The sequence below is a fragment of the Garra rufa genome, chromosome 21 (assembly GCF_049309525.1).
Source record: "Garra rufa chromosome 21, GarRuf1.0, whole genome shotgun sequence".
Lineage (NCBI taxonomy): Eukaryota > Metazoa > Chordata > Actinopteri > Cypriniformes > Cyprinidae > Garra > Garra rufa.
Genome location: NC_133381.1, coordinates 40,068,755 through 40,357,112, shown reverse-complemented (window position 1 = coordinate 40,357,112; position 288,358 = coordinate 40,068,755). Strand labels below are relative to the sequence as shown.

The 288,358-nt window shown below is 34.4% G+C and overlaps 4 protein-coding genes across 7 annotated transcripts; 2 read left to right on the top strand and 2 right to left on the bottom strand.

The window, feature by feature from the left end:
- The first annotated feature begins 95,369 nt into the window (after positions 1 to 95,369).
- On the top strand, positions 95,370 to 165,860 carry myt1lb (myelin transcription factor 1-like, b). Its single transcript, XM_073826621.1, is given in 21 exon segments — positions 95,370 to 95,823; positions 99,889 to 99,906; positions 102,514 to 103,124; positions 104,031 to 104,037; positions 105,386 to 105,844; positions 114,927 to 115,061; positions 127,964 to 128,054; positions 130,861 to 130,968; positions 131,148 to 131,365; positions 136,901 to 137,166; positions 145,426 to 145,547; positions 147,673 to 147,735; positions 148,048 to 148,116; positions 150,185 to 150,247; positions 152,382 to 152,465; positions 155,025 to 155,246; positions 158,031 to 158,122; positions 158,293 to 158,390; positions 160,880 to 161,023; positions 163,140 to 163,193; positions 165,100 to 165,860. Coding segments are annotated over 21 exon segments (3,519 nt in total). The 3' UTR covers positions 165,241 to 165,860.
- Positions 165,861 to 171,873: 6,013 nt separating this feature from the next.
- Positions 171,874 to 255,541, bottom strand: LOC141295717 (connector enhancer of kinase suppressor of ras 3-like). Of its 4 annotated transcripts, XM_073826981.1 has the most exons (25): positions 255,287 to 255,541; positions 216,917 to 217,080; positions 209,596 to 209,798; positions 207,634 to 207,721; positions 204,397 to 204,438; positions 201,315 to 201,434; positions 199,767 to 199,826; positions 196,742 to 196,810; positions 196,281 to 196,427; positions 195,444 to 195,565; positions 193,699 to 193,880; positions 193,461 to 193,547; positions 190,849 to 191,102; positions 187,723 to 187,760; positions 186,276 to 186,321; positions 179,637 to 179,690; positions 179,480 to 179,519; positions 179,204 to 179,373; positions 178,991 to 179,064; positions 178,824 to 178,895; positions 178,113 to 178,174; positions 177,903 to 178,021; positions 175,385 to 175,736; positions 175,049 to 175,245; positions 171,874 to 172,491 (listed from the first exon to the last, which is right to left on the bottom strand). In XM_073826981.1, the coding sequence occupies exons 1-25, from the start codon at positions 255,336 to 255,338 to the stop codon at positions 172,309 to 172,311; spliced, it is 2,997 nt and encodes a 998-aa protein (XP_073683082.1). In that variant the 5' UTR covers positions 255,339 to 255,541; the 3' UTR covers positions 171,874 to 172,308. The 4 variants fall into 4 exon arrangements, with proteins under 4 accessions (XP_073683082.1, XP_073683085.1, XP_073683083.1 ...); XM_073826982.1 differs by lacking the exon at positions 175,049 to 175,245 and having other exon boundaries at positions 172,353 to 172,491; XM_073826983.1 differs by lacking the exons at positions 171,874 to 172,491; positions 175,049 to 175,245; positions 175,385 to 175,736; ... (7 more) ...; positions 186,276 to 186,321; positions 187,723 to 187,760 and having other exon boundaries at positions 189,416 to 191,102.
- Positions 255,542 to 258,341: 2,800 nt separating this feature from the next.
- qpct (glutaminyl-peptide cyclotransferase) lies at positions 258,342 to 268,762 on the bottom strand. Its single transcript, XM_073826620.1, has 7 exons — positions 268,613 to 268,762; positions 266,607 to 266,753; positions 266,245 to 266,526; positions 264,848 to 265,015; positions 263,616 to 263,715; positions 258,965 to 259,081; positions 258,342 to 258,882 (listed from the first exon to the last, which is right to left on the bottom strand). Exons 1-7 carry the CDS (start codon positions 268,760 to 268,762, stop codon positions 258,707 to 258,709), a joined length of 1,140 nt encoding a protein of 379 aa, XP_073682721.1. The 3' UTR covers positions 258,342 to 258,706.
- A 1,358-nt stretch (positions 268,763 to 270,120) lies between these two features.
- Positions 270,121 to 286,243, top strand: mocs3 (molybdenum cofactor synthesis 3). Its single transcript, XM_073827427.1, has 13 exons — positions 270,121 to 270,222; positions 271,170 to 271,302; positions 271,394 to 271,486; positions 272,841 to 272,961; positions 273,034 to 273,108; positions 273,213 to 273,330; positions 277,442 to 277,550; positions 277,885 to 277,947; positions 278,063 to 278,226; positions 281,140 to 281,187; positions 281,434 to 281,530; positions 284,713 to 284,820; positions 286,024 to 286,243. Exons 1-13 carry the CDS (start codon positions 270,121 to 270,123, stop codon positions 286,179 to 286,181), a joined length of 1,389 nt encoding a protein of 462 aa, XP_073683528.1. The 3' UTR covers positions 286,182 to 286,243.
- The last annotated feature ends 2,115 nt before the right edge of the window (positions 286,244 to 288,358 follow it).

Sequence of the window (288,358 nt, the reverse complement as noted above, 5' to 3'; positions counted from 1 at the left end):
AATACGTGCCAGACTTTATGCATGCAAATGGTTAAATGTCTGGCTTGTGAGATAATGGGATATAACCCTAGAAGTCTTGTGGATTACTGCTGTACTTTACTGCTATCTTTATAAACTGTAGTTGCAACAGTGTGTTTCAAAACAAAAATATTGGAAATCTTACAAAGATTTGAGGCCACAAACCACACAAACTTTGGTAAATCCAACAACTATTTGTTCCTTGGAACTGTTCTTTTCCACAACCAGGAAGCTTGTTAAAGAGATCATCCCCCCAAAATGACAATTCTGTCACCATTTACTCACCATCATTGTGTTCTAAGCCTATATGGCTTTATTTCCTCTGCAGAACACAAAGGTATTTTAAAGAAAGTTTTGGGTCTTATCAACTTCTACAGTATCTTTTTTTTAAACTAAACTAAAGTAACATCATTGGGACAGGAGGGCTTTTAATCAATAAAAGTAACTGGCGTTACTTATTTGAAAAAGTAACTCTTGTCAATTAAAAAGTAATGTGTTACTTTACTAGTTACTTGGAAAAAGTAATATTATTATGTAACTTACATTACTTGTAATGCAATAACCCCAACACTGGTTCTTTTAGGAACTGTTCACTGAATGGTTCTTTGTAGAACCAAAAAATAACTTAACGTCATCCCGTCAAACCTTCCTCTGGGAGCCTTTATTTTCAAGAGCCAACCTTCATCTGCTGGTGTTCCTAAGAATAACATTCCCAACGTTAAAAATATATGTGAATGCTATTTCTTTCATAAGGAGGAATGTAAGTTATCTGTCTTTCAGCCGGAGGGGACAGCTGGTAGCTCATGTAGACAAAGAGCAGAAGCGATTTGATAACAGAGTACAAGACAAACTAATCAGGATGAATCTACACGTTATTACAGAAGTCTAAAGGGCCGTTCTGTCTCAATCGAGACTCCTGCTGCTCATAAGACTCTCCAGCTCTCTCCCCCTCCAAATTGTACCATCTATCACCCTGTATATTGTTTCTTTCATATTCCCGTCTCCTCCACTCTCTGCATTTCTTCAGCGGGGAGGCAGAAAGGCGAATTATCACGGGACTCGGCATGCAGGCTTCTTTCTTCAAGATGCTAATAACCAGCCCTTCTTTTTCTTCACCCTCCCTCCCATGTTTCTCGTCTTCCTTCCTTCTTTCTTTTTCTCTCTTTCCGTCTGTCCTTTACTGTTTCTACAGTTTCTCTTTCATCCTGCTGGTAGTGGACGCGTGCTGCGCTCTCATTATAGCGGGTGATAATTACGTGAGAGACAAAGAAATCTGATTGAGCCGCCCACTCAGAGCTGCAGAGCGAGAGAGAGAGTTAATTTCACACTTACAGCATGCTTTAATTAAAGAAAAAAAGAAAGGTAAACACACCCCTGTCATTGTGTGTGCATGCATTCCTGTCATAGTCCGGATGGTGCATCACGCGCCAGGTTTGCGCTTGGGTACGTTTGAATCCTGCTTTATTTTTAAAGCTCGATAATTGATTTGATTGTGATGCACATTAACAGAGTGCTTATATATTTTCTGTGGCAGCTCTTTGTGGTTAAAAGCGAAAACTCAACATATCAGTAGGCCTAAAATCTAGTTTACAAACCAAGCTATAGGCTATGATTCTCTGTTGCATAGATGTGTTTTGAAAATTTTTAAAAGTCAGTAATTTTTTTTTTTTTTTAATGATTAAAAGTCAGTTACTGCTGGTTTGTTAATTAGGGCTAGACACATTATTTATTTTTCTATTTGTAAATAAAAATTTAGCAGCTAAAGTTCTCCTGAAAAATTAAATGTGTCAAAAATATATGAAAAATATTATTATTGATAATAATCAGAAATGTTTCTTGAAAATCAAATCAGCATATTATATTATAATAATGATGCTAAACTTCAGCTTTGAAATCTGAAAATTACATTTTAAAATATTCAAATAGATGATAGTTATTTAAATATTTCAAAATTTGACTGTTTTTGCTGTACTTTGGATCAAATAATAAAAATAAAAAAAACATTAAAAAACTTCTGAATGTTAACTTTTTTCTGCATCAGTTCAATGCATAACCACTAAGTGGTTCTAAACATCTCAAGATATGTTTTTATTTTTTTTATTAATATATTAGTGGCTCAGTGTTTGGTGCAGTGCAAAGACACAGTACTTTGCAAAAGGGCTGTAAGTTAACAGTAGAATGGATTGTTTTAAGTTTAAGTGAATTAATTTACATTGGAAACTTTTTGCAAATGAATGAAAGTTAATAAATATTTTTCTAAAGCAATCTGAGTGTTTGGTGACAACTTTATTGCATTAATTTACATCAAAGTAAATGTAAAAATTAAGCTTGAATAAATATTTTTATTTGCAGGTAACTCAATAATACGATTAGGGGAAATTAATACATCCAGGTTTAATGAGAAATTAAATTTAATTTATGAATGCAGTTAAATTGACTTAGGAATATTAAGTTGATAAAATGTAAATTGAGAAAAAAACTAACATTGGTAAAAAACTAAGTTGATCCAACTGTTCACTAAAGCAGTTAAATTAAGTTAGTCTAATGTAAATATTAGGATGTTAGGAATTAACTAAAATTATGTAAGTGTGACCTAGGAAAACTAAGTTGATAAAATGTATTAAATAGTGTTGAAAAAACATAAAATTTTTAGGAGTTACCAATTGAAGTAATCAAAAAAGTTGATCCAACTCTTCACTTTTTACAGTGAATGATTTCTGAAGAATAATGTGACACTAAATACCGGAGTAGTGATGCTGAAAATACAGCTTTTATCACAGCGATAAAATATATTTTAAAACATATTCACATAGAAAATAAGAGCTTAAAAGTTTAAATTGCAATAATATTTACTGTTTTCCTGTATTTTTCTTATCAAACAACTGCAGCCTTGGTGAGCATCAAATATATAAAAAAAAAAAAAAGATTTCAACTGTGATAAAACTGTGCAAATGTAAAATTAAAAGTAAGGTCCCAGATCACAAGACTTACACCTTCAGTCATCCTTATCACAAATCGTACTTTAAAGACATCAGTGCTTCTTTCTGCATGAGCTGCTTTTGTTCTGCAATTATAAAGGGAAATAAAAATAGCAGAATCAATTTCACACCACTGAGACAGACAATGAGATTTTCTGCTAAATGTTTCTTCTCTGATTAAGATGCAGGTGTCTTTAGTTGAACATGAAAGGGCTTATCTTATCATGTGGTAATTACATATAATGTTTACTGATGATATATCACATCAGATATCAAGAATAATTTGTGTTCATTTATATATTTGTGCCTCTAGCTAAAAGGTAAGAGTTAGAAAAAGGCCAGAACACGTCTCTCCTGTTAAAAAATGATGGGATGTTACATATGTTTCTTTAGATTTTAGGGGTTTTAAGTCATTATATCTGTTCATTTGCAACTCTTAAAGGACCACTGTTTTTCCACCAAGAGAAAGAAAGAATATGATTTATATATATATGTATATACACACAATGTATTATGTATAGATAATGCTTTATGCCATGCTATAGTGATTTCAATAAACTTTAGCTTTAGAAGAAATAGTTCTCCCTAAAATTAAAATTGGCTGAAAGTGTACTCACGCATAGGCCATTCAAGATGTAGATAAGTTTGTTTCTTCATGGTAATAGATTGATAAATGTGTCATTCCATCTCTTTTTCAATAATGGATCCTCTGCAGTGAATGGGTGCCGTCAGAATGAGAGTCCAAACAGCGGATTAAAACATCAAAATAATCCACACCACTCCAGTCCATCAGTTAACATCTTGACAAGACCAAGGCTGCTTTTTTGTATGAAACAAATCCATCATCAAGACATTTTAACTTTAAAACCATAATAACGCTTCTTTTCTGAATCAGGAGAGAAATCTGCACAAATCAAGCACTGGTTACAAGCCAAAACAATCCAAAACAGCTCTGTAGGTGGATTTTGATGTAAAACAACAACAGAGATGGACTTTTTCACTGGAGGAAGATTTATTATAGATTATGGACTCCCATTTTAGTCGTAAGTAATGTTTTGAAGTTAAAATGTCTTTATGGATTTGTGATGTTTTAATCAACTGTTTGGACTCTACTGCCGGCACCCATTCACTGTATGAGGATTATTTATACAAGTTATACAAGATTAAGATATATGTAAGTTTCAGCAATTTTTTTTAAGTCAGTTTAGTATAACAAGTTAAAATGAAGTTGCAGGTAGCCACTGACTTTTATAGTATGGAAAAAAATACAGTGGAAGTCAATGGCTACCAGACACTGGTTACCAACATTCTTCACAATATCTTCTTTTGTGCACAGTAGAAGAAATAAACTCATACAGGTTTGGAACAACATGAAGGTTAGTAAATGACTGCAAATTGTTCATTTTCTTACATTTAAACTGTAATACATTTTTATTTAATTGCATGCAATTAAGTGTTCAAAACATTACATTCAGTTCACACTTGAGTATATTTTTTTCATCAGTAGTCATATAGTCTTAAAAATAAAGATGCTTCACAATTCCATAGATTTTTTTTTTTTTTTTTTTTTAAATGGTTCTAGAACCTTTAACATCTGAATAACCTTTCTGTTTCACAAAAGGTTCTTTGTGGAGAAGGAAGGTTCTTCAGATTATAAAAGGCTAAGAAACTTTGACTGAATGGTTCTTCTATGGCATTGCTGTGTGGCCTTTTAAAGCACCTTTATTTTTAAGAGTGTATAATTCATTTTTAAGTTTGTCATGTTTGTTAATGTCTGTCAGATTCAGAACTTTCATACTGTATGTTCCTCCACAATCCGTTGTAAAATGTATGATTTGGCACTTTCTTTGCAAGGTCAAACTTTGCTGAAACACGGAATATATTTCATCATAATGTAATGCATAATGTTTTGTTCTGGAAAGTGTCAAGTGTGTATGCCCTGCTAGCTGAAACTGATACATTTTATATAGGTAACCAGAATAATATTTTATGCTGTGCCTACAACCAGAAAGATACATAGGTACAATAGAGTTCGCCTGCCTGAGAGAAAATACATTTACATTTTCTTTTTTCTTTTTTAGCAAACGCCTTTATTGAAAGTGACAAAGTATGATATCGTAACATGCTACCTTTGCTTCAAGTTATATTTGATAAATGTTGGCAAATGCATCACAAAATTCTTTGACAGGAGGCATTTGTCATTTCACTCCTCAATATCATAGAGGAACCAGACTTTTTGTGCTGCATATCTAACCTTACATATTATACAATACAATATACCATATGCAACAAGAAATGTGCTGTGCATTTATAATAACATATATTAGGCTTAAATTGAAATGCTCTTCTCTGTTGAAAACACAGTTCATCTTTATCATAAAATAAACATTCTGCTGTTTACATTAGAACGTATGATGATTATAAAGCGAAATGACTCAATATCCAGGACAGTTCAGGTTGTGTTTCTATGCGAATTTATGTTTTCTGAAGGTGTGTAGCTGGTGTTGGGATGGTGATGTGCACTAGCATGGACTGATAGGTGAAACAGCATGCTGAGATGTAGCAGGAGCACATTGATGTAGCGTGGGAGGAGGCAAGAAACCGCAGTATTGCCTGAGATGCAAAAGGCCAAAGGGTCGCTGCCGACAGAATTAATTTTTAAAGACCTGAGATGGAGGGAGAGATGGAGAGAGCGGATAGTAGAGGAGATCTGAGAGGGTCAGAAACGACAGCATGAATTCAGCGGACACCTAATCAATCGTGTTTTTAAAAAAATTTTTATATTATATGTGCATATTTTTTTTAAAAAGTTGAATTGGAATTCTTTTCAACAAGGTTGTTATCATTAAGTAAGTTCTTACTTAGATGTTTTGTCTTGTTTCCAGCCAAAATATTTAAAAAATCTAAACAAGTAAATATTATTTTCTTGTTTTCAGAAAAAAACAGGTCAAAATTAAGTGTGTTTTTGCTTGAAACAAGCAAACTAATTTGCCAATGGGGTAAGAAAAATAATCTTGTTGTCAGTTTGAAGATACTTTGGCTGGAAACAAGACAAAAATGTTTTTTTTTTTTTGCAGTGTTAAACTAAAACATTAATAAGAATAAAATGAGAAGCACAAATGAACTGCAACCAGAATATATATATATATACTTATGTGTGTTATTTGTCGATTCTTCGCCTTTTTTGTGTTCTGAAATTTTTTACTTTTTTTCAGTGTAGGAAAAATGCAGTGTTTAGACATTTTATATCCACTGTACAGTATGTTGGACTTTCTCACATTCTTCTAGCCTTAGAAATGCAGCCAGTCTGATTTGTTCATGGCGTCTCCCTTAGGCAAAAAGTTTACAGCTCATGAGATGACCGCTTACCTGCGCTGACAGTGAGAATATGTGCACGTGTTTGTAGTTTCAAAGAGTCTGATTTACCAATTAGCACAAAATCTCCCTGGGTTTCCTACAAGAATATCTAGAGGAAAACACTTTCATCCATGCTACATCAAAGTCCCTTCACAAAACAGTCAGGTTTATTTGTTACTAAGTTACACAAGCAAAGTTTCTTTGCACATTCAGAAGTCATGTGATTTAACAGGAGTTTAAAACAAGACAACTGTACCTGCCAAACTGAATGATGATCTCTAAGCTTGATATTCCAACAGTTGTAAGAAAGATATACTGTAATTGTTTTTAAGTAGTCCTTAAAACACCTTGTTTGATGAACTATACATGCTTACAATAATGCACAAATATCAGGTTAAAACTCATAAAGTAATTTAAAGCAACTACTATGTCAAAAGATTTAGATGGCATACCTTAGTATTGTTACATAACAGTTGTATATGGATGATGATGATGAACATGAAGTGTTTGTGACATACAGTCCATCTTTCATTCGTTTTTTACTTGTTAATAACTGAAATTAGCATAAGCAATAGTTTTGAGTATGATAGACTCTTGAGTAGATTATCACCTCCTTTCAAAAAGAAATATCTTTTGTCATCATCGATTTTCATCTTAATCTACACCTTCCTCACCATCATTGTCATAATTATCACTGTCATAATCATAGTCATTTAAGAGCGGGTGCATGAAGAGATTTCAAAGTTTGTACCAAACAGTTTTTTGTTCCTCAGTTCTAGATTCTCAATTTTAAGTTAGGTTTATTTTTATAGCACTTTTCACAATATTCATTGTTTCAAAACAGCTTTACATAAAATCATGATGTTGACATTTATAATATCTTAATATCTTCATGACTTAGTCAAATTTATTACATTAGAGCTGGATGATAATGTACAGTAAGTACATGATGATACATACAAACAGTCTGTTGAGATTTTCTATGTATCACCTTACACAAATATATGCAACTTCATATTTAGAGCTGTGTGATAACATAGTTTGATTATATACATACAGTACATCCAACTTGATCTAAAGAACTGTGTGATAATATGGATTTTACCTTTGCTATTATATACATCAAGTTATTTCGATTTTCTGGACCATATTCATTTATTGCATCGTCATTTATTGGGTACTTTCAGTTGGGAGGTAGTTGTCCCGAACCCTAACCCCTAAATTTCAATTTATGAAAATTATATTGAAATAGTTCCAAAAATCCAAAAATTTGATTCAAAATACAGCAAATCTTATAAATCACAATTACAATATTTTTCGATTTCAATTTAATTTATTTTTCAATTTAATTTTTTAAAACATTAAAAGGAAGATGTAAGCAAAATCTTAATAGGTCAATCTAACCCTTCTTATTAAATGATATATTACTGTGTTTTGGTAGTGACAATTTGGGGAGAGGACAAATTCCAAAACTTTCTGAAAATACAATATGAGAATTAACTGCTCAATTACTAGAAATATGTACCTTGGATTTTTAGCAATTTACCTACAAAATTTGTGGAAACAGATTTTTTTTTCAAGATGTTTCAATTCTGTAGAATAGCCCATAAACAACTAGACTCATAAAAATAAAGGTGCTTTGAAGGGTTCTTCAAGCGATGCAATAGAAGAACCATTTTTGGTTCCACAAAGAACCATCTCTTTCTTACCTTTTTATAATCTGAAGAACCTTCTTTCTCACAAAGAACCCTTTGTGAAACAGAAAGGTTCTTCAGATGTTAAAGGTTCTTTATGGAACCATTTAGGCAAAAAAGGTTCTTCTATGGCATTGTGAAGCACCTTTATTTTTAAAGGGGTCATTGGATGCAAAACAAAATTTTACATGTTGTTTGAACATTAATGTGTGTTGGCAGTTTGTGTACAGTACACAACCACCCTACAATGATAAAAATTCACCCAGTGGTATTTTTTTAATCTTTAAAAGTAATATCGTCTTCTTATAATCAGGTCATTCTCAGCTTCTTGTGGGTGTGACGACACACAGACAGAGGCCCCTCCCACGATAGTTGATTGACATGAGTGCCTTACCTTAGCCCCGCCCTCACCGAGCTGAAACAGTCCGACTCCGATCGCCATTGTGTGACTCAGGTGCAGAGGAAGACAAGAATGTCTCTGATTGAGCGATTCAGGTGTTCTGTTGTTGGATTTAATAATGAACATAGCAGTAGTCATTTACTCCCGACATCTGAGCCGCTGAAGACGCAGAGGATTAACGTTACTTTCGTTTTTAAAAAGGCAGTGCAGATCCCAATCTACATATACATCTATGTTCGTGCGAATCGTTCCTGATGCAGCTTCATCCACAGCAGAAGTGAGTATAAGGGTTTTTTATGCATCTTTGCAAACGGCCTTTCTTAATAATGTGCTTGTTGGCAAGTTTCGCAACTAAACGCAGCTAAACGCAGCTTAAGTAAACATTACGGCTCATCATCCCAGGCAGAGAGGGACGGGGTGAGCAGAATTCATTTGCATATATTATATAGGGCCATGCAATAAAATGAGTTGATTTTTTGCAGAGCTGATTTTGACAAGTGTTTTTTTTTTACACTACTATTGAGAATTTTTAACAAAAGTATATTACAGACTTTTCATTAAGACCCTAAAGAATCATATGAACTTGTGGAAAATGGGCATCCGATGACCCCTTTAAGAGTGTAGGCAATAATATAGTTACATTTTGCGATGATGTGGTCAACATACTTTGTATTTGCTGCCAAATCCTATCATTTGTTTTTGCTGTGCAGTGTGACTACATGGGCTCTCTCCACATGAGGAGGTTTTGTCCAGGACGGGCAGCACCCCTGGCTGGCAGTAAATGAGGGGCTCTGGAAGAAGCTGGCCTATCTTTGCCTGCCCTTGTGAGTGTGAGTGAGTGAGTGTGTGTGTGAAGCTGTAGGTTCATTAGAGGGCTGCTTTCAGCAGATGCTGCGACCTGCTGTGAGGCAGGGGTCAGTGAGGCGTGCCACACATCCCAGCGCTGCCACCGCTTTAAGGACACACTGGGGGTTCTGGGTCGTCTACCATTGAGTGACAACATCAGGCCACAGCACATTTATCAGGGGTCGAATAGGGCTGATTATTTGTTTTCTCCGAATCATGTTTTGAATGTGAGAGTGGGACAAAACGCAATCCTTCATAAGATAAAAGTGTCTGCGTCCATGGAAAAGCCCGGCTGTTACACCCCTCTACTGCAACCATCCATTTTCCTGTTCTGGCTGATGAAACGCTTTAATTGGACGATGCTGAGAGCCTGCGAAATGCTGTTTGTTTACTCAGCTGCATCAGAGCAAACAAACAAACATGGGCCAACCAAAGAACATGGCAATCTAAAACAGACAGATTTATTTTGCACAACCTTTCTACACATGCTATGTTACTGACTTTCTGATGTCTTCTGATTTATCAACTTGCTTGGCGTTTATAATGATCAGCTAGTTTTTAGAAAGCATTAGATCATGCAGTTTGTGGTCAGTATGATTCGTTGTTGTTGTTTTTTAAAGATACATTATAGAATGCATTAACTGATCAAAAGTGTCAGTTAAGATATTTATACTGTAACAAAGAAATATATTTCATATAATCGCTGCTCTGTTCAACTTTATCAAAGAAACCTGAAAAATCCAAGTTTCCACAAAAATATTCAGCAGCACAACTATTTTTAACATTGATAGCACTGCAAAAAATGATTTGGCAGATTATTTTGCTTGTTCTAAGCAAAAAAACTCACTTAATTTTGACTTTTTTTTTCTGAAAACAAGACAATAATTTTTACTTGTCTAGAAAATCCTTCTTGATTTAAGAATTTTTAGATATTTTGGCTGGAAACAAGACCAAAAATGTAAGTAGGAAAAGCTTTTTTTTTTTTTTTTTGCAGTAAATAAATGTTTCAAAATGCAAATCAGCATATTAGAATGATTTCTGCAAAAAAAAAAATGCTATTCTTACGTAGAATTTTTGTCCTGTTTCCAGCCAAAATATCAAAAAATTCTTTAATCAAGAAAGATTTTCTAGATAAGTACAAATTATTATTATTATTATTATTATTTTATATATATATATATATATATATATATATATATATATATATATATATATATATATATTTAGAAAGAACAAGTCGAAATTAAGTGAGTTTTTGCTTAGAGAAGCAAAATAATCTGCCAATGGGGTAAGCAAAATAATCTTATTTCAAACAGAAAACAAGATTATTTTGCTTACCCCATTGACATAATTTTAATTTTGACTTGTTTTTCTGAAAACAAGACAATTTCTTTACATGTCTAGAAAATACTTCTTGATTTAAGATTTACAAGACAAAAATTCTAAGAAAAGCATTTTTTTGCAGTGTGAAGAATCATGTGATACTGAAGACTAGAATAATGATGCTGAAAATTCAGCCTAAATTAAATTTTAAATTGTAATACCTCACAATATTGCTATTTTTACTGTATTTTTTTATTTAAAAAATGCAGTGAGTATAAGCGACTTTGAGTTGAAAAATTTTCTTACATGTATGTATTGATGATTTTCCTCTCCCCCCCCCCCCCTCTAACACTTAATAGTAATTTTGTTTTGTCTCATAGTGTTTGATGTCAATACTCTCTATTGTTGGACTGCTTTATCTACTCTCTTCAATTATTTGTTCACTGAGACGTGTCATTCAGGTTTCCATATCAGGTGTGCCACATTTTGTAGTTTCAATTTTGATTCACTGCAGCCTTTTAGTAAGCTCACACACTGAAGTCATATACATCAGTTCCAAGCTTTTTAAATTGAATTGCAATGAAGAAAGTTCTTTTTTCTTTTCTCACTTTTGCTTGTGTAAAAAATTCCTAGTAGCCAGTTTGTTTCATCTTCTTTCTAATTCGGCTACGATGTTGGGTTTGTAAACAGCTGCCGTTCTGCCCTCTTCTCCTGATGTGATCTTCCCAAAAAAGCTCAGGAAGACATCCATCTCGTATCCCCCAGGGCTAGTCAGCCAGTGTTGAGGAATGTTGAATCTTCTCCTCCAGCTGATGCTCACCTACCTGCAATCAAGCTAAAAGACTTACAATGCACTGAATCACTGCACAAAGATTACTTAAGCACTCCGTCCACCTGAGCCCGCGTCAGCTACAGCGCCAGTCATATCTGATGCATGGAATCTGATCTCACTAAATAAACATAATTAAAAATTGCATAAAGAAATTAATTTGAGTATGGAACATACAGATGATGCAGACAGAACTAAAACGATATGTACATGTTATAAATAGTCCCTTGTGAAAAATACATATACACTCTTAAAATAAAGGTGCTTTAAAAGGTTCTCACAGCAATGCCATAGAAGTACCATTTTTGGTTCCACAAAGAACCATTCAGTCAAAGGTTCATCTCTTTATTACCTTTTTATGATCTGAAGATCATTCTTTTGCCACAAAGAACCTTTTGTAAAACAGAAAGCACCTTTACTTTTTGAGAGTGTACTAAAATGTATTTCAAATACATTTGGTACTTAATAAAAAATACCCTGCAATTGTACTTTTAGTGTTCTAAACTGGTATATTTAAAGCCTCCTAAATTGTGTACTTAATGCACTTTAATTGTGTGGAAGTCCAACTAAAGATACTTAAAGAAGCATATTTGATTGTTCTAAAGTTGATCTATTGCAAGTATTCTTTAGGTACACTTTAAATATTTTGCATTTAAAGACCGATATTATTAAAAGATCATACAATCCTCATCAATAGTGACATTAAAACATATTTCAGGCTTAATATAAAGAAATGCATTGTGCACAAGTAGTACTCCAAATAGTTAAATTGCTATTTTTATATCAGTAAGTCTCAAGCGATATGTCAGTAAATGTGTTAATAGACTTGAACTATACTTAGTATAAAATGAATGCATTTTAAATCTATTACTTTTTTACTAGGGCTTGTATAAAAAAGTTAAATTGTATATTCTTCATATCATAAAATTATGCAAATACATACATAGACATACACTGTCCATTATTTAGCATGCAGAAGGAATGTTGGCCATCTTACCAACCAATGACTTGAAAAGAGAGATCTGGTAGAGGAAAAGAAAGATTATGATGGAAAATTAATTCTAAAAAATAAACACATATGTGACCCTGGACCACAAAACCAGTCTTAAGTCGCTGGGGTATATTTGTAGCAATAGCCAAAAATACATTGCATGGGTCAACATTTTTGATTTTTCTTTTATGCCAAAAATCATTAAGAAATTAAGTGAAGTTCATGTTCCATGAAGATTTTTTGTAAAATTCATACTGTAAACATATCAAAATGTAATTTTTGATTTGTAATATGCATTGTTAAGAACCTAATTTGGACAACTTTAAAGGTGATTTTCTCAGTCTTTTTGAGTTTTTTGCATCCTCAGATTTCTGATTTCAAATAGATGTATCTCAGTCAAATATTGTCCTATCCTAACAAACCATACATCAATAGAAAGCTTATTTATTGAACTTTCATATGATGTATAAATCTCAGTTTTGTCAAATTTAACCTTATGACTGGTTTTGTGGTCCAGGGTCACATATGTGGCTGTTTTACATTTCAAACACCCCCTTTTCCCCTCTTTCTTTCATTATATCTCATATTTTTCTCTATGACAGTGTTTTCTCCCTCCTTTTCATATAAATGTCATACAGACTTGTACTGTATGCAGCTGTAATTCAGCATTGGGTGTAAGGTTCCAGTTGAAGAGCATCCTCTCATCTGTGCTGGCAGACACATCAGGGAGCTCTGCATTATGGGTATTTATCCCTCTCTTTATTTTCCCCTCAGTCGAAGAGAAAATGCATTACTTACAGGATCGGTTAAAGTAGGACACAGAAGCCTTCATGATGGCCATCCGGGAGCTGCTGTTTCTCACACATCTCACACGCTCTGTCATTTACCAGCATTCCCAGCTCACCTGCTATTGATGTATGGAATATAATTGCTGGCTCTGGGAAGGATAGAGAAAACAGAGAGAGAAAGAGAGAGAGACCATGATCTACACAGTATAATATATAATAACAAAGTCATAGAAGAGGAGCAGCACCAGATGTCCAATATCAAAACACCAAGTTAGTCTGGTGCGTAGATCCAAAAAACAAAAAAAAAAACAAAACAAAACACAGAGCTAGCAAAAAATTAAGATTCCCACAAGATTAGAGTGCCTTGCAAAAGTATTCATTTTTTCACATTTTGTTTTGTTGCAGCATTATGTTAAACTGCTTTAAATTAGTTTTTCCCCACATCAATTTACACTCCATACACCATAATAATGACAAAGCAAAAACCAGATTTGCAAATATTACAGATTTATTAAAAATAAAACACTGAAATAAGTACATTGCATAAGTATTCATACCCTTAACTCAGTACATAGTTGAAGCACCTTTACAGCCTCAAGTCTTCTTGGGTCTGATGTGACAAGCTTTGCACATCTGCATTTGGCAATTATCTGCCATTCTTTGCCTCACCTTTTCACCTCTCCATCTCTGTCAGCTTGGATGGGGGCTGGCAGACATTTTCTAGAGTCCTAGTTGTTCCAGTCGTCTTCCATTATGGATCATAATGCATCTGTGAACCTTCAATGCAGCAGATTTGTTTCAGAAATCTTCCCTAGATCATCGCCTTAACACAAGTCTGTCACTGAGCTCTACAGGCAGTTATCTTGACCATAGGCAGTTATTTTGTGGAACCAAAAATGGTTCTTTTATGACCTCTGATGATGCATTAAATAAAAGATTTATCTATCTACCTGTCCATCCATCATCCATTTTGCATAAAGGAAATGATTATAAATCAGAAAAGGAATCCTTCATTGTATGCAATATTTTTGTGTGCAAAGAAACCAGACATCTCAACAATTTCTTCCTTGTCTCCAGTGAGTCCTTGTGTGGTTTGTATCTGTACAATTATTCAGTCTTTCTCTCATCACTGTTCTAAATCATTTGTATTTCCTCAACCCTGACTGTCATCCCCATCCCTCTACATCTCACAGTAAATCAGTTCTTCCGCCCTTCATTGGCGCTCTGTGCCAGTGTCTAATGGTGCGGTTGAGTGGAGGTTAGCGGCCAGCGCTGAGCTAACGCAAGCAGCCAGACTGGCAGACACATGCGTCACTCCATCAGCCTCATCAGCAAATCGCTGACTCATCTCACAGGAAGTGCTATGAGGACTGGCCACAACAGGAAGCGCATGAGCAGGTAGGGGGCAGCAGGGTCTTGCTTATTGCATTAATTCTGTGTCTGAGAGGAAGAACTGAGGGGAATGATGAATGTTTTGGGGAAATTATGGGCATAGACATTTCAGTTTCCTCAAAGCAGAGGTTTTTTATTTGTTTTCACTTTTACAAGCATTAACAAAAAGAAAAAAGAAAATGTGGACACCAAACACAGCATAACCAAGACCTTACAACAAGAATTTACTTTAGACATGTAGAAAAACAATGCAAATGTGTGCAAAAGTTCTAAACAGAGCATAAGCTGAGGGCAGGTGTTGAAGGTTATTGTTGTCAGAAATGGTAATAGTGATTTGCATGAAAGGTGTTATTTTTTTTGTTCTCTTAAGGAAGGAAAACAAAAGAATAAAAAATTAACTGCATCTGAAATTGTATTTTAATTACTTAGAACATTAAGTACAGTTCCACGTTAAATGCACAAATACTTTGAAAGTTTGACCAAAGACATTATTATTATTTCCATTCAAAATACTGTCGAAGTTTCTTGCAATATGGTGAATAATAATAATAACTATAGCTGCAAGCAGCGATTACCGTGGTTCAAGAGCTTTAAGGCATTTAAGCACATATTAATTTTTTTTTTCCATTTACCATAGAAACATTATGTTTATTAACATTTATGACTGTTATAGAGCCAGCTGTGGTCCGATCTTCTTAAAACTGTTGCATGTGCTCAGCAGGTTTCGGGAAGTTTTGAGTTTTCCTTTAGGCTTCATAGGATTTTTATAGGATTATAAGTAAATTTAGCCACGGGACTTTTTCTTAACGACCCTGTTATAGCTTCCCAAAGGGTACATTTAAACAATTATTGACCTAGAGAGTGCAGAAAATTGTACTGCAGTGGTTTTCTCCAGTTTGAGCGAAAAACCTAGAACTAGTTAGCAAAAGTTTTTTTTTTTTTTTACATTTTTTCAATCATTTAACAAATGATTTGATTGGCAGCAGTGGTTCTAGAGGCAAAGTTGTACAGAATGAGGAGTTCTATCATATCATATGAATATCGCATGTATGTGCGGAAAAAAAAACGCACAATGTACAATAATTTATGCCCTTGACAATGCTTTAGGGCTGTGAGTCAAAGAGGTCCACCAAATTTAATTCCAATTGGCCTCTGTTAACCTTGTCTAATAGGTGCTCAAAATTTATCAGTCAATGCCAGCTATGTTTTTTTTTTTTTGAGATACGCAAATGTCCTTATAGGCACTTGTGGTACTTTGGACCAAGACAGAGCACACCAATTTTCATGTTGATAGGACAAATGGTTGTGCGGGTATAGCTATTTTTATGTTTTTCCCCTCTTAAAGGACCACCAAGTGGCCAAGCTCAGATTTTTTCCCATGTGACCTCAGATTGAGCTCATAGGCATTACTAAAAGTGGTCCTGCCCCTTTCAAACCTTTTGGCGTTACGATTTGGATTGGGGGCGAAAAATCCAAATTTTGCCAGGCTCATGATCGAATCTGAGATTCGAGATTCTGAGATTGGTGATGTTGTTGGCAGTGTAAGTACTACCATCCCTCCAAGTTTCAAGTCTCCACAACTTACAGTTTGGTGTGCACAATCAGTTTTACGTAGAGATTGCTGATCCTCGGCCATTCTAACAATTAGAATAGGGTTTCAGCGCTACTCTATCCCCTAAAAACAATGGTTTCCACAGCTGTATACTTTGAATAAAAGAGAAGCATCAGAAGAATCCGTGGTAAACTTGCAAGGGTTTCCCCGACTTAGTTTTGATTCGCAGGACTGACAACCTTATTATGCGCCGTGCTTGTTATTGATATTACTCTGGGCTCCGTTGCCATGACCACCGCACAAGAGACATTTAATTTTCTCTCCTCCATCATCATTATCTATGAGACCATCTGTTGTGCAAAATGAATTCAGCCTCATTTGCATGACTGATAAGCGCATTCTTTATCTATTTAACAGAAGGTCATATGCCATGGGTTTGGAGGCAGCAAAGGAGAGAGACAGAGAGGTTGTGCATATGTGTGTGTGTGTTTGTTTAGGGGGTTGGACGAGTAGGAGTGTGAAACATTATTAGCACAGATGTTTATTTTGGTGAGTTGACTGTAGTCGCTGTGCTTTGGAACAGTTCGCATGCTTTATTATACCAGCACCCGACAACGATTAGCGAGAGGGCTAAATAGGGGCCTCCATTGCATTTCACTATAGTAAAACACTGCTGTCTGATTCTCATGATTCTCGTTCCTGGTGCATTAATGGAACTCCTACTCTGTATCAAATCAGCCATGCTTGCACAAAAAGCATATAGGAATTTTAATAAATTTGCATTATTCATTCAAACCCACAATAGGATGCTGAAGCGAACGCTCGCACGCCCTCTTGTCACGCCGAAGCTGAAATGTAGGAATTATTCAGGTTTTCTGATTGCCAGTCTTGAAATGAACTGCTTGTTATTTCAGTACTTTGCGTTCCCCAGTTACTGTGAGCATGAAATCATTTAATCGTCTTTGCTATGGTAAATTTACGTTCTGAATCCGGTAATGTTCGATTCGCTAATCTTTAGCAGTCGTATTTGATTTCAGCTGTAAGCGGCACGAATGTCATGTGAACTAAATGTCTATTTTTGCTCGCTGTCTGTTGTGTGGCAGGCTATAAAACCTGACCTAGTTCCTAAAATACATGTGTGCTGTAGCTGTGCAGCCTCCTCATATCAAAGCCAGAATGCCCCACTCCTTTAAAACACAACCTATTTACACTCATCTCCTGTGTTTCTCAAACAACCTCCACTTCCAGCTGTGTTTCAGCTATTTTTCAGCATAATATTGGTGAATGTGGGCTGATGTTCCTTTACCCAGGGCTCCTCCTCTGACTGTCTTGCCTATTAGCATCACAGCTCTGAGGTTGCAGCTTTCAGCACCAGGAGCTGTCCACTCCATGGACAATCAGAAACCTCTGGCGTCAGTCCACCAAGCAAAAGGCTATGATAAAAATGAAGGTGCCACCATAGCCAGATTTTAACCAGTAAACAATGAAATGTAAATAATGACATTTTTTCCCCTCAGAACTTTGGCCACTGTTCTGGTAAGGTTCTCTCAAAGTAATAAACAAAGATGTTTAAAAAAATAAATAAATAAAAAAATAAATTATTATTTAAACATCAATCAAGGAATGTTATTTTTTTAAATGTTGTTATTTATATGTTTATTTAATATTTTTAGACTACTAACATTAAGAGGACATTCAAAAATAATGTTCCTATAATGTTTGCAAAATTATGAAATAGAATGTTCTCTTAATGTTTTCGCTGCCCATAAAAAAGGAAAAACCTATTAAGCATTTTAAAAAAGTTTTAGTAAGTTTATGGGAATGTTATTAAAACATTGTTTTAACAAATTTAATGAAAGTGACAACATTGCCATTTATAAACCAGTAATGAAATTACAATTAATGACGTCATATTTCAGAATGGTTCATTTTAAGACACCGTTTCTGATTAATGGGGAAAATAACAAATGAAATGGATGGATTTTTACCACAATAATGGAATCTCATTAAGTGAGTGATTTGCTAATTTAGCTGTTTATTTTACAAAATGTAAAATTATTCAAAGAGGCCACTCCTGGGGCAAGAAGCACCCCTGGGTAAACGTTTTCAGAATGTATAAATTATATAGTTCTTATAAATATTCATATCATATTTAAGTGTCAGTAATGTAAAATGCTAAATCAACTATTCTTTTAAAAATTCTGTTTTGACAATTTAGTTGAATAATTAAATGACAAAGCAGAATCCCAGTAAAAGAGATGCTTAAAGGTTTATGTTATGACTTATATACAGGAATATGAATATTTACATATTTAATTGGCCATATTTTAATTGAAGATACTGTATGCCAATTAAAAGCAGCATTATGAATTTAAATTGAACATATTCACTTAATTAACCTATATGTTTTAATGAAAGATGTCTGAAATGTACATGAAATTCATGGAAATACTGAATAATAACCCCACTAATTACAATAATTGTTAATTGAAAAAATATAGTAACACATGCCACTCTAAATGTCTTAATTTTGAATCTTAATTTTTTAAAAATGTATTTTAAAATAATGATTCTATATACACTACCAGTCACAAGTTTTTGAACAGAAGTCTCTAAAGAAGTCTCTTTTGCTCACCAAGCCTGCATTTATTTGACCCAAAGTACAGCATAAACAGTACAATTTTGAAATATTTTTATTATTTAAAATAATGTTTTCTATTTAAATATATTGTAAAATGTAATTTATTCCTGTGATCAAATCTACATTTTTCAGCCTCATTACTCCAGTCTTCAGTGTCACATGATCCTTCGGAAATCATTCTGATATGCTGATTTTCTGTTAAAAAAAACATTTTTTATTATTATTTATTAATAGTATTATTATTAATATTTAAAACTGTTGAATATATATTTTCAGGATTCTTTGATGAATAAAAAGATGCAAAGCTCAGCATTTATCTGAAATAAAAAGCTTTCATAATGTAAAAAGAATTCAAAAGCTTGCAGTGAGTATGCATTTATTTTATTTTATTTATTTATTTATTTTTGGGGAAAGAAATTATAGTAATTAATACTTTTATTTATCAAGGATGTATTAAATTGATCAAAAGTGATGATAAATACATTTATAATGTTACAAAAGATTTCTCTTTCCGATAAATGCTGTTCTTCTGAATTTTCTATTCATCAAAAAAAAAAAAAAAAAAAATCTACTTAGCTGTTTTCAACATAATAATAATAATAATAAATGTTTTAGAGTGGCAAATCAGAATATTAGAATGATTTCTGAAGGATCATGTGACTGGAGTAATGATACTAAAAATTCAGCTTTGAAATCATAGGAATAAATTACATTTTAAAATATATTAATATAGACAGCAGTTATTTTAAAAAGTTAAAATATTTCAAAATTTTACTGTTTTTGCTGTACTTTGGATCAAATAAATGCAGACGTGGTGAGCAGAAGAGCCTTCTTTAAAAAACATTAAAAATCTTACTGTTAAATAACCTTTAACTGGTAGTATATATATATATATATATATATATATATATATATATATATATATATATATTTTTTTTTTTTTTTTTTTTTTTTTTTACTCAAAATTAACTTAAATTTACTTAAATCTTAAAAACATTGATGCTTCTACAAATCCCTCGTTAAGAAACACACTTACAAAAAATGTGAAAATTGACATAACACAATGTTATAAATCACATTTTCCAGGTACACACAATTACATTATTTAACCTCAAAATAGTTTTGACTGACTAAATCTCACAAATGTTAATATTTAGATAAAACAACAAAATGAAAAAAGAGCTGTGAAGGTGTTCTTGTGTCAGTATGTGTCTACTGGCTGAGGCAGAGCTCCTGTACGCGTCTTTCACAGTTACCACACAACTTAGTGTCAGGATAATGAACAGCCCACTGATCACATCCACGCACAATCACTGCATCTCACGCAAAACCAAGCACTTTATCTGTAATCACTTCTCTGTCAGTTATTTGATGTCATGTGTTCACGGATATCATGTTTTCTAATCACCTTCTAATCTCATTTAATCATTTTTCTTTTCAGCATCGGTGGATTAAACATAAATAAACTGGATTGTCAGAAGAAAAAATGAAATCTTGAGTTGAATAATAGCATATAAAGCAGTAATGAATGAAACGCATAATCACTTAAAACAAATGACAATTGAGCTGACAATAGAATAGCAATTTAGCCACAAAATTAAAACTGAAACATGCTGAAATGGAATATCTGAGTGATTTGGAACATTCTACTGTACACAGATAAAAGATTAAAGTGCACACAGGAACCACATACAACTGATTCCAAATGAAAGCAGACATTATTGATCTGGTAAGCATGAAAATACAAAGCAAGCTTAAATATTAGGTTTAATAGTCAATTTTGATTAAAATGTCAATATTTAAAGAATTACACTGCTGTTTCTTAGTAATTTTCTGTTTGTTACTATATTAGTAAAGTCACTTCTTCTTACCAAAAAAAAAAAAGCAGTAAAAACAGTAATATTGTGAAATATTGACTTTTTTGTAATATGCTGATTTGCTGCTAAAAAAACATTTCTGATTATTATCAGGTTTGATAACAGTTGTGCTGCTAAATATTTGGTTTTTTTTTGGGAAACTGGTCCATTTTTTTTTTTTCAATTATTTGATGACTAGACACCAAACAAACAGCATTTATTTTGAATATATATTTTATGTGACAATGTGACATATTTTATGTGTTATGTATTTTTTTTTTGCGTAAAATACATGCACTTCTATTGTTTTACTGTTTGTAACTGTATCATTCCTTTTGCGGTACGTCTTACAGCGAGTGTCATGGCAGGCGCCCAAAATCCATTATAATTTAAAAAAATACTACTGTTTTTGTGTCATGGAATGTAATTTTAAGAACTTTTCAGGTGAGAATGTACTTGTTTATAGTTCAAATATGCAGTTTGTTAATAAAGATAACATCATGGACCCACCAAAAGCAGCCTTGCTTTGGCTAGATCTTCTGACATTTACCGCTGGCTCTGATGTCTCTATAGTGGTTAAACAAGAGATATTATTTGTTTTGGGTAAATCTAATGAGCAGTCTTTGGTCTCATTAATTTATATTTGCTCCAAAGCAAATAGTTTTGGCAAAATCTCATCATGTTTATGTAAATTCAATGCTGTATATCAGAGCGCTCCCTGTGTACTTTTGACTGAATTGCCTAGCATGATGGCTGTTGTTGTTTATTAAATATTATTAATTAATAGTAGTATTTATTAATAGTGTTTTAGTATTGAAAAAAAGTGCATGTGTTTGTGATGGTGATTGTTCCGCCATTACAGGCCGACAAAAGACTGTTTTTATGATTCAATTTACTCACTTAATTTACTCACCCCCTTGTCATCCAAGATGTTCATATCTTTTTTTTGTTTAGTCGTAAAGAAATTATGTTTTTTGAGGGAAACATTTCAGGATTTCCATCCATATAGTGGACTTGAATCAAGTTTGAATTTCCAAAATGCAGTTTAAATGCAGCTTCAAAGCTTCAAAAAACATAATTTCTTTACGACTGAAGAAAGAAATGCATGAACATCTTGCATGACAAGAGGGTGAATAAATTATCTGTAATTTTTTGTTTTGGAAGTGTTTTCCTTTAACAGATAAAAGGATATTAACATTACTACAAAGATAATGTTTTCCTTACCGGATATTCAAACTAATGTTTTATTGTGAATATGAGACTGAGCTGAAGAATGAATGAAATCTGTAAAGTGAGCTTTTAATGAAACATGGAAACAACATCAGTCAAGAAACATTAATACAATGTTTGTTTAAAATTATCCTGTCTTTAATAACGTTCCCAAAACGTTAGCACATATGCATTTCTAACTACTTGTTTTAAAACATTCAGAGACATTTTAACGTCTAGAGTGCATTCACATAACTTAGTGGGAACGTTATCAAAACACTCTTAAAACATATTTTTTTGCTAGCTGGGATATCACTTACCAGCCCAACACATGGACTGTGTGGATGTGTTTGGAGCGGATATATGGATAGCATCGCTTTTGTCTGGGAGGAGACAGATCTATCTGCCGGAGCAGGGGAAGTTGGCTGGCGGTGTGAATTGGCTGCTTCTTAAGCCAGTTATCTTACCGCTCCACGCTGCTGGTGCTCTGCCAGCGCTCACAGCCCTGACTCTGAGTGAGGACGACATTAATGAGTCGAGCGAGACCCTCTCTCTTCTGCAGGCAAATGATGGACGTATGCATGAGATTTCCTGATACTAGCCCAAATAAAGCACGAACGCACACACGCACACACAGACACAGGCAACCATCAGACCGCAAGGCCTATGGGAGGCAGTGATGCTGCGAGCAGACAGTCTGCAGCTACACACGCGAACACGCCACACACAGCGAGGAAGAGAGATAGAGAAAATGTAGCCCATGATACAGAGATGGCAAAAGCATCCTAATCATTCGCCCAACCTCACACGCGCGCACATACATATGCGCGCGTGCCGTGGCACCAGGAGGCTCGATGCTTTATTGTTTCTCCGGATGGGTGGAGGTCTGGGCGCTAAGCTGAGGATGCAGGCATCACGCTGAGGGTAAGCGCCTCACATTTCGGCTCTGACTCACGTACAGCTGTTTTTTTTCTTCTCTCTCTCTCTCTCTCTCTCTCTCTCTCTCTCTCTCTCTCTCTGTGGCGGCCGCGTCCTCGCATCCTTTTGCTCCGCCTCATTGGTGCTTCCCCCATTCCTTGCTTTCTCTCTCTCGCTCCCTCTCTCAGAGCTCCAGGCCAATTGGTTGCCTGCCTTCAACCGTTATCTGCTCTCTTCCTTCTCCGGCTGTCTCCGCGTCTCTCCTCTTCCTCTGTCTTCTTGCACTTCTTACACTCGTGAAGAATGATTAGCATACGGAAGGCGAGAGGAACTTTCCAGCGCGAGTAAACAGGAGAACAAGTGCGCAAAACGAAGGACGCTGGAAAATACAATCAGCAGCGATTGGAAAGTTTGAGCGAAGACAACATTTCCACACTGGTGGGTCACTCGTGATTTTATTTCTGGCTGGATTGCTTTGCAGACATTGCTCTGATTGAAGAATTGAGTTTGTGCATTGTGTGTTTTATTAGTAGTTACAGTGCAGTTGTTACCTTACTTGATCTGACTCTTAGAAATGGGCTTTGTGACAGTGACCTACTGTAATCAGGTTGAGTTAAATAAAGTAGTTACTAAAAAAACTAGATTAACATTTTCACTGGACAATTTTATTTACAGTAGCCTATAATAAAAAATAAAAAAAGCTTAGTATTTTTTCTTGTTTTCCAGTACAAATAAACATTCCTAAACTAATATGCGTTTACTTGAGAATGAAAATAACTTAAGTATTCTTGTTTTCTGAAGAATTTATCAAAGTTAAGTGCGTTTATGAAAAATTTGATTAACATTTTTCACTGGACAAATTTATTTACAGTAGCCTATAATAAAAATAAAAAAAATTGCTTAGTATTTGTGTTGTTTTCCATTACAAATAAACATTCCTAAATCAATATGCATTTACTTGAGAAGGAAAATAATTCTTGTTTTCTGAAGAGTTTATCAAATTAAGTGCGTTTATGCTAGAAAAAGAGAAAAATCTGCCAGTAGACTAAGAAAAAAATTAATTTTTCCCTTGTGAATAAAGTTTACTTTTAGCCCCTCATTGAGAGATATTTTCTTGTTTTAAGCATAAACTCTTTATTTTGATATGTATTATAGTAAGAGTTATTAATAAGTAACAAGAGTTAATGTCTGAAGTAATTTTGCTAAATGCATCTTGATTGTTTAGACATTTGCAAAACAAGACATAATACTATGATTCTTTTATTATTATTATTTTTTTGCATTGAAAGTATTGTGGGATAATTGAATGAGCATATTGAATGAGTGAAGTTCAGTTGTTCAGAAGATTATTCTTGCATCTATAGTTTGGTTTTCTCTGATCCTATATTTTTTCAACTTATTTAACTTCACAACATTACAGCATTTTTTGTTGTACAGCAAGCAGACATATACTTTGCATTGGCATGCCGCTCAAATCTCATGATGGTGTGGATGTTTAAGAGGCAAACATGTCTCTCAGGTCACGAGCTGTTGGACTTGATCTCCAGAAGCTTCTGTGGGCTTGATTTGTTGTGTGAAATGGCACAGCACTACAGTCCAAATTGTTCTGGGTTGGTCTTACTGTACAAAGGCTGTACTATTTGAAACCTTCATTGTTATCTAAGCACTGCTGGTAAACTTGTTTTCTTGAGATGCCTGTAAATGATATAAGAAAGTGCTTTCATATGCAGTGACCATTTGTTTAGACAATTATATATCAGATAGTTTCCTTCAGTTGTCTACTAAGTGATGTGAAGCAAACACTCTTTTACGCTGCATGATGTAACTCAATCCAGCACTGTACTGTAGTCTGGAACTGAGACAGAGTGCACTTTGCTTTGTCTTCATGATCTACATTGTAAGACTCACACACTTTACACTGCGAGTGAAAGGACATTGTATGTCATGCTAATATCAAAATTGTGGAAACATACAGTACTTTCATTTATATACATGCAGATATTGATATACATACTGAAAAATAGATGTGTTCTATTATATACTGAGCCATTTCTCAATGAAATTGTTTGGAGAACTAGCATGCAACTGTGAGTTTACTGTGTTGTATATGCAATATCTTTGATGAATATATGATTTTAACTATGTGTTACATTATATGGTATTATTATATACAACAGTTCTTTTGGTCCTCAAATCTGATTGGATAAGAGGTATTTCCAATAATGAGATATTTCACCACACAAACCATTTCACAGTTCACTCCGCTTGCAGCATTTCTCACACCGACTGTCATGGAGGACGTCCAAATCCACTATAATCTCAGAATTACTACTATTGTTGTTAATAATGATAACGTCTTTGAAAATTTACATTTTGGACCATTCAGCACTCATGAAACCACAGAGAACAGCCTTACCTTGGCCAGGTCTTCCAGAATTTGCCACTGGCTCTGATTCGTTTTTGGTCAAATCTAACAGGCAGGTCTTTGGTCTTATTAATCTATTATTTGTTCCAGAGCAAATCGTTTTGGCTGAGGGCAAAATCTCATAGCTTTATATTTTTATATAACTTTAATGCTGCAGCACTTCTTTTGTACTTTAGACTGCCTACAGCTATACACTCTTAAAAATAAAGGTGCTTCACGATGCCATAGAAGAACCTTTCTTGTCTAAATAGCTAATCTTAAACATCTGAACAACTATTTCGTTTCACAGAAGGTTCTTTGTGGCGAAAGAAGGTTCTTCAGATTATAAAAAGGTAAGAAATAGATGGTTCTTCAAAGAACCTTTGACTGAATGGTTCTTTGAGGAACCAAAAATGGCTCTTCTATGGCTTTGCTTGATGAACCTTTTAAAGCACCTTTATTTTTAAAAGTGTAGCCATGCTGATATAGATTGATATTACACGGCTGCTCGTGTGATATTGCATATAAATAGACCAAATTCTTGCAAAGGGTCATGTTTTTAGCTAATGTTCAAAAAAGTGGTAATTTCTCCTGTTACAATTAAGCTTTACGCTTTAATTTATGAGTCATAATGCTTTTGCTTGTCTTTTGCAATATTAAAAGGATTGCAGTCATTTGTGTTAATGGAAATGCTGATATAAATAACATTGATGATTTATAAATGACCAGAACATGTTTGTCAGTTGTGCTGTAGCCTATAGACTGTAAAGAAGTCTTGTGTTTACTTGATCTGATGAGAGTCATTGCTCAAAACTGTGATGATTGAAAACACCCCTTATGTCTTTTGCATGCCTCTGATAAAGATTATTATAAAAATAGCACGTCCTGTATATCACAGGAGCTTGTTGTGTTTGTCAGGGAGACCATGAGCTTGACACAAAACTCAGTGTGGCAATCTGTGATTAAATTCATTCATGCACTCACAGTGACCTGAGCTCCAGGAAAGCCTGTCCACTGACAGAAACAACTGAGACACCAACAGCCGTGAAGATCTGATATCCATGATGCTGTTATATAAATGTACTGTTTTAATTGCTGCAAATGATCAATACAGTGAGATACATGGTTGAGGTTGAGGGTGAGTACAGGAATAGTTCACTTATAGTCCTTATAGTCCTTATTTGCACATCCTCTTTCTCACCCGTTTCTAACCAATATGCATTTTGATATATATATATATATATATATATATATATATATATATATATATATATTTTTTTTTTTTTTTTTTTTTGTAGTACATGCATATTTAAAAAAAGACATAATACATATTAAGGTCTTTCAAGTCTTTGTTTAGTAAGTAAACTTAATTGACAACAAATTGGTTAATACACAATGTTTTTCATTTTATCTTTTATATTTTAACTTATTTAGCTTTTATTTATGGTGAAATTAAGTTGTAAAAAAAACTAAAAATATTAGATCGACCTACATTAAGTAACATTTTGGTTTACGTCTAAAGAAAATATATAGATTACATGTAATTTACTTTGTTAAATGGAAAATAAATATTTTTGATTGATTTTCAATAACATTTTAAAGGGATGGTTCATCAAAAAATGAAAATTCTGTCATTAATTACTCACCATGTCGTTCCAAACCCAAAAAAACTTCATAAAATTACGATTGGATTTCATCAAAAATATCTTAATTTGTGTTCCAAAGATGAGCAAAGGTCTTACAGGTTAGGAACGACTTGAGGGTAAGTAATGACAGAATTTTGTCTGAACTATGCCTTTAAGGTTTAAACCAAACGATTTGAGAAAAAACAATAAATGTGCAACAAATTAGTGTTTTTTTTTTTTCATTTATTTATTTATTTTTTTAAGTTGGATGTATGGAAAGACCTTTAGGAAGGTTCTTCAGAGTTTCTCCATAAAACAGCATGGTTTGTAATGACAGAGGGTTAGAAAAAAAACGTTTAAGCATACCAACATTTTATGAGCAATGGTTTGGCCGTGTGTAAGAAATAGTGAAAGTGTGTTGGATGTTTCCATAGATATTTTCTCTGACCAAAACAACTTAGCAACCTCAGCTATTCATCTAGAGCATCTAATTATGTACTGAGTAATACATGTATTCATTCAATTATATTCTGTACATGATACAGCTCATGGATTTCATCAAAAAGTGGAATATTTCTGGGGAACTATATGAATTTGGGAGTGACTTCAGAACCATATTTTGCTGTATTTAACTATCACTGTAACTCAGAAAGTACATTTTTATTAGTACATGCATATTTTAAAAAGACACCATAATAAAAATTAAGGTCTTTCAAGTCTTTATTTAGTAAGTAAACACAATGTTTTTAATTTTATATTTCATATTTTAAATTTTTTTTTTTACTTTGATTTATGGTGAAATTAAGTTGTAAAAATGCCAAAAATATTACATTAACTACATTAAGTAAAATTCTGGCACACATCTAAAGAAAATATATAGATTACATGTATTTTACGTTGTATAAATGGAAAATAAATATTTTTGATTGATTTTCAAATTTAGTAAATTACATATTTATTCAGTTCTATTCTGTATCTGTATATATCTGGGGAACTATGTGAATTTGGGAGTGACTTCAGAACCACATTTTGCCGTATTTAACTAACATTTTAACTTAAGAAGTACATAAAGGTGGTCCCTTTTTTTGTTAGTACATGCATATTTGAAAAAGGCACCATAATTAAAGTCTTTCAAGTCTTCATTTAGTAAATAAACTTAATTGACTAACAAACTAGTTAATAAACACAATGTTTTTATTTTGATCCTTTATACTGTAACAAATTTTTAACTCATTTACTTTTGTTTTTGGTGAAATTAAGTTCACATTGACCTACAGTAAGTAAAATGTTGGCATATGTCTAAAGAAAATATATAGATTACAAGTAATTTACTTTGTATAAATGGAAAATAAATATTTTTGATTGATTTTTTAAATTGAGTAAATTATGTAAATTACGTATTCTGTATCTGTATATTTATGTGAATTAAATTGTATTTAACTATCACATCAACTTAGAAGTACATAAAGGTGGTCTCTTTTCTTTATTAGTACATGTATATTTAAAAAAAATAAATAAATAATATGGTCTTTTGAGTCTTTATTTAGTAAGTAAACTAAATAGACTAACAAATTAGTTAATAAACACAATGTTTTTAATTTTATCCTTTATATTTTAACAAATTTTGAACTCATATACAATTGCTTTTGGTGAAATTAAGTTTTTATCACTTTAACTTAGAAGTACATAAAGTTGGTCCCAAAGTACATAAAGTATTTTGCTGTTCAAATTAATCAAATTAAATAAATCAGTGACTCAATTACTCAAACATTGCTGTGAATGGATGACGGACGGATAGCTGATGTTTATTAGGCGTGAAGGCCACATAGGTAATTGCGATCAAGATTTCTATGCATGGCGTTCATCCATTCATTCATTCTGTGTGAGAGCGGCTTCCCCATCATAATCCATATCAAAACACGATCTATATCTGAATAGCTCAGCCAATTAAAAATCAATCTTGACTTTGGTGCAGGGCTGTAAAGGAGAGTGTGGAGTATGAAGTAGACGGGTGATTAATACCAGCGCTCACCTACTGGCACAACACGCACCCGGGGGCGTTCATCTCGCCGGGCCGCTCACCTGATCACACGACAGTCACGCGTGTCAGAAACTCTGGGATTTGCATGAGTTATGTGCTCTGCAGGCATGTGACAGGACAGCGGTTGGGGGCGAGCCGTACTGCCAGCACTAGAGCCACCGGCGGTTAGTCATCGCTGTGTGGCGTCACATTCGGCGGAAGAGGAGGAGGATTACCACTGCTTTTCTTTGAGGGCTCAGGCTTCCTTTGACCAGGCTTCTGGTGCGCTGCTTTAAGAGAGGATGCTTTCAGTGCATCCTGATGTTATGCTCTTCTTTAAAGTGCGCTGAGAAATGTGTCTGAAAGCTTTGTGGCTCAATGCCAGCGGATGTAGGAATGGGACGTCATTTGGTTTGATTTCACTTGACTGATCAACTTGACCTCAAAGCAGTCCTCACTTAGTCATGCACTAAATACTGTGTTATAAGGTGACGTTATTACAATGTAACTACACACATAAGTACTGAATAATTTTAATTAGCTACATGCAGTGACGGTACTCTAAAATATACTTTTTGAAGTTGCAAATAAAACAAAGATTACTGCAGTGCATTTTGCAATGCAGGTATATATATAGCAATAGCCAAATATACATTGTATGTTTGTTTTATGCCACAAAATCATTAGGATATTAAGTAAATGTCATGTGCCATGAGGATATTTTATACATTTCCAACTGTAAATATATCAAAACCTAATTTTTTGATTAGCAATATGTATTGCTAAGAACTTCATTTAGACAACTTTAAGGGCGATTTTCTCAGTATTTTGATTTATTTATTTTTTTTGCATCCTCAGATTCCAGATTTTCAAATACTCATATCTTTGCCAAATATTGTCCTATCCTAACAAACCATACATCAATGCAAAACGTATTTATTCATATAGTAATGATGTATAAATCTCAATTAAAAAAAAAAAAACACTTTTATGACAGGGTCACAAGGTCACATATATTAATTCATACCAAAATATATTACTTTAAACAAAACCATTTTATGTCATATGAAAGCTGAATAAATAAGCTTTCCATTAATGTATGGTTTGTTAGGATAATACAGTATTTGGCTGAACTACACTTTTAAAAATAAAAGTGCTTCACAATGCCATAGAAGAACATTTTTGCAAAAAATAAAGGAACTTTATTTTTACGAGTGTATTTGAATCTGAGGGTGCAAAAAAATCAAAACACTGAGAAAATTCCCTTTTAAGTTGTCCAAATGAAGTTCTTAGCAATGCATATTACTAATCAAAAAATATGTTTTGGTAGGAAATGTACAAAATATCTATATGGAACATGATCTTTACTTAATATCCTAATGATTTTTAGGCATAAAACAATTTTGACCCATTTTTGGCTATTGCTACAAATATACCTGTGCTACTTAAGACTGGTTTTCTGGTCCAGGGTCACATATAGTTAGCCACCACATGTGACGTTTTTTTTTCTTTTTATTGTTTTTTTTGTTTTGTTTATAAATAGTAGGGCTAACTGGCCTATTAATCACTAAACCAAAGCTCTGCAATGAACACATAATCTTATTCATTTGAAAGCCATGTTCTAGTATCATTAAAATAAGACTGACTCTACTGTTTTACACTTTTATTGAGTTTGTTTGTGGTCTGTAGTATTGTGAATCTGTTATTTATTGCTTGCGTTTTTTTTTTTTACTATGTTTATGTCACTTTGATATGCTAATAATGATATGTGACCACTTTTTGATGTTTGCTACTGACCATTGATAATCAAACAGTGAGCGAGAATCACTTCACCATTTTTTTCCCGAAAGATTTTGCTTGCCAATTACTTTTAATGTATAGCAAGCCTTTGAGCTCATTAGCAGTAGCTGATTGTTTACAATTTGTTGGCAGTCAAAACCATAAGTCTCACAATATGTCACAGGCTATATGATTACGATGGATATTTGGCCACTAAGGCTTTGGCTCAGTTTAAATGAACTGCTTGTGCAGGGTTTGAGCTATAAAGATGTTGGCAGCATGTGAACTCATGTGAAAAATCATGTGACCGCGAATATCACCAACATCATGAGGGTGTCATTCTGTCAACAACTCTCTTACTGCTGGCATGGCACTCTGTGACAGCTCCCATAAATATCCAGGTTAGATATTTTGGATATAATGTACATGCTTTCATGTTTGGGAACATTTAACCCATCCATCAGCCATTCTGTGTGGATGTAAGATTGGAAAGGCAGTGAGAAAATCCCTGGAAATGCTAATTCAAGACTTCCCGCTGGATTTTTAACCTCTGTCTTTGAATGTTAATGGCATTCGGTGCATGTCTGCCAATGGAGAGAAAGCATCTGAGATGAAACGTTATAAAGGCAAAAATAGTCCTCCCCACACAGGGCTAAGAAGAGCAGAGCGATATTGGAAAATGATTACAAAACAGCCATCCATAATTCATCAAGCATATTGGTGAGGGCGCAGGACTCTTATTATGGCTGCTCTTTAAATCAGATTTGTCGGTTTTGATCACTGTAAAGTGTTCTAGTCACACGACTGAAATATTGGGCAAATATTACCCTGTCTAATGGGTAATTGATTAAGACAAGTGATACCACTGGGACTGAATGTGAAATAGCTGAAGAGAACAATCATGATTTGATGGTCTTTTCACAGCGGATTTTCTCACCTCATTCTTGCACACATTGTTGGATTTGACTTTGATCAAATGCACAGAGCAAATTGTAATCAGAGATGGCGAAGATATTAGATGTTATTATGATTAGAGTTCAACAAATGGGTTTCCTAATATTAACCAAATTAACCTAAGTCTAAATGTGTGGTTACTAAAAGCTACCAAAAGCCAATTGTGATTACAAATCCCAAGCCAAATCATAAAGTGCATTGTTTTAAACCCCAGAAACACAAACTTAACATTTAAATAGTTAAGCGAATGCGTTCTGGTATTATCACTTATTTTCAGTGCACATTATAATTGAAATAAATATTAATAACCCATGACTTTTCTCTTTCATTTTTCTTTTTTGCCTGTCTTGTTGCAGTAAAAACATTATGGAGTTTAACAATTGCTTAAGTAGCAAATGTCATTGCATCACCCTACATTAGACTCAACATTTGTGTTCTTTGCCTAGAAAAGTAGATTGTTTTAATTTACCAATGACAGCTCAACTCTCTGTGGTGAACTAAAATATGCTGATAAAAAATAAAAAATAACCTGTTTGTCAAACAATGATGATACTTTAAATCTAAACTATTATTTTTTAAAAGAGAAAATGTCAAAGCATAAGCAGATGCAAGTGCAGTCTGATATTATAGTTTCTGACGATGAAAAACTGAAATCGTTTTAAAAAGATCTAAATGCAAAGAATCTGGTGATCTGTGAGCAAACCCACTCACTTGGTTGGTCAAAGACTTGTTAAACTTTTGGATTTCAATGAAACATGTTGAAATACTGATCTTTGTATAAAAATGTGAGAGCATCACAAAACTCCATGGCAGACCGATATTTTTTAAGTAAAGCTGTCAGAGAAAAACCCTCACATAGTTTTGACTGTTCGGGAGAATGAAAAGATAAAACGGTGAGATCTGTCAGCCAACAAATGAAGCTCACTTATTGTTGATTGCATCTCTTTTCATCGTACAAAAACTTTTTTACGCAATGAAATTACTCACCTAGCTACGAGCGCAATTACTTTGAGCTATTGATTTCTATCGCCTCTGCTCTTTAGGCTTTCAGAACACCTTGATAGCTCATTTTGACATTCGTAAAATCAATCAACTGCACCGTCTGTACTGTTCGCAGGAGAGCGTGAGGTTGGGCCCCAAATAAAACTTGTTTGACTTTCAGAAAAGCTCTGAAAAGAAGACAGCCATCTCAAAACATGTAGACCAATATAGAAGAGTCGGTAACACTTTATTTTACGGTTTCTTAACTAGTTGCTTATTAGTAGAATATTAGCCATTTATTAGTACTAATTAAGCACATATTAATGCATCATTCTACATGACCTTATTCTACATCCCTAATCCTACCCAATACCTAAACTTAACAACTACCTAACTAAATATTAATAAGCAGCAAATTAGGAATTTATTGAGGAAAAAGACATAGTTAATAGTGAATAAGTGTTTCCTATTCTAAAGTGTTACCTGTTGTGGAATAAAACATCTATATCTTGAGCTTGTGTTGAACAGCCCTTATTTCAGGCATTTAACCAAAAACCTGTTTAAAAAAGCAGCTCAAAAGTTTGGGATCTGCAAGATTTTTAAAGACTTTTCTGCTCATTAAGGCTACATTTATTTGATTAAAATACAGAAAAAAAACTGTAATATTGTGAAATGTTAATGCAATTTAAAATAGTGGTTTTCAATTTAATATACTTTAAAATATAATTTATTTCTGTCATGCAAAGCTGAATTTTCAGCATCATTACTTCAGAATTCAGTGTCACATGATTCTTCAGAAGTCATTCTAGCTTATTATTATAATTATTACTATTTTTCTTTGATAAATAAAATGTTAAAAAGAACATTTATTTAAAATGTAAAAAAAATCTTTTGTAACAATAAACACCTCGTTCAAAGTTTGGGGTCAGTAATTTTTTCTTTCTTTCTTTCTCTCTTTGAAAGAAATGAATACTTTTATTCAACCAGGATGTGTTGAACTGATATTAAAAAGTTATAGTAAAGACTTATATTGTTAGAAAAGATTTCTATTTTGAATAAATGCTGTTCTCATTAACGTTTTATTTATTAAAGAATCGTTTAAAAAGTATCACAGGTTCAAAAAAATATTAAGCAGCACAATTGTTTCCAATACTGATAATAAAAGTAATAAATTAGTTTATTAGTTTGATTGATTTCTGAAGGATCATATGACACTAAAGACTGGAGTACATTTTAAATTAATTTTATATTAAAATAAAATAAAAATAAAAACATTTTTTTTGAACTGCAATAATATTTAATAATATTACTGTTTTATGTATTTTTGATCAAATAAATGGAACTTTGATGAGCATAAGAGACTTTTAAAAAAAAAAATCTTACTGATCCCAAACTTTTGAACAGTAGTTATATCGCTTATTCTGTCCAAATGGACAATAAACATTATAGATGTCTACAGTAACAATTAAAAACATACTTAAAATGGAATATATGCTGTCTGAATATATATGTCTGAATGATATGCTGGTCATTGTAGCTCAGAGTATCAGCTGACAGTCATTTTTGCCCTCTGGTGGTTGGGCTATTAAGGCCAATATTATGAAACAATGACATTCTCAGAACCTGTTTGCATGCACAAACCATAGTCATACATTTATCAAATACTAAAGCAAGTGTGTATAGAGAAGTGTGGAGAGAATTCTAAGACCTAGAGACAAAAGTGAGTCCCAGGGGCACTTTTGTCAGCAGTTTTGTGAAGAGGCAAGTGAGACCCCCAGCTGCATGCTGGAATTGCCCTACTTCCAAAAGCTACCTCTTATTGTTCATCCTGGATTTACTAAACACTGAGACAACAACATTCACAAACCACCCAATATTTTACCCAGTTTTCTTTATTATGTGGGTGTACTATGTGGTATACTTTTGTAAGGTCTTTTTGTTTGAATAAAAACAAGCATGAGGCTTTGGAAAACACAAATAACATCGCCTGGTTTAACAGAGTCTGTTTGAAAGCAGAGGAAGGTGCTGTCCGCGTCTTGCTCTGACCTATTTTTTACAGCCCTGCCCAACACTTGCTGTATGGAGCTCCAAAATAGCTCAGTAAGAAAAGTGGTGCAAGCATTTCCATCTTGCATAACAGGCTGATCATACTTTTGGCCAGGCAAGGCACTGAGAATCAGTGCAGTGTACACTGAGAGTAACACAAGCAGGCGGATAATTGCGTCAGGGCGTTTTCAGACTGTTGTAGTGCCACATTTTCACTGAGTGGTGTGAGGCTGCGAGGGGATTCGGCAAACCTTCTTTTTTTGACATTCCAAGCAATGCTAGCATGCAAGAGCTTATTGCATTCACACTACATTTGTGTGACATCCAACAGCACTGTTTAAAGGACAAGCAGACTACTGTAGCTTTCTGTAGAGTGTAACAAAGAATGTTAAATGGGAGACACTGCAGGCAAAAACACTGTTTTTTCATGCCCCTATCAATTTGGAGATTTTGGGCTTTTTGTTTTTTTATGAGATTAGTGGAAAGAAAACATCCAAAAAAACACTGTTAAGTGTTTTTTTTATAGCACTTTATCTATTTGTGTCAATAGATTTCAGTTACAATGCATATTTTTACAGGCCGTCTTCTCAAAATGAGTTTTTTCTTCTACACACTTCAGCAGCACTTACACACCAAACTTTACAGTTTTATTCCTGACTATATCCCAAAGGTTTTTACAGAGAGATTTGTTCATATATAATTTGCTTTATTTTCTATAACATATTATCCCCCCCCCCCCCCCCCAAATGCTAAAAAATATAGTTTCCTATCTGTTCTAAGTTTTTTTGTGACAAAATGAGATACCCAAAATTCCCTCTGTAAAAACGGTTGACTCTAATATGTCCAAAAAAATGAACGTTAAAAGTGCTTAGATTTTTGTACTAGAAATGTATGCAAATTAGCTAATATTGTCAGGGGTGCGTGCAGGAGTAGACGAGACGATAGACAATATTTACAAAGTACAATATATTTAATATAAATCTCCGAGTGGAACAAGGCAGGAACATACACACACACATCTAAATACACAGAAGGACCGACAGGGAACTGAAATCACAGACAGACTTTTAAGGACAGACTAATAATCAAACACAGGTGACACAGATGACTAATAATTACAAGGACAGGTGCAGGGAATCACAATGACAAAGGGCTAAACCAAATGACAGATCAACGGGGGGGAAGACAAATGGGAAAAACCAAAGACAAAACAGACATAACTCTGACATTATGCCCCCCTCCGGAAAGGCGCGTCCTCGCGCCGTGGAAAAAAGAAAAAACGAGAGGGGCGGAAAAACCAGGAAACCAGAGTCAATGAAGGAGGGGGTTCCGGCGGAGGACGCAACCCCCGGAGGAGGACCAGAACAAAAGTCCAAAGGGCAAAAAAGACAGTCCATGGGGGCGACAACGGAGGGAGGAGCCAGGGAAGACACAGGAGGGACCTGAAGCAGGAGAGCAGGACCCAGATCGCAGCCAGGATGACAGCCCATGGAGGAGCCGACGGAGGGAGGAGCCATGGTGGAGGGAGGACCGCCGACTCCAGGGGTCCGACCGACAGAGGCAGAGCAGCTGGCAGAGGAACCCGAGGCGGAGGTGGAGAGCCGACGGACCAGGGCGACACCGAGGAACCAGAGGGCCAAGGTGGAACAGGAGGCTCTGGCGGCCGAGGCGGAGGCGGAGATCCGGAGGTCCGCGGCGGAGCCGGAGCGACAGAGGACGAAGGCGACGCTGACGGGAAGGAGGAGCCTGACAGAGCCGGAGGGACAGAGGGACGAGGCGAAGCCAGAGGAGTGGAGTCCCGAGGCGGCGGATGGTCGACGACTGACCAAGGCTGAGCCGGAGGGATGATGGAGCCCGGTGGAGCTGGTGGGCCGACGGGCGACGGTGGAGCTGAGGGCGTAGAGAGCCGTGGTGGAACCGCAGGGTCGGAGGGCCGAGGTGGAGATCTGGGCTCAGAGGCTGGAGGCGGAGCTGAGGGAACCTCCAGCCATGCCACCGATGTGAGTTGGCATCCCTGCGGCGAGCCCACTGCATAGATGGTGGGCTGAGGGTGAGCAAGGGGACTGGCAGATGAATTCCGGGACTCTGGACAGCTGGACGGAACCAGCGGGGACTCAGGACGGCTGGGCGGAACCAGCGGGGACTCGGGACGGCTGGGCGGAACCAGCGGGGACTCAGGACGGCTGGGCGGAACCAGCGGGGACTCGGGACGGCTGGGCGGAACCAGCGGGGACCAGGCAGATTCAGATAGAAGAGGGCGGGTGGGAGGGAAGTTCATGCCAGTCAGTGGCTCAGTGACAAAGTCTATTAAGTCAAACGATTTATAATCCAAAACTTCGGAAAAGTCAATAAGGTCCCCAGAGTTGTCCAGCTCACCCCCAGCAGAGTTGCAGTGGGCAGGGCTCTCCATTTCCCTCATCTGCTCCACGTCGCAATCCACCGTCGCAGATGTAGAATCCGGCTCACGCACCTGGTCAGCCGGAGAGGGCTCTGGCTCTGTCGCTCGCGGCTCTAGTCCCTCATCCGCGGTGCGCTCGGGTTCCTGCTCTGCGTGTCGGGGTGATGGTAGGCTGCTCTCTGGGTCATGAGTGGGGCTGACGTCCTCCTCGACGAAACCGACAGTCCAGGAAGATCCACAGGACGCCAGCACCCACTCGATAAATCCGGCAAGGCTCTCTCGAGGACCCTCCCCGGACAGCTGCGTCTTGATGTTATCATTTAATCCATTGCGGAAGAACGTGCACAAGCAGCTGTCCGGGTAGTGTGTTGATGGCACGAGGAACAAAAAGTCTCTGATGTGGTCCTCGAGAGAGCAGTTCCCCTGCTTCAGGAGGATAATGAACACGTTGGGGTCATCCATGAGGGAAAAAAAATAATAAAACACTGATACAAAAAACGGAAAATAAACGCAGGGAGAGGTGCCGGGTAAACTGTTGTAGGTCGGTCCTTATGTCAGGGGTGCGTGCAGGAGTAGACGAGACGATAGACAATATTTACAAAGTACAATATATTTAATATAAATCTCCGAGTGGAACAAGGCTGGAACAAGGCAGGAACATACACACACACATCTAAATACACAGAAGGACCGACAGGGAACTGAAATCACAGACAGACTTTTAAGGACAGACTAATAATCAAACACAGGTGACACAGATGACTAATAATTACAAGGACAGGTGCAGGGAATCACAATGACGAAGGGCTAAACCAAATGACAGATCAACGGGGGGAAGACAAATGGGAAAAACCAAAGACAAAACAGACATAACTCTGACAAATATCTCCTTAAATAATGCCTCATTTACATATTTAAACATTTGAGAAAACTTGTAATACAAAATAATGTTTGCAATTGTCCAAGTAATCAATCAACTGGGTAAGTAAGGTGATAACTAATTTTTTTTACCCTATTCACCTGCAGTGTCTCGACATTTTTTTCTTGTCATTTCAGAGGATTCTGTAAAGTTGGTAATCATTAAACATGGTTTCTGTCGATTTCATATTTTTATTATGTTATCTTGCTATATTCTGCCATGTACTCTATCAAACAAATTATGTAAACCATTCAGAGTTTAAAATATCTCCACTTAATACAATTCTAGATATTCTGCATAATTTTACACTACCATTCAGAAGTTTTTTGAACAAAATATTTATCTGCTCACCAAGGCTGCATTTATTTGACAAAAAATACAGTAAAAACTGTAAAATTGTGAAATATTATCATAATGTAAAGTAGCTGTTTTCTATGTAAATATCAGTTAAAATGTAATTTATTGCTGTAATCAAAGTTGAATTTTCAGCATAATTACTCCAGTCTTCAGTGCCGCATGATCCTTTAGAAATCATGTACTTATTTATATTTGTTTGTATTTTTTACAAAACCAATTTCACAATAAAAAAGCTATAACATGAAAACAAAAAATATTTTGTTAGCCAGTGTTTCTTTTTTTTCCAAATATGCATCATATTTTATGTTGAGAAAATGAATAAAATGCACAATAATTAACAAAAGCTACACATTAACTGCACGTTGGCACTATTCAACAATATAGTTTCTTTTAATCTTTTTTTTTGGGGAGTGTTATTTATAGAAAAAACTAACAAAACAGTTATAAACCTGGAAACCATGATTTCCAATTAGACCAATATAAAAATGCTCTTTAAATAAATGACACATTGTTTCACTTTTTCTTATGTGAAGGTCAAAATAAATGGGAACTTATATGAAAAAAGAAAGTGCCACAACTGCAGATATTGCCTTAAAGATGGATTTCTAATTTCAATTGATCACCAACGAGTAGGTAATACAGTGTTTACAAATGTTTTGTAAAAGGAAAAAAAATAATGAGGTTAATGTGATAAAATACATCTTCAAAATGCAAATATACCTCACTTCAGTCCTTTCTGAATAGGTCTTGTTTGATACGTGGTCTTACTGTGCATGTGTCTGTGCATTAGCTCTTTACTGTTGGTTTTGGTATTGTTTGGCTCACTGGTTTGTGGTTGAAGGGTTTGTTTTAAGCGTGAAGGGCACTAGAATCTGTCATGCCTGGCAGGCGGTCCTCTCTGGATACATCTGTCTGAGTGCTGCAGATCCTCTCAGGATGTGTGGCGTGCTGCTGTGGGCTATATCATCTCAATGAGTCAGTGTGGATGTGTTTGAGACTCCATTGTGACTACAGAACAGGCGACACCAGGGGATTTCATTTCCAAATCTCTGACATTCATATAAGCTCGCTAACTGCTAATTCACATCTGTGCAATGCAACCCATCATCCAGCTGCTGAGCAGGGTATTGTGGGAACTGAAAAAAATTCAGCATCTAAAAATATGTGAGGTGTATTTTAAGCCATTTTAAAATAGTTGAATAAAACAGTATGATCACTTAAAGATCACAGTAAAGTAACAGAACACCTCTCCTCAAGATTTGAAGAGTCATTCATGTCTGAAGCACAAACTAGTTATACACTAATACTTAATACTAAAGCAGTATTAAATACGCATGAGAGTGTATTTTAGACAACAGTTCAACAAACAAGAGGTTAATATTGAGTTTACACTTGCATTTTGAACACAGTATTACCAGTATTTCATCTGTTACAGCTCTGTCAACAAATAATAGTTCCAAACAAAGCTGTTGCAACACCAAGCAACGCACAGTGGTGGTGTTTTGTTGTTTACAGATTCAGCATTTTGGAAAAAACTGTTGTGTGAATGATTCAGTGACTCATTTACAAACAATGGTGTTTTGTTCCTTAACTATTCAACGTTTTGAATACACCTATTGAGGAAATGATTCAATGACTTATTTGCATAGACAGCCACTTGTTTTATTCACAAATGCGCCAGTGTTTTTTAGCAAATCAGCAAAGTGCATGATTCACTGACATAACACATCATAGTTAATTGTTTGTATTTCTTATCCTTATTTCATAAGGGGGCAATTTCATATGAACTTAAATGCTTTTTAGAAAAAACAAGAGCAACATGAAGGTCCAAACTTAACCCATCTCTACATCACTGGATTGTACAAGACCATATGAAGTAGACCACATGAGTATATACAAATTAGCCACCAGCTCGCCAATATTTTAAATGTTTTAATGTCTCAGAGCATCTTGGTTGAAGGTTAATATGATTCTGCATGAACTCTCTGAATTTATGTGACTTGTAACAAGAATTTGAAAACGTCACATGCACTAAACATCTAACCAAATTAATGAGAATTGTATAAACATTTGTTGTCAACAAAAGACAAGTTTTAAGGACTCCCTGAATTAGGAAACAAAACTTGCCTGTGCCTCAGACCTGATAAAAGACAAGAAATCTCTCTGCAAATGTTAGAATTCCCAGTGATGTTGTTCTGGTAGATCTGCACTGTTGGAACATTGCTCAACCAATGAGGTCCAAGTACCTGTCGTAAAAATACCTAGTTCTGACATGAAACTCTAGATGGCGCAGGCCGGTGGTCTGTTAATGTAGCTGACTTGGCACAAGCTGATTGGTTCATGTTGCGTATGCAACCAATGAGCTTGCATCTTGCAGCAATTTAAATGGCTGGACTTGGGCTTTTCGCATTGCGCTTTCAGAGTTCTTCTGAAACCTTCCCCCTTCCCCAGCTCCACCTGTATAGGTCTGCTACGGAATATTTTATGCTATTTGTGCAGCAGCAGCATGTCTTAAATACTTACAGCACCGTATCGCCATATGCTTTGGTAATAGTTCTGTACTTGCAGCAGCAGCAATAACCAACAGCAGCAGCAGCGTAGCAGATCTATTCCACCAAGACCAAATACATTAACATTGTCATATCCATTACCATGCTAAACTTTTCAGAGAGTCGTGACAGAAATAGTGTTAAAAGGATAGTTCACCCCAAATGATAATTTGTTCATGTTGTTCCAAACCGGCATGATTTTAAGAATGTTGGTAACCAAAAAGTTGACTGTAACCACTGAATAGTATTTTTTTCATGCTATGGAAGTAAATGGCTACTAGCAGCTGTTTGGTTACCAACATTATTCAAAATATCTTTTTTTTTTTTGCATTTAGCTAAAGAGATTTTGGTAACACTTTACAATAAGGTTCATTAGTTAAACATTAGTTAATGTATTAACTAACATGAACTAACCATGAACAATACATTTATTACTGTATTTAGTAATCTTTATTAACATTAGTTAACGGAAATACAGTTGTTCATTGTTTGTTCATGTTAGTTCACACTGCATTAACTAATGTTAACAAAATTTTAATAATGTATTAGTAAATGATTAATAAATGCTGTATAAGTGCAGTTCATTATTAGTTCATATTAACTAATGTAGTTAATTAATGTTAACTAATGAACCTTATTGTAAAGTGTTACCGAGATTTTGAACAACTTAACTTAAATGTTAACTTAATATTAACATTTAATATGATAAACAAACAAAAATAACATCCAGTGTCAGCTTGTTGAGAATGTGAAGTATGAGAAGCTTATTTGTGTTCATGTGCAGGTCATAAATGATGGTTCCTGTAGTGTGGAGGCATGTCATGTATTCTCTCTCCTGCACAAATGCATTAACATGGCTGGCTGCTCCCGCTGTGGCGGGGTGATGGTTGCTGTGGCCCCGCCCCCTGTGCTGCTGGTGTTGGCTGGCTCTGGCCGTCAGTCAAACGGCAGGATGGTGTAGGGCTCTGGTTGCGTGACTGCTGGGCAACACCTGTCACACAGAGTGTTCCTGTCTGAGATAGATATGAACTGACAGCTCCAAGACTCGCTCTCTCTTGCACTTCCTCTCAAGCTTTGATTGCCATCTTAAGGTTTACTTTATAAGAGGAAGAAAGGGAGAAATTTGACTTATGCACACACATATATACAGTATGTATATATAGGCTAAGTATACCCGGATCATAGTATTTTCATAATAATGTAAGTTATCAGGAGGCCAAAGCTTTGTTTGTTTTTGTAACCGCAGCTGTATGCTTTTTGCATAGTGTGACCATTTTGTGGCTTTTTAAGATCAAAAGTAATGCCAAATGAATGATCATTGAGATTTTTCAGTGAACTGGGCAAATGTTTTTGCAAAACACTTGAATTTTGAATTTTGTAATTTTTGATTCAGTTCGATTTTTTCAGATGGCTTACTGCATTTTTCAGTCAGTATATGGTAAAACAGCAGTAAATATATGCCTACAATCAACTGAAACCACTTTTTGAGAGTTGACTTTGAGAAATTAGTCCTGAGTCATGTGAGTAAAGAGTCATTCACTTTGAAAATTGCATTTATTCTGCTCTGCGTGTTGTTTTTAACAAAAGTATATTAAACTAGTGCAATAAACCAATTGCACATTTTTAAAAATGCTTCTCTCAAATTTGAATTAAACATAAAATTGTATTTATTTGTTAAAAACTATAACAAAAAATAATAATTATTTTTGTTTAAACCAATTACTTTTGTGATTTTATGTTGTTTTTGTTGTATTTTATCGTTAACAGCATAAGCCTATATACTAAAAACATGTTTTGTGTCCCGGAGGAAACAAAATAAATATTACATGATAAATAACAGTTAAAAAATTACATAAATGAAAAGCTGTGTTTAGTAAATGTGTTTCAAAACAATATCATTGATTTGACATACAAGCAAATACAAGCAAAAATACAAAAAACACATTTGTACATCTGTGAAGTCGTTCATAGATAAATAAATGACGTTTTTAGATGATGTCAATATGTCAGTATTGTATATTTCAGTGTTTATGCAAGCATAAATGTATATGCAGTAAAACCACACTTTATATAGTGAATACTTATATCGGGTTATAAGTGCATATGTTTGGTTTTTGAAGAGAGGACACACATATGTCTGAGTCTCTCAAGTGCCTCTAACAACCTCACACTCAATCACATGTGAATGAGCCGCATGGCATGCATGCTGTTATTAGCGTTATTCTGGGATATAATGATAACACAATGTTTCAAACGGAGTTGCCTAAAGAATTGTGAAAACTGGACAAAGTGAAATTATTCTGTCAGTCATTCTGAAGGAAGAGAATAAGGATGCCATTTATCCTTGTTGATTGACAACATTAGTTCTGTTCCAAAACATTGTCAGCTGCCTTCCTAGATAACGTTTCCAAACAGCCTTCTAACATAAAGTATATTGGCCAAATTATGTTAATTCAAGATTAGCAGACAGAGTCAGGAGAAATGAATCATGTATAAATGTACTGATGAAATGTGGTTTATTGTACCATTAGGAATAGGGATAGGGATTTTTATTTGTTTAACATATATTAATATTAGTAAGCAAGCATCAGCATTGGTCATACTTAGTTTGACCAATAGTTTACCCACAAATGAAAATTCTGTCATTTATTCACCTTCATGTCTTTCCAATGCCATGTTTTTTATTCATCTTCAAAAACATTTTTCTTTTATTTTTTTAATGTTCTATATCACTTTTCTCCATCCACTGAAAGTCCATGCTAAGCTTTAAAGTACATAAGGACATCATAAAAGTAATCCAAATGAAAAGAAAATCAAATACATCTGAATACATGACTTATGAAGAAACATATTCACTTTACATGTTGGACAGATTTGTTTTATGCTTTTATTTATATATAAACATTGATTAACCCTCAAACATAGAGCACTTCAAATATGGTACACCGAAGCTCAAATGTGCATTAAGCATGAAAACCAAGTTTGTTTTTCAAATCAGGTTTTATTCTCGCATATCAAGCAGTTGTAGTCGAGTTTTTATGCACTTTTTGAAGGTTTTTGATTAAAGTTTGAATGCATGGACATTCAGTGGATTAAAACTATGAGAGAATATTAAAGAATATGAGAGAATATTAATAAATATTGATTTATGTTTTGGGTTTGATATGCTGACAGAATTTTTTTTTTGGGAGGGGGAGGGGGGGGTGAACTATCCCTTTAAGAACCTTTTAATAAAAAAAAGATTATGTTCGGGTTTATTTATTTATTTATTTTTTTTCATCATTTTATATCTATATGTATTTTTCAGTGATTTCACATAGGATTTTTAATTTAAATTAAATTAAAAACAAATACTCTTGATGCATTAGTAATTCACAATTTAAATATTTTATATTGTTTTTTGCATTATGATGAAAATAAATTGCAATAGAAATAATAATCAAGTAATGTCAAAATGCAAAAGAAAGAGAAAGCCCAACATCTGCCCAGAATCATGTAATAAAAAAAAAAGGCTTCTTTCTATCTTTTAATTTCTGTGTGACAGATTTGGATGCTTCTTGAAGACTGCCACAGTAATTTGAGCTGCTGTTGTGAGCGTTTGTTGATTTCAGGACCTTGGACAGCAGCTCAGAGAGACCCAGTGACAAAAGCTCACAGTATGTGTCAGCGCCCTGAACAAACGCTGCATGGATCATACTGCATTAGCTTCAGTACTAATCACCCTCACCTTTAGGGAGCTCCTAAAGGCCTATCAGTGTTATTACCCTAACATTAGCAGTCATGTTGTTTTGTTCCCTCTGAATGAGAATATCAGTATAACCTGAGACTGATGATGTTTAGTCTCCCATGAGCATGGTTTCTCTCAGGTGATGAGGCCGTTGGCAATCTCCTTGTTTACCCTTGTGTGGCTCCAGCTCAAAAGGTATCCCCTGAATTTTTTTTTCTTTTTTCTAAAGCTTCATAATTGGAGGTTGCCAGCATAATCCTGGACTGAAAATAAAGTGGAAGACAGATGTGCATATGTGATAATTAACTCCTTCCCAATGGAGAGTGATTGGCCCGTGAGGCACGATATATCGCACTGCCAGCCCACTAAAGGGCATGTTTTGGGGATCTGACAGTGGCCAGCAGCATGCTAGTGTCACACTTTTGATGAGGAGACACACCTCCAGAGTGTGACAACAGCTTCACCCTTGGAGAAAGCAGAGAGTGTGAGCGAACAGATCAAGAGACAAAGAGGCAAACAAACAAAGAGCGACACAGATTGCATCTTTTAATAGCACACTCATGAGAAGGATGCGTCATTGAAACGAATAAGACCTCAATGCAAGAGCAGAATTTCTCTGAAACTGGGTGACTTTCTTCAGTGTTGGGAGCATCATGCACATAGATAATTATTACAGTAGAAAACCTCTTAAAAAGGAAAACTGGGCTGCATCTGCATTTAAAATACAAGCACACTGGAGGATTTGTAATTCTCATCATCCAAATATCTTTGGTGAATTGTGCAGTTTTACTAAGAGCTATAGATATGCAATGTTTAATTCTCTAGTTAATACAGTGTTTGTGCAAAACCAGTACTTTATCTTTAAAAAATAGCTTTAAATAATTGGAATGGCTTGTTTCCCCTAATAAGAAAGTAATATGTTTAAAATGCTTAAATCTATTTTATACTAAGTATAGTTCAAGTCTATTACCCTATTTGTATTTACTGACATATTGGTATAAAAATTGTAATTGTGACTTAATTTGGAGTACTACTTGTGCACAATGCACGTTTCTTAAGTTTAAGCCTAAAATGTTTTAATGTCAGTACTGATGAGGATTGAATGATCTTTAAATAATATCTTTAAATGCAAAATATTTAACAATTAAATATACATAAGTATATCTTAAGTTGGACTTCAGCACTACCTCTGCACGATTAAAGTGCAATAAGTACAAAATATAAATATACTTTTAATATACTAGTTTAGTATACTGAAAGTACAATTGCAGGGTAATATTATTGAGTACATAATATGTAAATGTATTTGTAGTATACTTAGCATGAAATATAAAAAACATTTTAGTATATTTATTTTTGACTAGGGTCCACAAAAGCATATACCATTGATCACCAAGCTCACAAGTCTTTAAAGGTTATAATTTGTCGTTAATAGTTAAAAGTTTTTGCTTTGGAAACTGACTGTTTAGATAAACACTCTCCCTCACTTAGATTAGTCCAGATTCATCAGCATTAGATGGAGAATAAGAACAAATTCATGTGCATGCACACCGATTGTGAAACCTTTTCTGTGCACATATGTCAGAGCAAATGCATGCAGTTATTGGTGTGTGACATACAATGTTGAATCTATTGAGAAAACTGCAAAATTGGAAGAAAGGCTGTCCTTGGAGAGTGGCAGCCAAATATGAACCATTGCCATTCTGTCATGCTTTGTTATGCATAATGCATAATTTGATGAATCCTCTCCTTAAATACAATACAGTGTGCATATGTCTCTCTGGCCCGGCATGCCACGGGTCTTTTGTCCTGTAGCAATTAAAATGTCTTTGACAGGAGCTGTTTGTTCAAGCAACGGCTTGAAACAGACCCCGCTCTTTGACACGAGAAAGGAAAAACGAAGGATATTTCCTCTTTTTCCACAGCACCATGGTGAGAAGGAACAAAAAAGGAAAATAGAGCAGGAAGAGATCAGTGGAGGAAAGACAAGAACTAGTGAGGAATATCTTTAACTGTACGATGACAAAAATAATACAGTAGGAACGTAGGCACAAATAACAACATGTCAACACTCCCTTCAGCCTGCATGACAGTGTATGTGGGGGGCGGATAAAGAGACAGTAGCAGACAGTAGTGTGACTGAGATGAGACGTAACAGGAGCTGAGGGTGTTTAGATGGGGCAGGGTAGTCATCCTCAGGGCACTCCGAAAAGAGTGCTTTTGCTATTGCTAAAACCATGAAATTAAAATAAATATATAAGAGCAATTTACACAATTAAAAAAACCTAGAGTGCAAAAAGCTGAAAAAGTACAATGGAACTAAAAACTAAGGAGTATAAAAGAGAAATTGAAGACAATAATGTCATATTCTCAAATAAGATCATGAATCATGGAAGTGTTGAAGACAATGTTGAGCAGAGCTGAGTCATGATTGACTAGATGTCTAGTAGGGACTGATTAGTTGATTAGTGAGATTGTCTAGATTTTCTTGTTTATGTACTTATTTTTAGAGTGCTTTCATTCTGACATTGTGCTGTGTGAAATACAAATTTTTATATCCCTTAAAACACCATCCATTACCACTCTTCTAAAGAAAACATCAAAACAAATGACTATAATTAGCAATCTCGTCTACGCTGGGTGCGGTGCAGTGCGTCACATTTCCGACAATAAATGGACATCCTGTTCTATTTCTGACATACTCTACATGCTTGCACTACTGCTGACAACAGGATAAATGGATTTGCAAAGTTAGCTTTGGCACATCAAGTTGAGATCGTAGGTGTGTCTCAATTTGTGTACTTGTGCACTAATCTATAACATTTTCTAGTATAAGTAGTGTAAGTATTGTTTTCACACAAAATCATCCATGAGGAAAAAGTGTGTGCTAATTACCTAGATGATGCACTTCAATAACTGAAAAAATTAGGTGGTGAATGCTGGACACTAAATGCAATCTGTTGAAGCGGAGTGGCATAATGATAAAATAACCTTATATAATTCATATACTACCAGTGCGCAGACATAGAGTGCCGTTGCACTACAGGCGTCCCAAGTTCCAATCCTGGCTCAAGGACCTTTCCCAATCTTTCACTTTGCTTCCCATCATCCCTACACTGTCCGATCATAATAAAGGTATTTAATCCCATTTTATTAACTGATGTCTTTGCTGCCGACCTTTGATGATCTAATTCATCCATACTAATAAGCAAAAATAACTCAAGATAATCTAACATTGGTTTTCCTTTTTTTATTGCGGAAATTTTTTCTTCTGCGGTCTACTGTACAGACGTGAATTTACTTTTCTCTAAGCCTGAAGCTTTTAGTGCAAAAAGGCTTTTACATTTGCCAAAAACAGAACTTTTTATATTAAAAACAAACAAGCCCTGCCTAGATTTAAAAAGTAACGCTAAATAAATAAATAAATAACGTAACACATTACTTTCCATAAAAAAGTAACTAAGTAATATAATTCATTACTTTTTTAGGGAGTAACTCAATATTGTAATACATTACTTTTAAAAGTAACTTTCCCAAACACTCTACCAATGTATGAAGTGCAACTCACACAGAAGTCCTTTTTGAAACAAGCAGCATTTTGTTGGTCAGTGTGGCAACCTTCGCAAATTCTTCATGCGGAAATCTCTCAGGCAAAATTCTAGATCCAGCTCCACTCCAGTAGATGTCACTGTGTCTTTGTTTGCCTCTACATACGAATCACTGCAGTTTTCAGTTGAAATGAACACTAGAGGCAGTAAAACTTTTATTCCTTTTCACACAAAGAATGCAGAATATTATATTATGGCTTAAAAACTATTTTAACATCCTGTGCGATTTGAAAATTGATACTTTTTAACATCACCATCACATATACAGCTTCACTTGCATGAATATTTCTTATGCAGTCAGTTTGCTCAAAAGCTTACACAATACCGCATTGCACTAACTAGATGAAGAGCTCTGGTACAAACCCTGTGAAATGACGGTTTGACAGAACAGCTCAAATCTGAATGAGGAAGTGAAAATAGCACAGCTGTATCAAAAAAAATGTTTTTTTTTTTTTTTTAAATCACTTTTGCATTTGTTAACACTATTGGTTAGGTTTAGGGTTTTGTGTAGGAGATATTTCCAACACAATAGAGCATTAACCTTTAGTCACACCCAAGATATTTGATTTTTGAACAGCTGAAACATGTATCTCAAGTTGCTTAGTAAAAACACAGCAATAAATGCCTGTACCAACGTAATAAAAATGTGCCAATGTTACGTATTGAACACTTTGAAAGTGCCACGAAACGGGCTCATTTTCAATTGAGTTGGATAACTTAGTAACTAATCTGTTTTTTGGTGGACTGATCTATGAACAGTTCCAGAAGCTATGTAATAATAAGCCAATTATATGGAAAAGATGAAATTTACCAGCTGAAGGCAGTGTGCAATTCAGTATGCATTCAGTGGCCTGTGAACTAAAGGATCAGGAGAACAACAATGATCTGGTCCTGTTTTAACAGTATAAACAAAGGCTTATTTTGTACACTTTAGCATTGGTTAAGCTTGCATGTAACTTGATAGACAGTGTGTTACCGTTTGCATGGTAAATCACATTTTTTTTTAATTTAGCCCCTTTACACAGGCACTTTTAGTGGCTAGTTGTTGAGGAAATCCACTGACTTGTCAGTTTTATAAAATATGCAGTTTTGTACATCCCTAGTGTAAAAAAAAGACAAGTTCAAGAAGCATATCCAAGGTAGGTAAGTGACACAATGACATGAATAAGAATATAATATTATTTCAACGACTGAATAACAACAAGGAATACGAACTTGATTCACTCCAGGTAATGTTTGACATGTTTGAGATTTTGAACACAGATGACTAAATCATTTCCATATAATGTATAAAGTGTCAGCACCAGGATCTTCTATTGTTTGCTAATTTTAGTGAGCTCTTGCTGGAAGTTACTCAGAGAACAGTGCTATTGATCACAGTCATGCTGCACTAAAAAGTTTACATTTATGATTTTGGCCAACACTTTTACCCAAAATGACTTACACACTTTTTTATCAGTTCTTGCTTTCTCTGGGGATCGAAACCAAGACCATGCACGGCTTGTTGAGCTACTGTTAGACAAAAGAGAGATGTTGAAAGGGCAGGACCATTTGCTTTGCACATACAACAGGGACCATAAGAGGCATGCTGACATTTCTCAAGATTATTTTATCCATTTAGTATGCAAGTAGACAATAAAATAGTTAAATACAGTATGTGAAAAACATGACTAAACATACTGGATACAAACCTTGTTCTGAGTTACAATGCACTTATGTTAAAATGCAATATAATGAGGAAAACTGCAGTCATAAAATGTGGCTTTAATATATTTTATTGATATTTGATTTATCAATAATTAAAAATTATATAAATGTGGCCTAAATCAGATGCAAATGTATAAACTGATTATAGTGAATGGTTACAGATGCTACAAAGTGGTGGTATGATTATCACAGATTATTGTAGAAATTAAATTAAACATTTTTAGTCTACTTTCTTTTTTTTTTTACTTCTAATTAAATTTAATATATATATATATAAAGTGAAATAGTCTGTCCAGGCTGATAAAAAGGAAGATACAATGAAATGCAACCATGCATTAAAAGCAGCTATACAGTATATTGCTACTGTTTCAAAACAAAGCAACTTCGAGTACTGATAAAACTTGTGTGAATTTCATATAATAAAATTGTTTCATTTAGCTACTTAAATGTTTAATTTCACTGTTTGATGTGCTTTTTCATTCAGAGAAGTCTCAGAATTTGATTCACAAATGTTAGATGCATCCTTATTCACTGAATCATTTGTAAAGGATATCATGCCACTTATTAAATTAGTTCAAAAGTTTGGACTCATGATCAATATGAGGTATCTTCATGAAGACTGAGATTAAACTGCTGATGTAAAGATGTTAGAATAACATGTTCAATAACAGGCAAATGGTGATATGGCCTTGCAGGGATGGATGCTCTAGCATTCCTCTTTCACTGCCCATTTGAACCATCTGTAATCTGCCCTGAGGGTTTTGCCCTTCAATGCGCTTATGCAGCAGTTGCTTTGTTTCCTTGATGTACAAGTCAGGGCATTCTTCATAGCATGCACTGAACTGTATATACAATATTGCTTTGTGTTTTGGTGTTAGATCCTCTGGGTGCAATAGTTCTAGTGTGCTGAAAGGTTTGAAATATATGGGGACATTGTGTTTGTTGAAAATCCTCTAGAGGCTTTCAGATTCTCCAATCATATGCTGTAGAGACAGATGATGCTGTGTTTGTTTTGTTGGTCTTTTCTAGTGTTTCCAGCAGCGTCTTCTGTGTGTCCACTGTTCATCATATAGGATTCTGGTCTAACTTGGGTATTTTCTCAAAATCCCTGAGAACTTGAGTAAATGGAGCAGGAGGAAATTTGTTGAGTAAATGGAGGAGGCAGTACAATGAGACAGAACTTCCAAATACACTCTTAAAAATAAAGGTGCTTTAAAAGGTTCTTCACAGTGATGCCATAGAAGAACCATTTTTTGGTTCTTTAAAGAACCATCTCTTTCTAACCTTTTTATAATCTGAAGAACCTTCTTTTGCCACAAAGAACCTTTTGTGAAACGTAAAAGGTTCTCTATGGAACCATTTAAACAAAAAAAGTTCTTCTATGGCATCGTGCAGCATCTATATTTTAAAGGGTGTAGTGTGCAGTAATCCTTGTCTTGTCAACATTAGCATAAAGAATAAACACTTTATTTCTAGATTATACAAGACGCCTCATTGTACCACCGCAGAGAGGCATGAAATCACTTTCCAGAACATTCTCGTTCAACGTTCCTGCCTGGTGGAATGATCTTCCCACCCCTATCCGGTATGCAGACTCCTTAACAGCTTTCAAACGACTGCTGAAAACCCATCTTTTTCGACACTATTTGACTCAATAATATTATAAAAAAAAAAAAAAAAACTTTGCTCTCCTCTTTTTCTTAATCTTCCCTTTCTAGCCTGTACTCATCTAACAATGCCTGATATATGGTATTTTTGAACACGTCCTATGTTGATCTGGCTCCTTAGAATGAATCACTTGTTGTATTCCCAATTTGTAAGTCGCTTTGGATAAAAGCATCTGCTAAATGAATAAATGTAAATGTAAATGTAAATACAACTTACTGCCGGTGTTTCAGAGTATATTTGTACTGGAATCTTTGTTTCTCAGTGGACTGATCTGAGATTTCCGTTCTAGATGTGGTGCAAAAGTTAACAAATTAGACTGGAAATCATGGATTTAGCTTCTTTCTTAATCATCGCCACTCCTTCATCCCAATTGAACAGGTAAAGAAGGTGCACAGAAGGCAGCTTGAAGGTGTCAAAATGTTGAAGGTCTACATGAAGGTCTTGTACAGTTACATTCCAATAGTCTACAGAAAGCCGTGTGGAAACTTGGCAGCCTTAGAGCTTTTGGTCCTCCTCCAAGTCCACATTTTGGTGACGTAATGCCACATAGAGTGTTGGGTAGGAGTTCAACAATGCATGTTTTGCAAAATGGTACACTGGGGGCACATCACAGATGCAAATGAGGCCCTTCAAAATGTTCTTCTGTGGCATCACTCTGAAAACCTCCTTGTGGAACCTTTATTTCTTAGAGTGTAGAACAAAACAGACCAAAATTTGTATCTTCTAACAGAACAAAACCAAGCAACATTGAAATCGCTTAAAAATTGCAAAACCAGCCAACATTTTAATCTCTAAAAAGAATTAAACCGAGCAACATTTAAACCTCTAATCGAACAAAACTGACCAATATTTAAATCTCTTAGTAGAACAAATCTGGCCAACATTCTAATCTTTTTACAAAACTAACCGACATTTAAATCTCTTGACTCAACAAAACTGACAAACGTTTAAATATCCGAATGAAAGAAAACCAACCAACATGTAAAGCTCTTAATTTGCATTAAACCAGCCATAATGGTACATGTTTGGGAAATTATAAATTATACAGATAATCTGAAAACTGAATAAATAAGCTTTTCTATGGATGTATGGTTTGTTAGGATTGGCCGAGAGACAACTATTTGAAAATCTGGAATCTAAGGGTGCAAAAAAAAATATATAATTTTTTTTAAAAAGTTGTCCAAATTAAGTTCTTAGCAATGCATATTATTACACAAAAATTAAGTTTTGATATATTTACGGTAGGAAATTTACGGTAGCTACTGATAATTCTGACCCATACAATGCTACAAATTGCTACAAATCCAGGGTCACAATGGATAAGAGATAACATTCTGGCATTTTGATTAAATTATGTGCTTTGTAAAAATACCTATGCCATTGTTTTTGACTTGACTTCACAGTGAATTATATTCTCCTGGATTTATAAGCATAAGTCTACATCAAGTGTGTAATTTGAGAAATGGCCACACAGTTATTGGTGTAATTTCAGTAGTGGTTGCTGCTGTTTTTTCTGAAAGTGTGTGCAGCAGCATCCAGAAAAGGGATGCCAAAAGACTCTGTCCCACAGCTCAGCCTCGACCTCTTCGAGGCTGTGGCTGGGAAGAGAATATTGGCAACGCTCTCGACCATCATTGACAACACCTGCCATCTGCTCCATTGGACTGTTATTACACAGAGGAATGCGTTTAGCATTTGGCTGCTCCCTTCACAGTGTACTTTCATAAGTCCTGTTTCACTGCTGCTGTCAAGCGTGACATGATTCTTTTCTGCTGCACTTTCTACCAGAAATATTTGCTGCAGTAATATTTGTGCACGTTTGATTTCATACATCTGCATGAAGTTTTTTTATGAACTTTGTTGCTAAAAGACATGCATTATGTTTATCTAACATTATCTGGAGTTTGTATTATTCATTGTGGAGTTTGGTATTTGACTCTATGGGAGAGAGATTTTCTCAGTATCTTCAAGTGGGTTTGAAAATGTAGTCAAATGTGGCTGTTTTTGGCTTTTAGCAAAATGCATGATTTGTAAACTACTGCATTTAGACATTTGCATTACATAACCAGCTCAATATGTTTGTCTTTCCTGAAATAGTAAACTTGCTCAGTAGCGCACCTGGTATAGCATTGCACTTGCAAAGCAAAGCGTTCAGGTGCGAGTTCACTGAAATGCGAGTCATAATAAAAGAGATGTAAGACTTGTAGAAGCAAGATAAAATGGCATACACTCTTAAAAATAAAGGTGCTTTAAAAGGGTTCTTCACAGCGATGCAATAGAAGAATCATTTTTGGTTCCACAAAGAACAATTCAGCCAACGGTTCTTTAAAGAACCATCTCTTTCTTACCTTTTTTATAATCTGAAGAACCTTCTGTCGCCACAAAGAACCTTTTGTGAAACAGAAAGGTTCTTTAGATGTTAAAGGTACTTTATGGAACCATTTAAACAAAAAAGGTTTTTCTATGGCATCGTGAAGCACCTTTATTTTTAAGAATGTAGTTGCTTCAGCAAATGTTTTCTTTTGTCTCAAATGTACTTTTGTTACCACAAGAGGTTAGGTTTCGTGTAGGTGGTTTGTGATACGTGCAACAACAACGTAATAATATGTTGCCACAGTTTTGAGAGAAAAACTTAACATGCTATTTAGTGCTGCTCAGTAGACATTTCACTTCGAAATTTGCTAGAAGTAATGCAATATCACTTTGCAAAAATGCACCTCGAGCCATGATTATTCAAGACAGTGTCTGGTTTAATAAACTTGCATCTGAAATGGAGAAATTATATTGCTTTAGGCACCTTTGACACGTCACTCAAAAAGTGCTGGAATTGTATCTGGATCACTGTATTTTTTGTAGAAAAGTAACCAGAGTCATATATTGTTTTAATTGTATTGTTTTGTTGTTTCGATGTAAATTCAGTTTGCATGTGCTGTTTTTTGGGGATCTTACATTTGTATACATTTAGTACAGAAAGGTGAACAAAAGAGAAGTGGCTCTGTTTGTTCATTCGACACATGAACAGCTCGAACACTCTGGTTTCAGCTCTAATGAATAGAGCGCCACTGAGGAGATAAGGTGTTGCGAGTGTGTGTTTGAGAGCCGCGGGCTCCCCGGGGAGACAGAAAACTATAGAGACGTGATCCAGGACTGCCACCGTCTGAGTGTCTGGCTGCTGATCCAGTCGAGCCTGGCAGAGTCCGTCCCTCTAGAGTCAGAGAGAAGATAGATTTAAATATACTGTTGAGCAAGGGAAGGATGGTGCCAGTCTCGCTGCAGTATGAAGATATCAGGAAAAATGTTGAAAGGGGTCACATGAGAAATCACATTTTCTTTGATCTTTTGAGATAAAAGCTGCAGAAATGGCTTGTTTTGAAATCCTCAAATGACGTCAGATACATTAACAGGTTCCCAAACGAAGGGGGCGTTTCTTAAAGGCACAGGAGCAAAAGTGTCCTGTTTACGAATGTGGCTCATGGAAACAAACTAACAGAGAAACACTGACCTCTGGGATTTAACTGCATGGGTGAAAATATAAAATGCTAAAAACAATCATGCACATTGAAACATAAACAAAAAGCTTAATATTTTTGCATAACATGATCATCTTTTTTTCTTGCGCAACAAAAAATATATTAGAATGATTTCTGAAGGATCATGTGACACTGAAGACTGGAGTAATGATGCTGAAAATTCAGCTTTAATTACGGGAATAAATTGCATTTTAACATATATTCAAATAGAAAACAGTTATTTCAATTTGTAATAAATGCTGCCTTGGTGCTTCTTAATTTACATTAAAAATTAACATTTTTGACTGGTAGTGCAGTAGTAAATACACTCTTAAAAATAAATGTGCTTTAAAAGGTTCTTTAAGCGATGCCATAGAAGAACTATTTTTGGTTCCACTAAGAACTAAATTCAGTCTAGAGCATTACTTAATCTAAGGTAATGTTAGTTTTAACATGACGAAAATTACCTGTGGGAACTTTTTCACAAGTTGCGAAATATGTACATACTGTATCAATGCAGTTTTTATCAGAAATGAACACTATAGGTACCTCCATATTTTTCGCTTTCCAAACTTAACAAGCTTGCTCGATAGTTCACCTGTACAAAACTGGACTTAGGATGCAGAATCCTTGGTTACAAATCCTGTTAAAAATATGAATCGTCTTATCTAGTGAAACAATTGTTTTTTTTCCAAAATATTTTTGTTTGTTCAAAATTGTCCTACATTGCTGCTGAAGTACTGACCCGGTGTTTACAAAGCCAACGTGCAAAGAAGGTAAAATGGCCTTTATAAAAAAAAAAAAAAAAAGGTAAAACAGCAATGTAGGACAATTTTGAAGTTGGAGGAGAAAATAAGATGGAACCAATCGTTTCACTAGATAAGGCCCCTCTTCCTTGGCTGGGATTGTTTAGAGCCCTTTAAAGCTGCATTTAAACTACATTTTAGAAGTTCAAACTCTTGGGCACCATAGAAGTGCACTATATGGAGAACATTCCTGAAACGATTTCCTTAAAAATCATAATTTCTTCATGACTTAAGAAAGAAAGGCATGATCATCTTGGATGACAAGGGCGTGAGTAAATTATCTGTAAATGTTTGTTCTGGAAGTGAACTTCTCCATTAATAGGACCTTATTGTAAACTTTTACCCAATAAATGATCTAATTGACCTTCTGCCTCCATGTTCTGGTCAAAAAGCCCAAAAGTGATTGCTATAAAATGCCTACTTCTGATGATCCAGTCAGTTCCCAATGGATAAAATGACAGCCATATATTCTTCTTTCATTTTGTTTTACTTGGAAATGCATCAAGTAAAATAGCCTTTTTATTGCATGCCTGACCTTCTTTTCTTATTGATCTAAGTTAAAAATGTGGATTCAGTTTTCATGTGAGAAGTCTTAGATTTTCAAACCTAGTGCATGCAGGCCACGTCTTTCCGAGGGTCAGTTCAGGTGAAGGCTGAGGATGTGTGTCTCACACGCGTGTGTTCGTCCGTGTGGGAGGCTAATGCTGCAGGCGCCGAGCTTCTCCAAACCTCCATCTGTTTACTTCAAACTGTCTGCATCCCATCTATGCCCAGACTACTGCGCACACACATACACACACAATAACAGATCTACAGCCATTAAAAGCTCACACACTATACAAGAGAGACATTACATTATGTATACTGATTATTGAATACAGTTAACTATGTATTAATATGACTAATAATAATCTTAACATATTGAAACAAAGACTAATTTATTGTCTATATGCAACCAAGTGTGGTAATTTAGTATATGTGAGATAATTACTTACAGTAATATATTGCAAATTATTTTCCTTTGGTAAGGGATTATTGTTGTTATTCTTATGACATCCCCATTATTAATGAATCTGCTCTTGTGTAGAACCAGTAATCGTCAGATATCAGGACGTGATGTTGTAGTCAGCGAGGTGCCCGTTTAATGGAGTCAGCCGGACAGGCAGGACGCCAGCGGGGCAAGCTCTGTCTGTGGAAACTCAGGCCATTATAGCAGCAGCAGCCTCTAAATGCCTGCTCATATTTAGCACCTACACAAATGTGAGCTGTGGAAAGTCTCTGGACATTTGCTTTTGTCTTTGAAATTATTTGGCAAGGCTCATATTGATCCTCACCCCCCAAATGTCTTGCACTAAAGGCTTTTGAATGATTTTCTTTTTCATATTATTTTATAGCTGAAGACATTAAATTCAAATAGACTAATTAATATTTAAACAAGTAAATGAAAAGACACTTTAGACATTTAGGGTACATAGTAGTACCTGAAACTTAGCAGTGTTATTTTTGTGTTATTATAAATATATATAGGAAATATATAGGGGAAAAAAAATGATATATGATATATATAATTTTAATTTTTTTACATTTACATTTTAATTTAAATTTTAGTAATTTTGTCATTTCTATTTTCTTAAAAGTATATAATAACTCTATATAGTTATTATTATTTTATTTTAGTTATTTTAGTACATCTGGTTAAACTGAATGAAAGTATGCCTAAATAAACCGGAAATAAAATACGTTTTATCATTATTATTATTATTTTGCTATTTTTTATGTTTTTGATTTAGTTAACTATAATTACCCCAATAAATAGATTTGTAACTATATAAAATAAATAAATAAAATAAAATTAAATAAAATTAAATTACATTATATTAAAACAATAATAAAACAGTCGTTAATGAAATTGTGTTTAACCAACAAACTACATTGAGTTTGAGCAACTTTATTGATTAAAATAATTTGATTTGCCATTTAAATTTAAAACCAAATTAGTTTTAGGAATTTATAGCATAAACACATTTTTAACACTATAATAGTTCTTTCTCTTTACTACTACTACTACTAATAATCCACTGCCCAATTACTTAAAGTCAGTTGCCAAATTTTTGCCCTAAAGTTATCAAGACAATTTCAGTAAGTTACTATAACTTATTAAAAAAAAAAAAAAAAAAGAGGTGTAGCGTTATTTTGTCAATACAACTCATAAAAATCATGTTTGCTACTTAAAAGGTTTTTAATAAACCAATAAATTATAATTTTAAACTTGCCACCATGCATTTATTTAATTTGGTAACGGGTCTTCTGAACTGATTTTTATATCTGATCAAATTAAGACAATACTGAAATTGAGTCATGTTCCATGTTCTTAACAGCTATTCCCTCCAAAAGTTGATGCATATACAGTACACAGTCTGAGTCTGCATCTGAGCCGTTTGGTGTTTGAGCGAGATCTGATTTCAGGGGAATACGACGGACCCTCTGTGTGTTTCACTAGCAGACATAAATCACCCTCACCTCAGTCAAGCCTCTCTCTCTCTGTTATGACTCTCTCTTTGTTATGGTTCAAGCCTCCGTTTGCTCTATTCTCTGAGGATTATCAGAACAAAACTGAATTGAACGCAGCTCAGCGGAATAATAAGGCATTCAGCTGGCCGGCCTGACACTTGGCGTGTAATTAAGGGCCTGGTGCTGCCGTTTGATGCCAAATGAAAGAAAATGGCCTCGCTCTCTCCCGCTGATTGCTGCCTGGCATCTTTCACCTGAATTTCCCGGCCGTCCCGGCATTGTGCAGCCTATTGCGAGCGTGTGGGTAATTGCACTGCGAGTGAATGACGGCTCCCGTGGACTGCGTGGCACCGCGTCGCTGCTCAGGAAAAGTACCACAGCACACACAGACGCCATGGTGTGCAACTTTTACAGTCAAAATAAGATTGGCTTTAGCAGAATCAACACTGAGGCGGCTGATTATATGTGCTGTTTAGGAACAATTTGCAAGAACGGGATGTGATGCAAATGTGATCCAATGGAAATATTCTGGAGTTTAAAGCATCATTGGCTCTGTTCTGGGGTGTGTTTCTCAAAAGCATTGATAGTCAACTATGGTCGTTACCAACAGGATTCACTGATTCAGTGTTTCTCAAAACTATAGAGTGCAGTTGGATTCTGAAAATAAAAACTCCATTCATTTTCTCCATAGGGAAACTTATTTTTTTAACCATAGCTCATAAACCTTTAACCTCTTAAACTCTTTGGCATATTTTGGATTTTTTTACTGATTTTGGCATACCTGAATTTAAAACAGTGCTCTACTCACATACATTGGAGTAACTGGATAAAAAAAAGAAAATACCCTACATTTTAACACATGGGTAGAATAATAGAATAGAATAATTTTATGATAAACACAAATACAAAATCAAATTCTGTTATTTTTTTTTAAAGTTTTTATTTGAAAGTCTGTTTTTTAAGATCTGTTTGGCCCATCCTCCTGTAGAAAGTTTCTTTAGATTTCACTAGGTGCCAGTAAACGGGAAAAAAATAATTTTCTTTGTAACATTTTGTTTTTAAAAGTTATTGAGATTTATTTGAATTGAGGAAATATGTGACCCTGGACCACAAAACCAGTCATAAGGTTAAATTTTACAAAACTGAGATGTATACATCATGTGAAAGCTCACTAAATAAGCTTTCTATTGATGTATGGGTTGTTAGGATAGGACAATATTTGGTCGAGATACATCTATTTGAAAATGAGGAATCTGAGGGTGCAAAAAAAATCAAAATACTGAGAAAATCACCTTTAAAGTTGTCCAAATTAGGTTCTTAACAATGCATATTACTAATCAAAAATTACATTTTGATACATTTACAGTAGGAATTTTACAAAAAATCTTCATGGAACATGATCTTTACTTAATTTCCTAATGATTTTTGGCATAAAAAAAATCAATAATTTTGACCTATGCAATGTAATTTTGGCTATTGCTACAAATATACCCCAGCGACTTAAGACTGGTTTTGTGGTCCAGGGTCACATATGTGCTTTAGGTGTCTCCATTTTGCAAGGTACAGTAAGGTACCTGAATTCAAACGTCTTCCATTCCCACATACATTGGGCTAAATGAATAAAAATGGTCTAATTTTACACAAAACACCTTAGATTTTAACACATGGGTGGAATAATTCTTAATTATTATTGTATTCATTCACAATCCATAGCTTCCCAACTCTGCATGTTCGGCTGCTAGTGCACTAGGAGGGCGGTGTGCATTTTGAGTTCTGAGCGCACCCCTTCCACGTGTTTGGAAAGGCTTATATCAAAAACGGATTGGTCTAGGAGTTTGATCAATGTCTCTTTGGACAGATCTGATTGGAAGCTTTTCAGACATATGACACATTTTGAATGACATAATCGCCCGTCAATACAAACGTGTTAAGGCAAAACTAGAAAAAAAGGCAAAATTAGTATCAACTCCATTGCACACATTGATAGTTCCATCTGTAATATATTGTAATACCGTGTAGCCGTACAAGCTGACAGAAAAGTGAGCATAGTCTCATTTTAAAGAAAACAACCTAATCTAAGTGCTGATATAAAGTGGCCACTTTTAGCACAGCGAAGTAGTAATCGGAGCAGGAATGTGCCGTAAATGTTTATTCGTTTACATACGTTTTTTGAAATAATCATGTTTAACTGTAGAATCCCTGGTGAAGTACTACATTACCCATGAAGCTGTACAGAAAATCCAACCAATTGGCGAGTCAGAGTGAGCAAATCATGCCAAAACAACTTTGCAGCTTCCTTGAAGCACCTTACATAACTTTCTACAAGTGTATTTGAGCAAAAGCTGAGCATAACTAGAGTGACAAAAAGATTAAATAGTCTCAATACTGTACATTGTAAAATGTAACAACTTGCTGTTGATACCTTAAATAGCCAGATTTGGCCAGATTCAGCCCATAAAAATGTATTCTGTTGGTATAAATTGATGTATGTCGGTTGATTCAGTGATGCAGTATATATATATATATATATATATATATATATATATATATATATATATATATATATCCAATTATTTAAATGTTTACATTTTGTTTAGTGTGGAATTTCCATTACATTTTTAAGATTTCATCAATTTCCTTGACTTTTTTAGTTCTGGAAATCATCATTTTAAAATTCTCTGAACTTTCCAGGCTTTGATAACTGCGGGAACCCTGTTTAAAGCAATGTTTTAGGCGTTCAGAAGAAAATCAAACCTAGAATGTGCGATGCATTCCAGCAAAGGGATTCCCGAAATATTATTGGAAAACAGCTTCTAATTAAGACAATCTCTACACATCCTGTACACATGCTATGATTTAGACAGACAATGCTTCCTTACATCCTCACATGAAAGAACCTCAGATGTCTTCACAAATAAAACCTCTCAAATGCTGTTTCATTAAACAGTTTACTCCCAGATAAAATGTGTGCTTGTTATTTTGTGTGTGCATGTGTGTATGGGCATGAGTGTATTTTAATTGGGCTGTGATCAACATGTACATACAGGTCACAAGGCATATACACAAAATATTCAGAGAAAAATAGCTTGGAACAAAGTTCTGTAGCCATAGTTTGGCATGTTTATGTGGCTTCCATTATTTTATGCTATTGATGTCCTTTACTGTATTAGAACTTGGACAAGTGAATGAAACAAATTCATGCACAAAATAGTCTTCTAAAACACTTTACAGTACAGCATGCAGTGCATAGTTTAAGTACTGTACATCATTTGGGATACACATTTAGTCTCACATTTGTGTAGATCATCTAAAATTCTGTCATTTACCCTCATGACATTGCAACTGAATTGAAAAGTTGGGCAGATATCAAGACTGTTTTTTTATAGTGAAAGGTGGCTATGAATGTCAAGCAGCATTCAAATATCAGCTGAGTATGTTTCAAGTCATCTGAAGTAATATGATAACTGAAGACTGCAGCTGGTTGACTGATAATCATCTCATCTGTGATGCTTAGCTTGTTTTGTCTTATATTTTTGCTGTTTGCTGGTGGTCTCTATGGCCAGATAGCATCATATTCTTCTTTTTTGTCATAAAGTGGTCATGTTTCATTATGTGGTAATTTTCTTCATTTGGATTACTTTGGGATTAGGAGCACACCAGTTTCTTTGATTAACACTAATATTGCAATGCTGTTTCTTCACCTTTTTAGATTTTGCATGCAACCGGTTTGTTCACTTACAATGAATATTAGCCTGATTCTGAATCTGGTGGTTTTCTAGTTTATTTTAGATATTTCCCATTAGCCAAATTCTTGATTAGTTAGTGGACCCCACACCTCACTGGAATAAATGACATTTGGCTCATTAACTCCTCCTAATATGTTCAGTCAAATTCTAATTGGAATCCCTAAAGGCGTTTGTTTTTTAGCATAGAAATTGTGCAGTTGTGCTCTCTGTTTATTAAGGTTGTCTGAAAAATTGATTATGAGGCCAAAATGATTGTATCTTGATGAATATGTAGTATGATTGCTTATTAATATAAATATATGTTTTTATTGAATGAATGTGTTTACATTTTAAGGTGAAACTATTTTATTTAATTTTTATACATTTATTTGTGCATTTGTTTGTTATTTTACAAGATGTATTTAAAAAAAAAAGTGGTTTTAAAGAAATGAATACTTTTATTCAGTAAGGGTGCATTCAATTAATCACAGGTTCATTAAAAACAGTAAATAAATGCTGTTCATTTGAACTTACCTTCATCATAAAATCTGGAAAAATGTAAAACTGTTTCCAGCATTGCTTATAATCAGAAATGTTTCTTTGGCAGCAAATCAGCATATTAGTATAATTTCTGAAGGATCATGTGACACTTAAGACTGGAGTAATGATGCTGAAAATGCAGCTTCGATCACAGCAATAAATTATATTTTTAATGCATATTCACATAGAAAACAGTTATTTTAAATTATAATAATATTTCACAATATTTGCATTTTTTATTGTATTTTTCATTTTAAAAAAAATGCAATGTTGGTGAGCAGAAGAGACTCCATCCACCTCCCCTTTGGTTGAGTCTGGAGCAACATTTTGCTACATTGTTGCATCTTATTAAAAATCATCCTATTTCCCCCTGAAATATAAAAAATAAGATTTTTTTGATGCATTATTTTGATTGAGAAATGTTTTTAAATCAGAAGTTGAAATTCTTGGATAAAATCCTGTTTTTAGAGGGTTTTGACAGAGGAGCACTGGCAGAGAGCCCTGCAGCTCTGATATTAAGCATGCTATCAGGCTCCCGGAGGGGCCCTTCATTGTCCCACCACCCTCCACTGCAGCACCACTAACACATCATTTGTTACCGCCCGCTTCACTGGTTTTAATTAGTGTCTCTGAATGCGGCCGCACAACAGAAGCTCGAAAAAATCAAACGCCACTGCTCCAAATTTGTTTGTATCTGCTCCAGTTTCACCACACAAGTTCCTCCCTTCACACAGCCAAACACTGTTTGAGTTTCTCATCTTCCTTCGAAATATTTTCTCTGTCAATATCATACTGTCTGCTTCGCAACCTGGCAAACGATATGTTTTGTGGCAAACACAATGAAAAAGTTATATTTAATGTGCCTAAACCTACTGGTATGGAAAATTTAACGCAAGACAGCAATCGCGTGTGATTTGTGAAGTAATGAGGTTTCATTACCTCATGTGGTCTATAATCATTTCCATTTATGTTGTGAACAAAAATGTGAAGCATATGGAAAATCTTAATTTTTTTCAATGGTTATTTCTTTAAATAAATCCTATTAAAAACTGTAAACAGCCCTGATTGGAAAAGCAGCATGAATGTGAAATAAAAGCAGTTCCTCCCTCTCAACTGCAGTTTCTTTCTTTTTGAAATAAAGCTGATTTATTGGAATTAGCCCAATCTGTCGTATTTTATATGAAGTGGGGAAATATAGTTAATGAGCTGAGGAAAAGTCCAAATTTACCATTGATTTTTCATCTATTTATGGTAACTGGAAGCATAGAGTAAGGAATGTATGCGGGGAAGATATTAAAACTGCTACGCCGCTGCACGCTTCCCAGGGTAAATGTGATTTGCATGCTCATTTATGTCTATAATTACAAGTTTATATCTTTTTCATGTTTCAGAAAATGAAATTGGAGGAGGCGTAGTGACCTCTTATCAGTCGTCTAACATAGAGGGCCGTGGGGCAAACAGAGGTCTGAACCAAAGAGCAATTAAACGGGCAATTACATCAGGTACCACTTCACGCTATGTCTATCTGTCTGTTGACACAGAAACGTCTTCAGTGCTTGATTTCATAGAATGCATAATAAATAATCAAGAGTGTATTTTCTGCTACTTGCAGACTTGAACATGCCCCTCATCTGCCATTGGCTGGGCAAACAAATAGTCCCGCCCTAAAACTCACACCATTGGTTGAGCAACTGCTGTTGTTTTGAGCTGGAATACAACTTACCAATGACTTATTTTACACATTAAGCTCTCCACCTTTGCCATTTGTAACTTGAATAATTAAGTCTTCTGGTGTCATTGGATTCTATTTATTTTACTCGTACAAAAATAGTCTGTGCTGCTTCTTGATGGGTGCAGACTGGTATTTATTATCATATTATTTGAATTTATTATCATAATCACAAATGCTCTGGTTTGTAACACAAATAGTTTTACTATTTATTACGCTTTGTTATTCTTCTAGTTATTTATCTGTCTATAAGCAGCATTCACCGAAAATAGTGAAGCCAAATAAAGTAGACATGAGTATTTCACTTTAAAGCGATGGTTCATCCAAAAATGAAAATTTGCTAAACATGTTTTCACCCCCAGACTCAAGATGTGGATGAGTTTGATCACTTGCTCACCAAGTAAATGGTGCCGTCAGAATGATAAAATCATCACAATAATCTACAAATAATCCACATCACTCCAGTCCATCCTTAACATATTGTGAAGCAAAGTCTGCGTGTTTGTAAGAAATAAATATATCAGTTTAAGTTCAGAGGAGTCCATAATAATGGTTTCTCCAATGGAATGTGGTCTGGTCTGAATCACACTCTTAAAAATAAAGGTGCTTTAAAAGGTTCTTCACAGCGATGCTATAGAAGAACCATTTTTGGTTCCACAAAGAACCATTCAGTCAAAGGTTTTTAAAGAACCATCTCTTTCTTACCTTTTTAAAATCTGAAGGACCTTCTTTTGCCACAAAGAACCTTTTGTGAAACAAAAGGGTTCTTGAGATTTTGAAGGTTCTTTATGAAACCATTTAGACAAAAAAAAAAAGGTTCTTCTTTGGCATTGTGAAGCACCTATATTTTTAATAGTGCAGGAGATCTGCACAGATCAAGTTAGTAAAAACAGTCTAAAACAACTCTAACAAATGTGTGGATGGATTTTGATCCAAGAGGATGACAGGAAATTGACTTTTTCATTGGAGGAAGCATTATTATGGATTATGGATTCGTATTTTGGCCAGAAGTGATGGTTTAAAGTTTAAACGTCTTAATGATAGATTTGTTCTATCAAGTCACAAGAAGTTAATTAACTTTTTTGTGATGTTTTTATTAGCTATTTGTACTCTCATTCTGACGGCACCCATTCACTGCAGAGGATCCATTAGTGAGCAAATGATGGAATGCTAAATGTCTCCAAACCTTGTGAAGAAACAAATTCATCTAAATCTCAGACATTATCAGCAAACTTTCATTTTTGAATGAACTATAAAAAGTATTTTACCATAAAAAACACACTTCACTGTCATTAATACACTCTTAAGAATAAAGGTGCTTTAAAAGGTTCTTCACAGTGATGCCATAGAAGAACCATTTTGGGTTCCACAAAAAAACATTCAGTCAAAGGTGTTTTATTAAAGAACCATCTCTTTCTTACCTTTTTATAATCTGAAGAACCTTCAGTGAAACAGAAAGGTTCCTCGGATGTTAAAGGTTCTTTATGGAACCGTTTAGACAAAAAAGCTTCTTCTATGGCATTGTGAAGCACCTTTATTTTTAAGAGTGCAAAAGAAAATCTGCACAGATCAAGTACCATTAGTCAAAACAGTCTAAAACAACTCTAACAAATGTGTGGATGGATTTTGATTCAAGAGGATGACAGGAAATTGACTTTTTCATTGGAGGAAGTATTATATGGAATATGGATTTGTAGTTTGGCCAGAAGTGATGGTTTAAAGTTGAAACATCTTAACGATGGTTTTGTCTTGAGTCACAAGACGTTAATTAATGGAATGGAATGGTGGGGATTACTTGTGGATTTTTGTGATGTTTTTATTAGCTATTTGTACTTTCATTCTGACGGCACCCATTCACTGCAGAGGATCAATTAGTGAGCAAGTGATTGAATGCTAAATTTCTCCAAATCTGATGAAGAAACAAATTAATCAACATCTTGGACATTATCAGCAAGCTTTCATTTTTGAATGAACTATAAAAAAGTATTTTAACATAAAAAACACACTTCACTGTCATTAATACACTCTTAAAAACAAAGGTGCTTTAAAAGCAATGCCATAGAGAAGCCATTTTTGGTTTCACAAAGAACCATTCACTCAAAGGTGTTTTAAAGAATTATCGCTTTCTTATCTTTTTATAATCTGAAGAACCTTCTTTCACCACAAAGAACCTTTTGTGAAACAGCAAGGTTCCTCAGATGTTAAAGGTTCTTTATGGAACCGTTTAGACAAAAAACATTCTTCTATGGCATTGTGAAGCACGTTCATTTTTAAGAGTGTATATGGGCTTAGACTAAAAATAAAAGTGTTTATTAAAACATTGATTGCATTTGCGTCTCTCCGCAGATGGAGGTGGATGTAGCAGATGAGAAGCGCCATTGCACACGCTCAAAAGGTATTCTCCTTTTTATCACTTACACATAACACACAGATGTAATGTGGTGATATGGTCAGACCGGCCTTTTGTTTGAGTGATAATCTAATCTTTCTCTGCCCTTTCAACTGACCTCTCACGTCCTCTATCTTCTGTCTCTGTGCTTCTTCACAGTTCCCCTGGAGCCAGCCATACAAGAGTTGTTCAGGTCAGTGTTTTTACAGACTAAATCACACACACACACACACACACACACACACACACACACACACACACACACACACACACACACACACATACTCGAGCCCACAGGCTGGCAAAGAGGTCTTTACCTGGATAATGTTGTGATCACGCTTTCCTGTTCTCCTATTTTCCTTCCATCTGTCATATCCATTTGTGTGATGATAAAATAGTGCCACTTTACTAAGCTGCAACTATTTCTCCGTACAATGACATATGGCCAGTTTCTTTCGGAGCCAAGTAATACAACAATTTACAGTACACCACACTTTTTTTTCCAAACTTGAAGGTTATTCTAGACTGATGTGACACTCTACAGCATTTCCCCAAAATGATGTGAGAATGTTACACCCCTGTTTAGCATAAATTAACATGAATAAATATATTGGGTGCATTTTGCCTACTGTTGTTTCTTTATTGAGTGGAAAAGGCTGGAATTTGGCAGCATATTTTTGCAATAAATCATGAGTCGGTCTTCTTTATAAGATCAGAAGTTTTACACACACTTGGCATCCTAAAAAACAATACGGTTCAACCTCAGTGTTTGGATCAGGAGATGCTTGCAGACATGCTTTCAACACGTCTCAAGTGACTTGTGAACACTCGTCTTTGACCAGTTCATTTGTTCCAGTTATAGTAGTTCAAAAAGAGTAGAGCACTGATAATAGCAACACTAGGGTCATGTCTTTGATTTCAAGAGATTGCATAAACTAAAAGAATTAAATTGAATGAGTTGCTTTAGATAAAAGTGTCTGTCAAATGCATCAACGTAAAACACCATATAATTGATTTAATATGTATTTTCATATTGGTCCAATTGATCCCATTTAAAACCAGTTTTGTTTAGGTTGTCTAAAAGCAAACATCACTCCCAATAGAAAAAAATAAATAAAAGAAAGAATATTGTTTAAATACTATTATGGCTTGACACCAGAGTGTTGATGTGCAATATAGTGGAATATTTAAATTAAACGGTTTTATTCAAATAAAAGCATCACTGAATCAACCTAAATTAATTAATTTGGTTAAATCAGGCCAACAAATTGCTGTTTAAGGTGACAATTGCAGGTTACCACTATTTACAGTGCAGCTTTTCTGACTGCAGTGTAGTCTATGAAATCTCTCGATTAATGTAAGCTCATAAAACCTATGCAAATACTCTTTCGGTTCTATGTCAGCTACCATTTATGGTTGGCATAAATGTGTGTTTCTATTAGTAAATACTATTTTAGCGACACAAGTGCATTTCACAGGAACCTTCTAGGTATTTAGGAAGCATATTCTGTACATTTCAGGCCTGCATACATAATGCTTTTCTGGCCCATAATTTACCAGTTGGCCTGTCCAACATTTCAAGATGAGTATTTGTGTCTTAATGCCAAATGCATGTATGGCCAGCAAACAATCTCCATCTCTAAATGGACATCTGTTGATGCATTTATGTCTGACAGCTTTATATTTTGGCCTAAAAATTCTAAAAACCATTCAGAACACCATGGCAAAAACTAATGGTAGAGAGTTTCCAGTGTATAAAAAAAAAGCTTCTAAATGGCAAAAAAGCAAAACTTTTTGTACAATATTTTCAATGGCCCTTGTCTGAATCACTCCTGTCTTCAACATATGACAGCTAGTTTGATTGTCACTGGACATTTGATGGACAGCTGGCTTCTCTGCTGTATTGATTGGCATATCGGAGAAGAAAGCCTGGGAATGAAAGGTGGCAAAAAAGATGGAGGTGAAGATTGCATTACTGTGCACCTGCTCCCTCTCTTTGATGCTGCCTCCACCAGAAGCTTAAACCAGATAATTAAAGATAAATAAAACAACGGTTCAATCATTACTATCAGCCTCTCTCACTCACTCTCTCTCTCTCTCTCTCTCTCTCTGTGCCTCTATCTTTCTCTTTCACGCTTCAGATAATTTCTTCTTGAGCTGGTGGCTTCTCATTTGCATGCTTATCAAAGTGTTTTGACTATCCAACGGGAGCTGCAGTGCTAAGGTGGGATCATTAATATGTTAATTAGTCCTTTTGACACTTTGCTTAAGCATGTGTACAATGTGCTTCTCATCCGTGACTTCAGTCCCATACTCACTGGATGTGCACACACTCCCTCAATCTATTCGCCTCTGTTTTATAGGCAATGCAAATACTTAAAACAGGAAAAAAGCAACTTGTTCAATCAAGTGGCCACTTGTGGGCTAATGTTCCAGTCTATGAAAAAATATTGTAAATAGTCTAAGTATTGCTTATGTATTTAGGATGTCTTTTTGTTGGAGAATAGTTTATTGAATGCAGTGACACAAAGATCATCTTAAAATTAAATGAGCTGTTAATCTGCTGTTCAAAAGAAAAATTCATTCGTGAACCAGACTTTACTTGGGATCATTTGCCTGAGGCTCTGGATTTCAGGCAATAATGTTGTAAATAATGTTCGGTTTCTTGCACAGAGCGATCGTTTCACTTTATAAGACTTCAATATATTGTCAGGAGCCAAGGGTATTAATTTTGTGTTGCCTGTGTATCCTTTTTTCACTCTCAAAGTGACGTAGCCATTGACCTGTATTTTATGAATCACCAAGGACCACAGTTCCAGCTAAAAATCTTCTTTACTGTTCTACCGAAGAAAAAAGTCACCATCTTGGATAACAATTGCAGGATATCACTTTTAACAGTGTATTACTTTCAGTAGAGTGAGTAACTGCAGTTAAGTAAACTTAAACTTGGAGTTATGGCCAGTAGGGGTAAGATGAGCCAGTGGGTAAGTTGACCCAACCCCTGTATGTTGTCAACTGTACACTTTTACGGTCATTTGACCATCCTTTCTGCCAGACTGTAAAAGGATAACACATTTTGAGGAGTGAAAGGCACACATTACCTTACCATAACTGTTACTGGTTTGTCAAAGTAAAATTTTTGCTTTACAGATATAATGGTTGTTACATCAAAGCAAATTTATCCAGGTGTAAAAATACGTATGCTGCATAAAGGTGATTAAGCAGCACATAAACCCATCAATCATTTAGCTAAATATTAGCCTGAATAGGCAAACAAGTCTTTTTTTTTTTCTAAAATGGCAGCTGTTGTATTAGGCAAAGTAAGCCAAATGCTGGGGGGTAAGTTGAGCCAGCATTTTAACATACCTCACCATACAGCATAGAAGTGAAGTCAAATATCTAAAGCATAAACTAGTATACACACACACATATTAGTTGTAATTTATTTGATAGAGGCAGTACACCAAATGCTTTTCTAATAAGAATCAAAAGATGCTTTTCACCACATTATAATCATGTATGTGACCCTGGACAACAAAACCAGTCTTAAGTAGCACGGGTATACTGTATTTGTAGCAATAGCCAAAAACACATGGGTCAAAATGATCTATGTTTCTTTTATGCCGAAAATCATTAGGATGTTAATTAAAGATCCTGTTCCATGAAGATATTTTGTAACTTTCTTAGCGTAAATATATAAAAATGTAATTTTTTGTTAATAATATGCATTGCTGACTTTGAAAGTCGCTTTTTTCAGTATGTAATTTTTTTGCATCCTCAATGTAAAACAATGGACCCTTATATATCTTATCACCATTGTATACATTTTAGTTTGTTTTAGTGAAGGTTACAATTTTGGTGTTTAATATAGTGTTTCAGAAATGCAAACAATTAAAAAATATTGCAATTTAAACATTTTGTCGGTTTAAGTACGCTTTAAAAAATAAATATGACTGTTTGTAAGAGTTAAATTATCTTTAAAATTTCATATGCTGTGTCTTAACCACTTTTTGGATCAACTTACCCCTAACCCAGGGCAAATTGAGCCACGGGAACACTATTTATAAGAGGCTGTATTTTATAGAACCCTTTGTTATAGATACATTTTGATCATTTGAATGAATAGAAACTATCCTAAAGACAGTTTTATTGTACTTCTGTCTCATTTCCTTTATCTTGAGCTCAAATGTGCTCATCTAGTTATATGTGATTTATACATAAATATATTCAATTATGTACAAATACTACAGATAGTACACTCTTAAAAATACATTTTCTTTATTGGAACCTTTCAAAGGCAGAACAGGTTCTTTAGATTTTTAAAAGGATCTGTTCAAATGGTTCTTCTATGGCATCGCTGCAAAAACACCCTTATGGAACCTTTATTTTTAAGAGTGTATTGTAGTTGTTGGTCAAATGTTGAACAATTTACGAAAGTGTCTACATGTAGTTTACAGTTCATGCATATCTTAGGAACAGCTACTACAGTGTGAGAATGCCAGACTTGGAAATCTGGACAGTAACTGCAGCAGTGTTTGCTGTATCCAGCAACAACCAGAATGCACTGCACAGATTACTGTAGCCTATCTCACAATGCATTGCAATGTGCTGGACTTCACCTTTCATTTGAGATGTGCAGTGATCAATAAATTATGCAACATAGAGAGGTCATGTGAAGCACATTATAGTCTCTGAGACATTTATAGCTGCATACTGTTTCATATGTATATAGTGTGCAGTATATATGGTACATTATGCAGACAGCAGTATGCTGGTATTCAATTCCTAAAACAGATTATAGGCTGAAATGATGAAACACATTATTTATCCTGTATCCTTGAGAGCTCCTGTAGAGCTTATCGTCATTATATATCTCATGGCCCAGGATTGAATATTAATCGACATTGAGATAACGGATGCTTTGATTAATTTTAATAATTATTATGAGTTTTCTATTTTATTACTAGAAAACATGATTACCTCCCAGCTGTTCTTAATAGATTTGATTTTTGTAATTTTGCTTAGAAGAATGTCAGTATATTAATACTGTATCTAAATACAATGTCAAGGAACCATTTCTGTGACTAAACTTTTTGAGTATTTAGGAGTGTGCATTATTTAATTAAAAATACAGCAAAAACAAAAAACAGTAATATTGTGAAATGTTATTGCAATTTAAAATAGTGGTTTTCTGTTTTAATATACTTTAAAATAAAATGTATTTCTGTGCTGCAAAGTTGAATTTTCAGTAGCCTTTACTCCAGTCGTCAGTGTCACATGATCCTTCAGAAATCATTCTAATATGCTGATTACTTATCAATGTTGAAACTATTGTGCTGCTTAGTAATTTTTTTTTTTTTTGTAACCTGTTTGGAATTTGGAACCTGGAACCTTTTTTCAGGATTCTTAGATGAATGAAAGGTTAGAAAGAACAGCATTCTGCAGAAGCAACACCACATTTATACAGCTTGCATTCATAGGTGGATTTCATTAAATGTCTGGGTAATATTTCACGCCAAAAATCAAGAGAAGAAATTTATTTTTATACCTATTTTTACTTTGCATTGCAGTTTTACTGCGATATAATACAAATTACTGTATTACACAATGAAAATATAAAATATAGTGGTAATTACAAAATAAAAAAATACAAAATAAATAAATAAAACTGGGTGCATTAATGCCTAATTGTCATGAAAATAATATTACAATTTTAATGGTGCTAAAATAGACATTATTTTCTTTATGTGCATTTTTATTATTTTTATTTTTATTTTTATTTATTTTTATTTTTTGGATGAAATGTGTTTATATTTCATTGGGAGAAGGCTAGGGATTGATATTAGGTCTGGGATTTGAACTGTCCAGTTAATATTTCAATAATATTTTAAATATTATTAAACATAATGTAATTATAGCCTGTTTTGATATACTGTATTTGTAGCATTGCATTGGTACCAAAAAGCAAAAAATAAAATAAGTAAATAAAATAAGTAATTTAACACATCCTTGCTGAATAAAAGAGATAATTTCTTTCAAATAAAGAAATAAAGAAAAAATTCACTGACTCCAAACTTTGAACGGTAGTGTATATTGTTACAAAATGTTTCTGTTTTAAATAAATGCTGTTCTTTTTAACATTTTATTCATCAAAGAATCTTGAAAAAAATATTACAGGTTATTATATAAACAAATTAGCATATTAGAATGATTTCTGAAAGATGATGTGATTCTGAAGTAATAATGTAGAAAATTCAGATTTGCATCACAGGAATAAATTCTATTTTAAAGTGTATTGAAATAGAAAACCACTATTTTAAATTTTAATAACATTTCACAATATTACAGACTTTTTCTGCATTTTTAATAAAATAACTGCAGCCTTGACGTGCAGAAAAACATCTTTTACTGGCAAAATATCTCAATTGTGATCAGGTTGTCAAACTATATGGTAATTTGGCAGGTCATTAGGGATCGTTCATTAGAACAACCAGACAGCAGGATTGGCGAGCAGCAACCAACACAACAATCACAGTTTAACACTGAGTATCTTACACATTTATGCTGTACTTCCATTGGTGGCAATCAGCTAAAAAAGGATCCATTAGAAACATGTAGCACACATTTGACAAAAGCTTGCAGGTCTCCACTCAGACGCACAAGCCGCCTACTCAGGTTCTAGATTACTAGTTTTTCTTCCCCCACACTCAGTTTACTCTCGGCTGAATGACTGACACGGCTTTGCTCTTGTAGCAGGCAATCAGCGCAGCCATTTGAGGCGGCTGTGGAATTACAGGAGCCTGCAGACGAACGGCTCGTCTAGCAGACCTTTGGCTCTGTGAGAAGATGAATGAGGAACCGATCTAAACTGAGAGGTGGGGGTGGTGACAGGAACAGGTAGTGATCATGAGGGAGATTAGTTACACCCTCCTGCCTGCCCCGACCCCAAAACCCACCTCATGTACCTCACGAGATCAGACATGCAATTATACAGGCGGCGCGTAACCATGGCGACACGAAAATATCCAATAATTGTGTGCAGAGTGATTGGCTTTCCTTCTCAACTAGATTCAAAAATGCATGCACGTATAGATTCTGCAGAAGCAACACAAGATTTATACAAAGCATGCATTCATAGATGAATTTCATGAAAAATGTCATACTTCACGCCAAAATCAAGAGAAGAAATTATATTAGATTAATTTTATATTTATTTTTATACCTATAATCATCGCATTGCTGTCATAAAACAAAAGTGTAAGCATTTTTACTGCAATATAGTAAAAATGACTGTATTACACAATGAAAATAGAGTGGTAATAAAAAAAAATGGGTGCATTCACAATTTATTTTATTTTATTTTATTTTATTTATTTTATTTTTTTTTTTAGGAGAAAACACGCTTAATTGTCATGAAAATAATGTCACATTCTTGATGGACAATTTTCTTTGTGCGGTTTTTTTTTTTTTTTTTGTTCTTTTTTAGGTATGAAATGTGTCCTTGTTGTATTTATATTTCACTGGAAGAAGGACGGGGATTGATTTTTGAGATTGATTATTTTTTATTAAACTTAATATAGCCTATTTGTATATATTTGTAGCATTGCATTGGTGACAAAAAGCAAAAATAAATAAATAAATAAAATATATTTTAAAAATACAATAAAATTTAAATGTATGAATAAATAAAAAAATGCATGTATTTTTAGTTCAATACAGTAAAAATATAGTATAAAAAGCATTGGTGCCAAAAAGCTATATTTTATTTTGTTTGCACTGCATTAATTGCTTCATTGTAATTAAAATAATATCACAATCCTAATGGTGCTAAAATGGACAATTTTCTTTGAGCTGTTTTTTTTTTTTCTTTCTTTTTTTAGGGATGAAATGTGACCTTGATAGTAGGTCTGGGATTTTAACTGTTCACTTAATATTTCACATGAAAATCAAGATAAAATATATATTTTTTATTAAACATAATATAGCCTTTCTGTATATATTTGTAGCATTGCATTGGTACCAAAAAGCAAAAATAAATAAATAATATATATTAAAAAATACAATAAAATAAAAATTAATGAATAAATTAATTTATTCATTATTTGTTTTAACTGCATTAATTGCTTAATTGTAATTAAAATAATATCACTATCCTAATGTTGCTAAAATAGACCATTTTCTTTGTGCTTTTTTTATTATTAAATAAATAACTATATAAAATATATTTCTTAAAATACAATAAAACAAAAATGTATGAATAAATAAAAAACGCATTGGTACCAACAAAAGCAAAATTTTACTTTATTTTTGCTGCAGCATAAAACATCATGAAGTATTACAATAATGAGAATATAGTGATAATTGAAAAAAAACAATTAAATAAATAATACAGAAGAAGGACAGAGATTTGGATTAGGTTTAGGATTTGAAGCATCTGAAATGACAGGAATCACAATTCTCCTTTCTGGAGTTTCTGATGAAGACAGGGCAAGATGATATGTGCACCAACACACAAGACTGACACCCATTATTCAGCGTTGATGCACTCACACACACATGCAAATGACTACAGCAGTGTGTGACATCAATGTTTGGAGTGGCATTTAGTATCTGGGTTGCACAAGATGCTCCATAAAAGAGTCATGAGCAAATCTGTGAAAGCTGAATAATTCATAGGGCGAGAGGTAAAAACAAAGCACCGTTGTTATTATTTGTTAATAAGATACGGCGGCTAATGAGGGAGCCGCTGTTTACAGCCTGCCTTCACTTTTTTAGGCATTCTGTCAGAGAGCCAGAGTCGACTTTACGAGATTAATTTAGCTTTATAAACACTGTTCCAAACCCTAGAGAGATGTCTACCTAGACAGTATTTTAAGGCATCATGGGCAGTTCGATATGAGGCATTTCTATCTACTAAATATCCCTGAATATTAATCAAAATTCTGCCACTTCCTGATGATTGGAAGATGACACCATCCAAGTGAAATCTTTCAAATATATAGCACTTGTGTACACTTCATTAGCATTACAATTAGTACTTATTACAAAATAATATACTTTAAGTGCAAATTGAAACTTTAGGTTTAGTTTAAGAACAAAGAATAAATATTACAGTTAAATCCAATTATTAGGGCCCGAGCACTACAGTGCGAGGACCCTATTGGAATTGCTCCGTTTATTAGGGCCCGAGCCCAAAAGGGCGAAGGCCCTATTGTTCTTCTAAGGGTTCTTATTTTTTTTTTTTTTTTTTTATTTTTTTTCAACCGTTTGGGCACTTTTGGGGGCCTTAACATACTCAAAAACTCTTGAAAATTTGCACACACGTCGGAATCTGCCGTCGTCCGGACGCCACAGAGGCTGGGACCCGGGCGTGGTTCAGGGCCTCTACAGCGCCCCCTGGAACACAGTTTGAAAACTTGATGTACTGCGCACACATACTTGCGCGTATTGATATGAAACTCGGTACACATATAGAACTCACCGAGCTGAACAACTTTTGTACTCTATGTCATAGGCTCCACGCAACAGGAAGTGAGATATTTAGGGCTGTTTAAAAAGCGCATGCTCTGGAATTTAACGTACTCCTCCCAGGAATTCCATGGGATTGTCACCAAACTCGGTCAGCATGATCTCAAGACATTGGGGACGCTAAATTGCGAGGAGATTTTTGATATCTCGAACGGTTTGGCCGTGGCAAGGCGACAAAGTTATGGCGAGAAATGAGAAACAGGAAGTGTCTAATAACTGTTGCACACATTGCCTGATTCTGATGAAACTTCACCAGTTTGTTCGTTGTATGATGCCGATTCCATAAATGTGACTATTATGAGTCAAAGTTATAGCGCCACCAACTGGCAGCAGGAAGCGTGTCATTTTCAAAATGCTTTGAAATCAGCCTCTTAATTTGACTCGATTTTCTTTAAACTTCATCAAAATCATGTCAAAACACGGCCGATAAGAATATGTAAAGGGGTCGATGATAAATCAAATGCTGTTGCCATGGCAACGTGTCAAACTTTAAAATTACATTCCTGTCTTTTCGAGGCAGATAACATGCTTAGAATTTCATGAAACTCAACACACACGTCAATATTAATGATAGTTAGACACTGGCAAAAGGTCATAAATGGGCGAGGAGCAGGCACTCTATAGCGCCATCTTTTGACAAAAGTTGGGGGGTTAGTTTTTCCTACAGTCACCAAACTCTGTACTTATATTGTTCTCATCAATCTGGACAACTTTCTAAATCAAACTCATTAGCTAAGACCAACAGAAAGCCGGCTATTTTGATTTGAAGGTGGATTTTTTGAAAAATCAGGTAGTAAACAAATTCACACTACTCCTAAGAACAACCAGCTGTTCACACCAAACTTTTTTAACATGAAGAGAAGATTCTGAAGATGTTAAATTGCGAGCGGATTTTGGATATCTCGAACGGTGTTGACGTGGTGATTTTTTAAAGATGTAGTAAAAAACATAACCCTAATTTTTTATATCTTTAAAGTGCAGCATCCAAACTCTTTAAAACTTTTTTCACACAGAGATCTAATCATTCTGAGCAAGTGCTGGAAATATAAATTTTATACAAGCTTCAATGAATTAAAGAAAATTAAAAAGATAACTCAGAAACCTGCTGTCACTCTGGTGAATGTCTCTACAGTATGTGTGTGCGTTCAGTCAGGCACAGAGAAGCTCATTATTGCAGGGGGGAGGGGTGAGAGGCAGAGAGGGTGACAGAGTAGAGAGCCATTCTACAGACCATCTTTGAACAAAATGCACATACTGTATGTAGTGTAATTACATAAATATGTCTGATCTTTGAGAGTCTGATATTTTGAGAAAATATAAAGGGTCACTAAGTCTTTCATTGTTCGTATTTTGCAGTTGTTGTTTTTTATTTATTTTTTACTGAACTATACCATGAACTTGTCCTATTCAGTCACATAGCAAAAGATTAAAAAAATACAACTTTTTAGCATGATCAATTTATCTTCATTGATAGACAATATTTACATAGTGTTATTTATTGAATATAAAATCATAATAATAAAAAATTAAGACAAACTTTGACAACAAAACAAACGTTACTGTTATCTCTTCAAAACATCTGAAAACCATAATTTTAAGATCAGTTATATATATGTATCACCCAGTTAAAATACTCAACTTGATTTTTAAAGATATTTTGAAAGAATGAAGCGTTTATAGAGCACTTTATTGTGTATTGCTGTACACCCACATGAACTGTGTTCATGTTCATGTTAATTCACAGTACATAAACTTTATATGAATACTTTTTTTAGCTTAATATTAATTAACATTAATAAATGCTATTTATTTATTGGTCATGTTAACTAATATAGTTAATTTTAACAAATGAAACTGGATGGCAACATTTTATATTTTGTGTGTATGTGTCTGTGTGTTGATTTTAAAGTGTAACCCTTTCAATTCTGTAAACTTAAAATCCAAACTAGCAGAGGGTTACTGTGAATGCATGTGCCAACTGGGCACCGTCTTCCTTATTGATTCTTAGTTATGTAGCACTTAAGAGTGATGTCTTATAACAGGAGTCACCAGCAAAGCAATACCCACACAAAAATTGTACAGATAGGTAACAATGACATTTAAGCAGAAGTGGTGGACGTAAAGCAAGCAATAGTAACATTTTGCTATCATCATGAATCATGTTCTTATCATCTTCATCAGAAAATAGGGAATTTGTAGCATACTGGTTCACAGTTGGCATTTATCTGAAGTCCTTGCATTGATTGCATTTAGTTAAATCAACATTATATTTGGTCAGTCTTATCTTGAGGCCTTAGAGATGTTAAATTGTGAAGATCTTGAGTTTTCATTAAAGGGCATGTCCGTGGTGGCCTGACAAAGTTTGATGTTTCTGCATAGACATAGAAGTGGTTATAACTTAGCCTGAAAATGTCTGATCTGCCACAAACTTCACAGGTTTGGTAAGAGTCCTGGCCTGAAGACACCTAAAGACCAATATTCAGATATTATCATAGTGCCACCTGTTGGCAGCAGGATATATCATATATTTCACTAACTCAAACATACCAAGGTCAATCTGCACCAAACTTCATATGTTTGATAATAGTGCTGGCCTGAACACATCTACATGCCAATAATCAGTTATAGGCATAGCACCACCAGCTGGCAGCGGCAAGTTTGGCACATTTAAGTGACTTTGACATATTTCTCCTACATTTACTGTATTAAAAGCATACTGCCCACCGTTTGCTGTTTTCCTGAAGCCACCGGTCGGCGGTGAGCCCGGGTGCGAGGGCCCGTTCATCGCTGCTCGCAGCTTTAATTATTCTTCTTCTTCTTCTCCAAAATGAAAAGTCTTTTTGAGGGCCTAAACATGCCCGAAAACTCACGAAACTTTGCACATGCATCAGACCTGGCGAAAATTTACATCTGATATGGTTTTCAAAAGTGGGTGTGGCAAAATGGCTCGATAGCGCCACCTATAAAATTTCAACGGAGTGCGCCTCGAGCTACGTTTCACGTACATGTACGAAACTCGGTACACATATGTAACACACCAATACCTACAAAAAAGTCTCCTGGTGCAACATCCGAAACCCAACAGGAAGTCCGTTATATTGAATTTCCTGTACGATTTTTGTGCAGTTTTTGCCATTTTCAGGCCTCGTACTTTAACGAACTCCTCCTACAGTTTTTATCCGATCATCTTCAAATTTGCTGAGTGTCATCATAAGGCCTTTGCGATGTTAAATTGCGAAGCTTTAGAGTTTTCGTCGATGGGCGTGTCCGTGGCGGCCTGACAAACTTTGATGTTTCGCCATGAAAAAGGAAGTTGCTATAACTCAGGCATACGATGTCCGATCTGCCTCAAACTTCACATGTTTGATGACAGTCTGGTCCTGAACACATGTCAGTGCCCAAATTCAGTTATAGTCATAGCGCCACCTGCTGACAACAGGAAATGACATGTTTAACACTGTTACGGACTCTTAGCAACATATTGAAAAGCGTTAACAAGTCGTAAATAGGCTAGCAACATGCTACAAACATGCTAAAACATGCTAGCAACACTTAGCTAAGAGCTAAAGCATGCTATTAATAAAAATACAAAAGGAAATTGCTGTAACTCATGTATATACTGTTGAATCTGACCCAAACTTAATATTCAACATGCTACAAAAATAATAAAGCATGCTAGCAACACTTAGCTAATATGCTAAAGCATGCTAATAATACAATTAAACAGGAAGTTACTCTAACTCAGGCATACAATGTCCAATCAGCCCCAAACTTAACATGTTTGATAAGAATCCTGGCCTAAACACACGCCCATGCCCGTATTCAGTTATAGTCATAGCGCCACCAGCTGGTAACAGGAAGCCACATGTTTAATACTGTTGTGGATGCCTAGCAACATTTAAAAAAAAAATCAACAACTGTTAAACAGGGTAGCAACATGCTATAAACATGCTATAACATGTTAGCAACATTTAGCTAAGTGCTAAAGCATACTCTTAATGCAATGAAACAGGAAGTTACTGTAACTCAGGCATGCAATGTCCAATCAGCCCCAAACTTCACATGTTTGATAACAGTCCTGGCCTGAATATATATACATGCCAATATTCAGTTATAGTTATAGCGCCACCTACTGTCAACAGGAAGTGACATGTTTAACACTGTGACACACTATTAGCAACACACTAAAAAAGCCATTGAGTGCTAAACCAGTTTAAAACGTACTCAAACATGCTAGCAACACTGACTTAGTGCTAAAGCATGTTGTTAAAGACATAAAACAGGAAGTTACTGTAACTCAGACATGCAATGTCCAATCAGCCCCAAACTTCACGTTTGATAAGAGTCCTGGCCTGAAGAGATATACATGCCCATATTCAGTTATAGTCACAGCGCCACCTGCTGACAACAGGAAGTGATGTTTAATGGTGTTACGGACTCCTAGCAACATATTAAAAAGCGTTAGCAAGTTTTAAATAGGCTAGCATCATGCTAGAATCATGTTAAAACATGCTAGCAACACTTAGCTAAGAGCTAAAGCATGATATTAATACAAAGAAAAATAAGTGTAACTCATGCATACAATGTCCAATCTGACCCAAGCTTAATATGTTTGATAAGAGTCCTGGTCTGAACACAAGCCCATGCCCATATTCAGTTATAGTGATAGTGCCACCTGCTGGCAACAGGAAGTCACATGTTTAATACTGTTGTGGATGCCAAGCAACATTTTAAAAATATCAACAATTGTTAAATAGGGTAGCAACATGCTAGAAACATGCTATAACATGTTAGCAACATTTAGCTAAGTGCTAAAGCATACTCTTAATGCAATGAAACAGGAAGTTACTGTAACTCAGGCATGCAATGTCCAATCAGCCCCAAACTTAATATGTTTGATAAGAGTCCTGGCCTGAATACATTTACATGCCAATATTTAGTTATAGTCATAGCGCCACCAGCTGGCAACAGCAAATTACTTGTTTTACACTAACTTAAGCATGCAATGTACAATTTGCACCAAACTTGACATGTTTGCCAATAGTCCTGGCCTGAAGACATCTAAAAGCCAATATTTTGTAATAGCGCCACCTGTTGGCAGCAGGATATGTCATGACTTACACTCAAGCATGCCATGTTCAAGCTTCACCAAACTTCATATGTTTGATAAAAGCACTGGCCTGAACACATCTGCATGCCAATATTCAGTTATAGGCATAGCGCCACCAGCTGGCAGAAGGAAGATTGGCACATATCAATGACTTTGACATATTCCTCCTACATTTTCTGTGTTAATAGCATAGTGCCCACCATTCGCCAACGATCGGCGGTGAGCCCGAGTGCGAGGGCCCTACCATCGCTGCTTGCAGCTTTAATTTGAATTGAAATTGCTTTCTCTGACCTGCTTTAGGACTTAAGTATCTTTATTGTGTTTAAATATGGCTATCACATTTAGGATTTATGGGATACGAAATTATACTTTAATGCAATTTTTTACTGAAACCTGCATGTCATGTATTTACATATATAGTTGTAATTACACATTTGCAATGAAGCTGCAATTTATATATTATAACTTTATGTAATATATTAACTAATATATTAATAGCAAATTTTTCATTTTGGGGTGGAGTAATCCTTTTAAAAGACAGTCAAGTACTTGTGCTTTAGTATGTTAGTCAAAAGGTCAAAATAAGTGTTTTCCTTTGATACATCAGCATTTTAGTGCCGCGTTGAAAAGAAAAAAAAATATGAGATTAGTCATAATATTCTGAAATTAAATTCAAAATATTTCTAGATTAAGTAAAAAATGAAGTCAAAATATTTATAATACTAATGTTTTGGAAATAAATTCGAAATTCGAAATTAAATTGTAGCAATTAAAGTTATAATATTTTGAGAGTATAGCCTGTGCATGCAAATTACCCATATTGGGAGCACCAGGAGAAGTTGCAACGCCAATATATGTGGGATTTTTATCAGAAATCATAACAATTTCTATGCGCAAAAGGCTAGAATATACTCTCAAAATATTATAACTTTAATCTTGTAATTGGTACCAATTTATTCTCGTTATTTTGACTTTATTCTTAAAATATTTTCACTTTATTCTCAAAACATTTAGACTTTATTCTTGAAAAAATGTTGACGTTATTCTCGTAATTTCAACTTTATTCTCAAAATATTATATATATAATATAATATCTCGTGATCTTAGATTTTTTTTTTTTTTTTTACGTGGCACTGAAATGCATCATGCATGACAAAAAAAAAAAAAAAAAAAAATTTGCCATTATTACAAAGTGGACTTAATTAATTTATTTTTTTTTATTATTGTGTGAATGTGTTTATAAAAGTGTCTCTCTTTAAGTGCACTTAAGTTGCCATTTAAAAAAAAAATACTTTAAGATTTAAAGTAAACCACAAGTACACATTCAATGCAAATAAGCACTTTTTTTATCTTTTTTTTTAACTGGGAAGTTTGATTGTCAACCAAGAAACTGAAGAATAAATGCAATAAATAAATGCAAAAAAGATCCTTAATTTAACACACCTGTCTGTGCAAATCATCTACTGTTAAAACGGTCACTTACTGATGCATTTTATGTGCTTAAAATTTTAAGTTTACCAAATAAATATGAACATCTATCTGGGCGACGCCATGTTAATGTGACAAACAGATTCTGGTGAAATCACAAGCTTACAAGTTGCACCTACAACATCAAGTGGCTTTTTGTTGCACTTCTTTATATCTACACAGTGTAAGACGACTTTGACAGACCGCAAAACATGGCAAAATCACATTTTGTAACAGATTTCAGGTTTTACTTGAGCTGATGCCTCATAAGGTAGCAGTCTATGTAGCAGTCTATGTAGACAGCAGAGCAGCTGGAGTGCTTTCTTACCAAACCAGAACCAATCTCATCTTTACATTTACATCTTATATTTAGCCGTGGCTCTTTGAATAACGGAGTGTCACCCCAAATTACAAACATCCCACTATACTGTCATTTATGGCTCATCTGCTGTTATATAAACTCATACGCAAACTAGCCAATGATGGATTGATACTCTACCCAACTGCCTGAACGCAAAGTAATTATGGGAACAGTAAATAGATTATCGATATTACTTATATAGTGTGCGCTAGCAAAGCGCTGGTGAAGGGGATAAGCAGAGCAAAACCAGATTAGGGCTGAATAATGTGTGTAGCTGAAGAACTGCATAAATACTTGGTTGCAGTATTGATGTAAAGCAGATGTGGTGTGAGAAATCAGGTTCCTTATGCACAGACATAGCTTTCTGTGCAGGTTGTATTGGTTGAGGTATCGACTGTTGTTGGAAAGGTCACTCGCATTGTGTATAACACTAGTCACAATGGATATTTGGACATGATGCAGTGCTAATATCATGCGTTTTGGACATATATCAAAGTAGTACCCTTGTATGCAAAGAACATTGGAGGACAATGCAAAAAGCATATAAGTAATTTGATAGATTTATTGCTTTAAGACTTTATTTTACAATCCAGAATCTGCATGTAGACTAAATGCTTTTCTTATTTAGATTGTTTGTGTTGTTTCAAGCCAAAATATCTAAAAATTCTTAAATCAAGAAGGACTTTCTAGATGAGCAAAAATATTGTCTTGTTTTCAGAAAAAAAAAAAACAAGTCAAAATTAAGTGCATTTTTGCTTGAAACAAGCATAATAATCTGACAATGGGGTACACTGCAAAAAATGCTTTTCTAGCTTAGATTTTTTTTGTCTTGTTTCCAGCCAAAATATCTAAAAATTCTTAAATCAAGAAGAATTAATTTTGACTTTTTTTTTCTGAATACAAAACAATAATTTTTACTCATCTAGAAAATCCTTTTTGATTTAAGAATTTGATATTTTGGCTGGAAACAAGACAAAAAAATCTAAGCTAGATAAGCATTTTTTTGCATTGTAAGAAGAATACAGTAAATAAAATAATGTTTGAAATAAGATTTTTTTGCTTACCCCATTGGCAGATTAGTTTGCTTTTTCTAAGCAAAAACTCACTTAATTTTGACTTGTTTTTTTCTGAAAACAAGAAAATAATTTATACTTGTCTAGAAAATCCTTCTCGGTTTAAGAATTTTTAGATATTTTGGCTGGAAACAAGACAAAACATCTAAGTAAGAAAAGCATTTCACTAAAAAAAAAATGCTTTTCTTACTTAGGATTGTTGTCTTGTTTCCAGCCAAAATATCTAAAAATTCTTAAATCAAGATGGATTTTCTAGACGGGTAAAAACGGCAATCAAAAGTATGAAATCGCTCATAACTCCTAAACTGTCAGTCACAGGCTCAAGTGTCTTTTGTCGTTGGAATCCTTGACTCACACCAGACACAACACAGATTTAATCGTGAGACAAATTTTTTTAGGTATTCTTTTAGTTCTTTTGCAAACTAGTCCTAGGTTTTTCGACCGATTAGAATCAAACTAGTGCAAACCACTGTTTGACTCATGGACCCAAACGTCTGTGAAAAATTTGAAAGAAAGTTTTTGTCAAGGCTGTAAATGATTGTACATTGTGCAGTTTTACGCACATGCATGCAATATTCATATCATATGACAGAATTCCTCATTCCGGACAACTTTGACTCTAGAACCATTGCTGCCAGTTAAATTGTTTGTTAAATGATTGAGCAGATGTATCAAAAAATACTTTTGCGAACTATTCTTAGGTATTTCGCCCAACTTGGAAAAGAACACTGCAGTACAATTCTCTCTCTGTAAGTCAATAATTCTAAAAAAAAAAAAAAAAAAAAAAGTTCCCTTTGGAAACCTATAACAGGGCTGTTTAGAAAAGGGGCCTGTCCAAACTAACCCAAAACCCTATAAAGCCTAAATGAAAACTCAAAAATTCACAAACCCTGCGGAGCACATGCACCAGGTGAAAGTTTTGAGATCGAACCACATCTATAACAATAAAAAAATTACAAATTACAAAATACAAAAAAAAAAAAAACATGCTTTTTGAAATCACTGATTTAGGTGGTTACAGGCTTGATAAATAATGTATTTTTTTAATGTGCTTAAATGCCTTAAAGCGCTTGAACCCCCGTAATCGCTGCTTGCAGCTATGTTTCTCACTGGTTTTTGTTTGTCCATATATATTAATTTTATTGAAAAGTTTTAGTTCTTTTAGTATGTCAAGCAGTGTTGTTTTTGACAACCATCTTAGATTTAGTCTTAGTCTTAGTCTTTTGGACTAAAATGCTTATTAGTTTTAGTCAAATTTTAGTCACTTCTATATGTGATAGTTTTAGTCTAAATTTAGTCGACGAAAAGTCAAAAAGGTTTTAGTCTAGTTTTAGTCAAAAAAGGGGAAAAAGTAGTCTTTTAACAAATTAATGTAGGTCAGTAAGTATTTTGCTGTTGGGTAGTGTCACTTGTAAGTTCTGAAAATAGCAGATCTATAGTTCAACACAATGTGAGCTTCCGGATCGACTATTTTCACCAATAATTACAATAATGAAGGAATGTTTTAAAACATAAAAGACAAATAAGGATGGAATGCTAAAACGGCTTGCCATACTAGTATGGCAAAGAGTATTTAATGCTAAAACGGCTTGCCATAGCGTCAGATACTTTTTAAGTTTTGATTGGCATGCACAATAAGCGGAAATGTCATGCATTTTAAACGTCTGACGGACCACCCACTAACATTTTCGTCTATTCTCGTCTCGTCAACGAAAACTCACACACGTCTCGTCATGTTTTAGTCATCAACGAGCCATTTTGATCTCCTCATCGTCTCGTTATCGTCATGAAAAAAAGTGACGTCAACGAAATGATTTCGTCATCGTCATCGTTGACGAAAACAACACTGATTTCAAGTTAAACTAAATGAAAATTACATTTTTTTCCCCTTGAGAACTAAGGTGAAATCATATGGTCAATTTTTATTTCAGCTGTTTTATGTTAAGTAACGATTTTTATGATTTTTTTTTTTATTTGTTTTTATTTTTGTATTTTAAATTTTCATTTACATTTTAGTTAAAGTTTGAGTAACTTTTTGTTATTTTTAGTTTTTGTTTAATTTCTCTCTATATAATAACCCTAAATGGAAGTCAGTAATGTGGCCCGGCATGTGCACTGTTTGCTTTCTGCTCATGGGGGCTGATTGAGCTTAAGTCTAGTGGCTAATCGTATTTCTAATGACCATTAGTGGTTGTTTTATTGCAGGTCATTCCTTTTGAGCTGTTATTTAATTGTAGGTGTTGCTTTTTGTTATTTCCTTCTTTATTTACACAATTGTTCTTTTTTTCCTAGAGAGCATGAATACAACTCCTTCTCATTTCCATAGCTGCAGCTGGGCTTGAATAATTGCCTTTTCTTGGCATGATTGTGTTGTGGAGCTGAAGTAAAGCGTTTTCCTCCTCATTTGGATTCCGCGGATGGTCTCGGGGTTGTATTATTCATACCTTGACAGATAGCGCTCGCTAAAAGCATTGGCACACGGCCAGGCTGGCAGGGCGGGATTTCAGGTGGACGGGTGAACAAACTGGCACGATAGGACCTTTCTAGCTGTGGCAGAAAGTAAGAATAAGAGTGAAAGAGAGAGACAGGACTTCCAAATGAACGCTGGGAGCAAGTTGGACTGACAAGCTGGCGCATCGTCACCCAAGCCCTCAGTCTTAGCACTCTATCAATAGAGCTAGTCAAGCAGCACTGCCTGGCGAGGTACATTAATCACTCGCTGCCCCTCCTGTGCTATCACAGCCCACCACTGCAAACCACATTTCCATATTTAATGGAGGCTTAATTTGATTGAATGACTGCATAGAGGAAACCAAATTGCATAGGGAGGTCTACTAACAATAGGCAGTGTGCGCCGTCTAATCAAGTGCTATTGTCGGATACCTGTAATGGGGTCCACTACACATGATGCTGAAATATTCCATACTTTCAAGAAAAAGGCCACGTTGTACCTTTCTAAATTTGATGGTGGTTTTGTGTTCTGGGTTCATTTTTGAAGTCTATCAATTTATCTGAAATGTTCCTGCATTTTTACTGTTAGCTCTGTTCCAAAAACTAGTGAGCTGCATTATATTTTTTACAGGTGCACTAACCATGCAATATATATATATATATATATATATATATATATTGCATGGTTAGTAGTTAATCTTAAATTTAGGCCTTTTTTCTATATATATATATATATATATATATATATATATATATATATATATATATATTGAAAAAAGGCCTAAGTTTAAGATTTATGTATTTGAATTGCATATAAAATATTCATATGTTTGGATAAGACAATTTTAACATAGACAAGTTAATAAACATAATGTAATGCATATTTGTCATTTACGTTAATGAAATGGGTAAGATTGTATATATTTGATATATATAATGGCATAGTTTATTATTAACTATTTAGACCTATTTGTTTTAATTAAATAGTCATATTTTCTAAATTGTTCAAAACCAGCATTAACCTGTTTATAACTACTCTGGTAAAAAATATAAATATGGTTAAAATATGACTGTGGAACAAGCAATATTCAGACACTGAAACAAATTGGATTTCTTGGATAAATATATAAACCTAGTTATGTTGTATTTAAAATAAAGTCAGTTTATTAGTAGAAATGCCTGCTGCAATTACCTATTTCATTTATATATCATGACAAATATGCATCACATTGTAACGTGCATGGGGTTTGAGTTTTGTTTCACGTTCATGTTTTCCTGTCTTTTATTTTGGAGGTTTGCCTTCTTGTATTCCTTCTACTGGTTCTTTAGTTTGTGTGTCATGTTGTCATTGGTTATTGTCTCATCATGTGATCAATTCTGTTTGCTCATTGGTTGCTTTAGTCATGTGCCTTGTTTTACATTGGGTGGTTTGTGTCATTTGACCCGTATTGTTTGATATATATATATAGCCCTAATGTTGCCATTGTTTCTTGATGAGTGTTGATGTTGTAACCCTGCTGTTGGTAAGTTAAGTCAAGTATGTTCATACCAAGTCAAGTCTTTGTTTATTGTTTTTGTCACATTTTAGATTTAATAAAAGCTGCACTTGGGTTCTCATCACAACTTGCCTTCAGTGACTCCTCGTTACATACGTTAAGTCACTTTGTGAAGTTTATTGTGTTTAATACTGTATAATCCCAATGGTTGGACATTGTATATGCATTTCAAACACACAAATCTTAAATTTAGGTATAAATATTAACTGGGGTTCATGAAACCCAGAGATGCATCAGTTGACGAAATGCTAATTATTATTTAAATCATAAAATTTCTACATTAAAATAAATAATTAAACAAATCCAAACACATACTAAAATGTGAAATATTTTATATGTTTACTTGCATGTCATGTATTTGTATATATATATATATAACTTAAAATCTCAAGGGACTTTGAGCAAATTCTTTGGGTCAAAGGGGTATAATAATTGATAAATGATCCCTGAATGCATTGCAGTGAGTTCAGAAGACAATCATGCAAGATATTAGACTTACATAAACAATATATTTTATAGAATATATTATTATTTAAATATTATTTTATTTTTTATATACATTCCGCTGTTCCCTGTTATTGATAAGGTATGTTAATATGCTATATGCAATATTCTGCATTATGTATGAGACATTTTAATTATTAGTTAGTAATACACCCTTACACTCTTAAAAATAATTGTGCTTCACGATGCCATAGAAAAACCTTTTTTGTCTAAATGGTTCCATAAAGAACTTTTAACATCTGAAGAACCTTTCTGTTTCACAAAAGGTTCTTTGTGGTGAAAGAAGGTTCTTCGGATTATAAAAAGGTAAGAAAGAGATGGTTCTTTGTGGAACCTAAAATGGTTCTTCTATGGCATTGCTGAGAAGAACCTTTTAAAGCACCTTTGTTTTTTAAGAGTGTAACAGTTGCCTTCATTGTTGAAGCAGCAATTATGATTTCCTAAACTAAGTTATACGATTTGTTTGGCTTAAAACATCTGTCTGAGTAGTCAATGTTTAAAAGTTTAAATGCAGATGGTGGTGATTAAACACTAATTGGTGATTTATTACCACTGCGCCCTGAGGCACTAACACCTTGTGTGTGTGTGTAAATACATTATGTTTAGTAACAGTAATCCACTGGTATTAAATTTGACTGCAGACTTTTACACATAATATGATCATTGCTACAACTGGGTACATATGGTTAAACTAACCAATTCATTTAATTAGAAGGCCAAGAACTGCCATGGTTATTTAAATATCTGGTTTAGTCATAAAACTCTACATACAATGCTCTTTTACATACAATCTGCTAGCAATCAAGACATTTACTGCAAGGCACAAACTGATTGGGCTCAGCAGATTCTGCAGCCAATGAGATTGCTTGTTAACATTTAAATATTCTGGTTCAGTGCTGAAGCACGATATTTTCTCTAAAAAACCCTCCTCCTCCCCCAGAACCACCTGTCTAAATCTGTCATGGGATTTATGATGCATATTCATGCAGCAGCAACATATCTTATACCAAATGCATTGTCATATTCATTAACATGTTAAAACTGTTCAGAAAGTTGTCATGATTAAAATAAATAACTACAAATAATGACAATAAAGTAATTAACTGAATGCATAAATTTCACACTTTAACATTTTTAAAAAAGAGACTGCAGTGTGGTTTTTCTAGTGGTCTGGCCCATTCAGATGGAAATTGGACCACATGTTATGAGCACACTTGGTGCTCACACTATCCCATGGGCACCAGATAATATAAATACAAGTGTGTTCACAATGATGTATTACAGCACATGAGTTGTTTAAAGTGTGCAGGTGCAACTGTTTTCCAGAGCTGATACCCAAATGAGACGCAACAGAATTACGTTTTTGTTGAAAACCTCAGCATTTCTATGCAGTCTTTTATGTAGTTTCTAGTGCTGCAGTTGAAATAGAGGTGATTCTGATTGTGCTTTTAGATGCATTCGGCCTGGCTGGTTACTGAAAAAACATCTTTGACCTTCATTGACCTCTTTTTAATGGTAGAGAAACAAATATGCACATTCAATATGAGAACACTCAAGCTCTTTCTTTTGGCTTTTGTGTTTGAGTCATTTTGTAGCAGAATTTTGTTAGACCTAATGTTTTGCCTCTCTCTACCTCTCTGCCTCTCTCCATTCTCCTGTATTCCAATCACTCCTGCTGGCTTCCTCGTTGTCTGCCTGCCAAGATGGCAAATCCCACTTGGATTTGAGCCGGAGATCACCATGGCGACGGCACTCTTGCCGCTCGCGCATATAGATCGCAGTGTAGTGGCACAGCGAGAGATGCTTTTATACCAGCAGTCAGAACATGCACGCATTTCACAAATCTTTCATCCTAACGTCCTCTCTCCATTCTCATCACATCAAACATGCAGAGATATGCATGTAATACCAACGACCAGCTAAAGCTGTAAAAGGCTGCAGTTAATTGCTAAGCATGTGAATTTATGGAGCTCATTGGAGTACTTCAGGTACAGTACTTGCTGTGACTATTTTCACTATTATGTGACCATTTGGACCTTTTCCTTCAGCATCAAGTATATCAAATGACTCTTAAAGGAACGGTGCACTAAGAAAATGACTAAAACGTTATACCCCTAAAAATTATAGTATAATGCACATTGCACTCTTTCTTATATTTCAAAGAGCTTGTATGTACACATATTTATTTAATGTGTTTACTTCCAGGTTGCTTGGTGCAATAAACAATCTTTGTTTGTATTTTTATTACCCAAGACACATTAGGATAATTTACTGTGCACGATTCTGTGAATTCACTTAAACGTAGAATCTTTAGAATAATTAATCAAACCGAATTTCATATCATAAGGTCATTATCATGCTTTTATTGACTTGTTTATACTCTCATGAATACCCTTTGCACTTTTTTTCTCCAAAACATTTTTCAACACTTATACTGTATCTCACTCTCACCACAACAGGGTGTTTAGGATGTCGACGCAACATAGCAGAGTTTGTTTCGCAATAGTAACCTGCTGACTGTACGTTATGCCTTACATATTTGAGAACAGAATGATGGGATTGAATTGAGTCAAGTATTCCTGACAGCCGTGTAATAAGAAATATAACAGGATTCTGTCATTCTCACATTTCATCCCACATTGACTGCATTTGTTAGAAATCATGAATACCGTGCTGCAACATTCTGTATAACTATGTCAGTTTAGTTTTCAGATTGTTCAGTGCATCTTTTGAAGGCCGCATGTGCAGCAAGGACAGAATCCTCTCTTATATGACTGACATGAATGCGATAAGACAGACAGGTTATAACCCGTCGCAGCACTAGCACTCTCCGCCTCCACCTTCTCCTCTTGCTGTCTGCCTGACCGCTCAGACCAGGCCTGCGGGGAACGGCACCTGATTTATTTGGAAGGCCGTCGGACAGGATGAGTGGCATTTTAATGTGCTTTTGCGATGTTTGGTCACAAGCACTATTGATCACGGCACGGAGAAGTCATCCCTGGAGAGTCGGGGGTGCCGTGCATGATGTCAGTCCTAGAATGAGTTGCCGGTCGTGGTCTCCCAAATGAAATAGTGCCCTGTTGGAAGGGTCAGCCCAATAAACTCACATTCTAGGGAGATGGAACCTGCCAATCGGCTAGACGGCTGACAGATGGACACTGGTTAATTTGGAGCTGTGCTGCCTGTCCATGTGGGGAGACTGGGTAAAATGTGCGTCTTTCTGTGGTAGGGAGAGAAGATAGGTGTGGTGGTGATTTGGAAAGGCTTTTTGGATGGATGGATGGATGGATGGATGGATGGATGGATGGATGGACTTATAGATACTTGGATGGATGGATGATGGGTGGGTGAATGGATGGATGGATGGATGGATGAAAAGATGACTAATGGATGGGTGGACAGAAAGATGACTGATGGATAAATGGATGGGTGGATAGATGATGGATAAATGAATAAAAAGATGACTAATGATGGATGAATACATGGAAAGATGATGGATGGATTGATAGATAGATAGATGGCTGATGGATGGATGGATGGATGGATGGATGGATGGATGGATGGATGGATGGATGGATGGATAAAAAAGATGATCAATGTATGGTTGATGGATGGATGGATGAATAGTTGGATGATGGGTGAATGGATGGATGAAAGGATGGAAAGATGACTAATGGATGAGTGGATAGAAAGATGATTGATGGATAAATGGATGGATGGGTGGATAGAAAGATGGCGGATGGTTAGAAAGATGGCTGATGGATGGGAAGATGAGTGATGGATGGATGGATGGATGGATGGATAGATAGATGATGGATGGATGGAAAGATGGCTGATGGATGGATGGGAAGATGATTGATTGATGGATGGTTAAATGATAGATGGATGAATAGAAAGATGACTAATGATGGATGTGGGTGGATGAATGAAGAGATGATGAATGGATGGATGGATAGATGATGGATGGAAGAATAGAAAGATGACTAATGATGGATGGATAAATGAAAAGATGATGAAAGGATGAATGGATGGATAGGAAGAAGATGGATGGATGGATGGATGGATGATGGGTGAATAAAAAGATGAGTGATGATGGATGGATGGATGAATGAGTGGACAGTTAGATGAATGGAAAGATGATGGATGGAAGGATGGATGAATGGATGATGGGTGGATGAATTGATAGATGATGGATGGATGGATGGATGGATGGATGGATGGATGGATGATGGATGGATGGATGGACAGCAATATGATTGATTGATTGATTGATTGATTGATTGATTGATTGATTGATTGATTGATTGATTGATAAACTGATTGATATTTGATGGCTAGATGGAAAGAAAGATGATAATGGATGGATGATAGAAAGATGATGGATGGATGGATGGATGGATAGATGGACAAATAGACAAATAAATAGAAAAAAACTGCCAGACTGCCTGAAAAATAAACATTCTGTCATCATTAACTTACCCTTAACCTGAATGAGTTTGTATGAGTTTCTTTTATGTTTAGCAGATGAAAGAAACTCGTACAGGTTTGGAACAACTTAAGGGTGAATAAATAATAACAGAATTTTCATTTTTGGGAGAACTATCCCTTTAAAGGAAACAGGTTGTTACTCTCTCATCCTCAAATGAAAAGGAGCATGTCTGCTGGTCTGAGCACTGGATCAATACACTGATTATTAGATGATAAAATCACCTGCTCCTGCTGCTGGGTGGATCTATAAAATATATATTTGCTGAAGGTATAAAATGCAATTAATCACCTCTACATCTCACAGTTGCAAGGTGTGTGTGTGTGTGTGTGTGTGTGTGTGTGTGTGTGTGTGTGTGTGTGTGTGTGTGTGTGTGTGTGTACCTGGTATTCATCACGTTGTGGGGACCAAATGTCCCCACAAGGATAGGAATACCAGTAAATTTTGACCTTGTGGGGACATTTCTCAGGTCCCCATGAGGAAACAGGCTTATAAATCATGCACAATGAGTTTTTTTGACGAAGTAAAAGTGTGCACAATCTCCTGTGAGGGCTAGGTTTAGGTGTAGGGTAGGGTTAGGGCGATAGAAAATACGGTTTGTACAGTATAAAAACCATTACGCCTATGGAATGTCCCCATAAAACATATAAACCAGTGTGTGTGTGTGTGTGTGTGTGTGTGTGTGTGTGTGTGTGTGTGTGTGTGTGTGTGTGTGTGTGTGCTAAAGTTACCAGGGCATTTGTGATTTAATGCACAGACTGGACAATGCGATTCTAACAGGACAGGAATTTAAGACAAACTATTGTATAGTATGGTCATCCAAATAATGCATTATTATTCAGTATCATTCTACTGCATGACTCATTTATCTCAAAATGAACTGCTACCTACTAAATGTCAGATTTATTCAAATAAATTAATGTAAATGTGACAATATTCTACACCATTGAAACATGTGAGGAAAAGTAATGCCTTTTTTGAGTTTTAAATCATGTAAATGTGTTCTAGCAGACCTCAAAAAAATATTTTTTTATTTAAGCATAATATGGGTACCTCTAAAGGAACACTCTTTTTTTGGAAATAGGCTCATTCTCCAACTCCCCCCGAGTTAATAAGTTGAGTTTTACCGTTTTGAAATCCATTCAGCCGTTCTCCTGTTCTGGCGATGTCACTTTTAGCATAGCTTAGCATAGATCATTGAATCCTATTAGACCAATAGCATCACGTTCAAAAATGACCAACGAGTTTCGTTATTTGTCCTATTTAAAACTTGACTCTTTTGTAGTTATATCGTGTACTAAGACCGGTGGAAATGCAAAGGTTCAATTTTCTAGGCCGATAAGATTAGGAACTACACTCCCATTCCGGCGTTATAGTCATGGAAGTTTGCTGCCGTAATATGGCCGAAGCAGGAGCAGTAATACCACGCGGCACATGTGCAAATGCTAAACTAGCTGGGAACTCATTTCTGATAATACTCCGCCTGCTTCGGCCATATTACGACAGCAAACTTCCTTGACTATTACGCCAGAATGGGATCTTATCAGCCTAGAAACTCGCAGCTTCGCATTTCCACCGGTCTTAGAACACGATATAACTACAGAAGAGTCAAGTTTTAAATACAACAAATATGGAAACTCGTTGGTCATTTTTGAACGTGATGCTATTGGTCTCATAGGATTCAATGATCTATGCTAAGCTATGCTAAAAGTGATATCACCAGAACAGGAGAACGGCTGAATGGATTTCAAAACGTTAAAAATCAACTTATTGACTCGGGGGGAGTTGGAGAATGAGCCTATTTCCAAAAAAAGTGGAGTGTTCCTTTAATACTGTACATCTATGTCTCATGGTCTTGTTGTCATTCAGTGCAAATTAAATATGGCGTCTACCCTGACTAAGGTCTATTGATTGCTCGACTTGTGTAACCCATAAATGATCTGCCATGCAGCCTGCTGTATTTGTCGCAATTCAAAACTCCTTCGGCCTGTGCACAGTAAATGATGTAGCCTGGTCTGGAGCACAATGGACTGTACTAAAGCCCGGCAAATCGCAAGCCAGCTTGTTAATTGCCTTTTTCTTATCTCTCCATGTCCAGTGTGTATGGCTGTCCTGTTGCCAAGAAGAGAAAACCCCTGGAGAGTCATGCCCTGGAGCCCTCGCCCAAGAGGAAGGTCTTTCTAACAGTCGTAGACCAGCAGTCAATGGAAAAATGCTACAAAACACACAAAATGGAGGAGATGGATGAAAAAGAGGAGGAGGAGGAGGAGGAGGAGGAGGGGGAGGAAGAAGATGAGGAAGAGGACAAGGAAGAAGAAGAGGAAGAAGAAGCAGAGGAAGAATATACAGACAATGAGGATCAATATGAACAGGAAGAGGTAGAAGTGATTAATGGAGAAGAAGAAGAAGAGGTGGAGCAAGAAGAAGAGGACATGGTGGAGGAGGAAGAGGAAGAAGAAGTAGAAAGAGAGGGGGAGGATGATGATGAAGAGGATGAGGTAGAGGAAGATGACCAAGAGGATGAGGAGCAAATTGAAGAAATAGGTAAGAGCATGAATAAATCATTGAAAGATGGACATTTGAATTATGCAGTGATTTGATGAAAGGTTTTGATCCACTTCAAATGTTCACTACTATATGGGCTTTTCGACAGACCAATTTTAAAATACAAAAAATAATAAGATATATTGTAATTGTACAAACATTAAGAATGAATGTTGTGTACACATAAATCCATATTAAAATTTGAAATAAAGTGATTTTAGTGTTTTTTCATCTAGATGAATTAGCCGTAGCCTTAAAAAATGTCATGTGGTGCGACCATGATAAATATTAAGATTAATTCATTTTCTTAACATGCTAAACATTTTTTTTAGATGTTCTCAGTAATTGAAGTGTTTAGAAACAAAGTATTTGCATTTGCATTGAGTTTTTGTAAATAATGGCTATTGCTATTATTGGTCGCACCACATGATGTTTCAAATTCAGTCAAAATTTACAAGCACAGAATTGGCCACCTGAACAAAACAAGCTAGAGTCTTCACAAAAGGTCACTATGAAATTTATAATAAAAATAAATACTTGTAGAAATAACTTAAAATTCTTTTTTTTTTTTTTTTTTTTTTTGTAACTACATACCAGCCATTAAAAAAGTTATATTTTTCCAAATTAAAAGAGAGTTACAAATCTCCTTGATGCTTCCATGGGTCCTTGGCAAATTGGTATGATGCATTGTCCTATCTTTGAACGGATTTCAACATAAAAGTCCCAAAATGGTAGTTTCTTGATGGTCGCACCGCATGATATTTCATAAAATGGACATCATCAGACAATTTTTTTGCAATTTTATACAGGATTACAAAACACTTTGGAAATCATGCCAAATAGTGCAGAAAATTAATCTTTAAAAAATTAGGGTAATTTCAAATATGTTTCCAAAACAGATGTTATGGCCAGATGGTCGCACTACATGATATATGACTCTTTGAATAACAATTTTTTTTTTTAAGTTAAAGTGAGTACATAGATGGTTGAGGCACTTCATATATACAATATATTTTATTATTATTTGTATTATTATTATTATTATTATTATTTTTACAAATTAAAAAAAAAAAAAAAAAAAAAAAAAACGCAATCGGACAGAAAATGTAGGCATCATGTCATTGACCCATATTTATAATTTATTATCACTAATCAATTGAAATACATTAATTTGTACTAAGATATTCTGATAACTTGTCATGTAAATCAACAGATACTGATATAAATGATATAAATATCAGTTTTCACTCAATATCTCTAATATTTTTTGTTGATGATATTAAATGCATAGTTTAATTATCAAACTATATAATGCAATGCAATACAATCATGATTGAGAGATGAACAAATGTGACCCTGGACCACAAAACCAGTCACAAGGTTAAATTTTACTAAACTGAGATTTATACATCATATGAAAGCTCAATAAATAAGCTTTCTATTGATGTATGGTTTGTTAGGATAGGACAATATTTGGCCGAGATACATCTATTTGAAAAGGGTGCAAAAAATCAAAATACTGAGAAAATCACCTTTAAAGTTGTCCAAATTAAGTTCTTAGCAATGCATATTACTAATCAAAAATTACATTTTGATAGGTTTACAGTAGGAATTTTACAAAAAATCTTCATGGAACATGATCTTTACTTAATTTCCTAATGATTTTTGACATAAAAGAAAAATCTATGTATTTTTGGCTATTGCTACAAATATACCCCAGCGACTTAAGACTGGTTTTGTGGTCCAGGGTCACAAATACACATTTAGAAGCATGATGATCATTTAAAAGACTCAGATTTTAACATGGTTTTTCAAAAAAAAAAAAAAAAAAAAGAACCTAAGATTTCACAGCAAAGTTTTGGTAATGTTGATCGTTTAGTCCATAGGACCATAGGAATTTGCATATCACATATAATACAATAGGTCTTAAAAGGTTAATCCGGCACCAGAATGCTTTATTTTTGGGTTTAGAAACAAAACCAGAGCTGAATGTGAAGTGAGTATTTCAGCCTCCAGAGGGGTAGAGGAGGTAATTTGGCAGTTAGGCATATTTGGAAGAAGGTCACCGTAATTTGAGGTGCAGTTGGATGATTTTGCTGTGACCTTCAGTGCAGTCTCAGTATCAGGCTAAAAACAGCCATCTCAAAACAAAGGTGCTCAGTTCATCGACACACACAGCCTACTGAAGGTGAGCTTTGAAGTGAAGCACTCTGGCAGGACCAATGCCCTCAAATATTACCAACAGTCTGATTGTTTCAAAAAGTTACAAAACTTATTTAGGAGAATATATATTGGTGTGAAAAAATGTTGGCCCCCTTAATGATTTTTTTTTTTTTGCATGTTTGTCGCACTTTAATGTTTCAGATCATCAAACAAATTTAAATATTAATCAAAGATAACACAAGTAAACACAACATGCAGTTTTTAAATGAAGGGGGGAGGGGGGTGGATCCAAACCCACATGGCCCTGTGTGAAAAAGTTCAGATTCTCTAGCCACACGCAGGCCTGATTACTGCCACACCTGTTCGCAATCAAGAAATCACTTAAATAGGACCTGCCTGACAAAGTGAAGTAGACCAATAGATCCTCAAAAGCTGCACATCATGTTGAGATCCAAAGAAATTCAGGAACAAATGAGAAAACAAGTAATTGAGATCTATCAGTCTGGAAAAGGTTATAACACCATTTCTAAAGCTTTGGGACTCCAGCGAACCACAGTGAGAGCCATTATCCACAAATAGCCAAAACATGGAACAGCGGTGAACCTTCCCAGAAGTGGCCAGCCGACCAAAATTACCCCAAGACCACAGCGACGACTCATCCAAGAGGTCACAAAAGACCCCACAACAACATCTAAAGAACTGCAGGCCTCTCTTGCCTCAGTTAAGGTCAGTGTTCATTCACCATAAGAAAGAGATTGGGCAAAAATGGCCTGCATGGTAGAGTTCCAAGACGAAAACCGCTGCTAAGCAAAAAGAACATAAAGGCTCGTCTCAGTTTTGCCAGAACACATCTTAATGATCCCCAAGACTTTTGGGACAATACTCTGTGGACTGACGAGACAAAAGTTGAACTTTTTGGAAGGTGTGTATCCCATTACATCTGGCGTAAAAGTAACACAGCATTTCAGAAAAAGAACATCATACCAACAGTAAAATATGGTGGTGGTAGTGTGATAGTCTGGGGCTGTTTTGCTGCTTCTGGACCTGGAAGACTTGCTGTGATAAATGGAATCATGAATTCTGCTGTCTACCAAAAAATCCTGAAGGACAATGTCCGGCCATCTGTTCGTGATCTCAAACTGAAGCGAACTTGGTTTCTGCAGCAGGACAATGATCCAAAACACACCAGAAAATCCACCTCTGAATGGCTGAAGAAAAACAAAATGAAGACTTTGGAGTGGCCTAGTCAATGTCTTGACCTGAATCCTATTGAGATGCTGTGGCATGACCTTAAAAAGGCGGTTCATGCTCGAAAACCCTCCAACAATTCTGCTAAGATGAGTGGGCCAAAATTCTTGCACAGCGCTGTAACAGACTCATTGCAAGTTATCACAAACGCTTGATTGCAGTTGTTGCTGCTAAGGGTGGCACAACCAGTTATTAAGTTTAGGGGGCAAACACTTTTTCACACAGGGCCATGTGGGTTTGAATTTTGTTTTTTCCTTCATAAAAAAAACTTCATTCAAAAACTGCATGTTGTGTTTACTTGTGTCTTTGAATAATATTTACATTTGTTTGATGATCTGAAACATTAAAGTGTGACAAAAAATAAAAAATCAGGAAGGGGCCAACACTTTTTCACACCACTGTATATTTACCCATTATTTAATTTGAATAGTTTGGTTACAGTTTTGCAGTGAGAGTTTTTTCATTGCTACTAAATACTAATCCTAACATACACGAACATTATTTTTCCCTATCACAGTAAGTGTATAATTCATATTCTAAATAATTTATTTAGAAATTTTAAGGTCAAAGATTATAATTTCATGTATATTTAGACCTGAAGCATCCTTGTTGTCTGATTCATGGGACAGCATTATTGCCTACCAGTTGTTTTAGTATGGGTTGGTTCTGGTGGTCTGTGAATGTCTGCTAAATCAGGGAGTAGGCGTGAGATGTGTCTCCGACATTTCTCATCCACTTCAGACAGCTCAGCCAGCCGCACATGGCAGGACAACGCTCTCCAATCAGACCTGACAGAGCCTTCTAGTCTAATTAACAATCAAACTCCCACATGTATTGGCATTAACCCTGTTTTCTGTGCTGTGTTTTCTTACCTAAGATATTGGCTTTGTCTCAAAACCTAGTGAGCTGACTGCATGAACAATTGTCAACTGTGTGTTAATTGAATTAGAAGCTTATAAGTAACTGATTTTGCTCTTCACAGGCACAGCTTCATTTACAGCTAATCAAGCACTGCAGTTTGCACTCAACTAACATTCTATTGTTAGCATGAAGCTAAGCTAATGACATTAGCGCACTTAAATATTGTGAAAATAATTAGATGGAATTAATATGCATCACTTATATTATCTCTTCAGTGGGCTGTTTTTCTGCGAAAAAAGAAGAAGAAAAATAACTGTGTTAATGTCATTTTGAGTTTTGGAATGCAAACTGATCAGACACTGATCAGACAACCTTTATGTCATTATTACATAACAAACTTTATAAATGACTTAAGCAGTATAAGTGTGCATTTAAAAAAAAAAAAAAAAAAGCTAAGTTTAAGTTCTTTGCCGCTCTTTTTTTATCATCAAGTGCTTGTTCTTCTGAGTGTTCTTTACATTTTAGATTTAACAGGGGCTCCTGATCTTCTAGTCATCTTTCAAAGGTTTTATACTCATCATAAAAAGAATACTGAAGTCCTCTGGGGCAATTTTCACAAGAGATGGCACATATTTCGCGTGTATGTACACTGAACCAATTCTCAGGAGTTTGACAGGCAATCTAACTAATCATAATGTTAAAAACTGCCATCATTTAGATTCAGTAGGAAAGTAGATTTACATCGGCGAACTTAAACTTGAACTTGTTTTTTCATGTTTATTTTGTGCTATAACTAATAAATATGAAAAGATGGTTGAACTGAGGCACTACAGCAATGTGTCATGACACATTAAAGAGCTACAAAATTGTATTTATTGTTTTCTAAAAAAATAAAAATAAAAAAAGACAAAGCTGAGATTTAGTTTTATACCAAAAGTAACCTGCTCTGTCCTTTTTGTTTTGTGATGTATTTTTCACTGCATGAGAAAAAAATGTGTGGTGTGAGAGCACAATAGCTTGTCTTACATAGCAACAGTAACTAAGGCTTTGCAAAGGGTCAATAATTTGAGACTTCTTCTATGTGTTTTTTGCTCAAGTGCTGTTACTGCATTGAGTGTCCAGGAGTCATTGGGTTTCACTAGATCTTTTGCTGCAAAACAAGTCTATTGAATGTTTGTTTGCTAAAACCAGCCTAGGCTGGTTGGCTGGTTTCAGCTGATCAACCATGCTGGTTTTAGCTGGTCAGCAGGCTGGCCACTTTCTTTGGCCAAGGCTGGTCAGGCTGGTTAAACCAGCTGAGACCAGCCAACCAGCCTAGGCTGGTTCCAGCTGTTTTTTTTTTTTTTTCAGCAGGTGTGATGTTATTTCAAATTAAATCAGGCCAAAACAAAGTTTGTTTGGAGTTCGCTTTAGGAGTTCAAAACATTTTACTAGGGCAGATATCTGGTCATACAAATCAAGGTAATACATCTTTCCAATACATTTTCTTCCATCTCGGTCTCTGTGAACTTGAGCGCAAAACTTGAGCGCGAAACTCTGTGTATACTTGCCTTACAGACATGAAAAAAATATATCTATAGAGAGTGAAATGTCTACCTTCAAATGAACCAATTCGAATGGAAAACCAACAATCCTCAGATTATGCAATCCATATGATATATGCGAACAACCAACTTCCATCTCTTAAACTGAAAACAAAGAAAGCACTAGTTTATCAATAAATAATTAAAACATTAATGCAGTCTCCTCGCTGTTTCCCTGACACATTCATAAGTATTATATCTCGAAGTGCATTGTGGCAAGCTTTATGTGTGCACTTGAGCACTTATTAGGCTATGTAGGCAATTAAAGTCTCATTATTGTGATTTATATAATTTATTAATAAATGTGCGACTAATAGCCAACTAAAATAATCTTTAGTCAAGGGCAGCCCTGCATCTTTCTGGAAAAGTTCTGTTCTGGCTGGTAAACACCTTTGAACTCCAATTGGTCTGTGGTGATGGGAGACCTTGAGTACATCAGAGCCTTGAGGTGCTTATGGCCACATGGTAAAAAAAAAAAAAAAAAAAAAAATTAAACAACTTTTAAAAAGTTGTTTCAGCTTAAAATAATTTGTTACCCTGCTGACTTAAACATGTTAGTTCAGTCAACTTGAAATGTTAAGTTACTCAATGTTAATTTATGTGAGAACTGGAATATTTTAGTTGACTAAACTAAACATTTTAAGTCAGTGGGGCAACAAATTATTTTGAGTTGAAACAACTATTTCATTTTTGCAGTGCATGACGCTCAGGTGGTTTAGAGTCAAGCAAGTGGTTGGGTATGGAAGAAAACTTTGTTTTGGACAAAGCAATTAAACCAAGAGTTATCTGTTTAGCAGCCACAGCTGGTATAACAATATTTGTTTGTCTTTCACAGAGTGTGACCATATAAATTGCAGTCCCAGCAGAAGAAGCCCCTCCATGGAGAAGGACAACAACAACAATGATGAATATGACAACTACGATGAACTGGTGGCTAAATCTCTGTTAAACCTTGGCAAGATCGCAGAGGACGCCGCTTACCGGGCCATGACTGAGTCCGAGATGAACAGCAACTCTTCAAACAGTGCAGAAGAGGAAGACGAGGAGGAAGACGAAGAAGATGATGAAGAGGATGAAGATGACGAGGATGAGGAGGGCTCAAGGAAAGGTGAGCTGAGTCTGGATGTGAACAGTGATGTGGTACGGGAGACTGTGGACTCTCTAAAGCTCCTAGCACAGGGTCACGGAGTCACAATCTCAGAAAACCTCCACGAGAAGCCGTTTCAGGACGATGAGAACACGGACTGCGATATAAACGGAAATGGGCCCATGGGTAATGGACTCAGTGGTAACTGTGGTAAAATGACTACTAATGGCCAGATGGGAGAGAAAAGCGATGAGGAAGTTTGTCTAAGCAGTTTGGAGTGTCTTCGCAACCAGTGCTTTGACTTGGCACGCAAGCTAAGCGAGACCAAACCATCCGAGCGGCTCAACAATAACCAGCAGGTAGGGATGATTTGTTGTGAATAATTTTTCATGACTGATAGCTAACAAGTAATGTCTCAGAGCTTTGGTCAATGTTCTAGCCTGGTTCTCTTAAAGTTATGAACAAGCATTCTTTCAGTAACATTAATAGAATGTTCATTCAAAATAATCTGGTCTTTCATAAAGTTCTTTATGTATCATCCAAACAATGTTTTTTTTTTTTTTTTTTAGATTTTTTTTGTTGTTCTCACTACTATGTTCAGAAAACATTCAAAAGTAATGTTCCAATATGCAAACATCTTCAAAACATTCTTAGAACATTTTTTGTTAGATGGGAACTGACCATTAATTGATAAGAGCATTAAATCAGAATAAAATAGAGAATTAACGATTTTCTGCAACCCATTAGAAATATCATTAAACGTTTTTTTTTTTTTTAAAGAGTTTAGTTTTACATATGCAAATAGAATCCTTAAGAGAAGCAACACACAACTGCAGCGCTGCTGTGAATGCATTAAAACAAACAAAATAAAATAACAGGTCTACACAAAATAAATCGCACCTAAATGGTATAACAAAATATATATAACAAAATAAAAAACACTCACTGAATTCTATGCTGCCAAGTGTGCGGTGTGCATTGGCATAATACTGAGGAGTGAATCCTCTAAGTTATTGTTCCATGACTGCGAAACTGCAATGATTTTCCCACTGGTAACCAGAGAAATATTTAGGCATCTGTTGGCTGTTTGGTTTCTGATTTTTTACCAAAGTAATATTAGCAACCAAAGGCATGTTACAGCCATCCATTATATTGGAACCACCATTGACAGAGTGTGCTGTGTTTCGTTTATGCTCACACTTAGTGTTGCCATGTCCCTTTTTATAAGCATCTATGGGCTTGTTGTATGTGCTTTTCTCATAAAGAGCAACTGTATGGAGTTTATAAAGCGGGCAGCTGCTGCTTGTGATATTTTCTTTTTCCCTCCAAAAACAGCATTTGAACTTTATAAGGTTTATTTTGGGCTTGTTTTTGTTTGTGTTTTTTCTTGCAACATCTGGCAACACAGTCTCTTTAAGCCCTATAGGCTGGTGAGCGAGCGCAAATGTGGAAAGAGACAGACCTGTGTCAAAATGTGCAAACGACTAAATAATGTACTTAAAAATTGAATGTGGGGCTCAGTTCTATAAATTGCAGTTTGTACATGGCTATTTCCTTTTTAAATGTAAACAAAAGCCATGCACACAGTATAAAGTGTGTAAAGTTGAAGTAGTAACAGCCACATTTAAATACAGGAGTGAGGTGCCTAAATGATAATTTCTTGTGTGTACAGAACAAAACTCGCTCTCAAAATTGCGCTGATTGACTAATCATAGAAAAATTATGGCATCCTGCATGTTTGGTAAATGCTATTTGTGACCAAATTAATATAACAGGGATCAAAAACTCTTATGTTTGCCAGTTTTAAAACTAAACCGCCGTTGACAGAGGTGTCATGTTTTATTTATGTTTGGAAAGCTGCTCAGCAGAGTACTTTTCTTCAGTGTTGCCATGTCCACTTATTATAAGTGTCTTTGGGCTTAGCTCATAAAGCAATCTAGTTTGTAGAGTTATTAAAGTGGGCAGGTGTGGATTACACTTTTCTGGTCTTATTTCCAATATAAAGCATGTAGATTTATTTAGGTTTATTATGGGCTTGTTCTTATTTGCTGATTTTTCGAAAAATATCTGGCAACACATTTGGCAACGGCTCATACCTCTTGCTCTGTTATTTTTTTTTTTTTGCTGTATGCTTACAGAGCAGAGACACATCTCTGATGTCTGTTTAAATACATCATTAACAATTAGTTGGTCAGTTTGGTTCTGTACAAACTGTGGAATTTTTGTAAATGCGGTTGCCACTACCTTTATTTTTCAGGAGTTATACTGGATTCCATTTACCTCAGAATTTGGATATTGGAGTAGCGAATGACCATTCCAGTACTCAAGTCATTAAAACAAGATTGACAAGTCCAATTGATACCTATACCAGTTGTTTTGTGAACACATAACACATAAAAAGTGGCGTTTGGATAGCACTATGTTGGGTTTATGCTGGGACAAACACTAATATATACACTAATAAAATATAAGTGGTAGTAAACAACATATTACTAGTGTTTCAGTCATGTTGATGTGCCCCAGTCTTGAGCAAGTGTTTCAGTTAAAAGTTGCATTAGTAATATTAATTGCAGTAATATTAATTGGTCAAAAATCTTTCTGTCGGTTAACCGTTTACCAGTTAATTATGTGCGTCCCTAGCAGGAGGCTCATCAGCTTTATCAAGAGGCCCAGCAGCAGCACCATCAGAGTCACGAGGAGTGCCGGGTTCTCGAGCGGAATTACTCCGACATGGTCAACCTGATGAAGCTTGAGGAGCAGCTCAGCCCGCGCTCCAAGGCTTTTTCCAGCTGCGCCGCAGAGCACAAGGTTTTCCAGGATTGCGATGAAGACACCACCTCCGTTACGTCGGACCGCTCAGAGGATGTTTTCGACATGACCAAAGGCAACCTGTCACTGCTGGAGAAGGCCATAGCGCTGGAAACGGAGCGGACCAAAGCTTTGCGGGAAAAAATGGCTTCGGAAGCAGTCAGGAGAGATAGACTGCATTTGCATGAGGGTGGTTTGAGGCACAGCTGTGCAGAGGAGCGGAAGGCACGTCTGCACCATGATGGTCTAAAGAAGCCCTACTACCTTAAAGGTAACCTTTTTTTTTCTCAAAATTTTGACAGTATTCAGTATAGAGTACAGTATATTGATATTTTTTGCATTTAAAAAAAATACTTTTTTTTGCCCCCCATAAAAAAAAGACATGATCTAGGTACAAAAAATACAAAAACTATATTGAAATTGCGAGTTATAAAGTCAGAATTCTCAAACTTGCAATTCTGAGAAATTAAAGTCAAGTTAAATTAAAACTGTGATATAAACTTGCAATTCTGTAAACATATCAGTCTTTTTTTTCTTGCAGTTGTGGGTTTATATCCAGAAAGATGAGAAAAAAGTCAGAATTGCGAGATACAAAGTCAGACTTGAGAGATATAAAGTCACAATTTTAAGCAAAGAAAGTCAAACTTGTGAGTTTGTATCACGTAGTTCTGAAATATCTAGCTATTCTGACTTTATAACTGGCAATTGTGCATTTATATCTCACAGTCATGAGAAAAAAGTCAGAATTGCGAGTTTGTTTGATGCAATTCTGAGAAAAAAAGTCAATTGCGAGATGCAAAGTCACAAAAAAAAACTCAATTGTGAGTTTATCTTGCAATTTTAAGTTTATATATATCCCGCAATTCTCACTTTAAATCTAGCTTTTCTGACTTTATAACTCACAATTGTGCATTTATATCTCACAGTTATGAGAAAAAAGTCAGAATTGTGAGTTTATATGATGCAATTCTGGGGAAAAAGTCAGAATTGCAAGATACAAAGTCGCAGTTGTATGAAAAAAAGTCCAAATTGTGAGTTTATATCAAAGCTTACCATTTTTTTTTTTTTTCAAAAACTGCAGTCTTCCTACAAAAAGTTGTGCTTGTTGTAACATCAAAGCAAGTTCTATAAAGAACAAGTAAGAAACACATCACACAAGTATTAGTTTGCATTTACACTCCCAGACTTGCACTGACATATAGTATCAGACATGGTATCAGATTTTTTGTCCTGTCTTTAGGTATAGATATTTAAATACAAAAACTTTGCAGTGTATAGTTAGTAGTAAGAGAAATAAAAAAAACTTACATTTTACTTATATACATTTTCAGTTATAAATAGAATGCTTGCTTTAAAATCGCTGAAGCTGCCGTGTCAGCATGAGTTCACTGATCTTGCCAAAACACCCATTAAAAATCAATTCAATTGTCTGTACTGCACAATGAATCTCTTATTTACATCATGTTTGCACCATTTTATTCCACGAAATTGTTGCTTAATGCAACCTCAAATGTGTGTTTTGCTTTTCTTCATTATTTTTCTTGGAGAGAAAGACTGTTAGTGCATATGCTACCAATTTCAAATTACATTGTTACAATTTTCCCCAATTGTTTTCTGATTCACTGCACTGTCCCATAAATAGCCCAAATGACCATACATCAAATAAGTAATGCATGTCCAAATGAGATTTAAAAGACCCAGAGAATGGTAAGATATCAATTTCAGTCTGTCATTCAAACAAGTTGAATATGTTTCTCTATTCTGGGTGAGCTACTCCTTCAATAATAAAATGATATCACCCTACTCCTTTAACATTTCAGAGCAGATAGGTCAGTTTAAGCGGATGGGTTCAGTGCTCTTTCGTGTTTCTTTGCTCTGAGAAGGGATCCCGTACAGACCCCGGGACAAGCTTTCTCAAACATCCCAATGCCTGCAGTGCAAACAGCAGTGGCTTAATGTTGTTCAAACAGGCCAGCACGGCCACATCACAGGCCAAGCTTGTCAGGCATAAGTAATGGCGATCTGCACGGCCGGGAGAACAGCAAATCTCATCCCAGGGACACAGTCTGTGCTCATGCTGCCTATTTATAAACCCAGAGAGGAGATCTGTTTGGAAATGTAGCTCTGGCACTGGAGAAACACACTGGGAAATTAGTCTGTGCTGCATATTCAGAGGAGGTTCCAATGCAATTCCTGGTTTAATTCTATTTCTTCAGGCACAGAGGAGCTAGACTGACGGAGTATTTCATCCCCAAAACAGTGAAAACATTACTCTGACTTTTGCAAGCATAAAAGATCAGTTTTCAAAGAGAATAATTCATAAACACACACTGCAAAAATGCCTTTCTTACTTAGATTTTTGTCGTTTCCAGCCAAAATATCTAAAAAAAATCATCTATTATATATATATATATATATATATATATATATATATATATATATATATATATATATAAATCAAGAAGGATTGTCTAGATGAGTAAAAATTATTGTCTTGTTTTCAGAAAAAAAAAAGTCAAAAATCAGTGAATTTTTGCTTGAAACAATTAAAATAATCTGAAAAATAATCTTGTTTTCTGTTTGAAATAAGATTTTTGTGCTTACCCCATTGGCAGATTTTTTTGCTTGTTCTAAGCAAATTTTCACTTGTTTTTCCTGAAAACAAGAAAATAATTTGTGCTCGTCCAGAAAATCCTTCTTGATTTAAGAAGTTTTAGATATTTGGCTTGAAACAAGACAAAAAATCTAAGTAAGAAAAGCATTTTTTTTTTTTTTTTTTTTTTTGCAGTGTAAAGCAGGCATTTGAAAATGGTTAAGAGTTTACTTAAAAGTGTTATTTTACTATCACTGAGATATTATTATAGTATATTTTGAATCAGTTTTTATGTTTTCATTTTAATGATTTTAATTATTTTAGTAATGGTATGTTTTTTCGTATTTTAATACGTCAATATAGTTTTATTTTTAGTTAGGTTTAGGTTTAGTTTAGGCTTAGTTTACATTGTTAGAGACAGTTAAAGTAGTACTGTCACAGGATTTACTGAAGACATTCAGTGCAAATTAGCGCTGAAAAGGCATGGACACAGTTATTTTTGCACCTGGCCTCACTGAATGTGCATTTGTAGGAGTTTCTCTTTCTGACGCAGAATTAATCAGAAGAGAGTATAAAAATTAATCACACAACGCATTTTACTAATATTTGCGCCATTATTTAACACCCCAAAAAAGCACGTCTTAAAGGTGGTAATTTGCAGTAATTTGCACTTCTCTTGGTAGATTGCGCTGGTCATTATGGAAATGATCTGGCTGCATCTGTTTTTTAATGTGCACATTGTCAGTAAATCACACGCAGAATTTTCCCTTCAGAATTTGCGCTCTAACTCTTATTTGCCATGTTTAGCAAATCTGGCTGTTTAATATGTTATTTTATTGATTTAAAATGATGATAGTAATGGTCACCATATGTAGTTTTGTAGTTAAGGCTACTTAAATCCAAATCTAAGACTAATGGTGCGTTCACACCGGACGCGACTTGCGCGGAAAAAACGCGCTATTCGCGCGTAGTTGAACGCTTGAACATTTGAGTTTACTCGCGCCATTCGCGCGTGACATTTTCTTCACAACAGACGCGAATTCGCGTCAAGGGAGGGGCTTCTGCCACTCGTCAGCGGGGAAGTAGTTGTAAAATAGGTGAATGAGCTCAATTTGCCAGCTTTAGCTTGCTTGTAGTCTCAATATGTATGTATATGTAGGTTAAATTGAGTAAAGAGCGTTTTTTAAAACTAACCAGATTGTCCGACCTCTTCACTCACTTTATTCTTAGCAAGATCCTTTTTATTCCTGTTTCTACAAAAGTCCAAAGATGTATCGTACAGCTCCGAGTAACCACAGACAGCAACGGTGATTTTGTCCGCCATTGTTGTTTCGGATTACTGCCTCCGTCACTACTAGAGCAAGCTCCTGATTGGTTACCGCGACGCGGAATTCCGCCGAAGTTCAGATTTTTGAACTCGCGCGTTTCGCGCGATTCGCGCGAATGGCGCGGCAATCGCTTGTACGCTCAATGCGCGCCGCGCCATTCGCGCTATTCGCGCGTTTCGCGCCGCCTCATTCGCGCGTTTCGCGCCGCAGGATGGCTATTCGCGTCTTTGCATTGACTTAACATGTAAATCACTCGCGCTTGCCGCTTCATTCGCGTCCGGTGTGAACGCACCTTAAGACTGGACCAACACTTTGAGGAGTTGCGACCAAGACTAGACCAAGACCAAGGCAAAACCAGTTCTATTGTGCAGAAATAGTGCTAATTAAATATATATTAAATATATTATTAAATATATAAGTTATTATAATTATTATTATAGTTATTATTATTAAATATATATAAGTCTCAAGCAATATGTCAGTAAATATGTTAATAGACTTGAACTATACTTAGTAAAAAAACAAATGCATTTTAAATATATTATATTTTACTATAGGGTAGGTAGTGGCAAATCAATAAAGGAGTGAGTTATTAATTCAACCAATTTATTAATAGCAGCTGATTCATTCTGTAATGAAACAACAGCTGCACAACAGTTCTGATGTGGCTGTATTTGGATTTTTTTTTTCATTGAAATAAAGCAAAAAAAAAAGTAATAAAAAAACTAAATAAATAAAAAACAAAAAAACAATGTCCAAAATGTTAGTCAATTAATATTAACTCGTAAAAATATTGGTGATATTGAGAGCTAGTGATTGAAATGGGTACTGCAGTCTATATTCAAAATATTAAAGACCAGTGTTTCTCCCGCCACCTGTTCCTCAAACTCAACCTTTGTGTGGGTTGCCAGATTGAGGACATGTAACAGGAATGAACATATTTGATAATGGAAGATGGGATTGTAAATTGATGGCTTGATTCATCCACATTTTGGACATAGAGCTTTTTAGATGGATGCCAAGTCTGTTTACTGTAGGTCAGGGGTAGAATCATGTTGTTTCCTGGCTTCCATAGCTGCAAAACACCATGTTGTCTGTCAATTGGCAACCTGGGGTGTTAAAATATTATTGGGTAAAATGGTAGTAAGCAAAAGTGCACTAAAACAAAAACAGACATTCCGACATGGATCTCACATTTTAAAGTAGAATAACCGGCTGCAGCATTGTTTCTTAAAGAAAGAAGTATATAAACTAAACTGTTTCCTAAATACCTGCAAACCTATTATGGTGTTTTTATGCTTTAGTACAGTCCAAAATAAAAATTCTGGCCCTGCACAACTGCATCAAATCAAATTGAAAATAAGTTACTGATTGCCTTTGAAGCAGGAAGTTTTATATTCATCACAGTAATGATGTTAACAAATAAATCAGACAATGCACCGGCAATTTGGTGACATCCCCACAGCTCTGGTCTTATTCTATTAAACTTATCCAGAGTCCTCTTATTCTGAGTTGTGGTCGAAGACCTTCAAAAAAAGTTCTCAAATCCCAGTAAGTGATGTCAGAATTGTCATTTTTGGTGAACAAACCCTTAAAAAACCCATAAGAACTTTCATTTGCTGTTCTCCAGATGAGGAAGGGCTGACAGCACACATGAAAGGACGTTTGGCCGGCGTGCACGGCGGACACTATCTCTCTAATGGCAGAATAATGAGGGACGCTTGGCCATTACACCGCGATAACATCTCGCCGCGGCAGAGATAGCGGCAGACGCTGCCTAACCAGGGGGCATTATGATTTATAAAAAGTGTGGAGGCCTGACAGTTATGGAAGGAGCTCTTCCTTAAAGAAGGCACGAGGCGGAGATGGAAATTGAACAGTATCAGTATGACCGATAACAAACGACAGGACCACTGACTGCACATTAATTATCCACAGACGCTATGGTAATGGGGGCCATTTGCTATGCAAAGCATGGCTTGTCCGAAGCCACAATCAATATCCAGCACTTTCTAATATGTATTCCACTCGGCTCGCCTCGGCTGTGCTCTCTCCTTCTCGTTTGTTTTCTCTCTTTTTGAAATGGCTGCAGAATAGTCAGAAGATTCAGGCTTCATTGGATGGTTAGAATCGTAAAGAAATCATACACAAGGGTGAATCTTACAACACCAGTAAAGAATAATAATATACTATTAAATTTGATGTACATTAAGTGCACATTCAATATACTAAAGTGCATTTTATTTTGGGTATTATTGTTATTATGTTGATTTTTGTGAAATATGATAATACATTTGTATTAATTGTGCACTTAGTGTGCATCACATTTTAGAAGTATATTTTTCAATATACTAAACTGTACTTGCAGATAATATAATATAATATTAATATAATAAATGTCCACTTAAGTGTGCTTTTAAAAAGGGCAATTTGTAATAATGTACTTAAAAGTAAAACTTTTAATTTGACATTTTACATAGTCATGCTTTATAGTATCCTTATTTTGAAGCGTTGATTACCTTACTAAAGCACATGGAAACTACTTGATAATAATTTTGACTGTAGTGTTATTTGATATAACATTTAAAGTTAATATATTTTAAATTGCAACTTTATTATTGCAAATAATTACAAATATATTTAAAGAGACACAAGTTTCAATAGAAATGACATTAAACTATATTTTAGTTCACTATAAATGCTTGTCAGTACATTGAACAGCACACTTTAACCATATTTCAAAGACAATAGCAACAATTATAAAGATAGTACTTACGTCCTACTTATTGGGTCAAAAAAAGCTTGCTCTTAAGTTTGCATTTTAATACAAATTTATACTATAATGTAATACTAACATCCAGTTAAAGAGTAAAGATTACATTCAGTTTGTGTATTACTGTTTCCAAAATAAGTACTCTGTTTAAAATTTCACTAAAGTGTATTTTTTCCCACAAAGCTAGACAGCTAATAGAAATACCATCCATAAATAAAATAAAGCCTGTTTTCTAATTACAGTAATAAAGTAAAGCTTATATTACAAATGACTGCGATTCAGTCTTTATTTAAAGGTCTATGTTGACATTGCAGTTCTTTATGTACTGTACATACTGATAATACAATAGTGTTTTAGACACTAAACTGTCATCAGAATGAGTTTTATGTAAATAACATGAATATGAGTTGCAGTCTCAGAATGCGGTCTAGAATTTCTGTCTTTTGTCTTCAGACCTTTTCTGCTTGTTGCCAATAAAGCCCAATAATAAGTGTGTTTCATTGTCTATTTTCATGCTTTGTGTCAGCAAACAACAATATGGTACTTTAGCATCTACACTATTTAATTTGGCAAATGCTTTGAGTTGGGCGAACAGCTCCCTATTTAAAACACTCTATGTACTTTTAAACACTTTTATATGTGATAAGCTTTACATTGATATATGTTTTTTAGGATAATATTTGACCAAGATATTTGAAAACTATTTGAAAATCTGTAATTTGGGGGTGCCAAAAAATTTAAATACTGAGAAAATCGTCCTTTAAAGTTGTCTAAATGAAGTTCTTAGTGATGCATATTACTAATCAGAAATTAGGTTTTGATATATTTATGGTGGGAAATGTACAAAATATCTTCAAGGAATACGATCTTTACGTAATACCCTAATGATGTTTGGCATAAAAGAAAATACAATACTGCTACCAATATATGGCTGGTTTTGTGGTCCAGGGTCACATATAAAAAATACTATGAATGCAGTTCATCTCATGTGAGTGTACATTATTCATAAAAACGCAATTTATTTCTTAATGTGTAAAACTTGAAAAAAAATGATTGCCAAACCATGGATTGCCTTTAAATTATATATTTTTATTTATTTATTTGAATTAATTGGGTGAAATGTAAATGAAAGAACTTGAAAGACCAGAAATTAGCTTATAATTACTTTTTCCCCTTCATTTGATTTTGAGCTAAACATGTAACCTGGACATTTTATGACATTCACCCAGATTTATGTGTGTTTGCTACCAGCTGCAAAACTTTAGTAGTTGTTGTTTAAAGCACATATTCCCAAAAAATGAGTAGCACTGCAGTCTTTTTTCAATCTCAGCCAAGCTGAGCCCACGTCTTTCACATGATCTCATGCTATTCCTGTCTGTTTTGAGCTTACTTTGATACAGAAGGCAACATGATGCCCGTTACCAGGTTACTCCATCCTTAAAATTTTAATCAGTGGTAACTGTAGCATACTCACTCACTCACTCACTCACTGTCCTGTGCTCTCTGTTTGAAACATATAGCCAATAGCTCTGGATAGCTATCTGGAAGAGATGCCCTCTGCAGTCAATACACAGATTCAGCTCCAGTATAGTCACTGCCTGTGCAAACTACACTAACACTAACAAGGACAAAAGGTCACAACTACACTAGCGTTTACATTAGTCCAAATTAAATAATAACAACAAAAAAAAAAGATTATAAATGTATAATATATTGTAAAATGTAATTTATTTTATCAAAGCTGAAATTTATTCAATCAAAGCTGAAATCATTCTAATATACTGATTTGCTGCTCAAAAACACTTGTTTTTATTATCAATGTTGAAAACAGTTGTGCTGCTTCGTATTATTGTGGAAGCACCAAAAATATTTTTTTTAAATATTTAAACATGGTATTTTTCAGCCTTTATTTGAACTATACATTTTGGTAACATTTTAGATGTTTTTACAGTCACTTTTGATCAATTTGATGAATCCAGAATAAATTAAAAGAATTAAATTTTTGAAAATATATATTTTTAAAATATTACTTGTCCAACTGTATTTAACGGTAGTATACATTCATGAAGTATGCAACACAGATTTCATAGTTAATAGGTAAGATTCAGTGATCAGATAATTTCCAGGTTTATGGAATTAAATAATTGAAAACAGTTTTTGTTTGATGCACATGGTGGCAAGGAAACGATTTTGGAAACAATTCTCAAATGTGATCCTGGACCACAAAAAAAAGTTTTTTTTTTGCAAAAAAAAAATATTATAAAAAAATATATATATTTGTAGCAATAGCCAAAAATACATTAAAAATTATAGATTTTTTTTGCCAAAAATCTAGGATATTAAGTGAAGGTCATGTTTCATGGAGATATTTTGTAAATTAACTATCGTAAATATATCAAAACTTTTTGATTAGTAATACGCATTGCTAAGAACTTCATTTGGACAACTTTAAAGGAGATTTTCTCAATATATCAATTTTTTTGTCTAAGGGAGCAGTTAGGCAGAATAAGTGGCTGTGAGGACCAGACTTTATCAGATCACTTGCATATTTATTTATAAACAAATAAATCAGTAATTAATCCTGTGTGTGTGTGTGTGTGTGTGTGTGTGTGTGTGTGTGTGTGTGTGCGTGCGTGCGTGTGTGTGTGTGCGCATTCAGATTCTTCGCGGTCGGGGAAAAAGGAAAGCCGGTGTCCAACGCCTGGATGCGACGGCACAGGTCATGTGACTGGTTTGTACCCACACCATCGCAGCCTGTCTGGATGCCCTCATAAAGACAGAGTCCCACCAGAAAGTAAGCACAAACTTCTAAACTTCAGTGCCATATGTGCTTGCATTCATCCTTTAAAACTTTGATATTTTTCATGCTGGCATTTATGAAAAGAAGTCATAATCATTGGTTGGCTGTGTTTCTGTATGTGTTTGTCTGTGGGACCCAGTCTTTAGTTCATTCGCATGCCGTCCTCTTCAACACACACAGTAAAAAAGACACAAACATCTGCTTATTCCTATGCAATACCTTTTCAGCTCTATAACTTTTTTTGTACTTTAAAGGAGAAGATCATTTTCAGAACAAAAATAATATACTCACCCCCTTGTCATCCAAGATTTTCATGTCTTTCTTTCTTCTGTTGTAAAAACATTCAGGATTTTTCTCCATATAGTGGACTTCTATGGTGCCCTGAGTTTGAACTTCCAAAATGCAGTATAAATGTGGCTTCAAACAATCCCAAATGCAATTACAAATGATCTCAGTCAAGGAAGAAGGGTCTTATCTAGTGAAACAATATTTTTTTTTCATACATTTTATCTCAAATGCTTAACTTGCTCTCCTTGAACAGTTTTTTTTTTTCTTTTCTTTTTTTCAGTTCAAGACAGTTAGGTTGTCGAAAAACTCCCTTTTAATTTTCTCTCTCCACTTCAGAATCCTACTTCACTGTTTTACCCTTTTTTGTTAAGGGTGTTTGATCTTCTTTGCATGTTTACTCTGCAAACACTGGGCTGATACTTCTGCAGCGACGTAGAATGATTTTGAAATGATTTTTGAAGTTAAGGGAGAAAATACAATGGCAAGACCAGAGGATTAAAAAAAAATGATTCGCTAGATAAGACCCTTCTTCCTCAGCTGAGATCATTTACAATTGTATTTGGGATCTGCATTTTGGAAGTTCAAACTCTGGGCACCTTAGAAGTCCATTCTATGGAGAAAAATCCTGAAATATTTTCCTCAAAAAACATAATTGCTTTACGACTGAAGAAAGAAAGAAATGGGACGACAAGGGGGTAAGTACATTACCTGTACATTTTTGTTTTGGAAGTGAACTTCTCCTTTGAGAAAGTGTACTTTTTTAAAAATATTATTATTTTTATTTATTTATTTATTTTTTTTAAAGCTTTTGCTTTTTAAAACTTTAACCACATTCCAAATACCCAGTGAAATCCAAAATACTACTTAGTTCAAAATTCAAAATACTTACAATATTACTTTGTACACCTGAATGTACAATTGTTTGCATTGAATAAAAAAAGATGAACATGGAGGGAAGGACATGACTATTAAAATATTATAATATACACTCTTAAAAATAAAGGTGCTGCCTTCACGATGCCATAGAAGAACCTTTTTTGTCTTTTTTTGAACATATCAATTTCACAAAAGGTTATTTGTGGCAAAATAAGGTTCTTCAGTTTATAAAAAAGATAAGAAAGAGATGGCTCTTTACAGAATCTTTGACTGAATGGTTATTTCTGGAATCACTGGCATCACCATGAAGAACCTTTTAAAGCACCTTTATTTTTAAGAGTGTACCTTTTACTGTTGATTAGCATTTATTGTGAAATTTACAATAAATAATGCATATTTTAGTATTCCTGGAACATAATTCAGCTCTGAATGTGTTAAGATTATATATTATGTGGACATGAAAGTGTACTGCATAGTGGGAATGACCCATCTGCCCTTCAGTTTACAAGAAAACTTCTCGCAATGGAGGAGCAGCCATCGCAATATCACAGACATGCATGAATGCGTTTATTGTTTCTGTTGATAATTACGACGCTATCTTAATGGAGGCCAGTTTAATAAGCTGGTTAGATTTCTCATTTTGTTTTAGATGCTCAATTAAATCCAGTTGAATAAACTGTAATAATTATAATCTGATGAAAGAGTTACAGACAGGAAGAACGAGTGAGATTTCCTCTCATTCACCTTGAGCAAACCTCTTTTATGTGATTCATTAAAATGCATGCAAAAAATTGTGTGTTTTATTCACAAATTAACCAGATGGCAATCAAACCAACTGATGGCTTTGACTACAGACTGGAATTAGTTAACAAAAAGATTTGCTTTTAAAGTGTCCAGATGGCAAGACAGTTTGAGAGCTGGCACTGAGGTGGCATGGCAAGGGCGTTTTTAGATGGCCGTGACTTTAGTGTGGACGGTGACATATGACACACACTTAATGAATGATTGGTGTGTTCTGCTGAGTCACTTAGTGGCTGTTCTTTCTTTATAATCCTGTTAGTATGGTCAAGTTGTATTAAAAACCATGTTTGTTTGTTTTTTTGTCTATTGGCATAGCATATTATTAGGGCTGTTTTAGAGTAATAGCTAACTTTTTTGGATGCTTCTGCATCTATCCACTCTAACTCATGCATTAATAAGGACATTTTTATTTTTACTTTTTTTAATCAGCTGTGGTTGTCACAATTTGCTGTAAAATGTGTTTTAACAATGTTTCTGGTATTACTTATGACCATATATTTCACTGAGTGATATGATGGCAATATACTGCTCTACTTGAACTATTAAAATTGCCTTTTTGACCATAAAATGTACTGATAACCATCATGATAATACAGGTGGCGCAATAGAAAGCCATGTAACACCATCAGGATAACATATATGTGACCCTGGACCACAAAACCAGTCTTAAGTCGCTGGGGTATATTTGTAGCAATAGCCAAAAACACATTGCATGGGTCAAAATTATTGATTTTTCTTTTATGCCAAAAATCATTAGGAAATTAAGTAAAGATCATGTTCCATGAAGATTTTTTGTAAAATTCCTACTGTAAATGTATCGAAATGTAATTTTTGATTAGTAATATGCATTGTTAAGAACCTAATTTGGACAACTTTAAAGGTGATTTTCTCAGTATTTTGATTTTTTTGCACCCTCAGATTCCAGATTTTCAAATAGATGTATCTCGGCCAAATATTGTCCTATCCTAACAAACCATACATCAATAGAAAGCTTATTTACTGAGCTTTCATATTATATATACATCTCAGTTTTGTAAAATGTAACCTTATGACTGGTTTTGTGGTCCAGGGTCACATATGACACTGCAATAAATGTACGCTAAATAAATCTATGTAACAAAACACCCTAATGTACATTACTGAATATAAATATGGAAATATGGGGGAAATAACTGTTTTTCAACACAAATTGTATGATAATTCTTTTTTTTTTTACTTGCAAAAATCATACTTGTGACAATGTTCTACAGTAATATGACCCTAAACCACAAAACCAGTCATAAGTGGCATGGATATATTTGTAGCAATAGCCAACAGTACATTGTATGCATTTTTTTTCTTTTATGCCAAAAATCATTAGGATATTAAGTAAAAATCATGTTCCATGAAGATATTTTGTAAATTTCCTACCGTAAATAGATCAAAACTTAATTTTTGATTAGTAATATGCATATTTAGAGGCTAATTTCTTCTTCTATTTTGATTTTATTTATTTATTTATTTATTTATTTATTTTTGCAGATTCCAGATTTTCAAATAGTTGTATTTCAGCCAAATATTGTCCTGCCAAACCATACATCAATAAAAAGCTTATTTATTCAGCTTCCAGATGATGTATACATCTCAGTTTCAAAAATATTGACCCTTTTGACCCTTAATGGGTGGTCCAGGGTCACAAATGTGCTTGTGATGTGATGTTAAACTATTTACAGCTGAACACAGTAAAAGGCAACATTTTACCTAATATTTTTTTTTTTGTTTTTGTTTTTATTTTTTATGTGGGGCTGTAAGTAAATGCATACATATGTAACCACAAATAATGAGGCATTTATTATCAATCACTTGATCACTTGAAACGATTGTTAAGAAAACGGATGAACATTCAATCGATCGTGATCTTCAGTTCTTATAAATTTTGTTGAACAGTTTTATTATCTGACTTTTAATATTCCAAAGATGTGCTAATAAACTTGACCATGAAGATGTGAAGGATTTGAAGCTAGGTCTTGGCAATGCTTTTGTCAACTGAAATGAGTCTTTGTAAGTGACCTTGAGAGTTTTTTTTTTTTTTTTTTTTTTTTTTTTCAGTTTAAACTCATGTTAAAAAAATACATAGACGATTAAACCAACAGAATTCACCTAATATGTTGCCCTTATATGTTCACCTATTATGGTTATAAAAGTTATAGTATTATTGTTATAGTTCGCTGTTTGCTGACTGTTTAATCTTGTTAGTTTCTTGCATTGCTGTAGTGTTAACAACTCATCGTTTGGCTGCCGCTTTTGAGATTTGTGTGTGAAGTGCTGAAGTCTATGTACAGCCTGCTACAGTATACCAGATGGTTGTAAATTAGCATAGTTTACTTCACATATTAAGAGGCTCATATGAGCAATATCTGATATACAGCCATATCTCACGTCTACGAGTGTGATATTGCATTTATACAACAGTTTGATGGCACAAATGTGTAAATACATAAGAAACAACAGAAAGTGTCTTCAAAAACCCTCTTTTCTACTTTCTTCTGCCATGGATTCAAATCACATTTTAAAACATCACTTTAGTACTAGAAAGAAACTAATGTTGAGTTGCTTCATTGAAAACTTATTGCATTATTACTGTATTTAAAGAGTGTTATGAGAGAGAGATGGTCTTAGCAATCATGATTACCTGCATCTGATACTGCATTCACTCTTCATATTCGATGAAACATTAGTTTGAATGTCCGCTGAGGAAAGCGTTATCTTTGTCATAATGTTAACATCCTTAATATCATCTGTTAAGGGTGATTTCTAATGACAGTACTGCTCAGTGCATTTGTTAGCTGTATTAAGGTGTTGTTGAAACTTAAAATAACTTCCGTTTCTAATGTGTTTATTTTTCAGTCTAAATGTCTTTCCTGCTGACTCATAAAACAGTCTCTTGTCTGCCTCTAATGGCAACTAAAGTCACCATCACAAACATGCACCGTTTCTCAATACTAAACACTTTTTAATGCTAGTCTTATTTATATAAAATATTATTTATTGAATAATAATATTTAATAAACAACAACAGCGATCATAAAAGTTGCTAGGCACTTCAGTCAAACGTACAAAGGCAGCGCTCTGATATACAGCTTTGAATTTACATAAACATGATAAACAAATAATAGTTTAAAGAGACCAAAGACTGCCAATTAGGGATGGGAATTGATAAGATTTTTACGATTCCAATTCCATTTTCGATTCTGCTTAACGATTCGATTCTTTATCGATTACCTTATCGATTCTCATCTGGAAGAAAAGGGACAACAAATTGTTGATTAGCATAGTTAAACTGTCTCTGTTTGGGGCTTTGTACTTAGGGCTGAGAATCTTTGTCATCTCCCTAGAAAATATATAATGGGAATGAATGAGTCCTGCAGCTTTATTAGCCGAGGACATGCTAACGTTGTTGCTGCTGCTGCCGCTGCTGGGTTGAGAACTGTTAGTCCGGAGCGGATCGAAAACGCAACATTCTTTTATTGTTATTGCATGCTGCGTGCGCAAATGTTTTAGCATGTTAGTGGTATTTCCTCCCTTTGAGGAAATATCTACGCTGCGAGTATTGCAAGTTGCCCTATTTTCATCTTTTTTGGTGAAATACTACCAGACTTTTGAGCGTTTGTTCCGCTTAGGCGCCAGTGCTTATTGACTGAGCGTAAGCTACGCAATGCGCGTGATGACGTCATTCGTGCCCACTGGAATCGTTAAGGGAATCGTTTGCAAATTTTGCAAACGATTCGATGGAATTGAAACACTGGGAACCGGTTCTCAACAAGAAGCGGTTTTCGATTCCCATCCCTACTGCCAATTAGATTTACCCAAAATGTATTATATCTCAAGTTTAACCACTACAGAGACTTCAGAGCCAGCAGTAAATTCCAGAAGATCTGTCTGAGGTAAGGTGCTTTCAGGTGGATTCATGAGTGCAGAACGGCCGCTAACAATCTGGATCTCACAAGCAAATTTTACAAACTACATATTTAAACCCACATGGAAAGAACCTATATGAGGATATATGTCCATATATGAAACCTATATGCAGTATATATGCACATATATGATAATATACAATACAGACCAAAAGTTTGGACACACCTTGGACACACCTTTGAACCAAAGTTTTCTTTATTTTCATGACTATGAAACTTGTAGATTCACACTGAAGGCAGCAAAACTATGAATTAACACATGTGGAATTATGTACATAACAAAAAAGTGTGAAACAACTGAAAATATGTCATATTCTAAGTTATTCAAAGTAGCCACCTTTTGCTTTGATTACTGCTTTGCACACTTTTGGCATTCTCTTGATGAGCTTCAAGAGGTAGTCACCTGAAATGGTTTTCACTTCACAGGTGTGCCCTGTCAGGTTTAATAAGTGGGATTTCTTGCCTTATAAATGGGGTTGGGACCATCAGTTGTGTTGTGCAGAAGTATATATAGAATATTTGTGACCCTGGACCACAAAACCAGTCTTAAGTCGCTGGGGTATATTTGTAGCAATAGCCAAAAATACATTGCATGGGTCAAAATTTTAGATTTTTCTTTTATGCCAAAAATCATTAAGAAATTAAGTAAAGTTCATGTTCCATGAAGATTTTTTGTAAAATTCCTACTGTAAACATATCAAAATGTAATTTTTGATTCGTAATATGCATTGTTAAGAACCTAATTTGGACAACTTTAAAGGTGATTTTCTCAGTCTTTTCGATTTTTTTGCATCCTCAGATTTCTGATTTCAAATAGATGTATCTCAGCCAAATATTGTCCTATCCTAACAAACCATACATCAATAGAAAGCTTTCTTTTTTTATTCAGCTTTCATATGATGTATAAATCTCAGTTTTGTCAAATTTAACCTTATGACTGGTTTTGTGGTCCAGGGTCACATATATAGTATATATAGAATTAAATTCCGCATGTGTTAATTCATAGTTTTGATGCCTTCAGTGTGAATCTACAATTTTCATAGTCATGAAAATAAAGAAAACTCTTTGAATGAGAAGGTGTGTCCAAACTTTTGGTCTGTACTGTATATGCTGCATATATGAGTATATATGCCACATATAGGCAAAATTGAGGTGCATATATGTGCATATACAGGCCATATAGGTCTCCTGTATTGCTTCTTTATATCCACATATAAGCCCTATATGTACATACAAGACATGTCTCCTATATATCTCATGGCAGGATCTGGTCATTTTAGCTCACATCTCACTTTGGCAACTGTCATACATGATGCCTAGCTCATATTTTCTATTATCAAGGCAAAAAAAAAAAAAAAAAAATATATATATATATATATATATATATATATATATATATATATATATATAAACATATATGACATATATAAAATTGGCCGTTTTCCTATATTATATGTACATATATGCATATATACAGTATGTGTACACATATATGTATGCATGTATGTACACATGTATGTGCATATATGTAGTACATATAATATTGGAAAACGGCCAATTTTATGTATGTCACCTATAACATATATGTTTATATAGGTTATTTCCGTGTGGGAACTAAGTACATTCTAGCCTGAAAACCTTTTAAAACTACATTTTGTGACACAAAAAAAAATTTATATAAAATGATAGTGGATTTGGATGTCCAAATTCGAGGACCAAAAAAACTGTTCATAAAAAATATATCTTTATTATATTTTTTTAAATGTCAGATAAAATTATTATGTTATTATGTTATTATTATTGTGTTACTAACTAAATATTTGCTGAACAAGAAATCTGTTGACAATTAATTTATTGGCAGAATGAGGCATTTTACATTAAGCAAACAAACCAATTATTTCAATTACAGGGGTAGTTCACCCAAAAATGAAATATTTGTCATAATTTACTCAACCCCAAGCCTGTATGGGGTTTTTTCTTCTGTTGAGCACAGTTAATGTTAACCATTGGCTTCCATAGTTTGGTAAAAAATAATCGATGCAAAAAGTCGATGTATGTTTGGTTACCAACTTTCTTCAAAATATTTCCTTTTGTGTTCAACAAAGTAAACAAATTGATAATCTACAGCATTTTCATTTCTGGGTGAACTGTCCTATTAAGTCAAATAGTTTAGAAAATCTAGAAATCTAAAGGTTTTCAGTTGCATTGAATTTTTTTCTTTTTTATTCTCTAGTAAAGCCACTCGCCATTACTTTAGACATATAGAATATAAATCTTAACTTACGCTTTACCCGCGTTCATCCACAAAGACATGTGTCTCAGTCAGTGTAGGTAGCGGATGCTGCCTGCTGCTCGGTAATGAACTTGTCAGAGTATGTTGAGGATGAGGGTGAAGGATTAAGAAGCTGATAATGATGAAGATGAGCACCGGAAGAGCGCTGGTCTGCTCTCCCCGGCCCACGCTCTCTGCCCCCGACTCCAGCGTCCTAATGAACAGTAATCTAATTGCTGTCGGCGGGGAGTTTAGACGGTCATGGACAGAGGAGACAAAGGCATGTACAGATGAATAATAGAGTTTGGGATCAGAGAGAGGCAGTGTTTGGGCGGTGATTTTTATTGATTGCTAACGTGTGTCTACTGCAAATGAAAGTCAAAAGCGGAGCTGAAACAAGCAAGAGAGGCAGCACCTCGCAGCCAATGACTGGATGCATGAGCTAACGTTAGCTGACAGCTTCAGCTAGTGATGAGAATGCAATCAGGGTTAGGGCTGTCTGTGAAACCGTCTTTCTGCATCACTTACAATCCACCGCACTGGCATGTTTAACTAAGCTTCAGATTTTACTTACAACTTAAGCTAGCAGCAGGAAATCTAATTAAACCAAACAGAATAGAATAGAATAGAATAGAATAGAATAGAATAGAATAGAATAGAATAGAATAGAGCCACTTCCAGGTTCTTTAACTTTTAACACATTAAGCATTATTGTTAAGCATTGTAGAATATTATGATGTTTAAGGTAATGAACGTTTTTATAAAGTGATATCCAAAATTCAAGTAAGTTCAAGTATATTTTTAAGTGCATTTTATGCAGTAAATATACAAAAATAGTATTCTAGTAGTATATTTGCACACTCTGTTAAACAACTTTAAAAAAAAATACTTTTAAGGGTACTTTGGTTGTAATCTTTATGTACACAATTACAAGTGAACTTACTGTATCTGAATAGTGTTCGTTTGCTAGTTGCGTACTGTACTTGTGGCCCAATCTTTAGCTTACGTAAGTATATTTGAAGATACTTTCAATAAACTACTAGCTTTTAAAAGTTTACTGCAAGTGAGTTTTGAGCTTTGCTACACTGTAGTGTTCATGTTCACACTGCTCAAGTGTTCATGCTGCCTTAAAATGTTTAGTTTAGTCAACATGAAATGTTAAGTTGTACTACATGAAAACGTGGAAATTTGAGTTGAGTAAACTTTTAAGGCAGCACAAACACTTTTACAGTGTATTACTTGGATTGTCTTTGCACTATAGCTATATAGCTAGTGTATGGCTAGAGAATAGAATAGAATAGAATAGAATAGAATAGAATAGAATAGAATAGAATAGAATAGAATAGAATAGAATAGAATAGAATAGAATAGAATAGAATAGAATAGAATAGAATAGAACCAGTTTCAGGTTCTTTAGCTTTTCATGTATGGCTGTGTAGGCATTAAGCCTTATTGTTAAGCATTGTAGAATATTATAATGTTTAAGTTAATGAACGTTTTATAGAGTGATATCCAAATTTTATTTCAAGTTCATTTTAATTGAGGTTCAAGTATATTATTATATATAAGTGCATTTTATGCAGTAAATATACAAAAATCTGTATTGTAAGAGTATATGTGACCCTGGACCACAAAACCAGTCTTAAGTCGCTGGGGTATGTTTGTAGCAATAGCCAAAAATACATTGCATGGGTCAAAATTATTGATTTTTCTTTTATGCCAAAAATCATTAGGAAATTAAGTAAAGATCATGTTCCATGAAGATTTTTTGTAAAATTCCTACTGTAAACCTATCAAAATGTAATTTTTGATTAGTAATATGCATTGTTAAGAACCTAATTTGGAAAACTTTAAAGGTGATTTTCTCAGGATTTTGATTTTTTTGCACCCTCAGATTCCAGATTTTCAAATAGATGTATCTCGGCCAAATATTGTCCTATCCTAACAAACCATACATCAATAGAAAGCTTATTTACTGAGCTTTCATATTATATAAACATCTCAGTTTTGTAAAATTTAACCTTATGACTGGTTTTGTGGTCCAGGGTCACATATTTGTGTGTAGTATTTTCATACTTCTTATGACTATGACTTAATTGCCTACTTTGTTAAACAACTTTATTACTATTATTATTATTTATTTTTTTGCAAAAAACACTTTTTTTCTAGTATATTTGAATGCTTTGTTAAACAACTTTTTAAAATACTTTTAAGGGTACTTTAAGTGTAACGGTGGTAAACTTTGTGTTACTTACTGTATGTGTGTAGTGTTTGTTTGCTAGTTTCAGACTGTATTTGTGGCCCAGTTTTTAGTTTACGGGAAGTGCATTTGAAGATACTTTTAGTAAACTACTAGTTTTTAAAAGTTGACTGCAAGTGAGTTTTGAGCTTTGCTACACTAAAAAAAAGTTGATTCAACTCAAAAAAGTAAGTGTTCACACTGCCCTAAAATTTTAAATTTAGTCAACATGAAATGTTATGTTATATGAAAATGTGGATATTTGAGTTGAGTAAACAAACTTTTAAGGCAGCATAAACACTTTTTTTTACAGTGTTTAACTTGTATTGTTTTGGCACTATTGCAATATGGCTAGTGTATGGCCACATAAAGTATTGTAATAGCATATTTGCGCATACTATTTTAATACTTCCTGTGACTGTGACTTAATTGCCTACTTGGTAAAACAACTTTATTTATTTTTTGCAAACAAAACTTTTACTTTTAAGGGTACTTTAAGTGTAACTGTGGTAAATTTTGTGTGTACAACAGCAAGTAAACTTACTGTATTATGCATAATGTTAGTTTGCTAGTTGTATACTTGCCCACTTTTGAGTTTATGGAAGTACATTTGAAGATACTTTGAATAAACTACTAGTTTTTAAAAGTTTTGATAATGCAAGTGAGTTTTGAGCTTCGCTATTACCTGTATATTGTTTTTGCACTTTTAAGTATACTAGGTTTCTATTTAGGTATTATTTATTGTATTAATTAATGTATAGCTAGAATAGAATAGAATAGAATAGAATAAAATAGAATAGAATAGAAAAACACTTGAAGTGCAGCTTCCAGGTTCTTTGTTCACATGCTGTAATAAGCATTGTAGAAAGTTATAATATTTATTAAAATTAATGAAAGTTATTATAAAGTGATTTATAGTGATCCATTTTTTCTGTGTTAAAGGCATTATGTATATAATGCATTAAAAAAATAACTGCTTAAATACATAAATAATATCTGACATTGTTACTAACTACATGTAACATGTTTGTAAGTATTGTCAATTTTCATGGTCTTCCACTGACAGTCAGTGTTGAGCTGAGTTCTTGTTCATCCCTTTAGATCAGGGGTGCCCAACCCTGTTCCTGGAGATCTACTATCCCACAGAGTTCAGCTCCTACCCTGAACAAATACACCTGAAGCAGCTAATTAATCTCTTAAGTAGCACTTGATAATACAGACAGCTGTGTTGGAGCAGGGCTGGATCAAAAGTCTGCAGGTAGGTAGATCTCCAGGAACAGGGTTGAGCAGCCTTCTTTAGATCCTCTGTAGTGGTTAGAAGAAGCACACTTCAAATTCATTTTATTAGGTTAATTTAAGTAAAGTTAATATACTTGCTATATAAACTATACTTAAAGGGCAAACTTAATCTTCCAAGTATAGTTTATGTAGTACGTATATTAAATCAGCGTACTAGTAGTATACTAAGTGTACAAAATTGGCCTAGTTTACTTTTAAGTGTAATTTAAGTGCAACTGTGATGAACTTACACTACTGTAGTTTATTTGAAGTGTGATTATACCAAAATTGAAGTTATAGCATATAGATCATTACTTGCCCACTTTTTTAGTAAACTACTAATTAATAGTTTTGTAGTGTTTTATTTCCCTGCAAGTATGCTTGTAAGTTTACACGTAAACATCATACTGCCCTTATAGATTATTTTGTACAATTTATATATTCTATTAGGTATTAGGTATTAATTTTTATACATGACATATACACTACCAGTCAAAAGTTTTTAAACAGTAAGATTTTTTATGTTTTTTTTTTTTCTTAAAAAGTCTCTTCTGCTCACTAAGCATTAATGCATTTATTTAATCCAAAGTACAGGAAAAACAGTAACAATTTAGAAATATTTTTACTATTTAAAATACCTGTTTTCTATTTGAATACATTTTAAAATGTAATTTATTCTTGTGATTTCAAAGCTTAATTTTTACATGACCCTTTAGAAATCATTGTAATATTCAGATTTTCTGCTCAAAAAAAAAATTTTCACAATATTTTCAATATTTATATTCACAATATTTAATGTTTTCGCTGTATTTTGGATAAAATAAATGCAGGCTCGGTAAGCAGAAGAAAAACATTAAACATCTTACTGTTCAAAAACGTTTGACTGCTAGTGTAGCCTACCTAGAATAGAATAGAATAGAATAGAATAGAATAGAATAGAATAGAATAGAATAGAATAGAATAGAATAGAATAGAATAGAATATGTTGTTTGTAGCATGAGTCCCGCTGCATGGTGCATGTGCATGCCACTGTTCTTCCATTAGCAGTTCCTTGCATGCCGCTGTTTGATGTCTCTGGTTGTGAGCGTGCTGGTGATAATGACGAGAGTTTCACACTAATGCAGATGACTAACTGTGGGCCTCTAACTCCTAATCTTCCACCCTGTTTCTCTCGCCTGCTGTCAAGTTCTTGCAATGTATGAAAATGTTCTTAAGTGCCCTACGCCTGGCTGCACGGGCCGGGGTCACGTCAACAGCAACAGGAACTCTCACAGGAGGTGAGTTCCTGTCTGTCTGGATGAGAGAACCGGTTCTGTGTTCATTCTTAGAATCTTTATGCTACCAAACCTGTGTTTATTTACTGTCGAAAATCACAGTGCTGCCTACTTTTTTCACTTTCCCTCAAAAACTTTCTCAGTTTTATCTATGGCTTTTGGTGGTACAAAACACTATTTTCTGCTTTAATACACCCAGATTCAAAATCAAGGTTCTTAGATAGTAAATGTAATTATGTATGTATGCATATATGTATGTATGTATGTATGTTAAAATACTTACAGAGGCACTCCATTGGTGGGCTGACTTTCTGAAGTGTGCAAATAATTTATTTGAACTCTAACCTTAACTTCAGTCTTAACCAAAGGTGTGACCAGTGGATATTATTTCTGATTACAAATTACACTGTGAAATTTTAAATTATTAATGTAATCTTTAAGATTACCCTTGGTTTCATAGGACCTAGAACCTGGTCCCAGACTAAAACGTAAATCTGAGCTGTTTCAACTAAAAGAAACTTCTTTAAATATATCAATGCCTTTGTTTTGTCTTAAGATTGACACCAGTAATGTTTTTAGTTTACAAATAAATATTACTTAAATTGAACTATGGTCTATAATCATAGTTTAGTTTTTATATTTATAATAAATTTTGACCTAACCTGTTTATCACATTGATTGGCACAAAATCATACATTGATTTGCAAAAAAACAAAAAAAAAACATGATCATTACATGATCTAGGGTTTATGAAATAACATGTTCATGAGTTGATGATAAACTGATATTTAAATCATAAAAATATGAAATTAAATAAAAAATATCATAATTTCAAAATAAAATAATATTTAAAAAAATACAAAAAATATCTATTTTGTTTGTTTACCTGCATGTTGCTGTAAAAAGAAATGTAAAAGAGAAAAGTATTATTATTATTATTAATTTACTGTGTAAATAATATGTATTTCATATCAATAAAAAAGTAACCTGAGCCTTTTAAAACACAATATAGTCTAATTACAAGTACTTACATTTTGGAATATGCTTACTTAAACACAATTAAGTCTAGTCATTCAAGTCACCTTTATTTTTATTGCTCTTTATGCAATAAAAATGGTTTTAAAGCAGCTTTACAGTGTTAAAAAATAAAAATAAAAAGCTCCAAAAACTAAAAAAGTCATGTTGTTCAGCTCAAGTCAGTTCAATGTTGTTTTAGTATCAGTTACATATAATCCATACCCAGCACTGTATGGAACTACCTGTTTTTCTCAAAATGTGCCAGACGTGGGTGTGTGTTTGGAGAGTGTATGGTAAAAAAGACATCATTTTTTACAGCTTTATTTGGTGTAGTGATGTCTGACGTCAATGCAGGACTGCATTCATTTATTGAATAGACTGTGAGTGATGAAAAATATAGAGTACTACAAATGCACATCGATTCAAGCAGCTTTTAAAATACCACGCTCTTTTGTGTAAGGCTTTGCGCGTGGCTTGTAGTGGGCTGATGAAATGGTTCATGCAGATATTTGGAGAGGGTGCTGCAGTAATGCTCTCAGCAGCTGCTGTAGGGATCGTCAGCCATTAGCACCTCACTGACACCTCACCAGGGGAGACGGCCCGCTCCAGACGGACGCCACAGACCCCTGAACCACACACACACACACACACACACACACACACCTCGCTTGTTCTTGCAAGAGTGAAATTGTGTTTCCTACGGCCCAATAGAAACCTGCCAGCTTGCTTCATGCCAATGAACACACACACACAGCCTTTCATATCTCTGTGCTCTGGCTTTATAGCACTACCTAGAGGAGCCTTGCATTGCTCTCAGGTTACTTTTTTGTACATTGCAAAAAATAAAAACAACAAATACAGTGCCTTGCAAAAGTATTCATACCCCTTCATTTTTTTATGCTAAACTGCTTTAAATTAGTTTTCCCCCACATCTGTTTACACTCCATACACCATAATAATGACAAAGCAAAAACCAGGTTTGCAAATTGTACACATTTATTAAAAATAAAACACTAAAATAAGTACATTGCATAAGTATTCAGTAACTCAGTACATAGTTGAAGCACCTTTACAGCCTCAAGTCTTTTTGGGTCTGATGTGACAAGCTTTGCACATCTGCATTTGGCAATTATCTGCCATTCTTTGACTCACCTTTTCACCTCTCAAGCTCTGTTAGCTTGGATGGGGGCTGGCAGACATTTTCTGGAGTCCTAGTTGTTTCTAGGACTTGTAGACTGTTCACAGTTTGACTGCTAGTTGGTCAGACTAGTTCTTTAGACCAAGACTGTGCTTAACATAGAAGTTTATGCAATTGGTCTCAGATTTTACAATGGCAACCCAACATAGTACCAAACATAACCTTTATTTCATGTACTCTGGGTCTTATTTTCTTGCATAGATTTGCTTAAGTGCCTTACCAGGTTTACCAAATCACAGGTGAATTTCAGCCAAAATTTTGTAGAATTGGATTGGATGCACAACTTTTGATGTTACAGTGAACAATATGGAAAGTGTTTTCTATTGCCTTTTTTCAGGAGGCAATTCTGAGAATAGAAGATTTTATCAAAAGTCTTAATTCGTTCTTTATATTCTTTATGGGTTATGTAATCCGTGATTTATTGTGTTGTGTAAGAAGAAAAACGGAGGCATTAAGAGATCTCACTGGTATATCAGTGATATGTTAAAGGTATACAGAAATGAAGATGGATGAATCTGCATTTGATACTTCACTGATTTGTCACATATTGTCCTTTTAAACACATATTCCTGACATTTCTTTCTGTTCATCCAGCCTGTCGGGCTGTCCAATAGCGGCTGCTGAGAAACTAGCCAAAGCTCACGAGAAACATCAGTCATGTGATGGAGGCAAATCCAACCAGGCCTCAGACCGTGTGCTCAGGTAACTAGTCTTTATTGCTTTACACTCCATGTCAGATTGTGAATTTTGTTTTTAGCCAGACGCAGTATTTTAAAAGTTGCCAACAATTTGTGTTGAATTTGCCGTGCAAAGTTCATGAAATGGATAGTATGCATTCATCCATATGATAGACCATGAAAGGTTGGTTGTATCTGTTCCAGGCCCATGTGCTTTGTGAAGCAGTTGGAGATTCCACAGTATGGCTATAAAAACAACGTGCCCACTTCAACCCCACGATCCAACCTGGCCAAAGAGTTAGAGAAATACTCCAAAACCAGCTTTGACTACAACAACTATGACAGCACCAACGTCTACAGTAAACGGCACACTACCGCACCCAAAGTCCTCAGTCGGGACACACTGCCCAAAAGTGATGACGGTAAGACCTCAACATTCACATCTGCTGTATCATATCAGGATACTCTTAAAAATAAAGGTGCTTTAAAAGGGTTCTTCACAGTGATGCCATAGAAGAACCATTTTTGGTTCCACAAAGAGCCATTCAGTCAAAGGATCTTTAAAGAACCACCTCTTTCTTACCTCTTTATAATCTAAAGAACCTTTTTTCACCACAAAGAACCTTTTGTGAAACAGAAAGGTGGCTTTTTTCTTAGAATTGTGTTTATAGCAATTCTGACTTTACAACATGCAATTGTGAGTTATTAAGTAAGAACTGTCAGATATAAACTCTTTTTGAGACTTTTTAACTTTATAACTAACTTTATAACTTTATATTGGAGTTTAAATGTCACAATTCTGAGAAAAAAGTCAGAATTCCGAGTTTGTATCATGCAATTATGAGAAAAAAAAAGTCAGAATTGTGAGATAAAAAGTTGTTTTTTTACTGTACTTACTATACACTATATAGCTAATAACTAGGTACTAACTCAAAGTCAACACTAAAACTTAGAGTAACCCATGTACATGACAAATTGCATAGGATATATGATTATTCAGTTGTGAAAGCAGGTTTCCATAATATACACCACCATTCAGAAGTTTAGGGAAATTGTTCAAATGTGCTGAGTTAGTGCTCAGTTATTATCAGTTATTATTGGTGCACAGTTTTTAACAGTGGTTCTTATTATCATCTGTGTTGAAAACAGTTGTGCTGCTTAATATTTTTTGTGGAAACTGTAACAGATTTCAGAATTCCTTGAAAAGATGTATGGTTATTATTAATTAACTAAAACCATTAAAAATAGTTGTGAACACTTTATTAAGGGCCAGTTTTCATGATTAACTAGTTTCTAGTTTCTTCTATTTATTAGTATTTATAAAGCATGTATTGACACATTATTCTGCATGGCTATTTTTAGATCCCTTTATCCAACCCCATACCAAACTATCTTACTAATTATTAATAAGCAGCAGATTAGGAGTTTATTTAGGGAAAACTCTGAGTAAATAGTAAAAAAGTATGTGTTACATATTCAAAAGTGTTACCAAATAGTCTTAATTTTAACTAAATGTTAACTGAAATAAAATAGAATAACATGAACAACAAACAGTATTTTATTGGTAACACTTTACAATAAGGTTCATTAGTTAACATTAGTTAACCACATTAGTTAACATGAACCAATAATGAACTGCACTTATACAGCATTTATTAATCTTTGTTAATGTTAATTTCAACGTTTACTAATACATTATTAAAATTTTGTTAACATTAGTTAATGGAGTGTGAACTAACATGAACAAACAATGAACAACTGTATTTCTGTTAACTAATGTTAATAAAGATTAGTAAATACAGTAACAAATGTATTGCTCATGGTTAGTTCATGTTAGTTAATACATTAACTAATGTTTAACTAATGAACCTTATTGTAAAGTGTTACCTTTTTATTTATATTCTCATTTTCAACTTCAAATACTAAAATAACTCAAACTAAGTGAACTAAAACTATTAAATAAAAATCCTAATCTAAAATTAAAGTGAACAGAAAATGTTATAATATAAAATTAAAATACATAAAATATAATATATATAAAATTACAAGGGTCTTATGGCACCATAATTCATCTAAACAACATGAACATATGTAGAAATAAAATTTCATGTCAAAAATATGTTACAGATTTAATAATGGTAAGGTCATAGTACATCAAGTGAAAATGAGAAATGTTTCTTTGGCAACTAGATGAAATAAAATACATTTAAGTTTTACTATAATCTTTAAGTATTTACATTTCAAGTAACTGAGAAGAGTTTTTAAGGTTTCAGTTTTAGTTACCTGTAATAATCCTTGTGTGTTGTGATTTTATGCTAGATCTATTGTTTTACGATTTCAAACTCTATTTATTGCAAAGGTTTGATATTATGTTGTCCAATAAAGCAAAGAGTAAGACTTTAGTGTCCAAATGCTTTTTGTGGCCAGTGTATGATCATTATTATCACTATGACTCTTGAACATTGACTATGTTAAAGCCTGAGAAATCTATAATGCTTGGCGAGGAGCTAAACCCCGTTCGAAAAGCCTCCTGCACTGTATTTCTGAGGTATGGAAATGTATGGAAATGATCTGGAGGCAGATGCATAATGAATGAGGCGGTTTAGGCAAATCACAGTCTGGATTTAGGGCTGCTGCTAATTGCAATTCTGTGCGTAAGACTGTGAGATCCCCGGCCATGCTTTAATGGCCAGACTGGAGGGAGACGATAGAGTAAAAGGAATGCAGAGGAGAGAGAGATGGCAGCAGGACGCCCGGTGGGAGATGTCACTTTGATGCCCAGCTGGTGGTTGTGGCTCATTGTGTCTTTCGTCAAATTGCAGCGTGTCTCTCCGTCTCTCACATGCATCCCAACACCCCCCTCCCCACCCCAGCATTTCAAATGTCCTCATAATAATCAAAATCATCATAATAAACAAGCCTTTCTTCAAAGGGATTTGAATACAGGACACTAACATAGTGTGCTTTATTTTACAGTATGTTCACTTAGTATACTTATACAGTGCCTTGCAAAAGTATTCATACCCCTTCATTTTTTTCACATTTTGTGCTTTAAATTAGTTTTTCCCCACATCAATTTACACTCCATACACCATAATAATGACAAAGCAAAAACCAGATTTGCAAATTTTACAAATTTATTAAAAATAAAACAATGAAATAAGTACATTGCATTAGTATTCATACCCTTAACTCAGTACATAGTTGAAGCACCTTTACAGCCTCAAGTCTTTTTGGTTCTGATGTGACAAGCTTTGCACATCTGCATTTGGCAATTATCTGCCATTCTTTGCCTCACCTTTTCACCTCTCCATCTCTGTCAGCTTGGATGGGGGCTGACAGACATTTTCTGGAGTCCTAGTTGTTCCAATCGTCTTCCATTATGGATAATGCTTCTGTCAACCTTCAATGGAGCAGATTTTTTTCTGAAATCTTCCCTAGATCATTGCCTTAACGCAAGTCTGTCACTGAGCTCTACAGGCAGTTATCTTGACCTCAGGACTTGGTTTTTGCTCTGATATGCATTTTCGGCTGTTAGACCTTTTCTGAGAGGTGTGTGTCTTTCTAAATCAGACTCATTTAAAGTCAATAAAGTGTTACCTCTAAAGATCATTGCACACTGGGTCTGAATATTTCGTATGCGTTTTTTCTGGGATTTTTATTTGTTTATTTATTTATTTTTTTCTTGGAGTTGTCTTTTTTTTTCTATTAAAATGCTTTAAGGATGCAAAAAAAGCAACAACAACAACAACAAAAAAGATTTTTTTATGACGAATTGACACAATGTGAGGTCGTATATTTATTTTTTAATGTGCGAAAATTTCGGACGAAAATTGTGGACTCAGTGTGCAATGACCCTAAATGTCCTCTCCAGTGAGAAGCATGGGACACCAATTGGGTTTGACAAATTTTTGTACTGAATTAATTATTTGATATGAAATGACATTTTTTTAATGACAAAATGGCTTTCTTTGTACGAAAGGCAATAAAGTAATTTAGCATTTTGTGTCATGTAATTCCTTCAGTCCATGCAGGTTACACTTGGTGCCAGATAGAAAAGAGTTAGTCATATTTGGACAGGCAAGAAAATCAAATTATCGCTCAGTTGTGTGAGATACATTGAGTAGTCATAGCAATAAGGGTTTTTGGATAATGGCCAAAATATTGCTGATATAATATTAGAATAATCATCTGTGGAAAGGTTTCTGCAAAATGACTGAACCTGTTGCTTCTTGCTTGTTTTGCAACACTAAAATCTAACTTTCAAATCACATTTCAAATTACATTTGAAAATAATGTATCATCTGTACTAAACCCAACCCTGAACCTAACCATTATTAACAAAAGCAAACGGGAGATAAAAATGTATTTGCTGAATAATTCCAATTTCATAAGGTTGAAACAATGCACAATAATTAGATGGAATCATTTCCTGCCCATAGTTACAGTACACTGCAAAAAAAGCTTTTCTTACTTAGATTTTTTGTCTTGTTTCCAGACAAATTCTTAAATCAAGAAGGGTTTTCAGAAAAAAAACAAGTCAAAAATTAATGTTTTAGCTTGAAACAAGCTAAATAATCTGCCAATGGGGTAAGCAAAATAATCTTGTTTTCTGTTTGAAATAAGATTTTTTCTTACCCCATTGGCAGATTATTTTGCTTGTTCTAAGCAAAAACTCACTTAGTTTGGACTTGTTTTTTCTGAAAACAAGAAAATAATTTGTACTCGTCTAGAAAATCCTTCTTGATTTAAGAATTTTAGATATTTTGGCTGGAAACAAGACATAAGTCTAAGTAAGAAAAGCATTTTTGCAGTGCATACTGAATAATCAAGCAATTCCATTAATATATTCAAATACATATTGTTAATATAGCAATATAATTAAGATTTATTCTCAACATTTCCTGACTTTTTACTATGCATTTTGGAATTGCTTTGGTAGTTATTACAGTTAACTAAAACTAAGACTAAAACTCTTGTTGTCAAAACTAAGACAAAAAGATGCTTATTTGCTGCTTATTAATGGTTAGCAAGGTAGTTGTTAAGTTTAGGTATAGGATATGATTAAGAGATCTAGATTATGGTCATGCAAAATAAGGTATTAATATGTGATTTATAAGTACTAATATGTGACCCTGGACCACAAAACCAGTCTTAAGTCGCTGGGGTATATTTGTAGCAATAGCCAAAAATACATTGCATGGGTCAAAATTATTGATTTTTCTTTTATGCCAAAAATCATTAGGAAATTAAGTAAAGATCATGTTCCATGAAGATTTTTTGAAAAATTCCTACTGTAAACATATCAAAATGTAATTTTTGATTAGTAGTATGCATTGTTAAGAACCTAATTTGGACAACTTTAAAGGTGATTTTCTCAGTATTTTGATTTTTTTGCACCCTCAGATTCCAGATTTCAAATAGATGTATCTCAGCCAAATATTGTCCTATCCTAACAAACCATATATCAATAGAAAGCTTATTTATTGAGCTTTCATATGATGTATACATCTCAGTTTTGTAAAATTTAACCTTATGACTGGTTTTGTGGTCCAGGGTCACATATATGGCCAATATGCCAGTAATATGCATGCTAATAAGCCACTAAGAATTGGTCCCTAAAATGGGATCATGCTTCTGCTGTAGCAGCTTCGACAATTTGTAACTATTTAATTAGAACTAAATTAGAACTTTTAAATATGAGCTATAAACATAGCTTTTTCGAGCTTCTAACTAACCCTAAAAGTGTTATGTTTTTTGTAACATTGTGTATTTGTCATATCTTGTACTTTATGGCTTGTACAGCACGTTGGTCAACAGCTGTTGTTTTAAACTGTGAATAAATACTAAATCAACACTGATGTGGAATGTAGATCAGAAGCGTATTTTGTGAACTGTCCTATACATCTGCATATATGAGGCTTATGTTAATGCCGCTGCTCTGTGTGTCCCATCAGTGAAGCGCTATTGCAAGAGCTCCAGTTCGGCGAGCAGCACCACCAGCAGCTACGGGCCCAGCAGCAGCAGCCTGAGCTGTGGAGGAGGAGGAGGAGCGAGAGGAGGAGAGAGCAGCGCCAGCAGCACCTGCAGCAAGAGCAGCTTCGACTTCACACACGACATGGAGGCGGCACACATGGCTGCTACCGCCATCCTCAACCTCTCCACACGCTGCAGAGAGATGCCACAGAGCCTGAGCGGGAAACCCCTGGAGATCTGCACACAGGTACACACACAGCCACAGAGTCACCGACTCACAATATCAAGCCCCTTTTATGTTTGCTCAGACATTTTCATTATACGTTACCTTATTACACATTAATAATTCATGATCTATAATGAATCTGGAGACCAAGCATATACTGTATAGTAAAGCTCTGAGATGTCAACACTGAAATAACAATTTAAAGCTGCAGTCCATAACTTTTTTGGGGGTTAAAAATGATCCGAAATCAATTTTTGAGCAAATACATAACCAGCCAAAATCTTCTTCACTGCAAATAAATGATTTTTAACTTAGATTTTTTTGTCTTGTTTCCAGCCAAAATAACTAAACATTCTTAAATCAATTTCTAGACAAGTAAAAATTTTTGTCTTGTTTTCAGAAAAAAAAACAAGTCAAAATTAGGTGTGTTTTTGCTTGAAATAAACTAAATAATCTTGTTTTCTGTTTGAAATAATATTTTTTTGCTTACCCCATTGGCAGATTATTTAGCTTGTTCTGAGCAAAAATGTACTTAATTTTGACTTGTTTATTCTGAAAACAAGAATATAATTTTTACTTGGCTAGAAAATCCTTCTTGATTTAAGAATTTTGTAGATAGTTTGTCTTGAAAATTAAAAAAAAAAATCTAAGTTAGAAAAGCATTTTTTTTTTCAGTGTTACTAGAGCTGGGTAGTAACTGCACTGCAAAAAAAAATGCTTTTTAGATTTTTTTTGTCTTGTCTCAATTTTCTGAAATTGAGATTTAAAAATTGTCTGAAAGCTGAATAAATAAGTTTTTCCATTGATGTATAGTTTGTTAGAATAGGACTATATTTGGCCAAGTATTAAGAAAATCACCTTTAAAGTTGTCCAAATTAAGTTCTTAGCAATACAAATTACTAATTAAAATTTGCATTTTATTATATTTACAATAAGAATTTTACAAAATATCTTCATGGAACATGAAATTAATATCCTAATGATTTTAGGCATAAAAAAATTAATTTTGACCCTTACAATGTATTGTTGGCTATTGCTCCAAATATACCCAAATATATAATATAATATAATATAATATAATATAATATAATATAATATAATATAATATAATATAATATAATATAAATTGCAATTTCTCTGCCTCTGAAATTTTAGTTTAGCACTGAATTTTTTATTTATGAATGTGTTGTTGTTGATGGCCAGACATTCTTAAATGATTAATGCAGTTATTAAAGTTATTCAACTAATATAAACTAAAATGTATTTAATTTGTAATTAAATGAGTTACTATTTTTAATTATTGGAATGAATAATTATCTGATACAAGATTTGCCATTGTTATTATTGTTTCTTCTTATGAACATTTACTTTATGACCATGCTTCTAGAGTGTGAATGCATACTTGAAAGATAATGGAAAAAGAATAGAAATGAAATACAAACAACAAAAAAACTATATACTGTATATAGAGAGAGAAAACACAGGGTGTTTTTGCCGCACACCAGTTTAAGACAGGACCTCCTGCTAACACTCAATCTAAAGATAGATTGGAGAAAAAGCAACGCTGAACATACAATGAATGTTATTTGTGTGGGATATAGGAGCTATATCCTCAGATTAAGCACACACACTCATCCAGCATGAAATAGGAGAAAAGGAGAGTGTGGTGTGTGTGAAACATGGAGGCGCCTCAAGCAGACGATGGCTTCTCTCTCTCTCTCTCTCTCGCTCTCATTTCATCTGCTGTCATTCTGCAGTCAAGGATGGGCTGAGCTGCCTGCAGCAATGCTCTTCTCTTGCTGTCATAGGTTCAGCAGATGATGCTTCCTCTCCGTCTCCATCTCTGCTCAACGCATTTATTTCAGTAGTGCAGTGTTCATGCAGTCCCTCGTCTCGCAGCGGAGCCGGACCACTTGTTAAGCATGACTTCTCAGCAGTGTTTGCTCACAAATGCTTTACTGGTTGAATTCCCACAAAAACACTCCAAAATCTTCAGTAAAGCCTTCCCAGAAGAATGGATGTGTGTTATAGCTGCAAAGGGGTAATTGACTAAATATCTAAATATACATATGTCCACTGCAAAAAATGCTTTTCTGGCTTAGATTTTTTTGCCTTGTTACCAGCCAAAATATCTAAAAATTCTTAAATCAAGAAGGATTCTCTAGATGAGTAACAATTATTTTCTTGTTTTCAGAAAAAAACAAGTCAAAATTAAGTGCATTTTTGATTGAAACAAGGAAAATAATCTGCCAGTGGGGTAAGAAAAATAATCTGGTTTTCTGTTTGAAATAAGATTTTTTTGCTTACCCCATTGGCAGATCATTTCGCTTGTTCTAAGCAAAAACTCACTTAATTTTGACTTGATTTTTCTGAAAACAAGACAATAATTTTTAGTTGTCTAGAAAATCCTTCTAGATTTAAGAATTTTTAGATATTTTTGCAGGAAACAAGACAAAAAATCTAAGCTAGAAAAGCATTTTCTGCAGTGTCTATGTATGTAGAATGCAATGTCATTAAAGTCCTTGTTTGTGCAAGTGTCCCAATACTTACGGATGGATAGATTTTATAATAAAAATCTTCTGGTGACTCAATATAGCACCAGAATCAGAAGGTTTTTTTGCCTAAAAACTTTTCATTTTCAAATTAATATAAAAACAACATAAAGACAGTATACTGACAGTAGACTGAAGGTGAGCCTCACTGATGCCAATACTACTGATGTCTCTAGGAAATTCTTATTTTTTTTCCCCCTAATATTTAACATTACAGCATAATTGAGAGCTATCAATTTTACCATTTACTAGACTTTAAAAATAACAACTTCTAATATGAGTGAACTTAAAAAAATATATATATATTACCATCATTAAGGATTAAGGATCATTAAGATTTTGAGTGTATTTTAAATAAGTTTTTAATGCTCATCAAGGCTGTGTTTATTTGATCAAAAATGCAATACAAAATTAATATTGTGAAATCATTATGATGTAAACTAATATATAGATATTTGTACTGGAAAACAAGACTAAATATTGAGTAAGAACATTTTCATGCAGCAATGTTGAGTCCTTTTGGCATGTCCCAACGTTCCAGTCGTCCATCTCTCTGTTTCTCATTCTCTAATTGGAGCAGCTTTAGTCGGGGCGGAAGCAGGAAGTAGAGCTGTGGGATGTGACCTCTTAGCTTGGCTCTCACTTCCTCCAGAGGCTCCTGTAGTAACAGAGGTCAGGCTGACTGTAGGCAGAGAGGGCACCTCCTCATCCTGCACTAATTGCAGCTCTGAATGTAGCTGAGATGTGCTGAGATGGGTTGTGTACATACAAGCTACATTCATAATGTTTATCCTAATCTTCTTCATCTCTCCATTACTTTCTCCATCTCCTGACTCATAAAAATAAAGGTGCTTTAAGAGGTTCTTCACAGCGATGCAATAAAAGAACCATTTTTAGTATCACAAGGAACCATTCAGTCAAAGGTTCTTCAAAGAACCATCTCTTTCTTACCTTTTTATAATCTGAAGAACTTTCATTCATCACAAAGAACTTTTGGTGAAACAGAAAGGTTCTTCAGATGTTGAAGGTTTTTCATAGAACCATTTAGAGGAAAAAGGTTCTTCTATTGCATGGTAAAGCATTTTTATTTTTAAGAGTGCATGGACATGTTCCACTAATGTTTTACAACCACAAAATATTCTCATTTTAACACTAGATTTGTTGTTTTATCACTTTAAACTTGACAAACTTAAGAAATCCTTGCTATTTTTCTTTAGAATAAATAACATTTTCTTGGACATTTTGACCAGACCAATGACTTTGTCTAGTAAAACTTTATCATAATTTTAACAGTAAAAACCATTTATTAACAGTATTGTTTTTTAAAATATCATTCATATACTATTATAGTTTTTGTTAATATTTTTGAAATCAATTTTCTTTTTATGTGTTATTGCATTTTAATTGTATTCTTTTTTTTATAGTATATATAGTGTAGTTTTAATATCTATTTATTTTATTTTAGTTTAGTTTTAGTTATTTCTTAAAGTTAAACTAAATGAAAATGAAAAAATTTGCCTTGGCAAATACCTGAAATAAAATAAGTATTTTTAGATTTTATTTTATGTTAATTATAAATGATTTAATAACAAAATTAATGATTATATTATGTCAAGAAATATTGTTTGCTATTGTTTTGGTTTTTGTTAACTATAATAACCCTGAACTGTAGAATTTTTTAAGGTAATTTCACAGTAAAGTACTGTTATGTCCAGTTTTTGGAAGTGAAAGAACAAGTAATTTCATAATTTTCATTAAAAAAAAGAAATTATGAAATAGAAATAATTGGCTTAGCCACATTCAAAACGGTTGTATAATACTTTATAAACACACACATGTGACCTCATTACTTCAATATTACTGTGCAACCATATCTGTGTGTTGCTTGACAACTAATCTTAATTATTTGTTATTAAGAAATGACTACATTTTTATATGCATTTATGAAATGTTTAAAAAACATTTAGCCCTGGTCTTAACTGTTCTAAAATATTATCTAACATTACTTTAATTGACATTCCCAGTATTCTCTGTGTAATTGCTCACATTTAATTTTTTTTAGTTTTTTATATTATCATTTAAATTTTGTAGTTTTTAACAACATTTATATTATTTCAGAGTGTCACCAGAGGGGTGGATTATCAGTGAATAATGTTTTAAATTTTAGAATATTTTTCACATAAATCTACTTAGGATATTGTGCATTTTTTTATTGATTACATTTATGATACCTAGTCAATGTTCACTTTCATTATATGGACAAATGTGACCCTGGACCACAAAACCAGTCTTAAGTCGCTGGGGTATATTTGTAGCAATAGCCAAAAATACATTGCATGGGTCAAAATTATTGATTTTTCTTTTATACCAAAAATCATTAAGAAATTCAGTAAAGATCATGTTCCATGAATATTTTTTTGTAAAATTCCTACTGTAAACATATCAAAATGTAATTTTTGATTAGTAATATGCATTGTTAAGAACTTAATTTGGACAACTTTAAAGGTGATTTTCTCAGTATTTTGATTTTTTTGCACCCTCAGATTTCAGATATTCAAATAGATGTATCTCGGCCAAATATTGTCCTATCCTAACAAACCATAGATCAATAGAAAGCTTATTTATTGAGCTTTCATATGATATATACATCTCAGTTTTGTAAAATTTAACCTTATGACTGGTTTTGTGGTCCAGGGTCACAAATGTGGCTCAGGATATTCTTTACACATTCACCTTTAGTGTTCAGCTGAACTGAAAAATAAAAGCCATACAGGTTAGAAAGTGAGTAAATGGTGACACAATCTTCATTTTGTTATTCAGTCTCTAATGAAGTTGGGTATTCAGGGAGTTTCAACCACACACACTTGGATGTATATGTTTTTTTTTATGTCTACAATCTAAATGTATTCCCCAATCCAACTCTCATTTTTCCAGTTTCATGAAGGCATTATTTGTATGATTCTTGAGACATTTTTCTCATGAGAATTGTTGGCTGCTCCACACAATATATAATTTCAGGTTTTACTATGCATGTGGGGACAATCGGTGCCTGCGATGTGGGCAAAACCTGACCTACACACACACACACACACACACCTCAGCCACATCAGCAGAGAGGAGCTTAAGATCTTGTATTTAAGCCAGCTCACACTGAGACGAGAAAGAGACAGGAGGGAGAGAAAGAAAGAGAGAGTAAGAGTGCATGGTTTTGTTCAGAGAAATAAAAACTGTTGGATGTTGCTTCACCAAATGAAGATGATGATTTGAATCTAAAATCTCTTTTAGATCTGAGTTGGCATTTTTATCAAATATATTGCATTCAAATATTAGACTTGATTTTTATATTTCCTGAGATCAGCTGGCTTGGTGAAAGTCTATGTTTGCGTTCTAGTTACTCTCTAAAAAACTCAACTGACATGATTTCTTTTTTGCTGAATGTTGAAAATTATCATTGATACATTGGGCTATGGATTTATTAACACAAACATTACTACAACAGCACACACTTGGTTTGATTAAGGTACTACATAGTTCATTGTTAATATGCAATTCTCGTTTGATTAGGAAGGTGTTTTAATGTTTAAATAGACCTTTGTGTGAGTATGATGCTGAAAAGAGCTTGTTGGATCACCTGAAATGTGAAAGGTATCACACAGAGCTGCAGAGGACATTGACACATACATAGATTTTGGTACATCACCACAGTGCCATCTAGTGTATGGCAACACTGATTTCCATCTCCACCTAGATATGGGTTTCTTTCTTTATCTTCATACCAATAGTCTCGCTGTGAATCCTACTGTTCTAAAGGCATTTTCTGAAATCTGAAAGTCTCACTGATGCTGCACAACTAACACATTTATTCTCACAGCCCTCTGCTTGGTTAATTGTGGAGGGACTGATTGTTGTGCACTTCTCAACATCCAACAGATGCATCCATTTGCATACAAATTGGGTGTGTGGAACAAATGTGCATTTTTAAAGTAAGGATTTCATGTGTGCCTGTGACAATAAAGGCAAGCTGATTGACAGATGGTTGAAGGAGGGATTCTGTCGAGGAAGTCACAAGTCTGTCAATTCCATACAGGCATTTGCATCCTTTTGTCTATACTATTATTATAAAATCTATGCATACGTAAGTATTGGGACAATTGACTATTGCACCAACAGGGACTTTAATGATACTGCATTCTAAATACATAGACATTGATATTTAGTCAATTATCCCTTTGCAGCTACTACAATGTCCATTCTTCTGGGAAGGCTTTACTCAACATTTTGGAGTGTTTTTGTGAGAATGTTTGCATACTCAACCAGTGAAGCATTTGTGAGGTACAGTGCCTTGCAGAAGTATTCTTTTTTTTTTTTTCACATTTTGTTGCAGCATTATGTTAAACTGCTTTAAATGTATTTTTTCCCACATCAATCTACATCTCATACACCATTATGACAAAGCACAAAACAGGTTTGTAGCAACTTTGCAAATTTATTAGAAAAAAAAAAATGAAAAGATCCCATTGCATAAGTATTCATACCCTTTACTGGGACACTCGAAATTTAGCTCAGGAGCATTCATATTGCTTCTAGATGTTACTACACTTCAATGGAGTTAAACTGTGGCAAATTCATTTGAATGAGTATGATTTAGAAAGGCACACACCTCTCAGAAAAGGTCTAACAGCTGAAAATGCATATCAGAGCAAAAACCAAGTCCTGAGGTCAAGATAACTGCCTGTAGAGCTCAGTGACAGACTTGCGTTAAGGCAATGATCTAGGGAAGAGTTCAGAAACAAATCTGCTGCATTGAAGGTTGACAGAAGCATTATCCATAATGGAAGACGATTGGGACAACTAGGACTCTAGAAAATGTCTGCCAGCCCCCATCCAAGCTGACAGAGATGGAGAGGTGAAAAGGTGAGGCAAAGAATGGCAGATAATTGCCAAATGCAGATGTGCAAAGCTTGTCACATCAGACCCAAAAAGACTTGAGGCTGTAAAGGTGCTTCAACTATGTACTGAGTTAAGGGTATGAATACTTATGCAATCTACTTATTTCAGTGTTTTATTTTTAATACATTTGTAAAATTTGCAAATCTGGTTTTTGCTTTGTAATTATTATGGTGTACGGAGTGTAAACAGATGTGGTGAAAAACTAATTTAAAGCAGTTTAACATAAAAAATGAAGGGCTATGAATACTTTTGCAAGGCACTGTAGGTTCTGATGTTGGAACGAGAAAATTTGGCACACAATCTCTGTTCCAGTTCATCTCAAAGGTGTTTGATGAGGTTGAGCCAAACTAATCCAACCATGTCTTTATGGACCTTGCACAGTCATGCTAAAATAGAAAAGGCTTTCCCCAAACACAAAATATTGGAAGAATAGTGCAATCTCCTTGTTTACAACATTGTTTTTTTCTCCCTTTGGATATAAAAGTCTTAGCTACTGAATCAGGACAGTCTCTTGTTGCCATCTAATAGTGTAACAATGTAACAGTTCTTTTAAATTGTAATATTATTTCACAATATTTCATTGAGTAGGCTAATAATTGTACATTGCTACTTTTAAATGGCTGTCATTTGGAAAAAAGGATCAAAATGATTTGAATTGACCTTAAAAAAGACACTAAACTGAGAAAATCTAAGCCGTTCAAAATGAAAGAGATGGTTGTAAAACAACTAAGAGGCTACTAACAGGTCTCTCTCTTTATTTCTGGCTTTGTCGTTACAGTCTGACGATCTGGATCCCTTCCAGGACATTTTAGAGGACAGCGTGTACACAACTGACGTGGGCATCCCCAGTCCCAAACCAAAATTCCCGCCTTGCAAAGAAAGCAAAAAGGACCTGATAACGTAAGCACTACGGGGGAATGACGTGATCGCCCACCGCAGCTCTGTCTTCACCCGTCTCTTCCTTTATCTTCTCTTGCTCTCTGCTTTAGTGCTCAGCACTACTGCATGCCACGTGATCTGACATAACCGTAGAGTCAGGACACAGATTACACTTATTTTTATAATGCTTTATGAATTTAAAACATCATTTCATTCGAGCTGTTCATGGCTCAGCTTCTCTGGGATGGGATGTGATTTAGGACTCACACACTCTTGCAGACAGTGAAGCTAAACTGGAAACAATGAACTAGAAATGAAAACCATTAAAAAACAACATCAGTAGATATTTGGGCAACACTTTGCGTTAACAACCAATCAGAGTTATGTTCAACTAGGCACCAATACATAGACTGTTACTGGACCAAACAGGTATGCAAATTAGGGCTGTCAATTTAACACACTTAATGATCTAAAGAAAAACAAATGCATTTAATAATCCAATTTTATTTGTATAGTATATTTTTCTCAATACACATGGTTTCAAAATAGCTTTGCAAAAAGTAAATATTGTTATATCCATAATGCCCATATTCTTTAACAAAGTTTTATGGATGTGCGATATGAAAAATATATAATTATGATACAAGTGATCATTTGGATTTAGACCTAGATATATTGTATTTTCAGGGTAGTCTAGCATATATGTGACCTTGGACCACAAAAGTCATAAGGTTAAATTTTACAAAACTGAGATGTATACATCATATGAAAGCTCAATAAATAAGCTTTCTATTGATAGGATAGGACAATATTTGGCCGAGATACATCTGTTTGAAAATCTGGAATCTAAGGGTGCAAAAAAATCAAAATACTGAGAAAATCACCTTTAAAGTTGTCCAAATTAAGTTCTTAACAATGCATATTACTAATCAAAAATTACATTTTGATAGGTTTACAGTAGGAATTTTACAAAAAAAAATCTTAATGGAACATGATCTTTACTTAATTTCCTCTTGATTTTTGACATAAAAGAAAAATCAATAATTTTGACCCATACTATGTGTTTTTGGCTATTGCTACAAATATACCCCAGCGACTTAAGACTGGTTTTGTGGTCCAGGGTCACATATGTGACCAGTCTTAAGTAGCACAGGTACATTTGTAGCAATAGCTAAAAATGCATTGTATGGGTCAAAATTATTTTATTTTTTTTCTTTTATGCCAAAAAAATCATTAGGATATTACATACAGATCATGTTCCATAAAGATACTTTGTAAATTTCCAACCATAAATATATCAAAACTTCATATTACTAATCAAAAATGCATGTTAAAAATTATATAATATTAGTAATATGCATTGCTAAGAACCTTAAAGGCACTTTTCTCAGTATTTTGTTTATTTTTTGCAGCCTAAGATTCCAGATTTTCTAATAGTTGTATCTCTTCCAAATATCGTCCTATCCTAACAAATCATACCTCAATGAAAAGCTTATTTATTCAGATGATGTTTCTCAATTTAAAAAAAAAAATAACCCTTATGACTGGTTTTGTGGTCCAGGGTCACATATAAAAATATTTTTGTTGTATTAACAGATTTATATTTTCGTCTGTTCCCAGAATGTATGAAAGAAAATATGATTAGATAATCATTTTTTTTTGTTTCCAAAAAGCATCAATGAAGATGCAATTCAGTGGAAAAAAATAGCCAGTTGTAAAAGAGTCTGATTTGAGTTTCCCCAACTTAAATTAGCATTCATTTAAGCAACAGTGTAGAGAAATGTAGGCTATATGGCTTTAATTTCAGTAAGTATCTCTGATTTCAGACAGAATTGCTATAATGTGACGCCATCCTTATTGTGGTTGACAGTTGCTGACTACTTGAATTATTTTATATATCCTAGAATTCATATGATCAGAAATGTATACAAATTGGCAGCCCTAATAAAAACATTCAGGTCTTCATGTTTCTAACATTTACCCCTGTAATGCACACAAAAGTGTTGTAATGCTCCTTTGGGGACTCGATTGAAGTGTTGCCATTTCTACCAGGCTTTTTCCTTTACTTTTGGTAATCTAATATTTTGTTTCCTTTATTATGTTTTGGATTTTGGCCTTTCATTCTGTCTATTTTTTCTGGAGACAGATGTCCAACCCCAGGGTGTGATGGGAGTGGTCACGTAACCGGTAATTACGCCTCACATAGAAGGTGTGACTCCATTTTCTAATGGTGGATTCAGTCCGATGAATTTATTGTTTTCAGCTTACTTCAACTATGCTGTCAGAACGTTATCAGAGACTGCCTCTCCATGTTAACCCTTTGAATATTTCACCAAGTGCTAATACCAAGAACAAAAATGCTTTGCTATTCAGAGGGTTAACATAGAAAGCAGAAAATCCCTTTCACTTGCACCATGGCTTGTTTTCTGAGTGAATAATGTCTGTGTGTTTGGTGTTTAGAATTAGTAGCATGTCTGACCACTGTTTTGTTTTACTAACATCTGCGTGTGCAATCTTTTAGTCTTTCAGGTTGTCCTTTAGCAGACAAAAGCATTCGAAGTATGATGGCCTCCAACTCACAAGAACTCAAGTAAGGATCAAACTGTTGTTTTAATGCGATGAAACAATAGGGAAATTAACCCAAAAATCAGATTAGTGAGTTTTTTAGAAGCTTATTCTTAAAATATGACTTCAGTCATAAATGTGACCATGGACCACAAAACCAGTCATAAGGTTAAATTTTACAAAACTGAGATGTATACATCATATGAAAGCTCAATAAATAAGCTTTTTATTGATATATGGTTTGTTAGGATAGGACAATATTTGGCCGAGATACATCTATTTGAAAATCTGGAATCTGAGGGTGCAAAAAAATCTAAATACTGAGAAAATCACCTTTAAAGTTTTCCAAATTAAGATCTTAACAATGCATATTACTAATCAAAAATTACATTTTGATATACTTATAGTAGGAATTTTACAAAAAATCTTCATGGAACATGATCTTTACTTAATTTCTTAATGATTTTTGGCATAAAAGAAAAATCAATAATTTTGACCCATACAATGTATTTTTGGCTATTGCTACAAATATACCCCAGCGACTTAAGACTGGTTTTGTGGTCCAGGGTCACAAATGTGATTGCAGCTTCCCTTACGAAAAAGAAGTTTATTCAAGGGTGCTATTAGTATACTTAAACCAAATATAGGGAAGTACACTTTCAGTATACTTTTTGTGTATTTCTCAGAAATATACTTCCTAGAAATATACTTTAAATGACATTTAGGTATACTTGACTTATACTTAGAAAAAGTAATACATTTGAATTTGTGTTTTCATTGTTTTACGCTAGGGACGCTATTGCACAAAACACAAGTGAAGAAGAAACCGAAACAACAGATGCTTCCACATAATCTAACACAATAGTCGGGCATAAACAATAGATATGTAAAACTTTGAAATGTTATGGAATAAAATGTCGACCCATGAAGATATTATTGTGACTGGAAAGCTTTGGGGTGTTGATCATCTACTTTTTGATTATCATGATTTTTTTTTTTTTTTTTTTAACTGTTCTTTATGTATTTTTTATTTATGAAACTTAAAAAACTATGAAAAAAGAATGCATGAAGCTAGAATTCTTTTAATGTTTTGTATGTTCAGATATTCATATTACAAAATATACAAATTAATACCTAGATAGGGTCATGGTAGTATATTTAAAGTATGATGTAAAGTTCACTTAAAGAAAACTTATGAGTATACTTGCAGTATAAAACTACTAAACTAGTAGTTTACTGAGACAGAAAAAAGTGCATAAAAAAGTATTTAATTAGTAAACCATCAGTATACCTAAAAGTTCAATGCAAACTGAAAACATAGATGTAAACTAGTTGTGCACTCAAAGTTTACTACTGTTATACTTAAAGTATAATTAAAAGTATACTTTTATATACACTAGAAATTGGGCCAATTTAGTTCCAAGGAAAATTGAAATGGTACACTTAAAAGTATACTACTAGTACGCTGATGTTTGTATACTTACTACATAAAGTATACTTAAAAATATATACTTGAAGTATACTTCTTTTTGGTAAGGATTACTAAGCGCCAATAGTTCTACAAGTCTGCTGATTGATATTATTTCAACATTGAAAGTGAGTCACATATATCACAAATTTATGAAATGCTTATAATTTGATTTTTTTGATTTTTTATACATTACCCATATAACCCATTACATTTTTCTTTCAAAACGTGTTGTCCCAGTGCAGTAAAATGGATAATATGGACGATTGCCTTAATTGACACATCATCACGTGATTTGTGTCACACCATATTTTTCACAGGGAATACATTTTGTAGTATAAAAAAAAAGTTGTTAAAAAGAAGCTTACGGCAGTTTTTTTATCCAATTATTGGAAACTTTTTATTTTATTGTGAATGTAATGAATGCACTGCCTCAGGCTATGAAGCTTCTTTCCTACAATTCAATAAGCTTTTCCTATATATAACAAATCATAAGTTTTATTTGGAAAGTTTGTAGAAAGGCTGTTGTGTGAGTTAATATTGATTTTTCTGAAGATGCTCTTAATGTTACATCAGAGCTGCTCATTTGCATGCTGGACAGTAACAGGGTGTATTTCTGTCCCAGGTGCTCGACCCCGGGCTGTGATGGCTCGGGACATATCACTGGCAACTATGCTTCACACAGAAGGTATAATGTGCACACACGAAAAAAAGAAACTATTTGCACACTGTAAAACATTTCAAGTTGGTTAAACTTTAAAATTAAACAAAAGCATGCACATCAGTCTCAAATGGGTGTTCGACTAAAAAGCAACAAGTACAAAATAAAGTGTAAAGTCGGCAACACCAAAGCTCCAAAAATATCAAAAATATTTAATTTTAAAACAACTTTCGCATAGCGTATGTGACGTTTCGAGCATGCAGGCTCTTCATCAGACGAAGAGCCTGCATGCTCGAAACGTCACATACAAGTTGGTTAAACTTTGAAATGAAAGACCTGCTGCCTTAAGAATGCGAGTTACTGTGTCTCAACTTGAAGATACTCTTTGTTTCGACTCGAAAAGTTACATTTTACAATTTATTACACTAATGGTAATTTGTTGTTTCAACTTGATGCTCTGAGTTAAAACAACTTATTATGTTAAGTAGTCAAGACAACGTATTACTTAAATTTTACAAGAATGCATAAACTTTTGTTCAATATCCAAAACTTAAAATGACAAATGGAGATAAAGAGGAAAAGTAAGTTCATATAACTTATCTGGGCTATGGGGTTTTACAGTGCAGATAATGTAATATTATTAATGGAATAAAAAGCCAATTACTGTAAGTGTACTAAAGAGAGATCACTTTCATGTCTATGTTTCTTGACACATTAAAGCACTTGTGAATTACTTGATTTTAATCTGAGCTAAGGCTGTCATTGATGCTTACTGTGATAATCAAGTAATCATTCGATTATTCGAGTAGTCAGATCATTTTTATGGTAATAAAATAGACTTAAGCAAACAATACACTTTAAAATGACTTAAAATGCATATATTATAGCAATTAGGCAATAATAATTGGCTCAAATAAAGTATCAAAAACAAGTTATCATATTGTTTTATTTAAAAAAGAACAGTTAAATACATCATGGTGTAAAAATATAATCATAACTTGGCGTCAATGGCCTGGTGATTGTTTTTTCACATTTTGCAGCATGATCCACTTCTTGCTTAATATCGACTAAACAATATTTAATTCAAATGTCCACTTAAACTTTAATATTTGGACACTTCACTTCTTTGTGATAGAAATGCTACTTGAACAAGAATATGTGGCCATCAAAACATGCAATTGCAAATATATTTAAATTCAAGTTTCAACATAAATTTGTTCACTTTAACCATATTTCAAGTGAAATTATTAAAAAAAAGCTGTAAAGTTGTTTTAAATAGCCTGTTTTGTATTTTAATTATCATTAAACCCATATTTGATAATCACGATTTGAAAAACTTTAGGTAAATTCTGCTCAATGTTATGCAAAGGTAATAGTCTCACACAGGCACAGCAGGCAAAGTAGGCTCTGTTTTGTGCATTTTGTTCAATAAGTGCCACCTGTTGTCAGACTTGGGAATTACATTCAGCCTGTCTTCCGTTTGTGTTCAGACCAATGAAAAAATAAGCCACATTTTTGGTGTAAATCTTAAACATTTGATGAAAAATAATCTACCTTGTTATTACCTTTAAGAATGCATATTAGCTTATGTAGAACTGTTTATGGAGCAGATAAAACCAAAATAATAATTTATTATTCTGACTTACCATTTTTAATTAAAAAAAATAAAGTGAGGTTAATCATTTATACTTTTTTTGTACATTGGTATTTGAACATTAGTATATCAGTATAACATATTATGAACATATTGTTTTTAATGTTTTTATTTTAATATTTATGCAAACAAAAAAGGATAGTGCTGCTAATCTTATTTGTTGGTATAAAAAATGGTTAAATTGTAATTATTTACAATTTAATTATTTTATTTTAACAAGCAAAATGTAATTATTTATTATATAAGATGGGAAGCTCTCAGATGCTTTAAATTGTTAAAAGTAGATATTGAATGAAATATGGTTGGAGACACCTAATTGCATTTCATATAAATTAAAACTATAGTGTATTTTCTTTCAGTTGTAAGTATCTGAAAACACTGCATTTAGTTCACACTTAAATATGTTCTTTGAAGCATCTTATTTCCATAATAAGTACTCTATTTAAGTATGCTAAGTGTACTTCATTTTCATAAGGGCTAAGGTAATGACAGTTTGTTTTTCCACAGTTTGTCAGGATGTCCACGCGCTCGGAAGACTGGAATAAAGATAACACACAGTAAAGAGGACAAGGAAGACCAGGAGCCGATCAGGTACCGACCTTCAAACACCAGTAACCTCATCTGCGTGTGAAGTGAATGTGAATACTGCAAAAAATAGTCACTGCATTCACAGCAAATGTTCAACAGAAACAAATGTTTATAATTAATATAAATAAATGTAAAATGAAGAAAATCAATTTCAATCAACATGCATTGATGCATCAACACTAAACAATGTGTTTGTTTTATTTTTTAATACAAATATTAATATAAAAAAATATCTTCTGTAAGGTTAACCTCAGGAAGTACTTTATAAAATGCACGATTTAGGTGTAAAATGCTCTTTAGGAAACTAAAGTGATTAATTCCAGTTACTAGAATATACTGTATAAGAAGGTAAAAAAGTTACACTGTCGCTCAGTAAGATTTTGAATGGTTTTTAAAGATGATTCTAATGCTCATCAGGGCTGCATTTATTTGACCAAAAATACAGAAAAAAATATAATATTGTGAAATATTTTTTTAAATTTAAAATAACAGTTTTCTATGTGAATATATTTTTTAAATGTAATTTATTCCTGTGATACAAAGCTACATTTTCAGCATCATTACTCCAGTCTTCAGTGTCACATGATCCTTCAGAAATCATTCTAATTGCTGATTTAATTGCAGTGTTGTTCAAAGTTGTGATGCTTATTTATTTATTCGTTTTTAAACCAGTGATACTTTTTTCAGGATTCTTTGATCAATAAAAGGTTAAAAACAGGGGTTTTCTAACAATATACACTACTGTTCAAAAGTTTGAGGTCAGTACATTTTTATTCTTTCTTTTTTTTTAAATGAATACTTTGATTCACAAAGGATGTGTTAATTAAATAATACAAATTTTACAATAAATAAAAAGTGATACCATAGATTTACATTGTTAGAAAAGATTTATATTTTGAATAAATTATGTTCTTTTTAACTTGTTATTCATCAAAGAATCCTGAAAAAAAGAAGAATTGCAGGTTCCAAAACAATATTTGGTGGAACGTTAATAATTCTAATAATAAATGAGCAAATTGCAATGACTTCTAAAGGTGCATGTGACACTTAAGACTGGATTAATTCAGTAATTCAACCTTTATTTCAGATTGTACAGTATTACTGTTTTTTTTTTCTGTATTTTTGTCAAATAAATGCAGCCTTGATGAGCAAGAGTCTTACTAAACCTAAACTTGTGTGGCAGTGTATTTTGAAATACCATAAACAAAGCTTTGGCACTAACCATTGTTATTTTAGTATTATTGTACTAAAGTTTTTAATAAAGGCAAAGTAGTTGATTTGGTTCAAAAACATTTTTTTATGCTAGTTGAAAGTATTGCCGATAACAACCACTAAGTTAAGTGGTCTCAATGTATTTATATTAGGGCTGTCAAACGATTAATCACAATTAATCGCATCCGAAATAAAAGTTTATGTTTACATACTAAATGTGTTTATGGTGTATATTTATTTTATATATATAAATACACACACATACATGTATAGATTAAAAAATATATTTATATGTATGAATAGTTATACTTGTATTTCATTTAGATTATATATAGAATTATAAATATTTTATATATAAATCTAAAATATTTTTCTTTAATAAACATGTATGTGTGTGTATTTATATATACATAATATATACACACAGTACACACACATATGGGCGTTTCTTCAACTAGGTGCACTTTTAGCCTTGAGAATTTGAAGGGGGAAAAAAATTGTTCAAAAGTCACATAACAGTCTCATAATTTTAAATAATTTGTCTAGTTTTAAGGTCTGTAAGAGGACAAATTTAGATTAAAAGAGAAATGGTTAATATTTTACATTTTATTTTCGACCTGCAATGAACAAATGTGCATATCAATATACAGCTGTTATTTAAAAAATACAATAACTTTGTTTTTTATATTAAGTAGAACATGATTCATAAATTGTGGATATTTTTTTTAATGTGTGATGAGAACTCTTTAAATATTTTTTTAAAATGTGCTTGTGGTGGAAATGACAGCGTATTGTGGAAATTACAATAAATTAAGGTAAATGTAGGGAAGCTTCATCCCAATGCTGGAACATGACTGTTTCTGTAATAATTAACTGTTTCTGTAATAAATAATTAAAATACTATAATGTATTTTAATTATTTTACTAGTGCTTAATTCAAGGACATTAATAGTTACCAGATAAGTCATATTTTTAAACTGTATTTTCATTGTTGAAGTTTAAAAGTCTGGGTGTGCGACAAGGAGAAAACACTGATTTTGAAACCTATAGGAAGGTTGAAAAGTATGAAAAAATCATAATACAAAGGTAGTACATTTTTTTTTAGGTTGATTCTATTGATAGCTTGACAAAGAAAGAGGAATTTGTCCAAAATTATATGTATTTTTAAAAAATATGACCAAAGTACATAAAAGTGCCCATAGTCTAAGAATCACCCATTTAGTATGTAATCATAAACTTTTATTTTGGATGCGATTAATCGTGATTAATCGTTTGACAGCCCTAATTTAAATGTATTTATACTGTCTGTGGAAAAACATTACAGTACAGTGAAAGAGTTTATGTTTTCAGGTGTCCGGTTCCTGGTTGTGACGGTCAGGGTCACATAACGGGTAAATATGCATCACACCGCAGCGCATCAGGCTGCCCCCTAGCAGCCAAACGGCAGAAGGACGGCTATATCCACGGCTCCCAGTTCACATGGAAGGCTGGGAAGACAGACGGCATGTCGTGTCCCACTCCAGGCTGTGACGGCTCTGGACACGTCAGCGGCAGTTTCCTGACTCACAGAAGGTTAAAAAGCAATCTCTCAAATTGTTATTAATACAGAGGACAATCCAGTAACTGATTACTGATTTGGCACCCGATAAAATAAAATCTATAATATAATGAGATAATACAACTGAAATAAATTAATGTATGGAAAACAAGTTAATGTAAAGCAAATAAAGTGTTCTATTTAAATATATCAATGCAATTCAAATATGTATCTTCAATGTAGTTCAGTCAAACTGAATAAGCACATCACAGTCAAAGTGATCTGAAAAGACTAATTGATTCTGCCCAATTAGTCCATGCAATGCTTCTTGTGAATAACTAAGATATTTAAAATGTACGTTTAATATTTTTACATATTTTTAAATATTTAAAATGATTAAAATATATATTTTTAAAAAAAAACATTGCTTTATTTAATTATTTAATATTCAATAAAAAAAAATCTTATAGCCCTAAATATTAGGGCTGTTCAATTAATCGCAACTGAGTTTCGATTTCGGCTTCAAGCGATTATGAAAATACGATAATCAAGATAAAATGATTATTGCTGCTGATTCCGCCGTGATTGTGTGCTTTTGCTCCTCTATAAAAGCCCAATTTCACATGCAAATCAGTAAAATCATGTAAGATGACTTGCATAAAATGGGACGTGCTTGATTTATTAGTGTTTATTGATATCATGTTTTTAAAAGCATGAAAGAGAATTTGCGCTGTTCTGTGTCTGCGCTCAAAAACGGAACAGAACATGGACAAATAAAGTGAACGTTTAGCTTAAGATGCGTACCTAAATGGTCAAATATATGCAAATATGTCAAAATGCAGCGTTTTGTGATTATTCGTGTAAACCTTCGTCTGTTATGTCTCAAATGAACGTAAACAGTTGAGAATGACAATACGTGTGTAACAGTATATTGGATCCATGCCGCTCTTAAAGCAGCCACAGGTATTATTCCTTCTGCCGTCTCTGTGCTTAATGATAATCAAATCAAAGATCATACTGCTATCTTTAAATTAAACAATCATATAAAGTACCGGACAGCGGACACACTCATAATCGTGATTACAATCTTGACCAAAATAATTGTGATTATGATTTATGTCAAAATCGAGCAGCCCTACTAAATATATAATGGAGGTCAATGGGAACCCTGAACTCTTTAGTTACCAACATTCTTCAAAATATCTTCTTTTGTGTTCCAACCTCTATGGTTCCAACACATTTCCATTCCTTTAACAAACAAATTAATTTATCTTCAAAACTGTTTAGCTGAAGTTCATAAGCGACATCTGTGGTGAAAATGAAAATGAAAGGGAGCATACACACATTTACACTAATCTTGAGTACCTATATAGTAATATTGCATCCTTCATATCTTTAAAAAGTCTTTAGTTTGATCATATTTACAAAAAAAAAAAAAAAAAAAGACGCAGCTTTACGATTCTCTCCGAAAATAGCCGAGTTCCTGGAGGCGCGCCGTGGGCGGAGCTAACGAATGACGACAACTGACGCAGATTGACAACAAAACACAGACATTTGATGTCGTTTCACGTAACATATGCAGTTCTGTTCTGAATCATGACCGCTGGGACCGCTCCATCTTTCAGTATCAAACTATGTGTAAATCCAGCGTCGAACTGGACCTTGTTTATAAGACGTTCGTCAAGCAACACACTTGCAAAACTCCGTTTCTGCCCCAGAAAAACAAACTACATCCACTGTTCACGTAACGCTAGGTTCTTCGGGACGCTGAGCAATTGTATATTTGCCTTACAAACAAAACCACAAATCTTTAAAGACATTCTACTTGGGTGAGTGACTCCTGCGCAGCAGTGCAGCCGAATAAAGCACGCGCTCGCGCTCGCTCTGGTCTTCTGTATACTGCTCTTCCGGCAAAAATGCCCATACAAGGAGTTGCACCCTTCAGGAATATAATGAAGAGCCATGATCGAAAAACTTTCCGAACTCTGTTATACGTCCGAATCATTTTCTTAAACTTTGGCCATGTTTAGCACGAGAATCCAACTCTTTAACATTGTAAATAACAGCATGCATCAAACAGCATTGGAACCTCACTTTAAAAATAGGAGAGAAACCCTATGCCAAAGCACGTCTTAGCATGAACGAGTCTAAGCAGTACAAACACTAGAAGCAGAGTGAAGGCAACAACAAACAAGACCGTAATGTTCAGAATCTGCACATAGATTGACAAAGCAATTTATACATTAACAGAAAAGCACATACAGATGGTAGTGATGCTTTCAGGGCTGTGTTGGAATATTTAAGTGAGAGTGCCCTCTGGTGCTGTGTCAGTGCTGTAGCAGGCACATTGATCACAATATAATAGTAATTAAAAACAGTTGTCAACTTCTGCAAAGAATTTTTTTCTTTTGGGAAAATATAGAAAACTCTATCGTTTCTTTACACCACACACTACTGTTTAGACGTTTATGACAAGACGACTTTTCTTCTTATTAAAGGCTGCATAATTTGATTAATCTACACAGTAAAAACGAATCTGATCGTATTCAGGCTTTTTAAAAATATAGTAAAAACTGTAAATATTATTACAATTTAAAATGAACAGTTTTTGTTTAAATATGTTGGAAAATGTAATTTATTCCTGTGATCAAAGCTGCATTTTCAGCATCATTACTCCAGTCTTCAGTGTCACGTGATCCTTCAGAAATCATCCTACTGTGCTTATATGCTGCTCTGTTATTATTACTAGTTCTCAATTATTATTCATGGTTCTTGTTTTTTTCAGTGTTGAAAACCGGGCGTTTCTCTTCTTTTTACAGTCTCTCTGGTTGCCCACGTGCCACAGCGGCGATGAAGAAAGCCAGACTATCAGGAGTGGAGATGCTCACAATAAAACAGCAAACAAGCAATGGTAAGAAATCAAGCAATACATTAATAAATAAACAAAAACATTACACTGTCTCAAATTACACTGCAGAACCAACTAAGAGTTTATGCGAACACAGTTATAGAGGAAGCATGCCTTTAATATGTATGTATGTATGTTTTTTCTTTTATAAATTGTGTCTGTTCTCATTCTAGGTTTAGATGCGGATGTTAAACAGCTGGATGAAGACATTAAAGATTTAAATGAATCAAATTCACAGGTGGAGGCGGATATGATCAAACTTAGAACACAGGTGAGGATAATTGTAGAATGAGATTTGTATTTTATATAAAAGTTCTTCCAGTCGATGTTTGGATTAATTAAGCTCATCAAGGCTGCATGTATATAAAACTAAAAACAGTAATATTGCAAAATAGTAAAATAAAATAAATGTAATTTATTGCTGTGATCAAAGTTGAATTTTCAGCATCAGATTTAGTGTCACATGTTGAAACTGTTGAAACCAGTTGAGCTGCTTTATATTTTTGTGTAAACTGTGATACATTTAGAAGTTCAGGGTGAGCAAGGTTTTTATATTTTTTTTTAAATGCTACAAATATTAAGCAAGGACATTTTAAATTGATCAAACGTGCCAGTAAAAACGTTTTATTATTTAAATAATGCTACAAAACAAATGCATGGTCTCTATAAAATTATTAGGGAGTAAAAATGGTTTTATACATTAATAATAAACAAACAAATAAATAAATAAAAAATATTTGAATACAAATAATAATTGAGCAGCAAATCAGCATATAAAAATTATTTCTGTAGGATCATGTGACACTGAAGATTGGAGTAATGCAGAATGCTGAAATTCACCTTTATTCACAGAAATAACTTACATTTTAAAATGCATTCAAATAGAAAACAGTTGTTTTAAACTGTAATAATATTTCACAATATTGCTGTTTTTGATCATATAAATGCAGCAGCCTTAGTGAGCAGAAGATACTTTGTTCAAAAAAAAATTAAACAATTTGAATTATTCCAAACCTTTGACTGGTAGTGTATAAACATTTCTCATTTGCTCAAGTGCATGCACCATGATTTGGTACATTTTTTACTTAAATCATACTCATATGGCCACATTTGCATTGTCATCTAGTTATGTATCTGGTGTTCTGCCTTGCATTTAAACACATGTTGTTCAAAATGCCCATCTTGCCATGGTACTATTTAGAGATGAGTGTTAAATAATCCAATTATTCTCAAACAATCACATTAAATTTGCTGAGAAAAGCTCACAATTGAGGATAATTAAAGTGTCTTAGACATCAATATCATTAGTCAACATTGACAAACTGTCTCAGGTAGAACTGAAAAACATCCCTTTAAACAGCCTTTAAAAAATGACGGATATTCATGTTGTGATATATTCACTACTGCTGAAAAGTTTGGGCCCAAATTAATGTTTTCATTCATCAAGGATGCATTAAAAATGCAATCAAAAGTGACAGTACAAACCTTTATAATGTTACAAAAGATTTGTATTTCAAATAAATGGTGTTGTTTTGACCTTTCTATTCATCAAAAAACAGTGAAAATTGAAAATCAGTTTTCGCAAAAAAATGAATGCATGAAGCAGCTCAATTGTTTCAATATTGATAGTAATAAGAAATGGTTCTTGAGCACAAATCTAGGTCAGCATATTAGAATGATTTCTGAAGGATCACGTAACACTGAAAACTGGAGTGATGAAGCTAGAAAATTCAGCTTTGCATTGCAGGAATAATTTACATTTTAAAATACATTCAAAAATAGAAAACATTCCATCAAATAAATGCAGCCTTAGTGCACAAAAGAGATCATTTCAAAGCATTGCCAAATCTTACAGATCACATATGTTTGAACAATAGCAGTGTTGGGGAAAGTAACTTTAAAAAGTAATGCATTACAATATTGAGTTACTCCCTAAAAAAGTAACTAATCACGTTACTTAGTTACTTTTTATGGAAAGTAATGTGTTACATTACTTTTGCATTACATTTAAAATCTGGGCAGGGCTTGCTTGTTGGTTTTTAATATATAAAAAGTTCTATTTTTGGCAAACGTAAAAGCCTTTTCACACCAAAAGCCTCAGACTAATTTTTGCTTATTAGTATGGATGAATTGAATCATCGAAGGTCGGCAGCAAAGACATCGGTTAACAAAATGGGATTAAATACATAAAGGATATTTGTATTATTTAACATTTAATTATTGCAGGTTTCAGTGAATTTCAGTGTTTTTATTAATTTTGAGGAATACTGTATCTGTTTTTTTAGTGAGTGAGTGAGATGAATTAATGCATGTTCACTTTTATTCTAGAACTAAAGTAACATCTTACAATTTCTCTCAACATAAGGACAATAAATGGGGGAAAAGTAACTGGTGTTCCTTAGTTGAAAAAGTAACTCAGATATTTTCTTGTCAATTAAAAAGTAATGCGTTACTTTGTTACTTGGAAAAAATACTATTATTATATCGTTACCACCAACACTGAACACTAGTGTGTGTATATATAAAGAAAATAACAGCAAACAGATTAGTGGCTCTGTACATTGCAGACTAAATGGCGCATTTGTGTGAAAGTGAATTGAGTGAGACATTTCTTTCCATAAACCATTTTAATAAATCATTTAATTTTCAAACATTTCTTAGTTGAAACAAACAACATAATATTTATGGTGTTATGCTATGAAGACGTTTTTTTTTTTTTTAACAATAGAATTAACGCGTCTGCCAATTCATGTCCCACAGATTACCACAATGGAGTCTAATCTGAAGTCCTTAGAGGAAGAAAACAAGGTGATTGAACAGCAAAATGAATCTCTCCTGCATGAGCTGGCCAACCTCAGCCATTCACTGATAAACAGTTTAGCTAATATCCAGCTACCTCATATGGTAAGGGCCACCATCCCCAACCGATAGAGGACAAGTCGTGGACAAAGAGCTATAACTTTAGTCTGTTTAATAAGAAAAGTTCTCCACAGTTCTAGGTACATTTAGCATAATAGCCTTCAACATGGCAACTAGAATCATTTTAAACTAGTCCAATTGTAGGAGTTCAGTTTGAATGCATGGTTAAGTTTTACCAGCTCTGCTTAATAAAAAAAAGATGGTTTGCTGGTCTCCTAGTTAGGCTGGTTTCGTTCTATCTTAAGCAGGTTTAAGATGGTTTTCTCAGCAGTGAGTTAGCTTGAAAACAAGTTCTTCAATTCAGTCCCACAGATTTAGAAGTGAAGACATTCTGATCGGAAGTTTCATTCATCTCATCCCAATTTATTTAAAACATATAAATATCATTTAATCTTATTTGAATCTCCATGTACTCTTTAAAATAAAGGTGCTTCAAAAAGATAAGAACCATTCAGTCAAAGGTTCTTTAAAGAACCATCTATTTCTTACCTTTTTATAATCTGAAGAACCTTCTTTTGTCACACAGAACCTTTTGTGAAACAGAAAGGTTCTTTAGATGTTAAAGGTTCTGTATGGAACCATTTAGACCATTCAAAAAAACATTTTAAAAAGGTTCTTCTATGGCATCATGAAGCACCTTTTTTTAAAGAGTGTAGCTTTTTCTCTGATTGTCATGTTTTGTTAAACTCAGTGGCGATTCGGCGAACCACTAAACTGATTTAGTGTCAGTTCTACTGAGTTTGAGTTAATGTTTGAGTTGCTGTGGCCTGTATTATTTTCTGTCTATTTCATTAATCACACAGTGTTGATTATTGTTTATAGGATTTTAAGATGACATGGCTCACTCATTTTGTGTTCAGGTTCTTAACAGATTTTCAATGAGTCTCTCTCTCTTTCTCCACTTCCAATTTATTTTAAAAGTGTATTGCTGAACTTTAAAGCTACATCTTGCCAGGGTATTAATTACAGATAAGCGTTGTTAAAATTTAATCAATTTCACTGGTATGTTGATTAAATAATCAAATGATTTCCCAATTATTATCCCAATTCAAGATAATTTATGCACATTGAATACAAAAGTGTCTTAGACATCAATATCATTTATTTTAATTTATTTTAAAAGTGTATTGCTGAACTTCAAAGCAGTCACATTTTCCCACCTCAGTCCTTTTTGTGAAAAAGAATTATGCTTATTTGATTTGATTGTGCACTCAGAGAGACACTTTTATGTTTCTTAACACACTTAAGTACACCTTTAAAAAGTAATAGTCAAATTAAAAGTTTTGTGATTTGTAACACAAGTACTTGATTATAATCTTAACTGTAGTTTGTTAATCATTAATACATTTAAAGCTAATATATATTTTAATGTACTAAATTGCTAAAGACAATAGAGAATGTTTACAATTAAAGAAAGGTCATGTTACTGCATTTAGTATAAATGTAATCTATAGATTTTTATTTCATTGTAAAAAAAAAAAAAATTGCAACAGCTGTCCAAAAATACATTGTATTTAATTTGAAAGTACTGTATATTGTATCCGTAACAAAAGTGTGCTTCTTTCTTCCAGTGTTGTAATCATTACAAACTATTACTCTCAATCCCACTGCTTTGCAAAGTAGTAATAGTTATTTATCACTGCTCCTTTTAAAAACAGTTTGAAAATTGATATGCTCATAATTTCCATAATAAACAACTGATTACTTTATTGCTCTCTTTCAAAAACTACACAAATGCTATTTTGCCCCCTCACCCTAATTATCTTCTTAAAGTTTCGTTTTCAACCATGCATCTGGTCAATCTTGAAGCCTTCAGAGCAAGAAAGTCTTTACTTACTGTGTCCAGTCTGTGCCCTTTATTTAAAGATGAACTTTAATAGTAGTTCAAAAAAGTCAATGCAAAACTAGCTAACTGCTTTAGCTGGAAAATTTCATCATATAGCATCACATCTATATTATTGAAAACATCTTTGGGAAAATTTGCAAAACAAAAGTTGTTCCAGTGTTCTTAAATTGGGTGGTAAATCATAAATGGCCAGGTCTTGTATGTATTGAGCATGTTATTTGCTGTAAGCTAATATATTTTTGTTTTTACCTCTAGAAATCCCTTCTCAAAGAGCCTCCAGTTAGACATAACAGCTGTTTACATCAGAGAGTAAGACCACCACTTTTACCCTTTCCATATGAATATTTGTATGCTTTGAATACGTTGTTTATGTCAGTCGATTTTCAGGTGGCTAAAAGTCATTATTGATCAATTGTTTTATTCATTCATGTCCTCCTGAATATTTGTTGTTCATGCTTAATACTGATTCATATTTACTGAATCAACTTTTAATAACCATCCAGTCAACTTCAGTCCTTTTTCCCATTAGCGAATGCTACCAGTTAATCCAGCTCTTTCCATTTAGGACTGAATCGATTTAATAAATAAATGTTTTCCACATACTTTAGATCAAGGGTGCCCAACCCTGTTCCTGGAGATCTACCTTTGTGCAGATTTCAGTTCCAACCCTGATCAAACACACCTGTCCGTAATTATCAAGTGCTCCTTCAGATCCAAATTAGTTGGTTCAGTTGTGTTTAGTGTTGGGGGTGACGCATTACAAGTAACGCAAGTTACGTAATAACATTACTTGATCCAAGTAACTAAAGTGACACGTTACATTGTAACTGACAAGAAAGTTACTTTTCCAAATAAAACTCTCCTGTTCCCATGTTGAGTGAAATCGTAAGATGTTTCTGTAGTTCTAGAATAAATGTGAACATGCATTAATTCATCTCACTTATTAAAAAAAAACAGATACAGTATTCCTCAAAATGAACAAAAACAGTGACATTCAACTCGGTATATGACGCAAACCTGCGATAATTAAATATGTTAAATAATACAAATATCCTTTATGTATTTAATTTCATTTTATTAACTTATGTCTTTGCTGCCGACCTTCAATGATCCAATTCATCCAAACTAATAAGCAAAAATTAGTCAAAATAATCTAAAAATTTTTCCTTTTTTATTGCTGATTTTTTCTTCTGCGGTCTACTGTACAGACTTCAATTTACTTTTCTCTAAACCTGAGGTTTTGGTGTGAAAAAACGTTTACATTTGCAAAAAAAAATTGAAGTTTTCATATTAAAAACAAACAAGCAAGCCCTGCCCAGATTTAAAAAGTAACGCAAAAGTAACGTAACGCATTACTTTCCATAAAGAGTAACTAAGTAACATAATTAGTTACTTTTTAGGAAGTAACTCAATACTGTAATGCATTACTTTTAAAAATAACTTTCTCTTTTTTTTTCTTTTTTATTTATCAGGGTTAGAGCTGAATTGCACTAAAGTAGATTTTCAGGAACAGGGTGTTTCCACATAGTGGTTCTATTAATGAACATTTTAAGTTGTTTGAAGCTCCAGAATTCATATCAGGGTTGGCAAAATTCATAATGTAAGAACTGGCTTCAACTGTCAATTTGAACTGAATTAAATTCACACACCAGATGTTGAATTGGAATGAAAGAAATAAAATTTCTACTTTTACTTCATTGTTTTGACAATTGATGCTATTATTATTATCTTTTCCCTAAAACACATGGTGTTTTTAATTAATATACTGTATATAACGATGTCCAGTAGATTGTTTTCAGATCCTCTAATTAAATAAGTGGGGGGATTGCAAGAATTCTAAATAAAAAAGCCGTATTTTCTTGTTCTGTTAATAATAATTGTAATATTTACATCAAGAAATTTTCATAATGCTTCTTTGAAAGATTGTGAATTATAAAAAAATGCCCTGATTATTATTATTATCAATGAATGTTTGTTTCTGCAAATAGCCTATGTGTCAATAATGACAATAAACTACAGTTACATTAATTTATTTCTCTCTTCTTGAATTCTAATTACATTTATGCATCCTGTGAACTGCATAAAGGAATAACAATAATTCAAGAACTGGATTAGAATTAATCTCAAAAGAAGTGTATAACCCAGATTGATGTTTTGTCATCATCTTCCACATACTGTATTTCATTTGACAGGCGCTTTGCTCTGTGTTTGACAGGAGCCGATGAGCGAACAGAACTTTGACGCATATGTGACCACGCTAACGGACATGTACTCGAATCAAGATCACTATCAGAGTCCAGAGAACAAGGCCCTGCTAGAAAATATAAAACAAGCGGTACAAGGCATTCAAGTCTAGCATCTCAGAATAATGGGAAGAACTGAAGAATTGCAGGGGAAAGAAGACACTTCCAGAAAAAAAAAAAAATCAAAACAATCATTTGGGATGCCTCATGCTTTGCTATTGTAGTTTATCAAAAAGTGTTAAATTCATGTTCTTTTAAAAAAGTGTTATGCTGACTAAACATGGTTTTTCTTTCGGATTATTTTTGCTGGCCTTGCTTTAAAAAAAATAACGATCTGCAAAATCGTTTTTGAAAATATTCACATTTTGTGCGTTTTCATATTGGCTAATGTAATGTGAATCATCCTTCTCGCTGCTCATTGATGCACCTTTTTAGTGTATATTTCTGAACAGTAATGCAACCACAACTGAACATTATTTGATGCTTGCTTATGAGTGTCATAAGCTGGAAAAAGGTAGCCACTAAACATTTTTTACTCATCTGAAAGAAGTTTTGTGCCATTTCTGAAATGGCAAGTGTTTCTTTTTTATCATTTAAGTAATAGTTCAACCTAAAATGAAAATTTGCTGAAAATGTACTCATCTTCAGACATCTGAGATGTAAACTCTGCAAAAAATGCTTTTCTAGCTTAGATTTTTTTGTCTTGTTTCCAGCCAAAATATCTAAAAATTCTTAAATCAAGAAGGATTTTCTAGATGAGTAAAAATTATTGTCTTGTTTTCAGAAAAAAAAAAGTCAAAATTATGTACATTTTTGCTTGAAACAAGCAAAATTATCTGCCAATGGGGTAAGAAAAATAATCTTGTTTTCTGTTTGAAATAAGATTTTTTTTTTTTCTTACCCCATTGGCAGATTTTTTGGCTTGTTCTAAGCAAAAACTCACTTAATTTTGAGTTGTTGTTTTTTTCTGAAAACAAAAAAAAAAATTTTATTTGTCTAGAAAATCCTTCTTGATTTAAGAATTTTTAGATAATTTGGCTGGAAACAAGACAAAAAAATCTAAGCTAGAAAAGCACTTTTTGCAGTGAATGAGATTGTTTCCTTATGATTTGGAGAAATGTAGCATCCAGAATACACTGCAAAAAATGTTTTTCTTACTTAGATTTTTTGTCTTGTTTCCAGCCAAATTATCTAAAAATTCTTAAATCAAGAAGGATTTTCTATGAGCAAAAATTATTGTCTTATATTTAGAAAAAACAAGTCACAGTAAGTGCATTATTGCTTGAGACAAGCTAAATAATCTGCCAGTGGGGTAAGAAAAATAATCTTGTTTTCTGTTTGAATTTGAAATAAGATTCTTCTTCTTACCCCATTGGCAGATTATTTTGCTTGTTCTAAGCAAAAACCCACTTCATTTTGACTTAAAAAATAATTTGTACTTGTCTAGAAAATCTTTCTTGATTTAAGAATTTCTATACATTTTGTCTGGAAACAAGACAAAACATCTAAGTAAAAAAAAAAAAAAAACTTTTTTTTTTCCCAGTGTAAGAGTCCAAACAGTTGAAAAACATCACAATAATCCACATTTTATTAGCTGTTTGGATAGTGAGCAAGTGATGAAATGCTACATTTCTCCAAATCTGATGAGGAAATAAGCCAAAATATCAAAAAATTCTTAAATCAAGAAGAATTTTCTTGTAAAAACAAGTCAAAATTAAGTGTGTTTTTGCTTGAGACAAGCTAAATAGTCTGCCAATGGGGTAAGAAAAATAATCTTGTTTTCTGTTTGAAATAAGATTATTTTTCTTACCCCACTGGCAGATTATTTTGCTTGTTCTAAGCAAAAACTCACTTAATTTTGACTTGTTTTTTTTTTTTTTCTGAAAACAAGAAAATAATTTTTACTTGTCTAGAAAATCCTTCTGGATTTAAGAATTTTTAGATATTTTGTCTGGAAACAAAACAAAACATCTAAGTAAAATTTTTTTTTTTTTTTGCAGTTTAAGAGTCCAAACAGCTGAAAAACTTCACAATAATCCACATTTTTATCAGCTGTTTGGTTCCACTAGTGAGCAAGTGATGAATGCTACATTTCTCCAAATCTGATGAGGAAACAAACTTATCTAGATCCTGGATGGCCAAATTATCATTTTTGGGTGCAGCTATTCTTTTACTATCAGCTATCGGCAGTTAAAAAGTTGTGGGGAAAAAGGTCATAGAAAGATTATAGAAATGGCTTTGGCATGTGAATATTTTATAGTAAACGTCATGACATACATAGAAAGCTAATGGAAAGCTCACTGTAAAAAGTTTTCACCAGTTTCAACTTAAAAACTTCAGTTTAGCAGCTGCCTTAAGATTGTAAGTTAAATCAACTTAAGTCATTTAAACTTACAAGTTATATCAACTCATTTTATTGTAATAAGTTAAAATGACTTGTAGTTTTAAGCTGATTTAACTTAAAAATTTAAGGCAGCTGCTAAACTTAGGTTTTTAAGTTGAAACTGGTGAAAACTTTTTGCAGTGCCGTTACTGCTTCAAAATGCAAAAGAAAACGCTTTGATTATTTTTGGCTTGTCATGTAATCTGCATCAATGTATCGGCAATAGCGGCTCCAAACATTGCGTCTTAATTTGGTCTGTTTTTGAAATAACAGTAGCCGGAATGGAACTGTCTCAGCAATATATGACTTAACCATGTGTATAAAAAAAAAAAAAAGAGAGATGCAATCTATGTGGTGGGTATATGCAATTTCATGTTTGTAAACAGTGGAAGCTACAGAATCTTTTTACTCTATGTAAATGATTGATTTTTATATAAATCTTTTAATACAAATGTTTTAAAGGGACGTAAAGATGGAAATTAGGTTTAGAGTCGGACAATGCTCTATGAGTTTCATTTTGTTCCTGCATACAGTGCTGCGCAGGGGCACGTTTGTTTCCATGCTTGGATGTTTGTACAGTATGGAAAATAAAGCAGAAGGAATCTGTAAAGAATATAGACAATGAAAACGGGACCTACAGGGTTTTTGCCCCCCACTTTTGTGCCAGAAGACTATTTGCACTTATCCCACCTTCGGTCGATGTGCAATCTCCAGGTGTCTCTGTGGCACGAGGAAAGACGCTGAGCGGTTTGAGGAGATCAGAGAATACAGGGATTTGAAATATTAACGAGGACAATATCTTTACGAGAAATATTGTGCATTTTTAAATAACGATGCTAGTTCGTTGAGTATGTTCTATATCATACAAAATAATCCCCAGCAGCACTTTATGTCTAATCACTGTACAGAATCATTAAAGAGTAGTCAATCGAAATAAAGCATTTTAAGAAGAAAAAAAAAAGAAAAAGAAAAAACTCCCTCTACAACGGGATTGGTTGTTGGAGTCAGCGGTAGAGTTTGGGGGTGTCTCGGCATTACGTGCACCCCTAATTTCCATTGTACTATTAGCTGTAGCAACCTTGTTAATACCTTATTGAGAGCTAATGCAAAGGTGCTTGTACTTCACTGGATCTCGTCCATTGTACTAATCAGTCCTTTTCAGGGCTCCATCATTCATGCACAGCATCACATCTGCAGCTTTTTGCTAATATAGTAATGCTTTCGATAGAGAAATAGCTAGTATCAGTTTTTGAATCGATTATTGTCATCGGTACAATGGAAATGGGAATTTAAGCACAAACATGCTGCTCATTTACTGTCAGTGCATAATACATAATATGTGACCAATGAAAGAAGTCGCCTATTGGATTGCCGGTTTTTCATATGAATTATTGTGAATTCATGAGTTTATTTATCTGCAGTTCTTCATTTCGAGGTTGATTTGTTTAATCATCAATGAAGACAGGATTTTGTATAAACTATCGTGCTCTCTGTGGAACTGGAGTTTGATTTATTTTTGTACGATACAGCATGAACTTGTTTTAATTTTACTATAAATGTGTGAGATCACAAGTTACAGTGATTTTTCATTTTTAAATTGTGAAATTTGTACAATATTTGTCATGCTGGATGTTGACACATCGTACTCTGAATAAAGAAAATGGTGTTGCCACAGACTTGACTAGACATCTATGACTGCAAAATACACCGATCAGGCATAAAACATTATGACCACCTTCCTAATATTGTGTTTGTTCCCCTTTTGCTGCCCCTGACCTGTTGAGGCATGGACTCCACTAGAGAAGGATAAGTTCACTTCCAGAACAAACATTTACAGATAATTTACTCACCCAAGATGTTTATGTCTTTCTTTCTTCAGTCTTAAAGAAATTGTTTCTTGAGGAAAGCATTTCAGAAATGATCTCCATTTAATGGACTTCAATGGTGCCCCCAAGTTTGAACTTCCAAAATGCAGTTTAAATGCAGCTTCAAATGGCTCTAAACGATCCCAGCCAAAGAAGAAGGGTCATATCTAGTGAAACGATCTGTCATTTACAAAACAAATTGACAGTTTATATACTTTTTAACCACATATACTCGACTCGTCTTGTCTCTGCGATGCGTATGTGTAGTCTATGTAATCTGGGTCAATACAGTTACACTCTTAAAAATAAAGATGCTTCACGATGCCATAGAAGAACATTTTTTGTTCTTTAAAGAATCTAAAGAACATTTCTGTTTCACAAAAGGTTCTTTGTGGTGAAAGAAGTTTCTTCAGATTATAAAAATGTAAGAAAGAGATGGTTCTTTAAAGAACTTTTGACTGAATGGTTCATCGTGGAACCAAAAATGGTTTTTCTATGGCATCGCTGTGAAAAACCTTTTAAAGCACTTTTATTTTTAAGAGTGTAGGGTATGTCGAAAAACTCCCATCTTATTTTCTGTAGGATGATTTTGAAGTTTTTTGACATACCTTAACTGTCTTGAACCAGAAATCATGCAGACATAGACAAGACATTTGAGATTAAAAATTATATTGTCAGTTTGTTTCGAAAATGGCCGATTGTTTTGCATTTTGGAAGGTCAAATTTGGGGACACCACTGAAGTCCATTATATGGAGAGAAATCCTGAAATATTTTCCTCAAGAAACATCATGTCTGAAGAAAGAAAGACATGAACATCTTTTGACGACAAGGGGGTGAGTAAATTATCTGTAAATTTTTGTTCTGGAAGTGAACTACTCCTACTATCTGGCACCAAGATGTTAGCAGCAGATCCTTTAAGTTCTGTAAGTTGTGAGATGGGGCCTTCATGGATCAATTTTGCTTGTTCAGCACATCTCACAGATGCTCGACTGGATTGACACCTGGGGAATTTGGAGGCCAAGTCAACACCTCAAACTCGTTGTTCTGCTCCTCAAATCATTCCTGAACTATTTTTGGCACATATCTGATATACATTTTGAATTGCCCCAGGTTGTCTAAAAGTCTTCCCCCTGATGGCAACAACTGAAACTGGCAGTGCAAGGGATGTATAATACAGTGTCTCACAAAAGTGAGTACACCTCTCACATTTCAGCAACCATTTTAGTATATCTTCTCAAGGGACAATACTATAGAAATGAACCTTGGATATATTTTAGAGTAGTCAGTGTGCAGCTTGTATCGCAGTATAGATACACTGTCCTCTGAAAATAACTCAACATACAGCCATTATTGTCAAAATAGCTGGAAATAAAAGTGAGTACACCCTAAGTGATAACAGCAGTATGTTGTTTCATCATGTTTATGTTTTTGTCTGCTTGACAGGACCATACAAAGATGTGCATCTTGTATTAGAGCAGTTAAAATTTGATGCTTTAAGTACATTTCTCTCATACAGACCACTGGATGTTCAACATGGCGTCTCGTGGCAAAGATCTCCCTGAGGATTTGAGAATTTGAATTGTTGCTCTCCACAAAGATAGCCAAGGCTATTAGAGGTTGAGTAACACCCTGAAACCGAGATACACTACAGTGGTCAGGCTCATACAGAGGTTTTCCGTTCAGAACAGGCCTTGCAAGGGTCGATCGACAAAGTTGAGCACTCGTAGTAAAAAACAGAAGCATGAGTGCTGCCAGCATTGCTGTGAAGGTTGCAAAAGTAGAAAGCCAGCTTGTCGGTTTGCGTAGGCGTTATTTTTTCCCATATAAGTTTTGCATTAACCCTTGGCTCTTCAGCGACCCGGGGACGTCATTTACTACCCTCTCCCTCCTTCATTTTAAGTTTGACATCAGCTTTCTTAGTATTCCTCCATTTATTCATTATGAACAATAAAACAAGAAAAAATAATAAAATATAAGAAAGTCTGTTTTCTGATTATTTTTTTGTACAAAAAAAAAAAAGTGTATAGGGTCGCTAGAAGCCTGAGGTGTGTAATATATTTTTTCTATAATGTTTTTTGTTTTTTTGGGTCACGCTTTATATTAAGTGGCCTAATCAATCAATTAATTACAGATGTAATAACATACAGGTATTTTAAAAAATACAAGTACAATGCAAAAACACGTATGTACACAATAAGTGCAATGTACCAAATTATTAATTTAAATGCAAGTACATAGTAGTTAAGGCCACCTAATATAAAGAGGGACAGGTTTTTGCTATTGCAGCAGTTAGAGATCATGCTTGATGTATATGTCTGGTCACTAAAAACCCGAATATGTAATAGTGATTGGCTAAACAGTCATGCATATGAGGGTTAAAAACATGAGATTTAGTTGTCAAAATACCACAGCAGTGCCGACGTATAATATGATTATTTATACTATGAACAGTACTCACATTTGTGATTCAAAAATATGAAGCTTTTTACAAAAACAGTTGCATTATACTTTTAATTAATAAATATTTCTAAACAGATGTATTTACAATATTAAAAAACATGACAAGCTATACACACTGCACATAATAAGCACTATATGTTACTATTAGGTTTCCACGAATGTAGACATAAAACAACTACATATTTTGATTTCTCTGAACGTGTTTGGTTTCCTAAAATGATTTAAAAGAATGAATAGAAGATACCACAGTTTTTAAACAGGTGCCTGTTAGAAACAACAAGGATTTTTCAACAACCTATTAGTAACAGTCTGATTCGACATCTGTAAAAAATTAAATAGACAAATCATGGCAAATGAATGTAACGGTAGTCTTAGATAAATTATTGTAATTCTATTGTAAGACCAGATTTGAAAACATACTGCATTTTTGCAGTGTTTGTGTGGTGTATACTCTCTCAGTGTGTATACACGTCTATGTTGAGGGATCCACAGCTGATGCACTGGAGGGGTTCGAGGGCTCAGTCTGTAGGGGGCTGCTCAGGAAAGTCTCCTGCAGCAGAACAGCATTGGTCTCTTTCCACTCCCTGAATTTACTTGCAGTGAGAGCAGAGTCTGCCAGTACCTGCTCCAAAGTCAGTAGATCTGCTTCTTTAGCCTAAATAAAACCAAGAGAATTATTCCATTATTATTTCATTTATTTGTGGTTTTCAGTTGCAGTGTATTTATCACTAATTATGAACAGAATTGCTTAACTTAAGGATAGACACTGCAGGCAAAAACACAGTTTTTTCATGCACCTGTCAAGTTTGAGATTTTGGGCTTTTTGCTTTTTCATACTAGTGGAAAGAAAATACCCAAAATACACTGCTAAGTGTTTCTTTTATAGCACTTAATCTATTTGTGTCAGTAGATCTCAATTACAATCCATATTTTTAAAGGCCGTTTTCTCAAAATGAGTTTTTTCTCCTAAACTGAGCCATAAATCTCCACTTCAGCAGCACTTACACACACCAGACTTTACATTTGTGTTCCTGTCTATATTCTAATGGTTTTTACAGAGGGATTTGTTCATATACAATAAGCTTGATTATATACAACATTTTACTGCCCCCAAAATTGTAAAAATGTAAAAACATTTGACTCTAATATGTCAAAAACATAAACAAGAATTTCAAAACTGACTTCATTTAGTGTTTAGATTTTCGTACTAGAAATGTATGCAAATTAGTGCATATTTCATTAAAAAATACCACATTTGCATAACATTTTAGAAAATGTGTAATACAAAAAAATGTTTGCAATTATCAATGTAATCAATCATCTGTTCAAGTGAGGTGATAACTATAAATTATTTTTTTACCCTATTCACCTGCAGTGTCTCACCTTGATTTGACATAATATTTCCTAAAAATGACTAAAAATACGCTTTATCCATCCAAATGTGTTGGATTTTGGAATTGACATTTCTGTCAAATGACATAAACATCAATTTATCAATTTGCAGCTACCACTAAAAAGTGTAGAAAGACAATCGAGATATGATGTATGTTTAATACTGTAAAGATGCTCGCTTTAAAGAATTCTATTGTATAAAGTGAAATATAATTGACGTGACATGAGCTGACTTAAATGAAGTGATGAACTGCTCAGCAAATTATGATCAGATGCTTTCTCCACTGCTGTTTTCTCACAGTTTTCATCTGCTTATTGTTTATTTTGCTATTGAGAGGAAAGTGTGCAGTACATATTTACATATCCATCTAAATGCCGCTCGTGTCTGAATGTTCGCTAACAGTTTACCACTAAGTGAAAAAAGAAAAAGAAAACTTTGCCATCTATCGCAATTGCAATATCAACCATGACATTGCTCTGTAACAGAAGTGAATCACTGGCTGTATTTTTTAATTGCATTTTTATTTTATTACAGCTCATTTAAATGTTAGACGTTAGATTCCCTCATAAATTATGCCATCAAGCGATTGTGCAGTGCATCATTGAATCTGTCAACAACTTCACAATGGTCTGACAATTTTCTGCAATGTATTTCACAAGGGTTTCTCTTTTGTATTTTTATAGTTTTTGTTGGAGGCTGTATGCTTTTCTTCCCATGGCTTTTAGGAGTATGGGTGCATGCTTAGCATCTTTTTTATTATTCTGTATCGGATGGGACATACACCTCAGCCACGCAACTCCATGTAGAATTAAAAGCAAGGACTCTCTTTACAGTAGGTCTTCTTATGATTTATTGGGATTAAAAAAAGGAGTGGCTGGATTTTGATCATTATAGGGTGGTTGTGTACACTGCCAACACACATTTACGCTCAAACAACATGTAAATGTGAATTTTGCATGCCCTTTAAATTGAAATTAGCTATGAGTTATGGACTCTTTTTACATTTAAACAAGATGAGGCTAATATATTACATAGAATATAAAAAATAGCATAATAACTAATACGTAAGTGACCCTGGACCATAAAACAAGTCATAATGGTCAACTTTTTTAAATTGAAATTTATACATCATACTAAAAGCTGAATAAATAAACTTTCCATTGATGTATGGTTTGTTAGGATAGGACAATACATGGTTGAGATACATTTATTTGAAAATCTGGAATCTGAGTGTGCAAAAAAAAATAATAAAAAAATTTGAGAAAATTGCTTTTAAAGTTGTACAAATGAAGTTTTTAGCAATGCATATTACTAATCAAAAATTAAGTTTTGATATATTTATGCTAGGGAATTTACATGGAACATGATCTTTACTTAATATCCTAATGATTTTTTGCATAAAAGAAAAATGTATAATTTTGACCATTCAATGTATTTTTGACTATTGCTACAAATATACCCGTGCTACTGGGTTTTGTGGTCCAAAGTCACATATTATAATGTTTGTCGCACAAGAAAGTACACTTTTTTCCCCCACTTCAGGCACCAGTAATACCTTTGTGTAAACTGTGAAAAATTAACAAAACAACACAATAGATAATAATGATATTATGATAAATTCAGCCTCTTGCGTAAGTAACAAGGCCAATTAAAACAAGTTGAGTGGTATTGTCATTATTTAGCTGGTTGATATCAGATACAGAAAGTGTGACAAGGGCTATTTTTCTTAATTGGCAGTATTTGAGAGTGCATTGGGTTTTCATGATATGTAAGAAGAAATGTTTTCATTTGTTAGAAAAGGTTCATCTGAACGTCTAACCTTTAGAGTGCTGTTGAGGGTTCTGATGAGGTGTATCTTCTCATTGAGTGTGTTGTTTTTGCAACGCTTAATAAAGGAGGCTCGTAATTCCCATTTTGATGACGGCTTCCGCTCACCCGTTGGAGACAAACTCGCTCTTTTCAAATGTAAGTACAATCTTTCCATCTCATCATCATTTCCTTCCTGTCCATCTAGAACTATTAAAACAATTATAAACTTTTATACCAAGACTTGTTCAAATCTAAACAATTAATTGATCAGCAGTCATGTCACTGGCTGAGCAATGTCATTTCCTACCATAAATCAGATGTTAAAATTCTCCTCTAACTTGCTTACTTTCAGGTCTGGTGTCATTTGAGGTCCGCTGTGTTTCTGGTTCCTCCAGCTCTGTGGATATTGCCAGAGGTTCTGTGCTAGATGAGCATTCAAGGGGGTCTTGAGATGGAGCTATGGCTTCACTGCATTGTGAGGTTTCCTTTATTTCACTGCTCATCGTATGGACCACAGCAGAGAAGACCACTGTTTCACCCGCAGTAGGGTTTGGCTGGGAGACCAGGTCTAGCCAAGACCGTCTATGCTTTGTCAGAGAAGAGGCAGAGCTGCGGGAGTTCATTGTACTGACGGGAGAGGACAGGGTTCCGGTGGCTTCACTAGGAACAGGGGAGGAATATGGAGGAGGAAGACTTCCCTAAATGAGGAAGATACCGCAGAGTGAGGGAGGGATAATAAGATAAGTATCATAAGTAATAAGATAAGATAAGTATCTCAGGTATACTTGGAGGAATAGCCAAGAATACATTGCATGGGTCAAAATTATTGAGTTTTCTTTTACACTGCAAAAATGCTTTTCTAGCTTAGATTTTTGTCTTGTTTCCAGCCAAAATATCTAAAAATTCTTAAATCAAGAAGGATTTTCTAGGTGAGTAAAAATGATTGTCTTGTTTTCGGAAAAAAAAAAGTCAAAATTAAGTACATTTTTGCTTGAAACAAGCAAAATTATTTGCCAATGGGGTAAGAAAAATAATCTTGTTTTCTGTTTGAAATAAGATTTTTTTTTTTACCCCATTGGCAGATTTTTTGGCTTGTTCTAAGCAAAAACTCACTTTTGAGTTTTTTTCTGAAAACAAGAAAATAATTTTAACTCTTCTAGAAAATCCTTCTTGATTTAAGAATTTTTAGATATTTTGGCTGGAAACAAGACAACAAATCTAAGCTAGAAAAGCATTTTTTGCAGTGAATGCCAAACATCATTGGGATATTAAGTACAGATCATGTTCCATAAAAATTTTTTGTAAGTTTCCTACCATAAATATATCAAAACCAAATTTTTGATTAGTAATATGCTTTGCTAAGAACTTCATTTGGACAACTTTAAAGGCGATTTTCTCAATATTTAGATTTTTTTGCACCCTCAGATTCCAGATTTCAAATACACTGCAAAAAAAGGCTTATCTTACTTAGTATTTTTGTCTTGTTTTTAGTTCTTAAATTGAGATGCATTTGCTAAATACGCAAAATGACATAAGATATTTAGTCTTGTTTCCAAGGAAAAAAGCTAAAAAATAAGAGAAATTATCCGCCACCAGGGTAATTAAAATGTTTTAAGAATATTTTACTTACCCCACTGGCAGATAATTTTACTTGTTTCCAGGGGGAAAAAAATAAATTAAGTTATTTTGCTTAAAACAAGACTAAATATCTCATGTCAGTTTGCTTATCCAGTAAATTCATCTTAATTTAAGGTTTTTTAGATATTTTGACTAGAAACAAGACAAAAATACTAAGTAAGCCTTTTTTTGCAGAGTAGTTGTATCTCGGCCAAATATTGTCCTATCCTAACAAACCATACATCAATGGAAAGTTTATTTAATAAGATTTCATAGGTTGTATAAATCTCAATTTCATAAAATTGACCCGTATGACTGGTTTTGTGGTCATGCATCACATATATACACTACCGTTCAAAAGTTTGGGGTCAGTAAGACTTGTAATAGTCTTTAAAGAAGTCTCTTATGATCATCAAGGCTGCATTTATTTGATTAGAAAAAAACAGTAATATTGCAAAATGTTTTTACAATATAAAATAAAGTTTTTTGTTTTAACATACTTTAAAATAGAATTTATTCCTGTGATAAAAAGCTGCATTTTTATCAGCTGTTACTCCAGTCTTAAGTGTCACATGATCCTTCAGAAATCATTCTAATATGCTGATTTATTATTAGAATGATCAATGTTGGATAATATCAACAGTTGTGCTGTCAAATATTTTTTAAGTTTACAAATACAGTGTTTATTCAAAATATAAATATTATTAATTTATTATTCACTTTTAATAAACTTTTAATTATTAACTTAATACATCCTTGGTGAATAAAAGTATTAATTTCTTTTAAAAAAAATGTACTGGCCCCAAACTTTTGAACGGTAGTGTATGTCTGAGGCAGATATCTACAAAATATTAAACATAGTTTTTCTAGATCAAGGGTTCTCAACTCTGAATTTATCTCCAATCCTAATCAAACACACCTGAACAAGCTAACCAAGACATTCAGGATTAATAGAAAGTTAACTTTTATTAACCTCATTGACAGCTACCATACTAGCTACCAGTAATGACTAGACCAATGTTTACTAAAACGTGTTCTCAAAATGATGTCAGCTCAGTGATAGAGCACAGGTGTCACCTCACTTTTAGAATAAAGCTTTATGTGAACAATCACGTTTATCACTCTAAAACACAGCCGACAACCAGATTATGCTGCTGTGTAAATGCAACCAATGTAAAAACAGCTAGAAACTTGAGGTTTGCAAATAATGCATGGACTGGACTTTAACTGTGCATCTGTGAACTTGCCTGGTGCACAGTGAAAGATGGACCATTGACATTTGCTCCAGTTTGGGTGTGGTTCTCAGAGTAAGGCGGTGGAGGTGTGTCAGTGGAGTCCTCATGATCACTGGCCTCGCTGTAGCATTCTGTGCAGTAGAAAAATAAGGATGCAAAAAAATAAACGTAAATAGAAAAAAGAATGCTTGTAGCATTTGTACACTAACTCACAAAACTTACCAGCTGTATGACTCTCTGTGGGTTCATACTGAATAGATGCCAGACCAAGTTTATTCAGCCATCTGAAATCACAAAACGTTACAACATGTTCATGTTAACAACAATGAAACATAGGACTGTCAAAATGAATGTTCCCTGATAAAAAAAACAAAAACAGCATGTGCTGGTTAGGTATGTTTTGAAGCATGGCTGCTGGTCTTTAGCTGGTCATTTGCTGGTCATAAGATGGTCCTAAGAAAAGCTTAAAACCTAGCTTAAACCAGCATATGACCAGCAGCCATTCTTCAAAATAGACCTTCCAAGGCCAAGCAGGAGCTGAACCCGAATGCAAAGCTCTCAATTTACTAGGTTATTAGAGTTCTGACCCTTATGAACTTTGGGTAATGACTGAATTAAAGAGTTAGTGGGTAGAAGTGACTGAAATTAGTTTTTTTTCACAGAGGTCTGGGCTAACCTTGAGAAAACCTCGATCAGAAGAGAATTGGAGTAGAGCCACTTACATAACATATTTTATCGAGTCATCGACACAAATTGCCAAATCCAATAATTGCACATTAGTTTTTTTTTCCTTTCTTAAAATATGTTAACAATATATATTAACAGTTCATACTAACAGCTACTGTGACTACTGTAAATACAACTGTGGATGTTACTAACCACAATATACTGTTTTTGTTTTTTTTTGATAGAATGAGATGTCAACAGACTTACAAATTCATGTCTTCATTGCTGTCTGCTGCAAAGTAAAACATCATCACTTTGGGGTGGCAAGCTTTGATCGCACTGTGAGAAACAAAGAGAGTATGAAGAGATGTTTAGCTGTTAATGAGCATCTTTAATTAAAAAACTTAATTAACAGGAATGAAAATGACACTTACAATTTTTTCTTACATTCCATTGCCCTGTCAATTACAAAATCAGCCAAATTTATAAAGCCTTCTGCTTTTTCAGCCTGGAAAACACAAAAGAGCACAAAACATAAGTTGTACATACATATGCTGCTGCGCTGACCTTTCTAAATGATATTTAATAACAGAGAAAACATAAGCATGAAAAGAGGAAGACACATAGAAGGCATTCGGATGACTCACCACTTGATTTGAGTACCAGTACAAAGAGCTTTTCTTTAGCACGAACCAATACTTTTTCCACTTAATACTCAGAAATCCCTTCCCCTCTTTCTTCCTATAAAGCCAGCCCTGATGATCCACCGGCTCCAGATCTCTCACTGAAACTCTCCTTCTGCTCATTCTTGGACTTCCTGATAGATCAAATGTATAAATACCACAATAAAACAGAAATGAAGACACAGAGGAAAAAAAAAAAACTGACTACATCTCGAATGGTTAGTGCAATGTGATACAAACCTCCACAATTCTTCTTCTTTGTCTTCGGTCTGAGGGATACCTGAAGACAAATACATAAAATATGCTATGATTTCAAATCATGTTTTGCTATTATAATTTCACACTTTCACAATGCAGAGAAAAAGAATTTCTTCTAAAATAGACTGACAAGAATTACCGGATTGTACTCATCCGAAGCCATATGAGGAGCCAGAGAAATGGGGAAGGAGGCCTGGTAAGAGATTAAAGCAGACACAAACAAAGTGATTATTGAAGGTTTGTTTCTTGTTTTAGGGTCTGTTTCTTATTACCAGTTATTCTAATTCTATTCTATACTAATTCCGACCTTACAGTCACTATGAAATTAAAAAGGAGACGGCGAGGACTTCTCATCTCCAGCAACTTGTCATTCACGTGACTCGTGAGATCACAGTAATAGCAAACGACAATGATCAAATTATCCAGTCCTGATGGACAAAATCATATCCTTCCTCAAACTGTTTGCTGAGAAGCTGTTTCTTTCAGACATATATCGCAGTAGTAAGGGAAAAGGGAAAGGCTGACTTTAACCTAAGTTAAGTCCAAGTAGTTACTCAGTACTAGTGTAAATTCTGTAAAATGAATTGCAATTGGGCCAGTGTTAACGCTATTTGAGATAAAAAGTATTTTCAAAAAGCATACCACTCCAAAAAAAGGAACACTTACAGTGCCTTGCACATTTTTTTTTTTCACATTTTGTTTTGTTGCAGCATTATGCTAAACTGCTTTAAATTAGTTTTTCCCCACAACTGTTAACACTCCACATAATAATGACAAAGCAAAAACCAGATTTGCTAATTTTACGAATTTATTAAAAACAAAACACTGAAATAAGTACATTGCATAAGTATTCATACCCTTAACTCAGTACATAGTTGAAGCACCTTTACAGCCTCAAGTCTTTTTGGGTCTGATGTGACAAGCTTTGCACATCTGCATTTGGAAATTATCTGCCATTCTTTGCCTCAGCTTTTCACCTCTCAAGCTCTGTCAGCTTGGATGGGGGCTGGCAGACATTTTCTAGAGTCCTAGTTGTTCCAATCGTCTTCCATTATGGATAATACTTCTGTCGACCTTCAATGCAGCAGATTTGTTTCTGAACTCTTCTCTAGATCATCGCCTTAACGCAAGTCTGTCACTGAGCTCTACAGGCAGTTATCTTGACCTCAGGACTTGGTTTTTGCTCTGATATGCATTTTCAGCTGTTAGACCTTTTCTGAGAGGTGTGTGCCTTTCTAAATCAGACCCATTCAAATGAATTTGCCACAGTTTAACTCCACTCCAAGTGTAGGAACATCTAGAAGCAATATGAATGCTCCTGAGATAAATTTCGAGTCTACCAAAATACTTATGCAATGGGATCTTTTCAGTTTTTTATTCCTAATAAATTTGCAAAGTTGTTTTGTGCTTTGTCATTATGGTGTATGAGATGTAGATTGATGTGGAAAAAAAGTAATTTAAAGCAGGTTAACATAATGCTGCAATAAAACGTAAAAAAAAAAAAATGAAGGGGTATGAATACTTTTGCAAGTTAGATACATTGTGTTACATACATCTGTTAAGAATAAAATTATGTGACAAGGGTAAACAGACCAAAAATGGACCAAAATCATTAGGCATGCTCACTGCAAAAAAAAAAAAAAAAAAAGCACCTAATTTTCACTTGTTTTTTTCTGAAAACGAGACCATTTTTACTCGTCTACAAAATCCTCGATTTAAGCAATTTTGGATATTTGGCTGGACAAAAAATCAAAGTAAGAAAATCATTTTTTGAAAATAATCATTAAAAAGAAAATGTTGTTTTGAATATGTCACATATATCCCTGCTTTGTCAATCTGGAAAAAAAGTCACAACAGAGGAACCTACAAAAGAGTGCACCTAACTGCATTGAAACTGATGGTGGACAAAGACACAAGCTAAACGAAACCCATTGCTCAATTTCCTCAAACTGCTCATGTTCCTCTTTCAAGTCTAACAATTCTGAAGAGTATTTTCTACAATGCAATGTGGACTTTTTACGCTTTGCATTTATCAAAAAAGGACATTTAAAAAAAGGTTTGTTGCCATAAAACATGCATGAATGCCATACCTTTTGAACTGATAAACCATTAGCCATCATAAACCAGAATACAGGCTACAATCTTTACCATCTTATAAGATTATGCAAACATATATGACTTAAGAGCCAAAATCTACTTTCTATTTATAAATAAAAATCGAATTAAATTTATTTAGATGTTTAGAATAGATGATTACTTGGAAGAAACATTTTCAAGATCTCTTTTCTCATGTTTAAGAGCTGCATTAGAGTACCTGTAATAACACATGAACACATGATCTGTTTTACCTGTTCACCAGACTTGCAGGTGGAGCGTCTGACCATCTGTTTTTATACTCTGAAATGGCATGTAAATGTCCTCCTACCACAGTCAAAATTAAGAGGTCAAGCCCACAGCCAGATCATTTTAGAGGAAAAAGAACTTCTGCTTACGCAAGAAACATTTCAAAACATCCTCTACTTCTTATTCTACACAAACAGAAGAGTAAAAATCATCACATAAAAGCTGATCATGTATTTCCATAGACATTCAGCTGTTAAAGCTGAATGATGTTCACATGAGATAGAGATGAACTTCTTGAAATCTTAACCTTGTATTCTCTGCCACCACTGTTTGCAATATTTATGAATGAACCAAACAATCTGTGAAAATGCTAGTTCAGATAACAGTGCAAAAAGTGTGACAAAAAGGAGAAAAAAGTCACTCTTCAACCTCAAATCAACACTGTTAAAAAAGCTTTTCTTACTTAGATTTTTTGTCTTGTTTCCAGCAAAAATATCTCGTCTTGTTTTTAGAAAAAAAAGAAGAAGTCAAAATTAAGAGTGTCTTTGCTTGAAACAAGCTAAATAATTTGCCAATTTAAGAAAAATAATCTTGTTTTCTGTTTGAAATAAAAAAAATTCTTACCCCATTGGCAGATTATTCTTCTTGTTCTAAGCAAAAACTCACTTAATTTTGACTTTTTTTTTTCTTTCTGGAAATACAAAAATATTTTTTACTCGTCTAGAACATCCTTCTTGATTTAAGAATATTTTGCTTGAAAACAAGACAAAAAAAATCTAAGTTTAAAAGGCTTTTTTTTTTTTTGCAGTGAAGCTCCACTTCTTATCACAATGGCAACCTCAAATGTTCAACATAACAGAACATTAAACATTAACAACTGCCCTTCTTCATTTACTTGCTCACAAAAAAGTCAACAATTGCTGTCTCAATGCAAAGCTATTTCCAAGCCAGTACCGTTTTACATTGTTCGTCTTAGATTATTCAAACTTAAGCAAACTGAACAAGTCCTGAACAAAAACCCCGAACCAGTGACTTTTGGTAAACTGATCCTTTTTATATTCCCAGTATTCTCAGAAGTGGAATCATGGATAAACTTCTATGGCAAACGGAAGACTATATTATATTTCCACGTATTTCCATGTAAAAAGTGTTTAAGGAGTGTCACATTAAGGTAGCACTTCTTAAACAGTGTTGGTTTTTAATTAAAATAATAGCAAGGCAGTAAAAGCATCAATAAAAATATAAGTTAATAAGTTATATATAAAAAAGACTAATTATTTAAATTGCTTACAGAAAATATTTTGGATATGCACATAATTATAAATACTTAATAATAATTTATTAACATGCAAAATGTTATGAAATTATTTTGGTTACTAATCTATGTTACTGCAAGTCAGCTATTCAAAAAAAAGATTAAGGTTTGTTTACATATGCTGAGTTGAAGTGTTTAATAACTAGAACTCACCAGCAGAGGTCGCCAAGGGTTTTCCATTGAGTTTTTGGTTTTCATTGAGCTTCATTGAGTGTAAGCTTTTTAGTGTTTTAATGTATATTTATACATGGGACCCTGGCCCACAAAACAAGTCATAAGCAGCATGGGTATATTTGTAGCAACAGCCAAAAAATACATTGTATGGGTCAAAATGATCGATTTTCGTTTTATGCCAAAAATCATTAGGATATTAAATAAACAGGGTTCTTACACCTTTTCCAAAGTAAAATTCAAGCACTTTTCAAGCACTTTCAAGGTGCATTTTCAAGATTTTCCAGCACTGTGGTAAATTACATATTCACATACATGAGTTCTAAATTTTAAATCAGATGTTATTGTGCTATTAAAAAACAACTGTCTAGATTGCATATAACATTGCCCCATATAAATAGTCAACATTCAGTATACAAATTATATAATTTAAAATATATAATTAATATAATTTACTGAGTATCTGTAGTATTTTAAAAATAAAATTTAAAGGCTTTTTAAGACCTGCACAAATAAAAGTAATACTGTATGAGTGGAGTAGGGCAATGTCTATGGTAACACATTAATGACTGCTATAAAATGACTGTAAAAAAATATGAAAAACTAAAATTCTAAAACTTGAGAACTTTCTAAAACTTGAAGGATTTTCACAAATACATTTCACATTCCAGCCTAAAAGTACTAAAAGGTAGTCAAAAAGACACTATAAAATTAATAATAAAATTTAACTGGCCCAAATGAAAAAAGACTATTTTTTAAACATTGAAAATATTTTTGATTGACATTTAGACTCCTATCTGATTTCCTATTAACAAATATCAAGGTATTTTTTTTACTATTTACAGTGTATCTGCAGAATTTTTGAATATAAATTTAAGGCAATTTATGACCCTTTTTAAGAGCTGCACAAGTAAAATGAATGCCGTTGTGGGGTTGAACAATGTACAGTAACATTAAGCCATAAAATGACATGATTTATAATTCAGATTTTCACAAAAACAAAACATCTTATACAATGGCATTTCAGCCTTTATACCTTTAAAATTGATATATCAAGTATAATTTATTTAAAACATAAATATTACTGTCTTAATTGTTTAGATTTTTAGAAAGCACATAACTTTTACATTTACAACTCTTATGTGTTTGCTGCATAAAAACAAGGGCCAAAATTGGTAATCTTACTAAACAGCTGAATATTCGCAAATTCATTCCCTGTCACGAGGGGGCGCTTTAGGAGTGCTGAAATTCTACGGTTTCCTAGTAACGGCTGTACACAAATCAGCATTAACGCAGTTTTATCAGACATGAAATGAAAATGCCAACGACACGTTTCTGAGGACAGTCTGTTCCCTTCAGATACATTCATATAAAGACATCCGTGCAGCGTTTTGACTTTGAAACCTGCAGCATGCATATTTATTCAATATGACATCATTGCCTTTTTAAGTTTTATCCAGCCCTATCGCGATTCTCGTATATCCGTCCCTAACTCTTAAACTTATAATTAAGCCTTTTTTATACTATTTAATACATTTAAAACTTTGTATGGCCTTAACTTTGATAAGGCTAAATTGATGAGTTTGTAATGACCCGCACGAGCCCTCTACTTTAAGATAGTCCGGTGAAACATTTTAGTAGCCGACTGGAAAACACAATAGGCCCGGGATATCGGGCAGGCAATTTTGCGATCCCCAAATTCTCGTTTTAAACATAATTCTTATTTGTCGTTTTCAAGCCATCGAGGACTGATGCAACAACCTCCTGATAACTGGCATGTTTTATCTACCGCTCTGTTCCATCAGAGGGCGCGCATCAAGAAAGACCGGCAGATCACTACAGCCTCACGTGCACACTCGAGCAGAGCTGTTTTTTTCTTTTCTTTCTTTTACATATTATAAGCATAACAAAAAATAACTATTTTGTATGAAAGCGAATTAATATGAAACCGATGCAACTGCATATTCAAGCACTTTCAAGCACTTCATCCAAAATCCAAGCATTTTTCAAACCTTGAAAACACTACATTAAAATTCAAGCATTTTCAAGGAATTCAAGCACCCGTACGAACCCTGAATAAAGATCATGTTCCATGAGTTATTTTGTAAATAATTTCCCACCGTAAATATATCAAAACTTAATTTTTGATTAGTAATATGCATTACTAAGAACTTCATTTGGACAACTTTAAAGGTGACTTTCTCCGTTTTTAGACTTCTTTGCACCCTCAGATTCCACATTTTCAAATAGCTGTGTGTCAGCCAAATATGGTCTTATCCTAACAAACCATCCCAATTTAAAAAAAACAAACAAAAAAAAAACTGACCCTTATGACTGGTTTTGTGGTCCAGGGTCACATATTGTTTGTGATATGTTGTATGGTGATGCAAGATGCTATTTATTTATTTATTCATTCATGTATTTTTACCAAATTATTATTATTATGCAAAAAATTCAAATAAACGGTAGCCTATGTTCCAGCTGAATCCTTGTGAGTGAGAAACCCTGCTGTCTGTGACTTGATGAGATTAACTCGGGGAGAAAATTTCCCACAATGATCTGCACAGGTGATTGTAACACCGCTTAACTAAATATCCCCCCGAGGGCAAGCCGTGTCACTGCCAGGAACAGAGGATGCATTCTTCTGCTCTGTCTGTGTCTGCGTTCTCAAAGCAAAACAAAGCAAGAGCTGCATCTACAACAGTTTTCTCACTGAGTGCTCAAGAGGAGGCTGGCACCAGCATTAGTCATCCTGTTTCCTTTGAATGCCATATTCCTTTATTTAAAGTGACAGTTCTATATATATTTTAAAGTGCATGCGTAACTTTTTTAACAGTTGCTGGCCATCTCTGACTTCAAAAAATATGAAAAAAAGGGGGATCAGTGGGGACCACACATCTTATCTTACTGGTAAAGTTGCACTAAAAAGTGTATAAAAGTTGTTCTTACCGCTTGAGAGAATGACCAGGACCGCATGGCGCTGTTGCTGTACCTGCTGAAGAGATGACAATGGATTTAATGTAGGAATGGGCATGGCACAATAAACTATGTCTAAAACTAAAGCAACAATACTATTGAAAGTGGAAAAAATCTGAGCACATTCGCACTGTCATGAATCTAAAATACATCAAATTTCAGTCTTACATACAATTCATCTACATTTCATTGCCTGTTTTCTGATTTCTGGAGATTGGTGCATTTTACTCCTTTCAAACTGTTTATGCCTTTTTAAACTTAAGAAATTAAGAAATTATTTTACAATATTGTTGTAATTGAGTAAATAATTGAATAGATGTACGTTGCTACTTTAAATTTAAATTGCTTGAATGATATTAACATTTCTATTTCTATTTAAATGGTTCTAGATGTTTTACACTAAGGGAATGAGTCTAAAACAAATTAAAGGCTGTAAAACAATGAAATAATTAGTCATCTCTATATCACACCACTTCAATCCCACAACATTTGTTATCTATTATTATTTCCATCTGGACCCATCCTATTCATTCTTTTTAACTAAGCATTAGATCACTGTGCATACTTCATTGTTTGTTCATATAGTGCATCAATTACTATGTTAATAGATCAGATTTGATCTAAAAAAAAAAACAAATTAGTAAACAATACCAGTGATTAGATTAACTAATGTAGTTAACAAATGTTAACAAGCCTTGTTGTTAAATCACTAAAATACTTTGCTTAGCTTGCAAACTGTTCTAAAAGTATACCAGTTGTTTTAAAATTATGAAAGCACTACACTGCAAAAAAAACTTACTTAGATCTTTTGCCTTGTTTCCAGCCAAAGGATGAGATCTAGACGGATTTTCTAGCCGAGTAAAATTATGTTCTTGTTTTCAGAAAAAAAAAAAAGTCAGAATTAGGTGAGTTTTTGTTTAGAACAAGCAAAATAATCTGCCAATGGGGTAAGCTAAATAAATATTACTTCAAACAAAAAACAAGATTATTTTTCTTACACCATTGGTAGATTATTTTGCTTGTTTTAAGCAAAACGCACGGGATTTTGGCTCGTTTTTTTCTTAAAACAAGAAAACAACTTTTACTCCTTTTTGATTTAAGAATTTGTTTATTTTTGCTGGTCTAGTCTAAGTAAGAAAAGCATTTTTTATGGAGTGTAAACACACCATTTGACCTATACACAAAAAAATAATTGTTCCAGATCATGGGGTTGTCTCTGTTTTTGGTGCTTGTGGAATTTTAAACTATGACGTCTCCACACTATTGCACACTATAAATACACAGAGAATCTCGCATCCTGGCAGGAAGAGCGCATTCCTAATAACTGAGTATAAACTATCTGGGCTGAGATTCTTCCTGTGCTTTACTCTCTAAAGAGGTTGGGATAGATGCTGCTACTGTCACTTAGTTCTGCACCCACCTGTTGATGAATGCATTGTTGGAGGTCCAGTCAGGATCCTGTGGCAGGACATAAAAAACTGTTTATATATGATTCAAACATGGGCAACACCAATGTGCTCTGTGCTCTACTTCAATTCTTCATATTTCATTCAGATTCTTCTAGAAGTAGAAGTAGATGGGTACTATTTATATATAATGCACTGCAAAAAAAATGCTTTTCTTACTTAGATTTTTGTCTTGTTTCCAGCCAAAATATCGAAAAATTCTTAAATCAAGACAGACAATTATTTACTTGTTTTCAGAAAATAACAAGTCAAAATTAGTTGAGTTTTTGCCTGAAACAAGCTAAATGATCAGCCAATGGGGTAAGAAAAATAATCGTTTTCTGTTTGAATTAAGATTTTTTCATCTTACCCCATTTGCAGATTATTTAGCTTGTTCTAAGCAAAAACTCGCCCAATTCTGACTTGTTTTTTTCTGAAATCAAGAAATGAATTTTACGTCAAGAAAATCCTCCTTGGTTTAAGAATTTTTAGATATTTTGGCTGGAAACAAGACAGAAAACCCAAGTAAGAAAATCCTTTTTTTTGTAATTATTGTATAAAATCAGATGAAAAAAGATTTAAGAAAAGAGATATGACCAGATTACAGTGTCTAAGCAAGAAGTGCATGCATCAGTCAAAACATGCCATATAATTATTATTCCTGCATTTAACATGTACGTTTTATTCAACTAATAACGTAATATAAGAGTAAATTTACATTCCATGCAAAGCCAGAGCACACACTGCAAAAAATGCTTTTCTTACGTGGATTTTTTGTCTTGTTTCCAGCCAAAATATCTAAAAAATCTTGAATCAGGAAGGATTTTCTAGACAAGTAAAAATTATTTTCTCGTTTTTAGTAAAAACAAGTCAAAATTAAGTGAGTTTTTGCCTAAAACCAGCAAAATAATCTGCCAAAGGGGTAAAAAAATAATCTTATTTCAAGCAGACAACTAGATTTTTTTTCTTACCCCATTGGCAGATTATTTTGCTTGTTTTAAGCAAAAACTCACCTCACTTTGACTTGCTTTTACTAAAAACAAGACACAAATTTTTTCTTGTCTAGAAAATCCTTCCTGATTCAAGAATTTTTAGATATTTTGGCTGGAAACAAGACAACAAATCTAAGTAAGAAAAGCATTGCTTATTTGTTACTTTGCTCAAACAAAGATCAATGCATTTCTTCAATAAAAGCACAAGTCATTCAGCATTTTGTGAAAAAGGGCAAAGCAGCAAATGTGGGAAATTGAAGAAGTCAGCATGAATGAAATATTAAGTGAAATTAGTGATAGAAATACACAGTAACAGCTAAAAAGATTGTAACACCGAAATGGAAAAGGAAAGAAACAGAGAACTCCCCTCTATTTCTGTGACATGTTTGGATCTCAACAAAAAGCTAAAAGCTATGAAGCTGCTTTCAGAATGAACAAACATTCTTAATTGTTAATTGCTTTCTGAAGTTGTTTTACTTGTAAATTATTGTACCATTAGTTGCACCATGCCACACAGTTCTTACTGTGTTTAAGATGAGTCTGTCACCAAAAAAGCTATGTCATGTCATGAACCAAATTTTGTGAGATTTATTAAACATTAATGATACATAAAAATGCATGCATAGTGAAAACATTCCTCTTTTCTACAGAGTTTTAAAATCTGTAGCCAGAATATTTTAAAATAAAATACTTTTTAAAATAAAGGCAGATGGATAATTCAATAAAGACAATACAAAAACATCTGGAATAGCAGCTTTAATGAAAAGAAGCAACTAATGTGGTACAAAATGTACTGGAAGTGTGGTACAAAAGAGTTCAATAGCTTAGACCAATAGTTACGGCATAATCCGTTCTGCATAATCCAGATATGGCAAAATACTGATACAAAACCCAGCATTCAATGAAAACAAAATTACAGTTGCTGTTTAAAGGTGGTCTTATTTATTTCCATTTATTTGGATCATTCTCTCATTCTACTTTTCTCTTGGGAAAACACTGCTGGTCCAGAGCAACACTGTGGGTAAACTACTATATGGACCATGTTTAACTCAGGAAAAGTGATTTGACATCAGAAATGTCTGAAAAGCTAAGAAAACTGCCATCGTTCATCACCCTCAATTCAAAACCCTTATTATGTTCTTAATGCTAGTTGCACTATATCTACCAAAGGTTGGACAACCTGCAAAGCATCTCCTTTTGTATGCCACAAAAGAAAGAAACACCACAGATTTGGAATGACACAAGGTAAGAAAATCACTTTTTAAGTAAACCATTCCTTTGAAAAGAAAAGAAAAGAAAAAGAAGAAACAAAACCCCCAAACTTTTAAAATCAATAAGCATTTGCAAACATTTTCCTGTGTTTATATCCATGTAATGTACCACCAAAGCAAAGCACAATACCACAAATGTAAAAGACTAAAAAACTAACTTTTTCCTTTGGTGTAATATAGCGGATAAAACTAAAATAACTTACTCTCTACACAAAGAAAACAACACAATTTAACCATGATGAAACTCATAGAAACTTTGGAAAAAAAGTTTGCTGAACCCTCCAATTACATCTATTGAAGGTTTTACATCCAAAGCAAGAAGACAAGAGAAACAACAGGGTGCATTTGTTTCTCAAATTAGAAATTAGTGGACTAAACCGTTCGGAAAGACATGGGGTTTGGCAGGAATGGGAAAAATGACTGGAAATGTTTGTTTGTTTTATGTACTACTGTTACATAAGCACTTTGAATTTCAAAGATCCCACTGTGGAAATATCTGAGGTAGATAAACATTTTCAACTGGTTTAATATGCAAAGTAATACTGTGGTGTATTATTTTCGAAAAGACAACTTTTCATCTTTTTCAGCAGAGATAATGTATCTCACTTTCCCCCACATGTATTTCCAAACATACATTACTATGGTTAAACTCTAGTCAGTTTAGAGACACTCTAGGCAATCCAAAGACAAATAAGAGGCACAAAGAAATATCCCCAGAAAAGGAGAGCGAAAGCATGAAAAGGTACATGAGAAAAGAGTCACTGCACACAGCTGGACAAAGGGTGAAGGCAAGCTGACATTAGTGAGTCAATAGCTTAAGCCGGGTGATCCAACTGACCAGTAGCGAGGGCTCCGCGGGCGGCCGTTTGGGGGTGGATGTCATGGGGGTCTTTTTGACTAAGTCCTCTTGATAAGGTATGGTGGCGCTGTTGTGGAGATCCACATTGACCAGGAATCGGCTGTTCCGCGAGTAGTCCATCTCATAAGCGGGTCTTTCGGCGGTGAATTTGTAAGACGTGCCTGGGCCCGGGGCTTCCTCAACGATAGTCGGTATGCGTTCGTCGCTTAGGTATCTGTACAGAAGATCTTCACCTAGACCAGAAGATTAAAAGATGCATGTAATTACAGATGTTCTGAAATCCCTAGAAGAAATTCCAGGGTTCCCATACCTTGGTTAACTTCAAATTCAAGGACTTTCCAGGTATAATACCCTCAAATTCAAGGGCTTACACTCTTAACCCTATGGGCCTCTTCGGTCATTTTTGACCGAAAAATTTTATGTTTTGAAATTTAAAAAAGCAGCTTCATCAGAATGAGATGACACTTGGTGACATTTGTTGCATTAGGTATGTGAGCACAAAATAAAAAACACTGACATGATTCAGATATGTTAAAGATATAAACATAAAAATAGTCAACACTTGGCACCTTAGCAGTCAAAAATGACCGACATAGGAAATGAATGGGAAATACGAAAGAAAATCACTTTTTGAGTAAACTATTCCTTTGATGAAAAAACAAGAAAAGAAAAAGAAGAAACAAAAACCCCAAAGTTTTCAAATTCAATAAGCATTTGCAAACATTTTCCTGTGTTTATATCCATGTAATGTACCACCAAAGCAAAGCACAATACCACAAATGTAAAAGACCAAAAACTAATTTTTCCTTTGGTGTAATATAGCGGATAAAACTAAAATAACTTACTCTCTTCACATAAAGAAAACAACACAATTTAACCATGATGAAACTCATAGAAACTTTGGAAAAAGTTTGCTGAACCCTCCAATTACATCTATTGAAGGTTTTACATCCAAAGCGAGACGACAAGAGAAACAACAGGGTGCTTTTGTTTCTCAAATTAGAAATTAGTGGACTAAACTGTTCGGAAAGACATGGGGTTTGGCAGGAATGGGAAAAATGACTGGAAATATGAAAAAATGAATACATTAAGTTTAAATTTTTTTAATGCCACCAGATGACATTCACACTTAAAAAAAATGGATTTTAATTGCTTTCACTTTATTTTAATGTGAAATTTATTGAAAAGTAATAAATATTGAATAAAAAATATTAATTCTAGTGGAAAAAATTGTTCATTAAAATTGTATAAATTTTGCATAGTATCATAAAAACTCCTCAAAATTCTAAATAATAATCACAAAATATTATTGAACAAAAATGAATTTCATTGATTTTCCTAAAGAAAAAAAAAAGTTTCTTTTTAAGGCTTCAGTCACTTTTGACTGCAAAGGAGCCAGGTGTAACTCCTAAATGAAGAGGCCCAGAGGGTTAAAAATAAAGGTTCTTTATTGGCATCAATGGTTCTATGAAGAACTTTGAACATCCATGGAACCTTTCAAATGCAGAAAAGGTTCTTTAGATTTTTAAAAAGTTCTTCAAAATGGTTATTTTAGGAACTGTTCACTGAAAGGTTCTTTGTGGAGCCAAAAACGGTTCTTCTATGGCATCACTGCAAAAACATCCCTTTGAAACCTTTATTTTTAAGAATGTAATGTTGGGACACATTTCAAGTGAGAGCAAGGTTACATTGTTACAGTTTATGTGTCAAACTATTTTTTTTTTTTTTGGCCATATGACAGAGATCTGATATTCTACTTGTCTACAAGGGTCAAAGACGTTAAGATGCCCACATCAAAAACAATTTACAAAAGTGATTTTATGTCCATAGAAAGCACATTAAATGTAAGTAAGGTGTCTACTTTTAAGGTTTCAAATAAGTTTTTGGAGAATAAAATGTCAAAATTTGGTTGAAATAATGTTACATTGTCATTCAGTGCAACACAAAATGTATGTAAAAATTTTAACAACATGCTTATTCTGACTTGTGCATATTAAAACATATAAAAGAATAGTGGAGCATAAAATGTTACTGTTTTAAATGGGTAAAAAATTCTTACTGACAAATGGGCAAAACCTAGGATAGTGGCAAATTTTAAAAATGTAGAATTACAACTAATTAGTATTTGGGGTGAAAGTAATTTGCCTTTTAATATGTCATAAATAGATTTTTGTTGTAAATATGCCTGACAAGATTGTTACACTGAATGACATTTAAGTGGCTGTCTTCTGTAAATTAGGGGAAAATGTATGATATTTATTTTTTGCTTAGAAAATCAAAAACAAAAATACAATTAAATTAAACTGAAAACCTTTGACTATTTTGGGGGGGAAAAAACAACAATTTAAAGCAGTATTACAATTTAAACCCTTTTTCGATTTGTTTTACATTTTTAAAAATACCTGCATGTACTTACATCTGTAAGTCACTTACATCATTTTAATAGTAGCAGATGTGTTTTGGAATATAATATGAACACAGTAAGTGCTTATTTTTTTTACTTAAGCACATAGTAGGTTAGGCTACCTAATATAAAGTAGGACCAACAAAACAAAACAAACATTAATATTAATGTGCCACTTTTTATGTACCTTTCCGTCCTTGTGTCACAGGCTTTGCATACAGGTCTGCCACACTCAAGCATGTATCCGAAGGCATTGACAGAGGTCGTTGTTTACCTGTGTGTACCATTTAAATAAAACAGACAATTACAGTCACAATCAATGTAAACACAAGAGGACAAGGAAATGTTTTTTTCTTAATTAATTAAGCTACGCTGCAAAGCTGAAAATAAAAAATGGAACTTTTAAAACTACAATTTTTCTGAACCTTGTGATGAAGATCTTCCTCTTGGACGCATTTGTACGTTGACCTCAACTGGTTGAACAGTCAGTTTGTCATAGTCCGCAACGGTGAAGCGCCGGTGGCTCTCCAGGTCCAGGAAGGAGTTCGGGGACTCTGAGCCTTTAGGTCTAACATTAAGGCTTGTGTATGAGCTGTTCCGGACTTCCCTGTAACAGAAGACAAAAGCTTATTAAATCAGAAGGAATAATTCAAAACTAAAGGATCGTGCTTACAGGAACGATTCATCCAGATGAAAATCTTGTTTTTAAGAAACAAATCAATCACTAAACCATCGCTTCTGGCCAAAATACTAGTCCATAATTTATAATAATGCTTCATCTTGTGAAAAAGTCCATCTCCTCTTGTTTCTCACATCAAAATCCAGCCACATGTTTGTTTAAAACAGTTTTGGACTGTTTTCACATCAAATGGTGCTTGATCTGCACAGATTTTTTTCACAAATTTTTTACTTTAAGACAGCTTAATCATGGATTTGTTTCTTAGGGCTGCCGTAATTCGTCGATTCTAATCGACTATTCGATTTTTAAAATTCGTTTACACTTTTTGATGTCCACATATTCATTAAATTACTGTGGCTATAGTATTTCTGTGGTAAAGATATGGCCAAATATTGAAGATTAAGTGGACATTTGACTTAAATGTTGTTTAGTCAATATTAAACAAGGATTAGATTGCGCAGTGAAGTGTAAAAACAGTCGTCAGGCCGTTGGTTCCCTCTGCAGGCCTTTGTTGTAATGCGTAATGTACGTAAGCTCAAAAGTTTATAATACAATATGTATTTTAACATGTCGTGCAATAAAACCATATGGTGTCTTGCTTAACTAATTATTATTGTCTCATTGCTATTATACATGCATTTTTAAGTCATTTTAAAGGCTATTTTTCACGTACCACAAAAAAAAGGTAACACTTTACAATAAGGTTCATTAGTTAAACATTAGTTAATGTATTAACTAACATGAACTAACCATGAGCAATACATTTGTTAATGTATTTACTAATCTTTATTAACGTTAGTTAACGAAAATACAGTTGTTCATTGTTTGTTCATGTTAATTCACACTGCATTAACTAATGTTAAGAAGATTTCAGTAATGTATTAGTAAATGTTGAAATTAACATTAACAAAGATTAATAAATGCTGTACAAGTGCTGTTCATTATTAGTTCATGTTAACTAATGTTAACTAAAGAACCTTATTGTAAAGTGTTACCAAAAAAAATATTAATAAAAAATAAATTTTTTAATGGTTAATTATTTTTTTTATTAAAAGCCTGTCTGATTATTTGAGTTTTACAGTTTTATTTTCACCAAATTCTTTTCCATTACATTTCTGGATTCCATTTTAATGGTTTCATTAAATTGTAATAATTAAACGCATCTCCAATTAATTTATTTTATTAAAAATAAAACGTTCTTAAGTAAAATTATAGATTTTTTGTTGTTGTTGGAAATTAGACGTTTAGATTAATCGATAAATTAGCTGATAGATTAATAGATATAAAACAGTCGTTAGTGGTAGCCCTGTTGTTTCATAAAAACACACATGGAAGTGATGGCGTCACCATTGTACTTTAATAAGTCCCCATGAACAGAATATTTATGAAAATCAAAATGCTGTTATATTTACAAGGTATTTTACTAGTACATGTTGCAAGAGAGCGTTCGCAGAGGTTTTCTTTGTGAAAATAGAAGCAATCCAGTCTCACCTTGGTGTGTAAGGCACTGCTGGAGGTGGAGGGATGTACAGGTCCATTATAGCTGGCTTGTCCTTCCTACTGGAAAGGTTTGCAGAATTGTCTGACTGACTCTTACTAGGAGATGTGGAGCTCTGTAGAACATAAGAAAACCCATTAGTACTTTATTCTAGGGACGCACTGATATGAAAATTCTTCCCTGGTATTTTGCCAATTTGTTCACCATTGCATAAATTAAATGGCCAAAATGTGCTTTTTACAGTTTTGTCTTGCTTTTCAAAAAAAAAAAAAAAAAGCTATTACAAAACAACAATTTAAAAATATTTACTTAACACTGAACTATTTTAAGTTAAATTGTGCTTTGTTGGTATGCTATAATGTCTACTAGAATGTAAAAAAATACATTCTAGTAGACATTATAGCCTACCAACAAAGCACAATTTAACCTTAAATTAATAAGTTAGTAAAATAATATTCTTTGGCCAATTTTAAGACCCCCTTCTTGAATCAGGCATGTGGTTTTAATGTACAAATAAAAACAGCCTTGCTGAGCAAAGGAGAATGTTATGTAATGAATCAATTTTAGACATTTGTTAGACTCAAAATGTCACTGAATTCATCATGTGAACGTTTGATATAGAGCACATGAGATTTAGACCTTGTACACTCAAGTAGAAATGGGGATTGGTACCATTCAGTTCTTATGAATGCAATTACGCAAGTGTTTCCAAAGAAAAAAAATCAGCTCTCTGTGGAAATACTTTCGAGGAACATTAGTGTCTAAACAATAGGTGATTCAGTTGAGTTCTATAATCATCTGGCAGTTGATGACGGTTATGATTGACACACCTGAGGCACGGGTGGTTTCCAGCGCATGTTTTTGAGAGGTGCCGGGGTAAATCCTGAGGTTCCTGTGGGCCTTTTCTTCAAAAGAAGCACCACACTTTTAGGGTCCTCTCTCAGCTTGGCCACCAGGTTCTTCAGCTGCCAACCCACCTGGAGCAAACAAGCACAAGCCCTTAAGTACTACCCAAAAGCATTCTGTTTATACAGATTATGCTCCCACAGTGAATGCAGTTCCAAACTAAAAATCTAAGGCAGCACAGCATGAATTCTTTTCAAATATGCCAAATCCAGAATGCACAGTGGAGAAATTCATCCAAAATAGCAGATGGAATGGAGAGCAATTGCAAAACACATATTTCAATAAATACCAAAATGCATACATGTAAAAAATTGTTTAGTTCAATTGAAAGCGTAACTAATGTACCACTGTACATTACAAAGAACTTGTGTGCAGAAACACTTACCACTGTCTGCTGGTTAACCTGGATGACTTCATCTCCAGCGTGGATCTTGTGTGTCATATCTGCTGGGGACTAGAGGAGAAACTCTATGAGTATTTGTTTTCTTGAAAGATTTTTGTTTCTGTCAATATCATTTGAAAATGTTGCCCCCAAATCCGATTTTCAGCAGGTCTGCTATTTAAGGGCTGCACAACCTGTTTTGGCCGATTCTCAAACAAATGACTTTTGTTGTGTGTGTGTTTTGTTTTTGCATTTTTAAAAATTAGAACTTCATTGGAATAGTATAAAATTTGGTGGCTTGTGTTAAAGAGCCACACTTGTGTTATTTGCAGTCCAAAATGACCGCTAAAGCAAAGGAATAGGATTTAGGCAAAAAGTCCTCCCTCACTAAACTAATAAATAATGCTTAAAGAAAAATGGGTAAAATTGACTTTATAACTAATAAATCAAATATTCTAGTTTTCTAAAAAAAAAAATTAATTTTATGTTCCTGTCCTTCCTTGCTTCAAAGTCATATACCAAATAGTACTGAACAGTGGTGCATTCAAACCTCATCAGTAATACGGAAAAAAAAAAAAAAAGTTTTCAAATTTGATTAACAAGACTGAAATTATGTTTTATCACCATTTTCAGCAGGCCTGCTATTCAGAGGCTGCGCGCAAAAACAAATGTACAGCACAACCTGTGTAGTCCAATTCACAAACAAATGTTTTTTGTTTTTGCATTTTAAAGGTCACAACTTCATTAGAATGATATGAAATTTGGTGGCTTGTGTTAAAAAGCCACACTTGTGTTATTTACAGTCCAAAATGATAGCCATAGCAAAGGAATGGGATATAGGCAAAAATATGAAAATACAAATGTTGCCCCCAAATCCCTCACTAAATATATAAATAATGCTTAAGGAAAAATGGGTAAAATTGACTTTATAACTAATAAATCAAATGTATTAATTAAACTACATTTATAATGCCAGGAACATTTGTTTAGTACATGTCTTCTAAAATCTATGCAGACGATATGATATACATACTATACAAATGAATTTAAGTTTATGTTCCTGTCCTTCCTAGCTTTAAAGTCATATACAGAATAGTATAGAACAGTGGTGCATTCAAAACTCATCAGAAATATGAAAACATGTAAGTTTTCAAATTCGATTAACAAAACTGAAATTACGTGTTAGCAATGGCTGCATGCAAAAACAAATGCACAGCACAACCTGTTTAGTCCAATTCACAAACAAATGTTTTTTGTTTTTGCATTTTAAAGGTCAGAACTTCATTAGAATGATATGAAATTTGGTGGCATGTGTTAAAAAGCCACACTTGTGTTATTTGCAGTCCAAAATGACAGCCATAGTAAAGGAGTAGGATATAGGCAAAAATATGAAAATACAGGTAATTGTTTGCGTGTACCATCTACAGATCAGTCATGATGCAAAAAAATAAAAATAAAAAACAGAAAAAAAAGCACAGCAGTAAAGATTTTAAACTCTAAAACATCAATGAACTGGTGTGACTAACAGAGAGCAACATTTTGAGAATTTGTGAAATAATTTGTCTGAAAAATTGTTCTTAGTAACTAGGGAACATACAGCCTTGTATACACTTATATATAGGGCTAAACAGGCATCCATTACTATTTATATAGAAATAAATGGTCCATAATTTAGATATGAATATTGTTTAACAACATGAATTCCCTTCAAATAACCATATATACTACCAGTCAAAAGTTTGGACACATTTCCCCATTCTCTTTGATGGAGAAGTGTATATATATATAAACTGCTATTAAAATAAAATACAGTACATTCATTTCATTCAAATAAAATTATTATACAAATTACTTTTGACCACGAACAACACAGATGTGACTACCAAATAACGAATACCAGACAGTTAATGAATTGTTCAAAAAGACTCATGAACTGAGGAGTTTCCAGTGTGAATCAACCTGAAACATCTTTCTGATGAATCTTTCACTAAATGAACTGTCAGAGTTCAGGCTACTGAATCAACATAACTCACTTAACTACAAGCATCACTATTTCAAAATAGCCATGACGCTTATCCCTGCCATCAAAAAAGTAAAAACAACTCTCCACATACCTCATAGTCATGCCTTTGGTGTATCTTGAGATTCTTTCGAAGCATATGTTACTTGCTATTAAATTCATATTCAACGAACTGTCATTAAAAATTTGGACAGAACAGCTATTATTAAGCACAGCCTTGTGCTGATGGTTGAATCACAGCCTGTGATATAGCTTAAATATTCATCAGTATTTTTTTCTTTATTAAAAAATAAACAATAAAATGACAAGCAAAGGTGATAAACAAACTGCAATTAATCATCAACTGGCGGACGGGTGGATGAATCACCACTTGACTCGTGAGAATGTAGAGAAGTTTTGTGTAATTTTGACATCGTCTAGACTATCTATTGTTTAAAACTGACTAATGACATATTAATGAATCTGTTCAAAGCCCCTGGGAATATTAACCCTTCCGCTCTGCTTGACAGAGTATGATTGTATTAGCATGCTAAAACTCTTTATAAACAAGTCTAAACGGGTCACAAAACGTCAGGCCCACCTAACAAGGAACATTCTCTCAATGTTCTAGCAAGTTCTTTAAAAGTTATAATCAAATGCTAATAGAATGTCTATTAACAACAGAATGGTCTTTAACAATTTTTTAAAACATAACAGAAAAGGTGACACCAAATCTGTCACTGATTAAGCAATTTCATACAAGCAAGAATGCTGCATCATTTTTATGCTATTTAATACAGTATTACCTCAGAATGCAGTCTAAATATAAAGAATGAGCAAACTGGACATCATAACCCTTACAAACACTGTTCAGTCTGTAAACTAAGAGAAGTCCCATTTACTTTCAATTAGTTTGTTCACTTAGACTGAACATGGCATGAACACAGAGGCTAAATTTATCTCAGCCATTGGCATTAAAAAGCACAATGTGATGAATCAAAGGCTTTCGTCATTGCAGATCTTACTCACATGTTCAGTGGTGCCAGTGATGACATGAAGCCCATCGTAGGTGGATTTGATGTACATGCCCTGAGTAACAGGAAGGCAGAGAGAAAAATCATGAAAACAACAGAAAAGGAGAGTGAGCACTCAATACAGTTGGCTGACGAGGAACCTGCAGCCATACAAAGGAAATGTCTGATTCATTTGATATGGGTTGATTTTGTTTTCAGACAGTAGCTGGTTTAACGTAGAAGGTCCACCAGGAGCACCATCTTATTTAACACTGGTAGACCATCTTGGACCAGCTAAAAATCTGCTATCAAGATCCAAAAACCAGCTTAAATACTTTGCAAAATGTATTCTGCCCAAGAATGTACATTCTGTCATCATTTACTCATCCTCATGTCATTCCACACCCTTATAACCTTTTTCATTTCATGGTAGACAAAATGAGTTTTCCTTTCAAAGGATACGTTTTGAAGATTTTTTAAGCAATTACAAATAATGAGGACTGGAGCATACATGGAAATACTAATTTGATTGCTCCATCAAGTATATAAGGCATAAAATTGACAAAAATTCCCAACCTCTAGTAAATTTATTTAAAATGGACCTTTTGTGTTGCATGGAAGAATATAAAATAGGGTTTAAATGGCATAAGTGTAAATAAATAAAGAGAATTTTCATTTTTTAGATTCTTTTCCAATGGAAAAGTCCAATATGAATATTAAGACCAATGTTAACTAGATAAAAAAAGTTTGCCAAGACAAACTTTAAGTTGGCTTGAAAAAGCCTGATCGGAAAGTGTGAAAAAGTTTAAAGGTTTTTAAAAATTTTAAAAAGTTTTAGAAATTGTAGAAATTATGGTTTTCAGTCCAAAAAACATTGAAGTTTAAAGTACTTTTAAAGCTTGACAAAGTCACTTAAGTAGCCCTAATAAAGATTAATCTAAATGTATTTATACAAACATGTCTGCTTGAAAGAATGAGGAATGTTGTAAACAGGTTGTTATGAAGAATGCATAATTAGCCTAGACTCTTAAAAGTTAAGGTGCTTCACAATGCCATAGAAGAACTTTTTTGTCTAAATGGTTCCATAAAGAACCTTAAACATCTGAAGAACATTTCTGAATAGTTCTTCTATGGCATCGCTTGAAGAACCTTTTAAAGCACCTTTTTTTGTGTATATAACATTGGTATTTTGTTAAAAAGAAGACTATGTTCTTGCTTCTTTATGAGAAGTGGTTTCATTTAATATTAATATAAAGGCATGTTGCATAGCACAGCAGTTAAGTCTATCATGATAAAATCCTAGTATCAAACCTATACAATGAGTTTGGTCATTTTAGAGAAATGCTTAATAAATGCATTACGCTGTAACTAAACCCATTAGATTTTAGCCGACTACATCTACTGTAGATGTAGTTGACTAAAACTAGACTAAAACTAAAACACATTCAGATGACTACAATATGGCTACTAAATGCACTAAATGGCTCAACTAAATGGCATTTTAGTCAAAAGACTATGACTAAATCAAAATTTGCTGTTATAAATTATAAATAATAATTCTCACCAGTCCTTCTCCTGGTTTGATGTTGGTCAGCTGAACTTCCTCCAGACATGCTGACTGGCTCATGAGAGGGTCAGAGGTGGTTCTCACAGTTTGGTCACAAATACTGTTCAATACCTTGGACTGCAATTAAGAAAAAACAGAGGGTTTAGAAAAATAGTGTTTGACAAATAGGCTGCATCTTCAAATTTTGGCACCTGAGATGTTCTTTGTGCACTTCAAAATGCCTATGGTTAACATTTTGTTTGGATAGTCTACTCTATTTTTATCCATTTTAATGGTTCCCCAACAGACATTCTACTGACTTCTGCAACTAAATCTACCTCTTACCCTATAAGTCTACTTATAATTAGTGGACTATCTTAATGTATACATCTAAGGGTTGATCTCCATATTTGCCCCATGGCATAGTATCAGGTGAAGGGAGAAGATTACAGCAGTCAAGTCCCAAGGGGAAGGAGTTGAGATAAGAGCAATTATCAGATTTTTTAGTTATGAACCATTTTTGAAAACTATGGGAACTCCCTTCCTCCTCCAAAACCTAATCCATTTCACTCCCAAACCACCCAATTACAGTCTGTCATTATTAAAAGCAGTGGTGTACATTTCTGCTCATGCAAGCTTGTTCCAAGCATCCCACCAATAGACAAGCAATACTGTGGACAAATCTAAATAAAACACTTGATCAAAGGTGGTTTTCGAGAGTCTACACTCTTAAAAACAAAGGTGCTTAGAAGAACCTTTTTTGTCTAAATGGTTCCATAAAGAACCGCAAACATCTGAAGAACATTTCTGTTTCACAAAAGGTTCTTTGTGGCAAAAGAAAGAAGGTTCTTCAGATTATAAAAAGGTAAGAGATGGTTCTTTAAATAACCTTTGACTGAATGGTTCTTTCTAGAACCAAAAATGGTTCTTCTATGGCATCACTTGAGGAACCTTTTAAAGCACCTTTATTTTTAAGAGTGTAGTCGATTAACGTGTTGATTGTACCAGTAATGTAAGCACTTATTTTAATCTGCTCTAATGCTTTAATTTGGACTTGGAAAATAGATTCATTAGGTTTACTTAAAAATTCCACAATAATCCACAGAAGCCAAGCACATACGCAAAGTCCAACAAACCATGGAGCTTGCATAAACAAACTGAATGCTATCTAAGGTTTGATTTAATTTTCCGCTCAGTGCACAAGAACAGGAGTGTAAACAAAACCAACAGTGACATTCTGGATGAAACACTGGAGCGAACAGCAAGCCCCCATGGTTTATTTTGATTTATGAATGAGTAACTGCTAGAATTGTTTCAACATTAAACCTAGGTTGTAAACTGAAAAATTGAATGAAGTTTAGCCAGGTGTTACAAGTCATCTACATTTGTCTTGTATTGCAAACAGACCACTTACACTATAAACTTCTTATGAATAGACTGCCTTTATTTGTGTCATGGTTGCTTTACAGTGAAGGAATAAGTAATAGGACCCAACCCATTCATGCTTTGTGTTTGTGATTTTGTCACCCATTATGTCTGCATGTGCTTGCATGTAAATTCCAAACTTCCTTCACCCCGCCTAATGCCCAATATTATGCATGCATGACTGCATATGCTCACATATCACACGTTTTATTTCCAGTGCTAGACTAATAAAATTCTGTCACTGATTTCAAAATACATTATAAAAATTATAGACAGTAATGTAAAACAATTACAGTTTCTAATTACTTTTAGATTACCTTTGGCCTAAATTGTTTATCATATAGATTTGAGTAGGACAAAATGCTTGTTGCATTTTGATATAAAGGGAAAAAAAGCATTCTATTCTTCATCATCAAGTAAGGGCATTAATATCAGAACATCTACTTTTTAAATCCATTTTGTAGATGGATGTAAGAAATATTATTTTGTAAAAATAATAATTATAGCTGCAAGCAGCAATTACGAGGCCAAGCACTAGGCAAGGGAAGCATCAGAACAAATGCAGCAATGAATAATTGAAGCCATTTTAAAGTGATTTTACTCAAAATGGGTGAAAAATCATAAAAACGACCACTAGTAATACGATTTAATTGATTAGCACTTTTGAAAATGTTTCGAGTACTTTCAGGTCATGGTCTTGATGGTGCATACAAAGTTTTGTAATAGTACACCAATGCATTGGTAAAAAGTTTGCACGCTATTCGAGAATGGTTTGACTAATCAACTTGAATTCCATAACTTTTTGCCTCCATGGTCTGAAGATGTTCTGAGCCAATTTTGATGAAAATCCGTCAAACCGTCTAGGACAAGTTCGAAAAAGTAGGTTTTATGAACTAATGATTTTATCCCACATTATTAAGTCCTGACTGGCAACTTAGGTTGTTTCTGACAATTATAGTCTTAGGCAAGATCCCTGTTGACTCTGGTTCCAGTTTACTCTCTATAGAGACTTTTGGTTGACCTTTATTCCAATCACTCGTTTATGAAAAATAAACATCTAAAATTTGTAATGGTTTTATTATATTAGATAATATATTTATTTTTCCATAAATTTTTGTCTCGATGGTCTGAAGATGATCTGAGCCAATTTTGATGAAAATCCGACAAACCGTCTAGGACGATTTCCAAAAATAGGTTTTACAAACTATTAAACATAGAAAAAAAAAACCCGAAACCTTGCGATTTTTAGGACTTTTTCCAAAAATTGGACTTGGCATGACCCAAGGATTCAGAGAAAAACAAGAATTTTGAAGAATTCTGTGCCTTATGGTTTAAAAGTTATTAGCATAAACATAACTGAAACTTTCGACATATGGTGGTGCTAGAGAGTTTGAGTTAGAGACTCTAAAATTGCTATGGTTAATGTTCACACTGTCCTCTATCAGTGTGCCACATTTCACAACTTTCCCACAAGCGGTTCTATAGGATGCCATGGACTCAAGAGCGGAAGAAACGGAAGAAAAATAACGCCAATGCCATCGCACCTTCTGTGTTTGACCTCTAATAATATTACATAAAGTTACAAACTACTCACATTACCCTCATTTACACATCTAAGTGAAAGAAAGAAATACATTTGAGTAAAAAAGTAATACTGAAAATGCAAAATACTTACAACATCCAAAATCTTCTCTTCCATGTCAAAGACAGTGCAGTCCTGTACAAGAAAGAAAGAAAAAGTGCAGAGCATTGAAAGCGCTGTGAATAATAAAAAGAAAAAGTTCAGATTTAGGAATGTTGTACAATTACAGAGCTTGACACAACAACACTGAATGTCCTCCAGCCTCAAATAAACAGCTTTCAGCCTTGAATTACATCTCCATGTCCAGTCCAAGACAAGATAATTACACAATACATCGTGGGAGTACACCAAAGTGAGGAAGAGGAGGACAATGAAACTCAACATCTGGTGTATTACGTGTAAAAAGGCAAGAAGGCTTCAATAAAGACATTTTAATATCTAACCTAATCACACCTGTCCTGATCTAAAGACGTTTATTGTTTTTAAATGTTCAAAGGTTGTTGGACATTTTGCTTTGCTGTTGCTTTGAAGAAACAATGGTAATCAACATCATGATTTTTGAGGTTTGTGTCATCATATTTTGATTTGATTCAAGAATAAAAGGCTTAAATTTCAAAGTTACTTAGACTTAAATTCAGTCCATTACAATAGTTCATATCTGCAATACATTTCTATTCTTATTTCAGAGCTCCACGTGTGACTGGAAATCAGTAGGAAATATCAGAAGCAGTCGTTTTAATCACATTGGTCATGCTGCATTCTTGTTCTCCAGTAAGAGGCTATGCAATCTAATGATTTTATCCCACATTATTAAGTCCTGACTGGGCTGGAAACACAGGCCGTTTCTGACAATTTTAGTCTTAGGCAAGATCCCTATTGACTCTGGTTATAGTTTACTCTCTATAGAGACTCTGGGTTAACCTTTATTCCAATCATTCGCTTATGAAAAATAAACATCTAAAATTTGTAATGGTTTTATTGTATTATATAATATATTTAAGTGAGTGTTTTTTTTTAAAAGCTCACATTAGCCAAAGTCTATGTAACGTTGTTTACTTTCGCTGCGTTCTCTGAATTAAATTGATAAATTGCCAAAGGAAATTTTCGATTTGGTAAACCATGCCCTTTAACAAAATAAAGATGACATTCCCAGTATATTTTAAACTGTTTATAGTATAATTATTTCAACATGCTTCATTAAACTGTAGCTTAGTGCAGTGGGGGGAAATTCAAGGTTTGAAAGAATTAAGTAATTTCAAAATGTCAAAACTGAGAAGGCCACATAGCATATCCCTATTTTTCCATTAGACCAGCCAATCAAGCAGTCACAAGTAACACTGTAAACACTCGATGTCTCCCCAAGTCATTTGTTTTGAGACTTTAGTGAGTATACCATGTAGGTATACTAACAGACAGTCAAGAAGCCACAAAGTCACTCAAAAATTCTACAGAAATGGAATATTCTGTAGAATTTCTTGAGTGACTTCCCAAACAAGAATCTATTAGGGCTGTCAAAATGTTAAAGGTCTCTCAAATTCTCAAAATAAATCTTGAACCACTGTCTGAACAATATGGAAGCCTGTTAAAAAAAAGGTTATTGCGCAATTCTGACTTTTTTTTCTGAATTCTGAGTTTGCGTTTTTGACTTTTTGTCTCAGAATTATGATATATAAATGTGCAATTCTAAGAAATAAAGTCAATTGCATGATATATACTCACAATTGCGATTTATAAAATCAGAATTGCATGATATAAACTCACAATTGCAGGTTATAAAGTCAGAATTCTAAAATATAAATTTGATAAAATTATAAATTTAAAAATATAAAATTAAGTCAGAATTGCATGATATAAACTCGCAATTGCAAATTAAGTCAGAATTGTGAGATTTCTCCTCAGAACTAGACTTTATAACTAAAAAAAAATAGCAAATTTATAACTCGCAATTCTGACTTTATTTCTTGCAATTGTGAGTTTATAACTTGCAATTGTGCATTTATATCTCACAGTTCTGAGAAAAAAAGTCAGAATTGTGAGATAAAAACCAATTACCTTTTTTTTTTAGTGGCGGAAATGGGCTCGCATAAAAAACACCAAAACGAGTTCTCACATTACTCACATTATCCTCAAAATGTTAAAGGTCTCTCAAATTCTCAAAAAAAATCTTGAACCACTGTCTGAAAACTAAGGAAGTCCATTTCTGCCACTGAATAAAAATGTAAAAAAGGTTATTGTGACTTATCTCACAACTTATCTCACTTTTTTGCATGATATAAACTCATAATTGTGAGTTATAAAGGCAGAAATGTATAACATAAACTTGCAATTGAGAGTTATTAAGTCAGAATTGTGAAATATAAACTCGCAATTCTGTGAACATCATTTTTGACCATGTTTTTTTAACTGGACTTCATAACTCTCAATTGCGAGGAAAAAAAATTGCAAAAATTATAACTCACAATTCTGATATTATTTCTCGCAATTGTGAGTTTATAATTCACAATTGCATATATCTCACACGTCTGAGACAAAAATTCAGAATTGCACATTTTTATGACACAATTCTGGGAAAAAATTCAGAATTGCATTATGTAAACCCGCAACTGTGAGTAAAAAAAAAACAAAACTCAAAATTGTGAGATACAAATTCGCAATTGCGAGAAAAAAGTCAGAATTCTGACTTTATTTCTCTCAATTGTGAGTTTATATCCCACAATTCTGACTTTATATCTAGCAATTCTGACTTTATAACTAGCAATCGTGCATTTATAATTACAGTCCTGAGAAAAAAAGTCAGAACTGCCAGATGTAAACTCGCAATTGTGAGAAAAAAAAGTCAGATTTGTGAGATAAAAAGTTGCAATTACCTTTTTTATTTTTTATTTAGCGGCATAAACGGGCTTCCACAGAAAACAGCAAAACCAGTTCTCAAAAGAAATTCGATGCCACTGAGCCTCTTTAAATACTAGCCAAAAATTTGACAGAAAGAGAGTATATTCCTATCAAACCAACATCCTAACACTATCTTGAAGAATCTCTGATTATGGAAGCTATGAAATCATTTAACCACAAGCAAGGAAGGCCAACTTTAAGAGAGCATCCTGGCTTGTTTAATGAAACTGTAAACTCAGAACCTGTAATTGATGTGTTGGGGGATCTGCTTAATACCGTCTGAAGTAAACCCCCCAAAGCAAACACTGCAAGACAGCATATGGTTAAATAACTAGCTTCAGGTTTGGACTGAATCCAGGTTTCCAGTGCATAAGAGCTTTAACATGGAAAAATGAACAGCATGTCTATACTATTTAAAGGAGCGGTCACTGTGCTGACCTGTTGTACTGTAGTGGTCAGTTCCAGACACAACTGAATGATTTTGTTCTTGGTGGTGGTGAAATCACTGATCCCCGTCAATGGAGTTCTGCAGACAGAGAAAACGAAGATTGAAAGACCTCACAACATTGTATAAAAGATGAATAGATGAATACCAGGACAGGACAACAAACTCCTTGTGAAGGGTTTACTGATGTGGCCTTACAATAGCTAAGAACTTTACCATTTTTTTCATCACCGTTTGTCTGGAGTTTCTGAGTCTGTGGTCATAAAAACTGCAGCTGGAATTAAACATGTTACCATGTCAACTCCCAATGAAACCATTAAACGCAGTCAGTTTCCATTTCTTTTTTTCCCAGACAGATCAGAACAATCATACTGTAACTTGAGAAGATATCACTGAATTTCTATGTGGTTAAAGCTTAATAATAATAGTAGTAACAGAAGCTTAGACTTTAAAGGAATGTTCTGAGTTCAAAGTCAACATAATTTGTGTCATAATATCCACATAAAACTGCGGTTACAGTAAAGCGCTTGAAAATCAAAGTGAACATGGCTTTATACGTCAAGGGTGTAAAAGCATAAACGTATTCACTCCAAGCATATTTCCTGTGTTGTTGTTTTTTTTGTATGTTCTTCATAACATAAAATGTCAAACCAAAATCCTTTAATGAAAAGACTCAACAGCCACAATTTTAATTTATCTTGTTTAAATATATTTACATTTACATCGCATTTATCCAAACCGGGTTACAAAAGAGGACAATAGAAGCGATCAAAATCAACAAAAGAGCAATAACATTTAGTCTAATTTAGCCTAACACAATACACGTATCAAGTTTATTTATCATATAATAAATAAAAAGAAATAGAACGAAAAAGAAAAAAGCAAGCTAGCGTTAGAGGCCTAAAAATGGATAGAATACAACAAGAACAGAAAAGCTAGTGTTAGTTCGTTGTTGTTGTTTTTTTCTTTTTCAGAAAACAAGCAGTAGGTAATTTAATAGAGAACATTAACATTTAGACATTTAGGAGATAATTTTATCCAAAGTGACTTACAAAAGAGGACAATGGAAGCAATCAAAACAAAAGAGCAATAACATTTAGTCTCATCTAGCCTAACGCAGTACACATATAAAGTTGTTTTTTATTATATAATAAATAAAAAGAAATAGAATAAAAAGAAAAAAGCAAGCTAGTGTTAGAGGCCTAAAAGAATAGATATAATACAACAAAAACAGAGAAGCTAGTGTTAGTTTTTTTTTTTCAGAAAACAAGCAGTAAGTAAATAGAATAGAGAATAGAATTAGAATAGAGAGTGCTAGAGTTAAAAGGTTAAATAAAGAAGGAAGAGATGTGCTTTTAGACGATTCTTGAAGATGGCTAAGGACTCAGCTGTTCAATATTTACTGCCTCTGTTATACACTCTCCAGTCAACTCTATTGGAGCTGCGTAAGGAACATTTGTGTGGTTTGTGGAGTAGACGCCTGGCTGATTTTTCATATTTGTGAATTGATCGGCTATTAGAGTATGATTTACAAGAAACGTATTTCAGTCTTTCTACTTCTTCATCCCTTGTTTATTTCAGTGTTACTTTCCAATTATTTGCGAGTTTACTAGCAGTTTCCGAGTGTAAATTGTTCCAAAGTAAATACTACAACAAACTGAAACAAGCCTTACAAAAACCTCTCCTTCATGAGAAAGATGTGGTTAGCTGTGCACAGAGGGGTTAGGAAAGAAAGGCGGATTGTATCTGGTTTCAACTGTCTGGAAAAATCGAAGTGCTGCTCATGCAAGTCTAAGTTTGTACTTTGCAGTGAAATATATGTCTTTACAGAGGGTTAACATCAGTTTTAAGAGTAAAAACCCCTTACAAATCATCTGTGTGCAACATACCACATGCTATACGTCCCTATTACATAAATAAAGAAACAGAAATATGATGAATAGGGATGTTTGTACCTGTCCAGCCATGCCAGGAGGCTTTTAGCTGCTCCAATAAGTTCAACCACAGAGGACAGGAACTCATTTGGGAGCTTGCTAGACGTGTTGGTTTCATACGTAGGGCTCTTTCTTCGTTCGGATGTTGCTGTGTGAAGGCTGTTGGTCACAGCTCTCATTTTCAGCACCAGGTTCTTCAAGTTATCCTTCTCCACTCCATAATTCTGAGGAAGAAGTACAATTACATATTTATTCTTAATTATATATCACTGTAAAACCCCGGTTCCAACATCCCTTTAGTTGTGCTCCGCATGATCCTCTTGTTGGAAAGGTTCTGCACTTCCTCTAGTCATATTGATACATAATAACTACATTTTGACCAAACTGTTTAGCTCTATAAACAAGCACAGCAACATTTTTATTAAAACGATCACATTTATATCTTTTCCCCAAAATTGTGCAGCTATACCATGCATACGGTGTATTCTTAGCTCACTGGCAAGGCCTTTGTTTTACAGTTAAAAATGAAACAGAGGAGACTGAACAACAACAATTGGCTGTGTGAGGGACGTTAAGAGATAAACAAAACTCAGGATTCAAATGAGTACAATGACATTTTATCTGTCAATAATGATTCACATTCATCTTTACTAATACACTAACCATTCGTGTCAAAACTGAAGTATACTTTGGGCTTAAAAGCATAAGAATTCACTAGATTTTAGTGTATAGACATTTATAAAGGAGACTTAATAAACAAGTGTGTGTGTGAGGAAAGTTAAGAGATACACAAAACTCTAGTTTTAAATGAATAAAAAGAAATTTTTATGTCGTAACTTCTGGAGAGAAACAGCACAGACTATGGGCGAGATAAATTCACATTTAGCTTTACAAATATGATACCCTTTCGTGTCAAAACTGAAGTATACTTTGGGCTTAAAAGCATTAAAAAAATCACTAGATTCTAGCATATAGGAATGTATAAAGGAGACATAATAAACCTTGGTTAGGGTAGCACCATTATGTCAAGAATAAAAACAAGGCTGTGGGGGATAGAAGTGCAGTGTTTTCAATGGATTGTACTGTTGTTTAACATTACAGCACAGCAGCACAGGTTATCGATTATTCTGCTGACAAAACGTCTTTCTAAAGGGGTAAAAAATTACACTAAACAAAAAAACTCCATAAAACAGTTTGAAGGTTGTGAGTTGTAAATATTACATGATCTAAGACCTTTATACAGTGCCTGCCTTTGTAAAGACTTTAAGTCTGTCCCTCCCTTTAAATCTGTCCCTTACACAGTGTGTGTGTGTGTGTGTGTGTGTGTGTGTATCAGGTAGGATCATGCGACTAATCTTCTAAAAAACAGAAACCCAGAATTAAAAAACATTTCAGTAGTTTCAGTACTGTTTGTTTACAATGGCACATCGGGTGATGCCTTAAAGTTAAACTACACGGAGTCAAGCACTGTATGTGGCAGCGGTAGCCCTTGTTCATTGAATTTAAAAAAATAAAAATGTTCCTAATTGCAGTGCTCATGGAGTGAGATGCTGAAAAAAACACCAAGGTACAAAGCAAAAGTGTCTATCTGGTACACTGACCAACAACTGTTTATTTTTATACTTTAGTTTAAAAAGTTGATGATTCCCCTGACTGAGAGAACAATAAATACAATTTTTCATTGAGCTGATTATTGCATCAGCAGACTTTGCATGCCATTGATTTCCAACACTTGTTTGATTTATAAACACAACTTTACGCATGACTTGCCTCAGTACAGTTTGTTTGTAGTAGACAAATTCTATCCACCTCTGGCATGCAATGAATGAAGGCTTGTCCAGTAAACGCAGCAAGAAGCAAAGAGACTGTATTGCACACGGTGCAATTTTATCCACGCTTAGAAGTACCATCCTTAGTGTATCAAATTCAACACCCCTTGCTCAAGTGTTTGATGATGTAAAGCAATTGGACTGTTTAACATTTCACAGCCCTATTTAGACTCTAAAATAGTTTGGCAAAATGTGCACTGCTTGATTTAGCTGCTAAACCTGGCATCCCCTCTGCTCTACTTTTAATATCTTGGAAAGGAAGGACACTGAACTGCAGACTAGAGTGTTCCTCCTGGTCTGGCAAATCTCACTATTGTAAAAGTACTGCGTCTAAACCTAAACCCCCTTTTTTCCACTGAAAACAAAAAATCTACGTCTTTCTGCTATGGTATAAAAGGGATAGTTGATTAAGAAAAGTACATTCAAATTTGACAGATTTGATGTGAATAACACAAGAGGTAATTGGTTTTGCCCAGATTCAAATGTAAAACTGTAAAACAGTGAAATTAACTAAATGGGTTAGTTCTCCCAAAAATTAAAATTCTGTCATTAATTACTCACCCTCATGTTGTTCCAAACTCGTAAGACCTTCTTTGACAACATGAGGGTTAGTAATTAAGTTGCTGAAATGCTATTTAAACATAATTATTATTCTTTTTCTGAGACTAAAATTCCTGACTGCTGCTCCTTCTAGAGCTTTAACTCAACAAACTCCAAACTCAGCCCAGATCTTTAGACTGATATGACTGAGTGTGCTATATCTTTTCTAACTGATGGGACTTACGTTTTGCTAAAAATAATGAATAAAACTGGAAACCCTGCTAAAAAAAAGGTTAGGTATGTTTTAGAGCTGGGATGCTGGTTTATGCTGGTCCTTTGCTGGTTTATGCTGGCCCTTTGCTGGTTTATGCTGGTCTTTTGCTGGTTTATGCTGGTCTTTTGCTGATTTATGCTGGTCCTTTGCTGGTTTATGCTGGCCCTTTGCTGGTTTACGCTGGTCCTTTGCTGGTTTAAGATGGTCCTTTGCTGGTTTACGCTGGTCCTTTGCTGGTTTAAGCTGGTCCTTTGCTGGTTTAAGATGGTCCTTTGCTGGTTTAAGCTGGTCCTTTGCTGGTTTAAGATGGTCCTTTGCTGGTTTAAGCTGGTCCTTTGCTGGTTTAAGCTGGTCCTTTGCTGGTTTAAGCTGGTCCTTTGCTGGTTTAAGCTGGTCCTTTGCTGGTTTATGCTGGCCCTTTGCTGGTTTATGCTGGCCCTTTGCTGGTTTATGCTGGTCCTTTGCTGGTTTATGCTGGTCCTTTGCTGGTTTATGCTGGTCCTTTGCTGGTTTAAGATGGTTCTTTGCTGGTTTAAGATGGTCCTTTGCTGGTTTATGCTGGTCCTTTGCTGGTTTATGCTGGTCCTTTGCTGGTTTATGCTGGTCCTTTGCTGGTTTATGCTGGCCCTATGCTGGTTTATGCTGGCCCTTTGCTGGTTTATGCTGGTCCTTTGCTGGTTTATGCTGGTCCTTTGCTGGTTTATGCTGGCCCTATGCTGGTTTATGCTGGCACTTTGCTGGTTTATGCTGGCCCTATGCTGGTTTATGCTGGCCCTTTGCTGGTTTATGCTGGTCCTTTGCTGGTTTATGCTGGTCCTTTGCTGGTTTATGCTGGCCCTATGCTGGTTTATGCTGGCCCTATGCTGGTTTATGCTGGCACTTTGCTGGTTTATGCTGGCCCTATGCTGGTTTATGCTGGCCCTTTGCTGGTTTATGCTGGCCCTTTGCTGGTTTATGTTGGCCCTTTGCTGGAAAAGCTGGTCCTTAGTTGGTTTATGACCACATGACCAGCATAAACCAGCAAAGGACCAGCATAAACCAACAATAGACCAGCATAAACGAGCAAAATCATGGTAGCAACATGCTAGTAACTTGCAATTGATGTTAACAACATGCTAGTAAAATACTAAACATGCTAAGACATGCTAGTAACTTTAATAATGCCCGAAATGTGCTGATAACATGCAGGTCAACATGTTAATCAAGCTGTAAACATGGCTAATTATGTTAACAGCATGCTAATAACTTGCTAATCATGTTAGCAACATGCTAGTAACTTGCTAATCATGCTATCAACATGCTGGTGACATGCTAATCATGCTAACAACATGATAGTAACTTGCCAATCATGTTAGAAACATGCTAGTGACATGCTAATCATGCTGTAAACATGGCTAATCATGTTAGAAACATGCTAGCGACATGCTAATCATGTTAGCAACATGCTAGTAACTTGCTAATCATGCTATCAACATGCTGGTGACATGCTAATCATGCTAACAACATGATAGTAACTTGCCAATCATGTTAGAAACATGCTAGTGACATGTTAATCATGATGTAAACATGGCTAATCATGTTAGAAACATGCTAGCGACATGCTAATCATGTTAGCAACATGCTAGTAACTTGCTAATCATGCTAACAGCATGCTAGTAACTTGCTAATCATGCTAGAAATGTGCTCAAACATGCTAGTAACATGTTAATCATGTTGTAAACATGCTATCAACATGCTAGTCATGCCTGAAACATGCTAGTAACTTGCTATCCATCTATCATCTATAAAACTACTTTAAACTTCAAACTATTTCAGACTAAAAAAAACCTTCAAACTTAAATCTTTAAAACTTTTGAACTTATTAATTTTTTTTTAACTTTTCAAACTTTCTGATCCGGCTTTCTCAAGCCAACTTCAAGTTTGTCTTGACAAACTTTTTTTATCCAGTTAATGACTGAATTTTCATTTTTGGGTGAACTAACTCTTTAACACAAAAAAAGTTATATTTATAGTACTCAATAATGGATTATATTAAACTGAACTTTTTTTCAGATTTGCTTTAATATGATGTTTATGTAAATCAAATGCGTTAGTTAAATGTTGCACAAAGACAACGCTAATCTGCGTAATTGGCTTCCTGTTCAATTCAGAGTACAAGTCAACATCAAGTGTTACACTGGTGAGGAGTTAATATGGATACCAGATGACTGAACCATCAGAAATGGCCCTCATATAAGATGGTATTATAATAAGATGATGCTATGTGAGTTTTTATTTAATGAATGATAAGGTTACCTACACCTGACATGATTTGTATATAATGAAAGATTGGTTTCCTCCATCAGGGCACAGACAAAGTTCACGGTAGATGATCTCACAGATGGGGGCAGGAATTTACTTCCTGTTCAGCATGAAATAGACTTCAGGACACCCCATCAGGGAGAGATCTGGAGTGCTGTAACACTAACACTAGCACTTTCTGCCTCCAGTATTTGGCCTGAGTGTCTTTAATATCATTTCCAGAGAAATGAGACAATAGGAGACTTTTTCCATCTAAGAGTCTACAATCTCGAGACAAAACAGATGGATACGGTTTGGGGAGATCATCTGGAAAAATCATTACGTGTCTCATTCTAAATCATATATTATAGAAGAATGCATTTCACATAATGTGTTAATTAATATCTAATATTGTGTCTGTATATTACTATATGAAGATTTAATGCTTTTATGCAATTCCACTGCTTTCTGGAAACATTCATGGAAACTTTTCATTGCACAAAAGATTCTTTATATAAGAAAGTGTTACTAAAATATTATTTTAAGAACAGTTTACTGAAAGGTTCTTTTGCAACCAAAAATGCTTCTTGATTTTTAGGAATGTAGCTGACTGTGGTCCCAGATTGTTCCATGTCAGTATGCTCTCTTTAAGAAAACAACAAAAAGGTAAAAACTGAGGATTTGTGGCCACTGCCTGCTTTTGATCCTAAGGGTCTCTGGGCCCAATTATAGCCTTCAGTATTGTATACTGGGATGTACTGTATCATTTACAAGCATTGACATGACCATCTGTCAAAGCAACCAAGACCTTCCTAAGCATGTCCATGTGCTCATATCAGGTCCTTGTATTTTCTACCCCCTACAGACACCAAAGTCTGTCTGAGCCATAGTCATCTCCCTTGTTTCCTTTTTTCAAAACCATAGTGTTCTGTGTGGTAAAGAGCATTATTATTCCAAAAAAAGCCAGTGCATATTACATGTTTTTCTTAAGTAGCAAGTGACTAACTACTAGGGCTGTGTAATTAATCGAAATTTAGTTGAGTCCGCATTTAAACGATTATGAAAATACAATAATCGAGATAAAACGATTATTGCTCCCAATTCCTCCCCCTTTGTTCGCTTTCGCTCCATAAAAGCCCAATTTCACATGCAATTCAGTAAAATCATGTAATGTGACTTGCATAAAATGGGACGTGCTTGATTTATTAATGTGTATTTGATGTCGTGTTTTTAAAAGCATGAAAGAGAATTTGTGCTGTTCTGTGTATGCGTTCTGAGATGAAACAGAACACAGACAAGTAAAGTGGACATTTAGCTTAAGATGCGAACCTAAACGGTCAAGACTTATGCTGTTTTATTTTACATTCAATTAATTACATTACATTTTCCGGACCCACTCATAATCGTGTTAAATAATCGTGGTCACAATATTGACCAAAATAATTGTGACTATGATTTTTGCCATAATCGAGGAGGCCTATTAACTATTTATTTGTAAATTAGCAGGTCAACGGAATAAAATAATACTGTTTGATCGATGTTTGTGGGCCAGGAAATATTAATAAAAGGACTGCATACAATCAGTCACACAATAATAAATGTTTATAATAAAAAATATTTTTTTTTTGAATGGATCTATCGGATATTGCCAAAGAGATGTTTAAAAAAAGTGCTGAAATATACTTTATGCTTCTTATGTTGGGAGTCACAAAGATCCTAAAAGTGTATGTGTAAAATAATGACAAAAAATATAAAAAAATCAAATCAAATTAATTACATGATATGCTGTTTAATTCACAATGTGATTCACACTAATATTTGCTGAGAAATTAAGATAATTATCAGTCAGGTTGACGTAGGGGTTGTTCATTTTGAAAATGCTGTAAAGTTTAAATGAATTTCAACTTTGAAAAACATGTTTTGAGATCTCTTCGGTTCCATTCTCATGCATATCAGTTATTTATGAAAGCAAAACATGTCCTGTGTGAATGACTCTTTTTTTCTGTGCTGCCTGCTTTCAGTAAGTGTGGTTTGGCAAAATAGTAGCTTTGCTAGGGCTTGTGCTGAGTGTGGACTGGCAAAAACATGCTGGCACTTCAGGCCTGAATCACTCTAGTTCTAGAAAATGAATTTTTTTTTATCATTTTAGTGGAAGGGGAAGATTGTAATGCAATAACATTGTGATATACAGTAATTATATGCAAGTCTTATTTTATCTACAATGTAACAGTATGTATGCACACAATAAGGACATTGCCTTCAAATGTATCAAATGCTTATGTTTTTTTAATGTACAGTCTACACATAGTAAATACACCCGGTTAGTAGGTAAAGCTTAAATTTGCGACAACAAATATGTCCTAAATAGGTCATTAATTTAGAGCCACAACAAATGCGAAATGTTAATAAGATTACTAACCAGAGCACAGAGGAGATCCACGGCCTCTAAAACCAGCTCCTGGTGACCGATGCGAGCAATGCCCAGCTCCTCAAGGTCCTGATGGGAGATCTTCAGTAGCTGTTCTCCATTAATCTTCTCTCTCTCAAAGTTGTGCACATACTGTTGTAGGCTGTCGTCCAGACCTTCACATGAAAAGAGGAAAGAGAAAAAACAGCAGTATTTTAAAGGAAGGTAAAGAACGTCATTTATGCATCAGATTTACAAAATCAAGATGCTCGTACAAACAAAACAACGTTTTCTTGGTTAACACTTTTTGGGGAACAAAAACAACAATTTAAAACACTGAACTTGAACAAAGATTTAATTTTTAATTTTTTTTTTTTAATTAAATCATTTATTGAGCAAGGATGCATTACATTTTTATGTTACAAAAGATTTCAATTTCAAATGAGTGCTATTATTTTTAACTTTCTATTTATTAAAGAAACTGGTTTAAAAAATGTTTTTGAGCAGCAAATCAGCATATTAGAATGATTTCTGAAGAATCATGTGACATTGAAGACTGGAGCAATGGTGCTGAAAATTCAGCTTTGATCACAGAAATAAATTACATTTTAAAATGCATTCAGACAGAAAACAATTATTTTAAATTGTAAAAGGTTTTGATAATATTACAGCTTTTACTGTATGTTTTAATCAAATAAATGTGGCTAAAGGCGAGACACTGCAGGTGAATAGGGTAAAAAAAAAAAACTAATAGTTAACACCTTACTTACCCAGTTAAGTAATTACATTGATAATTGCGAACATTTTCTGTATTACAAGTTTTCTAAAATGTTAGGTTTAAAGGCATTATTTAATAAAATATGCACTAATTTGCACACATTTCTAGTACAAAAAAACTAAACACAGGATGAAGTCAGTTTCAAAATTCTTGTTTATTTTTTTTTTTTTTACATATTAGAGTCAAATGTTTTTACAGAGGGGATTTTGGGTATCTCATTTTGTCACTCCATAATTCAGAAAAAAAAAACTTAGAACATGTATTTTTTAGAGGGGAATAAAATGTATAAAATCAAGCAAATTGTATATGAACAAATCCCTCTGTAAAAACCTTCAGAATATGGTCAAGAATAAAAATGTAAAGTTTGGTGTGTGTAAGGGATACTGAAGTGGAGATTTATGGCTCAGTGTAGGAGAAAAACTAATTTTAAGAAAACTGCCTTTAAAAATATGTATTGTAATTGAAATCTATTGACACAACTAGATAAAGTGCTATAAAGGGAAGACTTAACAGTGTCTTTTGGATGTTTCCTTTCCAGTAGTCTAAAAAATGCTTTATGAAACACCAAAAACACCAAAATCTCAAACTTGAGAGGTGCATGAAACAACTGTGTTTTTGCCCTTAAGTGAACATTTGAACAGTAAGATACACATAAGATATGTGTCATTTCTCTAGAAACATGCTTCCTTTCTTGGCAATGCAACAGGTGTGTATAGAGCTTTGAGACACCAGAAACATCCTGTTGTTTCCACCTGCCAGAGCATGCTGGTTAAAGAATGGACAGGTTTAGTTGTTTTTGCAAAGGGTCAACTATAATTACAGCCAACCTACTGACTCACAGAAAGTACACCTCAAAGGAAACTAATGTCAACAGACTGGTTGAGCTGGATTCTTCAGGGCTTTGTTATGCCTTGTTCAGTTTCTTTACGCATAGATCTGTTTGGTACTGTTGATGAATTTCCTGCTTCTGTTTCCTTTTGATGTTAATCACATGAAACTCGGTTACTAAGAATTGCTGAGCCAGCAAAGGAACGTATGTCTGATTCTTGACAAGATCGTCAAGCACCCAGATACACAATGCACTCAGTCACCCAGACTGCAGCAGCGGAGAAGGACGGTGAAGGATGGTCCTGTGGGACGAGGGGGGATGGGTGTTCACCCAGTCAAAGGCACTACAGAGAGAGCAGCTGCGAAGGTCTGGCCCCATGCCCTCCGACTCAACGGCTTGACAGGCCAGACAAAAATCACTGACCTTAATATTCAATACACAGTCCACCTCCATTTATCTCTGGAAAACTCAAACAAAGTTAAGGCTCTGCTATATCAGCGAGTGGTTCACTGGTACACTTTAGCATGTTTTTGAAACTCAGTTGCATGTTTGCAATCATATAAAAATGTATAGTTAAAAAAATGCAATTACTTGAACTTTAGAATGTTTTGACACACTTACAGAAATTTTTAAATTCCGTCATCATTTGCTCACCATCATGACAAACCTGTCTGACTTTCTTTTCTTTTGTGGAATATAAGATGATCTTTTGAAGAAGCAGCATGATGGTGAATAAATGATGACAGAATTTCTATTTTTGGGTGAACTATCCCTGTTTTCATGACTTATATGTAATTTCACAATTATCTCTATTGTTTCTGATCCATGGTAAAAGTGCTCTGCTGAAGTACATTTGTTTTTTAAAATATACTGCAAAAAATGCATTTCTTACTTAGATTTTTTTGTCTTGTTTCTAGCCAAAATATCTAAAACTTCTTAAATCAAGAAGGATTTTCTAGATGAGTAAAAATCGTCTTATTTTTGTGTCAAAATTAAGTGCATTTTTGCTTGAAACAAGCAATCTGTTAATGGGGTAAGAAAAATAATCTTGTTGTCTGTTTGAAATAGGACATTATTTGGCCGAGACACAACAATTTAAAAATCTGGAATCCAGGGCACAAAAAAAAAAAAAAATCTAAATATTGAGAAAATCACTTTTAAACCTTTAATGCATATTACTAATCAAAAATTAAGTTTTGATATATTTATGGTAGGAAATTTACAAAATATCTTCATGGAACATAATCTTTATGACTTTTACCAAAAAGTTGAGTGATTTATAAAAACATGTATGCTTTCAGAAAACAGTAATATTACTTTCAGGAAATGTTTAATATAAATGAATGAATTCCAGTGAAGCAATTATTACAAAACAATTCAAATGCTGCTCATTTGCACACTAATTATTTCTACATTAATAAACAATGTAGAATTCACTGAATTAATAGAATGAATGGCAGCAAGTTAGTATATATTCTCTTTAGTTAGTGTGTGCATTAGAAATAAGAGTTTATGTCTTCATAAATCCTGATTTGTTCCTCACCTGATTTAGGATAAAATCCATGCTATTTAAGCTTAAATCTGATCGTTTGTAGTGGGAATCACACTACAGAAACAGGGAGGTCCTGGGTGTTTTTCACCTAAAAATCTCTATTACTGAAAAACCACAGCTCAACTACACCATGTTTTTTTTCCTCTGCAGCTTCTTTTGTCCGAGACTTGTTAAAGTATCATGTTTCTGATCAAAATTGGATAATTACACACTTGGCTCAATCTACAGTCATGTTTTTGCAAACCTGGCTCTTGCTCTAACAGACTTTGATGTGATCACCGATAAACCCAACACCTTGTGCTCTGAAACTAAAACCTGCACATCTGTTCTAACAGGATGTGCCCCCAGCTCTCCCTACAATGTGGAGGCAACCATTCCCAAAGCCTCACAGCGTAGGTCTTGCTCACACAGGCCCCATATCAACAGAATGGCAGGCTGTGGTTCTCAGGGGTTTGATTACATGAGAGAGAAAGCCCTTCCACCATCCAGAATGAAGGGCCTCCCAGCGGGAGTCTGACCTGCCTCTCCACACATACTCATATGCAGCGTGTACAATAGCCACTGCCACTGGAACTCTCGCTCATTCTATTGAGACTTCCAGTAAACCTGTGGGGATCGAAGGAATGTCCATTGTTTTTGGGCGGCGACCCTTTGTGGCAATTCCACAATGGTGCACAATCTCGATAGGCATTTGTTATTGTGAAGGCAACAATTAAAAAAAAAATCCTGTGTGTGTAAAACCTCTCATTAGATGCAAGAACCAAATAAGCAAAGAGGTGTGGTAAGTGTAAAAAAAATAATAAATCGAATTAAATATGTGGTGCTGTGTGGTAAATTCTAGTGCTGCATGATAAATGGGTAAACTTTTAATCATAATTATTTTGCAAAAAAATATTGCATTCAGAATTTCAACAGAATTACTGCACTTTCGCATAAGCAAAGAGAACAAGTCGAGAAAATGTCAACTCACGTTTTTTTTTTTTTTTTTAGTCGCAGCAAACAGTGCAAATGACCATCTGAAAGAAAACCAACCAAATTGGGGACTGCTAAACTCCAACTTGTGTATTTGTCAATATTTTCAGATCATCAGTTCTTTTTCCATAATATAGAGAGAGCGTGTGAACATAGTTGCCAAGCAGAAGAAAAAAATTTAAGAAAAAAAGCTCTGACTGGGGGATTGAAAGTCTTGACATCTGGCAACCGCAGCCATGAATGCTTTTGGAGGCTTTTTAGTGCAAGACAATGCAAATACCAAAATAAAATTAAACATTTCTATATGGTTAGTGTAAAAAATAATAAATAAAATAAAATATGAGGTGCTGTGTGGTAAATTCTAGGGCTGCATGATAAATGGTTAAACTTTCAATCAATGTTATTTTATCCAAAAAAAAAAATCAGATTCAGAATTTTATCAGAATTACTGCACTTTCACATAAGAAAAGAGAACAAGTCAAGAGAATATCAAATCAAAAGAATGTCAACTCACATGTCTTTTTGTTTTGTTTGTTTTTTTGCACCAAACATTGCAAATAACCATCTGAAAGAAAACCAACCAAGCTAAACTCCAACTTGCGTTTGTCAATGTTTTCAGATCATCAGCGCTTTTTCTATAATATAAAGAGAGAGTGTGTGAACATAGTTGCCAGGTATAAAAAGAGAAAAGAAGAGAAAAGCTCTGGCTGGGGGATTGACAGTCTTGACATCTGGCAACCGTGAGAGCTTTTGGAGGCTTTTTAGTGTAAGAGATAATGCAAAATACCAAAATAAATTAAATATTTCTAGTATATGGTTGGTGTAAAAAAAAAAAATAAAATATGTGGTAGTGTTGGGCGATATGCTCAATTTTCAAATCGCCCTATCGTCAGCCTGAGAGATCGCCGATACACGATACTATCGTGCTAATTTAATTAATTATCTCTGTACTAAATTCCTTATTCGTTTTGTAAAGGTAGACTTTCTTTTGCCATATGATTAAGTTGTGCGTGTACAGAGCGTTGACTATAGTTCTGCCGGAGTTGTTCAAGTTACTTTCGGTTTCATTCTCTGCTATCGTCAGTGAGTGAGCTGTAAATGTGCGTGCCAGAATGTAAATGAATGAATCTTTCTTTACCCGTCATATTGCGATAATGTTACCGCTGTATGTCTGAAGGTTGTCATCAGGTGATGTTGTAGTTAAGTTCATATTGAATGCGGAGAAGTGACGCGCGTGTAATTCACGTGCGTATGTTTAGCGCCATCTGATCGCATCGTAATTCTAATTAACGCCTATAGACGTTACTGAGATGAATGTTTATGTTTACTGTATACAGACTGATTATGATACATCGTAAATTAATTACCTCTGTTATCCTAATGACTGCAATGCTAATATAATATAACACTCCCTTTAGAATCAGTTAATGTACCACCGTACTGGATGATGAAAATCTCCCATTCTCACTGCACGAGGTGCGTTAAGGCTCTCTATGCGTGTGTTTATACCGCGGCAAGTTTCTGAAGCATCCTAGAACAGACTCTCTGTGCTGCATTGCTAAAGTTAAGTTCTTTGTTGACGGATAATAATAATAATAATCGTCTAACTATCGTCAAAGGCATCAGCAACAGGCGATATCTCTGACTATCGTCGATACACGATACTATCGTCTATCGGCACAACCCTAATATGTGGTTAGGTGGTAAATTTTCAAGGACTGCACGATAAATGGTTAAACTTTAATCATTATTATTTTGCTAAAAAAATATTACATTCAGAATTGCAGCAGAATTAATGCACAAAGAACAAGTCAAGAGAATGTCAAATCAAGAGAATGCCAACTCGCATGTTTTTTTTTTGTTTTTGTTTTTTGCAGATCTAGTCACAGCAAACAGTGCAAATGACCATCTGAAAGAAAACCAACCAAATTGGGGATTGCTAGACTCCAACTTGTGTGTTTCAGATCATCAGTGCTTTTCAGTGATGCGCGGGTCAATGTATAAACAACCCGAACCCGACCGACGTTTTCAACTAACCCGCCCGCAACTCGGGCCACAAAAAAAAAAAAATATATATATATATTGTACCCAACCCACATGTTTAGTATTTGCGACTGACACCAGCGATTATATGCGGCTATGTGGTGAAGATGCGTTCACTGTCAAACATCATTCGGCATTAATTAAGTAATTTTGTCAAAATAAATGTTCTTGATTACAAGAAAAATACAGATTGTCTTGTTGTGATTTATTTTGTCTTTCCTTTATACAGATTTAAATAGTTTCTCTAAATTATGTCAGTGATTCTCCTTTGTTAAATATGATCAAGAATTATTTTAATTTCGATCTACAGTGTAATAAAAGTTAAGAAAAATATTAGCCTATAGCCCTAAATATATAGACCACAAGCCAATTCCTTTTTGCTTAACTTTTAACTTCTTCTAAAAATGATCAAGAATATTAAATCAACTTAATAGGCTAGGTTAACGAATTTCTTAGACAAACATAACGAATGCACTTCAAAACGCAGTTTTCATATATAAATTCACGAATCACAAATATGACAAAATATTCGTAATGTTTAATTTCGTTCGTTTCGCTCTCTGGAAATGTAAAGAAAAAATACAGTTTTTTACTTGGAATTCGTTTTTAATTCCTGGTTTTAAACAAGCATACACATAAGATAATTTATATATTATTGCTTGAATAAACGTTTACAAATAGTGCTAGAAATGTTATAATTAAGAAAATTAAACACACCTAGGCGTTTGAAAAGACATAGTGAAATGTGTCTAATAAATCCAAAAAGAAAGAGAAGCATTGGACATAATCAAAATATTCGAGACATTTATTAGGAATACCATTTTCTTAACAATTAAGATGCTGCATGTGTTTAACCGAAGTGAGAGTCTCTACCCGACTTTCCCAACAAAAATCCCACCCCCTCTCAGAAAATACATAAAGCTGACATTACTGAGCTATATGAGTTTAAAAGTAGCCTATTAAAATGGTACAATGGCATTTCTCAGTTCAACGTGTTGGGAAATCAGGCATTTTGTCCCGCATCAGCATTTATTCAACAGTTAACGCTCAACATTCAAAAGGTAAATATTATTCAGCCAATAAAGTGTAGGCCTGTGTGTTTCAATTGTCAAGATTTGCTACTAAGATTATTCAATAAACCCTGTTCAATTTTTAAAATCATCACTTTGTCTCCTGCTTTCTGCTCTTCCTTGGCTTCCTCCATCAACCTCAAACAGAAGGCTTTTAGTCAATACAGTTTTGGATACCAGACAAAGCCCTGGTTTTGGTATCACACAAGACTCGTTGTTAAATGGTTCTGGGAATCAGACAAAACGGATATCTTCACAGGATCTGGTAAAGAGACTAGATCTAATATTCCTGGCAGTGAGATTCGATCTAACAACATCAACGTGATAACGTCAGTCACCTGTATTGATTGGATTATAGCAGCTCGTATAACAATCAATACTGTCCATCTGATTTCCAAATTTGCCTGCAGTTCAGCTTAAGAAATCCACACAGAAAAGAAAGGCAGCTGGATAAGGTTTTTTACCCCTCTTTTTTGAAACAAGATACAAGAGGGACAACGCTTTTAGAATTACAGGTTTTAAGAAAATGCTCTGGGCCAAATGGCTGTTTTTGCTATCCTGTTTGCCATTTTAGATGAAAATACAGGGTGGAGAAGAAATGGAAAATCCTTCAGGGACAGGAAACTTAACTGACAGGTTTGCTGAGGGTTACAAACATCATCTCTGTCAGAATGAACTGACAAGAAGGTGGACTAGTTTTATCTCTGTAAAATGCATTTGTAAGCTAATAAATTTTAATGATTGCATACATAACCATCTCTATACATATGGCTTATCTGATGTAGTAAACTTGCTCAGTAGCGCACCTGGTATAGCTTAAAGACTTGTAGAAGCAAGTATAGATGGTACACTTTTGAAAGCATTAACATTTTACTGTCACTCACTAGACATTGCATTTCCAAACTGCTGTGTTACATACAACAACCAGCAAAATAAAACATTACTGGATTCATGTTCATCAATTTAGGATAAAACTGAACACACTTTTAGTGATAATTGTGAAATGTGCAAGAAGCAGCATTATATCATTTTGAAAAAAATGTTGTCCCAGCCTTGTTGTAAACAAAACCTTACTGGACAGTGACTGATTTTAAACAAGTAGCACATGCATAGAAATTCATGCAAATTATGACTGATCATTATCACTTTCTATGTGCAATCCTTTTAACAATAAAGCAATAAATTACTTCAGTATTTACATGTATGTGTACAATGCACAACATGAATTTCATCATCAGCAGAGCAATGTATGCAAGCCTGATTTATACAATTTTAAAAAATTATACTTCTAACCCCACATGCTCTTTTCATCCGTGTGCCTTGGAAACTTTTACACTAATTAGTGGGTCCACAAAATGGTGACACTGTCCCATGCCTATTGTTTCATAGGGATAGAACAACAACAAAGTACTGGAGACTGCAACAACAATAAGCATTTGTGTTTGTGTTAAGAGATACTACTCCAATTTAAAAGAGGACAAAGACATTCTTATCAGTCAGAAACTGTACAGACACTGGATGAGGATAAAACTTTCAAGTGCATGGGTTAAATGCCAATTTTGCCATTTAGAAAGGCTATCAAATAAGGATTTGAAAGACTAGACGTTTTGCTTTGTGTGTACACAAAACTAAAGTATACTTTGAGCTTAAACCAAATGTTCCCTGTATACTCAATTTGTAGATTGCATTTATTATTATTATTTCACCCATAGCTCCAGGTAATGTTTTACAATTGAAGAAGAAACTGAAAAGATTCAACTACTGGAGAACAGAGCAAAATAAATTGATGGCCATGTTGACTAGAAGTTAGGAGAATTTTTCAACTGTGGTTTAAAAGACATTTTGGGCCAGTGCAAACCACGTTTTGGCATTTAAATTAGGGATGCACCAAAATAAAAATTCTTGGTCGAAGCCGAACAAAATTACACACTGGGCCAGAGGCCGATCACCGAACACGCTTTTCATGTTTTCCCCCCATGCATTTTGCCCATTTTTTCATCATTGCATACATTAAATAGGCAATATTTGCTTTTTACAGTTTTGTCTTGCTTTTCAAAGAAAAAAAGTTTATTACAAAACAACAATTTAAAAATATTTATTGAACACTGAACATTTTTTACATTCTAGTAGACATTATAGCACAATTTTACTTAAAATTAATGAGTTAATAAATGAATAAGTCAGTAAAATAATATTCTTTGGCCATTTTTAAGAGCCTCTTCTTGAATCAGGCATGCGTTTTTAATGCACAATTTAATGCAGCCTTGCTGAGCAATAATAAGTTTATTAATAGAGCTGTTGCAATGAGTGTTATTATTTATGTGTTACTTTATTTTGGCGGAAACCCGCAAGAAGACCTCAGTACTACTTTTTGCTGACAGCAGCAGATTTATGAATGATTCTCATCACGCAGATTTTCCCTCGCGCTTTAGACTTTGTACCTAAGAAGCTTGTGCAGCGCTGTCAGAATAAACACAATTTGTGTGTGTATTAGACAACATAACGTTCTGTAGTTTATTGACTAATGGTTTAAGGCTATTTGGCGATTCCAGTCATCATACAGTAACGAGCAACAACCAGCCATTTCTCTTCTCATGGAAGACGATGCGATGCGATACTAAACAGTCTTTCGCTGTCTGTGGTTGTAACTGTGCCTTCTGTTTTTTTTTTTTTTTGCATCTTTCTCAGACAGTTTTAAATGCTTTCACATTGCCGACATGTTTTCTGCATTAGTGCGCGCCTCTATTTGATTGCGTCACATCATTGTTCGGTATAATTTATTTGGCATATGCATTTGTAGGTGTTTCCCTTTCAGACACAAACTTTATGGGAGGAGAGTATTAAAATGAATCATGCAACGCACTACTAACGTTTGCCATTATTCAAAGCCCCCACCCCCCCAATAAAATCATGTCTTAAAGCAGGCGGTAATTTGCACTGCTATTGATAGTTTGCACTGGTCTTTATGAAAATAATCTGGCTGTGTCTGTGTTCTTTAATGTGCACATTGTAAATCACATGCAAAATCTTCCATTCCCATCCGCGCTTTTATAGAATTGCGCTCTCGTGCTAATTTGGCCTGTTTAGTAAATCTGGCCTTTTGTCGGTCATCTCCTGAAGAGAAATAGCACAGACACTGGACAAAGATTAACTGCCAGTGTTTGTGCATGCTATTCAGCTGAATGTGTACAATAAGTGTTCACATGGAAACTGAGGTATGCTTAAACCAAATGTACTAAGCTTATGCATGCTTCTTGGATTATTTGTCCTAGGCTCTGGCTATTGTTTCACAGCTGAAGTGAAAACAAAGGAGACGGAACAACAACAAAACACTGGAGAATGTAACAACAATTGTTATACAATGTTATCATTTTGACAAAGAAATTTTATCAGTCATAATTTCACTGGACAAGGATTAAGCTTTCTAGTGAGTATGCGTTAAATGTCTGTGCTTATATATTTTGAGTATATGGTTGTGTTTGGCTGTACATGCTTATTAAAACCAAAGTGTACTTTGAGCTTAAAGCGATTGGTGGGACTTCCCTTCTTTCCTTCCCATATTGAGCACTGCGATTCCTAATTATGATACATTTTTCTGCACTTGTGAGCACTTCTTTAAAAATGAATGTATGATTTACATAATAATACAACGCAGGTGGTTTCACACATTCCGCTTGTCTGAACAAAGAAACTGTGTGGTTTCTGCCTAGCAGTCATTCATAGACAGACCTGTACGAGCCACTCAGAGTTCTCACGCTTGCCAAAATCTCCTTATACAGTAATTGTTGTGGCTGAACGGCGCAGACACCATGAAAGTCAGTCTGAGAGACCTGTAATCAGAAAGTAGCTTTGAAAACAAAAAGGCATCTGTGACTGAGTCTACCCTTACCAAACTCTGCCACATCGCCTTCTGCCAAACCAAAATTACAGAGACAAACCTCCCATGTTACCCCCATATCTTAACAACTACCTTGTCACACCCTTATTTTAGCATATAACATGTACTGAGCCAATGGAAAACATGTTCATTATGAAATTCCTGCATCGGTTTTCAGCTCGCTGGTTGCAAACAGACCCAATATAGAGTACAAAGTATAATCAGATCTAGAAGACAACATAAACCTCAAAGGAATGCGTTGACATTTCTTTGAGTGGTTGTGGATCTTCCTGCTGAAAGGAGCTCAAATGCAATAAGGAATGCTGTTCATAAGCACAACAAATGCTGAAAATAAGAAACATGCATCTTCGAAATCAGACAGGAAGTTATCAATCCTGTCTGTGCAAAGTTAAATTCAATTAAACCTGGTTACCTTTGCTTCATACTATCTGCAAAGGATACCAGGATAAGATTACATACCGTTGAGGTCGAAAGTTTACAATTACATCCCCCTTTCAGAATCTGCAAAATGTTAATTATTCGACCAAAATAAGAGGGATCATACAAAATGCATGTTATTGTTTATTTAGAACTGACCTGAAGAAGATGTTTCACATAAAGGATGTTTGCATATAGTCCACAAGAGAACATAATTGTTGAATTTATAAAAACAACCTTGTTCAAAAGTTTACATCCTCTTGATTCTTAATACTGTGTTCTTACCTGAATGATCCTGTGTTTTTTGTTTAGTTATAGTTGTTCATGAATCCCTTGCTTGTCCTGAACAGTTAAACTGCCTGCTGTTCTTCAGAAAAATCCTTCAGGTCTCACAAATTCTTTGGTTTTCCAGCATTTTTGGGTTTTCGAACCCTTTCCAAAAAGGACTGTATGATTTTGAGATCCATCTTTTCACACTGAGAACAACTGAGGGACTCACATGCATCTATTACAGAAGGTTCAAACGCTCACTGATGCTACAGAAGGAAAAACCATGCATTAAAGCCATGGGGTGAAAACTGGGAAATTTTGGGAAACAGTATTTTCTGTAGCCTCTGAAAGGCAGTACTAAATGGAAAAAATACAATATTTAGGCAAAAAAAAAATCTTCATTCTGTTCAGAAGTTTCCAGCCCCCGTTCTTAATGCATTTTATATATGTAATTGTTGCATATAAGTCCCTCAGGTGTCCTCAGTGTGAAAAGATGGATCTTAAAATTGTCATTGTTGGGAATGGTTATGCTGGAAAACCAAAGAATTTGTGGGACCTGAAGGATTTTTCTGAAGTACAGCAGGCAGTTTAACTGTTCAGGACAAACAAGGGACTCATGAAAAAATTATTACTAAACAAACAAAAAAAAATAAAAAAAGAAACACAGCTGTGGATCATTCAGGTAACAACACAGTATTAAAAATCAAGGGGATTTAAACTTTTGAACGGGGTCATTTTTATAAATTCAACTATTATTTTCTTTTGTGGATAATTTTTATGTGAAATATCTTATTCAGGTCAGTACTAACTAAACAATAACATGCATTTTGTATGATCCCTCTTATTTTGGTAAAATAATTAACATTAAGCAGATTCTGAAAGCATTAAGCAGAACTGTAACTGCATTAATGTGACCACAAGTCTATTTGTTGACATTTTGCAAACTAGAAATTTTCCATCATCAGCATTTTTCATGCAATTTTCATATTGGAAGTGGATTTTCATATTCCACTTGCAAATCTTTTGCAACAGACCAAACAGTAAAATGAAACTAGTTTCCTGATTTGAATGCAGATGGATGGATCTAGTTATCATCTCCCTACAGTTCTACAGTTTTGCCAGCAGCATTTTCACACTCCACTCAGATGAGGCGAACCTGTGAAACATCACACTGCTTTACAGATACCCAAATAAACTTTCTTGACAATTTAGTTTCTAGTTTTTAATGGATCTTCATTTTGATGAAACAGTCAATGCTGTTTTCACTGTTGATGCTTGCACTAAACATTATTTGTAGCGTCCCTGTCATCCGATAATCACAAAAACCTTTCATACTTCCAAAGTGAAAGTCTGCCTATTTTGCAATTGTTCTAGCTCTTTAGCATGGTGTGAAAACTAAAATGAACAGATAATTTCAAGATAAATTCACATAAATTAATATCAGAAATGTTGAAAGAAATCTTACAACTTACTGAAATGTGTTATGTAATCAATCAATCAGTGTTTTAACTGCAGAATGACGTCAATAAAACAGCTTATAAGCAGCTTATTAATAAACTTGTAAATCAGCTAGAACATTTTAATAAATACATACACTATATTGTAGTGTTGGGGGTAACGCATTACAAGTAACGCAAGTTACATAATAATATTACTTTTTCCAAGTAACTAGTAAAGTAACGCATCAGTTACTTTTTCAATAATTATGAGTAAGATGTTACTTTAGTTCTAGAATAAATGCTAACATGCAAAAAAATAATCTCACTCAATAAAGACACAGTATTCCTCAAAATGAATAAAAACAGTGAAATTCAACGCAAATCTGCAATAATTAAATATGTTAAATAATACAAATATCCTTTTTAATATTTTAAATTGAATCCCATTTTATTAACCAATGTCTTTGCTGACGACCTTCGATGATCCAATTCATCCATACTAATAAGCAAAAATGACTCAAGATAATCTAACATTTGTTTTCCTTTTTTTTTTTATTGTCGAAGAGTTGACATTTTTTCTTCTGCGGTTTAATGTACAGACGTGAATTTACTTTTCTCTAAGCCTGAGGCTTTTGCTGTGAAAAGGCTTTTACATTTGCCAAAATTAGAACTTTTTATATTAAAAACAAACAAGCAAGCCCTGCCCAGATTTAATAAGTAACGCAAAAGTAACATAACGCATTTCTTTCCATAAAAAGTAACTAAGTAACGTAATTAGTTTTTTAGGGAGTAACTCAATATTGTCATGCATTACTTTTAAAAGTATCTTTCCCCAACACTGCTATTTGCATATTCATTATATTTCATTTAGATAAATGTGTTTTGTTTTTTTGTACTTTTAATTTAGTTTTCACATGCCACAATATATATTGTTATGCCGCCCAGCCCTACAGGTCAAAGAAGGTTGGAGACAGTGATCTGCTATGTCTGTTATTTTAGCTCTCTCCCTAGAAAAAATGGCTTTTGACAACAATTTAACAAAGGAAAAATGTCTTCATTTACTAATCAATTGTAGTGCATGAATGCAACACTCTAGAGACATATTAGGCTTCACTGAAGTTATGCAAGTTAACTCCTAAACTTAAGTATAAAGATACAGTAAATGAAATAGTGATAAAAAACTGGACAAAGGATATTATGGCTGGTGTCTTTCAAAGCGTGTGAAAATTATCGCTGTAGATGAATCACATCCACCAAGCTGTTCTCAGTGAATGACAGCATGAGCGACTGACTCAACCCTGTGATGCTGTTACTCTGGGATCTCACACAAACACAAACCCCTCTGACTGACGCACAGAAGACTGTTGTCAAGCATGCACACGCATTTATTGAGATGACATGTTGGATTGGTCCTTTTCGCAATATGTAGATTGATTGTCCCCAAATAAAACCCCAACTGTTTAAACACAAAGCAAATCATTTGTAACCTTGTAAGGATACAGGCATTTGCATGCATATATGCAAGTATGCAATGAACAAAGACTCCATAATTTAAAGTTTGTTTCTTTACACATGAAGGCGAGAGCAGGATTTCCCATAATGCATTGATGCAGTTTAGGCTCTTTGTCTGTGCATGCACAGTAACACCCTTCCTCTGTTTACCCAAATGCAGGTGCTGGATAAGGGGTATTATAATGTGACCTTTACACCGTGCAATGGGAGACCCAATTCTTTTGTGTTTTCGTGAGCAGTGGAAATACACCAGGGGAAGAGAACTACAGCAGCCCTGTCAATCAGTGCAGTCAATGCAACTAACTTTGTCTGTTTGTTTGTTTTAGCATATTTCTTATAATACATTCATGAAGATATGATTTTGTAAAGACTGAAACCACAAGCAACATTATTTCTATTCCTCATACCATGTGACACCGGGTTCCATTTCCTATGGGTTTTTACAATGGGGTTTTGCCATTTCTGAATAAAATTGTTTGCAGTAAATATAAATTGATGATATTTGGACATTTTGTTCGACAATTTAAAACAGCTGTACTATTTTTAAAATAGTGTGTTTGTAATACATAACTACAGAATGTTTGGGGTGTAAAACTGGCGTGACTTCATTTCGAACAAAATCAGGCCAAAAAGAAGCTAATTTGAAGATTTTTTTCAGCTTAAGTAAAGTTTCCATAATGTTTCCTCCTCCTTTGAACTACCATTGGTCTGTGGCTCCACCTTTTTTGATGTGAAAATTCTGTTCAGTCCTTCATGTAGAAACAAGAACACACTAGAGAGCTGCTTTGCAGTAAAAACGGTTGTAATTCTAATTGAATGCAACATCATTATTCATGTTTAATACTGTAAAGCTATTATATAAATGAACTTGACTGGAGTGCCAAATTCCAAAGCTGGTGTAAGCATCTACATTATTATACTTTCATACTTTCTTAACTGCTGTTTTTTCACCACTGACATTTTGCTTATTTTGCATGTTGCATATTTATGTTGCTGCATTATAGCAGGGCCTTTTTGCTGGGTGGATGATAAAATTTGTTTAAAAAAATCTAATTTTTGCATGCAAACACTCGTTTTGGAGATGTAGGGAGGACTAAAATAACTCAAGTTTCATTCTGTTCTGTTTCTAAGATGAACAAAACCCCTGTAGATTTGTAACAGCATGAGGGTGAGTTTATAATGACAGATTTGTGCTTGAAGTATGAAGCTTAAATGAACACCTAGTTTCTCTATAATGAACTCTCTAAACAAGAATTGAAGACGGTCATCAAAATCTAGCTTTTTTATTTATTTGTGTTTTTGTGAGCAGTGGAAACACACCAGATGAGGACTACAGCAACCCTGTCAATCAGTGGAGTCAACACAACTAAATTTGTTTGTTTTAGCATATTTCTTATAATACATTAAAAGAACATTTATAAAGATGCACTCTTAAAAATAAAGGTGCTTCACAATGCCATAGAAGAAACTCTTTTGTTTAAATGGTTCCATAAAGAACCCTTAACATCTGAAGAACCTTTCTGTTTCACAAAAGGTTCTTTGTGGCAAAACAAGGCTCTTCAGATTATAAAGTAAAAAAAGAGATGGTTCTTTAAAGAACCTTTGACAGAATGGTTCTTTATGGAACTAAAAATGGTTCTTCTACGGCATCGCTGTGAAGAACCTTTTAAAGCACCTTTATTTTAAGAGTGTATCCTTTTGCAAAGGCTGAAACTACAAGCAACATTATTTCTATTGCTCATACCATTTGTGCTACAAACACGAATGATACGCGGTGGTGTCAAAACCCGGAAGACTATTTCACCATGGGTTCCAAAGCTGGTGCAAGCATATCTACATTACTATAATCAGATGCTTTCTTAACTGCTGTTTCTTCACCACTGTCATTTTTGTTGCATATTTATGTTGTCGCGTATTCATATTTATATGAAAAAAAAAAAGACCTTTGTTGTGAGTATAGCAGGGCCTTTTTTGTCTGGTGGATGACAAAATTTGTTTTAAAAAATAAAAATTTTGCATGCAAACACTAAAGTTTTGAAGAAGTGGATTTTAAATGTAAGAAGGACCAAAATCTGTTTCATTCAAAAATAAATTTACCATGTGCTACTAACATAGACAAAACCCTTATGGGTGAGGTTGATAGATGACAGATGACAGAATTTTTTAACTGTATGAAGTTTAAATGAACACCTAGTTTCCCTATAACTCTCTAAACAAGAACTGAAGATGGTCATCAAAATCTAACTTTGCGCCCCAGAGCTTACTTCCATCCTTTTCACTGATGAACTTGTGTATTTAGCAGTTGTTCCTGAGGATTATCCATTCGCCGCAGTGAACCCACAGTGTCCCGTCCAACTTTCTGCCTGGCTAGGCACCCATGGAGGGGCAGTGAACTGTGTGTGATGTGCTACCTGAGGTTGCGTTTCCCCCGTTGTGTTAAGCTGCGTGTTTATAGAGATCACTGCTCTTATGCTGGCACTACAAAGCTAAAGTGATCTGGGCGATTTGCATTGGGTTGTTCAGTCCTGAATGCAAAAGCCAGCAGGCTCATGCCTTGTCACCCCAGCGCTGTCATAAACGGAGCATGGATTCATGCAAATATCAACGGATTTTCAAAGTGGGAGTGTTTTGGAAAACATTTTTTGAGAAAGGTCAATGCCATAGAATTCTATACTATACTGTGTTTGCATGTCTATACTGCACACTACTAAAATACAGTTCTGTAAAGAAGAGAACAGGAAATTCCAGGCACCTCTTCCATTTAAACTGCAGCAGAGAGCCTCCATTAAATATTTACGAGAATTTCATGAAGACACCATATGGTGACACCAAGATCTAAGGGTTGACATATGGTGTTGTGGTTATGTGGATGGAAAACATTAGATTAAAGCATTAATATAATTAACAGAACCTATGGAAAAGCAACACTTGTTGGTTCCACATTATAGGCTTATCAAATGTTTTTCAACAAATATATTCCTGTCATTCAAGTTTACAGATATGAAAATATTAGGGCTGGGCAATATATTGCATGCGATTGTCATGCGTGAATCTCCATTAGGGCTGGGCAATTTGGCTTAGAATCAAAATCTCGATTAATTGAACATTTTAACCCGATTACGATTAATGAACGATTATTTTATTTATTAATAAAATTATATTTAATTATATTTATATAATATTTATTTTTTTGCCCTCATAGTTCACTGACAAGTTTTGTACAGTAAATATGTTCACATATTACAAGCGAGAGATTTTTGGATGAAGGGTGCATTACTTGATTTTAAAATAATTGAAGGAAACACTATCTACGATCTATGATTATTAATTGAACATCAGTGTTGAACAACTGAAATTAAAGCAAGCATTGCTTAAAACAAAAAGTCACATTTTTCTAAAATTAGTGAAAATAAATAACTTGCACTATTGGAAACAAAATAAATAATTTTCAATGTTTTTCATATTAAAAGTAGAAAATAAGCAGTATCTCTAAATAAAATTACCCTTGTATATCCTGTAAATACTTTTTACTGTATAAATACTGTTTAAGCTCTCCATCGACATGTCGACGGAATAACGGAACGGAGCGCTAGTGTTTTTTAAAGGGAAAGTAATTGAAATAATCTTCCTGGAAAAATTTTAACGATTATAGGTTCTGAATGTCGATTTCGATTATTTTTCGATTAATCGCCCAGCCCTAATCTCCATCACCTGCGTTCAGATGGCGTGGTATTTAAAACACTAAGCCGTAGATCACTGAAAAGCTACGCAATATCGCGCTCAAAATCGCGGATGAATCGCATTCGATTTTGAACGCGATATTGCGTAGCTAACTTAATTCAACTGCATAAGTGAACAGTTGGATCAACTTAAATTTTTTCGGTGTTACCAATTGAAGTAACTTTCAACTTAATTACATTTTATTAACTTAATTTTCCTAAGTCAATTCAACTGCATTCTTAACTTAATTCAACTTAAATTGAATTTCTCATTGATCCTGAATGTATTAATTTCCCTAACCATATCATTCAATTACCTGCAAATAAAAACAATTTCAAACTTAATTTTTATGCTTAATTTGATGTTATTTTTTTTCCTGAAAATGACATGTGACATGTCAAATCTATTGGATGTAATGGTTTGGAAATCTATTAAATTTTACCACACAAAAGGAATTTGACAAATTTTCCCTCATTAATGATAACCATAAAAACAAACACACACAAGTTTAGAAACAAAGGAAGTTTCTGCAGTCACATGACTGCACTTCTGCCTTCTTTGTTTAGCATATATCATCACACATTTGCTGTATTGAGATGGGATGCTGGAAAAAGGTTAGAGACAGGTTTCATAGTATGATTAGGTTTAGGGTTGGTTAAGGGCAGGTTTTGGATCAACATTGTAATTTAGTGTAATTACAGATGTAAAAACATGTATGTACAAAATAAGTGCATTGTATCAAATCACAAACAGAACAGAAGTTAACAGTGCTGCTTTAAATGAGTTTGTGTTGATGTGCAATTATCACTATACACAACAGATATACACAACAGACATTTTCTTCACACATGAGTTGCAGTCTGACACATTTATCCTCCTTTTTTTGACTAACAGGATCCTGATCATTGGCTGTTTTTAATCAGCCAATGTCCAATAAAATGTTTAATAAAAATTGGCCGATACAGATTACTGGCCAATACATCGGTGAATCCCTAAATACCTGATGCTTTTGCATCATTTAGGTCATTTAGAGGTTTTGAAACTCAATCTCAATCCAGTAGTTTGAGAACTTACTTTTTTTTTTCTTTTTGGATGCTTCTGAAGTTTTAAAAAAGAATGTTAGGCACCCAGCTGTCCTTCAACACGTGTGGGAGTAGAAAAGGAGGACTGAAACATAACTTGTTGTAAGTGTGAAATTATTCACTCCAGTTTTTCTGCAGAGCATTCCATGAATATACTCCAAATCTGATTTAAAATCAGTTAAAGACTTGACTTAACTTTTTACTGTCTGTTCTTGCATGTTCGCATGGATGAAAGCATCCAGACCATTTTCCAACACCAGAAGCAATAAATGAATAGTGATAAAGATCTAAAGGTAACAATAGCATAACACCAGGTAAAGTACATAATGCATCTTAGTAAATATATAAAAATAAATACACCTGGAAGGTTGGATACTCTTCCCTGGAATAAAAATACATTTCTGGTGAGCACAAAGAAATCCAAAAATAAATTAAAGCTGCAAGCAGCGATGAACGGGCCCTCGCACACGGGCTCACCGCCGACCGGTGGCTTTAGGAACACAGCAAATGGTGGGTAGTATGCTTTTAATACAGTAAAAATAGGAGAAATATGTCAAAGTCACTTAAATGTGCCAAATTTCCTGCTGCCAGCTGGTGGCGCTATGCCTATAACTGATTATTGGCATGTAGATGTGTTCAGGCCACCACTTTCATCAAACATATGAAGTTTGGTGCAGATTGACCTTGGTATGTTTGAGTTAGTGAAAGATATGATATATCTTGCTGCCAACAGGTGGCGCTATGATAATATCTGAATATTGGCCTTTAGGTGTCTTCAGGCCAGGACTCTTACCAAACCTGTGAAGTTTGAGGCAGATCGGACATTTTATGGCTGAGTTATAACAACTTCTATGTCCATGGCGAAACATCAAACTTTGTCACGCCGCCACAGACACGCCCTTTAACGAAAACTCAAGATCTTCGCAATTTAACATCTCTAAGGCCTCTAGATCAGACTGACCAAATATAATGTTGATATCATTAAATCTCTAGGAGGAGTTTGATACAAGTCATTTCCTGTTGCCAACAGGTGGCGCTGTGATTATAATAGAATATTGGCCTTCAGATGTGTTCAGGCCAGGACTCTTATCTAATATGTGAAGTTTGAGGCAAATCGGACATTTTATGGCTGAGTTATAACAAGTTTTATATCCATGGCGAGACCTCGAAATTTGTCAGGCCGCCACGGACACGCCCTTTACCGAAAACTCAAGATCTTCACAATTTAACATCGCTACGGCCTTTATATTAGACTGACCGATTTTGGTGTTGATCTGAATAAATCTCTAGGAGGAGTTGGTTGTAGAGTACAGCATGACACTTCCTGTTGCCTGCAGGTGGCGCTATGACTATAACTGAATATGGGCATGTAGATGTCTTCAGGTCAGGAGTGTTATCACACATGTGAAGTTTGGGACAGATAGGACATTGTATGCCTGAGTTATAGCAACTTCCTTTTTCATGGCGAAACATCGAAATTTGCGAGGCCGCCACGGACACGCCCTCCAATGAAAACTCTAGATCTTCACAATTTAACGTCACAAAGGGCTTTAGACTAGACTCAGCAAATTTGGCGTTGATCCGAATAAATCTGTAGGAGGAGTTCGTTCAAGTACGACACCTGAAAAAGGCAAAAATGACACAAATTTTGTTGAGAATATTAATATTAACCGACTTCCTGTTGGGTTCCGGATTTTGCTCCAAGAGGCTTTTTTGTAGGTTTTGGTGTGTTACATGTGTGTACCGATTTCCGTGCATGTACGTGAATCACAGCTGAAAGCGCACACCGCTGAACGTCTAAAGGTGGCGCTGTCGAGCCATTTTGCCACACCCACTTCTGAAACCCAAATCAGACGTAAATTTTCGCCAGGTTTGATGTGTGTGCAAAGTTTTGTGAGTTTTCGGGAATGTTTAGGTCCTCTAAAATGCGATTCACTTTGGAGAAGAAGAAGAATAATAATAATTAAAGCTGCAAGCAGCGTTGACCGGGCCCTCGCCGTCTGGCAGTCGCCATCCCGATAGCATCAGGAAAACGGTGCCCAGTTGGCACATGCATTCACAATAACCCTTTGGACTAACCCTAACTGTCTCTCCTCCTGTCTGACTCTTTCTCTTACCACCCATCCCACCTCCTTACACTCAGCCACTTACCACACAAACACACACATAGAGTGCAGAGCAGAGTGAGATCAGATTTGTTTTTTAATTTCCTTTCATTCGTGGAGTTTTGTATAATTATGAAATGAACTGTGTTTAATCAGAATGAATAGTTATTTGTATGAAAAAAGTTTCAAAGAGTTAGGATGCTGCACTTTAAATATATAATAAATCATTGAAAATTGAAAATGGAAAATAAAATTCTAGGCACGCTATCTGCCTCAAAAACACAGGAAACAAATATTTGAATGTATTTTGTATTTTTATTTATTTGCCATGGCAACAGCATTTGAGGCATCAGGGACGCCTTTACAGACTCTCATCGGCCGTGTTTTTACATCATTCTGATGAAGTTTGAAGAAAATCGAGTACAAATATATTGTTCGTTGTTCGTTCGTGTGTTAGTTCATTAACCAATGTTAACAAAAGAGACCCTATTTTAAATAGTTACCATGTTTTATGATCTACATCCATTTTTAAATATTATTTTAATGATCTATAAGCATCTGTGAAATAATTATAAACAAATATATTAAAAATAAATACATATTAACTTAGTTGATGTATTTGTTTCTCATTCTAATTAAGTGAACTGAGCAGTATAGTGTCATACTTATAAGATTTTTTATTCTATCAGTGAGATTGTATATATGTATATAAATCATATAATTTTTCCTTAAAAGATTAAAAAAAGATTTTAATGCTCTTTAAGCACCTATACAAAATAATTATGTAAAAGTACACTGACAGTACAGTCTATATCAACTGATTCTATGGATTATTTTCATTCTTATACACTGAGAATGAGCTAAATAGCATTAAAGGTCAAACGATTCCTTATCTTATGAGGACCTCTAGTGTTCATCCCTGGTATTACAGCTTTAATCTGACAAATTTATGTGACACTTTTAATGTTTTTGGGGCCTCTGAGCATGATAACATTTTGAAACTACACGTATTTCCTAAGAATTTCTTGTTCTTTATATGTAAAAAGTTTTGATGAGTTAGAATAATGCAATTTAAAGATACATGAAAATAACTCTTCATCTTTTTTATTGTTACTTTCATAAATCACCACATCAACACCGTTCAAGATGTCCCAAAGCCGTTCACAATTTAACATCTTCAGTATCTTGGCATCATGTTGACAAAGTTTGGTGTGAACTGTCTGATTCTGCTATGAGTGATATGAATTTATTCACAGCTATATTTAAAAACACAGGAAACAAATGTTAAAGTTTGACATGTTGCCATGGCAACAGCATTTGATGTATCAAGGACCCCTTCACAGATTCTCATCGGCCGTGTTTTGATATTATTCTGATGAAGTTTGAAGCAAATTGAGTAAAATTAAGAGGTTGATTTAAAAGCGTTTTGCAAGCAACACACTTCCTGCTGCCAGTTGGTGGCGCTATAAATTTGACTCATAATAGTCACATCTCTGTGATCGGTATCATACGACGAACAAACTGCTTAAGTTTGGTCAAAATCAGATAAAGTGTGTCAAAATTATTAGACATTTCCTGTTTCTCATTTCTCGCCATAATTTGTCGCCCTGCCACGGCCAAACCGTTCGAGATACCAAAAATCCCCTGGCAATTTTGCATTCCCAATATCTTGAGATCATGCTGACCGAGTTTGGTGGCCATCGGTGGAAAGTTCTAGGAGGAGTATTTCAAATTCCACAGCTTGATTTTTCCAAAAATCCATATTTAAATAAAAATAGCTGACTTCCTGTTGGTCGTAGCTAATGGGTGTAAATTAGAAAGTTGTCCGGCTTGATGAGTCCAATATATGTACCGAGTTTGGTGACTGTAGGACAAAGTAACCCCCCAACTTTTGTCAAAAGGTGGCGCTATGGAGCGCCTGCTCCACGCCCATTTATGGGCTTTTATCAGTGTTTAACTGTCATTAATACAGATGTGTGTGTTGAGTTTCATGAAATTCTAAGCATTTTAAGTGGCTCAAAAACACAAAAAACTAAAGTTAAAGTTTGACACGTTGCCATGGCAACATGATAAAAGTTATGGATAACGTCCTTCACAGATTCTTATCGGTCGTGTTTTGACATTATTGGGATGAAGTTTGAAGAAAATTGAGTAAAATTAAGAGGCTGAGTTTAAAGCGTTTCAAAAACGTCACGCTTTCTGCTGCCAGTTGGTGGCGCTATAACTTTGACTCATAATAGTCACATCTCTGTGATCGGCATCAGACGATGAACAAACTGCTGAAGTTTGGTCAAAATCAGACAAAGTGTGTTAAAGTTATTAGACACTTCCTGTTTCTCATTTCTCGCCATAACTTTGTCGCCCCGCCACGGCCAAACCGTTCGAAATATCAAAATTCCCCTGGCAATTTTGCGTCCCCAATGTCTTGAGATCATGCTGACCGAGTTTGGTGGCCATCGGTGGATACACCTAGGAGGAGTATATCAAATTCCATTGCATGCGCTTTTTAGACATCCCTGAATAGCTGACTTCATGTTGGGCGAAGCACTGACTTTGAGCATGAAAGTTGTTCGGCCCAATGGGGTCTATATGTGTATGAATTTTGATAAATGTAGGTCAACCGGTGTGTGCTCCAGAGTCCCTCAAAAGTAAAAATTTTTAACGCTGTGCCACGCCCCCCCCAGGTCACCCCCCCATGTCAAAGTTTGTCCGGCCCTGATGGCCGCAGGTTCCAATGTGTGTGCAAAGTTTCAAGAGTTTTCGTGTATGTTAAGGGCCCCGAAATGACCCAAAACATTGATGAAATAATAATAATAATAATAATAATAATAATAATAATCCTTAGAAAAACAATAGGGCCTTCGCCCATTCTGGGCTCGGGCCCTAATTAAAGCTGCAAGCAGCGATGAACGGGCCCTCGCACACGGGCTCACCGCCGACCGGTGGCTTTAGGAACACAGCAAACGGTGGGCAGTATGCTTTTAATACAGTAAATGTAGGAAAAATAGATCAAAGTCACTTAAATGTGCCAAATTACCTGCTGCCAGCTGGTGGCGCTATGCATATAACTGATTATTGGCATGTAGATGTGTTCAGGCCACCACTTTCATCAATCATATGAAGTTTGGTGCAGATTGACCTTGGTATGTTTGAGTTAGTGAAAGATATGATATATCCTGCTGCCAACAGGTGGCACTATGATAATATCTGAATATTGGCCTTTAGGTGTCTTCAGGCCAGGACTCTTACCAAACCAGTGAAGTTTGAGGCAGATCGGACATTTTATGGCTGAGTTATAACAACTTATATGTCTATGGCGAAACATCAAACTTTGTCATGCCGCCACAGACACGCCCTTTAACGAAAACTCAAGATCTTCACAATTTAACATCTCTAAGGCCTCTAGATCAGAATGGCCAAATATAATGTTGACATCATTAAATCTCTAGGAGGAGTTTGATACAAGTCATTTCCTGTTGCCAACAGGTGGCGCTGTGATTATAATAGAATATTGGCCTTCAGATGTGTTCAGGCCAGGACTCTTATCGAATATGTGAAGTTTGAGGCAAATCGGACATTTTATGGCTGAGTTATAACAAGTTTTATATCCATGGCGAGACCTCGAAATTTGTCAGGCCGCCACGGACACGCCCTTTACCGAAAACTCAAGATCTTCACAATTTAACATCGCTACGGCCTTTATATTAGACTGACCGATTTTGGTGTTGATCTGAATAAATCTCTAGGAGGAGTTGGTTGTAGAGTACAGCATGACACTTCCTGTTGCCTGCAGGTGGCGCTATGACTATAACTGAATATGGGCATCTAGATGTCTTCAGGTCAGGAGTGTTATCACACATGTGAAGTTTGGGACAGATAGGACATTGTATGCCTGAGTTATAGCAACTTCCTTTTTCATGGCGAAACATCGAAATTTGCGAGGCCGCCACGGACACGCCCTCCGATGAAAACTCTAGATCTTCACAATTTAACGTCACAAAGGGCTTTAGACTAGACTCTGCAAATTTGGCGTTGATCCGAATAAATCTGTAGGAGGAGTTCGTTCAAGTACGACACCTGAAAAAGGCAAAAATGACACAAATTTTGCTGAGAATTTTAATATTAACCGACTTCCTGTTGGGTTCCGGATTTTGTTCCAAGAGGCTTTTTTGTAGGTATTGGTGAGTTACATGTGTGTACCGATTTCGGTGCATGTACGTGAATCACAGCTGAAAGCGCACACCGCTGAACGTCTAAAGGTGGCGCTGTCGAGCCATTTTGCCACACCCACTTCTGAAACCCAAATCAGACGTAAATTTTCGCCAGGTTTGATGTGTGTGCAAAGTTTTGTGAGTTTTCGGGAATGTTTAGGTCCTCTAAAATGCGATTCACTTTGGAGAAGAAGAAGAATAATAATAATTAAAGCTGCAAGCAGCGATGACCGGGCCCTCGCCGTCTGTGCAGTCGCCATCCCGATAGCATCAGGAAAACGGTGCCCAGTTGGCACATGCATTCACAGTAACCCTTTGGACTAACCCTTACTGTCTCTCCTCCTGCAGAGCAGAGTGAGATCAGATATGTTTTTTTTTTCTTTCATTCGTGGAGTTTTGTATAATTATGAAATGAACTGTGTTTGATCAGAATGAATAGTTATTTGTATGAAAAAAGTTTCAAAGAGTTAGGATGCTGCACTTTAAATATATAATAAATCATTGAAAATTGAAAATGGAAAATGAAATTTTAAGCACGCTATCTGCCTTAAATATCACAGGAAACAAATATTTTAATGTATTTTTTATTTTTATTTATTTGCCATGGCAACAGCATTTGATGCATCTGGGCTTTTACATTATTCTGATGAAGTTTGAAGAAAATCGAGTACAAATATATTGTTCGTTGTTTGTTCGTGTTTGTTAGTTCATTAGCCATTGTTAACAAAAGAGACCCTATTTTAAATAGTTACCATGTTTTATGGTCTACAAGCATTTTTAAATATTATTTTAATAATCTATAAGCATCTGTGAAATAATTATAAACAAATATATTAAAAATAAATACATATTAACTTAGTTGATTTTTTGTTTGGCCTTTTTGTATTTGTTTCTCATTCTAATTAAGTGAACTGAGCAGTATAGTGTCATACTTATAAGATTGTTTGTTCTACCAGTGAGAGTGTATATATACGTATTTAAATCATATAATTTTCCCCTAAAAGATAAAAAAAAGATTTTAATGCTCTTTAAGCACCTATACAAAATAATTATGTAAAAGTACACTGACAGTACAGTCTATATCAACTGATTCTATGGATTATTGTCATTCTTATACACTGACAATGAGCTAAATAGCATTAGAGGTCAAACGATTCCTTATCTTATGAGGACCTCTAGTGTTCATCCCTGGTATTAGAGCTTTAATTTGACAAATTTAAATGACACTTTTAATGTTTTTGGGGCCTCTGAGCATGATAACATTTTGAAACTACACGTATATCCTAAGAATTTCTTGTTCTTTATATGTAAAAAGTTTTGATGAGATAGAATAATGCAATTTAAAGATAAATGAAAATATCTCTTCATCTTTTTTATTGTTACTTTCATAAATCACCACATCAACACCGTTCAAGATATCCCAAAGCTGTTCACAATATAGGGAACATTTTCCCAATATTCTGATGATGATGATAAGAACATGTAATTCATGATGATAACAAAATGTTATTATTGCTTGCTTTACGTCCACCACTTCTGCTTAAATGTCATTGTTACCTATCTGTACAATTTTTGTGTGGATATTGCTTTGCTGGTGACTCCTGTTATAAGACATCACTCTTAAGCACTACATAACTAAGAATCAATAAGGAAGACGGTGCCCAGTTGGCACATGCATTCACAGTAACCCTCTGCTAGTTTGGATTTTAAGTTTACAGAATTGAAAGGGTTAGACTTTAAAATCAACACACAGACACATACACACAAAATATAAAATGTTGCCATCCAGTTTCATTTGTTAACATTAACTATATTAGTTAACATGACCAATAAATAAATAGCATTCATTAATGTTAATTAATATTAATCTAAAAAAAGTATTTATATATAGTTTATGTACTGTGAATTAACATGAACACAGTTCATGTGGGTGTACAGCAATACACAATAAAGTGCTCTATAAACGCTTCATTCCTTCAAAATATCTTTAAAAATCAAGTTGAGTATTTTAATGGGGCGATATATATATAACTGATCTTAAAATGATGGTTTTCAGATGTTTTGAACAGATAACAGCAAAGTTTTTGTTGTCAAAGTTTGTCTTGAAATTTTTAATTATTATAATTTTATATTTAATAAATAACACTATGAAAATATTGTCTACAATGAAGATAAATCACTCATGCTTAAAAGTTGTATTTTTCTTAATCTTTTGCTATGTGACTGAATAGGACAAGTTCATGGTATAGTTCAGTAAAAAATAAATAAAAAACAATAACTGCAAAATACAAACAATGAAAGATTTAATGACCCTTTATATTTTCTCAAAATATCAGACATATTTATGTCGATTACGCTACAGCAATGTGCATCTTCCTCAAAGATGGTCTTAAGCAAAACAGCATGTTCCACTGGTCTCTCTCCCTTACACCCCTCCCCCCTTCAGTCACTCTTCAGTGACTCAATGGTGACTGAACACAGACAGGCACAGGCAGAGTGACAGCAGGTTTCTAATTTCTTTTTTTAATTTTCTTTAATTCATAGAAGCTTGTATAAAATTGATATTTACACCACTTGCTCAGAATGATAAGATCTCTGTGTGAAAAAAGTTTTAAAGAGTTTGGATGCTGCACTTTAAAGATATTAAAAAATTACGGTTATGTTTTTTACTACATCTTTAAAAAATCACCACGTCAACACCGTTCAAGATATCCCAAATCCGCTCGCAATTTAACATCTTCAGAATCTTCTCTTCATGTTAAAAAAGTTTGGTGTGAATACCTTATTTTTCTTAGAAGGAGTGTGAATTTGTTTACAGCCTGATTTTTCCAAAAATCCACATTCAAATCAAAATAGCCGGCTTCCTGTTGGTCTTAGCTAATGAGTTTGATTTAGAAAGTTGTCCAGATTGATGAGAACAATATATGTACAGAGTTTCGTGACTGTAGGAAAAACTAACCCCCCAACTTTTGTCAAAAGATGGCGCTAGAGAGTGCCTGCTCCACGCCCATTTATGACCTTTTGCCAGTGTCTAACTATCATTAATATTGATGCGTGTGTTGAGTTTCATGAAATTCTAAGCATGTTATCTGCCTCGAAAAGACAGGAATCAAATTTTAAAGTTTGACACGTTGCCATGGCAACGGTGTTTGATTTATCATCAACCCCTTTACATATTCTCATCGGCCGTGTTTTGACATTATTTTGATGAAGTTTGAAGAAAATCAAGTAAAATTAAGAGGCTGATTTCAAAGCATTTTGAAAATGACACGTTTCCTGCTGCCAGTTGGTGGCGCTATAACTTTGACTCATAATAGTCACATTTATGGAATCGGCATCATACAAGGAACAAACTGGTGAAGTTCCATCAGAATCAGGCAATGTGTGCAACAGTTATTAGACACTTCCTGTTTCTCATTTCTCGCCATAACTTTGTCGCCTTGCCACGGCCAAACCGTTCGAGATATCAAAAATCTCCTCGCAATTTAGCGTCCCCAATGTCTTGAGATCATGCTGACCGAGTTTGGTGACAATCCCATGGAATTCCTGGGAGGAGTACGTTAAATTCCAGAGCATGCGCTTTTTAAACAGCCCTAAATATCTCACTTCCTGTTGCGTGGAGCCCATGACATAGAGTACAAAAGTTGTTCAGCTCGATGAGTTCTATATGTGTACGGAGTTTCATATCAATACGCGCAAGTATGTGTGCGCAGTACATCAAGTTTTCAAACTGTGTTCCAGGGGGCGCTGTAGAGGCCCTGAACCACGCCCGGGTCCCAGCCTCTGTGGCGTCCGGACGACGGCAGATTCCGACGTGTGTGCAAATTTTCAAGAGTTTTTGAGTATGTTAAGGCCCCCAAAAGTGCCCCAACGGTTGAAAAAAAATAAAAAAAAAAAAAAAAATAAGAATCCTTAGAAGAACAATAGGGCCTTCGCCCTTTTGGGCTCGGGCCCTAATTAAAGCTGCAAGCAGCGATGAACGGGCCCTCGCACACGGGCTCACCGCTGACCGGTGGCTTTAGGAACACAGCAAATGGTGGGTAGTATGCTTTTAATACAGTAAAAATAGGAGAAATATGTCAAAGTCACTTAAATGTGCCAAATTTACTGCCGCCAGCTGGTGGCGCTATGCCTATAACTGATTATTGGCATGTAGATGTGTTTAGGCTACCACTTTCATCAAACATATGAAGTTTGGTGCAGATTGACCTTGGTATGTTTGAGTTAGTGAAAGATATGATATATCCTGCTACCAACAGGTGGCGCTATGATAATATCTGAATATTGGCCTTTAGGTGTCTTCAGGCCAGGACTCTTACCAAACCTGTGAAGTTTGAGGCAGATCGGACATTTTATGGCTGAGTTATAATAACTTCTATGTCCATGGCGAAACATCAAACTTTGTCACGCAGCCACGGACACGCCCTTTAACGAAAACTCAAGATCTTCGCAATTTAACATCTCTAAGGCCTCTAGATCAGACTGACCAAATATAATGTCGATATCATTAAATCTCTAGGAGGAGTTTGATACAAGTCATTTCCTGTTGCCAACAGGTGGCGCTGTGATTATAATAGATTATTGGCCTTCAGATGTGTTCAGGCCAGGACTCTTATCGAATATGTGAAGTTTGAGGCAAATCGGACATTTTATGGCTGAGTTATAACAAGTTTTATATCCATGGCGAGACCTCGAAATTTGTCAGGCCGCCACGGACACGCCCTTCAACGAAAACTCAAGATCTTCACAATTTAACATCACTAAGGCCTTTATATTAGACTGACCGATTTTGGTGTTGATCTGTATAAATCTCTAGGAGGAGTTGGTTGTGGAGTACAGCATGACACTTCCTGTTGCCAGCAGGTGGCGCTATGACTATAACTGAATATGGATATGTAGATGTCATCAGGTCAGGAGTGTTATCACACATGTGAAGTTTGGGACAGATCGGACATTTTATGCCTAAGTTATAGCAACTTCCTTTTTCATGGCGAAACATCGAAAATTGCGAGGCCGCCACGGACACGCCCTCCGATGAAAACTCTAGATCTTCACAATTTAACGTCACAAAGGGCTTTAGATTAGACTCACCAAATTTGCTGTTGATCGGAGTAAATCTCTAGGAGGAGTTCGTTCAAGTACCACGCCTGAAAATGGCAAAAATGACACAAATTTTGCTAAGAAAATTAATAATAACTGACTTCCTGTTGGGTTTCGGATTTTGTCCCAGGAGGCTTTTTTGTAGGTATTGGTGAGTTACATGTGTGTACCGATTTTCATGCATGTACGTGAATCATAGCTGAAAGCGCACACCGCGGAACGTGTAAAGGTGGCGCTATCGAGCCGTTTTGCCACACCCATCTCTGAAACCCATATCAGACATCCATTTTCGCCAGGTTTGATGTGTGTGCAAAGTTTCATGAGTTTTCGGGTATGTTTAGGCCCTCAAAAATGCGATTCATTCCGGAGAAGAAGAATAATAATAATAATAATAAACGAAGCAGATCCAATAGGGTCCTCACACCATCGGTGCTCGGGCCCTAATAATAATAATAATTAAAGCTGCAAGCAGCGATGAACGGGCCCTCGCACACGGGCTCACCGCCGACCGGTGGCTTTAGGAACACAGCAAATGGTGGGTAGTATGCTTTTAATACAGTAAAAATAGGAGAAATATGTCAAAGTCACTTAAATGTGCCAAATTTCCTGCTGCCAGCTGGTGGCGCTATGCCTATAACTGATTATTGGCATGTAGATGTGTTCAGGTCACCACTTTCATCAAACATATGAAGTTTGGTGCAGATTGACCTTGGTATGTTTGAGTTAGTGAAAGATATGATATATCCTGCTGCCAACAGGTGGCGCTATGATAATATCTGAATATTGTCCTTTAGGTATCTTCAGGCCAGGACTCTTACCAAACCTGTGAAGTTTGAGGCAGATCGGACATTTTATGGCTGAGTTATAACAACTTCTATGTCCATGGCGAAACATCAAACTTTGTCACGCCGCCACAGACACGCCCTTTAACGAAAACTCAAGATCTTCGCAATTTAACATCTCTAAGGCCTCTAGATCAGACTGACCAAATATAATGTTGATATCATTAAATCTCTAGGAGGAGTTTGATACAAGTCATTTCCTGTTGCCAACAGGTGGCGCTGTGATTATAATAGAATATTGGCCTTCAGATTTGTTCAGGCCACGACTCTTATCTAATATGTGAAGTTTGAGGCAAATCGGACATTTTATGGCTGAGTTATAACAAGTTTTATATCCATGGCGAGACCTCGAAATTTGTCAGGCCGCCACGGACACGCCCTTTACCGAAAACTCAAGATCTTCACAATTTAACATCGCTACGGCCTTTATATTAGACTGACCGATTTTGGTGTTGATCTGAATAAATCTCTAGGAGGAGTTGGTTGTAGAGTACAGCATGACACTTCCTGTTGCCTGCAGGTGGCGCTATGACTATAACTGAATATGGGCATGTAGATGTCTTCAGGTCAGGAGTGTTATCACACATGTGAAGTTTGGGACAGATAGGACATTGTATGCCTGAGTTATAGCAACTTCCTTTTTCATGGCGAAACATCGAAATTTGCGAGGCCGCCACGGACACGCCCTCCGATGAAAACTCTAGATCTTCACAATTTAACGTCACAAAGGGCTTTAGACTAGACTCAGCAAATTTGGCGTTGATCTGAATAAATCTGTAGGAGGAGTTCGTTCAAGTACGACACCTGAAAAAGGCAAAAATGACACAAATTTTGTTGAGAATATTAATATTAACCGACTTCCTGTTGGGTTCCGGATTTTGCTCCAAGAGGCTTTTTTGTAGGTTTTGGTGTGTTACATGTGTGTACCGATTTCCGTGCATGTACGTGAATCACAGCTGAAAGCGCACACCGCTGAACGTCTAAAGGTGGCGCTGTCGAGCCATTTTGCCACTCCCACTTCTGAAACCCAAATCAGACGTAAATTTTCGCCAGGTTTGATGTGTGTGCAAAGTTTTGTGAGTTTTCGGGAATGTTTAGGTCCTCTAAAATGCGATTCACTTTGGAGAAGAAGAAGAATAATAATAATTAAAGCTGCAAGCAGCGATGAACGGGCCCTCGCACACGGGCTCACCGCCGACCGGTGGCTTTAGGAACACAGCAAATGGTGGGTAGTATGCTTTTAATACAGTAAAAAAAGGAGAAATATGTCAAAGTCACTTAAATGTGCCAAATTTCCTGCTGCCAGCTGGTGGCGCTATGCCTATAACTGATTATTGGCATGTAGATGTGTTCAGGCCGGCACTTTTATCAAACATATGAAGTTTGGTGCAGATTGACCTTGGTTTGTTTGAGTTAGTGAAAGATATGATATATCCTGCTGCCAACAGGTGGCGCTATGATAATATCTGAATATTGGCCTTTAGGTATCTTCAGGCCAGGACTCTTACCAAACCTGTGAAGTTTGAGGCAGATCGGACATTTTATGGCTGAGTTATGACAACTTCTATGTCCATGGCGAAACATCAAACTTTGTCACGCCGCCACAGACACGCCCTTTAACGAAAACTCAAGATCTTCGCAATTTAACATCTCTAAGGCCTCTAGATCAGACTGAGCAAATATAAAGTTGATATCATTAAATCTCTAGGAGGAGTTTGCTACAAGTCATTTCCTGTTGCCAACAGGTGGCGCTGTGATTATAATAGAATATTGGCCTTCAGATTTGTTCAGGCCAGGACTCTTATCGAACATGTGAAGTTTGAGGCAAATCGGACATTATATGGCTGAGTTATAACAAGTTTTATATCCATGGCGAGACCTCGAAATTTGTCAGGCCGCCACGGACACGCCCTTCAACGAAAACTCAAGATCTTCGCAATTTAACATCACTAAAGCCTTTTGATTAGACTGACCGATTTTGGTGTTGATCTGTATAAATCTCTAGGAGGAGTTGGTTGTAGAGTACAGCATGACACTTCCTGTTGCCAGCAGGTGGCGCTATGACTATAACTGAATATGGATATGTAGATGTCATCAGGTCAGGAGTGTTATCACACATGTGAAGTTTGGGACAGATCGGACATTTTATGCCTAAGTTATAGCAACTTCCTTTTTCATGGCGAAACATCGAAATTTGCGAGGCCGCCACGGACACGCCCTCCGATGAAAACTCTAGATCTTCACAATTTAACGTCACAAAGGGCTTTAGATTGGACTCACCAAATTTGCTGTTGATCGGAGTAAATCTCTAGGAGGAGTTCGTTCAAGTACGACGCCTGAAAATGGCAAAAATGACACAAATTTTGCTAAGAAAATTAATAATAACCGACTTCCTGTTGGGTTTCGGATTTTGTTCCAGGAGGCTTTTTTGTAGGTATTGGTGAGTTACATGTGTGTACCGATTTTCATGCATGTACGTGAATCATAGCTGAAAGCGCACACCGCGGAACGTGTAAAGGTGGCGCTATCGAGCCGTTTTGCCACACCCATCTCTGAAACCCATATCAGACATCCATTTTCGCCAGGTTTGATGTGTGTGCAAAGTTTCATGAGTTTTCGGGTATGTTTAGGCCCTCAAAAATGCGATTCATTCCGGAGAAGAAGAATAATAATAATAATTAAAGCTGCAAGCAGCGATGAACGGGCCCTCGCACACGGGCTCACCGCTGACCGGTGGCTTTAGGAACACAGCAAATGGTGGGTAGTATGCTTTTAATACAGTAAAAATATGAGAAATATGTCAAAGTCACTTAAATGTGCCAAATTTACTGCCGCCAGCTGGTGGCGCTATGCCTATAACTGATTATTGGCATGTAGATGTGTTTAGGCTACCACTTTCATCAAACATATGAAGTTTGGTGCAGATTGACCTTGGTATGTTTGAGTTAGTGAAAGATATGATATATCCTGCTACCAACAGGTGGCGCTATGATAATATCTGAATATTGGCCTTTAGGTGTCTTCAGGCCAGGACTCTTACCAAACCTGTGAAGTTTGAGGCAGATCAGACATTTTATGGCTGAGTTATAATAACTTCTATGTCCATGGCGAAACATCAAACTTTGTCACGCAGCCACGGACACGCCCTTTAACGAAAACTCAAGATCTTCGCAATTTAACATCTCTAAGGCCTCTAGATCAGACTGACCAAATATAATGTCGATATCATTAAATCTCTAGGAGGAGTTTGATACAAGTCATTTCCTGTTGCCAACAGGTGGCGCTGTGATTATAATAGATTATTGGCCTTCAGATGTGTTCAGGCCAGGACTCTTATCGAATATGTGAAGTTTGAGGCAAATCGGACATTTTATGGCTGAGTTATAACAAGTTTTATATCCATGGCGAGACCTCGAAATTTGTCAGGCCGCCACGGACACGCCCTTCAACGAAAACTCAAGATCTTCGCAATTAAACATCACTAAAGCCTTTATATTAGACTGACCGATTTTGGTGTTGATCTGTATAAATCTCTAGGAGGAGTTGGTTGTGGAGTACAGCATGACACTTCCTGTTGCCAGCAGGTGGCGCTATGACTATAACTGAATATGGATATGTAGATGTCATCAGGTCAGGAGTGTTATCACACATGTGAAGTTTGGGACAGATCGGACATTTTATGCCTAAGTTATAGCAACTTCCTTTTTCATGGCGAAACATCGAAAATTGCGAGGCCGCCACGGACACGCCCTCCGATGAAAACTCTAGATCTTCACAATTTAACGTCACAAAGGGCTTTAGATTAGACTCACCAAATTTGCTGTTGATCGGAGTAAATCTCTAGGAGGAGTTCGTTCAAGTACGACGCCTGAAAATGGCAAAAATGACACAAATTTTGCTAAGAAAATTAATAATAACCGACTTCCTGTTGGGTTTCGGATTTTGTCCCAGGAGGCTTTTTTGTAGGTATTGGTGAGTTACATGTGTGTACCGATTTTCATGCATGTACGTGAATCATAGCTGAAAGCGCACACCGCGGAACGTGTAAAGGTGGCGCTATCGAGCCGTTTTGCCACACCCATCTCTGAAACCCATATCAGACATCCATTTTCGCCAGGTTTGATGTGTGTGCAAAGTTTCATGAGTTTTCGGGTATGTTTAGGCCCTCAAAAATGCGATTCATTCCGGAGAAGAAGAATAATAATAATAATAATAAACGAAGCAGATCCAATAGGGTCCTCACACCATCGGTGCTCGGGCCCTAATAATAAACGAAGCAGATCCAATAGGGTCCTCACACCATCGGTGCTCGGGCCCTAATAAACGGAGCAGATTCAATAGGGTCCTCACACCATCGGTGCTCGGGCCCTAATAAAGCAGCACTGAGAGTAAAAAGAATCCTCCACTTGAACCACTATAACCCTTTAAAGCCTCAGGGCATTTCATTCAACAGAGAACGGATGCTCTTGTTCTTTTTTTCTGCATGTTTGCAATATAGTAATAGAGTTTACACTTGGCACTGTATTTGCTCAAAGGCTATTCAAATTTCATTCAGAGTCATATGGCATAACAGGTAAAGACTTAGGCTGGTAGCTGAATGTTGTTAGTTCAAACCCTACAACGGTTGATCCATTAACTGTCACCATCATGCCCTCGAGCAAGTTATAACTCCAGGAAACCAGTACTGAGTCAATAAGTGTACTGTCAGATAAATGACTAATTAATGTGTCAGTTAAAGTAATTAATTTAAGGGACCCTCCACAAGAATGTAAAATGATAATATTAATTATTAAGGAAAGCTATGATTTTTAAAAAAAAGTTTGAGAGGCAAAAACATAACTTTTTACAGAGTTCTTAGGTTTTAGATGCGCAGTGAAATTCAGAAAAAATGGCTGTGTAAATATCTAAAAATACATTTTATTACTTTAGGGTCAAAACCAAGTGAACAACTGAACTACACTCTTAAAAATAAAGGTGCTTCACAATGCCTACATGGTTTCATAAAGAACTTTACCATCTTAAGAACCTTTCTGTTTCACAAAAGGTTCTTTGTGGCGTAAGAAGGTTCTTCAGATTATAAAAAGGTAAGAAAGAGATGGTTCTTTAAAGAACCTTTGACTGAACGGTTCTTTGTGGAGCCAAAAATGGCTCTTCCTATGGCATCTCTGTGAAGAGCCTTTTAAAGCACCTTTATTTTTAAGGGTGTACTTTTTTATTAATCATATTTAGAGCATGTGACAAAATTAAGACACTCAGGTGCTTTTAATTGATTTTAACAAAACAATTATTCTTTGAAAGAGATTATTTGTGCTTGGGGCATCATAGAGAAGGACATATTTCTTTAGTTCTAAACTGATCTCAAGAGAAAATGCAGCTATTTTATGTACTGGTGATTTGTACAAAGTGATATTTTTTAGAATTTTTTGAAATATAAAAAAGTTAACCACTAACAACCCAAAATAACCCTTGGTGAGCCATAAGCAGATCACACAAAAACAAACAAATGAGATGGCCACCAATTTGCCAAAACAATAGTAGTAGTCACAAATTGCCATGAGTGTGTTCCATATTTCCCTCAGAAAATTCATGATGAAATTAGGACATATTGAGGAAGCTGGGAATTTATTATACAATTACACATTATTGTTTATTATGAATTTATCATGAAATATATATGATATACATATTTTAATCTATTTTTTCTCATTCCACAGATTGCAAATGAACCCTAATAGTACTAATAACATTTCAGACAAACTTTAATTCATGCAAGAACAATTAGTCCATTTCAGAGTTGACTTTTACATCGTTATGACCTTACACTGATCTCTCCTTCCATTGATTACACATTGATACCAGGGGGGTGTTCCATAAAGCAAGTTTACCAAATAAATCAGGCTTATTTCAGTTAGTCTGACTTGTCACTTGATTTGGCTCAAAATAAGTCAGACTAACTGAAATAAGCCTGACTTATTTGGTAAACTTGTTTTATGGAACACCCCCCAGGTCTGGAACTCGATTCGATTTCACACAAGACAGTGTTCCAATTCGAATTTGACTGGCATTCACACTTGGACAAATGTTTAATTCCAATATAACTCTAATGCATTGCATAACATGAGCAAGTTCTTCAACACTGAAGAATAGTCATTTATGTGTCAATCATGTGCTCTGATGGCAGTGTATAATTATCTTCTAGAAGTGAAAAACGATGGACGGTTTGATAAATCTGTCTTCAACAATAACAAGAACTGTAGGAGAAAAATACTCCCACAAAACCCGTGCATTAACATTCAAAAACAGGCAATACAGCGGAATGTTATCATAAATGTACTTCTTCTTTCTTTTTTTTTGCCACACTAGAGGAACACGAGTTTCTCCAAACATACAAGTTTGTTTTGTTTGTGCTTGAACATTGTTGACACACTATTGGTTTCATCGAAAGTACAGATAAACAAACCACAAGTTCTAGATTCTTGGCTAACTAGATAGAAAGAAAGAACATTTATATGCAAAATTAAAAAAAAAAAAATTAAACCCACCTCTCATCCAGTCAACAACCTGTTTTGGTGTCCACCTCGTTACTGGATCCATTGCTTTGAAACTTCAGTCCAACCGGTTAGAGCTATTCTCAAAAGAGATTAGTAATACAGTAACAATAAAGTACGTAAAGCACCAATGTGGGATCGTTTCTGTGAAATAAGATCATTCTTTCAGTCAGTCCTCTAGAAATCCAGCAGTAAGCGCGGCTCCCGAGATATCTCCATTAGAAGCAGCCGATTCTCTCACATGGACTGAACGAGCAGGGTAAACTCACGAGGAGTAGAAGAGTTCATCTGTTGCCACATGTATCAGATTTCAGTGTGTGAACCTCCCCTCAGTCCAACGGAGGAGGAGCAACGAGGAGTTCTGCTGCTGCTGAGCCGCCTACTGCTATTACTTGCGTCTCCCGATGTTCGAGTTCATCCATAACCTTTCAGTTAATCATTAGCTTTAGATGAGGAATGCTTGAGTCACACGTGTGACATCATTCTTGGAGCAAAGGAATTAGTTTGGGAGATTCCTTTGTAAAGTACCAAACTTATTCACTTTATTTGAATATTTTAGATAAAATTGCACAGGTTCTTTAACCCTTGTGCGTTCAAAAAAAAAGTTACACATAGGTGCAAAATGGACAAAAATGTCATAAAAATATGATTTATTAATATTTTTTTCCACTTACACTAAGCAGCATCTGTTCTATCCATAGATACCAAACATTCATTCATTTTCAGAATTGTAACCCTTTAAATGCTGGTTTGTTTGCATAATGCCACAGGTGTTTTTTATGAAAAAATGAAAAATAGTAGTAATTTCCATATACTAAATGCTGAGCAGAATTTTTTTCTTTGCTTATTAGATTCTTGGGTGTGTCAGTGAAGAACAACAACATTAATTTTGAAACATTTATATTTTATGTAGAGTTAAATGTATATGCCAAATTTGAAAAAATGGCACAATCAAGTAAAAAATGGTAAAATGTAAAATTTGAAGCCTTGTTGATAGAATGAATGCCTATTAGCAAATATTTCATCAGTTTATAGTCAAATGGACCTGGGTTTTAAAAAAAAGTTTTGTTAATGGGTTTCAATGTGGACATTTTTGTCTTTAAGGTTCTGAGTGTGAGTTTTTTTTTTTTTTTTTTTTTTTTTTGTATGGAGGGTAAAATTGCTTTTTTGAAGGAAATGAGGGTGAAATATTACAATTTCAATAAAAATAAACACCTGAGCCTAAATTTATGCATTTGGCATTAACACAGGCACACTTATGACAAAAAAACAAAACTGAAATGGACAAAAATGTCCATAAGGTCACACAAGGGTTAAAGCAGTAAGACTATAACAAATCAAAGACTGAACAAGTTTAAACAAACCAACGAACAAACACGTGGACACTGATTATTAAATGTTTGTGTGAAGAACTGACCATTCATTCATTTCTTTAAAGTATTATATTATTTACTGCATTAAGACACAGTTTAAATTAAACTAACATCCCTACTTTATATTAGATGTTTATATCATTACATCAAAATAATAATTGGTTGATACGATACATTTTTGAACATGGACCACAAAACCAGTTTTAAGTAGCATGGGTATATTTGTAGTAATAGCCAAAAATACATTGAATTGGTCAAAATGATACATTTTTCTTTTATGCCAAAAATCATTAGGGTATTAAATAAAGATTGCGTTGCATTAAGATATTTTGTGAATTTCCGACCTTAAATATATCCAAACTTAATTTTTGATTAATAATTTGCATTGCTAAGAACTTCATTTGGACAAATTTAAAGGGGATTTTGTCGGTGCTGGTGGCCAAATATTGTCCTATCCTAAGAAACCATACATCAGTGGAAATCTTATTTATGGAAAATCTCAATTTCAAAAATTGGCCCATATGTGGTATGACCACATATTGTGTTAATGTTGTATTGAGTACACTTTTGGTGCTATTGGGATACAGGTAAGTCTAAGCACAGGTTTTATGGTACGATTAAGTTGAAGGGTTGGTTGGAATGTTTAAAAAATAAATAAATAAATAAATAAAAACATGTAAGTGCATTGCATTGCATAAATGTTAGTTAAAGATGCTTAGTATAAGGTGCGTCAAAACTAACCACAATTATTTTTTTAAAGTTATATGTTGCTATTCACTGCATGTATCATGTAAACTGCGATGAATAGGCCTATATGCATGTGCGATGATAACATATGTTGCTTCACTCATGAGAAAACGGTCACTAGACAGTTGACTAGAGCTGGTTTTTCTAGTTCTGTGATGACTGACTAATTAGCATTGTTGCTGTTAACTAAAACATTTTGGTTATTTAATATGAGAAAAGCACATAAAAAAAGACTAAAACTGAACATATAAACTTTAAAGCTAATTTAAAATATTAATAAATTGTGAATAATACTAAAATAAGACTGGACTGAACATTGCAAACAATGTAGGCTTGTGGTAGTACGGTACTATACAAAGTAAACAGATAATTGTACCATGCTGCAGTGACTATATTTTCTAAATGAATACCATAACTACACCCAGTGCATGGAAAACCCATATTACTATGTGAGGGTGCAATAAATCTTTGGACTTTTGACACAGGAATTCATGGCAGTATCATGATCTTGTGGTGTGTAAGCTCTTGTGCCTGGGAACACCCAGATCAGTGGGGATGAAAACAGTCTAAGATACAGACAAACATAGACATTAGATGTTTTTAGATGGAGAACCAAAAACACAGACACTGGAAATAATCATAAATCAACTTGGTTCAGTAAACCGTATGCTTCGGCAAAGTTTTGTAATACTAACTGAAACGAGCCCTGGTTGCTTTGTAAACTGTTTATTAGCCGTTTCACATTATGAACAGCTGTTTAAAATTGGATACATGTTACAAGTTACATTAAAAGCTTTCAGATCCGGTCAGTGAAATACACTTGACAATAGCAGCAGCTTGCAAAATCAATGGCATCACGAAACAGTATGATTCTTCACACGTTGATTCATAAAACAGTTTACATTTAAAGTCAAAAAGGCTACAAAGTATAAAGCTACTATAAATTGTATTATTTATATTCAAGCACAAAAAATAAGATATATTTAAGTACCAACATTTATTGTATAAGTAATTCGTTTCACTGTCATGTCCTGAACAAGGCTTCGAAAGCCAGAGGATATAAAGAAAACACTGTTGCCGACACACAGCGAACCCTGTATACCGAGTCGGGTCTGGGATCCCTTAAATGTCTTCTGAATTTTTATCAGTCCACAGACATACAGTATGCAACCCCAGTTGCAATAATCACAGAATCTTTACAGATGAATATTGAATGTGTGAGAAAAAAATGATTGCGTCAAAAAAAAAAAAAATAATGGAATTGTCCATCCGAGAAATTACATTTTTGGGAACATTAGGAGGCTTCTGCGATAGGGATCTGGCTTTTCTTGTTGAGGTACTCAAGAACGAAGACTTGCAGGATCTTGTTGAGATTGTTGACGGAGATTCGATCCAGGTTCTCCTCGTTGTCGTCGAAGGTGTGCCACACCGAGGGAAAAGGAGTGGAAATGAGATGGAGAATCCTGACCCCTAGGAACGCAGATAAATACATGCATAAGGCCTAAATGCTTTTTATATGACCATTCACAAATCACAGAAAAGGGTCTGTTACCTCGGTTGAGAAATGGTATGTGGTCATCCAGAATTAGACCCACATGCAGGTCAGGCCAGAAGTATTGGACCTCATTAGGGTGATTTTCTAGGTGACCGAGTGTGTGCAGCCGACGCTCTAGGTAAAAGGAAAAAAGAGTTGTTTCCTTTAACATCAATTCATTTAGGAAATTTCATTTGTTTTTATAAAGGTCAAAGCTACATTAAAAATATCTTAGAATTATACTGATACATAGCGGTGAAGATGCAAAAGAAAGTTTTCAGTACAACAGAACAATTAGCCTTTTTTTTTTTCACACTTCTGTGTTTCTGGCTTCCGGATTCCAGAAGTTTTTCCGGTGACAGCAGCGGCCGTACTTAACAAGAGTAAGTTCGGGAATCAAAGTCTATTTTTTTCAAAATAGATACTATGATACTATGGTATGTACCTGTGTTTTATTCTACAAAGAGCAATATTTCTTCAAAAACTTTGTGTCAGCTTCGGGTCATCATAATGTTTATTTAATTCTAATTGTCTTATGACTTATAATTCAGTACATTTTTGAGTTTTGCCTTTCTGTCTGTTTGGTGCTGTCTCTTCACATGAACTTTTTTGCCGATTATTATTATTATTAAAATTATATTGTGTTTTCTACTTGCTTTTCTTTGCATTATCAACATGACGGCATGTAAACGTCTATTGTATAATGTGCTCAGGGATAAACATAATAAAATAATATAATACTAAACAAGAGATGACTCTGATTAATGTCTTTATTCCTATTGGATCGGGATTACGTTGTTGTATTGAGTTTATGCATCAACCAGACTCAGAATTGTTTAATTTATTCTTGGAAAAATGTGCATTTGGATATAAATGCTCTCAAATGCTGTCATAATTTATCATGATGTAGTGATTCGAGGGAAAGAACTGAGTAAATTGAGAAAACACGCTCAAATAAACAGAAGAGGGAGAACAGCTGGCACTATGTTGAGCATATTATTTGACGAGTCAGCGGTCTGAGTGGCCATATAAATCACAAACAAGTAAAATGTTGTTTCTTTGTTGATTATATAACAACAACTTGGAAAACAGACAAAACAGAAAATGAAGGAAGTATTATTTGAGACAAGGGCATACTAATATAATAGCCGCAGTCCTGTAGCAGAACTAACTCTACCCTGCGCTGGTGTAATTTCTGATTTTTGTGAAAAAGTCTAATTCTGTTGAGAATGGCTTTCATTCTGCACCACTTAAAGGAACACTCTACTTTTTTTGGAAATAGACTCATTCTCCAACTCCCCCCGAGTTAATAAGTTGAGTTTTACCATTTTGAAATCCATTCAGTCGTTCTCCTGTTCTGGCGATATCACTTTTAGCATAGCTTAGCATAGATCATTGAATCCTATTAGACCAGTAGCATCACGTTCAAAAATGACCAACGAGTTTCGTTATTTGTCCTATTTAAAACTTGACTCTTCTGCAGTTATATCGTGTACTAAGACCGGTGGAAATGCAAAGCTTCAATTTTCTAGGCCGATAAGATTAGGAACTCCACTCCCATTCCGGCGTAATAGTCAAGAAAGTTTGCTGCCGTAATATGGCTGAAGCAGAAGCAGTAATACCACGCAGCACATGTGCAAATGCTAAACTAGCTGGGAACTAATTTCTGATAATACTCCGCCTGCTTCAGCCATATTACGGCAGCAAACTTCCTTGACTATTACGCCGGAATGGAAGTGTAGTTCCTAATCTTATCAGCCTAGAAACTCGCAGCTTTGCATTTCCACGGGTCTTAGTACACGATATGACTACAGAAGAGTCAAGTTTTAAATACAACAAATATGGAAACTCGTTGATCATTTTTGAACGCGATGCTACTGGTCTAATAGGATTCAATGATCTATGCTAAGCTATGCTAAAAGTGATATCGCCAGAACAGGAGAACGGCTGAATGGATTTCAAAACGGTAAAAATCAACTTATTAACTCGGGGGGAGTTGGAGAATGAGCCTATTTCCAAAAAAAGTGGAGTGTTCCTTTAAATCCTGATTAATGAGAGAACTTAATTTAATGCTAATGGAGATCCTTAAAGGGGTAATCGGATGCCCATTTTCCACAAGTTCATATGATTCTTTAGGGTCTTAAAGGGAAAGTTCACCCAAAAATGAAAATTTGATGTGTATCTGCTTACCCCCAGGGCATCCAAGATGTAGGTGACTTTGTTTCCTCAGAAAAACACAAATGAAGATTTTTAACGAAAACCGGTGCAGTCTGCCAGCCAAATAATGGGAGTGTATGGGCACCAAACCATTAAAAGTAAACAAAAACATGCACAGACAAATCCAAATTACACCCTGCGACTCGTGACGATACATTGATGTCCTAAGACACGAAACGATCGGTTTTTGTGAGAAACTGAACAGTATTTATATAATTTTTTACCGTTGATACACAGCCACGTCCATCTGTCCTGAGCACGAGTTTAGCATCCGGCTCGTGACATGTGAACACGCTCTGGCGTAGAATACGCAAACGCCATAAGCAATCTGTCGCATGAATACAACACTCATTGTTTACATAGAGCGCAGAGATTGTGGGTATAGCGGCTATTCAAAATGGTCATTACTTGCGCTTATCCTGATTGTTCAAACCGATTTAAAGCTAAAAGATTACGTTTGCTTGCGCAAACTCATCCAGGACTTTTCACTGATTTCCCCTTACGCCGTTTGCGTATTCTACGTCAGAGCGTGTTCACATGTCACGAGCCGGATGCTAAACTCGTGCTCAGGACAGATGGACGTGGCTGTGTATCAAAGGTAAAAAATGATATAAATACTGTTCAGTTTCTCGCAAAAACCGATCGTTTCGTGTGTTAGGATATCAATGCATCGTCACGAGCCGCAGGGTGTAATTTGGATTTGTCTGTGCATGTTTTTGTTTACTTTTAAAGGTTTGGTGCCCATTCACGTCCATTATTTGGCTGACAGACTGCACCGGTTTTTGTTAAAAATCTTCGTTTGTGTTTTTCTGAGGAAACAAAGTCACCTACATCTTGGATGCCCTGGGGGTAAGCAGATAAACATCAAATTTTCATTTTTGGGTGAACTATACCTTTAATGAAGAGTCTCTAATATACTCTGGTTAAAAATTCTCAATAGTAGTGTTAAAAAAAACACCTTTTTACCTTGTCAAAATCAGCTCAGCAAAATTTCAGCTCATTTTAAGACATGGCTCCTTTAAATGCCACCGAGCTCTGCTCGCCCCGCCCCTCTCTGGGATTATGTTTACTTTAGCCACGTTTAGCTGCATTTAGCTGCGTTTATCGGCGAAACTTGCCAACAAGCACATTATTAAGAAAGGCTGTTTGCAAAGATGCATAAAAACCCTTATACTCACTTCTGCTGTGGGTGAAGCTGCATCAAGAACGGTTCACACGAACATAGACGCATATGTAGATCGGGATTGGCACTTTACATTTCAAAACAAAAGTAACGTTGCCCTCTGCATCTTCAGCAGCTCAGATGTCGGTAGTAAAAGACGACTGCTGTTCATTATTACATCCAACAACAGAACACCTCAATCGCTCAATTAGAGTCGACACAATGGTGATCGTATTCGGACTGTTTCAGCTCGGTGAGGGCGGGGCTAAGGTAAGGCGCTCACGTCAATCAACTGTGTTTCATCACAATGACAAGACGCTGATAATGAACTTATTTTAAAAAGGGGATATTACTTTTAAAGATTAAAAAATACCACTGGGTGGATTTTTATCATTGTAGGGTGGTTGTGTACACGAACTACCAACACACATTAATGTTCAAACAACATGGAAAAGTTAGTTTTGCACCCCGATGACCCCTTTAAAAATAGTACATTCTCTATTAAAGACTTTTGTAAAGTCATGCAGAGACGACTGAACTAATATGCTACAGTAAATCACAGCTATGTGTTAATTCTTTCATAGAAGACAATAATACTGAGTAATGACAGTACACTTTAACCAAGACAACAGAAGTAATTGTGAAATTACATGTAAGTCCTAAGTGGGTCAAAAAGCACTCTGAAGTTCATGCACTCTTAAGTTCAAATTGCATACAACATACATTTAAATGGTTACAGTATTAAGTATTAGGTAATATCAATTAACATGTAATTACTATAGAGTTAAAGTATTTACTTGCATGTAATTAGGCATAATTTACTGGTATTACTACAGTAAGCACATGTGTAACCTGTGATGTAACTAGCACACCGTAAAATAAAGTGTTACTTAAACTAAAATACATTATCTAATTGCAAATAAGATGCAATTATGAGAACCATTAAATTCCATTTGTACTTAGTATATTTTTAAGTATATTATTTCTGTACAAGTTCTCTTTTTAAAAGCATGCTAAAGTGTACTTATTTCACAAGTTTCTCCAAATGAAAGTAGTTCTGGAAAAAAAAAAGATCAACACAATGTCATTTGTTCCTGTGATCAATGCTGAATTTACGGCCACTTTTTATACATTTAAAGCAACCTTTAAAAATTTAATTGAATTTATTTTTAATAATTATGTTTAAACTTTTGACCTGTAGTGTTTAGTCATCCAAAACAAAACCCCACCAACTTTCTTTGAAGGGAAGAAAGAAGTGACAGAAAAAAAACAGAACACAGAAATACTAACCAATATTTTGTAGTCTGGAAAGCCATCGTTTCGTATTGGAGAACTGGTTACCGAAGCGAGGATTAGGACCTCCAATCAAGTCCAATAGAACAAACAAATCCTGGTGAGAAATTGAATGAAAGACTTTAAACAGCCCATGACTTGAACCATTTTTTCTAATATTTGCATTCATACTCATGCTTACATTCACAATACTAATACAGTACATGCACCTTTATACATTAATAATACATAACATTTAGGTTCTACAATGTATACTTCAGATACTAATTAGTAACTTTAAGGTAATAATATGAACAATTTAGGTGTAAATAAGGTACAAAAGTGTACCTTTTAAAAAGGTACCATGCCAGTGACAGATTGTGTACCTTCTTCCTGAGAGTGATATATTTAGTCCATTTGCATATATAACATACTTTAGAACGCTACATTCTATATTCATAGTGAATGGTGTACATTTGCATCTAATATATATTTGCTGATAACGCAGCAGGAAGATAGCTGTGCATGAGAATCCAAGTGAAATCTTTCTTTAGTGAAAAATCTCAAGAGGAAGTACAAATGTAATCTGAGAGTTCCAGCAGAAGGAAAGACTATCAGTGAATGACAAATTAAATGTGACCCTGGACCACAAAACCAGTCTTAAGTCGCTGGGGTATATTTGTAGCAATAGCCAAAAATACATTGTATGGGTCAAAATTATTGATTTTTCTTTTATGCCAAAAATCATTAGGAAATTAAGTAAAGATCATGTTCCATGAAGACTTTTTGTAAGATTCCTAATATAATTGTATCAAAATGTAATTATTGATTAGTAATATGCATTGTTAAGAACTTAATTTGAAGAACTTTAAAGGTGATTTTCTCAGTATTTTGATTTATTTGCACCCTCAGATTCCAGATTTTCAAATAGTTGTATCTCGGCCAAATATTGTCCCATCCTAACAAACCATACAACAATAGAAAGATATATACATCTCAGTTTTGTCAAATTTAACCTTATGACTGGTTTTGTGGTCCAGGGTCACAAATATAAGTACAAAATTCCTGAAATCTTAATAGTACCTGTGACAGGACAAAATATCTAATTTTGTTATTCATGGAACAATCGTAAGGATGAGTAAATGAATAAGAATAGTATACATTAATAATAATAGAAACTTTTTTTCTAACGATAAGTAGGATATCAACTATATTTATGTATTAATGTAATGTTTGTGAGAGAACTGTACAATGCCGTTGAGCTGGCTGGTGTCTGTTGCTTCCGGTGGATGTGCCGTTGTTGCCATTTTGTGGGCTAAATGACGAGAGCCGTAGAGAGAGTCATCAGAGCTCCACTGGTAAAGAGCCTCCTCTCCATCAAAGAAGAATAGCTGAAGTGACAGATCTGACCCAGAGTCCTGTGAAAAAGAGAAAAACACACAGTACATGCTGCCCTCTACCTGTGACATGACTACAATACAAAATTACAGCACAGATAATATAATTGATATGTAAATGCAAAAAAATGTCCTGCATCAAACAGAAGCTAAATTATTTGCAAGGCTAACAACTTCTGAAAAAACTGGCTATGTGATGCAAAGTTCAAGTGCGTTTGCACGTTCACTTTGTAAACACTGGGTCGGTACTTCTGCAACGATGCAGGACAATTTTGAAGTTGGAGAAGAAAATGAGATGAGAGTTTTTCACTCAGAGCTAGACAAGACAAGCATTTGAGGTTAAAAAGTATATAAATTGCATTTTTTTTTTTTTAGAAAATATCCAATCGTTTCGCCAAATAAGACCCTTCTTCATTGGCTGGGATCATTTAGAGCCCTTTGAAGCTGCATTTAAACTGCATTTTGGAAGTTCAAACTTGGGGCACCATAGAAGTCCATTATATGGAGAGAAATCCTGAAATATTTTCCTCAAAAAAATTTAATTTCTTTACGACTGAAAAAACACATAAACATCTTTGATGACAAGGGAGTGAGTAAATGATCTGTACATTTTTGAACTTCTCTTTTAAATCATATCTGCTAAAATTATGAAAACTGAAAACAAATAAATGGAAAAAAATAAAAATTCCGCCTTATTACGCCAGTCTTCAGTGCGCTTTGATCCTTTAGAAATCATTCTAATATGCGGATTTGCTGCTCATGACTATTTCTTCAGTTCATATTATTATAAAATCTTTTCTAACATATGTCTTTACTGTTACTTTTTATTCATTTAAAGCATTCTTGCTAAATTAAATTGAATTTCTTTTTAACTCTCTCCAAATTGTTGAACGGCAGTGTTATCACAGTTTTCACAAACATTTGACCTGGAGTGTTTTATCATGCATAACCAAACCCAACTAAATTTGTCTATAAGTTGCATTTAAACTGCATTTTGGAAGTTCAAACTCGGGGGCACCATAAAAGTCCACAATATGGAGAGAAATCCTGAAAAAAAAAAAATCCTCAAAAAACAAAAAGGGGGGTGACAAGGGGGTGAGTAAATTATCTGTACATTTTTGTTCTGCAAGTGAACTTCTTCAAATCACATATGCTAACATTGAAAACTGAAAACGTATATATGAAAAACAAATCACAATCAACACAATCGAGTAGTTGTCCATCCCCAGTTCCTGTGTACAATGCCATACCTTCAGGGTCTTTAGTTCGTCATCTTGGGCTCTTGCCAGTTCCAACATCATAGAGCAGGGAACAGCAGAATCTGTGGCTCCGAGAAACTCACGGCCGTCCCACTGCGGAGGGTAGTATTTGGAGTCAAAGTGGCAGGCCAGAACCAGCTGACGCTTTGCAGCAGGGTTGAGAGTTGCAATTATGTTGGTAAAGGGTAGTTGGCCGTAAGGCGTATGAGCATAGAAGGCGTCCTCTGTCACTTCCCACCCCGCATTCATCGAGCCGAGGGTTGATTTTATATGCTAAAAAGAGAAATCCAGACACTGAACACACTGTCACATTTAAACCTCAGCTTTCATACACAAGCACACACTTACAGTACCTGCTGAACGTTTTGGCTTCCAGTTGAGCCAGGATAGCGCACAACAAGCATGGGCTTCAGGTCTTTCTGCCACATCCGGTCCAGATCGGTACGAGATATAATACTGCCCAGTTCACTGGAGCTCAGTGTGGTTGCTTCATGTTTCAGCTGAAGTGAAAAGCAATAATAAATCTTCATTTATTTATTCAACAGTGGGGCATTCATACTTTTGTGTCACAAGTCTGTTTAGGAGTCCAAGTTAACATACTCCTGGGGCCATGACAAGACCAAGACCATGTCCATATCCATAAATACGGTCCATATTTTCATAGTATTTTCAACTGTAACACTGCTTTTGTGTATGTTTGTGTACATTTACTGTATTTTGTAATATTCCCTTTATTTTACTGCTTAGTAATTGTTGGTCTCTTCGATTACCGTTAGTAGTCAAAATGATGGATCAATCAGATTGTAAACCACTCAACTGTTCTTAAAAGTTCTTAAAAGTTCTTGGCAATGCATATAACTAATCAAAAATTAAGCTTTCATATATTTACAGCAGGAAATTTACAAAATATCATGGCACACAAACTGGTTTTGTAATCCAGGGTCACATATATGTTGGGGAAGGCATAAACAGTATGTTTAGTGAATGAGAGAATTTTTGGGCTCACTACCCCTTTAAGATGGCTGAGACATCTTCACTGAATCTGATATGTGATGTTCTTTACTCATTATGAATCATCCAAAAGTTCACTCTTACTCCATTTACAAAGCTGACTTGCAATACATGCTGCTATTGTAATTCAGTGAGTCCTATTACAGTCAGATAAACATGATGATTATACTCTTGCACAATGGTAATGTTGCAACCAAACTAGTAGAGTCTTGTTTGAATGACAAATTATAGGCTGCATATGTCTAGAGGATAATTATGTGTTGGAACTACATGGCAACAGAAGGTTCTGAAATGACATTTAAGAGAGAGAAACACAGCTGGAGGATATCTGGACGGTCTGAAAAGCTTTTGATTATATTTTCTTTCATGAATAACAATTTCAGGATGAATAGAAGAGAGCTAATCAAACTACTTCTGCTTTAAACATGATATCGATCAACTGAAGGCAATTTGTTTTTGCGTGTTTGGTCTCAAAGTCCAGTTCTTCCTGTGCTGTGATTATTGATTCTACATGTGTTTAAGCCACTTAATGACTGTAGCTTGATATGAACAACGCAGAAGAGAAGCCACTTGGCAGATAAGATTAGATACATTTGAAACATTCTAATATGATCAGAAAAAAGAATGCATGTGTGAAAATACTCTATTCCACAATTTAATAATCAACAGTATTTTCAAATGATATCCCACAATGTCACTTGTCCTTTTATAATTATCTAAAAACATGCTGAAATTCATTTTTAGCATAACAGTAGCATCATAAAATTGTGGATGAATCATTTCCCCAAAATGCAGATCTTTAGAACAGAACAAACTGAATTCTAAAGAGAGAAAATCTATAAATATTAAGATCCCCTGCTGGTGGATCAATGATGAGGATCCTGCTCCCATAGCAACTAGACAATGAGAGACAGACTGAGCAACATGAACTGAAGTCTAAAGATGTAAGTGACCAGATCATGTACTTGTAAAGTCACGAAGCAAATGAAGCTTAATTTCATCAGTCAGTTTAAGCATCATTTGGAAATTTAAAATAGAAAAGAAGACATGCGACAAAAAATAAAAAAATAAATGCATGACTTAAAACATTTGAAATCATTGTTTGCAATATGTTATGCATTAAAAATAGATGTTGTCAATTAAAGCGTAAAACATTTAAAGGCAGAAACACTCTCCTTTCATGAGAAGCATAATAAAGTGCATTGAATATATCGCGTCTCTATGAATAATAATAAAAAATTCTAACAACATTTCTCAGAAGCTCTCACTCTGTCAATTCTCATCAAATACAATGGCTTAAAATGATGCAAAAAAAAAAACAAAGCATCAGTTGAGAAAAAGCTGATACCTTTTCATCCTGCCACGGAACAGTGTCGCAGCTCGTCAGTGTCCCTAGTATGCCAATCAAAGCCAGCAGACTTATGGTCCAGCGTCGTTCGGCCATCTCCTCTGTTCTGTCCGCACGACGGTCTTCCAGACTCCAGCCAAGTCGGATCATGTGAGAAAACAATTTACAAATCCTACTATGGCGGTGGTCTGACTCATGAATATTAATGACATTCCGTGACGCTCGGCAAACTGATTCGCTGAAAGACAGACATTAATGAGTTGGGGGCTTGGCTCATTAATATTAAACAGGTCACAGACTGGGCGTTCAAAGAAGGTTACCAAGCAACGTCAGCGAGGCTTTATTAATATTCATGAGTGACCACTAGATTCGGCACAAAGAGCCAGCTGTTTGCGAGAGAGAGAGTTCGAGAGTTCTTGCGTCGCCTTATATTCCTGTCTTAAATAAACAATTTATATAATAGGGAGTTGTTTTCTGTGTACTAAAAGTAAATTAAAAATACATAAACAGACGTTTATAAGGATAGGCTATAACTGTTATATTCTAGATATGGCTTAAAATGTTCCAGTAAAAGCGTAAAGGAATTCAAATTTGTTGTGGTTGTTGTTTATTTCATTTTTTTAAAAATGTTAGTATGTTTAAGAGATTGCCCATTTTTAACCAATAATCGATGTATAAAAATTAACTGTAGCGAACATTTCGCCTGAATCAAAATACACGGGGTTAAAACAGCAATTGTTATTGTTTATTATATTATTTTTTTTAAAGAATATTATGTTAATGAATCCAGTGACGCGGTTGCCAATTTTTAACCCATAATCGATATATAAAAGTTAACTGTAGGAAACAGTTAATCAAAATATACAGGGTTAAAAGAGCAATTGTTACGTCGCTTTATATTCCTGTCTTAAACAATTTATATAATAGGGAGTTGCTTCTGTTTACTCAAAAAATAATAAAACAATACATAAACACGCGTTTATAAGGATATAACTCTTAGTTATGGCTTAAAGTGCTAGTAAAAGCACAAATAAATTCGATTTTTTTATGTTAGTAAAGAATCCAGTGACGCGTTGCCCATTTATTTATTTATTTATTTATTTATTTTATTTTATTTATTTATTTATTTATTTTGCCAACAATCGATGTATAAAACCATAGATATGTATAAAACACTAACTGTAGAGGACAGTTCGCCTAAATCCAAACATACAGGGTTAAAAGAGCAACTCAATTATTCAACTGCATCCTTAATGTTTTATATTGTTGTAACCTTTTAATGTTCAATAGTTTTTTTTTTCCAATAAATGTAATGACATTGAGTGGGTTATTCGATCTAACGTTATCCCGTCGTACGTAGCTACGTGCCCTACACGTGGTCGCGCACGCTGCAAACCCGGAAGTCTACCACAGTGAGATTTCTAATGCTGTTCTTTTAGATGTAATACTTGCATTGCTAGTCACAATAACTGCTTGTTAATAATAATTTGATATCGAGCTGATTGTTCATGATGGATGACACCGTTTTAAGTTTAAAAACACAGCTCATGGAAAAAGAGAAAGAGATTGCAGATCTGAAGAAGAAACTTTTGAACAAACAATTGGAAGAGGTCTGCAAATCTTATTCTGTTCACTCTCTGTAAACATTGTGGCTCATCTGTTTAGAAAATCGGTGCCTTTGTGTGTTTTTCTTTAGCACTGGTGTTCGTTAAGGTAGTATTTGATGGCAATATTTGTTATGTGTTATTGTATGGAATGACAACATGCAAACCTCACAAATGCACACATACATTTTTTCTAAAGACATCAACAGTAACGTTAACTTAGTAGCTTTCTTCATGGAAATGGTGTTCCCTGCTTCTTATTACGTAGCAAATGCATTTATTTTAAAACAAAAGTAAAAAAGAGTGAATGAATAAATAAAAAAAATCCTACACTGCAAAAATGCTTTTCTTACTTAGATTTTTTTTGTCTTGTTTCCAGCCAAAATATCTAAAAATTCTTAAATCCAGAAGAATTTTCTAGACAAGTAAAAGCAATTTTCTTGTTTTCAGAAAAAAAAAACATGTCAAAATTAAGTGAGTTTTTGCTTAGAACAAGCTAAATAATCTGTCAATGGGTTAAGAAAGAAATCTTATTTCAGAACAGAAAACAAGATTATTTTTCTTACCCCATGGGCAGATTATTTTGCTTATTTCAAGCAAAATGCACTTAATTTTGACTTGTTTTTTCTTGAAACTAGCAAAATAATCTACCAATGGGTTAAGAAAAATAATCTAGTTTTCTGTTTGAAATTTTTACTTACCCCAATGGCAGCTTATTTTGCTTGTTCTAAGAAGATACAAGAAAATAAGTTTTACTCGTCTAGAAAATTTAAGAATTTTTATGTATTTTGGCTGGAAACAAGACAAAAAATCTAAGAAAAGTAAGAAAAGCTTTTTTTACAGTGTAAAATGGAAAGGTACCCCTGACATGGAATGCCTTACTGTGGATGATTTTGGTTAAATATGTAAGGCATTTCTTGTCTGAAAATTTAAAAAGTGTCTCTTTTTTCCAGGGAAACTCAATATTAACAGAGTTGCAGGAGAAAGTTACCAGTCTTTCACCGCTGAAATCAAACACAGTGCTGAACAATGAAGATATCATGAGATACAGCAGACAGCTTCTCCTACCAGAACTGGGTGTTAAAGGTTAAAAAAATATTTTCTATTTCTTTTCTATTTTTTTTTTTTTTTTGTCTGAATGCATTGTAAAAACAAATTTCTTTTTTTTTTTTTACAGGCCAGGTTGCCCTAAGTAATATATCTGTTCTGGTTGTGGGTTGTGGAGGTTTAGGATGTCCTGTTGCACAGTATCTCGCTGCAGCTGGAATAGGTAAAGTGACCATGTGTGTTTAATGTGTACATAGTACTGATAAATATGAGTTGTAAGTGTAAGTCTATCTCAGTGGCTGTTTGTGGCAGTACAACTACACAGTTTGTATAGTTTAAATATCACAAACTATAGTTTACACTGCAAAAAAAAGAGAAAAATTTCTTACTTTTTTTGTCTTGTTTTCAGCTAAAATATCTAAAAATTCTAAAAATTGATTTGTTTTCAGAAAAAAAACAAGTCAAACTAAGTGTTTTTGCTTGAAACAAGTAAAATAAGCTGCCAATGGGTTAAGAAAAATAATCTAGTTTTTTGTTTGAAATAAGATTTTTTTATTATTCTAAACAAAAACTCACTTAATTTGACTAGAGATTTGAGATTTAGTTTTTTTTTTTCTGAAAACAAGAAAATAATTTTTACTCATCTAGAAATCCTTGATTTAAGAATTTTTAGATATTTTAGAGACAAGATCCAGTAAGATCCATAATAATAATAATAATAATAATAATACATTCACAAAGGAACTTTTTTTTTTTTTACATTTTAACAAAAGATTTCTATTTCAAATAAAGTGTTTTTTTTAATTCTATATATATCATGGAATCCTAAAAAATAGATCACAAAATGATTAAACAGCAAAAACTATTTTTAACACTGATAATAATTGGAAACGTATCTTGAGCAGCAAATTAGAATGATTTCTGAAGGATCATGTGACACTGAAGACTGGAGTAATGATGCTAAAAGTTCTACTTTAATCACAGGAATAAATTACATTTTTAAATATATTGTAAAAATTTCATAATGTTACTGTTTTTACTGTGTTGCTTTGGTAAGTGTTTCAAAATCACTGCTCCAAACTTCTGAATGGCAATTTATAGTACATAACATGCATCTATTAAAAAGTAGTAATAATATATTTATATTTAATATTTTTCAATTAATTAACTACATTTTCTTTTAAAAGAAAAACCAGAGCTACCAGTCTAAAAGTAGAAGCCATGCAGAGTGAATCTACTGTTCATAATGGGCTTTGTGAAAACTTTCATATCTTATTTTAGTCCCTGGGCCACATCTGTAACTGCATTTTAAAAATAAAGGTGCTTCACGATGCCATAGAAGAACTGTTTTTAATGGTTCCATAAAGAACCTTTAACATCTTTAACAGAACCTTTAGGGTTATTTGTGGCGAAAGAATGTTCTTCCCATTATAAAAAGTTAAGAAAAGAGATGGTTCTTTAAAGAGCCTTTGTCTGAATGGTTCTTTCTGGAAACAAAAATGGTTCTTCTGTGGCAACGCTGTGAAGAACCTTTTAAGAGTGTGTGTAAATAATATTAATGTAGTGTGTGTTTTCAGGACGTTTGGGTCTGTTGGACTATGATGTAGTGGAGCTGAGTAACCTGCACAGACAGCTGCTTCATACAGAACTGACTCAAGGTCAGCCTAAAGCCCTGTCTGCTGCTCAGGCCATCAGCAGGTACTATCTTACTCACTTACAAAATGAATAATGGTAAATGAATGAGAGTTGACTGGTTGTGATCTCTTCCAGGTTGAACTCCACGGTTCAGTGCGTTCCATATCAGCTCCAGCTCTCCCCAGAGAATGCCATGCAGCTCATTCAACAGTATCCACTCTCACTAGTTACTACTGATTGGTTCATCTTGAACTTTTCAAAGTCCTTTACAGTGCAAAGCTGATTTATTTGTCACCTTGACTTTGCATCCTCATGTATGACATTGTGGCCGACTGTTCAGACAACGTTCCTACACGCTACCTTGTGAATGATGCCTGTGTTCTGACTGGCAAGCCTTTAGTGTCAGCGAGTGCTTTACGAATGGAAGGACAGGTGATTATTATTATATACATATGATATATATATATATATATATATATATATATATATATATATATATATATATATATATGTTTTTTTTTTTTTTTAAATACAGTGCCTTGCAAAATATTCATACCCCTTCATTTTTTTCACATTTTGTTTTGTTGCAGCATTATGTTAAACTGCTTTTTTTTTCACATCAGTCTACATCTCATACACCATAATGACAAAGCACAAAACAGGTTTGTAACAACTTTGCAAATTTATTAGAAATAAAAAACTGAAAAGATCCCATTGCATAAGTATTCATACCCTTTTCTGGGACACTCGAAATTTAGCTCAGGAACGTTCATATTGCTTCTAGATGTTCCTACACTTGGAGTGGAGTTAAACTGTGGCAAATTCATTTAAATGAGTCTGATTTAGAAAAGCACACACCTCACAGAAAAGGTCTAACAGCTGAAAATGCATATCAGAGCAAAAACCAAGATAACTGCCTGTAGAGCTCAGTGACAGACTTGCGTTAAGGCGATGATCTAGGGAAGATTTCTGAACAAAATCTGCTGCGTTGAAGGTTGACAGAAGCATTCTCCATAATGGAAGATGATTGGAACAACTAGGACTCTAGAAAATGTCTGCCAGCCCCCATCCAAGCTGACAGAGATGGAGAGGTAAAAAGCTGAGGCAAATAATTGCCAAGTGCAAATATGTAAAATTTGCAAATCTGTTTTTTGCTTTGTCATTATGATGGTGTATGGAGTGTAAACTGATGTGGGGAAAAACTAATTTAAAGCAGTTTAACATAATGCTGCAACAAAACAAAATGTGAAAAAAATGAAGGGGTATGAATACTTTTGCAAGGCACTGTATGTGATTCGAAAGGGCAGCCTGTGTTTTCTATGTTGATATTTGAAGTTTTAATTTACAGTAGCTGCATTTCCATTACCCTTTAAATTGTGCAAATTGAAATTGTGAATTGAAAATACGCCTAATGGAAACGTGTCAATTGCACAAACTCCCATATATCGCGAAAAAACTGTTTTTTTTTTAGTTTTTCAATTCGAAAAAGTAATTTTTGCAAAACAGCAATGGAATTTTTTTAAAAACACATTTAAAGGTTGCATTCGATTAAATATAGCCCAAATCCCACAAAATGCATCATGCGTTGCCATGACTTATCGCAAGAGGAAAAAACTATGTTTGAGTCGCAAAATATTGGTTAATGGAAATGCAATAATTTTTAATCAACATTTATAAAAAAGTGCCAAAGTTTTGTGCAAATCTGGAATGAAAACGCACATACTGACTGCAAATATATGGATATTCTTAGAAATTCTTTTAAAGGGGTCATCCACTCGCCCTCTTGTTGTTTACAAAATGTAAGTCACCCTCCCCAGTAGAACATAAAAGAAGTTTAGATTTTGTTTTGTTTTTTGTCTGTACAATGGAAGTGCTGTTATATTGTTATTACATATATATATTATTATATTGGTACAGAAGATTTTTAGTGGATTTTAGAAGTCAGTTCTGCTGAAGTTTACAGATGTTTTTGCAGAAGGACCACATGATGGTGATTTTTTTCAAAAAACATACAGTGGAACAATACTTTTTTGTTTTGCTTTGTTTTGGAACATGTAACTTTTTGTGAATTGTATTGGATAATATCAAACTTTTTAAATCAAATTTTTTTTTTATATATTTTTGAAAAGTGTTTTCTGCTCACCTAGCAGAAATAGTTTAAAATGTAAAATATTACATTTTAAAAATACACTATAAAGCAATTTTCTGTCATGGACCCTATCACACCATGTTGAATTTTCTAAAAAAGCTACTTTTTTGGACTTGGTTTGTCTGATCTTCACCAAAAATCAGCTCTTTTATAGTTCTTTCTCCAAACTGTTCTTTTATAGTGCATCAAAGAATTTGACAAAAAGCACACCAAAATGGATATTAGGTATAACGCTGTAATTCCACCTATTATAAATAATGATAAAACTTGGTACCTGTCTTGAGGGTACTCGCACAATTTTGGAACAGTTCCACCTAGTGGTCAAGTAAAATCAAAATTGACATTTTTTTTCCAAGTTTTGGACTGCTGCCACCTAGTGATCAAGATGTAAAAAAAAAAAAAAAAAATACAAATTTATTTGAGTGAATTTTATCCATTGACTACAAATCTCTTTTCATTCATTTGGTCCTACAGAATCCAGTGCTTTATGTTTTTCAACCAATTTCCACCAATTTCGTTTATATCAAAAACCTCTTTCTGGAGCGTGTGTCCATTTTCCACCTAATTTGACCATGCTGGCAAAAATATTTTTTAATATCTCAAGCCATTTCTGTGTAAATCTGATATCATTGGTACCACTGGCATCTCTGATGTTTAATGCAAAATCTTGGCAATACTACTGTCTCTTGCGTTCTGCAATGTTTGATTAGCTTGTCACTTTGACACCGTAATTGCTGCTTGCAAGCTATATTTTTAAACTGTAAAAATGTTTCACAATATTGCTGATTTACTGTATTTTTGATCACATAAATGTAGCTATTAGAAAATTATTAGAAAAATGCATTTAAAGTATTAATGCAAATAAATATAATATATATTTTTAAAATATTTAAATAGTTAATTAGTTTTATAATAGTTTTAATTTCTTCCAAAAAAAACTTTACTGACCCCAAATTTTTGGTTTATATACAAATGACCCTAGACCACAAAATAAGGCTCATTTTTTAAAATTGATTTATATTATATAAGTATGTATATACAAGCTAAGTAAATAAGCTTTCATAAGACAATATTTGGCCAAAACACATCTATTTGAAAATCTGTCATCTAAGGGTGCAAATGAATCTAAATATTAAGAAAATCACCTTTAAAGTTGTTCAAATGAAGTTCTTAGCAATGCATATTACTAATCCAAAATTAAGATTTGATATTTTCCATGAGCAAATATACAAAATATCTTCATGGAACATGATCTTTTTTTTAATATCCCAATGATTTTTGGCATAAAAATAAAAAAATCTATATTTTTGACCCATGCAATGTTTTGTTGTCTATTGCTACAAATATATCCGTGCTATTTAAAGGGATAGTCCATAGTTTGATGTTTATCTGCTTACCCCCAGGGCATCCAAGATGTAGGTGACTTTGTTTCCTCAGCAGAACACAAACAAAGATTTTTAACTCAAAGCGGTGCAGTCTGCCAGCCAAATAATGGCAGTAGATGGGCACCAAACCTTTAAAAGTAAAAAAAAAACATGCACAGACAAATCCAAATTACACCCTGCGACTCGTGACGATACATTGATGTCCTAAGACACGAAACGATCGGTTTTTGCGAGAAACTGAACAGTATTTATATCATTTTTCACCTTTGATACACAGCCACGTCCATCTGTCATGAGCACGAGTTTAGCATCCGGCTCGTGACATGTGAACGCGCTCTGGCGTAGAATACGCAAACGCCGGACACTCATTGTTTACATAGAGCACAGAGATTGTGGCTATAGCGGCTATTCAAAATGGTCATTACTTGCGCTTATCCTGATTGTTCAAACCGATTTAAAGCTAAAAGATTACTTTTGCGCAACCTCATCCAGGACTTTTCACCAATTTCCCCTTACGGCGTTTGCGTATTCTACGCCAGAGCGTGTTCACATGTGACGAGTCAGATTAAAAGCTTGTGCTCATGACAGATGGACGTGGCTGTGTATCAAAGGTAAAAAATGATATAAATACTGTTCAGTTTCGTGTCTTAGGACATCAATGTATCGTCACGAGTCGCAGGGTGTAATTTGGATTTGTCTGTGCATGTTTTTGTTTACTTTTTAAGGTTTGGTGCCCATCTACTGCCATTATTTGGCTGACAGACTGCACCGCTTTGAGTTAAAAATCTTTGTTTGTGTTCTGCTGAGAAAACAAAGTCACCTACATCTTGGATGCCCTGGGGGTAAGAAGATAAACATCACTTTTTCATTTTTGGGTGAACTATCCCTTTAAGACTGGTTTTGTGCTCCAGGGTCACATATATGATTTGCTGAAAGGTCACTGAAAGTCATTTCAGTGAATTGGACATTTTGCATATTTGACTTTTTTTTCTTTTTGTTTGGCATGTAGCTGACAGTGTACAACTATAGAGGAGGGCCGTGTTACAGGTGTTTGTACCCCACACCACCTCCTCCTGAGACCGTCACAAACTGCTCTGATGGAGGAGTTCTGGGAGTGGGTCAGTTTTTCTTTGCTTCAGTTAATTGCCTCTTGATCTCCACAATTGCATTTAAAAATTTCAGCCAGACTCCCTTCAAACTGTGCATGCTATCTGTTGTTGTTTTTTAAAATTGTTTAAGATAAGGATTATCAATGCTGTTCCTATATTGCAAGCTCTGGTATTCCTGTTTTCCTGCAGATTTTACCTTGAAGAACTGTTATTTTTGACTTTAGAAAAAAAAAAGTGCCTATGCATTTTTACTTCTGTAATGATTCAGTAATTATACGCTTAGTGTTGCAGGGTTCTGTATTGAAGGTATGGCTTTAGTGTAACTTGTTTTGATATTGTGCAGTGCCTGGAATAATGGGTTGCCTTCAAGCATTGGAAGTTCTGAAAATTGCGTCCGGTCAAGGATGTATCCTTTCTGCTCTTAATGACACCCTAAACCCAAACAATTATGGCTTTTATTTAAACACATCTATTACTGTAGGCATAACATAATGAAATAAGCCCTTAACTGGTCAGTTCAGCCTCATTTGAGAAGCAGCTGTTGATGTTTGACGGTCAGGAGGGGCGTTTCCGCTCCATACGGCTGCGGCCCAAGCAAACTGAGTGTGCGGTGTGTGGAGAGACGCCCACGGTGACTGAGCTCCAGGACTATGAGCGCTTCTGTGGCTCCGCTGCTACGGATAAGGTCTGAGGATGAGGAAAACTCCCACTTTCCTTCCTACAGTATATTAATGCCTGCGTGTGTCAGTGATCCAAAAGAATCAGCTGTGGTTAAATGTCCACAAGGTGTCACTGTGACACAGTTATTATAAACAGTGTGTGTTGTGCAGAGACTATTCTTTCATTGCGACAACATGCTACTCTTTTACTTTGAAAAAAACATGCATTTATTCAATCAATGTCACATGCACCACACTTTGAGTGTAACCTTTTAGAGTTATGTTATGAATTTCCATTTTTGAGTTGTGGTGCTTGTTAAAGCAAGGAATGATTGCCAACAAACCATAAAAAGGTCTTAAAAATATCTAAACATCCTTAAATTAAGATACATTTACTTGAAATGCAAAATGAAGAAAGTTGTTTTTTTTTTTTAGAAACTGTACAAAATTAAGTAAGTTTATGTTTAAAGCTTAAATTATGTTGATTTAAAAAAAAATTGAAGCTCATTGGCTGATACTTGACATTTTAAATAATAAATTCAGATAATTCATTTTTGTAAGCAATAAAAAAATATCTGTTTTGTGATCAGAAGATACAATAAAAATATTTTCAGATTCTAGTTAAGCTATTTTTGTAATATTAATAAAAAAATCTAAACCTGCTGTACTGGTCAAAAGTCAGGGTTTGGTTTATGTATTTATTTATTAGTTTATTTTTGGAAAATTGATGCTTGTGTTCACCAATATGTTAAATTGATCAAAATGACAAAAAAAATTCTAATGTTAAGAAAGGTTTCTATTTCAAATAATTGCATTAAACGGTTTCTGTAGGTCTTAAAGGTCTTAAAAGTCTTAAATTGGACTTGAATTATATTTATATCAAATGTAGCATGCTTTGAGAAAAAAAATTTTTGTCAGTATTTTGTCTTGTTTTTCAGTACAAATATCTAAATATCCTTAAATTAAGATACATTTACTTGAGATGCGAAACGAAGAAAGGAAGTCTTATTTTTTTTCTAAAGTTTATGCTTAAGGCTTAAATTATGTAAATTTTTCAAAACATTTGAAGCTCATATTTGACATTTTTAAATAATAAATGTAGTAATTTTTGATTGAAAAAAATATCATGTCATTTTTGTCAGCAATACAAGAATACTGAGAAAAATATCACTTATTTGTGATCAGAAGATACAGTGAAAATATTTGCAGATTCTAGTTAAGCTATTTTTTGTAATATTAATAAAAATCTAAACCTGCTGTACTGGTCAAAAGTCAGGGTTTGGTTTTATTTATTTATTTGTTTGTTTATTTTTTGAAAAGTGATACTTGTGTTCACCAGGGATATGTTAAATTAATCGAAATGACAAAAAACTTGTGTGAAGATCTGCTTCTTAATGTAAGGAAAGGTTTCTATTTCAAATAATTGCAATAAATGGTTTCTAAAGGTCTTAAAAAGGTCTAAGAAGTCTTAAATTGGACTTGAATTATATTTAGATCAAATGTTGCATGCTTTGAGAAAAAAAAGAAAAATCTTTGTCAATATTTTTTGTTTCGTTTTTCAGTACAAATATGTAAACATCCTTAAATTAAGATACATTTACTTGAAATGCAAAATGAAGAAAATCGTTTTTTTTAGAAACTGAACAAAGTAGGTTTATGTTTTAAGGTTAAATTATGTTGATTTTTCCAAAAACTTGAAGCTCATTTGCTGATATTTGACATTTTTTAAATAACACATTCAGTTAATTTTGATTGAAAAAAAAAATATTCATTTGTCAGCAATGCAAAATACTGAGAAAAAATATCACTTTTTGTGATCAGAAGATACAGTAAAACTATTTTCAGATTCTAGTTAAGCTATTTTTTGTAATATTAATAAAAAATCTAAACCTGCTGTACTGGTCAAAAGTCAGGGTTTGGCTTTATGTATTTATTTATTTGTTATTTTTTGAAAATTGCTGTTAAATTAATCAAAATGACAAAAAAACATTTATAATGTAAAGAATGTTTTCTTTTTCAAATAATTGCATTAAATGGTCTCTGAAGGTCTTAAAAGTCTTAAATGGACTTGAATTATATTTAGATCAAATGTTGCATGCTTTGAGAAAAAAAATAATATCTTTGTCAGTATTTTCTAGTCTTGTTTTTCAGTACAAATATCTAAACATCCTAACATACATTTACTTGAGATGCAAAATGAAGAAATTTATTTAGAGAAAAATAACAAAATTTAGTGAGTTTATGCTTAAAGCTTGAATTCTGTTAGCTGATATTTAACATTTTTATATCATAAATACAGTTAATTTTGAAGAAAAAAAATTCAGTGTGATCAGAAAATACAGTAAAGAAATTACAGTAGAAAAGTTATTTTTAAGTTGAAACATTTCACAATGTTACTGTTTCTGTCTGTATTTTTGATCAAGTAAATATAGCCTTGGTGAACATTATAAACTATATAAGTGGTAGCTTGAGTACTATAAATGTAATTAGATTCATTTGTTTTCCAATTAAAAATTGGTCATTTTAAATGGTATTTTTTAAAATAATTTGATACTTGTATTCAGTAAGGATGCATTACATTGATAGTAATAAGTTTTCAAGTAAATGCATGAAATATATAAATGAAAGTACATATTTTAGGAATTTTAAATTTGAATACTATCAATGATCAAAACAACACAGCCTTGAGTGAGTTTGACTGCTTTTAAAAAACATAAAAAAATTGATACCAAAAATTTGAATGGTAGTGTAAGTATTAATAAAATTGCTTGCAAACACCATCAAGTCAAAAGTCAACTTAAAAACCAAAAAAGGGTCTAAAGTACAGTCTAAGATGGGCATCTGCATCAGCATTTGTGTGTTGGTTTTGGTTCAACCGTTGTTAAATGAAAAACAGCGCTGATTTATTCTCTCTTGTTTCTGTTTGATTTCATTTCTAGTGTCGAAGACTGAATCTTCTAACCAAAGAACAGAGAGTCTCTGTGCAGGTACTACAGCGATTTGTCATAATTCTGGGCAGGCAGAGGAATGTAATGAGGGGTGTTTAAATTTCCATTTGGTAGTTTAGATTATATCTTTAGCAGAACTGCTCCATGTTAGCCAGTTAATTCCTAAGCATTGTGAAAGTGTGCAGCTGCTCATTCTCTAAAGCAGATCTGATCTGGTCTGTCACCTTGCACTTCTGTGTACTTTCCTTCCTCAAATGTTGCAAAGATGTTTGTCTTTCATTGCAGGAGTACAAAGCCATTGTAGACAGCTCAAGCCCTCATCTCCTCCTTGACGTTCGACCCAAAGTAGAGGTGGACATTTGCCATCTGCCAACCTCAATCCGTATCCTTTCCCATGATCCCACTTTAAAAATCTGTAGTAGAATTAGACATTTCCAACAGTAAAATATACATAAGATGAGCTGTACTTGTGAGCCACCAGTGGAATTAGGGCTGTTGAACACATCAGTTTGGTTAATTATGAAAAAATATTGTGTTGAAATTAATGTATTTTATGCACCCTGGCCCAGATGCAGGACGACTGACTGCAAAAATAGTCTATGAGAATGCAGTCAAATGCCCCTAAAATTCAAGATACAAGGGCAAAAATGCTTCTGTTTGACTTGTCTTATTGCAAGTGAGGTACTGTTGTTATAGAAATAAATAAAGAAAAAAATTAACAAATGTATTTCATTTTAGTAGGGCTGCCACAAATGACTATTTTATATAGACTAATTTCCCACAAAATGTTTTTTTTTATTTTTTTTTTTTACAATTTTACTTAAGAACGTTTCATTTTAATTGCAGATGTTTTTGATTATTAAATTTTAACGGAAGCATTAAAATGGAATCCAGAAAAGTAATGGAAAAGAATTTGGTAGAAATGAAACTGTAAAGCTCAATTAATTAGACAAACCTTAATTTGTGGTAATAAACATGAGGATGCAAATGAACAATAGCCTTTAAAATGACTTAAAGTACATATATAATAGCACTGATGCCATAATAATTAGTTCACATAAAAAAGCAAAAGAAGAAATCAACAGAGCTAATGTACATTATGCATTGCAACAAAGGCCTGCAGCGATTGTTTTTATACATTACTGGCGATCTAATCCTTGTTTAATATTGACTAAATGAAATTTGATGCAAAAGTCCACTTAATATTTAATATTTGGCCATATCTTTATCACAGAAATGCTATAGCCACAGTAATTTATTGAATATGTGGACATCAAAACGTGTAAACTCTGAGTGAGGGCTTAAACTTTTATTTTGAAATCGCGGTTAGCACTTCTCCTAAGTTTGTATAGGTTTATAAAAAACCTATACAAACTTACAAATCAGATGAAATGGCACACGTTGCATTCGTAGATGAACGTTATAATAAACCCAAACTAACAGCAACATGCAGAGATATGAAATCGAAGATTTTAAAAAATCGAATAGTATTAGTACGAATAGTACGAATTGCAACAGCCCTACATTTTTAAAACAGTATTGTCAATATTGTCTGTTTTGCTCAATTTGGCAAATGAAACAAAGCCACGGCAGAACTCGTTCTTCTATGCAACACTTCTACAAATTGCCTATATGCTTAATGTTGTACTAGATGCACTTTTTAAAAACATTCCCCATAAAATTTCTCTACCATCTACACTGGTTAGCAAGCGACCTATTATCTCTCAGGCAGTTTCCCAGCGAGTCAGATTTGATATTGGCTAACGTGACAAAAAGATGTAGTATATAAATGTTGCAATATAAACTCCGCAGCTTGTTTTTCCTCAGTTTCCAAAGCAGAAAGACAGTTTAAAATCACTAAATTATAGATAAGAAAAACAAAAGCACAGTCTAAGTGTTAACAGGTCAGAGGTAGAATGTTTTCCATATTCACTCATCTGAACACAGTAACATGTTACCATCATTTGTTTTTCCTGTAGATGTAAGAGACTGTTTATTAAGGTCCCACAAAAAAAAATGTAGTGCGTAATGTTTATGACGCATGAAATTTCATATTTTAGTCTAAAATGATTGCAATCGTTTCTCTGTTGCTATACAAATGTGTTTTGCACTACAGGCTTTACTCAACTAATTGAAAATTAAAATTATCTCCTATTATAGTGACCTGGTTACCATACGTCATTTGTCTAGGATTTCTAAAATTTCCTAAAATGGACAGGATTTGGCTTTGTTGTCATTACCCTCAAAATACAAAACAATAGTCAAAAAAAGTGATTTTGTGAACTAAATTACTTAACCCTTTGGTTGTGTTTGGGTCAAATTGACCCGGAAAAGATTTTCTTTTTCCCGTTTTACTTCACCTGGTCACGCTTGTGGTGTTCCCGGTCAAAAATTGCTTATAAATCTCTCATTATGCAATATTTTCACCAGATATGTGACCCTGGACCACAAAACCAGTCTTAAGTCGCTGGGGTATATTTGTAGCAATAGCCAAAAATACATTGCATGGGTCAAAATGATAGATTTTTCTTTTATGCCAAAAATCATTAGGAAATTAAGTAAAGATCATGTTCCATGAAGATTTTTTGTAAAATTCCTACTATAAATATCAAAATGTAATTTTTGATTAGTAATATGCATTGTTAAGAACTTAATTTGGACAACTTTAAAGGTGATTTTCTCAGCATTTTGATTTTTTACACCCTCAGATTCCAGATTTTCAAATAGATGTATCTCAGCCAAATATTGTCCTATCCTAACAACCCATATATAAATAGAAAGCTTATTTATTGAGCTTTCATATGATGTATATATCTCAGTTTTGTAAAATTTAACCTTATGACTGGTTTTGTGGTCCAGGGTCACATATTGGATTCATTCTTTTTGTCAACTTGTTTTCATTTATTTAGGACTTGCATCTAATTAATCGTAAGCCTCATTTATCCAAAAGTAGGCATCTAATTTTTTGAGTGAAAAAAAAAAATTCTTATGAGTAATTTTCACATTATGATATAAAAAATGATCACATTTCGCACTGTTTCTCACACTAGTGTGCTTTATTGTTTAATCAGGAAATTTGCTTTTAAATACAAAATTGCAAAAAGTCATACTTGAGGTGTTCCCGGTCAAAAATGACCGGACAAAAAGATTGAATCCAATATTTGGTCATAATATAGCATAATGACAGATTTATAAGCATTTGTTTGGAGTCCGGTCAGAGTTTCATGATCATTTCTACATATACATACGTTTAATAATGCCTAGATGAGTGAAATTAATGTTTAATAGAACCCCTGTTGTATACAGTAATAGTTTCTCTACTTATCTTATGAAAGGCGGGAAGAAATTTGATTGCTGAAAAATATTTCTGCTTTAGACTACTTCTATTAAGTCCTGTGTTGGTGGGAAAATGAGCAGTTATTGATTTCATGTTGTCTTAATATTTGATATGCTATTTAGTGTGAGACTGATAAAAAGCCTGAAAGCGATTTTAACAGCCCTGTCTTAAGAAAATGTAAAAAATCAATTTACTCCCTCCGTTAATTTTCTTACATTGCATGACAGATATTCCACTTTCTAGTTTAGAAAATCAAAAGGCAGAGCACATGGCACTTTTAAAAGATACAGTCAGTGACCTTAAACAGCAGATGAACATTAAATCTCAAGTCCCAGGTAAGAGCCATTTAAAATGATTTTTGTTGCATGCCATTTTTTCATAATCAGGTTTTTTTTTTGCTCAAACAAACATGGTGCTGAAAAATAAGTGCATACTAAATGCACAGGCCTGTGCTCCTTAAGTGATCCTATCTTTATACACAGTAAGCACTTGTCTGTGTGCCAGATGCCCACAGCTAGCCCTCATTAGATGAGTTGAGTATTCTAAGCTAAGCTAAGTTTTCTCAAGCTAATTAAGCATTTGGAGACCAGTGTTGCCAGCTACCTCGCTTTTCTTGGATGATGGAGGTGCTAAGCAACACAGAAATGGCTTAATCATGAGAAACAGCTGGCCTAGTGATTAATAATCAAGTATTTTTGAGTCTTGTATTTTTAAATTTATTAGCATTTATTTGATCAAAAATACAGTAAAAAAAAGGTAATTTTATGAAGTGTTTAATCCTGTGATACAAAACTGATTTTTTTTCCTCATGATCCTTCAGAAATCATATTTTAAATATGCTTATATCAAGAAACATTTCTGATTATTATCTATTTAAAAAAATGTTTTGCTGTTTAGTGTTTTTGTGGAAACCATGATGTACATTCTTCAAAAGTTGGGTAGAAAGTTCAAATAGCATTTAGTGAGTAAAAGTGTTGTTGTTATTTTTTTTTTATCTTTCCTAAACTGTATACAGTGGTGTGTCACAGTGTCTACATAAATACTTTCTGCATTTTTATCAAAGAAATGCAGAAACATAAAAAAAATCACTGTAAAAAATTTTTTTTCTTAGATTTCAATTTTTTTTAAATAAAAATTGTCCCGTTTTCAGAAATAAATGACTCCAAATTTAGTGCATATTCGCTTGAAATAAGCACGATAATCTGACAATGGGCTAAGAAAAATAATGTTGTTTTCTGTTTGAAATAATTTTTTTTTTTCCTTACCCCATTGGCAGATTATTTTGCTTGTTCTAAGCAAAATCTCACGTTATTTTGACTTGTTTTTTCTGTACTTGTCTAGAAAATCCTTCTTGATTTAAGAATTTCTAGAAATTTTGGCTGGAAACAAATAATCTAAGTAAGAAAAGCATTTTTCGCAGTGATTATGTTTTATATATGTAAGTGTGTTTTATTTGGGAAAAGAATCTTCTTAGCATGAAGTATGGTTGGAGTGACTAAGCTTACTTTGTCTGTGTGTTTACCTTTATTGTCTTGTAGTGTTTGTGGTTTGCAAACTTGGGAATGACTCCCAGAAGGCTGTTCAGCTTCTGGAGAAAATGTCTGGACAAGAAATTGAGCAGATCTCTGTGAAGGACGTCGTTGGAGGATTGATGGCCTGGGCTAACAAGATAGACCCCGCTTTTCCTCAGTATTAACTATCATTAATTATATGTATACATTTTGTGAATGAAAGCAATAAACGTTTTACTTTATTTAATTTATGCAATAAATGGTGTTATTTTTAAGGTACCTCGTTAGAACCTGTTTTTTTGTTTTTCAAAGTTTATCTTAAGGTGTGTAATATAATTAGACTGTTTTTTTTTCTAATACAAATTATACAGTTGCATTCATGAATTTACATACACTGCCAAATGTGTATAATATTAACAAAATAAAAGAGATAATTATTGATTGATTGATTGATTTTTTTTATTTTAGTTTAGCCCTAAATAAGCTAATTCACATAGCAAATGTTTACAAGTAGTCAACGAGACGTGTGTGCGACTGAACTGCTCCAAAATTCTACCCTTTTCAGTCATGACTGTATGATTTTAAGATGCATCTTTTCAAGCTGTACACAATTGAGGGATTTTTACAAAGAACAAAAACATTCACTGATGCATGAGGAGCTTCTAAAAAAAAGATCTTTAAACAAAAAACAATTTAATTTGCAAAAGTTTATACCCCCATCTAGAGAACTTTTGTCATAGTTGCCTGAGTCTCCTCAACTGCCCCAGTGTGAAAAGATGAACCTCAAAATCAGTGTCAGTGATAAAAAAAATGTCAGTTTCAAAGTTTGAATTTGCAGAAAATGCATAGATAGATAAAAAATTTTAATTATTTGATCAAAATAGGAGGGATCATACAAAATGCATGTTATTTTATTAGTTCTGACCTGAATAAGATATTAATTAATGCAAAGAATTATATACGTCCGAGGATGTAACATTACATAAAAGATGTTTACATATAGTCCACAAGAGAAAATAATAGCTGACTTTATTAAAATGGCCTCGTTCAAAAGTTTACATCCTCTAGAGTCTAAATACTGTTGTTACCTGAATGATCCACAGCTGTGTTTTTTTTAGTGATAGTTGAGTCCCTTGTTTGTCCTGAAAAGTTAAACTGCCTGCTGTTCTTCAGAAAAATCCTTCAGGTCCCACAAATTATTTGGTTTTTCAGCATTTCTGTGTATTTGAAACTTTTGATTTGGAAGATCAGGGTGAATCTAACCTTTTTTTATCTGGGGAACATGCAAGTATCTTCTGTAGCTTCTGAATTGCAGTACTAAATGGGAAAAAATATATTTAGGCAAAATAAGAAAAAAAAAAGTTCAAAAGTCTTCTGGAGCATCAGTGAGCGTTTGAACCTTCTGTAATAGTTGCATATGAGTCCCTCAGTTGTCCTCAGTGTGAAAAGATGGATTTCAGAATCATACAGTTATTTTTGGAATGGGTTCAAATCCACAGAAATAATGAAAAACTAAAGAATTTTCTGAAGAACAGCAGGCAGTTTAACTGTTCAAGACAAACATGAACAACTATCACTAAAACAAATACACAGCTGTGGATCATTCATGTATTAATCAAACGTTTGTAAACTTTTGAATTGGGTAATTTTTATAAATTCAACGATTATTTTCTCTTGTGCCTTTTATAGATGATTTTTATGTGAAATATCTTATTCAGGTCAGACCTAAATAAAAAATAGCATGCATTTTGTATGATCCCTCTTATTTTAGTCAAATAATTAACATTTTGCAGATTCTGCAAGGTGTATGTAAACTTTTGACCTCAACTGTTAACAAACACTGCAAAAAAATGTTTTTCTAGCTTAGATATTTTGTCTTTAGATGTTTTTGTTTCCAGCCAAAATATCTACAAATTCTTAAATCAAGAAGGATTTTCTAGACAAGTAGAAATTATTTTCTTGCTTTCAGAAAAAAAAAAAATAATAATAAGTGAGTTTTTGCTTAGAACAAGCAAAATAATCTGCAAATGGGGTAAGCAAAAAAATCATATTTCAATCAGAAAACAAGATTATATTTCTTACCCCATTGGCAGATTATTTTGCTTGTTTCAAGCAAAAAATGCACTTAATTTTGACTTTTTTTTCTGAATACAAGACAATAATTTTTACTCCTCTAGAAAATCCTTGTTGATTTAAGAATTTTTTTATATTTTGGCTGGAAACAAGACAAAACATCTAAGCTAGAAAAGAAATTTTGCAGTGCATTATTAAACGGTGCTTAACCAATCATTAGTTAATGTACAGTACTATATATTGCAATCATGATAAATGCTATAATATATTTATAAAGCTTTCATATTGA

What these genes read in the sequence shown, in the direction of transcription:
- LOC141295717 (XM_073826981.1), bottom strand. Translation starts at nt 255,338, where the DNA reads ATGGATCCAGTAACGAGGTGGACACCAAAACAGGTTGTTGACTGGATG. An exon ending in AAGAGAAGATTTTGGATGTT is followed by an intron (nt 201,435 to 204,396) that starts GTAAGTATTTTG and finishes TCTTAATTGCAG; the next exon opens with TCCAAGGTATTGAACAGTAT. An exon ending in ACTGGTACTCAAATCAAGTG is followed by an intron (nt 179,065 to 179,203) that starts GTGAGTCATCCG and finishes TGTGTTTTCCAG; the next exon opens with GCTGAAAAAGCAGAAGGCTT.
- qpct (XM_073826620.1), bottom strand. Translation starts at nt 268,762, where the DNA reads ATGATCCGACTTGGCTGGAGTCTGGAAGACCGTCGTGCGGACAGAACA. An exon ending in GAAGCCAAAACGTTCAGCAG is followed by an intron (nt 266,527 to 266,606) that starts GTACTGTAAGTG and finishes TTCTCTTTTTAG; the next exon opens with CATATAAAATCAACCCTCGG. An exon ending in ACGAACTAAAGACCCTGAAG is followed by an intron (nt 265,016 to 266,244) that starts GTATGGCATTGT and finishes TCTTTTTCACAG; the next exon opens with GACTCTGGGTCAGATCTGTC.
- mocs3 (XM_073827427.1), top strand. Translation starts at nt 270,121, where the DNA reads ATGATGGATGACACCGTTTTAAGTTTAAAAACACAGCTCATGGAAAAA. An exon ending in ACCAGAACTGGGTGTTAAAG is followed by an intron (nt 271,303 to 271,393) that starts GTTAAAAAAATA and finishes TTTTTTTTACAG; the next exon opens with GCCAGGTTGCCCTAAGTAAT. An exon ending in TGGAGGAGTTCTGGGAGTGG is followed by an intron (nt 277,551 to 277,884) that starts GTCAGTTTTTCT and finishes GATATTGTGCAG; the next exon opens with TGCCTGGAATAATGGGTTGC.